At 48.6% G+C, this 285163-nt stretch overlaps 3 protein-coding genes, 1 non-coding gene and 2 pseudogenes across 61 annotated transcripts; 4 read left to right on the forward strand and 2 right to left on the reverse strand.

The window, feature by feature from the left end:
* Positions 1–2182: 2182 nt before the first annotated feature.
* Positions 2183–2289, forward strand: LOC112929852 (U6 spliceosomal RNA). Its single transcript, XR_003237002.1, has one exon. It is a non-coding gene; the product is annotated as a U6 spliceosomal RNA (small nuclear RNA).
* Positions 2290–7411: 5122 nt separating this feature from the next.
* On the forward strand, positions 7412–10852 carry LOC112929723 (SNW domain-containing protein 1-like; annotated as a pseudogene).
* Positions 10853–19805: 8953 nt separating this feature from the next.
* Positions 19806–102986, forward strand: USP48 (ubiquitin specific peptidase 48). Of its 6 annotated transcripts, none has more exons than XM_026012126.2 (27): positions 19806–20175; positions 46418–46538; positions 47904–48060; positions 51758–51885; positions 52604–52728; positions 53218–53326; positions 55396–55529; positions 56182–56264; positions 60076–60255; positions 63424–63552; positions 64212–64361; positions 68656–68853; positions 70031–70145; positions 71115–71245; positions 74688–74759; positions 80297–80421; positions 80587–80709; positions 81009–81070; positions 81332–81442; positions 82636–82766; positions 83069–83175; positions 87803–87907; positions 92651–92806; positions 96756–96881; positions 98754–98802; positions 101340–101366; positions 102432–102986. In XM_026012126.2, exons 1-27 carry the CDS (start codon positions 20042–20044, stop codon positions 102452–102454), a joined length of 3111 nt encoding a protein of 1036 aa, XP_025867911.1. In that variant the 5' UTR covers positions 19806–20041; the 3' UTR covers positions 102455–102986. The 6 variants fall into 6 exon arrangements, 4 of the variants coding, with proteins under 4 accessions (XP_025867911.1, XP_025867914.1, XP_025867913.1 ...); XM_026012127.2 differs by having other exon boundaries at positions 19831–20175; positions 63427–63552; XR_012000121.1 differs by having other exon boundaries at positions 19838–20175; positions 64212–67842; positions 82641–82766.
* Positions 33383–33572, reverse strand: LOC112929843 (guanine nucleotide-binding protein G(I)/G(S)/G(O) subunit gamma-5 pseudogene; annotated as a pseudogene).
* Positions 102987–111558: 8572 nt separating the features above from the next.
* On the forward strand, positions 111559–174924 carry RAP1GAP (RAP1 GTPase activating protein). Of its 50 annotated transcripts, none has more exons than XM_072750863.1 (26): positions 111571–111676; positions 128424–128459; positions 147162–147255; positions 153311–153346; positions 154321–154368; positions 155323–155361; positions 155844–156029; positions 158085–158188; positions 158464–158542; positions 158917–158970; positions 160071–160154; positions 160371–160471; positions 160603–160732; positions 161774–161929; positions 162375–162446; positions 163080–163166; positions 163535–163672; positions 165785–165916; positions 167789–167866; positions 168764–168873; positions 169836–169949; positions 171500–171623; positions 172585–172687; positions 173059–173162; positions 173449–173490; positions 173895–174924. In XM_072750863.1, the coding sequence occupies exons 4-25, from the start codon at positions 153329–153331 to the stop codon at positions 173455–173457; spliced, it is 2070 nt and encodes a 689-aa protein (XP_072606964.1). In that variant the 5' UTR covers positions 111571–111676; positions 128424–128459; positions 147162–147255; positions 153311–153328; the 3' UTR covers positions 173458–173490; positions 173895–174924. The 50 variants fall into 50 exon arrangements, 27 of the variants coding, with proteins under 27 accessions (XP_072606964.1, XP_072606965.1, XP_072606977.1 ...); XR_012000128.1 differs by having other exon boundaries at positions 111577–111676; positions 169794–169949; positions 173028–173162; XR_012000131.1 differs by having other exon boundaries at positions 111577–111676; positions 173028–173162.
* A 12908-nt stretch (positions 174925–187832) lies between these two features.
* On the reverse strand, positions 187833–242402 carry ALPL (alkaline phosphatase, biomineralization associated). 4 transcript variants are annotated; one of them, XM_072750878.1, is made up of 13 exons: positions 242244–242318; positions 224465–224508; positions 205816–205980; positions 202129–202248; positions 201670–201785; positions 200175–200349; positions 199365–199540; positions 195902–196045; positions 193937–194006; positions 192232–192366; positions 190030–190221; positions 189432–189551; positions 187833–188834 (listed from the first exon to the last, which is right to left on the reverse strand). In XM_072750878.1, exons 3-13 carry the CDS (start codon positions 205874–205876, stop codon positions 188566–188568), a joined length of 1578 nt encoding a protein of 525 aa, XP_072606979.1. In that variant the 5' UTR covers positions 205877–205980; positions 224465–224508; positions 242244–242318; the 3' UTR covers positions 187833–188565. The 4 variants fall into 4 exon arrangements, with proteins under 4 accessions (XP_072606979.1, XP_025867902.1, XP_072606980.1 ...); XM_026012117.2 differs by lacking the exon at positions 224465–224508 and having other exon boundaries at positions 242244–242402; XM_072750879.1 differs by lacking the exons at positions 224465–224508; positions 242244–242318 and adding an exon at positions 217333–217570.
* Positions 242403–285163: the final 42761 nt, after the last annotated feature.

The following is a 285163-nucleotide window of genomic DNA, read 5'->3' on the forward strand; positions in this document are numbered from 1 at the left end:
GAATTTTTTTTTAAAAAGGTTTTTAGTTCACATTTTAGGTAAAATCTAGTCATTAGAGGGAGCATCACATCAGAATCAATGAATACATAAAGGACATAGTCTAGGATTTTTAAAAACCCAAAACCTAAAATTGATAGGATTATTTGGCTATCCAGGAAGATAGGATTATTTGGCTATCGGGGAAAACAGATTCCATGTTAAATATTCTTTTACAAAATGTCAAATTAGTAGAGAAAAAGCCCAAGACTTTCCACAGGATCAAACAACACAGGTCCTTAGATGAATTAAAGAGGGCAGCACGACATCATCATCTTGAGCACCTGTACTAAAGAAAACAAGAGGGATGCCCAGGTGGCTCAGTGGTTGAGCATATCTGACTTTGGCACAGGTCACAATCCTGGAGTCCTGGGATGAAGTCCCACGTCAGGCTCCTCTTGAGGAGCCTGCTTCTCTCTCTACCTAGGTCTCTACCTTTCTTTGTGTCTCTCATGAATAAATAAAACCTTTAAAAAACTTTTTAAATAAATAAAATGTAAGTCATACAACATAGGCCAATAGGCACCAATCCAGAAAATATCATCTTTATTTTTTTAAAGATTTTATTTATTTATGAGTGACACAGAGGGAGATAGAGGCAGAGAGACACAGGCAGAGGGAGAAGCAGGCTCCATGCAGAGAGCCTGATGTGGGACTCGATCCTGGGTCTGCAGGATCATGCCCTGGACTGAAGGCGGCACTTAAACCACTGAGCCACTGGGGCTGCCCAAAAATATCATCTTTAAAAAATAAAAAGAAAACAAGAGATTTCAGTGACTCATGGTCATGTTGCCTGGTCACTCTGGGTTAGACTTTGAGGGTCATGCATAGCACTATTTCAGCCTACTGGACAAAGAAATTTTCTTTTTTTCTTTTTTAAAGAAATTTTCTGATACAGAAAATTAGCCCAATAGAAATAAGGGGACAGGGCACCTGACTGGCTCAATCGGAGGAGCATGGGTCTCTTGATTTCATGGTTGAGTTCAAGCCTCACATTGGCTGTAGAGCTTACTTAAAAATAAAATCTAAAAAAAAAAAAAAATCTAATCTAACAAAAAGGAATACTGGTTACATTCCTTGCATTACAGGGTATAGTGGAACTGATGATAGCCCCAAAATAAGAACCAAGTAACTCCTCTTGGTATGAGCTAGATTGAGTGCTGACCAAACAAAGCGGGTAGCACAAAGTCCTATTCACCTAAATGGAAATGATACATAAGGAAAAGGACAAGGCAAGGTCCTCTACTGAGAAGACAGCATCTCAGCCTTTGCTAGATTTGCCCCATGAGCAGAGAGGGTGGGGAAGACCTGGACTGCCACCTTCCTGGTCTGAGCTGACACTAGGGCACGGGCCATGTGATGGCCCGAGGAAAGGAGTGCCTCCTCACTCATACCACAAGACAAGTGGAAGGCTGCAGCCCTAAATGCAACCACAGGAGAAACCTGGCAGGTAGAGGGGCAGGTGAGGCAGCTCAATATGATGAATTAAAATCAGTATAACTGCCAGTAAGTCAGAACGTATGCAAAGGACATCCTGAAGTTATCTTGAATTATGACCCATGGGCAGTAGCCAATGGCCTAATACTTTGGTGCCCCAAATGAAAAAATAATAATTGTCTAATAAACAATCAGTAGGGAGAAAACCAATATGGAAGAACATACATCAGGTTTAGCCAATCTTACATAACAGGAGATGATGTCTCAGCACCTAGAAAGGTAAAACTCACCAAGCAAAATACAATTAGAAAGTAGACAAATTGGGATGCCTGGGTAGCTCAGTGGTTGAACATCTGCCTTAGGCTCAGGGCGTGATTCTGGAGTCCCAGGATCCAGGCTCATGTCAGGCTCCCTGCAGGGAGCCTGCTTCTCCCTCTGCCTGTGTCTCTGCCTCTCTCTCTGTGTCTCATGAATGAATAAATAAAATCCTTTTTTTAAAAAAAGATAAATTAACTAGAAGTATAACATCGAAAATGGTTAATTGACAACACTGTAGCTAGATGGGTTCCCCAAACAGATGGACAGTTGGGCACAAATTTGTCAATTAAAGGATGAAGGGAGAGAGGTAGTCCTAAAACCGCACATGCTAAAACATTGTCAAATCTGCCAGCCTTTCCTGTGTCAGTTGACGATAGAAAAAAGGGCATACGTGCTTGCTTCAGCAGCACATATACTAAAATTGGAATGATACAGGGAAGATTAGCATGGCTCCTACACAAGGATGACACACAAATTCATGACGCGTTCCATATTTTTGGATGGGATGAGCACTGGGTGTTATACTATATGTTGGCAAATTGAATTTAAATTTAAAAAAATTTTTTAAAGGATAAAGGGGCACACAATTCATTATTATTTTTTTAATTTATTTATGATAGGCACACAGTGAGAGAGAGAAGCAGAGACATAGGCAGAGGGAGAAGCAGGCTCCATGCACCAGGAGCCTGACACGGGATTCGATCCCGGGGCTCCAGGATCACGCCCTGGGCCAAAGGCAGGCGCTAAACCACTGCGCCACCCAGGGATCCCGGGGCACACAATTCAAAGAGCTAGCAGAAGATAATCTGGTAGATAGGATATGCTGAAGCCAGGACTGGGTCACCAGGAGAACAGAAATGGCTGTAGTGGGTACTTCTCAGGGCTGGGGATTACCTAGATGCTACAGCCACGATGCCACACATACAGACACTAGTATCTATGGAACCTCCCTAGTCACAGAATCAAACTAGGAAACAAACTTTACAGTAAGTGCATGGGTCTAGGCCAGAAGAAGAAAATCTGATGCCTCATAATCCTACAGCAGCAGGAATGGTAAAAAAGTTTAATGGGTTACTAAGGAAACACCTAAACATAGGCCCGGGTGAAATAAATAGAAAATGGAACAGTGTTCTGGCAAAATAACTGGTCTAAATTACATAATAACCAACTATCTTGACACCCTAGAGCTATTCAAACAGCCAATATATTCCTACAGGGGCACTTGGTTGGCTCAGTCAGTAGAGCATGTGGCTCTTGATCTCAGGGTTGTGAGTTTGAGTCCCACACTGGGTGTAGAGATTACTTTAAAAAAAAAAAAAAAGAGGTACCTGGGTAGCTCAGTAGGTTAAGCATCTGACCTTTGATCTCAGCTCAGGTCATGATCTCAGGGTTGTGAGTTCAAGTTCTGAACTGAGCTCTGCACTAGGCGTGGAGCTTACTTACTTAAAAAAACAAAACATTTTTTTTTTAATCTACAAAAAGATGCAATGGATGGAGCTATGTCTCTGTCTTCCTGCTTGGCAAGACTCTGTGCCATGGACATTTTATGGGAGTCTTGATATAACTCTGGTGATAGGATACACTGAAACATTATCAAAAACTTAAGGAATATGCTTATTTGTTATGATTCTGGTACTAATTCAGGTCTGTTGTAAAGCATATGCCTAACAGGGTGTGAACTGTAGAGCAAGTATGTTTGTAAATTATATCTCAGTTCTGGACACAGCTTCTTATTTTTTTAAATAAAGTCTCCTCTCAACATGGGGCTTGAATTCATGACCTCAAGACCACCAGTTGCATGCTCCACCAGCTGAGCCAGACAGGCACCCTTGTCACAGCTTCTTATTGATATCAGCTATTAAATGCTACTGCGACCCACTGAAGGCCAGCTCACATCCTAATAGTTTCAAAATACTAGCGTAAAACCTATAGTCCAATGGTGAGGTGGCAAGGGCCAGTATGTACCGTAATCATATTAAGGATCCACACATTAGGGCTTGCTAACTTGCCAATAACCAATTAGAGCAAGAGTGTGAACAGCAACACACCAAATACATGATTATAAATAGTCTAATGGGTTGGACAGTGTCCACCCAAAATTCATGCCCCTCCCATCCCAAATCTCAGAATGTGACTTTATTTAGAAATAAGATCTTTCCAGGGGTGCCTGGCCTGATTGACTCAGTAGGTTAAGTGTCTGCCTTCGGCTCAGGTTGTGATATCAGGGTTCTGGGATGGAGCCCTGAATCAGGCTCCCTGTTGGGGGTGGAAGGGAGAGTCTGCTTCTGCCTCTGCCCCTGCCCTTCCCCCTGCTCTCGTTCTCTCTCTCAAATGAATATATAAAATCTTTTAAAAAAAGGAATATGATCTTTCCAGATATAATACTGGATTAGGATGGGCCCTAACCCCAAGGACCAGTGTCGTATAAGAGGAGAAGCCATATAGAGACATACACAGAGGAAAGATGGAGAGCCAAGGAATGTCGGGGGACACCAGATGATGTAAAAGGCCAGGTAGAAGCCTTCCTCAGAAATTTCTGGGGGCTCATGCTGTGCAGGTAGCCTCATTTTGGACTTTCAGACTCCAGAACTGTGAATGATTAAGTTTATTGTTTTAAGACACTCAGTTTGTAGTAATTTAATATGGCATCCCTGGGGGAAGATTATGCACAGAAAGGGAGGTCTCCATTTTAAGATTCCTGATCCTGGTGCCACTTGCTCCCACAGCAAGAGTGCACACTGGGGGCACCTGGGTGGCTCAGTCGGTTAAGCATCTGACTCTTGGTTTGGGCTCAGGTCATGATCTCATGGTCATGGGATCAAGCCCCGCGTTGGGCTCTGTGCTCAGTCTAGAGTCTGCCTGAGATTCTCTCTTCTCCCTCAGCCCTCACCCCCACTCTTGCACATGCTCTTTCAAATAAATAAATCTTGGGGATCCCTGGATGGCTCAGCAGTTAAGCGCCTGCCTTCGGCCCAGGGCAGGATTCTGGAGTCCCGGGATGGAGTCCCATGTCAGGCTCCCTGCATGGAGCCTGCTTCTCCTCTGCCTGTATCTCTGCCTCTGTGTGTGTGTGTGTCTCTCTCTCTCATGAATAAATAACTAAAATCTAAAAAAATAAATATATATAAATAAATCTTTAAAAAAGGGTGCACACTATCCTTCACTCTCCTGAAATTTGAGGGTCAGTCTCTAGTCAATGGATCATTGCCAGATCCAATCAGCAGACAGTCTAGATAGTGGATGGGGAGAGAGAGAAGGAACATTCTTACTGAGAAGGTGACCATCACACTCACCACCTGGGGTGGTCTTTCACCCTAGCCCCAGCCCAAATGCTGGGCAACTCCCATCAGGTGTCAGCCTGTAGCTAGGAGGTGAATGAATTCACCTGAGGCAGAACAAAGGAGCTAGCTAAATACCCCTACAAGGGAGCAGAGAAGAGACCCTACACCTGAGACAGTGGGTGGGGGCTGTTTTTAAAGAGGAAAGGTGAGGAGGTGTGGCACCGACAGGATGTTGCCTCTTTTGGTAAGTGCCTGGTTGTTGGTAGCCCATCTATCGGTCATTTAGGGCCCATGGATGTTTTGAGGTGGGTCCTCTGATGGGTCTTTCTGTATTCAGGCAAGGGGTCACTGTGGGCCCTTCCTACATCCCATCGTTCAATCCTGTTGACAAAAAGTGGCCTCTACACCCAGAAAGAATATGTGTGGCTGGGGGCTGGTGTACTGATAGGTTTATTCCAAGTGGATAAGATACCATTACATTAGGTAATCCTTTGTTATACTGAATTATTCTATAGTAAGGATACGTTTCAAAAGGTTGTCTCTGGGGATGCCTGGTGGCCCAGTTGGTAAAGTGACCACCCCTTGGTTTCAGATCAGGTCACGATCTCAGGGTTGTGAGATCGAGCCCTCTTAGGGCTCCCTCCTCAGCAGGGAGTGTGCCCCTTGTGTGTGTGCTCACTGTCTCAAATAAATTTCAAAAAAAAAAAAATCACATTCCTTAAAAAATAAAAAGGTTCCCTCTAGCAGCTCCTACATGATTCCATTAAAGCCAATGGGGTTCATATAACATGGTTCACTGAAGATCTCATCTCCTCCCTCCACTATGCTTGCCAGTGAATAACTCCTGAGTATATGAGTTCACACTATAGACGTCAGAGGGGACTCAACCCTAGAATGTGATCATACACATGCTGATGCATAGTGCTGGCAAGGAGAAGTGTCAGTATACTGTCTTCAGCGTTCACATGAATGTACTTCATGGGCAGGGCAGCCCTGAATCCACCCATCCTCCTCTTCCTCAGTGGTGAGACATTCCAACCCTCCACTTCCCCTTTTTGGCTGGGTGATTTCCCCTTTCTTCCTAGTCTTGGAAAAATGATTTAAAAATCTGCCTGTGCTTTATAGATACTTTGTGAGTCTGCCTAGATTACAAGCCTCTCTCATCTCAGAAAAAGAATCTACTTTTGACAACACCTCTGGAGCTAAAATAGTAACCCTTATTCAAACTGATGCACAAAAAAAAAAAAAAAAAAACTGATGCACAATCATTATGTAGCAAGTATTTCTTAAGCATCGACTAGGTGCTAAGGCCCTGTTCTGGATGTCAGGAACATAGCAATGAAAAAGGCAGTAGGATTCCTACTCTTGCAGAACTGACAATTGAAGGAAAACCTCAATGAGCAAGTAAACAAGATCAAAATGAAGACAATCACTTTTTTTTTAAAGATTATTTGGGTAATCTCTATACCCAACGTGGAGCTCCAACTCACCACTCTGAGATCAAGAGATGCAAGCTCTGTACCGAACCAGCCAGGTGTCCTGAACACAATTACTTTATTTAGGCACGAGGTCTGGGGAGGGGGGGGGGGTTGTAGTGGGAGAGGGAGAGAATTCCAAGCAGACTCCCCATTGAGCACAGAGTCCAACATGGGGCTTGATATCACAACCCTGAGATCATGACCTGAGCTGAAACCAAGAGTCAGACACTTTACAGGCTGAGCCACCCAGGTGCCCCCACAACACAATCACTTTATTTATATATTTTTAAATGATTTTTATTTATTTATTCATGAGAGACACAGAGAGGCAGAAACATAGGCAGAGGGAGAAGCAGGCTCCATGCAGGGAGCCCAACATGGGACTCGATCCTGGGACTCTGGGATCGCGCCCTGAGCCAAAGGCAGACGCTCAACCACTGAGCCACCCAGGCATCCCTATTTTAGGAGTGCCTGGATCTTCAAGTGCCCTTTATTATTTTTTTTTTTAAAGATTTTATTTATTTATTTACGAGAGACAGAGAGAGAGTGAATCAGAGACACAGACAGGGAGAAGCAGGCTCCATGCAAGGAGCCCGATGTGGGACTCGATTCCGGGACTCTAGGATAATGCCCTGGGCCGAAGGCAGGCACTAAACAACTGAGCCACCCAGGGATCCCCCAAGTTTTAGTTTCCTTTTATTTTAAGCAAGGTGCAGGGGTGCAAGAGCACCTGGCTCCAGGGGACCCAGACAGATCAAGTTCAGCCACTCTCCACTGACAAAATCCAAAGGCAAAGATACAAGTGGTGGTGAAACGAGAAAGGATTTCTGAGAAAGGATTTCCGTGTGGCCGACACCGGGAAGACAGCAGGCTGGTGTCTCAAACACTGTCTCTAATGTGCTGAAGCTTAAGCAGAAGAAGATGGCGCTCACCAGCTTTTTACCTGCACCAACTTAGCTATCTCAGGACCAGCTTAAGGCTGAAGAAAAAGCAAGATCCCAGAGATCAAGACAGACTTCACTGGTCTTGTCCTGAATATAACTTCCCCAATATGGATATAGGAAAGGCTGGATACCTCAATTAGCATCCAAAATGGAGATGCTTTTCCAGAGATCCATGAGGCCCAGTATCCACTGGATATGCGATGAAAGAAAAAAAATGTCAAATGCACTGGCCATTCAGGAGGATGCTGAAGGAAAAATTAAATATGATGCAATTGCTCAGCAAGGACAGTCAAAAGACAAGGTCATTTATAGCAAGTGTACTGACCTGGTTCCCAAGGAAGTCATGAATGCAGATGATCCAGATCTGCAAAGACCTGATGAAGAAGTCATTAAAGAGATAACAGAAAAGACAAGAGTAGCCTTAGAAAAATCTGTATCACAGAAGGTTGCTGCAGCCATGCCAGTTTGAGCTGCTGATATACTGGCTCCTGCTCAGTATATTTGATACACACCATCTCAGCAAGGAGGGGCTTTCAACTCTGGAGCTAAACAGAGAGTTACAAATAAATAAATAAATAAATAAACAGAGAGTTACTCGGATGGTGGAAATGCAGAAAGATCCAGTGGAGCCTCCAAGGTTCAAGACGAATAAGAAAATTCCCCGAGGACCACCTTCTCCTCCTGCACCTGCCATGCATTCTCCTAGCCGAAAGATGACTGTGAAGGAGCAACAAAAGTGGAAGATTCCTCCTTGTATTTCAAATTGGAAAAATGTAAAGGGGTATACAATTCCATTAGACAAATGTCTGGCTGCTGATGGAAGAGGCCTGCAGACAGTTCACATCAATGAGAACTTTGCTAAGCTGGCCGAAGCCCTCTATATTGCTGATTGGAAGGCTCGTGAAGCTGTAGAAATGCGTGCTCAAGTAGAGAGAAAGACAGCACAAAAAGAAAAGGAGAAACATGAAGGGAAACTTAGAGAAATGGTCCAGAAAGCTAGAGAGAGAAGAGCTGGGATTAAAACCTATGTGGAAAGACTATCCATTGGAAGAAAGACAGTCTCTTCAATAAATGGTGCTGGGAAAATTGGACATCCACATGCAGAAGAATGAAACTGGACCACTCTCTTTCACCATACACAAAGATAAACTCAAAATGGATGAGAGATCTAAATGTGAGACAAGAGTCCATCAAAATCATAGAAGAGAACACAGGCAACACCCTTTTTGAACTCGGCCACAGTAACTTCTTGCAAGATACATCCACGAAGGCAAAAGAAACAAAAGCAAAAATGAACTATTGGGACTTCATCAAGATAAGAAGCTTTTGCACAGCAAAGGATACAGTCAACAAAACTAAAAGACAACCTACAGAATGGGAGAAGATTATTTGCAAACGACATATTAGATAAAGGGCTAGTTTCCAAAATCTATAAAGAACTTATTAAACTCAACACCAAAGAAACAAACAATCCAATCATGAAATGGGCAAAAGACATGAAGAGAAATCTCACAGACGAAGACATAGACATGGCCAGCATGCACATGAGAAAATGCTCTGCATCACTTGCCATCAGGGAAATACAAATCAAAACCACAATGAGATACCACCTCACACCAGTGAGAATGGGGAAAATTAACAAGGCAGGAAACAACAAATGTTGGAGAGGATGCGGAGAAAAGGGAACCCTCTTACACTGTTGGTGGGAATGTGAACTGGTGCAGCCACTCTGGAAAACTGTGTGGAGGTTCCTCAAAGAGTTAAAAATAGACCCGCCCTACGACCCAGCAGTTGCACTGTTGGGGATTTACCCCCAAAGACTCAGATGCAATGAAACGCCGGGACACCTGCACCCCGATGTTTCTAGCAGCAATGTCCACAATAGCCAAACTGTGGAAGGAGCCTCGGTGTCCACCGAAAGATGAACGGATAAAGAAGATGTGGTTTATGTATACAATGGAATATTACTCAGCAATTAGAAACGACAAATACCCACCATTTGCTACGACGTGGATGGAACTGGAGGGTATTATGCTGAGTGAAGTAAGTCAATCGGAGAAGGACAAACAGTGTATGTTCTCATTCATTTGGGGAATATAAATAATAGTGAAAGGGAATATAAGGGAAGGGAGAAGAAATGTGTGGGAAATATCAGGAAGGGAGACAGAACGTAAATACTCCTAACTCTGGGAAACGAACTAGGGGTGGTGGAAGGGGAGGAGGGCGGGGGGTGGGGGAGAATGGGTGACGGGCACTGAGGGGGACACTTGACGGGATGAGCACTGGGTGTTTTTCTGTATGTTGGTAAATTGAACACCAATCAAAATTAATTTATAAAAAATAAAAATAAAAATAAAAATAAAAATAAAAATAAAATAAATAAAACCTATGTGGAAAAAGAGGATGGGGAGGCACGTGAGAAGGAAGAAATCTGGCATGACAGGTGAAAAGAGAGACAGCACAACCAGAATCTTTCCAGGGCAGTTCCTGATAAGAGGTCAAAACTACAGATAAATGAAAATTGAGATATCAGTGAAGTCATCGCTCGTTGTGTGTCCAATCCGCGGATGTCCAATGAAGTTCAGTATGACCAAGGCTCTTCAACCAGTCCAAGGGTATGGACAGTGGTTTTGCAGGTGGAGAAGATGAAATTTACGACATTTATGATCAAGCCTGGAGAGGTGGTAAAGATATGGCCCAGAATATTTACAGGCCCAGTAAAAATCTGGACAAGGACATGTATGGTGATGACCTAGAAGCCAGAGTAAAGACCAACAGATTTGTTCCCAATAAGGAGTTTTCTAGTTCAGACCGTAGGCAAAGAGGCCAAGAAGGACCAGTTCAGTTTGAGGAAGATCCTTTTGGTTTGGACAAGTTGTTGGAAGAGGCCAAACAGCACAGTGGCTGTAAAAGACCCTCAGATAGCAGCTGCCCCAAGGAACATGAGCATGAAGGCAAGAAGAGGAGGAAGGAGTAGACACACCTCTCTTCAAAGTGAATGAACTTTTATCCATAACCCTAATGATGCAAGTCAGATGGGGAAATCCTTTGTAAATGGCCAGGATAAAAACCAAATCTGGGTGTCAGAACCCAGCACTACCTTTTATTATGGGAGTAAGGGGGAGGATGGAAAATTCTTTGAACTATTTAGTATTTTTTAAGGAGTGGGTTGTGTTTGTGCTTCTACCTTTTGGCACTTATAGAACATACAGCCCCACATATGAAATTAAGACCACTTCCTTTTGTGTGACATTGGTACTTTGGGGTTAATATTTTGTGTAAGAATGATTGCTGATGAATAAAGTTGCCCCAGCCACAGTGAGTAGAAGGATGTTCACGTACTGGAACTATCCTGCCAAATGACGTTTGCCCCTATTACACTCTGTTTTAATTTGGAGTGGGGAAAGTAAGCTCTTGCTCGGTGCAACTATTTGTTTCAAATAAAAACATTTAGACAAAAAAAAAGTGCTGAAGCTACTTCTAGGTTTATATAAAGAAAGTGTGAGACAAAGGTCATGTATACACACAGGGAGGCAGTGAAGGTCAGAGCAACGTGTTGGGGTCAATCACTCTGGGTCTCACTGGTTCAGGGCAGTCCTTTTTTGCTTGAGGCAGTAGTTTTGGCTCACAACAGGGGATGCTTTGCCTGCAAGGTCTTTTGCCTGATTTAAGAGATAAACTGGAAAGAATTTAATTAATTAGAAAATACAGACTGAGGTCAAAATGGAAGTAGTCGAAGTCCTCTTTCATTACTACTGTAATTACCAACTTAGCAATTTATAATTCTGGAGGTCAGATGTCTAGAGAGGGTTTCTTTGAACTAAAATCAAGGTATTGTTGGCAGGGCTGCGATCCTTGTGGGCACTCCAGGAGAGAATCCATTTCTTTTTCTTTCCCGGCTTCTAAAGAGTGCCTGCATTCCTTGGCTTGTGACTCCTTCCACCTTCAAAGTCAGCTGAGTAACATCTTCTCTGGCTCTGACCATTCTGCTTCCCTCTTATAAAGACCCTTGTGAGGGGATCCCTGGGTGGCCAATGGTTTAGCACCTGCCTTTGGCCCAGGGCGTGATCCTGGAGACCCAGGATCGAATCCCACATTGAGCACCTTGCATGGAGCCTGCTTCTCCCTCTGCCTGTGTCTCTCATATTCTCTATCATGAATAAATAAAATCTTAAAAAAAAAAAGACCCTTGTGGTTACATTGGGTCTATTCAGGTAATCCAGGATAATTTCCATATTTTAAGATCTTTAACTAAATCTCATCTGCAAAGTCCCCTTTGCCACATAACATATTCACAAATTTTGGGCACATTTGTCTTACTCTGAGCTTCCATAACAAAAATACCATGTTAAAATAGAATAAAAATAAATAAAATACCATAGACAGTGTGCCTTATCAACAACATAATTTCTTATAGTTCTAGAGGCGGGGAAGTTCAAGTTCAAAGTACTCGAAGAGGGATCCCTGGGTGGCGCAGTGGTTTGGCGCCTGCCTTTGGCCCAGGGCGTGATCCTGGAGACCTGGGATCGAATCCCATATCAGGCTCCTGGTGCATGGAGCCTGCTTCTCCCTCCGCCTGTGTCTCTGCCTCTCTCTGTCTCTGTGACTATCATAAATAAGTAAAAATTAAAAAATTAAAAAAAAAAAACAAAAAAAAACCCAAAACAAAGTACTCGAAGATTTGGTCTGGTGAGAACTCAGTTTCTTGGTTCATAAAAAGCTGTCTTCTCAGTGTCCTCACATAAGTAGAAGGAGCAAGGGAGTTCTCTGGGGTCTCTTTTATGAGTGCTAATCCTCCTTCATGATCTAAGCACCCCCAAATATCATCACACTGGGCATTAGGATTTAAGATGTGAATTCTTGGGATGCCTGGATGGCTCACTAGTTGGGCACCTGCCTTTGGCTCAGGGCGTGATCCTGGGATCCGGGATCAAGTCCCACATCGGGCTCCTTGAGGGGAGCATGCTTCTCCCTCTGCCTGTGTCTCAGCCTCTCTGTCTCTCATGAATAAATAAATAAATCTTAAAAAAAAAAAAAAAGTGAATTCTTGGTAAATGAAAGCATTCAGAACATGTCAATAGCTTTGGGGGAGGGCATTATTCTGCCTACTATAGTCCTATAGGTCATGAAAAGTTTAGATTTTGTCTAAAGTGTGAAAGGATGACAGAGTGACATAATCTGATTTTTCTTTTCTTTTCTTTTTTTTTTTTTTGTGGATTGATATAGAAGTGGGTCCAGGACAAAGGCTGGCAAAAATCCAGCTGTGCTTTATAAGAAATACTTGTTTAGTCTTCCTCCATTCCCAAAGTTTCTAAATCCTTGAAATTTCCTAGAGTGATAAAGTTGTCTTTTGTTATTTGTAACAAGCCCCTTCCAACCACACCTGACTTCCTGTTAATGAAGTGGCTTTTGGAAAGCCCCTGGGTAATAATCTAAGAATGGAGACTAATTGCCAAGAAAACCAATCATGTTTAGAGGGCTGGAATTTTCATCCTCAGGCCCATCCTCCCCCCACCCCTGGGGAGTGGAGATAGCGATCAATAATCAATGGCCAATGATTTAATCAACTCCCACTGCATAATGAAATCTCCATAAAAACCTAAAAGGATGGGGTTCAGAGAACTTCTGGGCTGGTGAACAGTGGAGATGCTGGGAGTGTTTTGTGTCCAGGATGGGTATGAAAGCTCTGTGTCCCTTCTTACATACCTTGCTCTATACCTCTCTTCTATCTAGCTGTTCCTGTGTTACATCCTTTTATTTTCTTTTTTTAAAGATTTATTCATGAGGGACACAGGCAGAGGAAAAAGAAAGCTCCATGCAGGGAGCCCCATATGGGACTCAATCCCAGGTCCCGGGATCACGCCCTGATCATGAAGGCAGATGCTCAACCGCTGAGCCTCTCAGGCGTCCCCGATGCATTCTTTTCTAATAAACTGGTAGTTAGTATGCTCTCCTGAGTTGTGAGTTGCTCTAGCAAGTCAGTCAAACCTGGGGAGGGGGTGATGGGCACCTCTGACTCAAAGCCAGTTGGTCAGAAACACAGATGAGAACTTGGATTTGCCATTGGTGTCTGAGGGGTGTATGTGTATATACAGTCTTGAAGGTCTGAACCCTTAACCTGTGTGATCTCAAGGTAGTCACAGAATGGGGTTAAATTTGTAGGACATCTGGCTGGTGTCACAGAATTGCTGATGCGTGGAAAACCCATACATCTGGTGTGAGAAGTGAGGTAGTTATGTCATGTAGAGAAAACAGATAGGGAGAAGTTTTTATTTTATTTTTTTTTAAAGATTTATTTATTTATTTATGATAGAGAGAGAGAGAGAGAGGCAGAGACACAGGCTCCATGCCGGGAGCCCGACGTGGGACTCGATCCCGGGACTCCAGGATCGCGCCCTGGGCCAAAGGCAGGTGCTAAAACCGCTGAGCCACTCAGGGATCCCAGAATAATTTTTATTAATTTAATTTAATTTTATATTTTTTAAGATTCCATTTATTCACTCATCAGAGAGAGAGAGAGAGAGGCAGAGACACAAGCAGAGGGAAAAACAGGCTCCATGTTAGGAGCCCGACATGGGACTCGATCCCGGGTATCCAGGATCACATCCTGGGCCGAAGGCGGCGCTAAACTGCTGAGCCACCAGGGCTGCCCAAGTTTTTATTTTAAAATAGCATTTAGAAAACCAACAGAGGAGGAGGCAGCAGCAAAGAAGACAGAAAAGGAATTGCAGCTGAGGAAAATGGAAAACCAGGAGAGGATAATGTCCAGAAACCAAGAGAAGGGCATTTCAGGATGGTAGGAGCAGTGACTGCAGAGAGCTGAGGACTGAGAGAGGACCCCTGGATTAGGTAACATGGAAGCCATGCTAACCTTGATAAGGTAGAGGAGTGATAAGGTCAAAGGTCATAGGCCAGATCGGAGTTGGTTGAAGAGTGAATAGGAGTTAAATCGGGGTGCCTGGATGACTTAGTCTGGTAAACGATGGACTCATGATCTTGGGTCCTGGGATGGAGCCCCACATTGGGCTCCCCACTGCAGGGAGATTCTTTTGAGCTTCTCCCTCTCCCTCTCCCCTCACTGTGCCTGCTCTAAAATAAATAATTAAATCTTAAAAAAAAAAAAGTTAATATAGACCTAGGGTGTCTGCTACAGTAGCTACTCCATACATGTGGCTATCAAGCCCCTGAATGAGGCAAATTTAAACTAAGATGAGCTGCAAGTGTAAAATACACACCAGATTTCCAAAATAAAGTGTGAAAAAAGGGGGTATATTTCATTAGTACTTTAAATGTTGATTTCATGTGGAAATATACACATTTCGGATATATTGCGTTAAGTATACTTTTTTTTTTAAAGATTGTATTTATTTATTCATGAGATACAGAGAGAGGCAGAGACACAGGCAGAGGGAGAAGCAGGCTCCATGCAGGGAGCCCGATGTGGGACCTATCCCGGGACTCCAGGATCATACCCTTGGCCAAAGGCAGGTGCTAAACCTCTGAGCCACTCAGGGATCCCCAAGGGTTAAGTATACTGTTAAAGTGAACTTCACCTCTTTTTACTTTTTATTTAAAGATTTATTTATTCTAGAGAGAGAAAAAATACACATACACACACAGGCATGTGAAGGCAGGGGGAGGGGCAGAGGGAGAGGATCCCAAGCAGACTGTGCTGAGCTCAGAGTCCAATGGGGGTCTGTCTCAAGTCCCCAAGATCATGACCGGAGCCAAAATCAAGAGTCAGATGCTCAACGAACTGAGCCACCCAGGCATCCCAGATTCTCCTTATGTCTAACAGTTGTTCCTTCTGGATCTTCCTTCTAGGGTCCTTCCCCTGTTCCCAAAATGTATTAGGTGAAGGAGCAAGCCATGTGGCTGTGCACCAGAGTTCCAGGCAAAGCAAGCCGCCAATGCAAAGGTCTTGAGGCATGGTGCTTGGGTAATCGTGCACAGGGAGGAAGGCAGGGTTGGTGGAGCAAAGTTGGGGTGAGGGAGAGTGGTGGGAAATGAGGTTTAGGGGTTAAGTTGCAGAGGAAAGGGCCCTTGTTTATTATTAAGGGAGACAGGAAGTTTAGAAGGTTTTTAAGCCAAGGAGTGTCCATCTGGCTTACGTGCAGACTACAGAGAGGCAAGGGTGAAACCTGGAGTCCAATTAGGAAGCTTTCTAATCCAGGTGGGACCAGGGTGGTAATGGTAACTGCAGAGTGGTTGTATGTATTTTGATGGCACAATTGACAAGATTTGTGAAAGGACTGGATGGGGGTGTAAGAGAAAGACAGGTTAAGCCTGCCTCTAAAGTTTCTGGCAGGATAGAGTTGCCACCTGCTGAGATGGCCAAGTTTTAGAAGGGTATTTGGGGGCAAATGAAGTAGAATAAGGTAGGTTTTGGACATGTAAAGTGCAGAATACCTACTGCACATTGGAGATGCCAAGTAAGCAGGAGGGGATATACAAATCTGGCATTTTAGGAGGAAGGTCAAATCTAGAGAAATGAATTTGGCAGTCATGAGCACACAGCTGGTATTTAAAGCCACAGGAGGAGATCAGATCATCCAGGGAGTAAATGTATTAGAGGAGCGGTCCAAGGACAACCCTATGCCACTCAAATTTACAGATGAGAGAGGAGAACGAACCAACAGAGGACACTAAAAGAGTATGACCAGTGAAACACGGGAAAAGCAGGAGAAAGTGGTGTTCTGCGACTTAAGGAAAAGGTTCCAGGGCAGAGGGTGAAAAATGAGTCAAAAGCTTTGGATAGGTCAAGCAAAAATCAAGTGTGAACCTACCAACAAGATTTCACAGTGTGACCTTCATATGAGTGGCTGTGCGGGTATTAGAGACAACAGCCTGATTTGGAATGGGCTTACCGGGGATAGGAAGAAGGAACTGGAGAAAAGTATAGACAACCCTTTGTGGTTTTGCTATAAAGGGAGCATAGAAATGGGACAGTAGCTGGAAGGGGATGTGGGAGTCAAGAGACTGTTAAACTTGGGAGAAATCATAGCATATTTGAATGCTGACGAGAATCATCCAGTAGAGATTGAAAAATTCATAGTGTAGGACAATATATCCCACAAGACTCAAATTCCTGTCTGCTGTTATGGCATGTATGTCCCTGATGGATTAGAAATTGCCTAAAAAGCATGAAGTTGAATAAAAGTCAAAATAGCTGCACCAATGCTTCGGCAAAGCTCAATTTTAAAGTAACTTTCTTCCCTCTTCCATAAACCTCCCCTACCACCCTAAAGACAGGATGAAGGAGGTTGGCAGCACAACACAATTCCTTTCAAAACCAGCTATAGCCTGTATTTCCCTATAAAACACCCTAGCCCCTTCCTCTGGGAGGACTTCCAATTTTTTTTTTTAAGATTTATTTATTTGGGAGACTGAGAACACGAGCTGTGGGAGGCAAAGAGAGAAGGACAACACTCCCCGCCAGGCTTGGAGCCTGCTATGGGTCTCAATCCTAGGACCTGGGCACAATGACCTTGAAATCAGACACTCAACCTACTGAGCCACCCAGGCCCCCTCGAGGGCTAGTAGTTTTTGAAGGCCGTAGCCCGCTGTGGGGCCTCCTTTGCCTGGCAAAGCAATAAAACTATTGTTCCTCTTTATCCCCAATTCTGTCTTCCTGTTATATTTTGGCTCTGAATCATGGAAGTCGCTTTTCGATAACACATCTAAAATGCAATACAGTTGACTCTTGAACACAGATTTGAACTGTGTGGGTCCATTTATACTTTTCTTTATGAATACAGTACTATAAATGTATTTTTCTCTTCCTTATGATTTTCTTAGTGACATTTTCTTTTCTAGCTTAAGAATACAATAAAAAGGGGATCCCTGGGTGGCTCAGCGGTTTGGCGCCTGCCTTTGGCCCAGGGCGCGATCCTGGAGTCCCGGGATCGAGTCCCACGTCGGGCTCCTGGCATGGAGCCTGCTTCTCCCTCCTCCTGTGTCTCTGCCTCTCTCTCTCTCTATCATACGTAAATAAATATTAAAAAAAAAAAGTACAATAAAAAATACAGTCTAAAATACATAGAACATACAAAATGTGTTTTTATCGATAAGCCTTCTGGTCACAAGCAGGCTATCCGTAGTTATGTTCTTGGAGAGTCAGAAGTTATACCCAGAATTTCCACACCACCGGGGGTCAAGGTACAGCACATGGTTCAAAGGTCTACTGTATATTAAAAATTGAAGCCATCTCTCTTCTAAACCTGCTGCTGCTTCTGTAGTTCCTATTTTACTAGGCATAAACTCTTAACTACCAGGTTAGAAAACTGCATAGAGTAGTGACAGCATGGTGACTAAGATCACTATTTCATCGTGTGCCAAGGAAAGGGCTATGACCCAGAATTGAAAGTCAAATAACAAGGTGACTAGACACTGATTAGACCAACATCAAGCTATAGCAATTCCACATCCTAAATATCTTTCAAATTTTTCTCCTTATGCCATACCTATTATGAAATAGGACTACCTCCATTTTGACCTTAGTCTATACCTTCTAATCAAATTTGTTCCAGTTTATCTCTAAACTCTGCAAAAGACCCTGAGGGCAAAGCATCCCCTGATGTGAGCCAAACTATCCCCTCAAGCAACAAGGACTGCCCTGGGCTAGCAAGATCCAGAGTGATCGAGGTAAAGATGGATGTGACCTTCACTGCCCGCCTGGATGTATTGAGCACTGTCCCACATATTCCTTATATAAACCTGGACGTATTTTCAGCACTTGGGAGACATTCTTGGAGACACTAGTCCACAGTGTTCCCGGTGCCGGCCTCACTGATATAAACTCCTTTCTTATTTCACCACTACTCATGCTCCTGCTTTGGATTTTGTCAATGGTGAGTGGCTGCACCTGGTCTGTATGGGTCCCCTAGAGCCCAGGTGTTCTGAAACCCCAGCCTAGTTACATCTCCCCAGTTGAGGCCTTCATTATCTCTGACCTGTGTTACTTCAATAGTCTTAGTAGAGGTTTCTCTGCCCTTGACCTTGGCTGAGACTGAGGAAGCCGTACAAAATGCAAATCTGCACTTTTATCTCTCACCAGCTTTAAACATTTCAAGGAATCTCTTAGATAAAAGCAAAGTCTCAGCCTGCTTCTCATAGCTTACCTCTCCCTGTCTCAGAATTTGTTTTCTCACACCAAGAGGTTTCTTCTGTGCCTTTTCTCTTTGTGGTTCCCTTTTGTAATGGTGCCTTCCCCCCCCCCCCTTCCTGGCTAAGTTCTACTCAACTTTTAAAGATGTACTTAGACCAAAAAAAAAAAAAAAAAGATGTACTTAGAGATAAGGTCTTCCGGTAAGCCATTTCCCGAGTCCTGCAAACTTCCAAGGCTGGAAAGGGGATCTCTCTTTCTACTGCGCTCCCCTCGCCCACCCCCCAAAGGCGGGGACCACGTCTTATCTACGTCATGCTTTCTGCAAACGTTTATCACTTTAAGCATCAAGTCCAAGGTTATCCAGCTGGTAAACTGCGGTGTCCGAAATTAGTGCTTAAACCCCCGGCGGGCTCTCATTCAAATGCAAAGTCCCCAAAAATCTTCCCTCTAGCAGTGCTTTTAATAGTTTGCAAAACACTTCGAGGAGGCTAGTCTTCATATCCTGGGGCAAGACTTGTAAAGAGGAAATGTTTCTAAACCCGGGAGCTTCAGGAAAGCACTAAGCAGTCATCAAAAAAAAGAGAACAGCAGCCGGGAGGGTCGGCCAGCTGCAAAGAAGACCCTCCCAGCCCGAAAGACCGCACCCAGGAGCCCTCACCCAAAGCCCCCTCCACCTCCAGGACTATAAACCCCAGCATGCCTAGCGTCCAGTGAGTGACAGCACGCAACGCACGCCGGGAAACGTAGTCCAGCTCTAGTTCAGGAAAAGGCCAGAACGTCCCGTGACGTCAGGAGGGCTCGGGAAAGGAGTCGGAACCGGTCCAGGCTCAAGTTTAATCATCTTGTAGCGAGCCGGCCCTGGTTTTCTTTTCTTTCTTTTTTTTTTTTTTGGTGACCCGGTTTCAGGTCCTACCCCGCAGTCCAGCGACCCTATGTGCGTTGAGTAGCTTCTCGCGTGACTCCTTCAAGGTTAAAGGGGAAGTAGCAGAGAGCAAGAATAGGCGGCCTTCTGCTCTCGACGCGCCGACTCGTTAGGATAGTGGTACTCAGGACGCTGCTTCCCCAGCAGCGCCGGTGAGGACGTGGCAACACTAGCTCGAGCGGCCGCTTCCTTTTCCTCTCGGCGCGTCCGGCGAGAGGCGCGGGGAGGCGCAAAGGCTGCTGGGAACGCGCATGCGCTCACAGCGGCGGAGAGTGCACCTCCAACGTCTCCGGGCGCGGGGGGTGTCGGGTGTCGGCGGCGGCGCTTTGCGGCCGGTCGTGCGGGTCGGGCGCGGGCGGGCGGGCGCGGCGGCAGTGGCGCGCACAGGTGATTGACTGGCCAGCTGGCTGAGGAATCGCCCGGTCCCGGTTGCTGGCAGGTGGCGGAGCCCACTTGGGCGGCGGCAGCGGCGGCAGCGGCGACGGCCCGGCTCGGGAGGCGCTCCTCGGGCCAAGGCCATGGCCCCACGGCTGCAGCTGGAGAAGGCGGCCTGGCGCTGGGCGGAGACGGTGCGGCCCGAGGAGGTGTCGCAGGAGCACATCGAGACCGCCTACCGCATCTGGCTGGAGCCCTGCATCCGCGGCGTGTGCAGGTGAGGCCCGCGCACCGGGGCCTTGCGCCCGTCTGGCTCCGGACCTTGGAAAACTGGGCTGGGGCCCGGGGGTCTCGCCGGGGAGGAGAGGACGGCGGGCGGCAGTGCGCTTCCAGCGGGCGCGGAGAGGGGGCAAGGCGGAGGCTTCCTTCCTTCTCAACGCGTCCGGGCGACCCGGGCTCGCCGCTCGGAGGTGATGCTGCTGAAAAGCCCTTTGGGAAAGGTTCTGGCTTCTTATCTAGAAGATGGCGGTGGAAAGGGTTGCAGGCAGGAGCGGAGAGCCTAGCAGACGTTGTTGGCTGTTGCATGTTGGCCACGGCTCGGCCTTTCCCGTTGTAGGGAGGGAACTTCGAAGCGAGTTGCACCCCCCGGTACCTTTTATTACTGTGGACGCTGGGCTTGGTCACCTTCGTATTAGTTTTGGAGACGGCAGGTTTAGAAAAACGTCTGGGCAGCCTACGTCATCGGTACCCTTCACCCCCAGTTGACCTCCCCTCTCTCCGTTCATCTGTTTTAGCCCTTTTTTCTTTTTCTTCTTTTTTTTTGGGGGGGGGGGGGGAGGGGGGTTGCGTTCCGAGTGCGCCGCTTGACCCAAGTACGAAGTTTGAGCTGTGTTAGTTCTGCCCTTCACTTCTGCTCAGCCCCCTTGAACCTTTGCCTTGCCTTATTCGTTGGAATTCTCAGGCATTGTTCCCTTGTGTCTTCGGATTTCTCTGCCTTCTTTTCACGCGGGAACTATTTTTTTTTTTTTTTTTTTTTGTTCTGGAATGTTTTGTTGAATCGACTTGGCCAAGCCGGGCATGCTCAGTAGCCTCACTTCAGCAGGCGTTTAGCAAAGGTTTTCTGGAGTTTTTTACACTCCGCGGCGGGATCCGGAAGGCGTGGAAGTCCAAGGTCTCGGCTCTGGAATTTATAAAGTCGGGTTTGAGAAGTGATTCCAGTTAGGGGGCTTCCATAAGGCAAACGAGTAATTACGAGCTCTGGGCGTCCGGCTCGCTAGGAGGGCGCATCCGACTCCCCAACAGTAAGTACTGGAATGACAAGAGTCTGTGCGTAATAGAATGTATGAAGTTATGAAGTTGCATTTAGTTTCTCAACGTAATTAGATTCCAGAGTAACCAAAGAGACAACAACAGAAAAATAACAAAACTTTTACACTGTTGCAATTCTGATTTTTTTTTCTTTTCTTTTTTTTTTTAAACACAGGTGGAGTAGAAATGGGCTGGGACCACTGTAAGAATAATGTCAGTTTTAAGTTGCAGTTGCAAGGTTTATATCCAAGCCAGGTTTTTTTGTGTGTGTGTGTGTGTTTTGTTTTGGCCTTGAGATAGAATTCATATATTGTATGATTCACCCATTTAAAATGTACTGCCCAGTGTTTATTTGTATATTCATCCACAGGGTTCAGCTATCACCACAATCTTAGTTTAGAACACCGCCCCCACCGCACGCCTAACTCTTTAGCCGTTAGGTTGGCACTTGCCCATCCCTGTGCAGCACCACCCCAAGCTCCAAGCAACCACTGATCAACTTTCTGCCTCTAGATTTGCCTGTCTTGGACATCTCATGTAAATCGAATCATAAAACAGGTGGACTTTGGGGGATTCCTGGGTGGCTCAGCGGTTTCACACCTGCCTTTGGCCCAGGGCGTGATCCTGGAGTCCCAGGATCGAGTCCCTCCTCGGGCTCCCAGCATGGAGCCTGCTTCTCTGTCTGCCTGTGTCTCTGCCTCTCTGTGTCTCATGAATAAATAAAATCTTTTAAAAAGTGTGTAAAATATGCAACAAAACTTACTAAATATATAATTAAGTGGCATTAAATACCATTACAAGTTGTACAGTTGTCACCATTGTGTAGTTCTAGGGCTTTTCCATCACTACAAAAGGAGACTATCCGTTACACTTCGCCTTTCCTCCTTGCAACACCAGGCAACCACTGATCTTTCCATCTCTGGGTTTCTGTATTCTAAATATAAATGGAATCCTACAATATAGCTTTTTTGGTCTGGCTTTCACGAAACCTGTTTTCCATTGTCTTCCATGTGTATCATTGATCACTACTTTATTCCTTTGTGTGGCTCAATAACGTTCCGTTTGAATATATACCACATTTTGTTTACTCATCAGTTGATGGACTTAAATCCCCCCCCCCCCCCACCTTTACTGAGAAATAGTTGACAAGTAGAATTGCCTATTTTTTTTTTTAAGATTTTATTTATTCATGAGAGAGAGAGGCCTCAGACACAGGCAGAGAGAGAAGCAGGTTCCATGGAGGGAGCCTAATGTGGGACTTGATCCGGGACTCCAGGATCACGCCCTGGGCCAAAGACAGGCACTAAACCACTGAGCCACCCAGGGATCCCCCAGAATTGTCTGTTTTTTTTTTTTAATTTTATTTATTTATGATAGGCACACAGTGAGAGAGAGAGAAGCAGAGACATAGGCAGAGGGAGAAGCAGGCTCCATGCACCGGGAGCCCGATGTGGGCTTCGATCCCGGGTCTCCAGGATCGCGCCCCGGGCCAAAGGCAGGCGCCAAACCGCTGCGCCACCCAGGGATCCCGAATTGTCTGTTTTTAAAGTGTATTTGATAGACCTATGTAGTGGAATGAGTACTAAGATCAGGGTGGTTAAACACATGTCACCACAAAATAAACTCGATGAGCATTTTTGTTATATCCATTTGGCCTGTTGTGCTGGCTCAAGTTTTTATTAGAATACTTGTTTTCAGTTCTTTTGGGTGTATACCTAGGAGTGAAATTGCTGGGTCATGGTAATTATGTTTAACTTAGGATCTGCCACACTGTGTTCTACAGCTGCTGTGCCATTCATTTTAAATTCCCACCAGGAATGTATGGGGGTTTCAGTTTCTCTCCATCCCTTGCCAACATATGCTGTACTTTCTGTTTGCCATCCTAGTAAATTTTTTTTAAGATTTTATTTATTCATGAGAGATGGGGGTGGGGGTGGGGAACAGAAACAGAGGGAGAAGCAAGGCTCCATGCAGGGAGCCCGATGCAGGACTTGATCCTGGAACCCCACGATCACACCCTGAGCTGAAGGCAGGCGCCAAACCCCTGAGCCACCCAGGGAAATCCCCCATCCTAGTGAATTTGAAGTGGCATCTCGTGTTTTTGGTTTGCATTTTCCTAAGGACTAATGAATTGAACATCTTTTCATGTGTATGTTGGCCAGTTTTCATTTATTGCCGAGTAATCCATTTTATGTATTTTCCACATTTATATATCCATTCATCAGTTGATGGACATTTGGGTTTCCACTTTCTGGCTACTATGAATAATGTAGCGAAGAATATTTGTGTAGGGGTTTTTGTGTGGATGTATTATTATCTTGGGTATGTATGTAGGAGTGGGATTGCTGGGTCATAAAACGATGTTTAACATTTTCAGGAACTGACAGATTATTTTCCAAAGTGGCTGTGCTATTAGAGTATGAAGATTCCTATTTCTCCAAATTCTTGCTCCTGTATTTTTTCTCGCAGCCATGCTAGTGGGTGTAGGTGGTATCTCATTGTGGTTTTGATTTACATTTCCCTGCTGAGTATAAAGTTCAGCATCTTTCATGTGCTTCTTGGCCTTTCATGTATTTTTGGAGAAATTTCTGTTATAAAGTCCTTTGCCCATTTTAAAATTATGTTTTTCAGGTGTTTTTGTTGTGAGTTTTAAGAGTTCTTTATTAGATACAAATTCCTAATATTTGTAAATACTTTCTCATTTCTCTGGGTCCATATTTTTGATGGTATTGTTTGTAGTAAAAAAGCTTTTAGTTGTAGTTCAGACTGGTCTTTTTCTTTCTCATACTTTTGAGACTGTGCATAATCTGATGTCCAAGTGATGTTTATCAGTATACATTTTATATTTTACATACATGATTGTTAGGAGATTCCAGAGCTAAAGAGGGGTTAGTCGTCCTCAAAGTAGATGAATTAAGAATATTTACATTTCTGAAACTGATTAGTATAGTCATGATAAAGCAATCTGTACTAAATACAGTACTCAACAGTTCTGCAAATATTACATATATTAATACTTAAAAGCGTAGTTTTTTTTTTTTTTTTTTTGCTAACAATGAGTGTAATAGTTAAATAAGTTCCTTTCAGTAAATTGGTTGGAAAAGAGGCATTTTTCATTTTGATCCTTCTTGCTATATTACCCATCAGAATGATGGTTAATAAACCTACTGTTTTTACTTTATACTTTTATATATATACTTTATAAACCTACTGTTTCCTCATAACCATCCCCAACACAATATGAGGCAGGGAAGGGTGAAAGGAGAATCTTAAAGTAGGCTCCACACATCAAGGAGCCCTACATGGGGCTCAGTCTCAGGTGAGATCATGATCTGAGCTGAAATCGAGTCAGAAGCTTAACCCATTGAACCACCCAGGTGCCCCTTAATCACACTTAAGTTTTTAAATATTTTTCTTTTAAGAAAAGATTTTATTTATTCATGAGAGACACAGGGGCAGAGCCATAGGCAGAGGGAGTAGGCTTCTTATGGGGACCCCCAGGATCATGCCCTGAACGGAAGGCAGAGGCTCAACTACTGAGCCCCCCAGGTATCCCAATCACACTTCAAAAAAAATTTGAGGTAGCCTGAGGGAGAGCACAAGTGGGGGGAGAGGTAGAGGGAGGATGAGGAGCAGACTCCCCGCTGAGTGACTCCATCCCAGGACCCTGGGATCATGACCAGGATCGTGCCAAAGGCAGTTGCTTAACTCCCTTGAGCTACCCGGTGCCCCATTAATCACTTTTTATCTGATAGGTCTCATGTTAATTTGTTTCTTTTTGTGATAGTTGAAATTTTGATGTGAAAATTTCAGTCTAGACCAGCTTCTACTTAAGTATGTAGGCGTACAATGTCTTGTTCTCACTAGAGAAGCAGTACCAGTGACTTATAAAATTAAGCATTACAGAAGTGTAATGCATTCTAGTGTCTAGTATCATGCCAGTTGACTTCTAGCTCTAGTCTGAAACCTTTCACTTTGAAGCTTCCTTCATTCACCTGTTCTTTTTTTTTTAATTTTGTTGTTGTTACCAGCTTTATTATTATTTTTTAAAATTTTATTTACTTATGATAGTATACAGAGAGAGAGGCAGAGACACAGGCAGAGGGAGAAGCAGGTCCCATGCACCGGGAGCCCGATGTGGGATTCGATCTCGGGTCTCGAGGATTGCGCCCTGGGCCAAAGGCAGGCGCCAAACCGCTGCGCCACCCAGGGATCCCTATTCACCTGTTCTTAATTGATGTTCAGTTCAGCGGCATCTTCTTTCTTAGTTGGTTCACATTTAAAGACTTAAGAGAGTGCTTGTGAGTGCCCAGGGAGGGGCAGAGGGAGAGGGAGAATCTGGAGCAGACTTCCAGCTGAGCAGAGCCCAACCTCCTCCATCCCACTACCCAAGATCTTGACCCTTGACCTCAGCCGAAACCGAGAGTCATTAGCTCAACTGCCTGAGCTGCCCAGGTGCCTTTAAGGCCAATTTAAAATATGCATAGTAAGCTGAGAGGATGGTACCCTGAACCCTCTCCCTCATTACCCAGCTTTAACTTGTTAACTGATGATCTCAATCATTTGTTTTATTTTCACAATTTTAAACTAAAAATTACCAATTTTATGCATCTTATTTGTTTAAATAGTTATTTTTTGTTCTGTGAAACTCGAGTCTGTTTTTGTTCATGATTACAGATTTTTCTGCTAGCATTTTAACACTCGGAGAATACTTAGTCCTTAATTTTTGTGCAAAGTCAAAGCCCCTCCTTAATCTCAGGCTAACTAACCATTGTTAAAACAGTATAAATAGGGACACCTGGGTGGCTCTATAGTTACATGTCTGCCTTCGGCTCAGGTCCTGATCCTGGAGACCTGGAATCGAGTCCTGCATCGGGCTCCCTGCATGGAGCCTGCTTCTTCCTCTGCCTATGTCTCTGCCATTCTCTCTCTGTCTCTCATGAATAAATAAAAATCTTTTTTAAAAAAGTATAAATATTGGCTTTTTTGTATCTTTTAAATTAAAAAAAATTTTTTTTTAATTCAGATATTTAGTGACTGTTATACCTTCCTGGAGTAAATATTCTTTTATTCAACAAATAATTTTGGCACTTATTATGGGCTTGTTGTAGTAGTCTAGACTGGCTCTGGGATAAAGCCCCAGAAGATGCATTTCCTTCTTTCAGGTGCCATGTATTTTACAAATAAAGCAGAATATGATTAAACAATGTAATTGTTTTAGAAAAAAGAGCAGTCACAGTGCATACTTTGTGCAACTTGTTTTTACTTGATAACATTTTCCATATTAGTGGATCTAGAAAATTTACCTTATATTTAATACGTATGTAATATTTTCTGTAACTGTAGATGTATTATAATTTAACCATTTCCCTGTTGATGGACCTTTGAGTTTTCAGGTTTTGATACAATATAGACAGTGCTTCTGTGAACATCCCTCTATATGTATCTTGGTTGAGTGAATGTTTTCACTTAGGTTGTAAGATGAGAAAACAGAAAAAGGTCACTGTAACCATATGCAATTTTGGTAGGCTGCAAAAGGTTATACTGTTTAACACTGCATCCTATATTCACCCTATTTCCCACTCTAGCTAGGCATTCTTAACTGCAAACACCAACGTTAATAGTGAGAAATAGCAAGTTATTTTCATGTGCCTTTTAATTTTTGCTAGTGGCATTGAGCATCTTTATATATGTTGGCCATTTGTATTTTTCCTTTGAATTGTGTGTCCGAATTGATTGCTTTCTTACTAATTATCAAGAGTTTGAGTATTTCTGCCGAATATCCTTTTCTTACATATTTTTTTTTAAGATTTATTTATTTATTCAGAGAGAGTGAAAGAGAGGCAGAGACAGGCAGAGAGAGAAACAGACTCCATGCAGGGAGCTGGACATGGGACTCGATCCTGGGTCCCCAGGATCACACCCTGGGCAGGCAGAGCTAAGCTTGCAGGCAGCGCTAAGCCGCTGCGCCACGGGAGCTGCCCTTTTTCCTACATTTTTTAACTTGACTTTGTGGTGTTTTTGTTTTTTTGTTTGTTCCTTTTGGTACATTAAAACTCATGTTTATGTTGTCAGATTTATCATTGTTTTTAAGGTTGCTGGATTTCCCCATTCCAAGATTATAGAAATATTCACCCATTTTTTTTTAATTTATTAAAGATTTATTCATGAGTGAGAGAGGCAGAGATACAGGCAGAGAGAAGCAGGCTCCATGCAGGGAGCCCGACGTGGGACTCTATCCTGGGTCCCCAGGACCAGGCCCTGGGTTGAAGGCAGCACTAAACCACTGAGCCACCTGGGTTGCCCTCATGTTTTAATACTGACGGTTTTATCCTGTGTATTCAATCTTTGTGCTCTACAGTTTAATTTGATTTAGGGTGTGAGATTTGGATCAAGCTTTATTTTTACTTTTTAACCAAATTAGCTACTCAGTTTTCTCTGCTTATTTAAGATTTTTATTTATTCGTGAGAGGGAGAAAGCAGAGACCTAGGCAGAGGGAGAAGCAGGCCCAAGGTAGGACCCCAGGATCAGGCCTTGAGCTTCCAGAAGGCAGACACTTAACCGCTGAGCAACCCAGGCGTCCCGGCTACTCAATTAATTTAAGCCATTTATTGAATAATCTAGTCTTCGCCCCGTAGTTAAAAAGGCCACCTTTATTATATGACAAGTTATTATATGTACTTGGGTTTGTTTCTCATCTATTGATTTGACTCAGTATCTTGGTATTATGACCCCAGTTCAAATTACTAGTATTTTAAAAATATCTGAAGGCAAGACTCTCTTAATTCCTCTTAGAATTATTCTACTGTTCTTAACATACAGAAAAGTACACAAATCATAAACCTTACTCAAGGTGAATTATCACAAGGGGAACATATCTGTATCTACCACCACGATTAAAATGTTGCTGGCATTCCAGAACACACCCATCTTGAGTTTATTGCCTCTTACTGGTTATTAACATCCTCCTCAAGTAACCACTACCCTTACTTTGGACACCAGAGATTTTGCCTGTTTTGAACTTTGTATACAATTAATTATACATTGTAGTTCATTCTGTGTCTGGCTTCTTTTGCTCAGCATTGTGTGATTTGTCCACCTTTTAGGTAGCAATAATGTACTCATTTTTAATGCTGTGCAGTATTTCATTGTGTTACAGTATACTTTATCCTTTCTGCTGGTAATGTTCATTTGGAATTTTTCCAGTATTTGGCTGTGAGGAATAAAGCTGCAGTGAGCATTCTTGTACATATATTTTGGTGCCATATATATATATATATATATATATATATATATATATATATAATGTATATATATTTTTTTGTATATGCCTTTTTTGATAAAAGAGGACTTGCTGGGTCATAAATATTTAGCTTATTAGATAATGCCCAAACTTATCAAAATGATTATATTTATCACATTCAACTTTCATGAGTACTATGTGAGAGTTCATTTGCTACGTATTGTCACTATGATCATTTTAATTTAATTTTTTTATTTTATTTTTTTTAAAGATTTTATTCATTTATTCATGTCACACAAAGAGAGGCAGAGACACAGGCAGAGGGAGAAGCAGGCTCCACACAGGGAGCCCGATGTGGGACTCGATCCTGGGACTCCAGGATCACACCCCAGGCTGCAGGCGGCAACAAACCGCTGCGCCACCAGGGCTGCCCTTATTTATTTATTCATGACAGAGAGAGAGAGGCAGAGACACAGGCAGAAGGAGACTCAGGCTCCATGCAGGGAGCCCAACCTGGGATTCGACCCCAGGTCTCCTGGACCGAAGGCAGTGCTTAAACCGCTGAGCCACCAGGGCTGCCCTAGCATCTTTTGAATGAACCATAAGTACTGATTACAGTATAGTCCAGTTTATCAGTATCTTTCTTTGTGGTGATTGCTTTTTTTGCGTGCATCTTATTTAAGAAATCTTTACCTTCCCCTAGGTCCTAAAGATACTATCCTCTGCAAAGCTGTTATTGTCTTTCAGAATGAGATTTACAGTCCGTTTGGAATTATTTTATTCTTGTCATTTGGGTAGTAAGGGCCTGGAAGAATTTAAGGGTTTCCTGTCATTTAGCAATGTAGACTTGTTGAACGACTACTAGTTGTAAAGATCTGTGATAGAAAAAGTAGAGGTTCCAAGGAAAGGGAGGACATATATAGGGGAAAAAATAAAAATTAACCAAACGAGACGTGCTTTTTGTGAATCTCCTATATTTCTCTTGGTTTACAAGGTAACGATTTAATTATTAAGAAAAAGTTTTTTGTATTTGGGACAATTTTACAAAGGAAATAGAAGAAAAAATTCATGGATTTAATTCTTTTGTTTTCTGTGTAACATTAAAAGAAATCCTTTAACTTTTTTTTTTTGTAAAACAAATTGAAATTTAGAGTCCAGGATGGCACAAGATGCTTTTCTTATGGCTTTATTTATTAATCCTTAGCTGATGTGAGTTCCAATTTGAGAAGTACGGATAAGCTAAAATGAAATGTAGTTAACACTGGGCTTCTAAGGAGTCTGAGCTCACTGCTAACTTGAACTCCTCTCAAGTAAAAGCCACCACCTAGAGAAATATGTTGTAATATTTTCGTAGTAATCCCCTTTTGATTTTTCTGCATGTACATAAAAACAATGCCATCAAAAAAAAAACAATGCCATCATGTTTTATGTGCATTTTGAAGAGTTACTTTTGAACTTAATAATAAGAGTGTGTCCCCAGGGCATTACAGAGTTTATAAAATACTAATTTCTAATCGTTGCATATATTCCATTTTACAAGCCTGAAAGTATTTTTCCTATTTGCATTTGCCTACTTGCCTTATTCTCCTTCTCCCCTTCTACTAATTTCTTTAAGTTCTTCATGAGCTTCCTTATAAGGAAATATTTTTTCTATTTTGTTTATTTTCTTAGAACAAAAATTGTAGAAGTTTTATGAAGATTCCTTTTTTGGGTAAGATTTTATTTATTTGAGAGAGTGAGCCAGCAGCAGGGAGAGAGAATCTGAAACAGACTCCCTGCTGAGCTTAGAGACTAATGAGAGCCTCCATCCTATGACCCCTGAGATCAGGACATGAGCCAAAAGCCAGAGTTGGACGTTCAACTGACTGAACCCCCCAGGCACCCCAAAAGTTAGATGAACATTCTTAAGGTTCTTTATTTCCTCCCACCATCTTTGTACAGTACCTGAACATCCCTGTCTTTGTGTCCTTGCCATCGAGTATGACATTTTAAAGACTTGTGAGTTTTATAATGTATCAGTGAAGTTGGAAGGTATTTTTTCTTCTTTTTTAAAGATTTTGTTTATCTATTAGTGTGCACAAGTGGGAGTGGGGCAGTGATGGAGGGAAAGGGAGAAGCCCCACTGAGCAGGGAGTCTAATGTGGGGCTCAGTTCCAGGACACTGGGGTCACCACCTGAGCCAAAGACAGATGCTTAACTGGCTGAGCCACCCAGGCACCCTGGAAGGTATTATTTTTTTCAAACATGAAGCCATTTCCCAAATTGTATAAAGAAATGTTTCAAGTCATCCTCCTTAGAGAACTAAATCCCACTGTAAGGGGAAAATTCTGAATTGTAATGGTTCACTAAGCCTATCCACATAGGGAAAGAGTTGATTTGCCAGTCAGCCCATCCTCTGTCTTACCTTCCAGGGTTTTTCCTTTAATACCAATTAGGTGGAAAGTAGATTCATTAGTAAGTAGAGTCATAGTATTTCTGAGTTGGCTCACTTTTTAAATCCATTTTGCTTGGCTAATCTCTTTCTCTAATAGAAGTTTGAATTTCAGGCCAACTGATTTAATATGCTTATTATAAGAGTATTTGGTATATTGGTAATTTTTATGGGGTGCAGTGTTTGAATCCCAATTTAGTGAGGTATAACTTAGGGTATGGAAAAGGAAGATTTTTCACTTTTGTTAGGTGGCAGAGCCTCAAAGGTTGATTGGATTCTAAAACTTAGAGTACATACTTAATTTTAAAAAAATATCCAATAAACTATTTAAAGGAGGGCTAACACTATAGGACAACTTCCGTCTGGAATATTTAACGTAGGTTTGGTGTTGAATTTTATTGACTTTGTTAGTTGCATCTCAAACTTTTTTTGCCTAAGTTCTAGAAGGGGGGCACACATACCAAGGGACCTGGTTATAGTTGTTTTGTTTTTTTTATTTTTGCCTACCTGGAGTATGTCTAATACCCTGAGACCTTGATACAATAATGCCATGAATAAAAACACTAAAATTTTCAGTCATTAGAACCTGGAGTTTAAATTATCTTGTTCCTCATTTATTTTCACTGCTTCAGGAAAATAGGTACTTTAGTAACATAAGTAAACCACTTAGGTACACCCATAGGGTTACATTTAAGTCCATGAACACCTGTTCCCTCCTTATTAATCACCCAATGTCTATGGGTTTTTTTTTTTTTTTTCCTCTTCCAACACTCAGTTACTTAAACTGGTGACACCTGGGTGGCTCAGCAGTTGAGCATCTGCCTTTGGCTCAGGGCCTGATCCAGAGTTCCAGGATCAAGTCCCACATTGGGTTCCCCACAGGGAGCCTGCTTCTCCCTCTCCCGGTGTCTCTCTCGCTCTCCCTCTCGCTCTCTCTCTCTCATGAATGAATAAATCAATAAATAAATCTTTAAAAATAAAAATCAAAAAATAGTAAACTCTACACTCAATTTGGGGCTCAACCCAAAACCCAGAGATCAAAATTTACATGCTCCTCCAACTGAGCCAACCAGGTGCCCCAGTATTGTTTTCTAACACTGGAAAAAAAATGTGGCATATGGTAATATTCCATTCTTTCCTGCTGGACTTTTTTTTTAGGTTTTTATTTAAATTCCAGTTAACATGCAGTGTAATATTAGTTTCAGATGTACAATATAGTGAAATAAATGAACTCCTTTATCCCCATCACCTATTTAACCCACCGCACCCCCTACCTCCTAACTTTCTGGTAACCTTCACAATGTCTGTAGTTTACATTAGGATTTGCTCTTGAGTGTGTACATTCTGTGGGTTTGGACAAATGTATAGTGACCTATTGCCCATTATAGTATCATGGAATAATTTTCACTGGTTAAAATCCTCTGCCTTGAGCATTCATCCATCTCTCCCTCCTGCCATCCCATAACTATGTTTTTACTGTCTCCGTAGTTTTGCTTTTTCCAAAATGTAATATAGTTAAAAATAGCACATAGCCATTTCATACTGGCTTCTTTCAATTAGTAGTATGCAGTTAAGCTTTTTTCATGGCTGGATAGCTCATTTCTTAGTGTAGCATATTTCATTGGATGTACCACAGTTTATCTGTTATCACTTACCCATTATCACCTACTTAAGGATTTATTAGTTACTTCAGAGTTTGGCAATTAAGCCTAAAGCTGTCTTGTAAAGATTTGCAGGCAGGCTTTTATGTGGACAGGTTTTCAACCCTTTTGGATACCTACCCAGGACCACAAAGAGCATGATTTTTGTATGGCATAAGGAGTATGTTTGAATTTTTAAAATTATTTTATAGTATTCTGCCAACGTATATAAAATAATTGCTTTTGTGATACAGCAATTTGTGAAATGAATTCAGAGAGGTAGATGTTAAGGACTGACAAAATATAATTTTTCTATTTTTTAAATTTTATTTATTTATTCATGAGAGACACAGACAGAGGCAGAGACATAGGCAGAGAGAAGCAGGTTCCATGCAGGGAGCCCGATGTGGGACTCTGATCCCAGGTCTCTAGGATCCCACCCTGGGCCAAAGGCAGGCGCTCAACCAGTGAGCCGCCCAGGTATTACAAAATGGAAGTTTATATAGTATGGCACGTGTTCTAGGGATAAGCTTTTTTAAAATATTAAAAAAAAAATAAAAAATATATATTTTTTTAAAGAAATTTTGTTGTTTGAGAGAGATAGTGCGAGTGCACAAGCAGGGGTAGAACTAGGACAAAAGGGAAAGGGAGAAGCAGACTCCCCACCAAGCAGGGAGTCAGACATGGGACTCGATCCCAGGACTCTGGGATCATGACCTAAGCTGAAGGCAGATGCTTAACTGACTGAGGCACCTGGGCACCTCTAAGGATAAGCTTTTGTACAGGCTACAAATTTAAATCTTTTAGATATTCACTGTTTCATGAAGAGTGATGTAGAAAACCATCTGAAGATTCAGTTTACTACAAAAAGGAACAGACTTTCTGAGGTCTGAAGGGATTCATACTTGAAGATACCCAGAGAGCAGGAGGTGTGTTGGGCATTCTGCAGACAGAACTGTTTCAAATCTGCAAGCTGTGTGGGAATCCTTCACTCCAGAAAGAACTGTTGAACCACTTTCTTCATAGCAGCGATGCTGGAGGAACCAGACATGGTGCCTGTGAGAGTGGGGCAGGTTCAACTGTGTGGGGATCGGTGGAGTCGTGGGTCCGCGGGGACAGACCATAGAGCACCCCAGAGGGTGTTTCATTTTGTAAAACTGAACAGAACACCAGACTGTATTTTCTTTTTTTTTTCTTTTTTTTTTTTCCCAGACTGTATTTTCATAGTGGCTGTATCAATTTGCATTCCTTCCAGAGACCAAAGTTCCTGCTGATCCACATCCTCACCAGTGTTTGCTATTGTCAGGGTTACGGATTTTGGCCTTTGTAATAAGTGTATGGTGGTATTTACTTTGTATTTCCTTGCTGTCACATGACAGGGAGCATCTATAGTGATGTGTCTAAGATTTTTGGCTCATTTTTTGAAATTGGGTTGTTTTTCGTTATTTTTGAGTTTTAAGAGTTCTTTGTATATTTTGAACAACATCCTTTATCAGATGTCTTTTGCATATATTTTTCTTTTTTAAAAAAAAATTATTCATGAGAGACAGAGGCAGAGACACAGGCAGAGACAGAAGCAAGCTCCCCTCAAAGAGCCATATGAGGGACTCTATCCCGGATCCCGGATCAACACCCTGAGTGGAAGGCAGACAGTCTAATTTGCATATATTTTTCTCTCAGTCTGAGGCTTGTCTTTATTCCCTTGACAGAGTCTTTCATAGAAATTTTAATTTTAATGAAGCCCAGGTTATTTCTTTTCATGGATCCTATAGTGGTGCTATATCTAAAAAATCATCACGAAACCCAAGATCATAGATTTTTCTCCCTAAGTTATCTCTGAGGAGTTTTATTGTTTTTTGTTATTTATGTCTGTGATCCATTTTGAGTTAATTTTTGTGAAGAGAGTTCACTAAGTTAATATGTAATCACCAGCCTAATCAATAGAACATTTCCATCACCCCAGAAAGTTCCTTCATAATTCTTTTCCACCTAGTTCCCATCTCCCTTTAGGATCAGAATCATGATTCTGATTTCTTTCTACATAGATTAGTTTTGTTTGTCCTTGAACTTCATATTGATGGACTCTAGCTTTATTACCTTATTTGTTGGGATTCTTTTGCTCAACATCACACTTTTGAGAATCACCCATGTTTCATGTGTCAGTAGTTTTTTGAGGGTGAGGGGCGGAGGGGTATTCTATCATAATTTGGATGCCTGGGTGGCTCAGTGGTTGAGCAGCTGCCTTTGGCTCAGGACCTGATCCCCGGGGTCAGGGATCAAGTCCCACATTGGGCTCCTTGTGGAGAGCCTGCTTCTCCCACTGCCTATGTCTCTGCCTCTCTGTGTCTCATGAATAAATACATAAAATCTTTAAAAAAAAAAAAAAAAGAATTTATCCTAATTTGTATATTCGGTTGGTGGACATTTGGATCATCTACAGCTTTTTACTGTGTAAGTAAAAATTGCCTATAAATTTTCATGCATAGTGTTTGGATATTTGCATCCATTTCTTTTGGGTCCTCTTTCTACATACATTTACACTGTATACTATATGGATTTTCCATAGCTTATTCAACCAGTTCCCTATAAAGGACACTGGGCTTATTTTCAGTCTTGCTGTTAATAACAATGCTTCAATATATTACTTTTAATTTAAATTATTTTCCATGTGTGTAGACAAATCTGTAGAATAAATACCCACATGGGATTGCAGGCTGTCAAGGGTAAGTGCATTAATAATTTCAATAGATGCTGGAAATTGTTCTCCACAGAGATCATTCCATTTGTTAGACTCAGTAGCAGGGTATGAGAAACTGCCTGTTTCCCCATGGCCTCGTCAGGCTCTTTGACTTTGCCAGACTATAGGGGAGATGAGACATATCTGGGATGGAGCTAGATTATGCTGTGGGAATATATAACTCCCCAGTCTCAGTGACTTAAAACAACAAAGGCTTATATCTGAGCTAAGCTATGTGTGGATTACAAACTGGAAGTAGGTTGAGTGGAGGTGAGGTGGCTCCTCTTAGTCACTTGGATAACTGACACTGGGTAATAGCCGCCATTTGAAACACTCTCTGTACCACTGGAAGGTTTCAGTGTCCTGCAGTTAAATGCAAGCCTTAAAATTACACACATCATTTCTGCTCACAAATCATTGCCCAGAGCTTGTTTCTTGGTCCCACCAAAGATCCAGAAGGTAACTAGGAGGAGAGGATTGGTAGGTAAAATGCTCTTGGTGGTAACCAATTAAGGTGTCTCAGTCTAGTTTCATTTTGTGTTCCTCTTGCGGCAGAGGTTGAATGTCAGGGCCATTTGCATAGTTTTGAACTTCCTGTTAGGTCATTTCTGTGTTTTTATATTTTTAGTTTATCAGTTTGTAGGAGTTCTTTATGTAATAAGATTTTTGTGTGCGTGTGACATGAATTGCAAAACTTTTTCAGTTATTCTTTTTCTGCTTTGCTTATATGTTTTGTATACAGAAAGTTTTTTTTTTTTTTAAAGATTTTATTCATGAGAGACGCAGACAGAGGGGAGAGCAGGCTCTGTGCGGGGAGCCCATTGTGGGACTCGATCCCAGGACTTGAGGATCATGCCCTGAGCCAAAGGCAGATGCTCAACCCTGAGCCACACAGGCGTCCCACATTATAAGATTGAGTTAATGTAACTTTTATAGCTTCTGAGTTTTGAATCCTAGAAAAGTCTTTCTCATGCCAAGATTATAAAGAGATTTGTTGATGTTTTTTGTGTTGTGGTTTCAATAAACATTTAAGTCTTTGAGTCATTTGGAATTTGTACTGAAGCATGCTGTGAAGTGTGTGCCCAACTTGATCTTCTTCCAGATAGCTACCGCTTGTCCCAGCCACCACTTATTAAAAATTCTCTCTTTGAATTCCCTCCTGATTATCCTTTTAGGGGTTTCATTTTTGAATTTTGCTCTAATCCATAGTTTGCTTGATTTGATAAAATTCTAATCATTGTATAAAACTTAAAATCCATGAAGAGGCACCATGTGTATTCCGTGGCTGAGAATAATGGGAGGTGAGGTGTGTAATGAAGTTAGTTTAAAAGATTTTATTTATTTATTCATGAGAGACACAGAGGCAGAGACACAGGCAGAGGGAGAAGCAGCCCCCTTCGGGGAGCTCAATGTGGGACTCCATCCCCGGATCCTGGGATCAAGCCCTGGGCTGAAGGCAGATGCTCAACCTCTGAGCCACCTAGGTGTCCCTTTTTTTCTTCTTTTTTACAAGCAGGAGCTAGTACCTTGAGGTTCTCCCTACTGCCTTTCAGTTTGAAATCATGATGATGGAAGGAGGAGGGCTCTCTTTAGGGGTCTGGTAGGCTGCCCTTTGGCGACTTTTGACCCTCTGCTTGGACACTGAGCTATACTTCCTACAAAAAGATTTACTGACATTGTCTTAATTATTTGCTTTGAGGATTTTTTTTGTAACTAGCCCTGAGAAATTGAAAACTTTGGATGAATGGGCTATTTAATAGCAGCTTACATCTTAGTGGGATGAAAGAGATAAAACTTTTGGGTACAGTCTAACCTTAGGACTCTCAAAGGAAAACTACTATAGAGCCAGTAACCTCACCTTAGAATGGTAACTGCACATTACAAAACATGGTGAGCAAGGATACTGAAGCCTTGTCTGTCCTGTTTGCTGCATGCTGATTATCTCTTGGATCCTTTTGGTCAGATTTCAGAATTTCAGATGAATATCAAATTGTTAGATGAGGGGCGTGATCCCGGGATGCTGGATCCAGAGTCTCACATTGAACTCCTGGCAGGAGCCTGCTTCTCCCTCTGCCTATGTCTCTGCGTCTCTCTGTGTGTGTGTGTGTGTTTTTTTTTTTTTCCTGTTCTGTGTGTGTTTTTAATGAATAAATAAAATCTTTAAAAAAAATTGTTAGATGAGGGAACATTTCCCAAATTTCTAGATGTGAGTATTCTCAAAATATTTATTTCCATTCTTCCTTTGTTTAAGGTTTTATTTATTCATGAGAGAGACAGAGACCTAGGCAGAGAGAGCAGCAGTCTGATGCCAGACTCCATCCCTGGACCCTGGGATCACACCTTGAGCCAAAGGCAGACACTTCAACCACTGAGCAACCCATGTGTCCCATCCATTCTTCCTTTAAAAGAAGAAGTTTTAAATAATCCTGCATTCATAAAAACCTGATTTCTTTTTTCCCGACTCCCCGCACCAAAAAATGATCAGTAACAAGTGCTATTGATTTGAATTCTTACCTGTACTAACCTCTTATTTCTGATTCTCATTTGTAATCTCTTCTATTGTAAAAGCATCCCCTTTAAATTTCTCTCGATGCCTCCCCCCGCCCCCGCTGCTGTGCATGCACACACGTACATGAGAACATGAGTCAAGAAAAAATCTTTGAAAAAATCTCCTATTAAAGAAAAATAACTTAGAGGCTTAAAATTTGTTAAGCAGCAGGAGGAGGGGCACCTGGGTAGCTCAGTGGTTGAGTGTCTGCCTTCCACTCAGGGTATGATCCCTGAGTTCTGGGATCAAGTCCCACATCAGGCTCCCCTTGGGGAGCTTGCTTCTCCCTCTACCTGTGTCTCTGCCTCTCTCCATACCTCTCATGAATAAATAAAATCTTATAAAGCTCTTCCTTTCTTTTTCTTTTTTTTTTAAAGAATGTTGTTCATTGACAAAACTTGGGGAATCCTCAGGTGATTCTTACAAGTCACTAGTAGGCATAATTAGAGGATCTTTTAAAAAGTGCAAATCCGATTATTTTTCTTTTAAAAACCTTATGCTGGCTCCTTGTTGCTTCCTGGATGAAGTCCAAACTCTTACCACATTTTTTTTGTGGTGTTCTATGAACTGAGCTAGCCCCTGACTTCTACAGCCTCATTGTTCCTCCTGCCTTCTCCACAGCTGCCAGTGGCAGGAAGACTTCCTTCACGCTGGAGCATGGCAGGAGAACCTGCATTTATGTCCTCTGGCTTGCTCCTCCAGCCTTCTTTGTCCATAAAGCTCTCTGCTGCAATGATCTTTAGTCCTCCTCCCACATGGACTGAGTTCCTGAGCACCCCGGAGATGCTCACCTTCACAGCACTGCCTCCCTTCCTGTGGCATCTCAGCTGTGGAGCTCCATGCTTGATGCCACACTGCATTTGTCTCTGAAGCTCTTTTACCTGTCACCTCATGAGCTGTGAGCCTGCTTTTGATGCCTAGGAGTTGGTAGTTGGTCTTTCATTTCAGGATGCTTAGGCCCTATAATTATCTAAGCATCTGTGGTGATAGAATGTGTCAACCTTGTGAAGTCTGGTTGCTTTTATGAGAGGGTAGGTTTGGGTTCTATAAAATGATAGTGTTTACTGTTAACTCATGGTCGTTGTGACCTATCTAGTAGACATTTATTGATAGCAGTTTGAAACTGCCATGCAGCAGCCCTTTGAGCATCCAGACTGGTCTCAGTCAACAGCTAGGACCCAGAGCCTCTTCCAACTTGTTTGCATTAACTTCTGCTCTGGCTAGAGGTTAGAGAAGCAGAATGGTCTTACTGCCATGTGTATTACTCAAATGTTTTATAAACCTGAGGTTATTTTTTATAAAGGATTTTATTTATTCATGAGACAGACACAGAGAGGCAGAGACACAGGCAGAGGGAAAAACAGGCTCTATGCAGGGAGCCCTATGTGGGACTCAATCCTGGGACTCCAGGATCACACCCTGGGCTGAAGGCAGGCGCTAATAAACCACTGAGCCACCCGGGGATCCCCTAAACATGAATTTCTAAGGGGATTCAAATTAATAATGAATTACCAAAATATAAAATATCTGTCAAAATTTGGTTTGGTGTTCCTGATATTTGTGATAACAAAAACTGGGGTAAATACAGCTTGACACCGGTTTTGATTTTTTATTTTAAGTAAACTATACCCCACACATGGGCCGCAACTACCACCTTGTTTGTGGTCAAGAATCATATGCTCTACTGTCTGAGCCAGCCAAGGACCCGGAGGCTGATTTTATATATATCTATACTTATTTATCTATCTACCTAAGCTTTAAATGCCATAATTTCCCTTACAAGCACTAATTTAGTTTAATGGTTTTCAAAGTATATTCTAATTTCTCTTGTGAACTCTTCTCAAACTTTTTGAAAAATATATAAAAAATATCACTCCTGGGGCACCTGGGTGGCTCAGTGGTTGAGCATCTGCCTTCAGCTCAGGTCGTGATCCCAGGGTCCTGGGATTGAGTTCCATATCAGGCTCCCTGCAGGAAGTCTGCTGTCCCCCTGCCTATGTCTCCCTCTCTCTGTATCTCTCATTAATAAATAAATAAAATCTTAAAATCACTCCCTCTTTCGAAAAATCAGTCATAATAGAATTCTAAATCAATAGGATAGAAAGTTGTCTTGAGCAAGGTCATATGTCTCAAAGTATTGCTTGAAAAGAGTTTTATTTTTTTAAAAGATTTTATTTATTTATTCATGAGAGACACACAGAGAGGCAGAGACCTAGGCAGAGGGAGAAGCAGGCTCCCTGCAGGGAGCCCAACGTGAGATCCCCTGGGACTCCAGGATCACCCCCTGGGCTGAAGGCAGCGCCAAACCACTCAGCCACTGCTGAGTCATTCTTTTCAAACCACCCCCTTGAAAAGAGTTTTAATGGCTGCATAGTATTCCATCATATGACTGTACCGCTGTGCCATGGTTGAACATTGTCCCTGTGGTTGTGCAGGTGGCTTATATCTAAACCAGCCATTTTCTCTTATAGAAAATACTGATGACTTTCCTGTGTTTGGGCAGGTAGCTTATTTCTAAATAGTGATGATTACCTTTGAAAATATTTATGTTGGCTTAGGATATGTTCTTTAAAATGGTGGTTCTAGGTCAAAGGATGTGAAGACCACTATTTTTTATAGTATTATATGTATACTCAAATCGTTTTTCAGAAAACTTGTGCTGCTTAAGCAAAGCTTCGGTATAGACAGATCTTCCCTCAAAGCAGGAAAGTTGGCATCTGTGTGAAACGAAGTCCTAAGAGCTAAGAAACTAAGATGATGAGGAAAAGCAAAGGAATAGCTCTTTAAATGGGCTGGGAGCTCTACCGCTTGCATTCAAATAATGGTTTTTCTTTCAACTGCATAGCAACTATGAAATGTTATGAATTTTTGTCCATTGTGTTGTGAGATAACTCTTAAATGGCAGATCCTTGGAGATCTGTCAGAACAGCTCAAACTTCATGTCACTCTTTTAAAAAAGATTTATTTTTGAGAGAGCACATATCCCCCCCCCCCCCCCAGCCACACACACAAGGGGGCAGGCAGAGCTAGAAGCCAGCTCCCCACTGAGCAGGGAGCACGATCTGGGAGTCAATCCCAGGACCCTGGGATCACGACCTGAGCAGCCAAAGGCAGCCACTTACGAACTGAGCCATCCCACAGGCCCTCAAACTTCATCTCTTAGCTGTGGTTAATACTGAAGGAACGTAGTGGTTTGTACCTTAGATACCTAGCCTGTTTTACCAATCCTTTAGCTAAATAGTTTTTGATTTGTGGAAAATTGTTTCCTTTCTTTACAGTTTTGGGCATTACTGCAAACATCCCCCCCCACCCCTTTTAGATTTTATTTATTTGAGAAAGAGCAAGCGCGAGTGACAGGAGGGGCAGAGGGAGAAGCAGGCTCCCCTCTGAGCAGGGAGCCCAACTTAGGGCTTGATACCAGGCCCCAGGGATCATGATCTATCTGAGCCAAAGGCAGACGTTTGAAAGACTTGAGCCACCCAACTGTCCCTGTCTTTCCCTTCTTCCCCCCACCATCTAAGGGGTCCTCAAAGTATTGTTGATTTCCTCTCATAAACTTGAGGTTTCTTGCATTCTCATTGCCATTAATCTAGTTTAGGACATTATCCTCCACTAGGATTGCTGCCAAGGTGTTTTGCTGGCCTAAAATCACAGCAAGTCCTGTCACAGCTGCTTAGCATGTCATACCAAACATTTTGGAACCTATCCCTTGTCTACCATTTTAGCCACTTGGTGTTCTTCTATCACATGCTTCTGGAAAAAGTACCTGTTGGGATTCATCATTATGTTTAATTGCCAGAGTGGTGGTGTGTATTCTGTGGATATATGGCCAGGAGTAGAATTATTGAAACAAAATATTGGTGTCATTTAATATTTTGAGACATTTTCTCAAGTTTTTCCAAAAGGGTTGTTTACACTTCCTGTAGCTGGTGAGTGCACAGTGGCTCTCACTTTATCTTGGCTCATCATTGGAAAGTTTTTGCTGATTGCGTAAGAGAAAACCTCCTTCATGACTTTTAACCTTGCATTTCTTTGGATCTGAGTGTTTTCTTCCTCTGTTTGTTAACTAGTCTAAGAAAGTTCAGAGGAAGAGAGCAACCACTTTTAAGAATTAGGTCTGACAGAGACTGACGTGGTTTTTGGAGCATTAACCGGAAAAGCTTTAGTTCATGTTTGTTACTCTGAGACACAAGTGAGAGAACTTGAAACCAGCATAGCTGAAAGGAAAGTAGCTTAGTTAAGAGATCTAGAGAGAGGTTTTTTATGATTTTTGTTTTCAATTCAGGAAAGTTTGGACAAATAAGTCATGGTAAGGCAGGGATCTAGGTGGGCCAAGGAGAGTTTCATGAACTTCCTTCTGTTTCTGCTTCTCAAGCAAATCAGCATGTTGATTCCTTCTTACACAGTCAAGTTTTCCAAGTCCCACACCATCCAGAGGTGTCTGCTGCCACCTGAGAGGGACCATTGTTGTTTTTCTCGCATCCCTCACTTCCCATTTGGAATATCTTACGAGATTTTTGTTTTGGTGATGGATTGGAGCTGCATTTTAGTTCTTGCTAGTGTAGCCAGGACACGGGTGCAAGAGCACCTGGCTGCAGGGATCCCAGACAGACCAGGTTTGGCCATTCGCCACCGACAATCCAAAGGCAGAGACAGTAATGGTGAAACAAGAAAGAAATTTCACTGAGGCCAACACTGGGAAGACAGAGGACTAGCATCTCAAAAAATTGTCTCTCAAGTACCAAAAATACTCCCCAATTTCTGTAAGGAAGATAAGAGGCAAAGATTGGTGGGTACCTGCAGTGGGGGTGAGATTTTACTGCTTAGAGAGGGGCTGTGGTTCCCATCAGGGGATGCTTTTCCCGTAAGATCATTTACCCGAGTTAAAGAGATAGATGGAAAGAAGAATTTTATCAATTAGAAATTTCAAGGTCAAAATGAAGGTAGTTGAAGTCCTCTTGCCAGAACCACAGGATACGAGGAAGTTTGTTCTCTTAGGAGGCCACTATAGGGAAGAGGTAGGTGAATGTAGAAACTTAGCACATACAATAATACAGCAGTAGGCATCTGCCACATAAAATAAACTATTTTTTCTTTGGTCTCTAGACCCAGTGTGGGGCTCAAACTCAGAGCGTGAGGTTGAGTCACACGCTCTACTGAATGAGCTAGCCAGGCGACCCTAGAAACCAGTTCTTAAGCCAACCGATGTAGAAGTGTAAATCAGATGGGAGAGTAGGAGAGAGCCAGAGAAGAACCAGGTTGACTGCTTGCTCTACTTGGTTTTTGTGATTCGTTCTATGTTCCCCCTGTAGGCAGGAGGGATTTCTGAGAAGACCTGTGGCTAGTGGGTAGAGGATACAGTTAGTTATAAGGTTGTAGAAGTTTCTGTTACAGAGAATCTAAGTGGCATCACTGTCTAGTTTAAATCAGGGACACTTATGATCTTGAAAAGAGTTAACCTGATTTCTAAGTCAGCGGAAGCACATCCTGCTTTCTTTGGCCAAGTAGGTAACATAAATGAGTCAAATTGGCTGGGGGTATTTACACAGTAAATAGGTGAATCTTTCCAGGCAAATGTGTACCTGTCTTAGATTGTAAAACGCTCAGCCTTCTTGATTTCTTTCTACACAGGCTGATAGAAGTAAGTGTGCAGAAGTTTTTTCAGTGTGAGAAAATTGATACAAACATGATGAAAAATGATACTTGACACCCGTGGCCTACTCCTCCTGTGGATAAAATGAAGTTTGCAGTATTGGAGACTGATGAATGGGAGAGGTTTTCTTCTGTAGGAGGAGTCTAGCCTTCTGTAATGGTATTCTGTTCTGCTTCTTAGGTTGGCTTGGGAGTAATAGCTTGTAATTAGAAATGTTTTTACAATTTATACTTAAATAGATTCTCTACTTCTCTAAAAAAGACAACAAACAAACAATACTGGGCTCATGTGCAAAAGGCATAGCCACTATTTGGAAAGCTTTAATCCATTAGCTTAACTGCTTTTGTTGCAAAGCACTGCCACTGGTTTTTTTAGTTCTTATCTGAAAGTGTGGCCCTGGAGACCCATAAGACATGGGGCTGGTGCTTTTTCACTGCTTCATCTCATCTACGTGGTGATGGTGTTCTAGGTATTTGAACACTTAATTCAGTAATAACTAGCCAGCAATTAATTTAAGATGTGTACAAATAATGCCAGCACTCTAGAGCCAAATGATACAAATTGCTTTCAACTTCTCCCATCTATTTTGAAAGTCTTTTCAAAGTTAAACCCTATTTTCTGGAATTCTTAGGCCACAGCTGGAGCCAAGTTGAATGTTGGACCAAGTTGAATGTTCAAGATTTTGGGGTGGGGACAAAGAAAGACTACTTTTTTTTTTTATAAGTTCAGAATCACCAGAGCAAGAGAAGGAATAATTTTTAGCCTGGAGGCACAAAATGTTTCTGGAGACAAATTGAGGTATTTTTAAAAATTATTTAAGTAAACTGTGCCCAACATGGGGCTCAAACTCAATACCCCAAGATCAAACATCATGAGCTCCTCCTCCTGAGCCAGCCAGGCATCCCAGGAGAGCCTGCTTTCATGTTTCTCTTTTCCTGCTGGGAATAGGAGACTAAAATCCAAATGGTTGCGCAAGAACGATCTTCTGAGAATGTGTCTGTTGAAGTCACAGGAGAGTGCCTGTGTGTTATTGTGATGGATGACAAATGGTGGTTTTCTGATTTACTTCTAATTTGTGAATTGACTTTGTATAAGGATGGAATTTTCCCATCCCATGTCCATCCGTTTCACTATGGATTCCTATTTTATTCAGTAGATCAGAATTCTATCATTAATGTTTATTGTTTCAGATTTTGCCACATGGAATTTCCTTCAAGTTATCCTTTTAACATGCCACCCCCCCATCATTCTTTGAGTACATCCTTATTTGGGGGGCATACCAAGATGTTCCAGGTTCATCCTGTACTCTATCCAGCCTCAGAACCACTGTTTCTCCAAGGAGTCATGGATCCTTTGGGGAATACTTAGAAATCAAGACCTGGTTGCTAGGAGTGCTCATGTTAATGCTCATAGTCTCTTAGCTGAACCATCTCGTTGGCCTGCCCAATTAAATTTGATTTTAGACAACATGTATTATTTGGTAAATATATCTTTTTTCTGAAATTCAAGTAACTAGTGTTCTGTGGTTTATCTGCCTACAAGTTTAGACTTAGGTCTGTTTTTCCTGATTATTTTTTCTTCCATTATTTGTAATTCCCCAAGTCTATGTTTCCTTTATCCCCCATATATTTACTTTTAAATATAGAATATACAGAAAGAAGTTTTTTAGAATTGTTCAATTCTAAGGGAGAAGAAATGTGTGGGAAATATCAGAAAGGGAGACAGAACATAGACTCCTAACTCTGGGAAATGAAGTAGGGGTGTTGGAAGGGGAGGAGGGCGGGGGTGGGGGTGAATGGGTGACGGGCACTGAGGGGGGCACTTGACGAGATGAGCACTGGGTGTTATTCTGTATATTGGTAAATTGAACACCAATAAAAATAAATTTATTATAAAAAAAGAATTGTTCAATTCTCAGTGAAAAGGAAATTAAGACTTAGTATTCCTTTTATCTTTCGCCTGAGGACACTTCTGAATGAGCTTGCTGATTAATGACTTGAGATCTGGTTGTTAGTTCCTCATCCCCCTTCCCTTCATTGGATATGTTATTTAATTGAAATGTGTTTCTTGGGCAGCCCCGGTGGCGCCACATGTGTTTGTTTTGGGCTTAGGGTCCCCAAAGTAAGGGTGTGTGTGTGTGTGTGTGTGTGTGTGTGTGTGTGTTTGTGTGTGTGTAACATTCACACAGGCCCCCCCCACCCCCATTCAGCGGTGTATGGAATGGTATATTCAGGAAAGTGTCACACACCCCTCCAGTTTCTATGTAAACCCACTCGTGTTCTGAAAGTAACCACTTTTAGTCTCTGGGTAACCCTTTTGCTTTCTTTCTGTTCATATGAGCAGATACATTCATATATTCTTATCTCCCATCTTTCTTATACCAGAAATCGCCTACTAAAAAAAAAAAAAAAAAAAAAAAGAAATTGCCTACTATACTGTTTTGCACACTGCTTTCTTCCTGATACATCCTGGAAACAACTCCAGAGGTTTGTCATGTGGTTTTCACCTTAGACTTGCATAGTACTCCGTTGTGCCGAGAGATAACCATGTCTGCTGTGGGGTCATTTGGCTTTCCAGTTGTTGACAGTTACGAACAGTGCTGTAATAAATATCTGAGACTTTATTTATACATAGGTTTGAACTTTTAGTGGTGTATCTTCAGGGTGAATTCTCAAAGGAATTGCTAAGTGAAAAGGTATGCATTAGTTTTGTTACAGATTACAAAATTCCTGTCCCTAAAAGTCCCACCAGTTTGTATTCCCTCAGGAGTAAATGAGTTCTGTTTCCCGACAGCTGCACAAATTGAGTGTGGTGTTATACCTTTTACCTTGTCAGTTCTTTTAATTTTATACATACTTGAGAAATAGATGAAATTTGGTATATCATTACAGCTTTAATCTGCATGTTTCTTATGGAAGTAAGACATTTCTTAATCTATCAATTTTTTTTTTTTTGTAGACGAAACTGCAAAGGAAATCCGAATTGCTTGGTAGGGATTGGTGAGCATATTTGGTTAGGAGAAATAGATGAGAATAGTTTTCATAACATTGATGATCCCAACTGTGAGAGGAGAAAAAAGGTAAGCCATCCTTTTAAAAGTGATTGCTATGTGGTATTCCTCTGGGGTTTTGCTGTTTTATTTTGCGTCTGTCATCAGAAACTATTACTGATTTGGAGGATCCTATGCAGTTTGAGGATAAGGAATAGAACTTAAATTGCTTGCATTGGAACAGTTTTTTTGTTTTATAATTGGAACAGTTTTTAATGGTAATGCTTTAAAACAGGTGCCATGTAATCCAGCAAGCCTTCAATTGATAGTTGTAGTTTATTTTTTTTAAAGATTTTATTTATTTATTTCTGAGAATACACAGAGAGGAGAGAGAGAAGCAGAGACACAGGCAGAGGGAGGAGAAGGCGCCATGCAAGGAGCCTGACGTGGGACTCGATCCCGGGTCTCCAGGATCAGGCCCTGGGCTGAAGGCGGCGCTAAAACCACTTGAGCCACTCGGGCTGCCCGATAGTTGTAGTTTATTTATTTATTTTTTTTTAAATTTTTTTTTTTTTAATTTATTTATGATAGGCACACAGTGAGAGAGAGAGAGAGGCAGAGACATAGTCAGAGGGAGAAGCAGGCTCCATGCACTGGGAGCCTGACGTGGGATTCGATCCCGGGTCTCCAGGATCGCGCCCCGGGCCAAAGGCAGGCGCTAAACCGCTGCGCCACCCAGGGATCCCCCAATAGTTGTAGTTTAAATGCAGATTTTATGTTTGCTTTCATACTGCATGGTTTATTTTGAACTCATTTTTAAAAATCTCTTTAAAGGAAGTGATAAATAAGGAAACAAGCTACCATGATACTACTTTGGTGTCCTAGGCTTGTATTTTTATATACGTGTGTGTGTGTATACACACCACACATATATACATTTTAACAAAACATTTAGCAAAACATATTGTTTTGCCTTTTTAAAAGTACACATTAATATTGTCTAACCAAAAAGCCTGGTGTCTAATATTGTCTAACGAAGTAGCTACATTGATATTTTGTGCATTAAAATGAATGATTTCTAAGTTCAAGAATCCTCAGTCGTTAGAAAAAGTTGCAACCAAATCCCCATGCTCTATTCCTTCCTGATCTATGGGATAAAAAGGAACTTTTGTGGAAGTTTTACTATGTCATTCTCCTTGACTTTAGGACTATTGCAAATGAAAACCCTATGTACACATGTTCGGAACAGATCTGTCATTGAGCCCACCATTTTAGTTTTAGCTATAAGAGGCCAGAGAAGACTAGAAGATTGGAGATGAGCTGTCCTAAGACTTTTCCACTCCTGTAGCCAACCCAGATGGGTATTGTGTAGAATTATGTTCTACCCATGGCCTTTTATAATTTTTTGTGTAAAAGGAAATTGATCTTGTAATTGTAAATTTTGTATTTTTGTAGAACTCATTTGTGGGCCTCACTAACCTTGGCGCTACTTGTTATGTCAACACATTTCTTCAAGTATGGTTCCTCAATTTGGAGCTTCGGCAGGCGCTATACTTATGTCCAAGTACCTGTAGCGACTACATGATGGGAGATGGTATCCAGGAAGAGAAAGGTTAGTGGGGTGGATGTGGTGCGGGCTCACTTCACAGCACATTGCCAGCTAGAACACTCTGCAAATGTAGGAAACAAACTTCTGAGTGCTCAGTATGTGCCAGACATGATGATAGGTGTTTCATAAACATTGTAAGAATTCAAAATAGTTTCCCCTTTTTTCTATAAACTATTTATGCACTGAAATGGTTCATATTCAATTGAAGGAAATACATTTGATTATTATGTAATTTATCACTACAGTATCTCTATGTAATGTGTTGTGATTGTAGTCCATTTAATTTATAGTGATTTATTAAAAACCAGTCAATAAAGCAGACGAGTTTGAGAGACTTAATACTTCATTGTGACCACAGACTTTTGTCTTGATACCCAAATATGCTGGCTACATTGATAGCCTCTATAAATTCACTAACCTTGGCAAAAATCAATCACCAATAGCAAAGGCACTCATTGCAAATTTAGAGTTGGGTTTTTTTTTTAAGATTTTATTTATTCAAGAGAGAGAGAGAGAGGCAGAGACACAGGCAGAGGGAGAAGCAGGCTCCATGCAGGGAGCCCGACGTGGTACTCAATCCCGGGTCTCCAGGATTACGCCCTCGGCTGAAGGCAGACGCTGTCTGCTGAGCCAACCAGGGATCCCAGAGTTTGTTTTTAGATAGAATCAATTTCAAACTGTTTCTAATGGAATTACTTAGTTTATTTCACATACAGTATGTGGATTAGTATTCCTGATAGATACTATCTATTTAGAGATTCTCTTTGAAGTGGAACTTTCCTGGAACAAATCAGATCTATCTTTTTTCAAAACGGGATTGAAGGCAACAAATGTCTGAAATTATGTAGGTCTGAGAGCTCTAAGTTGGGAGCTTTGACTCTTGCTCCCATCTATAAATCCTGTATTTGAGAAAGAAAAGATAGAGGACTCATAAGCCCCACATCTTCTGGTAGCCCCATAGACAAGGGTAATGTGTTAGAGTTTTGGTCCTTGTTAATAGTGACCTTTGCTTCAAAAACACTGTTGTTTATGGGCAGCTGGCATAGAGCATGCCATAGAGCATGTGAATATTCATCTCGGTTAGAGACCCATGTTGGGTGTGGAGCCTATTTAAATAAAAAGCAAACACAGGACTTAAAGTATTTTCCCACCTCCCCATAAAATTCTTATTTCCCCCAAACATTATTTTTATAGTTTTGAATACTTAAATCTAGATTTAAAGATTAGGGTAACATTGTGTGTAAAGGATGATTATTGTAAAATGGATCCTTTTTGATGTTTAGCATTATTTTGCTAAAATATAAATTTACCAGGGATATGACAGCTACATAACAAGTGAAAACTAAATTTCTGTTTTATAAAATGATGTGTCATGGCCTTTTGGGTATTGTGGCTTTAACATAATCTTAAACTCTCTTTTTTTTTGAATTTCTAAGTGCATGGATTTTTAATATTTCACCAAAATTGTCCCTCACTTCATTCTGAGTGCACATTTCTACTACTATTTTATTTTATTTTATTTTTTTCTACTACTATTTTAATAGACACAGTGCAGTAGAGTGCAAAGGCTTTGTGTTGGATAATGATGGAATCTGGGTTCTGCTCACAGCTCAGTCACTCCCTTACTTTATACATGCGAAAGCCAGGGGCACTTGGGTGGTACAGTCGGTTAAGATTCTGACTCTTGGTTTTGGCTCAGGTTGTGATCTTCTTGGTCATTAGATCAAGCCCCACATCAGGTTGTATGCAGAGTGTGAAATCAGCTTGAGATTCCCCCACCTCCACCCCCACGCTCATACTTACGCTTTCTTCCTCTCTCTCATTTTAAAATAAGTAAATCTTTAAAAAATAAAGGAAAGCCAGCAGAGGAGTAGTTATTATTAATATTATTATTATAATTTTAAGAGAACATGAGAGTGGAGAAGTGCAGAGGGAGAGAGAAACTCAAGTAGACTCCACACTAAGTGCCAAGCCAGTCACAGGGTTTGATCTGACAACACTGAGATCATTATCTGAGCCAAAATCAAGAGTTGCACCCTCAACCACCTAAGCCACTCAGATGCCCCAGAGGAGTTGTTATTTTGGAGTTATAAGTATGGAGTATCTAACCTGTGATATAAGAGAGTTGCAGTAGAGATAAATTTACTTGAATTGATTGAGGGTCCACAAAACCTTAGTACCCCAGGAAGTAATATTTTTACATTTATTTTATAAATGAAATGTTGACTTCCTGAAAGTCACAGTTGGTAGTAAAGAAATAAACTATTCAGTGTCCAAATAGGAGACAGAAACAACACAATAGGTTTGAACATAAAGAACAAGGAATTACTATTTTATATATATGTATCTAAAGTTTTTTAAATTATTGTTAAGTAGTCTCTACAGCAGTGTGGGGCTTGACTCCCAAGATGGAGTCATATGCTGTTCTGACTGAGCCAGCCAGGTGTCCTGGATTAAGATTTTTATAGCATACAAGGTAGACTTTTTTATTAATTTTTAAAAAACATTTATTACTTGGAGATTTCTTTGTAAGGAATCTTATTGAAGTATAGTTTGACAAAATACATTTAGGGTGTACTGCATAGTGGTTTGACAATTATATACAAGGTGCTCACCAAGAATACAGAGTTATTAATAAATAATAAATATTAAATAATTAATAATTATCTAAATATATTAGAGTAATGGGGGATTGGTTAGTGAGAATTAAAGAGGAATTGAAAAAAACAAGAGTAGCAGATACAGGGAGCAGCTGCTACCTCCAGGGCAAAAGAACAAACACCCAAGGCCGAGTCTCACTCGCCATTGCTCAAGCCTGAAATCATGACCTCTGAAGAATGCCCTGCACAGGCTCACTTGATGGCTGAGAAGGTCCTGGCCTGTTTCCTCAGTGGGGAACCCTCCTTGAAAGTGTGTACAGGGAAATCCTAGGTGTCAGAAACCAGGCATCATAGTAAGTGACCTCAAGAGGGTCCCTGCGGGGTCATTCACATAGTGGTCATTTGAGAGAAGGTGCTGCACAAAAGACCACTTACCACCGTGCCACCAGAGGAGGTGCTGGAGGAAGTTGCTAGATGCTGTTGGCTGCCCAAGCCTGGTGGGACATGCACAACTGAGCCCTCCAGTGCCCTCTGCTGACACAACTGAATGTTGCGCAGGCTGGTAAAGGAGAGAGGTGGGCCTAGCTGATGGATGTTATCAAAGAGCAGGCAATGCAGTGTGGTGACTGACACAGAAGATAATGCTCAAGTCTTTTGGGGCTCTTGAGATGCACATTTCTTATTTACAGTACCTTGCCCTGACCCACTAAAACTTGGCACTCTAAAATACTAGGAGCTTAAAATTATTCATTCACGTTTGAATCGTATCACTGCCTTAATGTGTGGCAAGTTCACATTAATGAGATAAAAGTATTTGGCCATCTTATATAAATGGTAAATATAGTCTGCGGTTTTTATATTGCACTGAACATTTCAGTGTGATTTGACACTAGAAAACTAGTCCTGGTTGCTGTTGTACATATAACTCTTGCCTTTAGGGGGTGTATATGGAGAGCCATGGCATCATTACTTCCGAAACAAATGTGATTACTAATTTGTTTCTATTAAAGTTTTTAAAAATAAGGTGTTTAATATTCTGTGAAGAAATACATATTTTAAATAAAAGCAGTTTTTTAAAAACAACATGTATTTTCCAATAGATTATGAGCCTCAAACAATTTGTGAGCATCTCCAATACTTGTTTGCCTTGTTGCAAAACAGTAATAGGCGGTACATTGATCCATCAGGATTTGTTAAAGCCTTGGGATTGGACACAGGGCAACAGCAGGTAAGAACTTTTAAATTTTATTTATTTTTTAAAGACTCTTTAGAGTAAGAGAGCACAAGCAGGGGTGAGGCAGAGGGAAAAGGAGAGAGAGAATCTTCAAGCAGGCTCCCCACTGAGAGCAGAGCCCGATGCAGGGTTCAATCTCAGGATGCAGGGTCCAATCTCAGGATCCTGAGATCATGACCCGAGCCGAAATCAAGAGCTAGATGTTTATCTGACAGCCACCCAGGTACCCCAGACACTAATTTTTTTTTTTTAATATGAAGTACCAAAGTGTTCTTTAGAATGTTTGTAGGAGAAAATTAAGTGAAATGTGCCTTTTTTATAAAAAGATTTTATTTATTCATTAGAGGCACAAAGAGAAAGGCAGACACACACGCAGAGGGAGAAGCAGGCCTCCTGCAGGGAGCTTGATAAAAGACTTGATCCCAGGACCCCCAAGATCATGCCCTGAGCTGAAGGCAGATGCTTAACCACTGAGCCACCCAGGTGTCCCATGAATTAGAGCATTTATTTACTGTCCATTTTACATTTTACTTGATCCCATTTCTGAAAATTACATATGTGGGCACAAACTGGTTCAGCATAGCTCTAGTCCTTATCTGAAAATGCTAAGTTCAAAATGGAGAGTTTCTGGAACATTTCAGTTACTGCTGTTTGTATCAGAAGTCGAAAAGCAAGGTACGATTTTTCTTATTAATCCCAACGTGTGTTGTAGGATGCCCAAGAATTTTCAAAGCTGTTTATGTCTTTGTTGGAAGATACTTTGTCTAAACAAAAAAATCCAGATGTGCGGAACATTGTCCAACAGCAGTTCTGTGGAGAATATGCTTACGTAACCGTGTAAGTGTGTTTCAGCTTCCCGAGGTATACTGTATTCTAAGACTATTGCTCGCCTGCTATCTGATTTTTCGGTTCATGTTACAGCTCTTGTGGGCTGTCATGGGGCCTGTAATATTTATAGTAATTCATTTCCATGGGAACATGTAAACAGCTGACGTGGTAAATGTAGTTGAACTCATTCAGATGTTGAGAGCTGTGTGTGGTTGAGCTCTCACCATGTAATTTATGACTGTGTTGTGAGTTCAGAGAAGGAGATTGGAGTCCGTGGAATACTGAAGTAAATGTAAAATTACTCTTGAAATTTTTCTTAATCGTAAGCTACATGCCTCACCAATCACTTTGTTTTTATTTTTAATATGTAGCGTAAATAATTTCCCTGAAAGAAAACCAAGGAAATAAATGCGTCCTTCCATAGTTCTAAAATGTAATACAATGGAACTTGATTGTTTTCCATTCTTATCTTAATTTTATCACTCTGTTTTATTATAGTTGCAATCAATGTGGCAGAGAGTCTAAGCTTTTATCAAAGTTTTATGAACTGGAGTTAAATATCCAAGGCCACAAGCAATTAACAGATTGCATCTCAGAATTTTTGAAGGTATTCAAATTTTGGTGTATATGTTTCTGCTCATTAATCGTAAAGTACTATTCTGAATGGTTTTGTTATTTAATGGCCAAATTCATCATTTTAGCCTTTTCTACATATGAAGTGTCTATTTCTGTAATGATCTGGAGAAAACTTTGTAAATTTTAAAGTGGTGAAGCAGGCTATGTGTTAAAAACAATTTGGGGCAGTTTCAGGTATGTAAAGTTATGTGTTAAACACTTGTATAATTAGGGGAAAGAAACTTGTATAATTAGGAGTGGCAGAGGGTTTTAGGAAATGTAAGCTCTACTACTACCAGGTTAATTTGAATTTGATTTCAGGAGAACGTGTGGAATGTGTGTTTTTTAAAGCACTACTGTGGTCTTCAGATCCTCCACTCCATATTTCTCCTTTCAGTGTATGTAGATGCATGTGGAGGAAGGGGAGTGGCTTCCTTTCTTTCTAAGTTAGAAAAGCTTTTAGGGGGAAGCCTCTTACCAAGTGGGAACAGGCACGTGGCATGATAGATGAGCTTATCCTATAGCTTCCTTTCTTAGCACAACCGTTAGCCTGCTTTAAATAGTCATTTACTGAATTCAGTCAGCTAGATATTGGTTGAGTGCTTACTGTGTTCACCCACTGATTCAGTGGTTAGGGATAACCCTAGTGGTTGAAACAGAAAACTTTTGCCCTACAACGTAGTATTGTGGGGGACCGGGGAAGGCAGTACAATACATCTAAGTAAAATATTTAGTGTGTCAAGTATTATAAGTGCCGTGGAAAAAAATAAATCTGGGAATGGGGATGGAGAATGTGGTAGTGTGAGACTGGGATTGGTTGCAGTTAGAAATAAAATGACTGAAAGTGAAGGAGTGAGCCTTGTAGGAAATGGAAGTACAGCTGCTCGAGACAAGAATGTGCCTAGTGGTTTGAGGAACAGCAGGATCTGTGTAGCTGAAGTGAATAAGCAAGGGAAGACAGATGTTGTGGAGGTAACCAAAGACCATATCAGATGGAGCCTGGTGGGCTTTTGCTAGAGTCTTGACTTCGAGTGCAGTGAAATGCCATCAGGGAAAGGTAAGCATAGGAGACTTATGGTCTGCCTGTAGGGGAGAACTGAGGGCCTGTCTTGAGAATTGGCTGAAGGTGGGATGGGGCAGACAGAGGAGTTGATGCTGGCTTTGACCGAGGGCTAGATAAGAAGGTGATAAGTAAGTAGTATTTTCGATATATTTTCAAAGAACTGATACAGTTTACTGACTGGACATGGAAGTGAATCAAGGATTACTAAGTTTTGGCCTGAGTTCTAGGTAGGATGGAATTGCCAAAACTGCTCTAAGAAGGGCTGTGGGAGAAATAGGCCTGGGAGAGGGAGTGGGAGTTTGTTTGGGGGTGCGTTACATTTGAGACATGGTTCAGGGGAGTTGGGGCTGGATGAAATCGGGATTGAGAGAGACCAGGACCAAGGATCAAGCCCTCAGACACTGAGAGGCTTAGGGAGGTAGGAGTTGCTGACAAAGGAAGCTGAGGAGGAGGAGGACTGGCCAGCGAGTTAAGAGGAAAAATTTAAAAAGAAACCACCAAGCTATACCACTGAATTTCTCACAGTCTTTTAGCTTTACCTCATCAGCATGATTCAGTAATTTTAACTGTGTGATTTTTGTATATATGTAATTTTGTATTCTGGTGGCCATGTGTAATTTCAACCCATTTTTCATTGTCCTTAAGTTATTTTTGTTGCATCAAAGTACATAATGGTCTTTGTTTTTGGTAGAACCTGCTTTATAGTTCTTATAATTCCCAAAGTGGGATTATCAGGGAAAAGTATTTTCAAAAGTATTTACAAAAATTCTACATCTTGGTAAGAGGCATGTCAATTTTAAATCCTTGCATACAAATTAATAATATCACTGCTATGTAGTACCTTTTATCTTATATCCTTCATTACTTATAGTGGCTTGATCTTCAACAGGTGGGGGGGATCTGTTACTTGAAATTATTCTTTACATCATAGATTAGGATCTTTTTACTAACCTTTCCATCTTCTAATTCTTTTAATATAATGTTTTATTTGTAATCAGGAAGAAAAATTAGAAGGAGACAATCGATACTTTTGTGAAAACTGTCAAAGTAAACAGAATGCAACAAGGAAGATCAGACTCCTTAGCCTTCCCTGTACCTTGAACTTACAGCTGATGCGTTTTGTCTTTGACAGGTAAATATGTTTGAGCAGCAGTATTTGTTTATTATGGACTAATGTGAACAGATTTTACCATAGATCAAGTAATAGAACACTTATAATTTGAGACTAGATTTGGAAATGAAAGTTGTAAGTGGGACCTGTCATTTTGAAATCCCATATTTCCTGATTTTATCACAAAATTCTTAAGGATGCCACCAATATATTAGTGACTAGAAAATAAAAGAATCCTTGTTTTAATTCTATCAAAAACGGCAAAGGAAAACAAACATAGGTAAGAAGTGAATTATCTTCAATGTTTATATAAGAAATAAATTCCTACTTGTTAATCCTCCACCCCTAACCCACCCCTAGGAATAGATTTTTATACTATAATTAAAGGAAATGTTTGCATGAGCACATTACTTAAAGCAAGGTTGATGGCTCTCGTGATTAAATTAAAACTTCTGAAACGTTCGGCATAAACCATTTAAACTCATACTTTTAACCTATTTTCCACCAATTGTCACAGCATTATGTTGACTTCTAATTATACAAGTTTTTGAGTAAGATTGCTGAATGAAACTTACCTAGGTGCCATTGAGTTCATTAAAAATAGCTGACAGAGCTTATACATTGTTTTATGATTGTTTTAGATATAAATGTAATTAGCTTTCTTCTTGGTTAGGCAAACTGGACATAAGAAAAAACTGAATACGTACATCGGCTTCTCAGAAATTTTGGATATGGAGCCTTATGTGGAACATAAAGGTAAAACTTTTACCAGGCAGTGATAATTAAAATGCTCAGAGACTGTAACTTTTGATCAACTTATAGAGAATAGCAGCTTATAACTATTCTTTGCTAAACTCTGGGAACAAAGACTTTTTAAGTGAGCTGAGATGTTACTTCCATTTTCCATGAGTAAGTATACCACAAAGATTAGATGGCTCATCAGTATCTACAAGAGAATAAAAAGGGGAGAAGGTACTATACTGTATGAACCCAAAAGTGGTCCCTTAGGTCAGTGCCATATCTGTAATTCGTCATAAAATTAAATCTTTTTGAGCTGCCTCCATGTGTTTTTTTTTTAAACTTTTTATCAGAAACTTTTGTTGGCATAATTCCAATACTTATACTGTAATTCTTCCCCTCTGTGACCATTGATGAATTAATTCTAGGATGGTGTGACATATTTTCAAGAAGAAATAATTGATTCCCTATTCCTCTTGATGGTCATCAGCTTACCATACAGGGCGGTGCTTGATAGAGAAAAACTTCTGGCCCTTTTGTGTCTCTTGCCCTAATGTGGAAGGACTGCTTCACCTCTTCCTTAGATTGATCTTCCTATTTACTTAATATAGAAATTACATCATAGTTTTTTATCTCCAGAAAAAGCTTCTGGAGGCAACTTAAAATAGACAAAAACCTAAAAACTGTTGAAAGAAATCGTTGGGGGGATGCCTGGATGGCTCAGTGGTTGAGCATCTGCCTTTGGGCTCTGGTGGTGATCCCGGGGTCCTTGGATTGAGTCCTGTGTCAGGATCTCCGCAGGGAGCCTGCTTCTCCCTCTGCCTATGTTTCTGCCTCCCTCTCTGTCTCATGATTCAAGAAAAATTTTTTTTAAAAGAACAGTCTTTGGGTTGCCTGGATGGCTCAGCAGTTATGCACTTCCCTTTGGCCCAGGGCGTGATCCTGGAGTCTCAGGTTCAATGCTGAAGTCCCTTTGCTCGTCTAATCTTTAAGAACCTGATATATGAAGACCAATCTAACACCACAACACCCCCCAGTTCTCTTTCTGTTGCTCTGTCCATGACGAGTCAGTTTTCTTTATGGTTTCATGAGGTTGGGGAGATGGAAAGGCTTTTTTTTTTATTTACTGGTTCACCTTTACTGTGAAGTAATGGGAGAGGGCTGTGGCAGGAAAAAAAAGTAGGTAGGTGAGTCTTCGTAAGCCCTAAAATGTGGACTGTGGACCAGCGCACAAGGCGAATGCAGGTGGGCTGTTTATATCGCTATTTTATTCTTTCACTAATTAACCTAGAAATTAAAATGGGCACATTTAACTCTGGAGTTAATATCTACATCTAAATTCAGTACATGGGGGCACCTGTGTGGCTCAGTGGTGACCGTCTGCCTTAGCTCAGGGCATGGTCCCAGAGTACTGGGATCAAGTCCCACATTGGGCTCCCCTCGGAGCCTGCTTTTCCCTCTGCCTATGTCTCTTGCTCTCTGCGTCTCTCTCATGAGCAGATAAATAAAATCTTTAAAAATAAAAATCAGTACAAGTACTGTGGGGTGCCTGGCAGGCTTGCTTGAAAGACCACATGCACTTTTGATCTGAGGGTTGTGCAAATGCACTCCACATTGGTTGTAGAGATTACTTAAGTAGGAACTTTAAACAAGGCACTCAAACCACTGAAAAGTCAATCTTCTTCTAAATTATTTTTAATATGTATTTTTAGTTCAGCTCTTAAAAATTAAAGGAGGACTTCTTGTTTGTAGTACTGTTGGTGTTCAGTTTTTTAGCATTTTGGGTTTATCATTCATTCCAATTTGCATTCTAGACCTCCTATCTGCAGTAACTTTTTTTTAAGATTTTATTTATTTATTCATGACAGACACACACAGAGAGAGAGAGAGAGAGGCAGAGACACAGGCAGTGGGAGAAGCAGGCTCTGTGCAGGGAGCCCAACATGGGACTCGATCCCAGGTCTCCAGGATTACACCCCGGGCCGAAGGTGGCGTTAAACCTCTGGGCCATCGGGTCTGCCCTGCAGTAACTTATAAATATTGAATTAGAGCTTATAAAAGTCTTATTGAAAGGGCTGCTGATGGCAGATTGTTTTCACATGCCACTATCTGAAAGTGTCTGTATTTTGTTCTTGAAAAATTTATTTCCTCTGACGTGGGCAGTTACTTTCATGCAGGACATTAAAGACTTGTCTCTCAGGGCTTCTGTTGCTGGCAAGGAGTTGGTGGCTACGTTTTTTGTTTTTGTTTTTAATTCTTGTGAGCTACACAGAGAGACAGAGATATAGGCAAAGGTGATACCAGTTTCCCTGTGGGGAGCCTGATGTAGGACTCTATCCTACGATCTCAAACTGAGCAGCTCAATCATTGAGCCACCCATGTGCCCCCTTAGTCCTTCTTGATGTGTGGCCTGTTTTGTCTGATTTTCTTCCTTTGGGTTTTTGGGGTCTTGCACTGTCACGCTTAGTTATTGGGGTGGGTTTGAAAAGCATTTCTCTTCCTGGGAAGGACAGTAAACAATTCCTTGACAATAACCTCTTAAAATGTCGTTTTATTCATTTTGTTTGTCTCCTGAAATTCTGCTAGGTGTGGGTTAAGACAGTTCTCCATGTCCCCTGACTCACTCGTCATTGCTTTCTCGTTTTGTCGCTTTCTCCTGAGTTCCACCTACTTTGTTCAGCTCCATCTTCTACTTTTTTGATTCTCCATTCAGGTGTTGACTTTGAGTTGCTTCAGTTTGGTTCTTTATCATATGATTGTCATGTTTTATCCTTTTATTTCTAATTATTTATTTAAACATACTTAAGTGTTCACTTGTGTGTTTTCCAGTAGCTGAGGAGAAAATCCTTATGCGTTTTGTTTCACTGTCTGTTGGGTAGACTGCCTCTCAGTTGTAGTGATGCATGTTTTGTGTTGCAGTGTGTGACTGCATGTGTTTGACCGAATTCACCTTCCTTAGAACCGTCACTCATCCCAGGACCACATGTAAATAAACTCTTGTGCACTTTTTAAACTTTGTAGGTAGTATGAATTGTGGTAGATAGAAACATGAGTCTAGCATCTCAAGAAAGTGTAATATTTGGGGTTTTATCTCCCTTCCTCCTCCTCCCCAGTGTCAGCTATAAGGCAGATCATTTTTTCCTGCTATTTCCTGTGCTTGACAGGTTTGTTTTCTCCACATTTCTTGAACTGAGGAACCCTAGTTTCACCCTGGGAGAATCCGGCTAGATTCCTCTCAAATGGACTTCAACCACTCTCTTTGGCTCCATGTGCATGTGCAGAATCATTCTAGATTTCTTAATGTTTTCTCTCCTGATAGTTTCTAGTTATCTATGCCAGTACCTATTTTGACAGCAATTCGCCTTTAATGACGTTCCTCCAGTTTTTCCTAAAACATTTTCTTTTATTCTAGAAACAATAGCTTTTTAGTTTTACTCTCCCATCTGGTTAGTTTGTGTAATTTTGTAACAAGTAAGAGCAGCCAATACTTGCTAAGGATATAGTTCAGCCAGTTTGCTGATAGGCAAAGTCTACAACAGAATAGCTTTGTAATCATGACTTGGGTGCCCAGAATGTCAGAGCTTTCCAGCTGTATATTTTAGAGAAGAAATGGAGAGTTAAGGTAGCGAGCTGCTTAAGACAGTGTCGGCTATATTACTGTGTAAAACTAGATTTTTTGTTGTTGTTAAGTGACATTCTTTTTAAGGTGACAGGCCTTTAATTCTATGAGATGTGTAAACAATTTTAATCATTATAATTCAGACTGAGGATATAAGAAGAAATATTGTTCTGCAAACCATCTTTCACTTTCTCCCTTTTTCTTTTCCAGGTGGGTCCTATGTGTATGAACTCAGTGCAGTCCTCATACACAGAGGAGTGAGTGCTTATTCTGGCCACTACATTGCCCATGTGAAAGATCCACAGTCCGGTGAATGGTATAAGTTTAATGACGAAGACATAGAAAAGATGGAAGGGAAGAAATTACAACTAGGGATTGAGGAAGATCTAGGTAAAACCTTTAAGTTGTGAGTGCCCTTTTAAAATATAAATTTTTCTTAATGAAAATCTTGGTACTAAATACTTAGGGCCCAAGATTGTTATGGGTTATCAAGGATATTTGCATTTCTTAATCACATAAAAAACATCTTAAGGAATTTTTCTCCCAGAGATGATTTTTGTAATAGTTTCAATGCAGTTTAAAGGCAAATACTCAATTACCAGTTTAATTATGGATGGGATGGGGAGAAGATAGTGGATTTTAGGTGTAAAATGAACAGAGCAGTAGATTTAACATAGTAGGATTTGTAATCCTTTTCTTTGAGTTAGAAAATATACTTTGAGGAAATAATTTAGCAGGAGTCCTTTGCTCTTAGAACAGTGCCTACTCCTCCTTGCTAAGTATCATACCCCATTCCTCAAATGTGAGCAATGTATCTGGGGAGTGTTGAGGTCTACCCTTAGGTGTATTTGAATATCTGTTCTCCATGTTCTTGAGCCAGAATACCCACTTACTCCCTGAAAAACGAATACGCAAGTAAGAGCTATCTCAGCTGAGCTTCTTGTCACTTTATTACCGTGCTTTTATTTTTGGGTAAGGTTTGGACTATGGGGCCTAAATAAGAGAAAAGGAATGGGAACAGGTATGTGTCTTCTGCCAATGTTCTTGATGGATCAGAGCTACTTTCCCAGGGTTTCAGGGAGGAGCATGGCCTTTGGAGTTGGCTTTTGATGTGTATAAGGGAACCTTTCCACAGATGTTTAAGTGAGACAGTATTGTAATTTATAGAGAGTTTGTATTTTTAAATCATGATTAGGTGTTTATAGATATTCAGCAATGTTATTTCCTCATTAATAATCAGGTTCTTAGCATTTTCTTATATATTTTTATTAGACTATTTCTCAGAAGAAAACAGATGTGTCTTTAGGTCTTCTCTACTGAGGTTTACTATAGGATTAAAAGCATTGCTAAGGCGGTCTTATCTTCTACATATAGATAGTCCTAAATTTTAAAACTATTCAGGAGAAAGAGACTCCCTATCAGGATCCCATTCCATACCTTTAATGGCTCTCATGCTGTATGCAACATACACTACAAATGTTATCTCTCGTTTTCTTACCAAAAATAGAAAATCCTTGTTCATTAAATTCTGTAAGTCTTTTATTCTTGTATTCTGTCATGCACTTTGAATTGTTTTATATTCCATCTTACACAAAGTATTGAACATGTTGGGACACTGCTATGGCTCATTCAGTTGAGAGTTGCAATTCCTGGTTTCAGCTCAGGTAATGATCTCAGGGGTGAGATCAAGCCCCACATGGGACTCTGTATTCGGCATGGAGTCTGCCCTTTGCTCCTCCCCCTGCTTGCACATGCCTACTTTCTTCATAAAAAATCTTTAAAAAAATATTAACCGTGGTAAATCTTAGTATATTTTAGTTTGAAATGCCTGACCTCCTCTTCACTGTACATGCTCATGGATTTTTAAGTCCATGGTAGTCTTCAAACTTTTTACTCCTTTGTTCTCTAAAGAATACTGAACAAATTTGAGTTCCTTGGTGCGCATACACAAGTGGAGAGTAAGGAGAGAATTCTAAGCAAGCTCTGCACTCCACCTGGCTCAGTGCCAGGCTCAACCTTAGAACACTGAGACCATGACCTGAGCTGAAACCAAGAGTCAGATGCTTAACCGACTGAGCCGTTAAGGTTGTCCCTCCTTGCACTTTAAAATCCAATGTTTTTTTTTAAAATCATAACTTTAGCTACAAATAATGTGATTTTTGACTTAAATAGGGAAACTATTAAAGCATAACTCTTTTTAAGGACATCCAAATGAAATTTGAGTCAGTACCAACTTTTCAGAGACACATAGATGGGTCATTCTTTAGAGCAGGACATTATTAACTGTTCCCCTTTCTTCCTTGGTAGTATTTCCACTATAACTGACCGTATGGGATTTTGTTCTAATGGAATGTACTGAGGATGTCTGTAACCAGAAATCTCTAACTAGTTTTTTTGGATTGAGCTTTTTAAAATAATTTATAAATATCACCACATAATCAACCAATATAAGTATGTAAATAGACTTGATTTAAACATAAAGCAAAAAATTTATTGTAAATATTTCTTCTAATGACATAGCAAAAACTTTTATTTTCTTGGTGAGAGGTTATGTCTTTTTTTGTAAACTGGGCAGATGACTGAGAAAGGCACAAAACATGAGTGGAATCTCACCCTTGAGGCAGATGGATTTTAGAAAAGAACTTATTGAATCGAAGGGTCTGGTCCTTGATTTCCCCAGAACTAAGTAGGAACTCCTCTCCCTCACAAGTTACTCTGGGATACACAGCGCCATTTTGAAGATCACATTCATGGACAGACTTGACATGGAAACACTTAACATGTCTACTTGCTACTGAATTCATAGATATTTGTGACTGATCTTTATGGTCATTAGCATTTCACTTTATTGAACATGCCATTTTGTTTGGGCAATTAAATCTAAATTTTAAAAATTATTAAATATTTTAATTCCAGTTAACTTTGTTATTAGTTTCAGGTGCACAATATAGTGATTGACCACTTCCATACAAAACCCAATACTCATCACACCAATGCACTCTTTAATAACCCATCTGCCTTTCTGCTCTATTCTGGGAACCATCAGGTTTATTTCTATAATAATCTGTATTTATTTTTATAATTTAAGACCAACATAAAAATACATGGATCAGTAATACCTTTTTTCTGTTTCTAGCCTTGTTTTTGTGAAAAATAGTACTTTCGTAACATCTTTTAAAAACGTATTATGGCACACAACGGAGTTAGGGTACTAAACCTGTTCAAATATTCAGACATCTAATCGGCCTCCTGAATTTGTATTACCTTTAGGTGTTTTAGATCCCTCATAACATAACTTGAATGTGGGGTGCTTGGGTGGATCCGTTGGTTGGGCATCTGACTTGATCTAGGGTCAGGTCTTGATCTCAGGGTCATGAGTGGAAGCTCCGAGCTGGGCTTCACAATGTGTGTGGGTCCCTACTTAAAAAAGAGTTAAGTGAATTAGTATCTTAAATGTGTATTGTAGGAATTATGTTCTCTGGCCTTCCTCTTGTCCCTCCCCAACAAAAGCATGAGTGGACTATAGGCATTCTAATTTATTTTATTTCTCGACCTCAGCAGAGCCTTCTAAGTCCCAGACACGTAAACCCAAGTGTGGCAAAGGAACTCATTGCTCTCGAAATGCGTACATGTTGGTGTATAGATTACAAACTCAAGAAAAACCTAACACAACTGTTCAGGTACCAGGTAAGCAATTTTCCAAGATTACATAAGGCAAATACAGTAGAATTACAATAATGGAGGCTTTAACAGAACTGTTCCACTGTCCCCTCCTAAAGAAAAGCAAAAATATTTTAAAAATTCTGTAGGTAAGCAAAATATGTATTTAAAAGAGCCATTTGGTTTTATTTATAAAGCATACAAATGTATTTTAGCCACTTTTAATTTTATAGATATTTTTTTCAAGGAATAGTTGCAGGGTACCTTGCTGGCTCAGGTGGTAGGGCATGTGACTCTTGATCTCATGGTCGTGAGTTTGAGCCCCACCATGGGTGTAGAGCCTAATAGAGTTGCTACTGGCCTAAAGGCGATCTTCGTTGGTATTTTACCTAATACTGCTCTTTGCTCTGTGGCTTCCTCTTTTGAGTGGTATTCCTAAGCCATTTGATGGCTCCAGTTGGCTGGTGACATCATGGAGAACCAGGTCGGACATCACCCGGTATTGTTCTAGTGGCTGTTTTTTCAGTTTTATTTTTGCCTTCAGGGTGGAGGTCTGTCCCTGAAAGGGAGTCTTCAGGAGAAAGTTGCCACCACAATCCTAGCCAGTCTTTGGTATAACTCAGAGATTGGCATGGTTGTGTTTTTGAAAACAGGAAGATGTTATTTTCTTTCTTTGTGTTGAATAGCCTTTCTTCAAGAGCTGGTAGATCGGGATAATTCCAAGTTTGAAGAGTGGTGTATTGAAATGGCCGAGATGCGCAAGCAAAGTGTGGACAAAGGAAAAGCAAAACATGAAGAGGTTAAGGAGCTGTACCAAAGGTTACCTGCTGGAGCTGGTCTGTAAGATATTCTGGGACAGCACTGTTGCCATGATGTGCCTTTTCTTTCATGTTCACAGACGTATATGAACAAACTTTCCCCCACCCTTTCTTATAATCCACTTAAGGCCAGTTTAAGCACTACAAAAGTATTGTGTAAACCAGCAATAATTTGATGTGTAGCATTCCATATAATTTTCATTTTTAAAAACGGGAAGCTCTTAATAAATTACAAGGTTTAGGTCAGCACTCTATGTATATGTGAGTCCGATAGATGTTTTTATTTTGTGAGATATTTGTTCTTAAGGAAAAATCTGATGGATTATGGAAGCAGCTCACTATGTTGTTTCCTTCTGCACTTTGTGCCCTAACAGTATTAACAGACATTGTTTTCTGTGAATTCTATTTTTATGATACTATTACCCTAATTTGAAATTTAACATCAAATATTACGCTAAGAATAGGAGAGTTTACTGCTGACACCTAATTTCTTAAGTATTATCCCACATGAGCCAGCTCATCCCGTTACTGTGTGTGTTTATTCAAGTTTACCTAGGGCCTTAGAGAAAACCCAACCATTTCAAGGTTGCTAGGCCATTAGTAACAATACACTGCTGTCTTTTTCGTTTAAAAACTTTATTTTTTAGATTTATTTATTTATTTATGATAGACATAGAGAGAGAGAAGCAGAGACACAGGAGGAGGGAGAAGCAGGTTCCATGTCGGGAGCCTCATATGGGACTCGATCCCGGGACTCCAGGATCACACCCTGGGCCAAAGGCAGGCGCCAAACCGCTGAGCCACCCATGGATCTCTGTCTTTTTCGTTTCAAAGACAGAAATCCCCATGCCCAATTCCTGCCTAAAGAGGCCATTTAATCCTAATTTTAGAAAATAAATACTCAAGCATAACTGTACTTGTTTTGTCGATTTCATATTATCAATTACTGATATGAGTATAAATTGCTAAATCTGTAAGAATAGGTCTTAAAAGTTCTTTCTGAAGTATATCTTATTTCATTTTGATCTTTTTTATAACCTGTTAGTGTCACTCTGTCCTATGGTGTGGGGTTATTCTAAAAAATTAGACCTTATTTTTACTGGAAATGATTTGGAAATGAGTATGATTCAAATCTCCAAATTTATTAAAAGGAGTTGAGACCCAGAAATCTATTTTTTGAACTGTATTTCCAGTTTTCCTGCATTCACTGAACTAGAGGAAGGGACTTACTGAATGTAACATTAAAATGCTGTTTTTTTTTGTTGTTGTTTTCTTTTTTTAAATGCTGTTTTTGAACCACTCTTTAAGACTACGGCATGGCCCAAATATGTAATGTTTCAGATTAACACATACTTGGGCCTTCTTAGCTTTTTATTCAGTCTATAAGAACCTGTGCTTATGTCTCTTTGTTAGCAATACTTTTACCAACTATGAACTTAGGATTTTTTTTCCCATTTGAAGTAAACTTGCCAAGATGCCAAGATGTTGAAAAATCCCAAAGCAGATAAACAAGGTTTTGTGCTGCCAATCCAAGTCTTTGTGATGCGTTTTCTAAATCTTACCTGTGTTTGTGAACATATTTAAAGCAGACTCACTTATCCTAAAATATAGGCCTCATAGGGAACAAAAACACTTTTAGCCTTTTTTATTGAAATGAATTTTCTCTAAATCTTAAATTATCTATAGGTGGAGTGTTGAAAGTATTTTTGATGCCACAGTCTTTGTATGTTTTCATAACTTCACCAAAGTAAATTCCTTATGTTCAACCCAGGCATTTAAAAAGTTACAAGTAACTTTTAATCAAAATGTACATTTTCCTTAATAAATATTTTAACATGCTTACCTGTTTTACCAAATGCTGGGATATTTTACCCTTTGATATCTCCAAATTTGTGAATAGAGTTCTCATTCCTTTGCGGTGTTCATTACTCATGCCTTCAGAAGGCAGTGCTCAGGTGATTTACAGGATCACATGTCTTAGAGAACCTGCCATGAGTCTATCTATAGACCAGTAACATCTATAGTGTAAAAAGTACTCAGCAGATCTGCCTTAACTGTTGAGCCTTGAACTCAATCCTGATACTCAGGGAAAATCTTGTCAGAGGTTGACATAACTCTTTACAGTAATGGAGATTGAAAAATGGAGACAGACCTATGTGATCACAGTAACTCGTCCTCTAGCACGCTAAAACTGGCACCCTGAATTTAGAAATATGGCAAAATAAATAATATGTATGGTATTACATCAGAATCCCAGGCCTGCTCTCTGCTGTCTTCCTCCTCTTACTATAAAATCAAACATGATTTTTCCTATCTTGTATCTTAACATTTAATTCCTATGAAATTGCTCAAAGCCCAAATAAGCTTAACTTGGAAGTTTTCTGTGGCACACTAGTAGGGGATTGGAAAATGTTGTGTGGAACAGACTGCCTTGAGCTTCATTGTTGTCAGGCATAGCCACCTGAGGATTTGAATTCCAGCAGACAGCCCATCCCTTGCTTTTGTGCATTTGCAGTTTTCTTAGGTTCCTTTTCTTGTAAGGGTCAGGGTCCTTACTGCTTTTTCTTTCAGTTAGCAATGGCAGGTGTTGTCGGTTCTGCTCCCATTCCCAGGTTCTTGGGGAAATGAGAACACCTGCTGAATCATTCTTGAATGTTGCTCCTTGTCGCAGTTCTGTTTTGCCTCCTTTGATGGCCTTTAGGTTAATAACAATTTTAATCTATGTGACTGTATTTGGGAAGATATTAGGTAATGCTGAAACTTTGATTTTCCTTTCTTGGGTAGAGATCGTTTATCTTTTCATTCATAAGATACACAGTGTACTCTATGCCTGGCAGATTAAACTTGATGAATGGCAAATAAAATTGGGAGGTATTTTGAATTTAACCACACCATTATGTATTGTAAAGTGCCATTACCGTGTTACCTATACTGAATCTTAAGGTCTCCTCTTTATATATTATGTGAATGTATGATTAACTTTTCTATATCTCTTTTCTTCCAAAAAGCTCAAAATGCTTCACATATCTTATCTTTTACATTCAACAACATCCCTGTGAGGTAGGTAGAAGGCAGGTATTATTACCTTCATTTTACAAATTAAAGACCTGAAGCATAGAGAGTTTAAGTGACTTGCTCAAGTTCAGTTTCTTGGTGGCAGAACTTGGATTAGACCTTGGTCTCAACTTGTAGTCATGAGCTCTTCCTCTGCAGCTTTATTAGGGCTGACCACTCTGAAGGCTTTCAATTGACAATGTACAGTCTTAGCACAAATAAGGGATGACTATGCTGAATTTTGTTATTGTAAAAATTGAAATGTTTCAAACTAAAAAAGGAAATTAGCTTTCTGGACATGTAGTATAAAAGTGATCAAAATGGGCTTTGATTTGAATTGTCTATCCCTCAGATCTCATCAGAAGTAGTACATAATACAAATACGTAAATTCAATCTCTGTATGTTTTCTTCTATGTTTTATGCTGGGACTCACTGGAGATCTTTGTAAGTAATCAAAGCTGGCCCTTTGTCTTTAATTTTGACTTTTAGGGAACTCTGGGACTGTTTTCCCAAATGAAAACTCAATTTGAGGTGGCTTGGTTTTGTATTAATTTTTGCAACTTCAAAATCAATAACAATTATACTGTACTTCTTCCTGAAATTTGTTTTAAATAGCTTACTTTCTTGAAATAACAATGTAATGAATAGCTCATGATACAGATTGGGGTGGGGAAATCAAATACGTTTTGATTGACATGATTATTAACTTGGATGAAAAAACGTTCAGTGGTTGATACTGGCTTATAAAAATATGATTACACCAATGAGGTTAAATTCTAACTTGGAACTCAAGAATTTTCATTTTCATTTCCAGATGTGTATCACATAATCCGTGAAAAGTGTTTATGAAAATCATTTATGAAAAAGCATAATAGGGAAAGAGGTTATGTGATTTGCAAGCCATTGTGGAGCATGGCTCATAGTTAATGGTCGTGGGTGTCCTGATCAGAGCTCTGCTGTGCTGTCAAGCAAGACACTTCTCTCTGTGGATGCCTCTTTTGTAGAATGTGGTTAATAATACCAGCCGATCTCATAGGGCACTGTACAGTCTCGTCCCTATCGTGCACTGCTCCTTAAACCAGAAAAGGAGTAGTTAAATGGAGCTTTGTTGTACTCCTGAAACATTTTCCCCGAACAGCGATTCGTCTGATTCTGCTAACTTTGGACATTTTGCATTGTTGTTTAGGAAACTGAATGTATCGCTGAGTCATAAATCTGTAAAAATACATAGACTCTTTAATTTGCTTTCTTGCTCAGAGCCCTATGAGTTTGTGTCTCTCGAGTGGCTGCAAAAGTGGTTGGATGAATCGACACCCACCAAGCCTATCGATAATCATGCCTGCCTGTGTTCCCATGACAAGCTTCATCCTGACAAGATCTCAATTATGAAGAGAATATCTGAATATGCAGCAGACATTTTCTACAGTCGTTATGGGGGAGGACCAAGACTTACTGGTAATTCTGGGTGTCTTCTCTGCTTTCAAAGTAACGTGTCAAGTCCTCACCCTGGAGTCTCTAATTGACTGAACCAAACTGCCAGCCAGACCAAATATTCTGCATACTTTGCAGAGAGGATTTGTTAAGAAGTTATGTAGCATTATACACCAATTTTTGTTCCATTTTGGTGTTTTTTTATTTTCCCCTCTCCAAGTAGACAATTTTCTTCTTTTGAGAAAACCATATGGTAGTATTTTGTTACTTTGTGCAGTAAACTTCAAAGTACATGAGCAACAACAAAAAACACTTGAACCTTGGTCTGGTCAATTGCACATGTATTGTAGATTGTTACCTAGCTTATAAAAAGGAAGCTACTTGATTCTACTTTGAATATAGAGCTATATAAAACCACCCAGTATCCATAGTCTCTTTGGTTCTGGTTTTCTTTCCTCAAAACCTTTTTCTTTTTCTTTTTTATTTTATTATTATTTTTTTTAACCTTTTTCTTTTTAATGAGCAACTGATAGCACAAGCCCCACCTCCAATCTATAGGTGAGTCTATAGGTGCTGTCACCCTCCTATCTTTTCCTAAATTAAATCTTGTTTTCTGAAAGTACATCGTACTGCATAAATACTGGCATTTAACTGTATGATCCAGGCCTTCTCTTAAACACATTTGGAACTTTGCTTTCTAAATTTTTGATTCATGATCAATTAAGTAGAGATAAAAATCTTTCAAAGAATCACATTGCATATGATTCCTACAACTGAGTTTTAAATTGGCCCACAGTGGATAATACTGTGCTTTGAATTGTTCCAATATTTGATACTCTTAAGAAGATTTCAATTAACATTATTTTTATAGTTGTCACGTGTTGACTCCCCCCACCTTAGAGCCTTAATTATTGAACTCTAATCTTGCACAATATGCATCTAAACCCTGTAAAACACTATACCTGAGGCATAAGCAATTTTAGCATATTATGACATTTCACCTCTCATTATTCTTTATGCAGATAGCAGCATTGATGTCTTGCAATTGGTATCATTAAATAATTTAGGATGTATACCAGTTTTCTGTTTTGTTAAAACTTGTGACCTTGGTTTAGAAATCTGTGTTCTGTGAGCTTCTAACAGTTTTGTCACAGGTAATCTGTGTGCAGGAACTTCATTTGTTCTCCTCTCTCCCCTCTAGTGAAAGCCCTGTGTAAGGAGTGTGTGGTAGAGCGCTGTCGTGTGTTGCGTCTGAAGAGCCAACTAAATGAAGATTATAAAACTGTTAATAATCTACTAAAAGCAACAGTAAAGGGGTATGTTACACAGTATATACTGTTGATGATAAACTTAAATGGTTGCAAGAGCTAGTAACCAAAGGACATAGGAGTTAGTGTTTTTCAAAGAAAGATTAATGACACGCACTATAGGAAGGTTAGATTTTTGCAGTGATTGCCACTGTGGCAAAGATGAAGAAAGCCGAGTCACCCAGCCTTTGTGACTGTATTCCTTCCATAATTAGAAGCAGAGGTATGCTTCCGACCAAGGCTGCACGTTAGTTTGTGTTCTGGCATAGGAGTGTCTCTTCTAGAAAGGCTGAAGTATGTTAACAAATGGTATCCAGGGGAGCATCCTTGGCATAAATACCCAGCATACTTGAGGTATGTCAAGCACCACTGTATATGTATATATTTTTAAGATTTTATTTATTTATTTGTGAGAAACACACAGAGAGAGGCAGAGGGAGAAGCAGGCTCCCTCCAAGGGACTCGATGTGGGACTCGGTCCTGGACCTCAGGATCATGCCCTGAGCCAATGACAGACGCTCAACCACTGAGCCACTCAGGCGTCCCACATTTTATATTTTCCAAATAAAGATCAATTAAGTTCACTGCTTTTTGATCATTCTGCAAACAGCCTCATGACTCCTTAAATGTATGTTTATATGTAGGCATGGATCTATGTATGCGAGGACCTGTCTGCATGAAGGCACAGCTGTATGTCATTAGGAACAGCAGTCAGCTGAAAGAAAGTAGCCCATTGAGTTGTGTTTGGCATGAATGTAATTTAGGAAATGGGATAAGATTTGGGATGGAAAAAGAATCTGAGATACCCACATTTCAGTAGTGAAGAGTAAAAATTGCCCAAAAGAGAGAGTGGGTTAAAAATTGTGTGCACAGTAGCAGTTATTGAATGTTTCTAATTCATTGTAGTTGTGACCTTTACAAGTAAAGAAGGGTAGAGCAGGTATTAGGAAATGATTTCACACGGTCTCTATTCCACAGCAATGATGGATTTTGGGTGGGGAAATCCTCCCTGCGTAGTTGGCGCCAGCTCGCTCTTGAACAGTTAGATGAACAAGATGGTGATGTAGACCAAAGCAACGGGAAAATGAACGGCAACACCTTGAGTAAAGGTAACATGTAATGCCTGTGTGTTTGGTCATGTCTGGTCAATTCGGTGCCGCAGAATTCCCATCTGTGCAATTTCAAAGGCCATTTTTATTAAAGCTCCCACATATGTCTGAACAAATAAGATTTTTAAGTTCTTGAAATTGAGCAAAGGGTCCGCAGGCACACAAAGGAATTCCTTTGACCCTGGCATCCGTTTTGCTCGGTCTCTAGTTCATCATGTCCAAAATTCTGTTTAATTCTGCTCTAGGCTAAAAATTTTTAAGGTGAGTCGGCTGCCAGTTACACGGTATATTGTCAGCTTAGTGTGTTTGGTTAAAGATTATCCACAACACTGAAAAGCCGCCTTTGTCAGAAAAAATGAGCCTGTCCTGCATTGTTCATCTAGGAGAGAAGGCAGCTTATGAATAACATTTAGATTATAAATTCTTTGGAATTTTCTGAAGCTAGGAAATTATGTGCATATAGGTCAACTACTAAATTGAATATTATAATCATTGTTTTAAAGATACAGTGGAAATTAGGGGCTCTAAAATTATTTTAGGTTTAAAATGGAAGCTAGTGGTTTGATCAGTCTATTTAGCTGCTGTTTTCACCTAATTTTCTTATTCAAAAATTAGAATCTACACACACATATTCTTCTTACTGAAATATTCTGAATTTTCATGGTTTGGCTCTTCCCAGATCACTACCTTTTAATATTGTGTGTGTATGTGTATATATATTTTAAGATTTTATTTATTCAGGAGAGACACAGGTAGAGGGAAAAGCAGGCGCCCTATGGGGAGCCCTAAGTGGAACTCGATCCCAGGACCCTGGGATCATGCCCTGAGCCAAAGCAGACATTCAACCACTGAACCACCCAGGTGTCCCTATTTTATTAATTTTTCTAATTTTATTTATTCGTGAGAGACATACACAGAGAGGCAGAGACGAAGACAGAGGGAGAAGCAGGCTCCACGCAGGGAGCCTGATGTGAGACTTGATCCTTGTACTTCAGGATCACACCCTGGGCTGAAGGCAGGCTCTAAACTGCTAAGCCACCCAGGGATCCCCGGTATTTTATTTTAATAAATGTACTATAGTTATTTTCTGAAGGATAATTAACATACAATATCAAGTTAGTATCAGTTGTACAACACAGTAATTTGACAATTGTTAAGAAAATATAAACCCTGAATCCACTATTTGTTTTAAGCTGTGATTTTCAACGTTTTTAAATTTGAAGAGCGCTGTGGGCAGCCCGGGTGGCTTAGCGGTTTAGTGCCACCTTCAGCCCAGGGTGTGATCTTGGAGACCCGGGATCAAGTCCCATGTCAGGCTCCCTGCATGGAGCCTGCTTCTCCCTCTGCCTGTGCCTGTTTCTCTCTGTCTCTGATGAATAAATAAAATCTTTGAAAAATTAAAAAAAGAAAAAAAAACTTGCTGTGCTGCTCAGTTCACAGACATTACGTTAGTTGCAGTGTTACTGACCAATCATTTAAAAGATAAATGTTTAACACACTGCATCATATGACCCTTCTAAATACTTACTTGGTGCTGTTTTAAGCTGCTTTATGTATTAGTGGTCCCCCCTCCCCCCCCCCCTTTTAAATAAAAGCCCAAGTAATCTCTATAACCAACACATGGGGCTCAAAATGACAACCCTGAGACTGAGTTTCATGCTCCATCAGATGAGCTGGGCAGGCGCCCCAATGATCCTCGACCCAACTTTTAAAGATTGTGTTTACTTATGAGAGAGACACACAGAGGCAGATTCATAGGAAGAGGGAGAAGCAGGCTCCCTAAGGAAACCTGGACCCTGAGCCCAAGGGAGATGATCAACGACTAAGCCATCCAGGTGCCGCAATCCTTCCTTTTAAATAAAATCAGCTCCATAGTAGAAAGTATTTTGATGTTGGCGTAGCTTGAAAGTAGTTTTCATGTTGCTTTGAGAGGTATATGCTTCTCTTCTCTCCCTTCCACCATTCAGAGATTTTAAGAGCCTAAATCAGTACAGAGGTAACAAAGTAAAATCTTCAGGCTTTCCACCAGATATAATCACTATAAATAGGGTTGTTTTTTTGAAATAATGGTACTCCTATAGATGCAGTTGTACATTTTTCTGTTAGAATAAATAGTTCTTTTTATTTAGTGGCTATATTTCAGCATATGGAGGTATTATATTTAACTGATTCTTTTCAGTTTTGTTCAGTTATTAGATAAGAAAAGATAAAGTGAGCATATTCTTAAGCTTGTATCAGCTCTTTGCATAAAATCCCAAGAATTGTTGGATCACACAATTCAACCTATTTATGTCCTGACACGTATTGGTTTTTTTCCAGAAGGCATATTGGGGTTTTCTCATTGTATGCTTTCGCCAACATAAAGAGTATCCTTTTCACATCAGTTTTAACTATTCTGACATGTGAAAAATGACTTACTGGCAAGGCTTTGCCCTTTTTTTTTTTTAATTTTTATTTATTTATTTATGATAGTCACAGAGAGAGAGAGGCAGAGACATAGGCAGAGGGAAAAGCAGGCCCCATGCACTGGGAGCCCGATGTGGGATTCGATCCCGGTTCTCCAGGATCGCGCCCTGGGCCAAAGGCAGGCGCCAAACCGCTGCGCCACCCAGGGATCCCGGCTTTGCCTTTCAAAATCATCGATCAACCATGGTTGTTTATTTGAGAAGTTGTATTTATGAAAATTTTTTTTAAAGTTTCATTTATGTATATGAGCATATCCATTCTTTGCTTGGTTTTCTATTTTAGCTTTGTAATGATTAGTAAATATTTTTCTTTAAATGTTCTATTAAGTGTATTCAAAATATCTTATATGAAAAAAAAAACAAAAATATGTGCTTAAACTGAAACCATGATAACTATTCTCCTTAGACTTAATTAAGGCTTTCATTTGATTGTTTTCCTGGTATATACAACTACAAATTCATGGTGACACAGTGTAGACAAATAGGAAAAGTGGATATTGGAAAAGGAATTTTAACGGGAAGTTTTAATAATTCTAATATACATGTTCCATGTTAAAGGTTAAGTCCTTATTTCTCAATAGTTTTTTTCTGAAGCTTTCTGTTCAACCCTTAAAAGAATCAGTGGGTGAAAATGACATGACATGTAGATGATTAACTTGGTTTATGATTCTGTATTCTGAATAGCTTGACTAGAATTAATGGAAGGAGATGTATTTTTCAATTAGACGAAAGGAACATTTTCTTGCATAATCTACATCTTGAAAAAGTAAAGCTTGCCATTCGAGTATTTTTCTTTCCTTTTAAGGGAAAGAAATATAACACTTCCTAGCAGGAGAATAGGAATCATGTGGGTCTAATTTTTAGAATGTTTTTAAGTTTTCTTTGGTCAAAATTATGCACTGTAGTGTCTCCACTACTTTGAACTTCAAATATAACAGCTAGAGTGGCTATTACTAATCTGTATTTCTTTTGATTAGATGAATCAAAAGAAGAAAGGAAAGAAGAGGAGGAGGAATTAAATTTTAATGAAGACATTCTTTGTCCACATGGTAAGCTAGAAGCGTATTTTTTTTTAAGTTTGCCAGTCTGACTTTGGGTTATCATAAATGTTTTGTTCGTTGTTTAATGTGTTTCTTAGGGATTGGGCCCTGATATGGTCGCCATGTGGCGTATCCACTTTTCTTAACTGTGCTTGAATTTTAAAGTTTGTTCTCTTATCCTTTTTAACAGTTAGCTGCTTAATGCCGGTTTTCATCCCAGTGCCTCACATATCTTTTTGTCTTTCCTTGCAAAAAAAAGTTTAAAAAATAGGATATTTCGATATTTAGAGAAGAAAGTTTTTGGCACTTGCCATATTGAAGGACTGTGTTTAAAAGCAAGAATTTCAATTATGTCTCATGACTATTTGACTTATTTCAGTTTTTTTCAGTTAATATATTAGAAAGATATAGAATATAAATATAATGTATAATATATATGACTTATTTCAGTTTTGTTCAGTTAATATAAGAAAAGAATTTTCAGAACATTGTTTACATATTTCTTAATATTATCAGGGTTATTTCTTGTTTCACTTCTTAGGCATTTATTGACCAGCTACTTTTTGTGCTGCGTACTCTTAATAAAGTCTGGTTTTTGATTAATCCTATGTATTGGTTATGTATTTCTTATTTGTCTTGGAGTGCTCACTTCTAATAAGTAACTTTGCAGGGGAATCATCGTATATGTGACATGTTTTTCCATTCTGTTTGTGCTCTGCAAGTCAAACAGGCATCTACATCTCAGCCATGTAACTGTTTAAATCCCCATCTCCCCTACTGTATCCAATTCTTATTTCACTAGTTAATTACTAACTGTGCATCGTATCTCACACCTACCCTCATGCACACTAGTCCTTTTAGATCATTAGTCCTTGAGGTCAGTAGTGATAATAGCTCTCACTGGAGTGGTGCTTGTATACTGATCTTTGGGACATGATTCCACTGTCTTCAGCTTAATAGTTGAGTGAGCTTGCTTGCCTACTGGCCATACAGTGGTAGGAGGGATCATGGTGGGATGTGGATTTGGGTCTCTGTTGGTCCCAACCCCATGTGTCCTTCCTGTCACATCACCCTGTGGCCGATTTGCCCCCCCCCCCCCCCCCCCCCCCCCCCCAGTGGTAGCGCACAAGAAGTCCACACACAGAATACATGAACTCGAGCGGTAGACAGATCGAGTAGGTACAAGAAGGTAAAGTGACTAGCCAAAAGTGGATCAGGTTTTCTCACGATGTTTTCATACCTGTTTTTTGTTTTTTGTTTTTTGTTTTCCTTACCTGTCATAGCATGCTATAGACGGTGAGGTATATTCCTCCCTTTTGAGAGTTGAGGATTCTGTGGCACAATGTTGAGTTTCCTGGTGACTATCTAGAGGCTGCTTGAAATAGTGTTAGATTGTCATCTTACTCCTTACCTCACTGACTTGTGCTGTCTTCCCACCTCTTGTATCATCTTGTCATTTCAGTATTACAATTGGGACAAAAAGCATGGCAGAGCTGAATGTGATTTCAGAACTTGAGCTGTGCTCCTCAGCAGAAAACTTGAGCATGAGCTGTTTTTTAGAGCTTTAGCTTGATCTTGACTTAGTGGCTGTACTTTATCTTGTATTTTATTATCATTTTTCCCTGAATTTTGTACAGTCAGCATGGAGCTTGAACCCAAGACCTTGAGATCAAGAGTCTCGTGCTCCATCAACTGAGCCATCCAGGCACCTCCACTTTAGTATTTTTAAAGGGTTTCTCAAAGCCTCTGTATATAATTGTTTGAAACCATTTTTTTTTCAAAAACCATAAAGAATGCTTTGTGTTTTAGTAGACCATTTCTCTAAAGCTATTCTTTTTAGAATACATTTTTTCTTCCATTTCTGACAACATGTAAGATTCTTGTCTCCTGCATTGTGACATCTCACCCCAGTCTGCCTTGGTGCAGACTCTACCTCATGCATTGTGTTGAATGCTCTTTGGCTGCTGTGTGTGTGGCAGAGGCTGTTGATGCTGAGCTTTTTGCTGTTAGGGTGCCCTGGCGGGCCCATTCCTCTGGGGTGTTCCTACTGTTATCTGCCCTTGGGCCACTCAGATTTCTCCAGAACATCTTCCATTTTCCTGCTTGGAAAGTGCAGACTGGGCTGTAAGTGCTCTGGGGTCATGAGAGACAGGGTGCTTGGGAGTCTCTGCCTTCTGTTTGGAAACATGTACTTGACTCAATCTCAGCTCCTGACCATATTCATCTATGCACCGTATTCATCCCTGGCGCAGAGGCCTGAGGTGACCTGCAAAAAGCCTATGGTATTTTATGCAAAAAGCCATAGGCAGCAAAAGCCTATGGTATTCTGTGGTTAGAGAGGCCGTTATCTAGAGGGCCTAGAGAAAAGAAGTGAGAATTTTAACAGCCTCCTAAATACAGACTTGGTCTATTCTCTTGTGATTGAATCCCTTCTGTACTTGTGTGCTCCCAATTCCTGCGCTAGTGGGGGCCGTTCTGCAATTTAGTAAATCTGGTTATTACCTGATTTTTAAATTCATTTTCTTCTGTCTCATCCATTTCTTCCTAAGTTTCAAAAATTTTTGTTGGCATTGCTCCTTCTGTGTTGTCTTTTTCATCGTTAGATTTTAGAAATTTTTAAAAATCCCTTTACTCTGGGGGGCACCTGGGTTGCTCTGTCATGTAAGCAAGCACCCAACTCTTGATTTTGGTTCAGGTCATGATCTCAGGGTTGTAAGATAAGAGACACTGTTGGGCTCTGCCTCTGGCAGGGAGTCTACTTGGGATTCTCTTCTGTCACTCCCCCTTCCACTGGCACACTCTCTAAAATCTTTTTTAAAAACCCCTTTACTCTGGTTTAATGGTATTTGAGGAGGCACTGAAACTGCAGTTTGAAAGTGTCATTTTTATCTGGAAACCTTTATTTTCAATTTGGATGTTTTCATAGTAAATCCCAATGTATCTATAAAGCCCTATGTATATTTAATAAATCAGAGATTTATGTGAAATAATCATCAGATTATACTGCATTGGGAGATTTACTACTGATACAGACTTTGGTATTGATTTCAGAGAGAATGTGGGCTAATGAGCCGGGGAGGGGCAGAGGGAGTGAAGCAGACTCCCTGCCGAGGACAGACTAATTCCCCACTATATGCCCCATGGGACTGTAGATCCCAAGACCCAGAGATCATGTCTGCACTGAAGTCAGGTATCAGACAGTTAACCGAGCCACTCAAGTGCCCCTAAACCTTTCTAATTATACAGTTTGCTTAGCCGTTGGGCAGTTTTTGTGTTTTTATGTGTTCTTCAGAGATTTTGTTCCCCACCTTATTATAGTTTGAACTAGTTTTTTTTGAATGAGGGTATTTATACACATTTAACCTCCTTGTTTACTACATTTCTGTGTTTAGCAGAAGAATAGCTCGGATTAGGTTATCCAGGACTATTTGAATTTAATCTCTCATGACTGATTCGATCGAGTGTTGGGAGATGAATTTAGGTGATTGGCTTTTTTTTCTTTTATAAGTTAGGAAATTGATACTAATTACAGGATACATATCTAAAATATACAACAAGTGATATTTAATGATCATGAGATTATACAAAGTTTCAGATATATTCAATCATCGTGTTTTTAAAAATGTTATGATGCTAAATTTAGAATCATGATAAAAAGTACAATGGAGAGCCTTGTTTCTTACCAGTGAAAGTACAGTAAAGTGATTCTGACTTCAGAAATTTATATTTTTCTTTATATACATCCAGCATTAAGGCTAGTAAAAATACCCTTTCATCACAAGGGCAACACATCCCTAGTGACAGTAAATCCTATTAAAGTGTGTGTGTTTGTGTTACTGTTTCCTGTGTTCACATACCTTTTCTGTACCATGTACATACAGAGATAGCAAATACATACTCTTCAGTAATTTTTAGGTAGGGTGAGGTGGGGGGAGAAAACAGTTTAAAATTATAATTGCCTCGGAGTTCTTTCTAAATCAGATTGTGGAAATCTGCTGTCCTCTTTTTTTACGGCGGCATTGTATTTCACCATAAAGATACAATAATTAGAATCTGGTAATCCAATAAACCTTAAAAAAGTTCCCTGCTTGTATCAGAGGATAGACATATTGGAGTTGGTCTGCATGACCTCCTGAAATTGAAGTCAACAGCCTACTCAGAAAGAAATTTAATTTTTACTGTGTGATCTATTTTTCTCTGATAATTTTTCTAAAGCGAAGTAATCTTGTGATTATTCGAAGCTGAATAAGAGAGGGTAAGCCAGTGCCTTTTGAGGGGTTAGAGGGTTTGAACAAGACAGAACTGAGGTTGTATCCCAGCATCAACATAAACGAACTATAGTAGGGTCTCATTATGTCATTTTTTTCCCACTCAGTTTGTTTATTACATAGAACCTATAAAGTAAAAAATGATATGGTATTTTGAACAATTACTGGCTTTATTTTTCTTAGTTAAAGGGGTAGAAACAAATGTATGGCCTTGAAACCTTAGAGATGGTTTTTAAGGTAATAACTACACATAAGTACAGTTCACTAATTTATCAACTGGGAGCAGCTGAAACAACAGCAAGTAGAAGGATAAAGGGAGAGAAGGGTAGAGAAGGGAGATGGACCCCCGAAAGCTGGATGTGAGTATGCAAACTATAAACCGACGTTGGGCCCATGAGATGGTGGGTCACCACTGCCTGGGCATTGCTGTGGTCTGAAATGAGGAAGAGTGGTCCTGACTAATATTCTGACCCTCTTGGATTTTTTTTATGATTTAAGTTATTTATTCATTTTTAAAGAATTACTTTAGGAAGAAAAAAAACGAGCATGGGGTGGTAGACAGAGTTTCCCACAGACTCACTGCTTGAGTGAATAGCCTGACTTGGGCTCAATCCAGTGACCCATGAGATCATGACCTGAGCCAAAACCGAAGGTTAGAGTCTTAACTGAGCCACCGGGGCATCCAGGCCTGGGATTTTTAAAGATCCTTAGGGATTGGGGTGAGGGCTGCAGCAAGGAAACCAATTGGATTTTGATTCAGAGATGGTTTTCTGATTGAATGGAGCTTGCTTTATTAAACTTTGATAATGTACAACAATGATTCTGGTAAGATTGGACTCAAAAATTATTTCTCAGGTGGGACAAAAGAAAACGTGTAGATAAGTGTGGCATTTTGAGTGTGACTAGAGGTACATTGCTCTTGAACAACAACCTCTGCCCTGGCAAAGGTTACTAGGATCCCCAGAAGCCCCTTTAATTGCTTCCTTCAGTGGCAGGAAGAAAGATGGGAAGTTCATGGCTCTAGTCTCCTGTATTTTTAATTGCTTGGTTTTCAATCACAGATGTAGATTAAGGACCTATGGCAATGGCTAACTTCTTTAGAATTAAGAACCTTAAAGGTGAAGTTTTGACATTTTTGAAACTAAGGAAACAGCTAATCATAGGAAAGAAAAAGAATACATTTTTTCTTAGTTCAAAGGAACAGGAAATAAAATTTTAGAAGGGTCTATACTAACCTTGTTGAAGTTTTAATTTATTTAAAAAATTTTTTTAACTCAGGGGAGTTATGCATATCTGAAAATGAAAGAAGACTTGTTTCTAAAGAGGCTTGGAGCAAACTGCAGCAGTATTTTCCAAAGGCTCCCGAGTTTCCAAGTTACAGAGAATGCTGTTCACAGTGCAAGGTACTGGATGTTGAGCTGCCCTGTGTAGGAATCAAATGCCGCCCCCTGGATTGACTTTCCCCCAGAGAACTGACATTGTGCTTTTGTAGGGAGGAGTAGGGAGGGGGCAAGTCCTTTAATCTCGGTAGGGGGTGGCTGATTGCTTCTTGTTTCATTCTCTTGCAGATTTTAGAAAGAGAAGGGGAAGAAAATGAAGCCTTACATAAGATGATTGCAAATGAGCAAAAGACTTCTCTTCCAAATCTGTTTCAGGACAAGAACAGACCCTGTCTCAGTAACTGGCCAGAGGTATAGTGATCTTTACAAAGGAGGATGGAATGAATACATTTTTATGTTTTGAAGGTTCTTGCCAAATTCCCAGTGAACTATTGCAGAACAACCAAGAGCATCTCTCTGATTCTCATGGTTTAGTTTTCTAATTGGGGGATTTATTCTAGACTCTGGCCTCTTGACAGAGTTCTATATTTGGACTAAATTTATAAAACTTGAAATAAGGGAGTCATAGTATATGAAAAAGCATTTTGCCTAAAAGATTTATGCTAAGGGTACAGTGAGTTAATGGGCATTTGTGTGTGGTTCTGTTCCAGGAAACGGATGTCCTCTACATTGTGTCACAATTCTTCGTAGAAGAATGGCGTAAATTTGTTAGGTAGAGCCCCAAATTTTCCATTTTTATTGTTTATACTAGGATTTTTTTAAGAATTACGGATTCTGATCACAGTAGCTTTGGTTACTTTTTTAGCATGTACTAAAAGCTTTCTTTTGTTTACATTAAATGAATGCTCTTAAGAAAACACATTTAACTACTAGACTATCCTTTTAAATATATTTATTATTTAAAAATACCTTAAACATCTTGAGTGATTGCTGTAGTGAAGCAATATTTCTCCTCTTTGTCTCACTTGAGTAGAAAACCTACAAGATGTAGTCCAGTGTCATCGGTTGGAAACAGTGCTCTTCTGTGCCCCCATGGGGGACTCATGTTTACATTTGCTTCCATGACCAAAGAAGATTCTAAACTGTGAGTTTCTTCTCTTGTGATTTATCTAGTGAATTAGAATGGTAATGTTGCATCTGATACAGTGTATGTGCGGGATCTAAGCCTTTGCTGAATTGTGGGGTTTGTCCTTTCATAAGCTCTGCTAGAGTGAGCACTTCTCTAAAAAACAAAAACAAACAACTCCTCTTCCCTATAGAATGCTAGAAGCTGCCCAAGGCAGCTTTGCTCTTGGTCTCTACCTTCCCAGAGCTCTGGTTTTCTTCATCCAAGTTGTGGACCTTTTGCAGCATCCTGCAATCACCATGCTCTCCGTTGTACTTGCTGTTCCTGCAGCCGGCAGAGCAGAGCCAGTGAGATGGTCATCTGCAATTCTGGGGTCTTAAAGTCAAAATATTTGTGCCACCCACTGTTCAAGTGCTTCCAAAAGGGCTGACATCTGAAAGTCACCTGATGTTCCCATTTTACCTTTTCAAATGATTGATAACTATGTAAGAGAATATAAACTCTCTCTGACATTGCTTATAAACAGTGAATATTGGAACGCAAGTAACAATTCCTTTGGGACTAAGCTCAGAGGTTGGATGTTTACGATTTATGTTGATAACTGTCTCATAATTTAGGGAAGCTTACCATTAATTTTTCCTTGTAAGTTCTCCATGAGCTCTTTTTTATCCCTTCCTTCCTCTTTGCAGGGAGTGTTGTAAATGGTAGACACCAGGAAAATATCTATAATACTCAGAAAAATGTATGTGCCAGCTAATTTAAAAAGTTAAACAATTCAGATAAAACTGAAGGCCCCTTAGTCTTAATATTTCTTCTCTTTCTCCTCTTCTCTCCCTATGTTCTGCTCACAATAACTGAGTCTGAATTTGAGGGTTATCCTGCCCAGAAAGTACTGCTTAAAAAGTAATATTTTGCATATTAAAAATGTTTGCTATAAATGGACATCGTACAGTATTTATCATTCTGCAACCTAGTTTACTTTCATATTTGAGATTTAGCCATGTTGATTCCTATAACTTGAGTCTTGCATTTCACTGCTATAATACCCTTTTATATGAAGAAAACTGTTCGTTATTGAGGATGATCCATCTTTAACTTTCTGTATTAAATATTGGTCTTGGGAACTTGGGATTGCTCTCAAGAGACCAATGGATTATGTTAGTTGTCTTAGTTTCCATGTGTCTTAAGGCATGTTGTGTTTTTTTGCACAGTATAGCTCTCATATGGCCCAGTGAGTGGCAGATGATACAAAAGCTCTTTGTCGTGGATCATGTAATTAAAATCGTAAGAACTGAAGTGGGAGATGTAAACCCTTCAGAAACACAGTATATTTCTGAACCAAGTAAGTTTTCATAAGGAGAGTATGTCACTGTTGTCTTCCCTACTTAAAATTAAAGATCATGTGTGGGTCCAAACTCATATACCCTGGTAGGAATTACGTATTAGACATCCTATTATTTGTATGTTCATTAGTTTGATAATAAATGAATTTCTTTACTGGTATTCTTTATATACAAAGGAATAAAACAATAATAGAAAATAAGAGTAATAATTATTGAATACTCACTGGTAACCTTGCTGTGTGTTTATAGACTTTTGGTTTTGTGAAATTAATTCCTCAGCCACTTCTGTTTTGTTTTTTAGAACTCTGTCCAGAATGCAGAGAGGGCTTATTGTGTCAACAGCAGAGGGACCTACGTGAATATACTCAAGCCACCATCTATGTCCATAAAGTTGTGGATAACAAAAAGGTACCAGTCCCTTTCATGGCCGTGACAAGTAATAATTGAGGCCTACCTGGGCTCACATTTTTATTTCCTTTGAGCTACTTGACTTAAGAATTCAAGCTGAAGTTATGTGATTTTATGTGGATTTGGTCAGTTATTAATTTGATACACATGACAAAGAATGTAAGCTGTATGCCACGAACAGTCTTGATACTGAGGGACTATGGTGGTAAAGCAGAGACACCAGATACCTGACCTCAAGAATGTATGTTTCTAATGAGTAAGATTAAGAACAAACCCAAAAAAGGGTGGTGGTTCAATATGGCAGGATAGGAAGATTCTAAACAGAACCTTTTCCCAGGATACAGCAAATCTACAGCTATTTACTGAATAATTATCTCTGAAAAGAATTTGAACTGAATATACAGCTGTTCCACAAAGGATGAAGGAGTCACATCAAGATAGATAGGAGAAGCAGAGATCTCAACAAAAACACCACCCCCTATTACTAGCACAGCAACCTGCCATGGGTAGGGGTCTCAGAAATATGGAACTCCTTCTTGAGGAGAAAAGGCATTGTGAGAACTATACCAGAGAGAATTCATTTTCTAAAAATTATTATTTTTTTAAAAAGTTTTTATTTATTCATGAGAGATGCAGAGTCCAAGACACAGACAGAGGGACAAACAGGCTCCCTGCAGGGAGCCTGGTGCAGGACTCAATGCCAGAAGCCCAGGATCACAAACTGAGCCAAAGGCAGATAGATGTTCAACCACTGAGCCACCCAGGTGCCCCTCATTTTTAATCTTAAGCTATCTGTCAAACACAAATGCTCATTGGGACTCTTCAGGGACTGGGGCCCCATGTCAGGACTAGTTTTACTTTCTCCACCTTGCTATTGCCCACAAGAATTCTATTTTTTGAATAAGATTTATTAAGTAATTTATTTATTACTTAAGATTTATTTAGTAATTTCAGAGAGAGACACAATTCATGTGCAGAAGCAGGGAGCAGAGGGAGAAGCAGACCCTTGCTGAGTAAGGAGCCCAATGCATGGTTTAGTCCCAGGACCCTGATAGTATAGCTTGAGCTAGAGGCAAATGCTTAACTGACTGAGCCACCCAGGCACACCACCCCCCCAAAAATTTTTTAAATTATACCAGACATTCAGGAAGATTTAATACTAATCCTTCTCACATTCTTCCAAAAATTGAAAATGAGGGAGTGTTCCCAAACTTACTTTTCGGCCATCATGGGTACCTCCTTAAAAAAGTTTCAGGCCAACATCCCTTGTGGACGTCAATACAGAAATCACCAACAAAAGATCTGCAAACCAAATTTAACAGTATATTAAAATGAACTTCCGCTGTGATTAGATGGGAATTATTCCAAGGATGATTCATCTGCAAATCTCGCAACATGAAGCACCAGTAAATAAAATGGATAAAATCATGATCATCTCCATATATGCAGAAAAGGAGTTGACAAAATTCAATTTCTCTTTATATTAAAAGCTCTCAACAAATTCCTTAGAGATGGAACGTAATCCTATATAATACAGGTCCCATTTACCCGCCCACAGCTAATATTATACTCAGTGGTGGAAGGGAAACGTTAGCCTTAAGATCAAGAACGAGGATGTCCATTGTCACGGCTGTATTCAACATAAAATGGAAGGTCCTTGCAAGAGCAGTGAGGTGGCAAAAGAAATTTAAGCATCCAGCATCCAGACTGGAAAGGAAAAAATTACACTCCTGTTTGTACATGATTTGATTTTATATATGGAAAACCCTAGAGTCTTCACCAATAAGTACTAGAAGTTATAAACAAATCAGAGGAAACAAAAATTAATACATAAAAAAATCAGTTGCAAAGAACCTACCCTGGTTCATTTCCAGACCATGTGACTCTTGATCTCAGAGTTGTGGATTCAAGCCCTACCTTGAGCATAGGAAAAAAAAAATCAGTGGAACCTAGATGTCCTCGTCTGTTAAATTTCTGCCTTTGACTCATTTAATGATCCCGGGGCCTTGGTATGGAACACCATCTTGGGCTCCCTACTCCACGTGGCGCCGCCTCCTGCCTAGTGCTCCCCCTGCTTTTTCTCTGTCTCTCACTCTGTCAAATAAATCTTAAAAAAAAAAAAAAAAATCTTCCTTTAAAAAAGAATGGCTGTTCTAAAATAAGTCGTGTGTATATAGAGCATGTAATCTTTATATAGTGGTAGCTATAGTCAGTAATATTGCATAATTGAAAGTTGTTTAGAAAGTAAATCTTTAGAGCCTCCCTTTGGCGCAGGGGGTGATCCTGGAGACCCAGGATTGAGTTTCACATCAGACTGCCTACATGAAGCCTGTTTCTCTCTCTCTCTCTCTCCCCCCTCCCTCCCTCCCTCCCTCCCTCTCTCTCTCTCCCCCCCTCCCTCTGTCTGTCTCTCATGAATAAATAAAACCTTGAAAGAAAATTTTTATCACAATAAAAGAATTTTTAATGGTAACCATTACTTTGGTGATCATTTTACAGTGTACGCAAATGTCACACCTGGAACTGGTATAGCCTGATAGATTAATTATACTTCAATTTCAAAAAGATGTAGAACATCCCTTAAAATAAACAAACAGGAATATGCTCATAAACTCATAAGATGACTAAACAGGCATGAATGTTTTTGAAGGAAATCTAGCAGGGTAAAGTGGGGAGAGATTAATCAAGGTGAAGGTGGCCGTGTTAGATGGGAAATGGAAAAGAAATGCATCTTGGGAGAGTTATTTTACTCATTTCCATAATTTCCCCTCTGTACCTTTAATGGACCTCTGTACTTCTGGTAGAGTGGTAAGTCTAATGTACTGAAGCAATAGAGTGAGTTATGTGTAGAGCAGCACTGTCCAATCAAGCTTTCTGCAGTGATAGTATTCTGTGTCTTCGCTGTATGCGATAGTATTCTGTGTCTTCGCTGTATGTGGTAGCAATAGCCACAGGTGATGTGGAGCACTGAAAATGTGGCTATGGTGACTGAGGAACTGAATTTTTAATTCATTTAAATTTAAAAAGCCAGAGGTGCCTGCCCCGGTTTATGATCTTCAGGTCTTGGGATTGAGCCCAACATCAGGCTTCTTGCTCAGCTGGGAGTCTGCTTCACTGTCTCTCCCCACCCCCCCACACATAGTTCCCCACTCCTGTGTTCTGTCTCTCGCAAGGAACACTACATTACACTAGTATTCACGAGTGTTTTTCCAATGAAGGATAGTAAAATAGGGCAAGGACTAAAAGCTATCATAGTTTGTACATCATACCAAGGATTCTAGGATTCTGAGTTAAAGATTCAAGTCACTGGAAAGTTGCAAGGAACGTCGTGGTGCGAATAGTTTTGTGCTTTAAAGAGGTCACCTTCACTGTGTTTGTAATTGGCAAGAGCAGAACAGGAATAAGAAAGGCCAGTTTAGAGCCCCTTGTACTCTTCTCTCAGAGTAGATGAAGTAGACAGATTTTGGTGTATTTTGGGGAGCCAGGGTGTTAAAACTTGCTGTGGGGTAGCCCCCGTGGCGCAGTGGTTTAGTGCTCCCTGCAGCCTGGGGTGTGATCCTGGAGATCAAGTCCCACATTGGGCTCCCTGCATGGAGCCTGCTTCTCCCTCAGCCTGTGTCTCTGCCTCTCTGCCTGCCTCTCTCTCTCTCTGCCTCTGAATAAATAAAAAAATCAATCAGTCAATCAATCAATCTTGCTGTGGATCGAATTTGGAACATTTTATTATATTAAGAATGGATCTTCGGTAGATCCTGACCCAGATCTCTGGGCATGTCATTAATTGATTCCAGGATTCATGGAATTCAAGACTAGACTATATTGTATTTAATGACTGTTACCAAACACATTGTTTTAGTGGGATAATTCATAAAGTGTGCTCTTGAAGCTCTTTGGTTCTGCTTCACACATTGAACTTTCTTTCCTGCTTTGCTGAGAAAATGAAGTTAGTGTCAATGACTATTTTCTCTAAAAGTTTAAGTCTTGTGCCTGTTAGTCCTTGTATATATTGGTATCTAAAATCATTTCCAACTTGTGAAAGGTTTTATTATTTATTTTGAGTTCTTTGGGGGAAAGATTGCATTTATTTGAGAGAGCTACCAAGAGAGAGCATGAGCAGGAGGGAGAGTGGGTAGTGGGAGAAGCAGACTGCCCACTGAGCAGGGAGCCCGACATGGGGCTTGATCCCGGGACCCTGAATCATGATCTGAGCTCAAGGCAGATGCTTAAGTGACTGAGCCACCCAGGCACCCCTATTTTGAGTTATGTATTTCATAACATAAATGAGTATTTCCTCCATCCTTCCCTTTCTCGATCTTACTGAAATATTGTGGCTCCCAATGTCTAAATGGTTTGATAGTGCCTGTGCTGGGGACTTCTTTGAACTTCTGCAAAATAACATTGTAATGGCCCAATAATAATAATAATAATAACTTCTGCACATACTACTTTTGTTTATGGTGACCACATTACACATGAGTAATTCCTAGGATAAAAGTAAATATGAACATGTTAAAAGACAACAACCAGCCCTTGGGTCTTGAACTTCTGCCCGATATATTATCCCACCATTGATAAAGCTCCCACACCCTGCAAGTGTCTGACCCATCTTCTCTTTGTTTGCATTCAGGTGATGAAGGATTCAGCTCCAGAGCTGAATGTGAGTAGTTCCGAAACAGAGGAGGATAAGGAAGAAGCTAAACCAGATGGAGAAAAAGATCCAGATTTTAATCAAGTATGTGTCAAAGCTGCTTTTCATTGTCCTACCTTCTGCCATTCTGAAATCAACCACTTTGTGTCCCTAGACATCTCTCTGGACCTTCCGTGGGACTTTTGATTCTCCGCTCCTTTCTTTCTTTCCAGTCTTTCCTTCGTTTTGATGGCACACAGTTGTAACCTTGATTTCTCTCAAGCATCCATAAGCTGCATTATTCCAGAATTAATATATTTGTTGCCACTGAGTTAGGTTAACGTGTAATACAATGATTAGTCCTTTAGCTGGAAAAGAAGACTAAAATGAGAATCATGTATATCTCGGTTTATTGTTCAGCCATGGATTATAGAAGTATGAAAAAATTATCTTAGTTTTCTCATTACAAGCAAAATATATTGTTATCTTACTAATGGAGTTTATAGAAGGGAATTCTGGGTCTCTGAAGTGTCAGTTAAATGACCAGCTTAGCATTAGTATTTTTGTATTTCATCATGATAAATTTTTTTCTGTTAAAATTGCCTATTTTCTGTGTATTTTGTTAATATTTTTATAATGATTTTCCTATTTGGTTGCTTGATTATATTCTGTGTATTCATAGTGATATTGGAGAAAAGTATCTTAAAAACATGAAATAACATGGGAATATGGTTAATATATGGTGTAGATATGTTTCAGCATCTCAGATGATGGTGTCCCTTTTTTTTTTAAGATTTTATTTATTTATTCATGACACACACACACACAGGCAGAGACACAGGCAGAGGGAGAAACAGGCTCCGTGCAGGGAGTCTGTCGTGGTACTCTATCCTGGGACCCCAGGATCAGGCCCTGGGCTGAAGGTGACACTAAATCAATGAGCCACTGGGCTGCCCGGGGTGTTCTTTTTTTTAAGATTTACTTGTTCATGAGAGATAGAGAGGCAGAGACATAGGCAGAGGGAGAAGCAGGCTCCATACAGGGAGCCCAATGTGGGACTCAATCACAGATCCTGGGATGGTGCCTTGAGCCGAAGGCAGCTGCTCAACCACTGAGATACTCAGGTGTCCCTCCAGGGTGTCTATAGATACTTTAAATTTCATCGAATTTCTGTCCTAAAAAGAGTGTAGTTTTAACCGATGAGACAATTTTCTTTATTTACTGCTAAAATGCAGTAGTCACTTTATGATTAACTTTCTTCCTAACGGAATAAAAGTGTTATACGGGCCATCTGCTATCTCCGTCTCTGTGCCTGAGGCAGAACTATCTGGGTTTGTTGTGCTGTCTGTATATACTGATCGTGTTACTTAATTTTCAACATTTAAGAAAGCCTGAAAAGCCCTCTTTTCTTGAACCTTGGTCTCTGTGATGTACTTGTTACTAGTAGTTTTCCAGCTGGTACAAAGAAGTATCCATATTTTTATTTCCCGACTTTTTGGAGCTCCTAAAATGCTCCCTGTGAATACCTCTGGAAGGAGAGTAACAAGCACTTTGTGCATCACCCTGCTGACCAGGACCAGCCACTCCAGTCTCCTTTGTGCTGCGGGCAGCACTGGACTCCCCCTTTACTTTAGCAATAAGGCAGAACCATACGTTTTACGGTAACGCAGACCGAATTTTGACGACATGTTATAAATACTGTGCTTAATCAGACCACTGAAGATGTATGTCTTCAGTTTTTAGGGGATGGTTTTTTTTTTAAGATATTATTTATTTATTCATGAGAGACACACACACAGAGAGAGAGAGAGACATAGACAGAGGGAGAAGTAGGCTCCAGGCAGGAGTCCCAATGTGGGACTCGATCCTGGGGCTTGAGTTGAAGGCAGAGGCTTAACCGCTGAGCCACCCCGGCATCCCCCTGAGTTGATTTCTTGATTGGAGTTTGGAAACATATCTTTTGTGGTCAGCTTCTAACCGTGTATTTCATCAACTCTTCTCATGTCCCCATTGTCTCAGCCCATCCATCTTGCAATTCACAGATCCACAGACTCTTTTGTTTGCTCATTTTAGTTGCTACATTAAAATCATAGGCATGGGCAGCCCCAGTGACTCAGCGGTTTGGTGCTCCCTTCAGCCCAGTGTGTGATCCTGGAGACCCGGGATCAGGTCCCACATCGGGTCCCTGCTTGTAGCCTGCTTTTCCCTCTGCCTGTGTCTCTGCCTCTCTGTCTGTCTCTCTCTCATGAATAAATAAATAAAATCTTAAAAAAATAATCATAGGCATGTTGGTTCATGAACATATCCATCTTCTCTTGCATTGCTTGGCTGGCAGTATGATACTGTTTCAATGATTATCTCTTGGAAGTATGGTTTAATAATCATTTGGAAATCTCATCTTTTTTCCAAGTCCGTTGTCAGTGACTCATTTTTTGTTCTTCTGGTAAACTTGGTAAATGTTCACATTGTCCTTAGCTTCTGTTATTTCAAGCTTTGCTTTTCATCCTGAGTTGTTTAAAACACTCTTTATATTTTCAAGTGATTTAGATTTTTGGGAAGCCAGTTTTTTTGAATGTCTAGTTTTGTTCATTGTGGTTATAACCACAGCAATTTTTACAGAGTGGATGTGGAATTACTTTTCTCAGTTGTGGATGACAACAGATTTCATATTTACAAATAAGACAGAGAATGTTGGGAAACATTGCTTTTTATGCTGGCATTTCTTTTAAATATACATTATAATTTTCTTCTGTCTTCTCTCTCCTTGTTTGGATATTGTAAATACTCTGGAATGTTTTAAATATTTTAGTCCTCAAAATAAAAACTGAAGTGTGTCCTTCCTTTAGAAGAGGAGATGGTCCCAGAAGAATGTCATGCCTTTTAGAACTTCAGCATCCTGACATTATCTTTGTAACGTGTTACAGTATCTTAGTGCGTGGTGACTGCAATTGCTGTTTTAAATCCCCATGATAGGACATGGTGCATCTCTGTGTATCCTTAATGGGGAGAAACAAATCCCCCTCCCCTTTTTTCTAAGCTAGATCAACCCAGTCCCTTTGACTTGGACATTTTCTACAATTCAGGTTAATGATGCACCCGGGGTTGGATATCACTTAGGTAATTGAAAGCCATCTAAAAGCAGTCAGCTGTTTTTTGTCAGATAAGTTGGATTTAAATTCTATGTGGTATTTTTTGTTTTGTTTGTTTTTTTTGAAAAAATAATTCTGGGAAAAGCTTTTAGACCCGTTTAAAGAGCCATTTAAAAAAAGTATATATCTTGCTTAATGTCCAGGGATTTGTCATTTGGTTGTGTTTTTGTATGTCTACAGTACAATTTTGTTTTGTTGCAGCTATTTTTATCCTTCCTAATTGTGGGATTAGTTGCAGCTTCCTTTCAACCATTGAGATTGAGGAAAATAATAATACCTTTTTGTTTATTTTTAATTCCCCCTTCTGCACAACTTTTTCTTAACAAATATTAGAACCATTTGCGACCCTCTGTATACCTAGGGCCAAAGCCAAACCTATCTTTGTGCAGTGAATAGCCAGCGGGTGTCACCCTGAGCCAGTGCTCTTCTGTGCTTGCTTCCTGATCCTCCTCTGCTGTGTAAATCTCTGGAGCCCTGTTAGTGATGAGGATGTGGCATGTGTGTCCATAATGACCCCTAAACCGCTCTCCTTATGCACAGCTAACACTCAGTGACAACTGCAAAGAACAGAGCCATGGCCTGGGGGGTTACCTCATCCAGATTTAATTAAAACAGGGGAAAAAAAATTTGTTTAAAGAATCTTGTTTCTCTCATTCCTTGGCCTGGTTAAAAGAAGACTCTTGACAATGAACCTCTTTATGGGAGTATTTTAGGAAGACAGTTGAGTCTTTACCTATAATTTTTTTTAGCCTGCTACATTTTGAATTCTGTACTCATGTATACCTGTACATTTTGTATATCTTTGGGTAAATGGTATTCATCATGACTTTTAACTTCTAAATACTTATATCAACCTGTAACTAACCCAGTGTTCTATATTACCCATATTCAGATATTTGCAACTATCACAAATATTTTCCCTTCAAACCAGCATCCAAAGTATATGTTTATTATATCTAGAATATTGGTCCTACCTCCTCAACTCCTTTGTTTTCCTCTTTGTTATTTAAGTAGATCTCAGTTTAATTTTTTTAGATTGTCCCACTTCCTGGATTCAGCTGATTGCCTCCTTATATCACTGGTGTTAATTTCTCTGTTCTTTATATTTCCTGTCCATTGGCAACAGAATATAAATGTTTGATTAGTCTCAGGTTTCGTATTTTCCATGATTTCACAGACAAAGCTACTTGGTGATTCTGTCAGGGAACAACATGCCATCCTGTTTTTAGTTAACCAAGTTTGATTCTTTATTAATACTGTCTTTTGTTTTCAAGTCCTCAGCTGTTTAAACTTAGTTTCCATGCCACTCTCAAAAGGGAAGGAGATTTTGATACAAGGTTAGGATTCACAAATCAAATTTAATAATCTTAAAGGTTCTTTAGTTTATCAGATGTATGTTTTTCTGATTTAAGGTCAGGCTTAGCATTTTGCTTTTAAATGTCTTTTTGTAATGATAGCCTGGAGCATACATTTAGTGAGGTGTATCTCTCTTGACTTTTTCCCCCTCCAATTTTGTGTGAGCTGGCTAAGTATGAAACCACCAGTAAGTTTCTACTCCTTGTTGACACTGATTTCAAATGGTCGAGACCAGTAAGTAAACTGCTTTTGCCTACGTAATGAACTTAGCTGCTTAACTAGCTGCGTGGGTCACAGAGTGGGTAATTTCAGTGCTTTGTTTGTTTTGGATCTTTTATTACAGAGCAATGGAGGAACAAAGCGACAAAAGATCACCCATCAAAATTATATAGCCTATCAAAAGCAAGTCATTCGGCGCAGTATGCGACATAGAAAAGTTCGTGGTGAGAAAGCACTTCTTGTTTCTGCTAATCAAACGTTAAAAGAATTGAAAATTCAGGTGAGGAAAATACAACTTTTGTTTTAAATATGCTCTGGACCCTGAGGACCTTCATGAGTTCTTGCTTTCCCCTATGTTTACGTATTTCTCTGTTTTCTTTCACGGTTGGCTGTGTTAACCTCTGTCTGCTCATGCGGTATTAGTCCACTCAAAGGGGGTTCTTTTGATTTCACAATCATGCCTACAGGGCCCCTAAATTGGAATAACCCTTTCTTTTAGAAAGTTTTAAAAATATCCAAGAATCAAGGGTGCCTGGCTTGCTCAGTCTGTAGGGCATGCGACTCTGGGTCTCAAGGCGTGAGTTCAAGCCCTTTGAGTGTAGAGATTACTTGAAAAAATTTAAAAAATTGTTTAAACCACACAAAATCGCCAAAAATCTTTCTGTGAAGGTGAAAGTGATTTGAGTTCTGAAAACTTGCACAAGTTTTGAGTAGCTTTCAAATCATGAGAAACATTGAGAGTCATTTGCACTTGCTGCCCACAATGTGTTTCCAGGATAGTCGGTCCCTCAGTCCTCATGCTGTGTGTTTTCCTTTGACCAATTGATAGGTATCAAGCTGATTACCATGTTGTGCTGTGAAACGTAAGGGGAATTAAAAGGCAGCGACTTCGTTGTTTATTCACTCCAACGAGTCTGGAATTGTCACAGTATTTTTGGTATCAGATAAATCTACTTGATAGAATTTTATTTTTATTGGATTGATTGATTATACTGGGAGTGGGGTAAGATTGATAGAACTTTAAAGTTACCCTTACCTCTCTTTGCAGTGGTGTTCTCCAAATGGTGTTTTTGAATACCCATTTTTGATTATTTACCTCCATACTCCCCCCCCCCCACCCCCCAAAAAGCAAGCATTGGTTTCCACATCAGTTCACTGAATGCAGTGTAGGCATCATGAAAATGCTTCATGATTTTCTAATTCCTTGGTATCAATACTGAAGTAGAATAGGATAAACGAGCATGGCAACGATATGTCTCAAGACCTAGGCAAGAGGGGCTGATAAGTTCAAGATGTCCATGAAGAAAATTTGGCTCCTAATCTGTTTCAGGCACTGATATATATCCAAAAAGTTGACCAGATTTCCCTCTTTGCTACTTTCATGTGGCATAGTTTACTGTTTCTGCATTTTTTTCTTGCTGATATTTATCATTGTAATTGAGGCAAAAGTACAGGCTTCCTTTGAGGGTGTTATATGTTCCAGATTGTCCTGGGAACAGTATTTCCCTTGGTTGAACCCGTAGCTCTGAAAATAAACGTGTTGGCATAATATCTTTACTCTGTTATTGTACCTTTTACATCTGAGAAAGCTTGTTTCTGTCACCGGCCTTTTGCCTGTCAGTGGTAAACCTCGAACATTCAAAACCTTTAAATTACAAAAAGAGCCCCTGTGGATAAAGACATTCAAAAAGCCTGTGCTGCTTTCTGCTTTTATTATGGGCTACCATTTTTAAAGAACAAATCAAAAGTCAGCAGAAATCTCCTCTGTGTAGGAGCATGTTACCTGCTCCGAGTTGCTATGAGAAGCAAGCAATAGCTCAAAGGAAACCCCCGATGTGCTCTTCTCAGATGGGTCCTTTCAGTGTCCTTCCTCTCGCCCCTCGCCCAGGCTTTGAGGTCACTGCGATCCAGACTCAATACAAAGGACCATGCAATACAATTTTCTCTCGCCTCTTAGTAGTGGTAGCTTTGAATGCTTGCAGTAGATGTGGCCTTTTACCTGGCAGCCTAGCCAGCGTTGAGTATGCCTGTGACCCTCAGTTAGCGGTGGTGGGTGATTTTTTTTTTTTTAAGTATGTAATGCCCTTTTTATATTTGATGGAGCCTTTCCTCTCAGGGATATTGCATTTCCAAATTAATAAGAGGACAACCTTTATAAAATTGTAAATGTTTTATTCTAGACAAGCCCATTTACAGTTGCTTAAAACCTTAAGATGCTTGCTTTGCCTGATTATTAATTCATCCACCTCTTCTACCGTAAAGTAAATGGAAGTACAATTGATTCATCTCCTTTCACAGATGTTCAGTGTTTAATTGTATTATTTCATTTTCCCAAAGATAGGTTTTGAGCGGGTGTTGATGCGTGTCTTATGGAGGAGGAAACTTTAGCACCAAGGTTAAACGGCTCCCAGCTGAAGCTGCTGCCTCTGTGTTTCCTTATTTTAGCCTCCACCGCCTCCCTCACCCTGCTCCCCAGCATTATAGCAAGCAGGCCAAAGCTGCTCTCCTTTAGGGAACCGGGTCTCGTTCCTGGTGTGCTCCATCGATCATGGATGCTGCCCCTACTTCAGACACACATACGTAATAGTGATTATACTTGGGCATTTTTATGGTTTGTGAATTACCAAAAGCCTCCAGGCCTTTAATGTACCTCATTCTGAAAGAGTGTTTTCCCCTTGCTTGTGAAGACTTGTGTATCTTTCGTAGCACCTCTGCTACAAACCTGTCTCAGCCTTCAGCTGTAGAACTGATGCTTTCCTCTTCTCCTCCTCAGATCTGACAGGTGCCTTCCTCTGTCACCATTTCCATGACATGGTTTGCCCTTACCGTCTATACCCCCTCCAGGGTGGGTTTACTCCCTGACTTTCCTATTTCCAGCCTGAGGAAAGCATTCCAACTCATAGTGGCCTCTTAATAAAAGCTTCAGTAGTTGTTGAAAGAAATTAAATGCCCTTGTATGTATGCTCAAAACATAAAGTACTGAGCATGAGCCCCACAGTGAGGGTGCTGTCTGGAGGTATTATTTGCTTTATCCAGCCTCATAGAGGTGATGTGGAGAAACTTGGAAAGTGTCCCCACAGTCCAATAGCTATGACATTGCCCACATTCAGTTGGCACTAGACACGTCCACTGAAACTGTTTCTTCCTCCCAGGTTCCATTTGATAACCTGGGGCTGGTTACTTTTGCCTGATGCCTTTGCAACGGCCTGGCTTAGGTAGAAATGTCCTGTTAGTACTAACTGCTCAGCTGAAATACTTTAGGGATTCACAGGCAGATCATTGATATCAATGCACATTAGCCATAGATCCATCTGTTTGTTTCGTGGGAGCTGATGTCATTTTGTGAAGTCCGGTTAAGATTTTCGCCTAACAGGGAGGAGAGGCCAGTGTTTGTTATCCTGGTTCTTATTTTTCTGTATGCCATCATTAAAGTCACTTTTTTGGTCATAGTCTTCTCAGCATGGAAAGTTCTTGAGCCCTATTATTCACACAGTTGGCTCAGGGCTGCTTAATCCTTCGACATTCTGAAGAGTAGAGGAATAGGGCGTGTATAAAGTTAGAATAGTTTTCCTACAACATCATGGATATTGGGGTAATAAAACATACATGTAATAAAATACATGAAGCAAGGCATTTTATAATAGGGTACATGGTCCCTTCCCTTAATTCCTATTTGGTTCCTGGAGAAAAGACTGAGAAGTTACAGCATTCCCAAGGTCTGAATTATATAGTCCAAGCTTGATGACGGAATTAAGACTGAAAGAAGAAAACAAATGTCCTGCTGGTTAATTTAAAGATGGTTTTATAAAAGAAGTTGGACTCGACGTGATAATAGAATGTGGGATCTGGGCATGATGAGAATGATAGTGATGTCCTTGCCCAAATCTTAGAACCAGAGGAGATAACAGCCTGGTCCACCTTCTGCTCCTTGGACAGCCCACACCACCACTCTTGGGGAGGTGGCAAGGTGCTGAACCAAGGTTCTGTGGGTATAATTGTTCTCTACCAGACCTCCTAAGGATGTTGCCACAGGGGCTGGGATTAACTCCCTTTGGTGGTGGTGGGGGGGTATTAACTCTCAATGGGAGCGTTGCCAGTGTGCTGAGAGTAGTGTCTTTTGTACTCTGAAGACTTGTTTTTTGTTTAAAGAACCCATGTGTTCATTTATTCAAATAGGGTATAAATATCAGTATTTTGCCTTATACAAACTTTCTTTTGTATTGGTACAGATCATGCATGCCTTTTCAGTTGCTCCTTTTGACCAGAATCTGTCGATTGATGGAAAGATTTTAAGTGATGACTGTGCCACTCTCGGAACCCTTGGTGTCATTCCTGAATCTGTCATTTTGTTAAAGGTAGGTAACGGCTCCTTACATGAGGAAATTCTACAAGGTTTTGAAGACCATGCATGTGTAGACTGCTATTGACGCTGGTTAAGATCGCATCTAGTCCTCGGCAGGGTGTGGTAATGAGTGACTGCCGGGAGTTTCTGCTGGCCTCTGGATTCCAGCACTGGCTGAGCCAAAAGAGACTGAGAGGAGGTCCAGATATCATTGGTTCTTGTGGGGTTTTCATAATATTTGTTAAAATTCATAGATGTTGCCTCCACCCAAACTTCTGGATCAGCAGAATTACTTAACCATACTTCTGTTAAAGCATCCTCTTTCTTCCTTTGTTTGGCTCAGTGGTACAGGCCAGTCAAACTAGGAAATAAATGTTAAACACGAGGTTTGGCTACAGCAGTCAAAATACTTCTGGTTGTCTTAATAGGATTTTTGTCCAAGGCATGGAAATAGGCTTTAGGTAGACTAGATTTAGGAGTAGTGGGAAGTGTTTCAGAAAGCAGGGGCTTCGAGAGGTCATCAAAGAAGAGTCACTGAGCAGGCTGCATTAGGGGCTGCGTTTCGCCGCTTCCCTCTGCCTCATTGGTTTCTCGGTGGCTAGAAATATCCCCACTTTGAAGTACCAAACATTACTGCATCAAATTCACACTGCTTCCAGTGTCATCCATGCAGTAGAATATTTGTCAGGTATTTGAACTGCAATATGTACTTTTCCTACCCTGGACCTCAGTTCTGGTGGCAGATCCAGTTAGGCCCCTCAATGAAGCACATCCATGCCCAGTCCTCCACACATCCATGTACTCTCCTCCTAACCTGCCCCCTCCCCGTGTTCATTTTTTGGTTTTCTTGGCAACTGTAAGTTCTATGGAATTCTTTTAAAAGCCCAAAGTTGGGGCACCCCTGTGGCTCAGCGGTTTAGTGCATCCTTCAGCCCAGGGCATGATGCTGGGGACCAGGTATCGAGTCCCACATCGGGCTCCCCACATGGAGCCTGCTTCTCCTTTTGCCTGTGTCTCTGCCTCTCTCTCATGAATAAATTAAAGCCTAAAGTTGCCCCGTCCTTAAGGACCCTACATCCAAAAATTCTCCAAGCAGCTCTTATCAGTGCAAGCATTTGCAGTGCCACCAGGCAGGTAGAGTCCAACACTGGTTGTTGGCCTCTTTGCCCATGCAGCTCCTCCTGCCATAAGTTTGGACTCTGCTGACTTCTGTCCTGAAAGGGGAATTGGTGTTTTGTTCTTGTGGCAAGGGGGAACAAAAATGTCTTTTTCAGCTAACCTGTTTTTAGGGGACCGGCCTGACTTGGTTTCCACCTAATTCACTCACTGTCACCACTGGCTTCCTAGCTCCTATAATTCAATCTGAGTTTAATAATCTCTGTTGAGGGGGATCCCTAGGTGGCGCAGCGGTTTAGCGCCTGCCTTTGGCCCAGGGCGCGATCCTGGAGACCCGGGATCAAATCCCACGTCGGGCTCCCGGTGCATGGAGCCTGCTTCTGTCTCTGCCTCTCTCTCTCTCTCTCTCTCTCTCTCTCTCTCTTTGTGACTATCATAAATAAATAAAAATTAAAAAAAAAATTCTGTTGTTCTAAACATATCCACATCGAAAAGTGTTTTTAGGAGTGGGAAAACAACGCCACAGATAATGTGTAGTTTGGGCGGTGATGAGTCTACAAGTGCGTCATTGTTGGGATGGGCATCCTCTGTTATTCCTGGACGTCACTGGCTGTGGCTTGAAGCCCATTCTCTACTAGACAGTGCTTACATCTGTGTCTGATTGTGAAATACTCATTGACTCAGGTCCGACCTGTGTGAGGATCTGGCATGCTCCTACTCCAGGCTCCCACTTCTTAAGGTTTTGAATTGTCTTCCTTTGTCTTTCTAGGCTGATGAGCCAATTGCGGATTATGCCGCAATGGATGACGTCATGCAAGGTAAAGAAACATGTTTGAGGAATGTGTTGCTTAATGTGTTAGAACTAGCTAACATCTAACTAAGCTTTTAACTTTGAAAAAGGTTCTACATATTGATAGATAGCCTGATATCTTACATCATTTATCAGAGAAGCTCAGAAAAAGAGAAATGGGCCTATAACAATTGGGGAAATGGAAAGCGGAGAAAAGAGTAGTAATTATTAACTGCCCTGAGGAAATTGAAGTACAGGTAAGTCTGCTGATGGAAAAGGTCTGCAAGGACCCAAGTTAATTCAGACTCCAGAGCCTGAGACCAGAAGTAGTGAGACCGCCCCTCCCACGACAACAATCACTGCTCCTGTCACACCTGTGTCCCGGCTCTTTGAACAAATTAAACCACAAAGGTGAGATTGAGGCTGTTTATAGCAGATAGAGCTCCCTTAGCTTTTTGTTCAGATGCTGGCAGCCGCTTCTACCTCACACACAGGAGGGAGGAAAATACCACTCGGGAATATTGGCCAATTGAAGAAAGTCACCTATAGACGGGTAATTTTCTAAGTGGTTCATCCTGCAGGTACCCTTCAGGGAAGCCCTCTGGTGCCCCCTGAATAGTCCTCACACGTTAGTCGTTAGAAACAGGCAGCTCCAGACCACCAGACATGGAATGAGAGCACAGAACTGAAAGGTGTCTGTCAGCAGATTAAAGTAAGCAACCCAGAGAAAGCAGTTGATTCCGGAATCATAAGAAAATTTAAGTATTACTATAAATAATATGGAGATACCACCTAGGTAGGGAACTAGATAGAAGGAACATTCAGGGAACCGAAAGGGATTCACAAAATTAAAAAGCGATTACATGGAGAGCCTGATGTAGTGAGTGAAAACCTAGGGATTCAAGGACCCTAAAAGCATCCTTAGAGGTGAAGGAAAGAGTCCCATTCACAGGATGAATAAAAAGGTAGACTGGTGGATTCAAGCTGTTATCCACAGAATTCTAGGAACATTGAATTCCGGTCTAGAATTCTACAACTAGACAGACTTTGTTTTACCCTCACACTTGATGGTTTTTCGAGAACACATGTGAGGCCTCAAAACATTTCTCTCCCATGCACCATTTGCCAAGATACTATGGAAGGGTGTGCTCCTCTTAAACAACAGTGTAAGTCAAGATGGATTATAATGGTTCAACCAATTAATAGAGATCCAACATGGGGAAATGCCCTAGGAGACGGTGAAGGGATATCCCAGAAGAGGAGTTCTGTGTAGGCAAGGTGAGCACCCCACGTCCAGATCGAAGCCAGGGGCACAGGCTTTGGCAGAGGATGTCCATGGGGGCAAAGTGGAAGTGATGGATGGCTGTCTGCAGGTTTACCCATCTTTAAAAGAGCTTATGATTGATTTGGAGATGGTACAGAGAAAATGGAAGACATAAATAATGCAGCAGTTAAAAACTCCACAAAGATGAGACAAGCCCTACCAGACAGGAAATATAACCAAGGCACACTAAAGAGTCCCGACTGTCAGCACTGTTCATGGAATAAAAACAATGTGAATATCGGAGCCTGACTGGCTTAACAGAGAGTATAATTGTCAGGAGGATAGATGGTCTGGGGGGCAGGTCTTATATAAGCCGTGGTAGAAGAACTGGATTTTTACTTTTCTTTGAGGAAGGCATTAGATAGCATCTAAGTAAGGAGATAACAGTACAGTTGACCCTTGAACAACATGGCTTTGAATTGTGCAGGTCCACTCATACATGGATTTTTTTCTTTAAGTGCACGTACAGCACTGTAAATGTATTTTCTCTTAAGATTTTCTTCATAATATTTTTCTTGGGGTGCCTCGGTTATTTAGTTGGTTAAGGGTCTCTTAATTTCATCTCAGGGTCCTGGGATGAAGCTGTACTCAGTGGGGTGTCTGCTCAGGATTCTATCCCCCGCCCTCCTTGTCTGCACTCTCTCAAATCTTTAAAATGAAACATTTTTTTCCCTCTAGTTTACTAAATTGTTATAATACTGTCTGTAATACGTGCAACATAGAAAATATGTGATGAATGACTATCTTTGGGAAAGCTTCCAGTCAACAGTAGGGTATTAGTGGTTAATTTAGGGGAGTCCAAAGCTCTGTAGATTTCCAACCATGCACTGGATCAGTGCCTCCACCCCCAGGTTGTTCAAGGGTCATCTCAACACATTATCTGGAAATAAAAACCAGAAGAAAGCACTATCCAAATCACAAGTGGTTCCTTCTAGAATGTGGAAATGGCAGGAAACGGAGACTCCGCTCTCAAGGACACGGGTCGCCTGGTTTTCTCCAGGCCTCCCCAGTGTCCTGCAAAAACTGGCTCCAGTTACTGTGTTTGGACTTTTTTAATGATGGTACGTGTGCTACTTTGATAAAAATAAAAATCATCATCTGTTTATTCTCACCCAAAACTTCAAAGGTAATCCTTATGGGTGAATATTTGTCTTTAGACATCGAAGTGATCTTACTGTTGTGTATCCCAACAGTCTTTTCATTTTGGAATTTTTTCTCTTTTTCTTCTTTTTTTTTTCTAGTATGTATGCCGGAAGAAGGGTTTAAAGGTAAGTTACATTTGTCATGTTTTGCTCATGAATGTCAGAGTCCTACTGTAATTTTCTCTTAAAGCGAAGGCTGTAATTTGATTTTAAAATTTAATTCAATCTGAGTCTCATGACTGAAATTAATTTTAGTTAAATGCATTTTTTATTCAAGCTTCTTCATTATCTTTTTCAGCACTCAGGCCTCAGATAGGGCCGTGTGTTCAAAGTATCTACTGCCAGATGTCCGTCTTACTTTCCCTTTCTCATTTGGTGGGGGGGGAGGGGGGGAGTTTAAGGGATTAGCTAGTGGCGTTTTGACATTTACATTTACCTTTTCCCAGTTCCTTCAATCAGTCCCATCTTAGCGGAAAACAGATTGTCTATCACTGTTAAGAATTAGAGGAAAGGAATTTGCTGAATTATATCTGGTACAATGAAAAGGTTTCGTTAATCTATTAAGAATGCAGGCATTTCTTGGATTATTACTTTGGATGGAGACACAGTGGTGTGTTGTCACATCATGGCCACTATAGTTCGGTGCAGCAATACTTATTAACTCATCAGATACAGACCTTTGACATCTACAGATTTAACTGTTGCCATCATGATTCTTTTTGGCCTACTCCAGAGGTCCGAGGCAGCTGGTGATTCTGCCAAGGAATGAGCTTGAATCAGATACCAGGGGTTATTTGCTAAAGCAAATGAGTGAGCAAAGCTACTGGCCTAAATAAAACCCTCCTCTCAATGCAGCTTTGTTGTCTACACGTTACTACTACAAAGAAACTCCTGATGTGGTTAAAACAAAAACAAAGCAAAAAATTTCTTTATGAAAAATGGCCATCAAATGAAAGCATCAATAGAATCTGATTAACATGTGTGAAGATACCACGTAGGAAACACATGGCTTTCAACAGAAATGTGATTTAGCTGAAAGCCTGGAGTCTGCTGATATTTTTTTTTTATCCTTCAACGTCAAGGGGCTGCTGTGATCATTTATTAAGTTGGATGTTCCCTGTTGATGATGCATTCTTGGCAAATGGAATTTTTGGTTCCCAACTGTACCTCCACGTGTGTTTCTTTTCCCAGGTACTGGTCTACTTGGACATTAATCTCTTGAACAATTGCTGACTGCTAAAGAAATGACCAGAAGGGAAGAGAGGAGTTTGGCATGTTAGGGCATTAACAATAACGAAAAGGTGGATTTAAGAATCAAACCATTCTGTGACTCTTCCAAAAAGGCGGAGAACTATTTCCGAAGTGACTGTCCCAAATGCCTTATGTCAAATAAAGCAGATTGCACTGAAGGACACCAGACTTGAAGGAAATGTTTCAAATTTTATATTTAAGGGAGGGTGGTGGGCGGGAGGGGGGCAAGTGAAGATGGAACCAGTTTAGTAGCAGTAACCGTAAATCATGTTTACATACGAGATTTATAGTCACGGGAGGGAATAAAGTTCTGTTATATTTCCTTGCTCGAGTTTCATAACAGATGCATTGGTCCATAAAGGATTTGTATCACAGTAGATGGGACAACATTCTGCTCTGAACTAAAAAGTAATTCTTAGAGACATAACCTGCTTACCAATACCTGTCTTTGATTCATATTTTACTTTCAATAAAGCATGAAAGTGAAGAACTTGCCGTAATTGTGGAAAAGTGTCTTCAGATTAGACTCTCCGTGTTGGCTCCAGCGTACCCTCCTTACACACCGTCCCATGGTCTCTCTTAGTGTTGGGTCCAAGAGGAGGCACCTGCATGTCTCTTCCAGGGAGCGAGGGATTGTGTCTCAGTTTGGGGTTCAGTGCCTTGGCTTTCATGCATTCCAAAATGATGGCAAACATGTATTACATGTGACAGTCCTCTCATGCAGTTTTGCTATTAATTCAGAATCAGGAAATCAAGTACTCCTTGCACTTGCGAAAAATCTGACCACCTTATCAGAAGAGGAAAGTGGACTGAAGTACATTTGGATAACATGAGGTTTTTATGAAAGTTATTTCTTCCCATCCTCTGAGTCTACCATTTCTTGGATCTCGCTTCTCTTTTTGAAAGCATTCTTCTGAAATGCCCAGAAAGGAGCTTTCAGATCGCTTTGTTTCAACAAGAAGGAAAAGTGTGTGGAGGTGTATTTTATCCAACATTCTTAAGACTATTGGGGTGCTTTTAAATGGAACCTAAAATGAGTTGGTTTCACTGTTTTCTAATGAGTATGTACATGTTATGGCAGAGATGCTGACTCCTGACATCTCTCTTGTAAACACTTTTTTAAAAAGCCTTGGGGTCAGTGCTATACTCTCACCGTTTGTCCCCCTGAAAATTTAAACTCAAATGTGTGGGGGTGGCAGGTTTCAATTTGAGGACTGGTAACCTTGGCAGATCCCTTTTGTGAATAGCTCCATTTATGAGAATAATTGTGGCTGTTTGGTAAAATTACAACTTCTTGTGTTTCCCCTCTGTTTACAATGTCTCCAGTCTGTGCCCCCTGATGAGCCAGGGGGCGTTTAATGAGCCTGTGTGGGAGAGTGAGAGCCGCACACAGGACCCTTGAACGCCATCCTAGCAACCAGCTGGTAACGCCTTGTGGGTCAGCACAAGGAAGGCACTCAGTTGAGATTGCCGATAGCTAATTGTGAGTTTTAGGTCTCCGTCCTTTATTTCACTCCAAAGTGAAGCTGCAGCATAAAACTTAATACCAAGCAACTTATTCTTGTCCCGAGGTAAAGACTTGTGATCGAGTTCACTTCATATTTCACAGAGCAGTTTGCCTTAACCTACAAAGAAACTTGTTCAGCCGAAAAAAGTTCCTACTGGACACTGACAGAGACATGTCTAGCCCCAGAAATGATTTTTCCCCCAATTTGCTGTTTATAACAGTTTTAAAATATATTACTTGAGTCTTTTCCCCTTATGCTATGATACAAAATATGACTTTTGGGGAGTCTTTCAATATGAATAATCCACTCTGTGCTGTAGTGGCTCCTTTATTAACTCTGCCCAGCATTGGGAGTGGGCCAGGTCCAGCAGGAGCCAGCAGTCATGCAGACGGCGGTCTTCTTCCTGCCCTGACAACTTACCTTATCTGACCCGCACTACTCATCACAGCAGCAGCGCTGCAAAGCTTTATGAGAAGTGCAGGAGCTCAGGGTGGCACCTGGCTGGCTCTGTTGGAAGAGCATGCGACTCGATCTCACAGTCATGATTTCAGGCTCACATTGGGTCTACACCCAATGTATGACACCCAAGATGACTTCTATATGAAAAGAAATGTAGGAGCTCAGGCCCCAGACACACAAGACCTGCATCCTCACCCACTCCTGTGGTCTTAGGGGTTGAGAAACCTTGGGCTGGGTCCTAGGACCTCTTTCCCACCCACAATAGAGATTGTTACCAAGAGACATGCATGTTAGTGTCCTTGTATTGCCCCCCTCCCCACTTGGCACAGGGAAAACAGGTGCAAAGTATAACGTAAAACCCAATTCTTCCTGTGTACTTAACAAGTATTTGGAGACCAGTTGTCCGGGCTGTGACCACATTGAAGCACATAGACTTCCATCAGATTTTTTATGCCATGCACGAGTGATTCTTGGTGGAAGGGAACATGAAGCCTCAAATCTCCCCCCCCCCCTTATATTTCTGACCGCTCCTTAAGCCCGATCTCATGTGTACTACAGCCCTGCTGGTACAGTTTGTTGACATTACCTGAAATACAGCTTGCCATTTGGACATCTTTATTCCCTGGGGAAATATTTCTGTGTATTAATAAACATTGTTGTTTAGAATTATTCTTACCTTTCTGCAAAATTAAAAAGAAATGAGTGTCCCTTTATTTCCACGAAATCCTAAGCCAGAGTGCATTTGTTACCTTCAGTTTCCAGGCAGTGGTCTGTGCGGTCACGGCCTTGTTGATCAGACCCTGGTTAATATTTGAAGCTGATGCTGGTACTGAAGAACCTGTTTCAAATGCCCGAGGGATGATTTATCTCTGTCCAAACAAGCTGCTGAAGTGAAATGAGCGTTAAAGCCTGTCCTTCCTGTTATGGAATCATGGAGTACCCCATCCTTTCTCTTTGGCATTTTAATGTTCTGTTTGCTCAGTGTTACAGGGGACTGGGAACAGAGTTCAGTCCAAGAAAGCATTTTCATTTTAAGGAGATTCTCCCCCTTTTTCCAACACCCTGAGCCCACACCCATCTCCAAGGCACAGCGTTGTGTCACCAGCCACATCTCTGATCCTGAAGGCTAACAGTTCACCGCCCCCAAATCCCAGACATTGTGCAGATACCAATATTGCTGGGGATTTTAAGTCTGGCTGTTGAGTTAATTGGGCTAAGGAGCTCGCCAGCTGTTCAGTATGGCACATGTGTGTGTGGGTGGGTGTTGAAATGGCAAGTTTGAGACGTCAGGTCACCTGGTTCCAGATAATTCTACCATTTACCTTGTAACTAAGCAAAGTTACTTTGCTTTGTCTTAGTTTCCTTGTCTCTCAGGCGGTAGTATTTGCTGCCTCGTTTACCCTCCCACACCAAAGATCAAGCAGTAATAAGTGTCGTTGGGGGTAAAATGCTTTACATCATTCTTTGTAATTAGAAAAACCCCAGTCTTTGTGAGGGAACGCCATGGAACCTTTCCTGCAAGTCTCCCAAAAGGGGTGATGGAACCACACCCACACCCCTTCTCTCGGAACTTTAGCGTGCACCTTATGCCGGAAACCCTTAGAGCTAAAATCATGACTGGACAGGTGTTCAATCATCCTGTTACATAAATCTTTCCTGTTGGCCGGTAAGGAAAATGAAGCTAATGGCCAAACCGTAAGCTGCCTTGATTCCGTTTGTTTGCAGGGTCATGTTGAAAGGTATTTGAAACACGTTCAGAATGCGTGTTGAGGGTTTATGGCTTTGTGATGGGCAGGTCCTGCCCTAGAGGGGAGCTGCCGATGTTTTGATTGTCATTGCCAGGATCATCAAGAACAGGTGCCGTGAGCTCCAGAAGCCGAGCTCTGTGGGCCCCGGGGAGCACGGTGCAATGCAGAAGCATCACGTGCTTTTCATTTTTTATTTACCTCTTGAGACTTTAGTGAAAAATATTATTCAAGAGTAGAGTATGTCAGACCGGCATTTCTGTGCTTCCCCTTCTCTAACAAATAAACCACAGGACCAGTTGTATCACGTTAGGACAGCATACTGCTAACCAAAGCACATCACCTTTTAAAAAATGCATACGTTTCAGACAACTTGGTGACATTTCTTCATGTAAGATTCAAGTATCTCTTCATGAGATTTTGGGAAGAAGGAGGTCGCAGCATTCATCTCCTGGTGACCAGCCAGGAGTGGTATGACCTCTTGTAGTTGACACTGGTCTACCTTTAGAACTGGGACCTCCCGTCACTGCCTGAGCCTTTGCTCTAACCCACCCAGGAGAGGCAAGATCATGATCCCCAAAGAGGCAGATCCTACTGCCAAATGGCCGCCATCCCACAGGCATAAGTGACATGTTGGCTCTTCCCATACTGTGTTTTCACACTTTCTCATTCATGAGAGGCTGAATTTTCCTGAAGTCAGTTCTTAGAGCTTGTCCAACATAATTACTGTATTGATCTCAGAGGGCATCATCTGTCCCACCCTTCCCCCCCACCCAACAGACCCAAGGGGCTTGGGGGCATCCCTGCTTTTCCAGGACTTGGCTAGGACTGCCTGGGTCAGGGCCTGTGGAGTGAAATCATCTCAGCCAGAGCAGGAGCCAGGCTTCTGACAGCAGCTGGAATGGCAGCTTGATTTCCAGGTCTGTGTTAGCACTGCCAGAGGAGGCAGGCCCTGGGCCTCAGGAAGTGGGGGACACACCCCAGGGCAACCAGAAGGCCTAGGCAGCCACCGCCTGGGTTAAATCATTGCTAGTTGGCACATTGACCTCTGCACACTTGTATCTTGGTTCCCCTCCTCCCCTCCATTATTCTCTGGTTTATTTGTGTTTATAACCAAGGGAACACTTAACAGCTACGAGCTCTTTTTATGTTCCTGGACAGATATGTTCCCCTTTGGGCCCAAGTGTTCTCTCTGAAAGGAAGTTGGATGTGTAGAAGTTGTCAAACAAGAACTAGGCGGAAGGAAACACTGGGGCCTCATCTCTTGGGCTCCACTCCCACACCCACCTACCCCCTTGAGGAAGCGCTAGGCAGTGCTTTTGGAAAATCCCCCAACTCGGCCGCCTTTAAGGACGTTTCCTCTCGTTTTATCAGTCTGCGATGTCACCTCTTTGGTTGGTTTCTGCCTGTGGTTTTTGCCGCATCTTCTCCCACCTGCAGCACGCACTGGTTCTCTGGATGAGAGAGAAAACTATGCCAGACTATCTCAAATTCTAGAACTAGAGTGAAACATTTATTTTTGTCTTACTGGGAGCCAGAGTTAGAGCTGGGCTGGATCTTAGGTCTGCATCAGAAAGCACTCAAGTCTCTCAGAAAAGGCATCAACCTAGTTAGTACCAGACTCCAGGCTTCTAGGGGCTCTGGCCACCTTATTCTTCATCGTAGCCACAGTAGCCACATGATAATGTTTGCAGCTAGGAAAAATGAATGAACAGCTCAGGATCCACTAGAAGCTCTTCTGTGACAGTAAGACCCCTGGAGAGAGCTTTCTAGTGCTTTGGTATGACCAGGGCTGCCCCCACTTTTGGGCTTGCCTCTTTTGTCCTCAAAGAGGGACTCCCTAGCTATGTTCACATTCATGATCCAAAGACTTCTGTAACCCAACACTGAGTCCCTCAGGGCAGCCTAGCATCAGCATGGCAGCCTTCCACCCACCCTGTCTGTTCTCTCTGGGCTGGAACTATCCCACCAGCCACCCTTGCAGGCCACCCTCTCATTCCCCAGCCCCTCCTAGAGCTTACTCGGTGCTCCATGGATAGCAGACCTTGGGGACCCGCCACTTTTGAGTTTTCTTCCCCTGCTTCTGCTGGGCCACCCCATCCCCATTTTAGGGGGCGCATTTTAGGATGGGGGAGCACAGAGAGGAGTTCTTTCAGGAGGCAGCTGCCCAATATTTGGACTCCCTCGTGCATTATTCTGAGTCTAATGTTGTGCCACCCACATATTCATTCTCCAGGCTTCTTAGATGTCAGATTTTTTGAAGCCAGCTTTCATTTTTCAGCACTTGGGAGGGCAGGGGTGGTGGCTAGGTTGCAACGTATTAAGTGTTTGAAAAAGAAAAGGCTTGTGCCCAGAGGCAGCCATGCGTGAGCGGTCAGTCCTGAGTGGTTTGGATTGAAATAGGCCAGGGAAAGTAAAGCTCTGGGGCCTTTGTCCAATCTTCCCTTCAGTACCTAGGCTCCATGCCAGGCTGCGTGCCCAGCCCCCTACGGCACGTGTTGCCTTCACCCCAGGAGCCCTGACAGTCTCAGAATGGTGCCCCCCAGAACACACTGGAGATTATAAGCCTCTTGCGTTGAGGTTTTCTGTAAAGAGGAAAATGCTGTAATCGAAAGCTCCTTGATTATAAAGAAGGACTAGAGAGGCTTGGCACGGAAGAGCCTTCGTTCTTTGGCCTGCTCAGCCAGGGTCGGGCACGTTCAGTCCCCCAGTGCCAGTAGGACCTTGGGCCCTTGGGGATCTTGGGAGTCTGCTAGTCCAGACCATGAAAGGTCACAGCTGTGATTGCTTGCTTTGTGTGTTTTCGCGCCACTGCTGCCTCTGCCTGCCCCTTTTGCTCTGGTTCAGTTGGGGCCCCTTTGTGTCCACTCACGGCCTGGAGTGGTACCATTAGGCAGAGTTGGGAGCCCGTGGTCTCTGCCTCCCAACATGGGGGGGAGGGGAGAGGGCTCTTTGTGGGAGTATTTGAAGCAGGAAAAGACACTGGGATTGTGATCCGAATTGAATTCAAGGATCCATCTGGCCCAGCGTACAAAAAAGCAGGAGAATGCGAGGAGATGTGCCTCCGGGAGCTCTGGAATTTGTGTGTCCTTCCTGAGATGAGTGAGCCCAGGCCTACTGTAGGCAAGCCAGCCGAGTGCATGCTGCCCTAGAAGGCTGTTAGGCTTTCAGCCAGCCTGTCTCAAGTGGGATTTTATTCCACCAAGCATCTCCCAGGACCAGTGCCCTAATGAGCATACCTGTCTGGGGCAGTTGGCACAATACAAAATCCCTTCTGCACCATCCCCAGAAGTGCCTTGACCAACCTCATTTAACTTTTCTCTCATTACAGCTTTGAACCAACTATATACCCCGGGGACCCAGGCCCAGGCCCAATGCTGGGCAGGAAATGAAGGGGTCCTGCACCTGGGGCTGGGCGCGTGAGGGATGGCTCAGAGTAAGCAGGCGATGTTCCAGGTTTCTGGCCTCTGGCCTTTGTCCCAGCAGTTGTCTTCTGACTGCCCGACAACCTCATTGTAGAGTGTTGCCAGAAGTGTAGTCAGTCTGTGGCCCAGCAACACCGCATAGCTTTATTAGAAATGCAGGAGCTGGGCAGCCCGGGTGGCTCAGCGGTTTAGCGCTGCCTTCGGCCCAGGGTGTGATCCTGGAGACCCGGGATCGAGTCCTGCGTCGGGCTCCCTGCATGGAGCCTGCTTCTCCCTCTGCCTGTGTCTCTGCCTCTGTGTGTGTGTCTCTCATGAATAAATAAATAAAATCTTAAAAAAAAAAAAATGCAGGAGCTCATCAGACCCTCTGCATCAGTATCAGGCCACTCCTATGCTGTTCAGAGTTTAAGGAGCCCTAGGCTGGGGCCTCTTTCCCACCCATGGCTGGCGAGGGCTTGCAGGAGGGAGAACTTGACCCAAGGACTGGAAAGAACTGATCCACACTTCCCCTCTGCCTATTCGAATCTGCAGATGGGGCTGGAGGTGGAATGAGGGTGAGGCATATCCTGTTATTCACCATTAATTTGAAGCTCTTAATTTGAAGCTCTTCTTGGTTGGGTGAGAGTCTTGGAGAAACATGGCCCTACGGCACTGAAAACTCAGGGGTCCGCATGTCTCCTGCAGAGGCTGATGTAAGGGTTGCTGAGGTCCCAGATATTTTCCTTAATGAAATGCAGTCCCTGTGGCTGGAAGGATGGTGGGGGCCTGGGAAGGGGTTTGGGAGGGCGTGGGGGTGGGTGAGGAGGCGGATCTGACAGTCCCTTGTTAAGCACAGCAGGTGCTTAATAAATAAGCTGAATAAGTGAATAGAGGCTTGAGTCCTCCCTAACCTGTCTGTGAAGTGGGCCAATTGGACTCTGACCTCAGAGGGTCCCGCCGGCTTGATCCATTAATTCTCAAGGGTCGGTTAGATGGGACGCTTGTCTCTACCTCTTTTGCAGACTGTTTCCCCAGTTATTAGAGCAAAGGAGTGAGATCCAGAGGTCTCAAGGATCCCCTCTAACATCAATGTTCTATGTGGCTTGGGACATGGTCACGGGGCCACCAAGCATACCCTCACCCATTGTGGCCCAGAGCTCTGGCCCTGATGACACCCGGCCACTTCCTCCTGGAAGAGGAGCCCCGTGGAGACGAAAGGGAGACGTGTGACCCCCAGGGCGTCCCCCTCGGTGAGGCTGGGGAGCTGCCGCGGCTGGCTTGCGTGTGACCTTGGGCAAATCTCTTCCCCTCTCGGGGCCTCAGCAGGCCGGCTGGAGGGATCCCCGTGGCTCCGGCCTGGGTTTTCGACTGTTGTCCTGACCCTCCTGCCTCCCGCCGCTGTCCCTCCACCCCCGCCCCCGCCCCCGCCCCCGCCCCCGTTCCAGGCTAGGCTGGGAGTGGGGAGCCAGCGGCGCAGCCCGCAGCCCGGGGCGCACGTCCAGAGGCGCTGACCGCGGGGGGGGCGGGGGGTGGTCACGACGCGGCTCCTGCTCCTGCGAGGACCCGGCAAACGCCCCTGCGCGGGGGGCGCGCAGTCGGGGCTCAGGCCTTTTCCTTCCTCGCCGCCCCCGCGGGTCCGCGGAGCCCCTGGGGGCCCGGGGCGTGTCCCCCACCTTTCGCGTCGCCCCCTCCCCCCGTTGCCCCAGACGCTGTCCCCCTCCCCTCGGGGCGCAGGCTGATAGCCGGACCGCTGGGTCCTCGCCCGGGGCGCGTCCTGGCGCGCGCTGGTCCTCAGTTTCCCCACCTGTGAAATGGGGGCACGGGCGGGCGCGCGGGGGCCGGCAGGGCGGGGGCCTCCGCCGCTCCCGCCCGCTCGCCCGCGGCCCGGGCTCCGCAGTGGCCGGGGGAGCGGCGCCGGGAAGGAGCGCTCCGCGGTCACGTGAGCCCCCCCCCCCCCCCCCCCGAACTGCGGCGGCGGCGGCGGCGAACGGGAGCGGCGTCCGGGCAGAGCTGCAGCGGCGGCCGCGGGCACCGGAGCGCGGAGCCCAGACGCCCGGCGCAGGCCCGCGGTGAGTCCGCCCCGCCCGGGGGCTGCGGGGGCGGCGGGGGGCGGGGGCAGGCCTGGGCCGAGCCCTGGGCACCCCCTTCCCCGCGGGGCTCGCTCGGGGCCGGGCTGGGGGGCGCGGGTGCCTCCCCCTGCGCGCAGGCCCGGGCGGGGGCGCCTGGGCGCGGAGAGGTGGGCGCGTCCCCGTCCCCGGGCAGGGACCCCCCCCCCCCCCGCCCCGGGCGCTCCGGGCCTCGGAGGACGCCGCGGGGGTCCTGGGGGCAGCGACCCGGCCGAGAGGCGGCGCCGGCCTCGCTTCCCCGGGGACGGGGCCGGGGCCGGGGACGGGGACGGGGACGGAGCGCGCCCCCACCGCGCCGAGCGGGGCTCTCGCGTCACGCAGCCGGGCCCCTCGCCGCCTCCCTCCGGGCTCCGCGGGCTCTGAGCCCCCGGGGGAGTCCACAGGGCGGTCCCCGCGCCCCGCGCACGCCCGGACACACACACACGCACACGCGCGCGCACCAGCCCCGGAGGCCCGCGCCGGCCCCCCCGGGGTTAGACCCCCCAACCTGTGCGCGACCCCCAAGTCCTTGTTGGGGTCACAACACAGGCCTGAGGGTGGGGTCGGGAAGGACAGCCCAGCCCTCACACCCAGCGCACTGGCATCTGTCCTGGAGCGTCATTCCCCCCCTCGGGTAGTCAGGGGCCACCAGGAAGGGCCACTGAGGAGCTGGGCCAGGACAGAGCTGGAGAGGAAGGGGAAATGAAGCGGGAGGTGGTGTTTTCTTCCAAAAGGGAGCTGGGGCCCGGCCCTTAGCCACCCTGCTGGGGGCGCTGGTGTCTCCCTCCTGTGTGTCTGCGGGTGCGGGTGGGGAGGAGGGTCTGTTTTCTAGTAGTGGGAGGAAACACCAGCCAAAGTTGCCCCTGAATGGGGAGGGGGCAGCCGCCGCGTGGGAGTGGGGGTGGTCCTGCCCAGCTGGCCACAGAGGTCCCCCCGCTTCTCCATCCAGGGCCCCAGCCGCCCTCTGAGCTCCTCTCTTGCATGTGGAGGGTCCGGGGGAGTGGAGGGGCACCTGAACAGCCTCAGAAAGGTTCCTAGGTAAGGATCAATCCCCAGGTGGCATGAGCACCTTCCCCACGCACAGTATTTCAGGTGGGGTGCGTGGGCAGGTGCACGCGCACTGAGCTCTCCATTGCACAGATGGGGAAACTGACGCTTAGAGGGGCTACGTGGACTGCCCAAGGTCACAGGGCCGCCCTCTGCTGGGGCTAACATCCCTTCTCGGACCCCTGATCTAGGTAGATCTTTGTGGGGTGGGGAGGGGGGTCTGTGACAAGTGGAGCCGTCTACAGGTGACCCGCTCCCTGAGCTGCTTGAGGAGGTGAGGGTGCCTCTGGGTGGAGGTGGGGAAGGTGACTCAGGTTAAGGAGAACCCCTCCACCTCTCTTCAGGGTCCAGAGCTCAGACCTTCCTTCCTCCCCTCCCAGAGCCCCGTGCTTGCTTTGCTGCCCCTTCCCACAGCCAGGATGGTAGTTCCCACCCTGGGACTCAGCTTTCTTTGGGCTAAGGCCGCTCCTCTTCCCCGGCGCGGGAGACCCCTCTCCTGGCTCTATGCACCCTCCACCTGCCATGACGCTATGAGACAAGAGGGATTCTTCCTTTGGCCTCTTGAAACGCAGTGTCTCCTTCTTGGCTCAGAGATCTTTACTGCTCAGGCCTCAGGACCCCGCAGCCTCCGCCCAGGCCTGGAGTAAGGGAGCCCGAAGCCCCTGCCTTAGCTCCGTCTCCGCCGGCCACACCCCTTGCCTGGCTGCCACGTTCCAGAGCTCAGAGGCCCTTTGAGGACTCCTGAGGCAGGTCTGTCTTCCACACCACCTGTCTGTCTAGAGAGGCTTTTGTCCTGGCTGTCAGAGGCTGCCGAGCAGCCAGCCACACATGCTGCAAGAGCAGCCGAGACCTGTGCACAGCCAGACACAGACGAAAACACCGCTCGACTCACAAAATCCCCGAGCCTCAAACACAGGCACACACAGGCACGTGCAGGCCGAGACCCCCGCTACAGACAATGAGGCGCACACCACTCAGTACAGGGATGCACAGAGGTGGAGGTCGTGGTCCACACGAAGAGCCTCCTCAGAAGCCCTCATTGAACTGATAGTTCCTGGGCACACGCGTGACCCCTCCACATGCAGGAAAGAGCACAAGAAAGCCCCACGCCCTTTTAAAAAATTAACCTGGCAGATATGCACCTGTACCCACCCACACCCAGGCCACCACAAGTGCACACACGTGTGCATTACATCAGCTTCCTGCGTGTGGGACGTGAACTCCTCCTCACCCTGGGAGGAGGTGGCACAGGCCCCTCTGACCTCCCCCAGCAAAGCCTCACCTTGTTCTGCTTCACGTGAACCCAGCTCGGTGGACCCTGAGACTCCTGGGAAAGTGCCTGGTGTTACCCCTCTCCCGGGACCCTCCTCTCCCATCTTCCCCCCACCACCTGCGGGGCTGCCACAGGAGCTTCTCCACTCTGCTGCCCCCTGGACTCTGGAGGTGCTGCTCCACCGGCCCCTCCCCACACAGGACACCCCCCAGCCCCAAGTAGCCCGGGGTTCCCTTTCCTTTGCCATTTTGCCAGGAGGCCTCACCAAGTCCTGGTTTCTGCTTTGCCCTCCCAGCAAGGCTGGGGGCCAGCTGGTGTGAAGGGAGGGAAATCTCTGAGATCCTCCGCCAGGCTGCGCCCTGGCATCCTGGCGGTACTGGCTGTACCCCCTGTGAGGCTAGTATTGCTGGGAAACAGCTTCTGAGGGGTGCTTCTGTGGGCTCTGATAAAGTCTCCAGGGCTGACAGATGCTAGAGCGGGGCAGCAAGAGGCTCTGGGCTTTGCCATTCTCATTTGGGCATTCATCCTAGGCTTGCCGGAGTGCTGGTTCTGAGTCCAGGCCTGGCTGTGCAATCCAGGCAAATCATTTCCCTTCTCTGGGCCCATCTCCAGCTCTGGGAGGCAGCTCAGCCTGGCCAGCAAGTGCGAGGTGTAAGGTGGCAGCCCTTGTGCCAATGAGGAAAGGAAGTTTGGCTCTGCTGCACATCATGGGGCAAGGAGCGTGGTTCCTGGCTAAGGATGTCCAGCAGGTTGAGAACCCTAAGTCCACACTAGGTGAAGCAGTGACCATCAGTCCTGGGACTTCGTGGAATGGCCACCCTGGGGTCATCAGAGGGGGGACTTGAGGGCAGGGGGCGCTGACGCAGTGTAACATCTGCAGGTATTTCTATGCCCCCAAATGTGCTCTATTTTTAGGACTGAAGACTAGCACTTACAGGCAGTGACTCAGAGAGGAGGAAGGGAGAAGCAGAGGGGTGCTAGTGGAGAGACTCCCCAAAACAGAGGGGTCCCTATGATGCTCATGCTGTGTGCTGGTACAATGGCAGGGACCTTGGTGGCACACTCGTTAAGCATTTGTTGAGCGTATTGTGTGTCTCTGTACTGTGACAGGCATCAGGGACAACAGGGATGAGCTGGGCGTGGCATCATTTGGTCCCTTCCACAGCCCAGTGTGATGTTACTGGGGCCACATCTCAGGGCAGGGAATGAGGCTCATGGAGGTGAAGTGACGTGCCCAACCCCCTAGTCCATACCTCTGCCGACACGAGCCACCCTCCCTGAGCAGCCTTTTGGAAGCAGAAGACCTGAGTTCAAATTTTGACTTCGCCACTGAAATAGCTGTACGATTTAGGGCAGATGATTCTATCATCTCTGAGCCTCCGTTTCTTGATCTGTAAAGTGCGGATCCCCTACTTTATTTGCCTGGTGGGGGTGTTTCAAAGGTTTGGGAGGCTCACGGAGGCAAGTACCCAAGGCAGCAGGCAGCTTGTGGTGGGGATTTGTCAGAGACCAGAAGGAGATGGGCTGGGAGTCGTCAGGGATCCAAGTCCAGTCTCCGAGATATGACTTTGGAGAAGCCACTTACTCTTCTCCTTCTCCATCGAACAGGCATGATGCGCCCTCGTTCGCCTGCCGACCTGGGAGTGCGGTCTGTGCAGATCAGACATGATGGCCGGGGGCTGCTTTGCAAAACACAGAGCTGCACTCAGAGATAGGAATGCATAGAAGGAAAAACAAACAGCAGAAAAACATGAAGAAAAATCTATTTGAGAAACTTCAAATGCTTTATTATCGCGAAAGAAAAAAAAATAAGCCTTTTTCTTCAATGTTTTGAGGTCATGGCGATTTTCTTCCCCGTAACTTCACATTCCCAAGGCAGTTGGCATTGCGATCACAGGAGATGGGTGGTTTCCTCCTCGACGAGGCCAGTGCCTGGCACACGGCAGACAGGGGGAATGGGCGCTCTTCGTGGGATTACGAGCTGCGCGGTGATGGGGAGTGAGGGTGCTTCTGGTGGCGTGGCTGGCGACAGCGTGAGAGGCGGGCATCTCGACACTGGCTTGGCTCTGGTGCAAGGTGTGTGTAGGGACCAGCTGGAGTCCTCTCCTGGACGGCCTCGAATGCCAAACTGAGGAGTTTGCCTTTCCCTGAAAGCCAGTGGGGAGACCATCAGAGGGACCAGCTGAACCCTCTGTGGGCAGGCCTTGGGGACCCGCTCACCTGTGCAGAAGGAGGAGCTAACCTGGCACGGTTCTCTGCCCTGCCCCACCATGGAAGAAAGGCTCCTTTGCCTGTTTCCCTGAGTCTCCTTTTCCTCATGTGTGCAAAGGAGCGTCTTCTATTCGCAGGACAGGCGAGAGGACCGAGGCACCGGCTGCTCAGGGAACTAGGGGACTGCCATCTGTGCTGGAAATCAGGAGACCTATTTCCCCCTTCTCACGCCACCCCACTAGTTAGGTGACCTCAGGCAGGTCACTGGGCTCTTCAAGCCTCTCTTTCCATCCGTGGAATGGGTGCATGCAGTTTCTGCCTTTGTAGTGTGGGTCTGATCAGACTTAGCTGGTGACGGTACTATATGTGGCTCAGGTGTGTTGTGTCTCTGGGGGAATCATGCTGTTTCTTGTAACTACTTGTTCCCCAGGCTCTGCTGAGAATTTGGGGCTGCTAAGATTTGGGGTAGACAGCGGACGAGGATGGATTCCTGAATTTTCCGGTCACTGGCCGGAAAGGCTGTGACCTGCTCAAGGCCACAGGGGCCACACGCCTGCTAGGCTGTTGTGGGAAGTGGAAGGGTGGGACTTGTGGGTTCAGCCCTCTGCCCTGCTCCTGAGTTCTTGGCCCCAAGTCTGTGAGGGAAAGATACCCTGAACCCCAGCTCGGAGGACAGCCTTCTCCAAGGTCCCGCTCCTCTAAGTCGGGGCTTTCGGGGTGGGGTGGAGGTGGAGGTGGCTGATGGGAAGTGACCTTGGGAACTTTTCTGCTGCTTGCATGCTCAGTGCCAGAACTGCTGGGCCTTGATTCCCCCAAAATAGGGTGTGTCATCTCCCTGCAGGAGACTGCCAGGACGAGGCCCACTGGTAGTGGAAAGCTTCCCATCCTTCTGCCTCTTCGAGGTCCAGAGAGAGTCCATCCACCCCTGGCAGACTGCTGCAAGCCCTCCCGCCAGCCCTGGCAGCAGGCTGTGGATACCAGGGCTGAAAGCTCTGTGTATGTGGGCTCCAGCCTTGTCCCATTCACCACCTGCTTCCACCTGAGATACTGGAGCATCTCTAGGTACATACATGTCCCTTCCCCAGGACCTTAAGCCCCCAGAAACAGGACTGGACAGACACTTGTGGCAGAGCCTTCCCCTGTCCCCCTCACCAGGCAGGCCCCCAGACTTCCCCGGCTGGGGCAGTATGACCTTTTCTGGTCCTCTGATGGGCAAGAGAAACCTGGGACCTGTCTCCTGTCCCTATACCCATGCCCCATTGTTGGGAACTAGCTGGCTAGCTCAGGGATAACATAGCAACCACCTGGAGGGTTCTGGCAAAGGAGAAGCAGAATAGAGGCTGAGTGATAGAACACAGGTCGGGGGGGCATTAATTGAGTACTTGAGTATGTGGGCCTCTATGCTAGGCCCTTCTCGTGGATCTCATTGAATCCCCAGAACAACTGTTATTAGACCTATCGAGGTTCAGAGAGGCTAAATGGCCTGCCCAAGGTCACCAGCTGGTGCATGGCTGGAGCTATTTGAATTATGGGCTAACTCCACTTTTCACCACTTTGGCCTACTGCATGCAGAATTAGAAGGGGTTAGGGGAGGGGTGCAGTAAGGAGGAAGAGGCTGAGCCCTTAGGGAATGACAGCAGTTCTGGGCAGGGGTGGAGAGGGGGTTCACACTCTGGGGCTGTCCCCTCACTTTGAGGACATGGCCCTGAACCTCCTCCTCCCCTTCCCTGTGGCCTTCCCTCAGCGCCCAGGCTGGCTTGGGAGAAGAGGATGAATGGGGAGATTCTTTTGCAGAGGTTCCAGGGTATGCAGAAGCCCACAGACCCTGGCTTCTCCTGGCCTGTGTCTCCCTGGCTTCTCCTGGCCTGTGTCTGCATAAATTCCCAGCTTGGAAACTGAGAAATCCTCAGCATCAGAGCTGGAGAGGAGCCCATGGGATCAGCTGGTCCAACCCCCTTGTTTTACAGATAATAATTATTATGATTATGCCCGATGGTAGCAATTCACAAAGGGCTTCCACATCTGGGTTGCCTCTTATGCACGCCAGAGCCCTTGGGGCTGGCAAAACTCGGGTAGTGGTTGTTATTCACCTCCCCGCTTGGCAGGCGAGAAAAACTGAGGTTTAGAGAGGCTAAGAGATGGGCCCCAGCTAACTTTGGTCCTGTGCTCCAGACCCAGATCTCTCCTCCCCCTGGGCCCCTTGCACCATCCTGGGACCCCCGAGGCCCAGAGCCCATGTGGTATGAGGACAACCTCTGCATTAGGGGCAGGGCAGGGGGCAGTGTCTGGGGGGGGGTTGTGGCTGGTTCTGTTCTGAGATGCGTGGAAGGGGGGACAGGACAAGTTGCAGTGATGCTCACCTTCCTCCCTGCATGGGAACGTACTTTCCTTCTCCAAGCCAAGGGACAGAGCTGTTCCCCAGAGACCTTCTGGCCAATGTGCCAGGCTGCCCCAGAATATCAGACTCAGAAGGTGCCTTGGAGAGCCCTCATTATACAGAGAAGGAAACTGGGCCCAGAAGGGTAGAGACCTGCCATAGCCAGTGACAGAGCTGGGCCTTGGGCACGGGTCTCATGACTCAGTGTATGGCTGTGCTAGCACATGTCCAGCAAGAGTACCAAAGAGAATTCCTACTTCCTGAATGCCTGCTGTATGCCAGGGCTGAGCACTTTACACTGAATCCTAAGAACGACCCTATTAAGAACTTTTACTATCATTACCATCTCTTTTACAGATGGAGAAAACGAGGTCTCAAGAGGTTGTGAATGTGGCCCAAAGTCACAAACCAGAAAGTGACAGAGGCGAGGGTTCAAACACAGGTCCATCCAACCCATGCCAATGTCAACTCCCATATGTAATAGGATAGGAATAAAATTGATTTTATCTTTCTTCTTGCTCAGCAGCCAACGTAGGACATCATTCATTCATTCACTAAACATTTATGGAGTACCTACCATGCTGAGGAGACCAGGAGCTGATCTGGAGTCTGAGGTGGGGAGTTGAGGGTCAGAGATGAGACAGTGAGGTTGTGGGTCTCCAGACATTCCTAAACCCCCCACCTCCATGTAGGATGGCTTCCTCTCCCCACACCTCCTGCCCCCTGACCCAGCCACAGACTTGCCTATGGGGTATGTGGCAGCCTGATTTACCCTCAGGCTGGAGCTGGAGACATGGAAATGGGGACATGACTCAGCAGGGGTTTCTGGATTTTGTACGTCCCAAAGAAGACCCTCCCTGCTGACAGTGGCATTAGCAAGCCCTCTGTGGGCACAAGGCACAGTGCTAAGTATGCATCACCTCTTGTACTGTGCATCAGCACTCTGTGAGCTACCAGCTAGTGTATCTCCATTCTCTGGATGTGAGAAGGGAGGCTTAGAGTCGCACAGCTCAGAACTGGGCTGGAGCCACTCTCTGGCTCTCATGTCTGTCCCCCACCCCGTGGCTCATGCTGCCCTGCTCTGTGTCCAGGCTCTGTGCCCTGGCAGTTGTGGCTTTGCATTTAGAAACCTGGTTCCTGGAAGGCAGGACTTCAGCCAAGCAGCAAGTATTTATTAAGCACCTAATCTGTGCTTTGGGGAAATGCTTTGTGAGGCTAAATTTTGTGAGGATGGGGAGATAGGAGTTCTTCTGTGAGGGATGGGGGTTCCGTGCAACCACCCCACCCAACCCCTGAGGTACCGGAGGTTTTCGGGCCTCCAAGGGTGTCACAGCAGGGCAGCAAGTGGTGTTTGAAGGGCTTTCTTCTTGACAGGAGCGTTCCTGAGAGTGACTCAGAGCATAGTTCACACCTCGGAGAGTCTTTACAGTCGACTTCTGCTTCTATTAACCCTCGGGCAAGCCCCTCAGGGGCTCGGTTTCCTGGTCTGTGAACGGAGGGATGATAATTGCACCTAATTTACAGAGTGTTCATGAGGACTGAACCAATGAGAGCGCCTGGTACAGGGCCTCCGGGACTAGTCGCTGCTCTTGCTGAGCTGGGGTGCATGCATGTGTGATGGGGGCTGAGGCCTTGCGGGGGGGGGGCGTCAGAAGCCGGCTCCGCTCTGTTTGCGAGCCTCAGTTTCCCCATCAGTCGTCGCTGACATAAAAGTCTTGCATGACCTGGGGCTTTTGTGGGGATCCCGGAGGTCCCAGGGCGCGTAGGTGCGGCCCTGTGACCTGAACACGGAGAGAACGGGTCCCGGGGAGAGAGGGGGCGGCGGGAACACGGTGGGCGGCGGCACAGGTGCCACTTTTGTGGCGGGCAGGTGTGCCATTGGGGGCCGGGAGAGGCGCGGAGGTTCGCGGTAGGGGGACGGGAGAGGGCAGTCTCTGGGGGCCACCTCCGCACTAGGGGAGGAGCGAGGAGCGCGGGGGGTGGCGACTGCGGAGCCGAGGACGCAGACGTTGCTCGGGGCGCCTGCAGGGTCTCCCCTCGCCCCCGAGAGGCTCCCCGGGTGCGGGCCCGGGGCGCTGTCCCTGGTGCTGGAGGCCGCCGGGCGCTCACCCTGCAGTTCCTGCGATGGCCAGCTGGGGGCGCCCGGGACCGCGGAGGACCCCAGCTTGGTTAGAAAAGGATTTAAAAGCGCGTTATTTTCCTGCAATGGTTTTCCTAGATAATAAGCCTACCTACACGCCTAATTCAAAAGCCAAACAATATACTACCGTAAGAGAAGTAAAAGCCCTCACTTCCATAGATAAGTCCTCTGGCATGATCACACCACAGGACCTAATGAAGTAACCAAATGCTTGCACCTGTTTATGTATAGACATAGATATAGATAGATAAGTATATATGTGTGTGTGTGTATAGGTTTAGACATGTGTGTAAATATATGCATACGTATTTACATTTAAGGGCAGAAAATATCGCTATACTTGATTTCGGAATGGCTTCAGTAGTTGCATCTTTGGAAGACCAGAATGTATTAAACCCACACTAAAAATACTCAAATGTAGGGGTACCTGGGTGGTCCAGTCAGTTAGCCTGCCTTGATCTCAGCTCAGGTCTCGCTTGATCTCAGGGCATGAGTTCAAGCCCTACATTGGGCTCCACCCTGGGCATAGAGCTTACTTAAAAAAAAAAAAACCCACATATGTAAACTGGACTTAGGTTCTAGGCTGAGATAAACAGGGTTTTCACCCACATGAATGTTTGGAAGGATATTTGATGCATGACAGGTTTTCTTTAGATGAGAGTCTCCTGACGAAGCTCTCCTGGCTGCTACCCACTGAATGAATTGCTAAAGACCAAAGCCACCCTTGTGTATTTCTCTAATGCTCTTTAGGGGGTAGAGCCACCGTTGTTGAGAATCACTGTCATCGTGGGGACCTTGGCCAGGTGAAGGGGGGTTCACAGAGCCCCAGACTGGCTCGGTGGGGAGGATTGGCACTTTAGGGAATCGTCAGGGCATCCTATCCCCCATCTTGGGACCAGTGGAAGTCCCAAGTGGGAAGGAGTTTTGCTAGGCAGAGCTGGGGGGGGTGCTCAACCCAAGTCTCCTCCTGGCACAGGGTTCAGTCAGCCCAGCTGCCCTGGGTGGAGCTCTGGGCATCAAGCAGTCTCCCTTCCAGTTCAGCCTCCCTGCTCCTGAAAATGCCCTTAGCAGGGGGGTAGGAGAAGGAGGCTGGCTGGATTCCAGCCTATAATGTGTGAGAGGGGCCTTAGCCTCCCTTCTCCTTGAGGATGCAGCAGTTGCACGCCTCTGGACCCATGCCCCCCCCCCAAAGCCATCCTCTCTCCAACCTCTATTTCTTCCCAATAGTTAGCTGGGCACACTATGTGTGTGTGTGTGCTGTGTGCATGTGTGTCTGTATATCACACGAGCGGAATGTGATCTAAGGGTGTGTGGACCTGTGACATCTATGCATGAATCTGTTGTCATTGGTGTGTGTTCACAAACACACACATGTGTATACAAATGCAGCCATAGTCAGTAAGTGAGTGCACACTGACTTGCGTGTGTTTGGGGGGGCTTGGCAATATAGAGACTGATGTTTATGTTAGCACATGTGCGTGCATTTGATCTTGATATGATCTGTGTAGGTGTGAGTTAGATGTCTCTAATTTGCATCGTACAAGGGCAAGTGCATATGTGACCTCATGGAATTTCTGTGCAGGGGTGCATGCAGGTTTACCACAGATCTTATCTGTCTTGTTCATCCACTATCACTAGTGCCTGAACAGGGTCACTCACACAGTAGGTGCTCAATGTGTATTTGCTGAATAATGGAAGGAAGGAAGGAAGGAAGGAAGGAAGGAAGGAAGGAAGGAAGGAAGGAAGGAAAAGGAAAGGGTACCTTCATGTGTGCCTGTGTTTCCAGAAGGACTTTGTTCTCAGGACCCTCGAGGCACATGGTCCATAGGGTGAACAGGGACACATCCTCAATGGTGGGGGTCTGTGTGAAGGCATTTATTTTGGTCATTCTGGCCAGGCCAGATTTTCCTAGTCTCAGATGGGGACACTTTGAGTAGGCAGGGGTCTCAGGAACCTATTGAATGAGACCGGGGTCACAAAGCCAGGATAGAGGATGCCTGGGTCAGAAACCTCCCTGGGAAGCTGCTTGGAGAAAGGGTGTGAGCCAAGCCACACACACTCTTCTCTCTCTTCCCAGGACCAGGGGACCCCCCAGGAGACTCCTCTGGGAGTTCAGGGCTTAGAGCATCTTGGAATTGGGTGGGGGTGGCTTGGCTAGAAAAGCCTCGAGCTAAGGATAATGATGCCGTGAGTCCATGGAATTCTCTCAAGGCAAGTGCATTTTTCCATTATTATGTCTTTAACCCATCAAAGTGAGAGTGGGTGTTTTAACAGATGAGCAAACTGAGGCCGAGGGAGGAAACCTGATTAATGCAGAGCCACACAGGAGGCTGCCTGGCTGGGCAGAAAGCCCAGGACCGCGCTGTCTCCTGCCCAGGAGGTTCCAGGCAGATAGCCTGAATGGGAAACAAGAATGGACCCCGCCAGCTCCATCTGGAGCCTGGGCTAGAGATCTTCCCAGGAGGCTGCCTCTTCCTATTCCCTTACATTTCTCTGCTGATGGTTGAGAAGTGGGAGGTGGAAGCAGGTAGGTGGAACTCCCAGAGGTCAACCCTGGGTGGACTTGGAAAGGGAGCTCTGCAACCCTCCACCCCTGCACCCATCCCTCCTCCTTCGCACAGTCTGGCACCTGTTTGAACAACTTGGGTGCAAATCTAGGAGGCCCAGAAATGGAAGCTTCCTCCTGGAGGGAAGGCCTGAACCTTGGGGGGGAGGGGGGAGCCTGGCTCTGGTTTCTAGGCAAGAGGCTGGAGGGAAAGGAAGAAGGGAGCTCTGTCCCTCCCCAGAGGTGGAAGGTCCTTCCGGTCTCAGTCAGGGAGCACAGGCTCTGTGCTGCCCTCAGAGTATTGAGTTCTCAGTGGAGACCAGATGTCTGGGGGGGTGTTACATAATGTGTTTGGGGTCACACAGCTAGGAAGTGTCAGAGCCTGGTCCAGCACCAACACCCTTACTGCGCTGCTTCTCTGTGTGTGTGTGTGTGTGTGTGTGTGTGTGTGTGTGTGTGTCTTGGAGGCCATCCCACGTGCCCACACACAGATCTGCCCCATTCTTCCCAACAGCTGCATGGTACTGCATGGAATACATAGACCTTAATTTACTTATCCGGTTCCCTCTGGATGGCCATCAGTTTGTTTTGGAATTCCTACTAATAAATCTTCACCACCTTTACAAAAATAGTGACTTCAGGTTCTTCAGACTAGTGAACAGTGACGCTGCAGCAAGTGTTTTACTCAACAGGCACTAGCTCTTCAAAGACTATTCCCAGTACTTATATAACTATTAACTTAGTTAATTTTTGGCAAAACCCTTTGAGCTGGGTACTGTTATTTTTGTCATCAGCCCATTTTGCAGATGAAGAAAGTGAGGCACAGAAAGGTTAAGTGACTTGTCCAAGGTCACACAGCCGACAAGTGGGGGAGCTGGGACTTGAACCCTGGGAGAGTTGAAGGATGGAGAAACAAGCACCTGCCTCCCTGTCCCTTTGTCCCTGGCCATCCATCCATCTTCGGGCTTCCTTGCTGTGAAGTGGCAGAGGGTAAATTCTTGGAAGTGGTCCTGCAGGTTAAGACAGCACATTTAAATTCTGCAGTTGCTTGAGGGACCTGAAGCTGGCCAGGGAGTGTCCTGCACATCCCCGGCAGAGGGACTGTGACCCCCACCCCCACCCCACCCCCAGCTCTCGCCAGTGAGGCAGCTGCAGCTGGTCAGAACTCGAGAGGCCAGAGCCCACACTGAGCTCTTTGTCTTCGGTGGGAATCCTGCAGCCCCCACAGCCCCTCTCAAGGGCTCACTGTCCCAGCACCAGCAGGGCCTCCTGGGGGCCAGGCCCGGCTGGGAAACTTGGCACATTGGAGACTACTTGGCCACCCTGCCAAGTGGACATGGAGAGCCCACTCAGGAATCATTCTCACTGAAAAGACAGACTGAGGAGGCTGAGTGTCATGACCAAAGGGGTGCAGCAGCCTTGGGTCCCAGTCCTGGCACTGCATATGCCTCCCCCCAACCACGGCCCAGGCCCAGCTCCTGGTCCCCCATCTCTCCCAACTCTCTGGGCACCCATGTGCTGCTATCATTGAGGAAAGGAAGACTTTCCCCTCCTCAGGCCAGCATCTAGGGCTTGCCCCTCGGGGGCCCTCCTGGAGTGCCCTGTGAAGAGGGGGCTTCCTACACTGGCGTGGCTGGTCCCTCCACCCAGGAATCTCTGGCCCTGCCCACGCAGAAGGGACCAGCCCGGGGTAGCACCTTGCCAAGAGGGAGCCAGACGCTCCTCTAAAAACCAAACCAAGGGGTTGGTTCTAGGCCTGAGGGAGGGGATCTCCCTTGCCCTGCTCAGCCTTGGAACAAGGGGCTCCACCCATCAAAGTGTGTGGAGAGGAGGAGTCCAGGGCAGAGGCGGGGAGGGGAGCTGGGGGCTGGCCCCCCAAGAGAGATGTAATTGCTGTGAGCCAAGGTCTCGGTTTCTTTATGTCTGAAATGGGGAGACCGGGGCATCACCTCCCTCGGCCTGTGTGAGGTGAACTGTGAAGGTCGGTACCCAGACACTCACTTCCCAGGGGAAGCTGGAGCTAGCCGAGCCCTGGCCCAGGGCCCAGGTGGAACAGTTCCTGAAAGGCTTCGGAAGAATCCCTGCCGCCCTGTCGCCCTGGCCTACTGGTGTACCCTCGGTCGTCCTCCCGCCCCCAGCGTACTGCATCCCTGCCTCCGTTCTCTGTGCATTCCCTTAGAAAATGCCATAGAAAACCTCACTGCTCTGAGCGCCTCCCTGGGGTAATCCCTTCCTCTTTGGGGGCCAGAGTGGGCATTCTGGACGGGGGGAGGGTGACCTAGGGGCAGGACCAAGGTCCTGTGTCTCCTGACACATCTTCAGTTGGGGGTGGGAGAGACAGCTTCCTGTAGGGTGGAACACTGGAGGGTCAGCTCTGGGTGAGCGGCAAGCAGAGGAGGGGGGCAGAGTGTGGGTGAGCGAGTGAGTGCCCTGCTCTAGGACTCAGAGCCCGGTTCCTCCTCCTCCTCCTCCCTCCTCCCGGGGAGGCTGCTGAGCCAGGGCACCTGGTGGGCCACCTCCATTCCTGCGCCCCTGCTCCTCCGCTTCCTCACCTGGCTGTGGGGGCACCCAGAGAGGGGGATGAGAGTGGGCACCAGCAGGGCGTCCTTTTGCCAGAAGAGAGGAGCTTTGACTTACGGGGAGAGACTCTGCAGCAGCCGTTTATTGAGCGTTTATTGTGTGCCAGGCCCGGGCTGAGTGCTCGGCATGGATCAACGCCATCACCCCAGGGGCCTGCGTGTGCGTGTGCGCGAGTGTGTGTGTGTGGGGGGGATTGTTCCACTTTACAAATGAGAATTTTGAGGGACGGGCGGGGGCAGGGACTCGCCCACGGAGCAGCCCACTCTGACCCTGGTTCCCAAGTTCTTGCCCCGGCCCGCTGCGTGCTCCCCCTGGCCATGGGGGCTGGCGGGGGGGGGGGGGGGGGACAGGGTGTCGCCCCCCGAAGAGGGTCTGCAGCCCGGGCCCCCCTCACCCACGGAGGCCCCCGGGGCCCCGCTCGGAAAGTCCCGCGAACCCCCGCCCCCGGCCGCGGGCGGCGCGAACAAGCGGCCCTTTCTGCGCGCGGCGCCCCGGCAGCTGGCCCCGGGCCCGGGGTGGGGGGGGGCGGACGGTCCCGGGGCTGGTGGCCGGGGCGGGGCGGGGCGGCCCGAGTTGCCAAGGTGACCCGGGCGCGGGGAAGGCGGGCGGCGGCGGCGGCGGCACCATGAGCGGCCGGAAGCGCAGCTTCACCTTCGGAGCCTACGGCGGGTAGGGGCGGGCGGGGGCGCGGGGGCACCGGGCGGGGCGGGCGGGGGCGCGGGGGCACCGGGCGGGGCGGGCGGGGGCGCGGGGGCACCGGGCGGGGCGCGGGGCGCGGGGCGGCGCTTCTGCACGTGCCCGGTGCGCGCGCTCCTGGGGCGGGGGAGCCCGGGCAGGAGCCCCCGCTCGGCCTCTGCAGCTGCTGGGCCCCTCCAGGGAGGGAACCTAGAAGCCAGCCGCGGGCCAGGCCCACCTCCCCAATTCCAGGGCGCCCCTGTCTCCTGCCACCCAACTCTCAGAAACCCCCCGCTCCCCCCCGGGGCTGCTTGCTGCCTGGGCTTGGAGACCTAGGGCCTGGAGGGCAGAGCGGTGGCTGGTCCATCTTGGGGCCACTGTCGCTCCCGACCCCAAGTGTCCACCGCCGAGGAGGGCAGAGGAGGGCAGAGGAGGGCAGAGGAGGGCAGAGGAGGGCTGGGGGATTCTTGCCTTGGGCCGACATTCGGTCAGTCCGAGGAAGGCTGGGTAGAGAGACGGGCCCGGGAGCCCCTTCCCTGGCCAGCCAGGTGGTTGGATCACCTTGCACTAGGCCCTGCCTCCGGGTGCTCAGGACTCACCTTCGGGGTGCAGAGCGGTTGAAGCTCACACACACATGTGTGCTGCTGCTGCTGCTGCACAATACCTGCTCTCTGAGGTGCAGGGGTTGTGTCAAGGGGCTGCCCATTGCTGACTGCCCTCCCTCCAAAGGCACCCTGGCAGAGGGGCCAGGGTGGGAGACAGGCTTCCCTCCCTGTCTGGGGCCCTGCCGGCCACCAGGTGATGGGAGGAGGCTGGGTATGCCCTGAGACCGCAGGTCACTGACACAGAGAGGCCACCCAGGGGGTGGGGGAGTGGGGCTGGCTTCTTGTAGGAGCAGGGCAAGCCCTGGCCTCTCTGGCCTCACTTTCCTTGTCTGCAGCGTCCACAGCAGTCCCTAGGACACCCCAGCCCCGCCTCCCCAGCTGGCAGAGTCTGGTTCAGGGCCCCTTCCCCACTCTCCTCTGGCCTCTGGGCAGGAGGCAAGACTTGTTTGTTGTCCCAACAGCTGCCCAGCCTCTTGGCCCTCAGCTGGGCGGGACAGTGGAGTTCTCTCCAGCCCCTACCCCAAACCCAAGGTGCCCTCGGAGGACTATGTCCACCCCCTCTCTCTGACGCTGGACTTGGAGGGATTTGGGGAAAACGAAGCCTGGGGGTGGCCCCTGAACCCCAGGGCTTGCGTTCTTCCTCTGGCTCTGCTTTGAGGGCCAGGGTGGGTGTGTGCTGGGGGTGGGGTGGGAGAGGAGGGTCCTCACAATCTACTCCCAGATCCTCTGGGTGGATATGAGTGAGCTCCCGCTCTGGGATGGAGGCAGGCTGCCAGGAAAGGCGGGCGGGAGGGGGGTGGGTGGGAGGGTTGATTTCTTCCTGCCTACCATAAACTGTAAACACCCACATCCTTTAATCCTGGCTGAAAACACTCTAAGCTGGCCTCTGCTGCACCCGCAGGTCCCTGCTCTGACCCCAAGCTGCTATAGTCAGTGTCCCACTTCGCCTGTTCCGAAACCTCCCACAGTGACCCCCCTTCTGCTGCACCCCATAATGGGCCCCTGCTCCCCTATCCCTGTGCCCCCGCTCCTACCTTTTTTCCTTACTGTCTCACTCTACACCTTCCCACGTCCCTAACCTGATATCGGGGCTCCCCGCAGCCTCTGGGGGATGGTGACAATGCATCGGGCCCCCAAGAGGCAATACCTCCTGCAGCCCGCTCAGGATGGGTGGTGGGTCGTTGGGGTTGCCCTGATGTGCCAGGCTGGCTGAGAAAGGGCTGCCCCCTCATTTGCTGCCCGTCTTGCTCTGTTTCAGAGTGGACAAGTCTTTCACCCCTCGCCGGAGCGTGTGGTGAGTACTGGGAGCTCTCTGGAGGGGCTGGGCTGCTTGGCTGCGGACACTCCCAAACCATTACCACCCCCTATCACAGACCAGACCCCACCAGTCTTTCAGCCGCCGTCCCCAGGTGATGGGGTGGGCAGACCCTCTTACCGGTTCTTCCCCCATCTGTCTTCCCCAGTTCTCTCTAGAGCTCCAGCTTGGAGTCAGGCAAGTCAGGTTAAATCTTAGCTTGGCCCAGTGCCTGCGTGACCTTAGTGATTCACTAACCTCTCTGACCCTTGGTGTTCTCATCTGTGAAATGGGGATGAAAAAACCTACTTGACAGAGTATAGAATTGCAAAAAACCCGAAACACCTAAAAAGCAAACATAGGGCCTGTTATACTGTAGGCCCTCACCGAAGGTGCTTCCTTCCTCTCTCCCTTCCCACATCGTGGCCCCTGGGGGGCTGCGGGTGCCCTTCGCCTTTTGGCTGACCCCCAAGTTCCCGAGTTCCACCCCATATGTAGCCTTCAGGATCCCTTCCTGCAGCCCATTGCTGAAGTCTGAGGCCTCCCTCTCTTTGGAGGAAGAGGGGGCAGCTGTGTCTACAGCTTTCTCAACACCGAGAGCAGTGAGTGGAGGTGCAGCCTCACCTCCGGGTTCACAGCACCCCCGATGCCCTGCAGGCAGGCGCCTCCCAGCTTCCCCAGCACCAGCATCACACGGGCCCAGCTGGCTGCTCCTGCTGCCACTTCAACTCCAGCGGGAGAGCTCATGCTTCCCACCCCTGCTGGGGGCTTCCCGGGGTCCCCGGGCCCCGCAGTATGCCCCCCAGCTACTAGACGACCCCAGTCTGGCACCATCGCCTCACCAGCTGCAGCGCTGTCCCCTCTAGGAGGCCACACCTAGGGTGCAAAGCACATGGGTGCCCAGGCTGAGCTTCAGGGCCTGCCCTTTTATCTTCCTTTGATGCTCTCTGTGCAGCTTAGCAGTTTCTCCCCCTCTCTGGGCTTTATCTCCTGCTGCTGTGCCCAGTTTGAGCCTCCACCAGTGCAAGACCATGGACTAAGCCCAGAGCAGGGTGGACTAGGGGAGATACAGGTGGGTAAGTCGAGGAAGATGCCATCCTTTTCTTCAAGGACTTTATTAATAATCTCCTAGGACCTGCCACTTGTCAAGCACCTGCTGCATACCGGGTACTGTTAGGTGCCTGAACTGTATCATCTCACGTCATCCTTACCACATCCCTGAGTTAGGGACTGTCATCTCTAATTACAGATGAGAACAGTGATGCACAGAGTTGGGGTGAGTGACCTGCTCAAGGTCATACAGCTATTCGGGAGCAGAGTTGGGATTTGAATCTAAACCTTCCGGACTCTGCAGAGCCCAGAGTCTCATGCACTTTGTCCCAGGGCCTCCAGACCACACGGTGGGTCTGAGCACTTGAAGGAAGACTTGAAGATGGAGGGGGTGACCCAGAAAGCCTACTCTAGGGAGCCCTGAATGAAGCTTCAGAGATGAAGGCCCGGGGGACTTCAGCTGTGTGACTATAGGCCAGTCCCTTCCCCTCTCTGGGCCTCAGTTGACAAACTTCTGGAGTAGGATTTTGGAATCACCAGGATTTGTCCATTACCCACAGTGCCTTGCCCCAGGCCCTCCTCCCCGGAGATGCTGTCCAAGGTGCTAACCCCAGTGGCCCTCCCTTCTAAACCAGTTGCCTAGCTCCCAGCCTGTACCTGGCACATAGTTACTGCTCTGTTAATGGGAGTCATTTTGATTATTAATTATGGTTTCCTGGTCTGTGATTCGAGGCCTATACCCACTTGTCCTTTCCAGTCTGGAACTCACTTCTCTTGTGAGCTGCATTTCTGATCAAAGGGACTATGGCCCCTGAGAGCACCATCTCCATACCTTTGCTCACATTTCCCCGTCCCCTTGGTATGGCCTCCTCTCCCATCTCCACAACCCTCACCACGCCTCCAGCCTACCTTTATTGCTGTCCGTTGAGTGTTTTCTTTCCCGATTCCCGTGCTCTGTCTTTCTCTCCTTAAAATACCTCCCTTTGCTTATCATGCCTGTAGAGCACACATTCGTGCTCGTTTCTGGAGTCATGGATCTGCCTCTGCCACATGATAGTGGCGTGACTTTGGGCAGGTCACTTCCCGTCTCAGAGCCCCACTTGATGCTCAGTAAGTGTTGAGTTGAATTTCTGAGTCGAGTGTATCCATGTACCGCTGTGGTATAAGGCAGGCTCTGAGGTCTTTGAAAGCAGGGGTTCCTTGAGTTACTTTTGACTTAGGCCCATTTTCTAGCACGAGTCACCAAAAAGTTGGGCTCCATTCTTCTCATGTCTCTCTGTCTTCCACACTGTGTTACACAGCTGCCCAGTAAATGCTTAATAAATGCCTGTGAATTGAACTAAATGGGTCCAGAGGGTAGAACAGTTGAAACTTTGTCAGGTAGGCTGGGAGAGCTTCCTGGAGGATATTTGGTTTCCTTTTTTTTTTTTTTTAAGATTTGATTTATTTATTCATGAGAAACACAGAGAGAGAGAGAGAGGCAGAGACACAGGCAGAGGGAGAAGCAGGCTCCATGCAGGGAGCCTGACGTGGGACTTGATCCCAGGTCTCCAGGATCAGGCCCTGGGCTGAAGGCAGCGCTACACCCCTGAGCCACCCAGGCTGCCCGAGATTTGGTTTCCTACACCCCTTTTTAAAAAAGGATTAAGAAGTTGGGGCTTAGCTTGGGGAGCAGCAAGGCCTGGTGTAGGCCAGATGTGATCATGGCTGGATTCCCCTACCCCTCCGCCCCTGAGCAGCAGGTCATCTGCATTGCAGAGGCTCAGAACAAAAAAGGATGAGGCCCAGTGGCAGGATTAGGAGCTAGTGGGACAGGTGGTGACTCTGGTTCTGCAGACCTTACAAGGATTGGACATTTAGGGGGGATTCAGATGCTGGGTCGAGGAAGGGGGGTGGAGCGGTGCCAGCGTGGGGGAATGGCTAGGTAGAGTTGTGCAGGGGAGGGGTTCTGGAAGAGGACTTGAGGCTGGGAGCCTGGGAGGGGGAGGCAGGACCCAGCAAGGATTAAGTGCCAGGAGTCGTGTCGGGCACTTTCGTACGGTGGTCTCAGTTGTGATGATAGTCTTGTAGGTTGGCCTTAGTGTCTCCATTTTGGAGACAAGATCCAAGACAGAGCAGAACTGGTGAGGGCTGGATTTGAATCCAGCCTTTTCTCCTGTCAAGGAAGGGCCGTTGGCCAGACAAGGAAGCCATAGCAATGAGGAAAGTTCTGATTATGGGGTGAGGGAAGAGAGGGGAATGAGATGAATGAGCACACCGAAAACAGGGGTTACTGCCCAGCCCCATGTGTCCCACCAGGAAAGCCCATCTGGTACCCAGATATTTCCCGTTGACAGTAAGGGTACCAGTTACTCCCATACATGAAGCTTTTCCTGGGTCTCGGACCCTGGGCCGAGCTCTTCATCTGAATTATTCATCCCATCCTTATGCCAGCTTTACAAACTAGAGACTGCTAGAGACTATTACATTCATTCCCCATTTTAGAGATGAGCAAACTGAGGCTCAGGGAGGGGACGTGGCTGACCCAGGGGCACACAGTGAGTGGTGATCCAAGACTGGTAGTGTGGTCAGCCTGAGCCCGTAACCTTAGCCCTTGCCCTCCTGGATGCTGTGTGTGCTGTGTGTGGGGCTGGGGTGGGTGGCCCCTGTCCTCAGGTGGCTCCTCTCTGTAACCACTGAGCTGGAAGCCCTGGGGGCCCGTGTGCTGCTGCAGGAAGCATGAGGCTGGCCTCATTAGTGGCTCTGAAATGCCAGGCAGGCACAGCCCGCTGGGCCTCCTCATCTATTATGCATCTGGTGGGCAGGCCCCCGGCGGGCAGCTGGCACAGCACAGGATGGGGGAGCCAGCAGCTGCTTCCTGAGCCCACACCTGCCACCATACCTCTGGGCAGGGATTCCCCCAAGGCATGCCAAGGCAGCTCCTGCCTCATCGCCCTGGCCCCCCTTGGGTGAGGGAGGCCCACTGTGGACGGAGGCATGGGTGCTGATCCCCAGCTCGTTAGCCTGCCCATCCCAGCAGCCACTTCTGGGACTGCGCTGGGGGTCAGTAGGGGCTAGGGTGGGCAGAGGCAGGCTGAAACAGAATCTTAGGCGCATGAGCTCCTGGCTACACAGAACCTCAGAGCGATAAGGTTGTGGTCATTTATTCATTCAGCCACAAGTAACTAGTGAGCAACTACTGTATGCCAGGGACATTTCTAGGGACTCCGATTCATTAGAAAATGGGACAGGCACAGTCTCCGTCTTCAGAGTTTGGCGAGGCCAGAACTTCACCACTTGGAACCTCAATTTCCTCATCCTTAGAATGGGGACTAGAGGAGACCTAGTCTATAAATAGATAAGAAACGAACCTCGGTTGTGCTGAATTTTAAGGATTTTATTTTTAGGCAATTTCTGCATCCAGTGTGGGCGTCAAACCCACAACCCTGAGGTCAAGAGTCGCATGCCCACCAACTGAGCCACCCAGGCATCCCGGTGGTGCTGAATTTTAAAGCAAGGGTTCATGCTACCAAGAGCTGATCCTTACCTAGGTCTTACTGCGTGCGGGGCTGTTCCAAAACACTTTCCACAGATCGATGGATCTTTAATCCTCACAACCACCTCATGAGGCAGCTACGGTTCCTGCCCCTGGTTTAGGGCTGAGGAAACTGAAGCAGTAGAGGGGTTAAGTAGCCTGTTCAAGGTCTCTTGCAAGACTCAGATTTGAACCTAAGCAGCTGAGCTCCAGTTTGCATATCGCCCCGTGCTGTACGGCAGGGAGGATGATCGAGGGAGTGATGGAAGGGCTTCCCGAGGAGGTAGCATTTGAGCCAAAACCTGAAGAATAAGATGAGCTGGAGATGTGGGAAGAGTTAGTTGCGGGAAGGAGGCATTCTTGACAGAGGGAACAGCAGGTGCAAAGGCCCTGAGGCAGGAACAAGCTTCGCGTGTCTTGGAGACAGAGAGGAGGCCCGTATTGGTGGAGGGAAACAAGGGAAAAACGAGGCCGGGGTGGGTTTGCAGAGAGGAAGAGGTAGTTTGCAGGAGGAGATAGATTGAGCACTGCCTGGTAGGGGTATGGATGTAATGTCAGTGACTGACGTGCAGAACGATTGTGTCTCAGACTCCTGGCTTTGTAATATCTTAGAATCAGAGAATTTGGGCCTTCTGGAATCTTTGAAGATGGAAGAGACCTTTGAGATACCATCCTATGATCTCCCTCTTAGCAAGGAACCTTTGCCTTGGTACATGATCCCTTTGAGTATTGATCGGAATGAGGCTTTGGGGGGTCTCCTGAGAAGAATGCACTTTTATTTTCAAGACCTCCTGAAGCCCTCCATCCCTGGTTGAGACCATCATGACCTCTGAGCAGCTCCTTAGCTAGCTCTTCCTTGCTCACTCCTCATGACAGGAGGCTCACTACCCTCAATGTAGTCCATTCCAGTGCTGGATATCAAAAATTCTTCCATACTTAAAACCAGCTGACTAAGCCTAGATATAGCCTCTGGGTCCTCCCATTGCCCACAATGGCCCTTTGATGAGATAAGGACAGGGATCATATCTCCACCAGCCTGTTGTTTCTGGACTCAACAGCTACTTGCCCAGCCCTTTCTCATGTTTACCCTCTGATCAGCTCACTCTTACAGGTGTCGAAGCGCTTTATCTTCCTAGATAGAAGGGGGCCAGGCAATGCCCCCTTCTAAGGAAGGGCCATGTCCTTCTGGGGAGGATGCAGCTGTGGGGGGGGGGGGCTCCTGGGAGCGACCCCAGACCAGAGAGGCCCCCTCTTCCAGGAAACAGACCCTCTAGCTTCGGAGATAAGATCCCCTCCAGATGGGTTTTGGTCCTGGGACTGCCACTGTTTTCCTGTGTGACCTTGGGCAGTGAGTCCCCATCTCTGGCTCATTCCCCCATGCCTGCCTTCGGCCCAGTGAAGGGACAGAGGGGGTCCCTAAGGACTCTGAGGTTCTCAGTCTGGTGGGCTCTGTCTGCCTCTACATCCCCAGCAGTGATCAGCCTCAGGTCCCTTCGTCGGTGGTGCATGGAAGGATTTGGGCTCTGTTTTTAGGCAGACTTGACTTCAGATTCCAACTTAAGTTTCTCTTACTTGCTGTGTGGCCTTGAAATTGCCAGTCCGCCTCCCCGAATCTCAGATTGTCCACAACAGTGTGGAGCTGTCTTGCTTACCCCACGGGAGTCTTAGAATGAAAGAAGTCCAGTGTGTGTGCTCCGTGGATGATTTCCCTCTCTCTGAACATTTGCATTTTGAGAGAAAAGCCTCATTAAGCCAAAGAGAGACTCATTAAGATTCTAGTACTACAATTTTCAGCACTATTGAGGTGGTTTGGTGGAGGAGCAGTGGTTATCAAGGGGACTCTTCTAATATTCCCAAACCCCCTAAAGGCTGTCCTCAGTTCAGGGTCCTCCCCAAGATAGTCATTCATTCATTCATTCATTCAGCAAATTAGTTCAAACAAATATTTGGTGTGGGGATGCCCTCTGAGGGCCAACCAGACCCTGGGGACATGGCACTGGAGATGACAGACAGGGCCACTTCCCTTGTAGAGTTCCCCGTCCAGAGCAGGAAATGAGAATAGAGGTGGTTCCAGTGGGGGGATAAGTGTCAATTGCAAAGATGTGGGGAGTTCTGAGGAGGACTCCTCCCCTACACCTAGGTATCAGGGGGGGCTTCCTGGAGGAAGCGACCCAGCTTCAATGTGGAGGAGAAAAGCATGTAATGGCATGTGCCGGATACAGGACAGAACTGGACCTGGCAGCTGCAGGTGGGAGGGGTGGCCATCAGGTCATGTTGCTGCAAGCCCCACTGGACTTCCTGTGGGGCTTGCAGGATCTGCCCCCCACCACCACTGGGTAGAGGCCTGCTGGGACCCCCATCACCCACTCTCCTTCCCGCTCCTGGAACTGCTCTGTGCTGTGACGTCTAGTGCTGGGTACACCGTAGGTTCCCTTCTCTGGGTCTTGTTTTTCTCATCTGTAAAATGAAGAAAACGAAAGCACCTACTTCAAAGATTATTGTGCATATTAAATGAGATAACGTGTGCCAAAGTGGAAAACCAGGGCCGGGCCTGGAGCAAAGCCAGCGATCGTGGTTATTGCCATGTCGTCCTTATCTGCTGGGCCCCACAGAGGGGCAGATTTGGGTAGACTCTGCCCTCTGGAAGCTCACCAACTGCCGGGAGGTGAGAGCTGCACATGAGCATGCTCCCTGGCCAAGGGCACCAACCTGACACATTGGCCCTGAGAACACTGGCTTCTGTAGCCAGACAGGCCTGCACCGAGTCCTGGCTGGGTGACCCCCTGCGGTGCCTCTCGTCACTGATCCGTGGTTTCTTCCTTTGTTCAGTGGGGGTATTAGTATTCAAGCCACATGCTCCGGGAGGGACAAAACATTCTGGGCCCAGGTGACCTGGAGAAACCCTCACTCTCTGAGGCTCGTTTCCCTACCTATAAAATGGGAAGATTGGCTACAAAACACTCTGATGTGCTGGGTTTCTAGCAAAGTCAGGTAGTCCCTAATCTTGACCTGGTTTGACTGTTGGCTGCATGATCTTGGGCTAGAGACTTAACCTCTCTGACCCTCAGTTCCCACACCTATAAATGGGGACAGTCTTCACTTCACAATTCTTTCATGGCTTCCGTTAGCCATGTGTTCGTTCAACATTCATCGAGTCCCCACCATGTGCCAGGTCGTGTCTAAGAATTAGGGATACAGCAGCAAATCTTGTGGACGTGGTATCTGGCCTCATGCAGGTTACCATCCAGTGCAGGAGACAGATGCAAAATGAGCTGACAAATTAAGTAATTTCATATGAGTAATGGGTAATGAGTGACGGGGCAGGTGGAAAGGGTCCCCCTTTTGCTAAGAGTATCAGGGAGGGTCTCTCAAGGCCTGAGTGGGAAGGAGCTGGCCGTGGGAAGGGTAGTCCAGAAAGAGGGCAGAGTGAGTGAGTGAGTGTAAAGGCTTTGAAGCAGGAACAAGATCCCTTGCCCTACCCCAAATCTGGAACATTCCAGATCCTCTCTTGGCAGCAGGTGGAAGGCAGCTGAGCAGCCAGGGGCGATGGAGGCCTACCTTCTCTCAGATCAAGAACGGCTGCTCAAGAGGCAGGTCTGGAGGGGGTGGGCACTGTGGGCCGGCATGCAAGACCAGGCTTGGGTTGGGCCCCGAGTGAGCAGGACGTCCTCTGAGCTGGCAGGGGTGGAGCCCTGGTGCCCACCTGGCTGCCCTCCCGCCCAGAAGTATTCTGGGGTCTGGCACAGAGACTCTGGGCCTGGCTGTTTGGGGAGGGGTTCGTGGCAGGGGAGCAAGGGAAATTATGCTTACTTTCTCTCTCACCCCAGCCACCCTGGGTCTGGGCACTGGCCACAGAGTGCCTCAGCCTTTCCCAGATCTGGCCCATCCACAGGGCCAGAGTGCTTTGAGATGACCCTGTCCTATGCACATGCACACACACACACACACACACGCACACACGCACACACGCACACTTTCCATACTTATGCATATGGACTTGCTCATGTCCAGACAGCTTGGTCATGAACCGAGTTCTGTCCATACAGTCACTCCTGGAGCAGAGCATAACTGACCCTCGACTATGTGCTAGGCCCCCAAACAGATCCAGTTCTCACCTGAGGGAGCTCCATTTCTAGAAGGAGAGATTGACAGCGATCTGGGTCACAGCGGGACATGTGCAAAGCAAACTGGTCTGTCCACAACGGCCCAGGCCCCGGACAAGGCCTCTGGGGAAGCCCGTCAGGGTGGGCGCAGCCGGACCCAGCGTGAAGTGGGGGCTCCAGGATGACGGGAGAAGCGATGGGGGGGCAGGGAGAGCGTAACAGGTGGGGAGTGTGCTGCGTGCAGAGGCCCGGAGGTGGGCCAGGCGCGCGGGGTCTCGTGGGCCGCGTGAGGCCTGCATGCGGTGAGAAGCCACCCAGGGCTTTCAGGCGGGCGGATGACGCGACAGATACAAACACGCTCGGAGCTCGGATGCGAACCCCCACACGGCCCAGACACGAACGCTTTCTCTCCCACCCACATTTCACGTTCCTGCCAGGCCTCCATCTACATCCTCCCCCGCAGAGACACACACCCTTTCGTACCACCAGGCAGAGCTGCAGAAACTCCTGAGCAGGCTACTAGCAAAGTGTCAGACGTGCGCCCCGCCCGCTTGTTGATTGTGTGTGGCAGGGGGAGGGGGAGGCTCGGATCCAGCCAGGATTGACCGTGGCTCACTCCACATTTGCACGGCCGTGTGCCTGCCCCCTGCACACACGTGCACCCTGCACGTGGAAGGTGGCTTCTAGCTCAGGGAGTACTTCTACATGCATTATCCCGCTGAATTCTCCCAGCAACCATGCAGGAAAGATTTATCAACACCCTTTCACAGCTGAGGAAACAGGCTCCAGAGAGGTGAAGTGACTGGCCCCAGGTCACACAGCTAGAGTACGGCATTGTCAGGATTTGAACTCAGCTCCATAGAACTTCTAGATGTGTTCAGTGGCCCATCTGAACTCAGGCACACGTGGATGTGCTTGCCCCCTTTCTAGGCTGTCACGGAGGATGTAGCAAGTGACCCTTTAATGACAGATTCTTCCAGAAACAGGTGGATCAACATGGAAAGTTATTTAGAGCCACCCCCTCGCCGTGTGTGCCCACCTGCCCAGTGACCCTGCAGCCTCTGAGGGTAAGGTCGGTGGTGGGGCTGGGCACCTGCCAGCCTGCCAGCCTGGGGCAGCGCAGGGCATAGAGCTGAGGCTAGGAGCCGGGCCTGCATTTGCATTTGCAAATGAGGCAGACAGCCCTGTCTCTGAACTGGCTAACTAACCCCAGCTGGCCTGGCTCCCGGGACATGACAGCTGAGGTCCCGGGGCACGGCCCTGTGCCCAGCTGCCTGGGGTGCTTTTCTCCGGCCTTCTCTCTTCCCTGACGCTCAGAGAAGGTTGCCTAATGCTTAATGTAGGGGAAAGAGCGTGGGCTTCAGAGCTGGCCAGAACTGGGGACACAGCCCAGTACTGTCACTCCTGGCTAAGTGACATTGGCCATGATGCTTAACCTCCCTCAGGGTGCGCTTCTCCTCCTTGGAATAAGGAGTGAAGAATATCTCCTTCTCAAGATGATTGAGAAAGGTTAAGAGTCAGCTACTCAGCTGACTCATAGTAAGTGCTCAGATTTTCTTAAAGAAATCTCCACCCCCCCCACCGTCTCGATTACAAAAATAATACGTGTTCATTGTAAAACTCCACACAATGCAGAAAAATACATCCTGTAGAAGGCAGGAGCTCCTTGTGGTCCTGCTGCCTGGAGATAACCCATGTGAATTTTAATTTTCACAAGTGAGCTTTCTGTTGTACAACCTTGCTTTTTGTAACTTAACAATATGCCTCAAACCCCTTTTTCCATCAGGACAAGAGGCCTCCTTTGCGATCACTGTGTGGTAGTCCATGGTTTGCGTGGGCCCTGATGCATTTATCCAGCCTCCTTTTAGTGGACGTTGGGGTGGCTTCCAGATGGTGGCTATTGCGAACGCTGCTGCAGTGAATGCCATTTGTTCATATATTTTTGTGCATTTGTGTATAAATGTCTAGAAATGGAGTGGCTGGGCTAAAGAGTAGACACGTTTTCGTTTGTTAACAGGAGTGGCCAAAACCCCTGCAGAGAAGTGGTAACGATCCATGTGCCCCAACAGACCAGAAAAAGTCCACTTCCTCAAAGTCATGGGAATTTACTCACTGCCTCTGCCGCCCACCACAGGGACCCTAGAGCCATCAAGAGGCATAGATTCCCGAGAAGGGAAGGCCAGGAAATGCTCAGGGTTAATGTTGATATACTTTGCATGGATGAACTGACCCAGTCCTCATGACAGCCCTTTGGAGGTAGGCATTGTTGTTACCTCCATTATATAGACTAGGAAATTGAGGCCCAGAGATGTTAAGTAACTTGCCCAAGGTCACACAGCCATTACATGGCAGAGCTGGCTCCAGAGCCCACCCCCGTGATGTTACACTGCCTCTCCGGGCAGGAGCCTGTGAGTTAGTGAGCAGTTACTATATACTCAGCTGTAGGCTAGTCAGATGGTGCATGTAACCTCTGATTTATTCTACACAACCACCTGGTGAAGTAGGTCTTACTATTTCATGTTGCAGATGAGGAAGCAGGCTCAGAGAAGAGAAGCAGCTCGAAGGAGCCAGAGGCCCCCTTCCCAACCCCCCCGCCCCGGGGGCAGAGCGAGCCCACCGGCTGCTGGTGCACCCGGTTCTCAGCTGACTCCTGGAGGATGTCAGAGCTGGGCTTTAGCATCATCTAAGCAGAGTCCCAGTCTCCAGTGGAATCTGCTTGGAGGTGACTTAATCCTGCCATGTGGTGATTTAGAGGCAGAGCCAGGGCTTCTCCTTGTCACTTGTGGTTAGGAGATGGCAACCCTGTCCCTCTCTGAGGGGTTTTACCTTGGCCTGGCAGGGACTTCTGCTCACCAGCTGGGCCTGGGGCCCATACCTGGTGAGCCTCTCAACTAGAGAGGGAGAGGGATGAATTACACAAGGTCTAAGCACTGGAAGGTTCCATGTCTGGGCGTTGGGACCCAAGGAATGCCGAGAACAGCTAGAGAGCAGTGGGGAGGGTGTCCCTGGGGCTTTGCTTGGAGGTGGGGGAGGCCTGGCTCACCCTGCTCAGATGCCAACACCCCACACCACCGTCTGAGCCAGAACAGGCAGCAGGGTGTGAACCCTGAATGAGTGACTAAGCGTAAGAGAGGAGGGCCAGTGGGGGAGTGGGTAGCTGATGGAGCGTGTGAGCGAAGGAATGTGTGGACCTCGGGAAAGGGAGACTGACTCCCTGGGCTGCAGAGGCGGGGAAGGACAATGAGGTTAATGACGGAGACGGGGTGTAGGTGGCATCGGGCCCCAGGCCGCGGTGCTGGGAAGGGCCCTGCTCACAACCTCCTGGGCACTGCGCTGGGCTGGCGGCCTATGGCAGGCTGGTCAGCGGGGCTTGTCCTGCCCAGGGGAAGGAGTGGAGCAGAGGGCTCGAGCTTCAGGTGCCGTACCTCGGGCATGCCACCATCCCCATCTTGGCCTCAGCTCTCTTCCAGGTGGAACAGAGATAACGTTATCTGCTTTAGGGGCCTTGGGAGGCTGTTGGGAAGGCCTAGCGCGAAGAAGGCAGTTTGTAAAGTACGAGGCTGGGTCAGCACACGTTGTCATTACCCCAGCGGGAAGAGGCCCCGTGGCTAGGTCATCTCAGTGTCACTCCCTCCCCCCCACGCCGATTTCAGGGAGGAGTTGGTTCCAGGGAAGCGTGAGGGTGGGGGTCAGGCCTAGGCCACAGCCGAGCTCTAAGCCACCTGGGCAGGGCAGGCCCTGGCATACAGCAGGTGGATAGGAGGCCCAGTCCCTAGGTGCCATGCCCCCGGGTGGGGGCCGGTCCCATGACCTCCTCTCGGGGCTGCCAACCTGTTGTTTGCTCAGGAGGCCACTACCTGGCCCGGCTCCGGCATCCGGGTGTCTTGGCGCTCAGCCAGCGTGGAGTGAGGGTGGGGGCCCCCAGTGCTGCCTTCCTGCTCAGCCCCTCTGCCCAGCCTGGGGCCTGAGGGCTGCTCCTCCCCCTCCCGGGTGGGGGTGGCCCTGCCAACTCTACTGTGTGGTGGTTGTGGGTCCCCTGGCCCATCTTGCAACCTCGCTGAGCCTCGGCTTCCTCGTTCTGCAGTGCTTGATAACGGCAGCCCTGTCAGGGTTGTTGTAAGGACTATATGACCTCACAGCATGTGGCTCCCCCACCCCCAGGTTCCCTCTGGAGTCCTGGTAGAGGTCAGAGGCACCTGGGGAAAGGAGAGCCAGGAGTGACCATGTCTGTGTCCCTGCCCTCCCTGTGGGCCTTGCGGGGAGGGGGCCAGGCTCCCTGGGCCTGGCTTCAGAAACTTGCTCACCGGGCTGCCCTGGCCACCTTCCCTGGCACCTTGGCAAGCCAGGGGCAAGTGGTGGTGGGCGGGGGGGCAGCGGCAGTGCCGGGTGGTTGAGCACTGGAGACAATGGGCCTCTGTGGTCCACGAGGGAGGGGGCAGCCCCAGGGCAGCCTCTAGTCTCCAGTTTCAGGAGATTAGAGTCCCCTCAGACCTGATACCATGGCTGGGAGACCTAGGCAGCCCCCCAGCCCCCCCAAGAGGGGCCTCTCTTAGGGGGTGAGGGCCCACCGGCGTGGCCCTCTGCACCCACGTTTCACCTTGAGGTCTGTATCCTCTGCTGCCCCCCACGTGAGTCATGAGGTTGGTAGAACCAGTTGTTTTCATGGAGACCAGGGAGACTGAAGGGATCCTGGCCTCTGATGACCAGCGCTCAGCTGGTCTGGACCCCCGAGGCCCTGTCCTGGGCTAGCCCCCCACAAGTGCTTCTCAGCCCTATGTTCTTTGGCTAGCTGAGTAGCTGCTCTGCCCTCCCAGCCCCCCAAGTCTAATTTCTCAACTTGTGTGTGTGTGTGTGCCGTCCAGCACCTGCCCAGCGCCCTGCTCCCCGTACAGGCTTTCTACCTTGGTGGCCATATGTCACCGGCTCTGGCCACCAGGGTTTCACCCGTTTAAAATGAACTTTAGGGGCGCCTGGGTGGCTCAGTGGGTTAAGCGTCCACCTTAGGCTCAGGTCGTGATCCTGGGGTCCTGAGATGGAGCCCCATGTCGTGTCAGGCTCCCTGCTCAGCGGGGAGCCTGCTTCTCCCTCTCCCTCTGCCCTTCCCCCTGCTCATGCTCTTTCTGTCTCTCAAATAAATAAATAAAATCTTTAAATAAATCAACTTTAAAGCACGAATAGTTTTTACCAGGATGCAAAGAATGAAAAGGGAGCCCCCAAGCAGAGGAAACAGCCTGTGCAGAGGCTCAGCAGTGAAACAGTGTGTCTTCTTTGGAAAACTGCTGGCAGCCCAGCCAGGCTAGGACAAGGCCACGGGGGCAGGACAGGAAGGGGGTGTGTGTGGAGATGCGGCTAGGAGAGTCACAGGGGCCACAGCGCCCTGGGGACCTCCATCCACCCAGGGCACCCATCTTTGGGGGGCCACAGGGCCAAGTCGTACCCACAGGACAGCCCAGCCACTGACTGGTGCCCCGAGAGGGTGGAGTTCTCCAGGAGAGTGGCTAACGATGAAAATAACAATAGCAAACGCTTCTGTAGTGCTTACTCCGTGGCTCACAGCAGCCTTATGAGGGCGTATATCGACTGTCATTTTCAGAGGGGGAAAAAGACAGGACCCTCCCACCAACTCTCCAGCTGGCAACCCAGGAAGGCACCCGGGCAACTGTCCTCAGCCTTACCCATCTCCTTCCACCGTGCCGGCATCTGATCTGCAGTTTGGCAGTGGGGTGGAGACACTGTGAGATGCCCCCGGGCCCCAGTGCGGCCTCTGGAGCCCCTCATGGAGGGAAGGCCTAGGTTCTGGTCCCCGGTCTGCCTCTGCCTTGTTGGGAGACCTCCAGGGTGGTGGTTTAACCTCTCTAAGCCTCAGTTTATCCTTCTGGGAATTGGGGATCCTAGCGACTGCCTTATCTCCCTCTCCAGTTCCGGTGAGACTCCCAGGAGTGAGCAGATAAAGAGCACTTTTGAAAAGTACAAAGAGCTGTACTCACGACAGTGAGATTATTATTGTTACCTCGATGTGGAGATAAGGGATGGGAGGAGGTGCACTGACAGTTGCCAAGAAACCTGGGAGCTGTCAGCAAGTGGCTTCCGGCCTGGCCCATCCCACTCGGGAGCTGGGCCACCGGGGCCCTCCCCCACTCCCCTGCTATGCCCTTTCCCTGGGGGAGATGGGTGCTCCGGGAGGGTGGGGAGCTGGGGCCAGCTGGCTGGCGGCCACGTACCTCCAGGGCCTGAAGGTGACCCTGGAATGTGCCTGGTCCAGACGCCAGCTTGGCTCAGACTTTCTGTGTGACCTTGGGCAAGTCACCTCCTCTCTGACTGACACCTTTTCCTGTGTACAAGTGTCCTGTACCTGGAGGCAGGTGTCCAGGCCAGACAGAGCAGGATTGGAGCGCTGGGCCTAGGGAAGATGCTTGGTGGTGGCTGCTGGAGCCGGGGAGGGCTGCCATGGGGTGGCCACTGGGGGTCAAGGTTAGGCAACCAGACTGACTGGGTTGAGAGCAGCTGTGATGTGTGTAGTAGAAGAACCTTGGGCTGGAGTTCATCCTCTGCTCTGCCCTTTCCCTGGTGGCACCGTGGACTTCTCACTTAACCTCACGCTGATCCTCACTTTTCTTATCTGGAGTAAAGGTGAATAATATCCAACTTCATGAAGTTGCCGTGGTGCCCAGATGAGACAATAGACTGTAGAGTGATATGCAGATAGGACTTTGGTCACAGCAGGGTGAAGGGAAAAGAGGGGAGAGCTCCCCCTGTCCCAGCACGCTCCCAGGACCCCTCTAGCTGCTGTGTGTGCAGAGAATCCGAAGCATTTTAAGCTGAGCCAGGCCATAGGGTCAGGAAGGTTTTCAGAGAAGTGGGGAGGGACAGACCCCGTGGGAACAGAATGGTGAAGACCAGGAGGAGACCAGGGTGGGACAGAGACTGTGGGGGGCCGGGGGTAGTGGAGAAGTTCAAGTTCACAAGAGGGAGGGAACCAGCCAAGTTGGTGGGGGTCTGGAGAGGCCAGAGGCAGGAGGGGAATGGGGGAGCCAGAAAGAAGGGGGTGAGATGGGTATGAGATGCGGGAGGCTGAGAAGGGGAGGGAAGGCAACAGGACTTGGGGGGGGGCAGGAGACAGGCTGAGTTTACTCATCCCTGCCCAAGTATTTATTGAGCAACTAGTATCTACTCAGAGTCAGGAGACTGTGGCATTAGGGCACCTAGACCCAGATGGTTGAGGGTTCAGGTCCTCTGCGTTTCACCTGCTGTCAGCGTGACCTTGGACAAGTTGCTTAACCTGTCTGAGTCTTAGTGCCCTCCTTTGAGAGACTGAATCCAAGCAAAGCAGTTAGAGCAGAGGCTGCCCAGGGCACATCCGGTATCAGAGGTGGCTGTCCTTGCTATTACTGTTATCATTGCCTCTCAGATGGGACCTGCTGGGTCCGCCCATGTTACCAAGTTCAGATCTTGGGCTCTGGAGTGACAAACCTGGATTCCAGTGCCTGCTCTGCCTCCTTCACTGTGTGACCTTGGGCAAGTTAACATACCTTGCTCAGCTTCAGTCGCCCCATGTGTAAAGCAGCAGTTTTGGGGCACCTGCCTCCCTGGGTTGCTGTGATGATTAAGTGAAATCATACAAGGCAGGCTGGCTGTGGCTTTTGTGATTGCCATCCTTCTGTTCCCTAGGGCTGGGATGGATGGGGGCAGGCAGGGCCAGAGCCTCCAATTCCTGCTTTGTCCCCTGCCCTTTAGGGCCTCGCAATGACCTTGTAGGTGGAGGAGTCGCCTGGCAGGGGGAGGGGACTGGGTACTGCCTAGGAGGGGCCTACTCTAGCCAGCCAGGGACTAGAGAGTTGAGGGCCTTGGGGCAGGGTCCCTGATAGAAGTCAGACCCCTATTTCCCAATTCTCTTGAGAGGCCTCCCTAGTCCTGTGCCAGCATGAACAGTCCTGTGTGTGGGATGGGTACCCGGACATGCAGAAGCTCAGACCCAGAGGTTCTGGAAAGGGAGTGTGTTAGGGAGCTGTTGCCAGACTGACCTGCAGTAGCCACTGTCCGAGCCTGGGGGCTGAGGGGGCAGATAGAAGACCACCACCCGAACAGCTCCACCGGGCAGCCAGGGCCACACCCAAGACCACTGTCCCCGTGGCCCCACCACTCAGGGGACCCAGCTTCACCTGGGCTGCAACCCCAGCACTTCCTGCCCCTGGGCAGCCTCTGCTCTCCACCCCGCTGGCACTAGCCTTGCTCACTCCAGGGCTGGCGGGGGGGGGGGGGGGGCCGCTTTAAATTCAGGCTTTGGCATCGACCTGGTGGGGGGGGAAGTGGCTTCACCTCTCTGAGCTTCAGTGTCTCCATCTATAAAAATGGGGATATTATTTTTATAAATAACTCTCATCTCCCAGCACTGAAGTGAGGGTGTAAAAATGCTTGACACAGTTCCAGGCACGTGACTCAGGTCTCAACAAAAAGTCCTCAGGGCAACCTCAGTGGAATTTGCCTGGACCACGTCTGTGGGCCTCTCTCTACTCCCCTGGCTCCCATCTCTCCCCAGGTCAGCACACCTTGCAACCTGCAGGGACCTATGTCTGGCTATTCCCTTGCTCACAAACCTCCAGTGCCTCTCTGCTGCCAACCTTCATTCATTCCTTGATCCATTCAATCATTTCTCTGTTCAACAAATTCTTGAGACCCTAACTTGGGGAGCCAGAGTTGACCAGGAATGAATGAATACCAAAGAATTCACTGAACAAATACCTACGGGCTGCCCAGGCTCTGTGAGTTTTTTGGAAGCAGAGGCTGGGAGGGGTGTGTCCCCAACTCAGGGTCACACAACAGGTAAGTGTCCGGGAATATCTTCTTCACACTGCCACACTGATGCCACGGCTTGAAATGCCACTGCCACCATGTCTATTTTTCTAGGTCAGGCACTGCTTTTAGTGTAGGCCCCACTTTAAGGATGCCAGGAGCCCGGAGAGGCGGAGAGGTATCAGGTGCCTGCGGCAGGGCTGTGGATGGCTCCTCTGGGCCCTTTCTCCTACCGGAGAGGCTGGGCTGAGGGGAGTCAGCATAGGGGCTCGGAGGGTCCTGGGGGCAAGGGGTCTCCTTTCTGGGCCAGGTTTCCGAAGGCTCTTCTCCTTTCAGGGTGTGGCAGGCCCGGCTCCGCCTGACTCAAGCCCGCCGCTGTGGGCCTGAATGACTCACCCTCTCAGGACCAGCCTCAGTGGATGGGACTGGGGCGGGGGTGCAGCCACGTCAGGGTGGCCCTAGGCAGCAGGCGGAAGCCAGGCCTGCTCGCCCGGCCCCAGGCTCCTGGGTTCCAGGAGCCACTGGGCACTTCCTCTCCCTGACCCCCGAGGTGGCCTCCCCAGCAGGCTTTCTGGGGTGACGGGAGCTGACTTCACCCTCACCAGACCTGCTTCCTTTCCTCAGGGAGGGGTGTGGGTGTGGGCAAAGAGTCAGGCTTCATGAGATGCTGGTTCTGCCCCTGACCAGTTGTGTGACCTCTGCATGCCTCTGAGTCCTCCTCTGTTAAGTGAGAATACCAGTGTGGTGAGGAGTCTGTGCCCTCAGGCCTGGAAAGAGGGGCTGGCACAGGGCCCAGCACACAGTAGGCCCAGTGGGTGTCTGCTGTTGTTATTGTCATTAAGAACAGCAATAGGCCAAGTGTTCTCTCAGCTGTCTCCCTGAAGGCTCAGGGAGGGTTTTTAAAGGTTCAGCACCCTGCTTGGTACAGAAGTCAGAGGACTCAGCCTTCTAGATAGCAACTCTCACTGCCCCCTGCCTCAGTCTACCCATCTTGAGAATGGGCTGTGGACATCCTCTTGGCTGGAGTACGTGTTGGGGGGTGCCCAGTGGAGAATGTGGGGAGAGACCCTGTCCACATCTCTGATCTCTGGGAAAGGAGAGCCTGCTTGGCAACCTTGCTCCCAAAGCCCCTCCTCTCCTACCATGAAATCTCTCCCCCAGCTCTGAGAGCCTCTCTTTCTCCCCAAGCTCACTGACCTCCCAGCTTGGGGCTCTCCCTGACCACAGACTCTTTCTCTCTTCCAGGAGGAGTGATGGGCAGAACCAGCGCTTCCCTCAGGCATTAGACCTGCCACGAGTGGACTTGGTTCCCTCCCATCCTGCTTCGCGCTACCCCAAGGTCAGTGCCCCCTCCCCATTGCCCCTGGTCTGGAGACCCCTGGGACTGAGAGATCATTAAGAAGGACCACTGGACAGTGGTAAAACGTTCACGCAGATGATGCTTAGGGCTTAGCTCCCAATGGGACACCACTCCTCCTCCCTGGGTAGGTTGGTCTGGGGTCTGTAGCACTGTTGGTGAGGGGATAGAATGGCTGCGAATAAATTGGCCAAACAGCTATTCTTCATCACCCTCATCATCAACATCACCATCAGCTTCCTCATCTGTAAACCAGGTATAATGAGAGCACCTAGCACAGAGCTATCATGAGGTTTAAATGAAAAAAAATGCCAGTAAAACATTCCTTGCGTGATATCTGGCACAAGGTAAGAGCCCTATAAATAAGATCATTAGAATCAAACATTTGCCTGGCATTTGATTTGGGTCAGACTCCGTGCTGGGTGCTGAGGGGCCAGGAATCAGTCTGATACAGACCCTGCCCTCCAGGAGCCAGAGTCCAGGTGAGAGATAAATAACCGAACAACTTAGCAGAATACTAGTGACAACCACCAGCATTTATTGAGACTTATTATGTGCCAGGTGGGCACCTAATGCTTTATAGGCATTATTTCATTCCATCCTCAAACTATAAGTATTATGCGATAGCTACCGTCATTAGTCCCATTTTGCAGATGAAAAAAATCAAGGCTCAGAGAAGTTAAGTTACTTGCTTAAAGACACACAGGTTAGGATATGATGGGGCTGGGACTGGAACTCGGGCTGTGTGACCAGAGTGCCTGGCCTTGTGGCCTCCCTGATACAGAAGGTAATAAGCCCTCACTTTTGCAGTACACTTTTTGGTTTCTAACAGACAGACATCATGCCTCTTGGTCATTTCATCAAACCTTGGGATAGGCATTCTCCAGATGAGGATCCAGATGCTCAGAGAAGCTTCCCCAAGGCCACACAGCTAGGAATTAGGAGATGCAGGGCTGGCCAAGCTCCTTTTCCATCACTCTGGCCTGAAGCAAGAGCCATGTATCTCTCCTCAGCTGGGAAGGCAGATGGCCAGGGACCATAATCCTTGTGGGGGACCACCATCTCTAAGGGGGTCCCATGTGGATGTCCTTGGGCAGCATCAGCAGGTTCCTGAGACCCTCTCCCGCGCTCTGTGCCTGGACAAAAGCCCAAGACAGGGCCATGTGGATCATGGGGCTTGGCAGGAAGGGAGCAACTCGAGGGCACCTAGGTTCATGAGGCCCCCAGCCCATCTCCCCCGAGGCATACAGGAGAAATTCTTGGTTCTCATCAAGGGCTGTGTGCCCTTGGACCATCGCTTCCCCTCCCTGGTCATAAGTCTTCCTATCAGGAAAATGAGGGTTGGAACAACCCATTGTCCTGAGTCCTGCCTGCTTAGACAGCCTGGGGCTGCCTTTCATGGGTTAGCTCTGAGCCACCTCCCCTCAGGCTTCCTGGCCTCCACCCAGTCGGCCAGAAGCCTCCATTTGTGCCAACACAGCTCAGACGGCGGGCTCCAAACCACTCCATCCTGACAGCCCACCCCCACTCCAGCAGAAGCAAGACCCTGTCTGTGGATCATCCTCCTTTGACAGCGAAGGAAACCAGACTACAGACAGATTGAGTGATCCCCCTGGATGCCCAGCAAACCAGTGGTGGGGCTGAGGACACGCCCCTCCTCCAGCACCCCTAAGTCTGTGCACATTTATCATGTTGATGCAGCCAATCTGGGAGGCAGGTCACCTCCCTGTGCCAGTGGGCAAGTCCCTGCTCCTCTCTGGGCCTCAGTTTCCTCATCTGTAAAACAGAGGTGACAGTTCCTCCTCTACCCACCTTGCCAGCTTCTAGCTGGGTAATGACTATGAAACTAACTTTGGAAAGTAGAAATCAGGAAGCTGAACTGTATGGGCAATGTTACACTCCCAGGACAGGATGGAAGGAACATCCAGGAGGGACAGTCCCCTCTCATTGGAAAACCACATTTGTACAGACACTGAGGTATTGAGGGCCCCCTTGTAGGCATTTCTATACTCAGGGATTCAGAAATCTGCACATGTGTACATGCACAGTCTACCCACACCTGTGTCCATGGACACACTCACATGTCTGCAAATGTATTCAGAGACTTGCATATGTACACACGTATGTATATACAGACACACGTGCACAAACATGAATACAGATACACAGGATGCCTGTGCACACACAGCCACATCTGGTCCCAGAGTCACACACATACAGCTGCATGCACATGTGTGTACACTCGCTACTCTGCCTGTCACACAGACGTCTCCAGTGATGCGAAGAGTTCTCACCTCCTCCCAGTGTGGGAATGGATGTTTCTCTGGCTGCATTTTGATGGGTGCCCGGAAGCGCTCAGGCCTGGAAGTGCCTGCATAAATCAATATTTGCTGCTGTTAATTATTAAAAACAAAGCTACACCGTGTCTGGAACACACATCTCCAGGGTTCCCACCGGCTCCTGGGGCTCCAGCCTGACCCAGGGCCAGGTCTGGAGGAAAAGAAGGCCCAGTGCCTTCCTTTCAGGAGCCCTTGGCCCTGGAGATGGAGGGTGGTGGGCAGCTGCTGGCAGCTACTCCGGGAAGCTGAAGAGAGATTGTGCGCTGAGTTGGTGGGCAGCCCTGCCCCTGCAGGGTCCAGAGCAGCTGGTGTTGACTTGGCCACACACAGCTCAGGAAGCAATTGCTGCTTTCCCAGTTATCTGTCTGGGGAAGGGGTGCCGAGGTCCCTGCCCCTACTGTACAGTGGCGGACGCAATGCAGGGTCAGCTGGAAGGGCCTGCAGAGGTGGGAACACCCAGGGCCTTATATTTTACAGATGGGGAAAGAAGCCTACAGAGGTGGCAGGGCCTCACTCAAGTCCACTCAGCAAGTTGTAGCAAGGCCAGCGCTAGAAGCCTCAGGTCCTGAAGTCCTTAGCAGCGTCTGTTCCCTCCCTCCCCCAGGGTCGGGGCAGTTAGGGTCCGGGGTCGGCATCGGACCTGGGTAAGGAAGGAGACAGGCCAGCCACCAGCAGGCATTGGGGGCGGGGGGGGGGGGGGGGGGATGAGGGAGGGGCCTTTCCCTGCATTCCCAGTTTCTGCCCTTCCTAGCTGTGTGAACCTGAGCATGATACTTCACCTCTTCAGTTTTCTACTGCGTAGCAGGGGGCTGACTCTCGTACTCCCTCCTGCATTGCGGGGAGAGGTCATCCTGGCCAAGCGTGCAACATTCTAGCTGCTCCAGGAGAGCCCTGTCTGCGGGGTAACCCTCTCCTCCTCCTGCTCAGCTTCGCAGCCCGTCCCAAGAACCTGGTTCTTGAGGCCCTGAGGCGGGGTAGCCAGAGTCTGGGAAGATAGAGAAGGGGGGTAGGGGCGCGCTGAGTACAGCCGGGGGCTCCCGGGGGCCTCGAGCGCGGAAGCCTCACGGCGGGAGCGCGCAGGCGCAGAGTCCGGGGCCGCGGGCCGGGCCGCGCGGGGGCGGGGCCTCCGCTGTCCCCGCCCCGGCCCCGAGGCCACGCCCCCGCGCCGCCCGTACCTGGCGCCCCGCCCCCTCCGGGACGGGACCCGGCGAGCCCAGCGCAGGCAGCGCGCCGCCGGGAGCCCGGGGCCGGGAGCGCGGAGCTCGGCGCTGCGGGGCCCGGGCTGGGGCGCGCGCGCGGGCGGGGGCCGGCCGGGCCGGCAGGAGCGCAGCCGGGGCGGGGGCCGGGCCGGGCCAGGCTCGGGATGGCGCAGCCGCGGCCCCCGGCGCCCCCCGGCCGTCCGCGGAGGGGCTCGCTGCCCGCCGGGGCCAGCTGGCAGGTGAGGACCCGGGCGAGGGCGGCCTGGCCGCGGGCGCCCGCGGAGCCCGCTCAGCCCGACTTCCTCGGGGCCGCGCGGGCTCTGCCCCAGCCAGGGCGGCGTGCGAGGCTCCGCCATGGAGGGCGTGTGAGCTTCTGGGCTGACACCGGCTCGGCGGCCCGGGGCGCAGCCCTGCCCTGGGGTCCCTGGCCTCGGGCTCTTCCTAGAGCCGGGCTCCGAGTGGCGGGGTGACACCGTGCCTCTGTTGGCCTCGGGACCCCTCTGGGAGCTGAATGTCGCCCTGTAACTCTGCGTGGTGCTCCGGGCCACTTAGCTCAGGTCTTCCATGTGTCGGGGCGTCTGTGAGGCTGCAGCTGTGGGCATCACTTGTTGCTGTGTGTGCTCTCTGGGTGACAGTACCATGTGTCAGTGCTGATGTGGCTCTGACTCCCGGGGCATTGTTCCTGGCCATTGCCCCCTCAGGTCACCCTGAGTCGGGTGCTCTGGGGGCCACTGATGCGCCCACATCGCTGCTGGGACTGTGCTGGGCCGAGGCCTTGTGCTGCCCAGGCAGAGAGCCCCGTGTTGCTGGTGTACAGGATATGGAGTTAACAGGTGTATTTGTCTACCTGGACTGCAGGTGTGTCAGTGTTTTCTGCTGTAGCCGCTGCCTGGGGGATTGTCTCTCAGAGGGTTGGGTGTGGCCGTAGGTGTCCTTGGGTCAGTGTCTCCCGTGAACTCTCGTAGTGCATTTGCAAGGTGGGTTTTGCCTCTGTGGCCAGGCCTCCGAGTGTGCACATGGGGTGTTTGTGGTTTGTGGTCTTCAAGCTGTGTGTGTGCACATGTGATGTACCCATCATGTGTAAGGGGGTGTGTGTGAGGGTCAGACCTCTACCCTTCATCCTTGATTAACCACTTCCACAGTTGCGGCGTGCTTTTCCCCCCTCAAAAACTCACTTAATGTTGTAGTCAGGTCTGTCATGTCTGTTGACAGAGGTGAGCAACTCTGTTAGAGAAGGGTGAGCTTGTACAGGGGAGTGGGGTTTTGCAGTTAAGTTTCCGGAAACAGAGCTGCCAACATGTGAGTGCGTGTTATTGTGTCTCTTGGTACGCAGATGTGAACGTGACTTTGTAGAGTTTGTGTAGCTTTATGTTCAATGTGCGCATCTGCACAGGAACATGGACCTGTGTGTGATGTGAGTGGGTGTGCTGTTGTGTAATTTAGGACAATGACATGTGTATTTGTGTGTTAGTGTATAGCTCTGAGGCTCAGAATTGGTGTGCACAGACTCCCCCCACCCCTGGGTTTGTGGGGGGGGGGCGGTTTATGTGTGTTTGCTTTCTTTGGTACAGTGAGAGTGTGTTTAAATATTGGTGTACAAGGCTGTGTGTGTTCAAGCAAGAGAGGGAGAAAGAGTATGTGTTTTCTGGTGCACAATCCCAGAGCACATGTGTGTGAGCTCAGGCGGTGCCCCCACTGGGCGGCAGGAGCCAAATGAGTTGAGGCCTTGGAAGTGCTGGGGGAGGGGCATAATTGTGGAGACCCTGGGGGCTTCCCAGGCCCAGCCCCCAGCCCCTCCAACCGGCAAGGATGCCGCCTTCCAGGAAGGCTCGTAGGGAGTTGGCGCTAGAGAGGCCGGAGCTGCCAAGCACAGCTGGCAGATGCCCCGATTAACCCTGTGTGTGCCCTGGCTAGCCTTGGGAGAGGCTGCCTGGAGCGGGAGGGGTAAGGGGATGCATGTGGACTCACGCACCGCTGTTGAGCCAATGGGGCATCCCACGCTCTCTCCCCCAACCCCCTCCCCCCCCAGCCCATACTGCTTGCAGGGGAGGGTGCTCTTCCAGGAGAGGTGGATAGAACCACAGACCCTCCTGAGGATCCCAGCTGTCCATCTCTGGGGCAGGAACCAGGGATACTTGGCCGATCCTAGCACTGCCAAACTTGCAGTGAGGTGGGGGAGATGAGTCTCTCCCTGAGGGTCACATCTGTCTATGTCTGAGAAAGCAGCCTCTGGGAAGGGGGCTGAGTGGGGTGGGCTGCCTGGGGAGGGCCCTGGGCTGGCTTCACGAAGCAGTTGGTCAAGCCCTGCTGGTCCTCTGCCCAGATCTCCCTTCTGCAGTGCCCTCTCCACTCCCTCTTGCTGCTCAGACAGGCCCATAGTGACTGGTGAGAGTTGGGGGGCCCAGGAGGGCAAAGGAGGGTGGAGGCTCTGCCGGGGCATAGCAGGGTCAACTGGGCCAACCCTGAGGACTGACCTGCCATCCTTCATCTCTGTTGCAGAACACAGATCTGTTTGAGATGATTGAGAAGATGCAGGTGAGGTTGGCTCTGTGGCCCATTCTGGGGAGCCACAGAGGGGGCTGGGCTGGGGTGGGGGCCCTTGCTATATCTCTAGCCCTACCCCTCACTGAGGACGGGCCAGGAGCCCTCAGCCGACTATTCTGGGAGGAGGTGGTGGCAGTTCATTGTCCTGAACTCTCGGTCTGGGGGTCAGAAAAGAGGATGGAGACTGGGAGTGCCCTGTCCGACCCTGGGCCCAGACCCCACTTGTGTCTCCCCTGCTCCCATCCCTGTGTAGGTCCCTGGCAGGGCTGGGATCAGTGCCTTATCCAACTCTCCCATCCCCCCCACACACACATCCACACATACACACACATTTCCCATCCCCCAAGAGGCATCACAGGCTCTGTAGCGTCCCCATGTAGAATGGGAGGAGGGACAGATGCCAGGGCACAGGGCAACCTGAGGCTGTGCTTCAGGCCGGGGATGTGCCCCGTCCCCTCTGCCTGAGCCCTGCCCACCTCCCTTCCACTCTCAGCCCTGGTCTTCCAGGCCTCTGTCTGTGCATGGGTAGGTGTGGGAGGTGCGCAGAGGGTGGGGCAGCTTGAGCAAACCTCAGGAGCTTTCCCTGATGTCGATGTTGGTGTGCCCTCCAAAGCCTCTCTTTATCTTTCTGTCTCCACCTCTCCCCTCCTTCTCTCTCTTTCCCTCTGTCCCCCCCCCTCAAATACACACATCTGTGTAGATGCAATGGCCTCCCCCCACACTTACACACTAACGCGTGCAGGCCACCCCTGCCCCAGGTCCCAGCGGCACACGCATTCCCGCACGGAGTCCCCAGCCCACCCTGCAGAGGCCCGAGCAACCGAGCCACCCAGCACCCTGGCCTGGGAGTACCCCCCAAGTAGCCAGGCTTTCCCCTCCTTGGGAGTGTGAAGCTCCCATAGGGTGGCAGCGCTGGCAGCCGGTATGGGAGGGGCACAATGGGACATGTCACCTTCTCTTTGCAGGGAAGCAGGATGGATGAACAACGATGCTCCTTCCCACCACCCCTCAAGGTAGGTTGGAACCACGGCCTGGCTCACCTTTCTGTGGCTGCTTACCTGAGCAGCCTCTCCAAAGGGCTTGGGACCTGGAAGGGATGGGGGGACTCCCTCCCCAGGTGTGATCAGCAGTTGCAGGAAAACTCAAACCCAGGACCCAGGGAGCTTCTGCCTGGGAAGGCTGATGGGGCTCCCCGGGGAGGAGAGGGAGAGATAGGGGGGTGGCTGGGTTGCACCCCACCATGCTGTGAGGAGTTTGACGGCAGGCAGGGATGGAAGGAGATGGGAGGAGGCTCTTGTTTAGACTCAGGATTTTCTTGGGGCGAGTGTTGCACTTCTTCTCCCAATAGGCATATGGTTCTGTGGTTGATTTGGGATCTCAACAATCCCAGAAGGCTGATGGCTGGGCCTGGCGGGGGAGGGGGAGGTGAGCCCAGGGCTTCAAGGGGAAGGTTGGAGTGGGCGTTCTTCTGCATATGCCGATACTCTGTCCAGAGCAGAGGTTCTCAGGGTGTGGTCCTCAGACCAGGAGCGTCAGCATTACCTGGGAGCTTGTTAGAATGTAAATTCTTTAAAAAAAAAAAACGTTGTATATTTTGGGGCTACAGCCAGACCCTGAGAAACTGGGGGTAGGGCACAGCAATATGTGTTTTTGGAGCCCCCCCAGGCCATTCTGATGCTGCTGAGAACCACTGGTCCCAGGGTTTCTTCTGGGGAGGTCATGAGCCTTTTCCCCAGGCAGAAAGAGACCCAGAAGAGGCTGCCAGCACTCAGTGAGCTAAGTTTGCCTCAGCCCCTTCCTCGTGGGGTCACCCCAAGGCAAGCCCTGGGGAGATGGCACAGCCCTACCCACACTCCCAGCCCAGGTGGCTGGCTGAACGATGGAGCCTTCTGGGGAGGCTGGAAGTAAGTAAAGAGTGAAGACCCCACCCACCCCAGCTGGGTCTCTGCCCTGTTTGTGTTTTGTAGACGGAGGAGGACTACATTCCCTACCCGAGCGTCCATGAGGTAACTGGCTGGACCCCCTGAGCCCACCCACACCCTGACCCCCAGCAGCACTCACAAAGCGAGTCTGGACTCTCAGGTCCCCTCCCTGCCAGGAGCCTGACCGCAGGCCTTGCTGTGGGCACAGGAGCCTCAGCTTACTGGCCCACGTCTTCAGAGCCCATGTGAACTCTTAGGCCTCTAATCCAAATGTTCCAGCTTTTTGGTCAAGGTCATGCTCCCAACTCTGCCTTCCCCCAAGTCCTCATCCTCAGAAACAGGAACACGGGGTTCCATGCAGCCTGGGTCTGTGCCTGCAGTAGGAGGAAGAGGGCCGGAGCAAGTCTGCTGGAGGGGGGTGGATGCAAGCCTGGGGCCCCCATAGACTCTGGCTCATTCCCTAGCACTCCTGAGCCATAGCAGAAGTGACCCGGTCTGAATTGGGGGGTGTCCCGGAGCCCTGGTAGGGTGCAGCATGGGTGGTTTTCAGCTGAGTCCTCTTTCAGGTCCTAGGGCGAGAAGGACCTTTCCCCCTCATCCTGCTGCCCCAGTTCGGGGGCTACTGGATTGAAGGCACCAACCATGAAATCACCAGCATCCCGGAGACAGAGCCGCTGCAATCACCCACGACCAAGGTGAAGCTTGAGTGCAACCCCACAGCCCGCATCTACCGGAAGCACTTTCTTGGCAAGGTGAGTGGCCCACTGGTGATGGGGGCTGGGTCTGGGAGGCAGCCAAACCCATTGGCTGGGGCTGGGTGATAGTCTCGGGTCTCAGAACATTGGTGGTGGGTTCACACATTCATTCAACAAACCTTCATTGCAAAAGGCAGTGTTATGACATAGTGGTTAACAGCAGAGGCTCTACCACTGGCTCTGTCACTTGCTACATGACACATTGGGCAAGTCACTTACGCTCCCTGCACCTCTGGCTCTTCATCCATAAAAACCGAGATGGTGATGACACCCATCTCCCAGGGTTGCTGCAAAACTTTAATGAGAATGATGCTTATAAGGGGTTTAGAATGGTGTCCGGCCTAAAGCAAGTGCCCGGTCAAGGTTGGCAGATAATGAGCACCAGCCACGGGCCCAGCCCTGTTCTAGGCACCAAGTATGCAGCAGCGAACAGAACAAACCAGGCCCTGCCCTCGGGTAGCTTGAGGTTGGGGCTGGGAGAAGAGTGCAGTGGTCCGATGCAAACCCCTGCCCGGTGACAGCTTGTCACTGTCATCCCGTAGTGTCCCTGGCAAGAGTTAGCAGGTGAGACTGGGGGGGTGGAGGGGAGGTCACATGCTGGCAGGCCCCACGCCAGGTGCTCTATCTCTGCCAGTTTACAGCCCAGGTGATGGGGAAGGGTGTGGCTCTGGAGTCTCACGGCCTGGGTGTGCGTCTGGGCTCTTCCATTTCTTGATGGTGTGACCTTGGGCAAGTTATTTAACCTTCCTGGGCCTGTTTCTTCACCTGTAAAAGGATCAGAAAAGCACATAGAGAATCATGCCAGGCACAGAGTAAGTCCTTAATCAGTGTCAGCTGTTACTACATCTGTATAGCTACTCTGTGAGATCAGGGTCATCCTGGTTTCTACAGAAGAGGAAACTGAGGCTCATAGAGGTCAAATGTCTTGGTCACGGTCACACAGTTACCGAGCTGGGAATTGGACTAGCCCTGGCTGACATTCCATTAAGACACGCCGGGAGGGTTCATGCTCCTAGCTCAAAGGACTTGAGGACCTCAGTGCAGTCCTTGTTGCCAAGTGCCTGCTATTTCCTATCTGCAGATGGTGCCAAGCATTTGAGGATTTCGGTCACTGTGCCCAGGGGGTACTCAGGGGAACCCTCAGCTCCAGGTCCACTCAGACCACCCCCGAGCTGTGGATTTGCCCCTGCCTCCTTCTCCTCCTGTCCTCTGAGCACAGGTGTTCACCATTTGACAGGACTTAACTTCCAGGATGACTCCTGGGGCGGGTGTGGCCGGGAGCCAGGCCCACTCCCAGGGCCAGCAGAGGGAGCCAGGGCCGGGCAGGGGTGGAATAAGTTATCGCTCCTGGCCTGCCATTGACTTCAGGACTTCCCCATTCGGAGGTGCCAGCCCTGGGCTCCTCTCTGGGGGGGACCATTCCTGCCACAGCTTCCCCTTGGGCCCTCTGTAGTATTTGTTCCCAGCCCTGGGGCTCCTCCAGGTGAGGCAGGAGGGTGGGAACCTGCCCGGCCAGCCGCCCAGTGTGTTTGTGAGATGTTTCACTTCCTGTTTCTCATGGGTCCTGGCTTCAGGGGCCACAGAGCCACAAGCTGAGCAACCAGTCAGAATATTTTTATTGAGCACCTACTGTATGCCCAGCTCTAAGGGCAGGGGCTGGGAGACAGGTATGCAGGTACAAATGTGGTCCTGACTTTGGTGAGGACCCAGATGGCCAAAGTAACTACAAACATTCATTGATCACCTACTCTACACTAGGCTGTTTATCTCTTTCAGTCCCTGCCACCATCCTACAAGGTAGTTGGTTTCCCATTTTACAGAGTGGGACACTGAGGCACAGAGTGGTGAGGTGACCTTCTTAGGCTACCCAGCTGGCAGGTGGCAGAGTGGGGATTTGAATGCAGGCCTATCTGATGCAGAGTCTGCCGTTAGCCATGACACCTGCTGCTTGGTGAAGGACCCCATCCAGGAGGGAGTTGGCTTTCTGGTCTGGTTTCTGGAAGCCTCGAGCTCAGCTCTACCCTCTCTCCTGGCCCCCACCTCCCACCACAGGAGCATTTCAATTACTACTCACTGGACACTGCCCTGGGCCACCTTGTCTTCTCACTCAAGTATGATGTCATCGGGGACCAAGAGCATCTACGGCTGTTGCTCAGGTGAGGGTGGGGTGCGGGGACCTGAAACAGCAGGGAGGGCTGAGGTCTTACAGTCTGAAAGCCCATCTCATTTTACCCACTGTCCTGATTATAGCCCAGCGAGGGCAAGGATTTGCCTCAAGTTGCTCAGCAAGTTAGTCCCCAGGCCAGGCCTGGGCCCATCATCACCTCTGGTCCTCCCCGGGGTGTGTCCCCTCCAGTCTTACCTGGTGTGGAGGGGCTCCCACCTCTCTTTCCCACTGCCTAGCCCCTCAGTGTGGGCTTTCTCCTCCCAGGACCAAGTGCCGGACACACCATGATGTCATCCCCATCTCCTGCCTCACTGAGTTTCCCAATGTGGTCCAGATGGCAAAGGTGAGACCTGTTTGGGCACCCCAGGTGGGCGCACAGTTGGCTGCAGGTTTGCCCGTGTGCACCGTCATCTTTAGCCCCCAGGTCCTTGCCCTGCGTGCGCAGCCCTGCCTCCAAGGTCCCACGTCATTGGCGTGCTGCTGTGTGTTCTGGGCTCCTGTCCCCGGCCCATGTGCTTTGGGGTCACTTTAGAGCATCTTTGGATATAGGAGACCCCAGTGCTCTGCACCCCATCCTGAGCAATGATGAGCCCCCACCCAGTCCTGCTGCAAACTTGGCTGTTCCCTCTCCTTTCTGCTCCCGTGCTCCCCAGATGGTGGCCGGGGAGGCCCAGAGGCCCTGAGGCCCTCCCCTCAGCCCCTCCCTTCTCCCTGCAGCTGGTGTGTGAAGATGTGAATGTGGATCGATTTTACCCTGTGCTCTACCCCAAGGTATGGCTGCATCTGGGTCTCGCTCACCGGGCTGGGTGGCTGCCTAGGGACCTGAGCATTTATGGGCCACTTGTTGTGTACAGGGTACCCCCCCGCCAAGTTCTCTCATTTCATCCACACAACAACCGTACAAAGTTGGCAGTTTGCAGAAGAAGAAGCAGAGGCCCACAGTGGCTCTGTCCCTTATCTGGCAATGCACAGCAGACGGAGGCCTGCCTTAATCTTAGCGTCGTCCACCTTGGAGGCAAGCCTTACTTCCCGGAACTCTCAGTGCCATTTGGGGACCCTCCCAAGAGCAGTCGGAGCTCCTGAGCCAGGGGATGCCACTGGCCTTGCCTTCTGACCTAAGGGGATGCAGAGAGAGGGAGCAATACAGGGGCCTCCATTAATGCTGCCCCACACACAGCAGCTGTGCCCCCCCCCCCCCCAGCTCTGGCTTGGCTTCGAGGCACTGTGGCCATGTGGGGAAAAGACAGGGGCTTGTCTTCAGTGAGATAGGGGTGCTTCTAGGAAAAGGTGGCCCTGAAAGACCTGTCAGCCCTGTGGCTCTGACTACATTCCAGGACAAGGTGAGGCCCCCAAGGGGTGGTGTAGTCCAGGAAAGGTCCCCCAAAGGAAGGGGCCTCAGAAATCAGATGTTACCGCTCAGGTACGAAAGAGGAAACAAGCCCCAAGGTAAGAGGACCACCTCAAGGGTCTATAGCAAGTTGGTGGGACTTGACTCATTCTAGAATGATGCTGTGGGCTTGCAGAGGGGCCGAGGAACAAGTTGGGTATCACAGAATGGAATCGGGCAGGAGCCTGTGGGCAAGACTCTGGAGCAGTGAGCTTAAGCTTCGGTTGTGAGTTCGAGGCCCAGCTCTGCCACTTGCAAGCAGTTGACCTTAGGCAAGTCACACGTTACTTAAGCTCTCTTAAGTAACCAAGGTTTCTTCATTTGTAAAATGGGGACAGCCGCAGTGTCTCCCTCACGGGCTTGTCGTGGAGGTTAAACGAGACGGCACAGGTACAGTACCCGGCATGGCGCTGCGCACAGAGTCAGAGCAATAAATGGCAGCTTGTAAAGGTGGCCTGTTTCACCCGTGGACCTCTCCCCCCAGGCTTCTCGCCTCATCGTCACCTTTGATGAGCATGTTATCAGCAATAACTTCAAGTTTGGAGTCATTTATCAGAAGCTTGGGCAGGTGCGCTCACCTCCTCCTTCCTGCTCCCCTACCTGCCTGGCTCTGGGTCTGGGGCCTCAGACCTTTGCCAGCGAGGGCACCTGCCCAGGGACTGTGCTTCCCAGGAGCTCAGGCGCCCTGGAGGTCCTCCTCCCAGCCTTCTCTGGGTGTGAGTGGGGGCGTGCAGGGGCGGTGGCTGCACCAATTTGGTGACGTCTGCTCTCCCTGTGTCCCCAGACCTCTGAGGAAGAACTCTTCAGCACCAATGAAGAAAGCCCCGCCTTCGTGGAGTTTCTCGAATTTCTGGGCCAGAAGGTCAAGCTGCAGGACTTCAAAGGGTGAGCATTAGGTGGGAAGAGCATCACTTAATTGGACCCATGCCCTCGAGCAGGGAGGGAGCCTCTGTCCTGGCCCTGTGGAGGCCTGGCTGGGGCTGGAGACTGAGCGTGGCCTGGGGGGCCTGGGGCAGGTTCCGAGGAGGCCTGGACGTGACCCACGGGCAGACGGGGACCGAGTCTGTGTACTGCAACTTCCGCAACAAGGAGATCATGTTTCACGTGTCCACCAAGCTGCCCTACACAGAAGGGGACGCCCAGCAGGTAGCCTGGGCACCCACCCACCTGCTCCCTACCTGTCCTCCTGTCCCCCCACCTGCCTCTCTGTTCAGTGTTCACCACACCAGGTTCAGGGGGTGCTGGGATACAGGCATGCGGATGATCCATTCCTCCCACTCGTGGGCTCTAGTGGAGGCAGGATGACACTACAGGGTGCTGTAGTGTCTGGAAAGTCTGTTTCCACATCCATGAAATGGGCACGATAATGGCACCTACCTCATAGGTGAGCGCACATGAGGGAATGCATAGAGTGGCCAGAACAGCGTCTGGTACGTAACAAGAGCTAGATAAATGTGAGTTAGTGTTTTTAAAGGGAGGGAGGGGCACTGTGGGGTCACATGGGGGCACTTAAACTTGGCAGAGGTAGGAATCAAGAAAAGCTTTCAAGATAAAATGATTTGTAGGCCACAAAGGAGCTGGGAAGGCGGGGGGGGGGGGGGGGGGGGGGGGGAATGTTCTAGGTGGAGAAAATGGCTTCCACCTTCTGCACAGGCCTGGCGGCGAGGACGTGCAGGGCATATTCTGGGAGCTGAACTCAGAAATTTGTCACCGTGTCCTAAGCTTCCTGCAGGGCTGCCCCCTGACCCCATGCTCCCACCCCAGAGGGATCCAAGAATAATAAGAGAAAAATGGAAACTTTTGTGTTTAGTGTCTTTTAAGTTTCTTGTGAGAAGATCCTGTGTTCACCTGCACAACGCGACTGTATACCGAGTGGAACTTGTCTGTTCACGAGGGGCCACGTTTGGGGTACTGAGACTAGGAGGTAGAGCCTGGGGACCAGGAGCCTGGTTCAGGTCCTCTGCTCACAGCAGGGTCTTGCAAGTCACCAAGTCACTCTTGGTCTCTGTTTCATCTGTCCCAGGATTCCAAGAAAACTAAAATATGTTGCAGAGTAGTTTCTCATGACATTTTTTGGGGGGAAAGCAGACCTTAGATGCACCCTCCCACAGTCCTGCAGGCACCCTCCCTTGCACCCGGTGAGCCCCCCTCTAGCCAGGTGGTGAAGGCTTGTGGCCCTGTGCTCAGTTACAGCGAAAGCGGCATATCGGGAACGACATTGTCGCTGTAGTCTTCCAGGACGAGAACACACCCTTTGTGCCTGACATGATTGCATCCAACTTCCTGCATGCCTATGTGGTGGTACAGGCCGAGGGCGGGGGGCCTGACGGCCCGCTCTACAAGGTGGGTGATCGTGGAGCCTCCCGGGGGTATCAGCCCAGCCCCAGCCCCGCCCTGAGTCACTAGGAGACCTCTCTGAGCCTCGGTTTCCCCACCTGTAAATAAGGGGACTGTCCAGAGGGCTCTGAGCCCCCCTGTTGCTCTGTTGATGGAGGATTCCTATCTTGCCCTCTCTGCTCCACCCCCCCCCCCCCCCCCCGCCCCCGCCAGATTATCCACCTCAAAGGAGCTGGTTCCCTCCTCTACCCTTCAGTCTTCTGGGCTTTCACTATCCTCCATGACCCCTGAGATCCTCCACCTCTTCTCAGGACTGAGGATAGAGGGGCTGAAATCCTGGGGTTCACGTCGGCAGTGACTGACCCTTCCCCAGCAAGGGGCAGGACACAGATGAATTCAGGGTCTGTGGTCTGGGTGGCGACTCCACAAAAACTCCTGCTTTCCCTTCCAGGTCTCTGTGACTGCTAGAGACGACGTGCCCTTCTTTGGGCCCCCCCTCCCAGACCCCGCGGTGTTCAGGAAGGTGAGGGGTAGCCCCCAGCCCCGGTCATGGACAGAGCAGAATGAAATGGGTGGGGACTGGGAGGGGCGCACAGTCTGCCCTAAGAGGTCCTGAAGCCCTGCGGCTGCCTGGGCTGCTGGGCTCCCCTGACCCTGCAACTGGAGCCTGGCTTTTAGTTCAAATTGATAAAAACTGTGATCTTTATTTGTAGAGTCATGGAGCAAACTTGCACCACCGTTTTAGGTTTCTCAGAGCAGACTCTGGCCTTTCCTAACTTCGATTATCTTTTTTGACAATTAGTCTTCTTCTAAAATGTGTGGGAAGGGAGCACCCATCTCTCTCGCCTCCCTCGAAGCCACGCTTTGAGCCCCGGCTTCAGACCCCTCCTCCCCCAGACGGAGGCAGTAGGAGACCCCAGGCAGCCCCCTCCATCTGTGAGGTTTGCTGTCCCAAGGGGCGGGCACAGGGGATGGTCACAGGTACCTGGGCTGGGGGGCTGAGGCCAAGGAGATGCCCTTCTGGGGGTGAAGAGGCCGACGGGGGCCCCGCAGGCAGGGCGCAGCTCGGGAACTCCGGCCCCTGCGTCACTGGGGCTCAGCGCCTTGCCTCTGTGCTCATCTGCGCCTTTCTCCTGTCCACGCCGGGGGCTCCCAGGGGCCTGAGTTCCAGGAATTTTTGCTGACGAAGCTGATCAATGCTGAGTACGCCTGCTACAAGGCCGAGAAGTTTGCCAAACTGGAGGTGAGGCTGGGCTGCGGGGCCCAACCCCTCCCCCAACCTGGGGGGAAGGTTCTGCCCGGACTGCGGCCTCAGGGAGGGCTGTCGGGTGGGGGAGGGGAAGCGGGCATCCCCAGGAACCTGCGTGAGGTCCCAGGAGGCGCCTGCGGGCGGCGGCAGGTGGGCGGGCAGGTGGGCGGGCTGGGCCCAGGGCACGGCGCGGGAGGGGAGCCGGGAGGTGGGGACGCGAGGAGCCCGGGGGCTGCTGGAGCTGCAGCGGGGGCCGGCGAGGCCGGCGTAGGCCCCCGGGCCCACCTCCCTGCTCACCCAGAGGGGGGGTCGCCGCGCGCCTCCTGACGGCCTCCGCCTGGCGGCCTCCACCTGGCCCGCAGGAGCGGACCCGGGCCGCCCTCCTGGAGACGCTCTACGAGGAGCTGCACATCCACAGCCAGTCCATGATGGGCCTGGGCGGTGACGAGGACAAGATGGAGAACGGCGGCGGCGGCGGCGGCTTCTTCGAGTCCTTTAAGGTGACGCCAGGGTCTACCTGGGGCTGAGGCCGAGACCTGTCTAGGGTGGAGTCGGGGCGGGGCCACGGGCCGGGCGCCGCGGTGCGGCCGGGGGCGGCCGGGGGCGGGGGCGGGGGCGGGGCTACGGGTTGGGGCGGGGGCGGGGCTACGGGTTAGGCGTGGGGGGGCGGCCGGGGGCGGGGGCGGGGCTACGGTTGGGGCGGGGGCGGGGTTACGGGTTGGGGGTGGGGGCGGGGTCACGGGCTAGGTGTGGGGGTGCAGCCGGGGACGGACTCGCGTGGGGTGGGGGCGGGGTCACGGGCTAGGTGTGGGGTTGCGGACGGGGACGGACTCGCGTGGGGGTGGGGTGGGGGCGGGGTTACGGGTTAGGCGTGGGGGTGGGGGCGGGCTCGCGTGGGGGCGGGGCGGGGTTACGGGGCGGGGGCGGGCGGGCTCGCGTGGGGGTGGGGCGGGGGCGGGGTTACGGGCTCGCGTGGGGGTGGAGTCGAGCGGGGCGGAGCTCGCGTGGGGCCTGGGGGTGGGGTTAGTAGACTCCAGGCTGAGACGAGCCAGGAGCCAGGTGGCAAGCGCCCGCGGTGGAGTCTGGATACAGGCGAGCCTCAGGGAGGATCTGACTCGGGAGGAGTTAACGGCTGGAGGCGGGGCCTACCTAGGCTTGGGGGTGGAGTCCACCTGGGAGGTCCGCGAAGGTTGGAGCCTTCTGGGCGGCGACCAGGTGCCTCTGGGGGTGGCTACCAGGTCAGTAGGCAGGGAAGAGAAGAGGAGGTGTCTGTCCTCAGAGGGAAAGAAACAGAAGTCTAAGGTGCGGTATGTGGCCAGAGTGGCCACAGGAGAGGGACCTGGCCTCCAGGACTTCCGTGACCCTGATCTGGCTGTCTCTGGTTTAGCTTAGGGTTAGGAGAACTGACACCCTGGGTTCAAATCCCAGTTCTGCCACTTAACCAGCTTGAGCACTCTGAGCCTCAGTTTCATTACTGGATAGGGCAGTGGCAGTTTACCTCTTATGACTGTTGAGAATTATTTGTAAAGGAGTTAGACGACTGCAATATAAGTTCAAAAGTAAAACAGAAACCCTGTTCATCTACCTCAGCCTCTGCTGTCCAAAGTAAGAGGCAGTGGAGGGGGAGCTCCTCTTTCCCCCACTGGTCCTGGACTCCCCCAGGCTGCAGGTCCCCAGGCCATGGCTCCCTTGCCACCTTCTCCCCCCCCTCCCCCACACAGGGGGGAACTGCCCATCCTCTAGGTGCCTAGCCAGGGTGTCAGGCCTCACCCTCACCCCAGGGCCAGCAGCAAAGCTGGAGATGTGGGTTTGCAGTGGGTTTGCATAAGGGCATTGGCCCAGCTGCCGCGCCTACCCTGGACTTAGGCGAACAGACTGTCTTTGAGAAAAGGGGCCTGAGAAGATCCCTGCCTCTGCCCAGTGGAGTCAGGGAATGGGTGGGGTGAACATGGGTCTGGGGTGCCTGAGGGGGGCTGTCCAGTGGTCCCACATCTCTGGTAGGTGTGGACAGTGGACCTGGATCAGGCCAAGGAACTTCTCAGAGGCAGCAGAGCCCACAGTTAGGGGCCCATGATCTGGCATATGGGTTCCAGGCTTGTCTTGTATGTGTGAAATGGGCATGATAATAGCCCTCCCCTCTCAGAGTGTATAGAATAAGTGAATGTAAAGTACCTAGTCTGTAGGAAACATTCAGCATAGATTGGCCAGGAAAAGCAAGAAGAAAAGGCAAAAGAGGGGAAAGAAAAGAAAGGATCTATGGAACCCTAAGAGCAAGAAACTGAGGTTTCTGGAGGGCTCTCTGTGCACACTCTGGGTCACACCCCAACATCTTCTGCAGTCCTTTCAGTAGCCACAGGAGAATCATAGGAGGCTCAGAGAGGTGAAGTGGCTTGCCAAACGTCACCCAGCAAGTTGGTGGTATAGCCAAGGCCCAAACTACCCTTGGGCACCATGTGGACTTGCCTCTCCTGTGGCCTCACAGGCAGAGACTTCCTGGGGTTACCGGAGTGGCGTTGGTGGGGAGGGACCAGATGCCTGGGCTCCTGGGTTTCCCATGGTCGGGAGGACCTCATAAAGTCTGTGCCTCCTCCACCCCCACCCCACCTTCACAGCGGGTCATCCGGAGCCGCAGCCAGTCCATGGATGCCATGGGACTAAGCAACAAGAAGCCCAACACCGTGTCCACCAGCCACAGCGGGAGCTTTGCCCCCAACAACCCCGACCTGGCCAAGGCAGCTGGAATAGTGAGTGCCCTGCCCCAGCAGCCCTCAGCTCACCCCCACCTCTGAGGCCTGACCCCCCCCATTGCCCTGCTGTCTGAGTGCCCATCCTGGGTTCTAGACTCAGTCTAGCCACTGTTCTCCATGGGAGTCCAATGTCCAGGCCACAACAGTGGGGTGCTCAGAGCCTGCAGCCCCCTTCCAGCTCCTCAGCCCTTCCCTCCTCCTGGTCCCTTATTCTGATGACTTTCTGCGGGTCAGCTCTGGGGCTACCTCTCTATGACTTTCCTTATTGAGCACCTACTGTCTATCATGTGCTGGGAACTGGGCTGCTTTGTGGGCACCTACTGTCAAGCCTTGAGTTGCTGGGGGCACCTACTGTGTGTCAGGACCTGGATTTCTATGTGAGCACCTGCTGTGTGCCTGGCTCTGAGATGCTGGTGGGTACCTACTGTGTGTCAGGACTCGGGCTGCTGTGTGAGCACCTACGTGTCAGAACCTGGGTTGCTGTGTGGACATGTACTGTGTGAGCATCTCCTGTGGGCCTGACCCTGAGTTTCTGTGAGCACCTAGTGTGTGTCAGGTCCTGCTGTGTGGGCATCAGCTCTGTAAGTATCCACTGTATGCCCGGCCCTGGGTTATTGTGCGAGAACCTACCGTGTGTGAGGAGATGCACCCGAATGAGCACACAGTATGTGCCAAGCCCTGGATACCGGTGGCTCTTCACTATGTGTCAGGTAGTGGGCTGTGGTGTGAGCGTTTACTCTGTGACCACCTACTTCTGTGTGCCTGGCCCTCGGCTGCTGTGCGAGCCCCTACTGTGTGTTGGGGCCTCTGGTTGTGGCTCCCTGTTGTGTGTCAGGAAGTGGGCTTCTGTGTGAGCATCTCCTGAGTGAGCACCTACTGTGTGATTATCTCCTGTCTGCCAGCCTCTGTGGGATTCTGCTGCTAACACTGGGGGTGTGTGCTGGGCACGCAGGGTGGGTAAGGCCTTCAGCTGCGGGTCCATCTGCTTTCTTCTACTGCCTAGTGTCCGCCCCTCGCGCTGCACCTGCAACTCTGCTCCTCCCCATCTGGCCATCTCTCTTCCACCCATCTGTCCGACTGGCCTTCTGTCCCTCATGACTGCGTGCTGCATGCCAAGCCCTGTGCTCAGTGCTGTGAAGCTGTGTCCCATGGCAGGAGGTCTCCCCCACCCCCCATCCCCAGCCACGCCTGCCCCGTGGTCTGGCCTGACCCCGGGGAACAAGGCGGGGCCTCTGCTGTCCTGTGGTCCCCAAGCCCACTGTCACTGGAGAACCAGGCCCACCCCCCCTTCCCGCCGAGTGGCTCAGCTTCCTGTGGGTGCTGTAGAGGGGCCCCGGGGCCGGGCCAGGCCAGCAGCACCACGGCAGTAACCAGACCCGTTTCTGTTTTTGTTTTTGTACATCTCTCTCTTCCGTTACTCCTTCTCCTTCTGCCGTCTGCATTTTCCCGGATGTCCCTTTCCTCTCTGTCCCCCCACCGACCCCCGATCCCCGTCTCTGCCCTCCTCCCACTTCCACCTGTACTGTTCTCTCTCTGCTTTCTCCTCTCGGCCTTCCTGGTCTTCCTGTCCGTCTGTCTGTCTGTGTGTGTGTTTGCCTATCTGCTCTGTGACCTCCTGTGCGCTCCCCCACCTGTCTGCCCGTGCCCCTGTCTGTTGGCCAATCTCTCTCCTCTGTCTGTCCATCCATCCGTCTGTCGGGTTGGTCCATCCACCCACTGTGCCACCCTTCCTGGCCGCTGTCAACCGCCCTGCCTCACTGCGGGCTTTGTTTCTGTCTGTCCCACTGTCCTCCCCCTTTCCCTGTCCTGCCCCTCCCACCACCTCCATCTCTCTCTCTCTCTCTGCCCCTGCCCTCTGCTGCTTGCCAGTCATTGCTTATTCCTGGGAAAAGCGCGAGTAGATTCGGACGCCGGGGCAGTGCCATAGGCATAGGAACGGTGGAAGAGGTTGTCGTCCGCGGGGCCGCCGGCTCTGGAGGCTGCCTGCACGTGCTGTTCTCTGCTCGCTCTCGGGACGGAGGCCATATTGGGGACGCGGCCCCCCCCTTGCCCCTGGGCCGGGCCCAGGGGTGTGCAGGATGGAGTGCCGGCAGCTCTGGTGGCACCCAGCATCTGCTTTGGGGCCTGCTACCTGTGCCAGAGCCAGTGCCCCCCCGCCAGGGGCTTCTGGCCCTGCCCTGGCCCTTGGGACCCTGGCCGAGTCCCTGCCAGGATCTGGTACCCAAAGACCCTATGCCCAGCCGCACGTCCCCCAATATCGCCGGTTCTGCATGGAACGCCAACCCCTCCTCTGCCCTGACTCCCTCTCCGCACCGTGAACTGGCCTGGGGGTTCCTGGCCCTCCATGCCTCCCGGGGCCCACCTTCCTGCCTCCCCAGATAAGCTGGGTGGGGGGGCATGCTTCTGGTGCCTGGGGCTTCCCACCCTAGTATGTTTAGAAACTCGGGGGGAGGGAAGGTATCCTTCAAACTTTGGAGCTGGAATCTCGCCCGGCCAGTTTGGAGGTTCCCAGGTGGGGCAGGGGCTGGTGTTGCTGTGTCCACTCTCGCCCCGTGGCCCTGAGCCTGCAGGCCTCTGCCCAGCGCAGCCCGCTCAGGTTGCTGCCTTCCTCCTGGGCTGAGATTCCGGGCCCTGCGCTGCTATGTGATGTTGGGGGCCTGGGCCCTCCCCAAGCCTGTTTGCCTCTCTGTGAACCTAGAAGGCTGTCTGCAGATGGACATTGCCCTCATTCTTTCTTATTCCATTGCCTCTGCTTCAGGGCCTGGGGCAGGAGGGCAGGTGGCACGTGGGGGACGGTGGCTGTTCCAGGGCAGGTGGGCACTGAGTTGGGGCCTTTCCCTGCAGTCACTGATCGTCCCTGGAAAGAGCCCCACGAGAAAGAAGTCGGGCCCGTTTGGCTCCCGCCGCAGCAGCGCCATCGGTATCGAGAATATACAGGAGGTGCAGGAGAAAAGGTGGGTGGGGCGGGTCCCCTGCCTCCTCCAACCCTTCCCTGACCATCCCTGCGGCAAGGTTAAGCAAGCAGGAGGGAGCACCCATTTTTCTGCTCCCTGTCCCTTTCCGGGGACAGCTGTACAGGCAAGTACCTGCTGTGTGCCAGGCACCAGGGCCAGCTCATCACCTCAGTGGGATGCCTTCCTCTGCCGGTGGTTCTGCTGGCTCGCCAGGGGGTCATACTTTGCATGTCAAGATGCTGTAAGTGAGGGGGCTCAGGGGCCTGCCCCGTCACACTGCCAGTGAAAGGCAGAACTGGGATTTACGGCCTGTTTTGTGGGGGTCTGCAGGGGTGCACCTGCGTGGGCAGGGTGCAGGCAGCACACATATTAGCAGCAGGACAGCCCCTGGGAAGCAGAGGATGGTTCCTGAACGTGAATCCTGTCTCTACCACGCTGGGGCTGTGTGACCCTGGAAAAGTCACTGTACCTCTCTGAGCCTCACTGTCCCGATCTGGAAAATGAGGATAAGAACATGGGGCTGCTGGAGAGGTGCGGTGCAGGGCGTGATGCAGGACAGGTGCACGGAGTCCTCAGGAGTGGAGGAGGTACTGTCCTCATGGCCACGAGAGCCCAGAACCCTATGAAGCCTGAATTCAGAGCTTGGCTTTGCCATGACCTAGCTGTGCATCCCTGGGCAGATTCCTTCCCATCTCTGGACTCCAGTTTCCTCACCCATAACAGGGATAAGGAGGGAGGACCTGAAGAGTGTCCTGTCTTACGTAGGTGCTCCCACACTGCTTGCTCCTTTCCTTGGCCAGGCCAGCCAAGTCGCTGCAGGGACTGCTCTGGGGTTGGCCCCCGAGGATATAGGGTATGGGGACGAGGCAGGAGGCGCCCGTGACCTCACCACCTGGGCCTCGTTCTACCCTCAATGCCAGGCCTGGTGCTGAATCCCCCTGCTGCCCCCGTGTGCCCCGCAGGGAGAGTCCCCCCGCCGGCCAGAAGACCCCAGACAGCGGGCACGTCTCACAAGAGCCCAAGTCGGAGAACTCATCCACTCAGAGCTCCCCAGAGATGCCCACGACCAAGAACAGGTTGGGGTTCGGGGCACGCCGAGCCAGGGGGCTTGGACTCACCCTTTCTAGTCCCTTTGTGGGCCTGGGGCTGCCCGGGAGCATTGGCACTGCCACACCAGGGCATCAGGGAGGCCTGGGCCCTCTCCCAGGTCCTCCTTTTTGACACACACCCGTTGAGAGCTTCATTCATGCCAGGCCCTGTGCCAAGCTCCAAATCCAACAGTGAGCTGGGCATACATGGCCCCTGCCCCATGGAGCCGACAGTCCAGTGTAGCATGACCACGTGGGCTATTTCTAGATGGTGACGCAAGAGGACAACAAAGCAGGGGTTGCAATGAGGACTCACTGGGTGTGTGTGTGGGGGGGAGTAGTTGGTGCTCAAGAAAGACATCTAGAAATGAGGGAGGCTTAAATTGAGAGCTGAGTGAGGAGCCAGGCCTGCCAGGACTGGCATGGCAAAGGGAAGAAGACTCCAGATGAAAAGCACAGCAAGTGCAAAGGCCCTGAGGCATATGCTTGAAGGATAGAAAGTAGAGTGGTGCGATTAGAGCCAAGTGAGTGAGGAGCTGGGCCCAGGCAGACATGTGCTGGGTGCTGCTGGGGATGAGGTCAGAGAGGTGGGAGGGGGCTCAATCCTGGCTTTAGAAGCCATATGAGAACTTTGCATTTTATCCTAAGAGGGGCCAGGGAGGAGCCTTTGGGATTTTAGTTAAGAGGAGTGATGCTTTCAAACCTGGCTGCGCGTTGCTGCATGAAGAGGTGGGGTGGGGAAGAATGGGAGTGCCGAGGCTCAGCCCCCTCTGCGCTGGCTCTGGGAGGGTCTAGACTCCCAGACTGTGCTCCTCTGAGGAGTCAGGCAGGCGAATGGAGAGGCAGGAGAGGCGGGCTCGCAGACCCAGAGTGGAGAGCTCCACTCCCCCCTCAAGAGGAGGAGTCAGGGAGGAGGAGATCCTTGGCTGAGTTTTGAAAGATGAATTTGCTTTTTGGGATTTGAGGGAAGGAGTGAGACACGAAGTCCTGAGCATGGAGTGAAAGTGAGAAGGTTGAGAGTAGGCTGTGGGGTTGGGTTGGAAGGCCTGGGTCCACACCCCTGTTCTCCCACCTGTGGCTGGGTGACCTTGGGCTGGGTGCCCACCCTCTCTGAGCCTCGCCGTTGCCTCATCTCTAAGATGGGCCTGTTAACGATAACGATGAGATAACTCAGGTCAGAGCACTTGAAACAGTGCCTGGCACGGAGCAAACATACACTGGACCGTAGTTTTTTTTTTGTTTATGGTTTTTTTTTTTTTTGCGGTTAACAGTTCTTATTACCAAACACCTCGCCAAGGAGACGAGACTTTATCTGGGGCAGTGGGGAGCTGCAAGAGGGCTTTGCTCGGGGGAGGGTATGCTCGGATCCGTGAAGTAGGAAGGACAGGTGGGGGGAGGCTCCGAGGCCCGGGCAGCTGTCCCGGGGGCCGCAGAGGTGCGGGGGTGGCTGCAGGCTGGGCCTCGCAGGGCCGGGAACCGGGCTCGGCGCAGGAGGTGCCCGGGGCACACGCCGGCTGACGGGGTGCTGTCTGTGGCAGAGCGGAGACTGCGGCCCAGAGAGCGGAGGTGCTGAAGGACTTCTCCCGCTCCTCGTCCAGTGCCAGCAGCTTTGCCAGCGTGGTGGAGGAGACCGAGGGCGTGGACGCGGACGACACAGGCCTGGTGAGAGGCCCAGGGGCCCGTGGTGCTCTCCAGCGGCCCGGAGGGCGGCTCCTCGGTCCCTGTAGATACTCGGGGCAGAAGCATGAGCCTGGTGTGGCTGAGATGAGATCAGGGGACTCCGCCGCAAAGGAGTACTGCAGACTACCCCTCCCTTACTCCGAAGCCCTGCGTGGCTCCCCAGCGTCGCGCACAGAGCGCCCCGTCTCTGAGCCCGCTGAAGATCTGGGGCCTCCCCAGCCTCATCTCTTACCGCTCCAGTCGTTCTGGGCTTCTCTGCAGTCCCCTCAACATACCAGGCTTACCCCACCTCTGGGCCTTGGCACTTGCCGTCTCCTCTGTCTGGAACACTCTGCCTGCCTCCTCTTTGCCCCTTTGTCTGACTGACTCCTCCTTATCCTTCTCTGCTCAGCCTCACATCACCTCCTGAAAGCCTTCCCTGATTCTGTAGCTAGGGTAGGTTGGGAACCCCCATTTCCATGCTCTCACAGACCCCCAGGGTGTTGCCCTTCGCACCCTTGTGTCATTCTTCATTCAACAAATCTTGCCACGCCCACTTCCACGTGCTGCAGGTGCAGCAGGGAACAAGGCGGACGAAGGCCCTGCCCGATGGGGCTTAGAGTCTGGGATCCCAATGGTCTCTCCACAGCCTGTCTCACCTCCTAGACCTCACTGCCCGAGGGCAGGGACCCTGCCTGGTTTCTCTCACTGGCTTGGCCAGGAAAGCATCGGTGAACGTTGGCTGAATGAATGAATGAGTGAATGGGAGGCTGTGCTGTATGCCTGGGTCTGTGCCTGCTCCCACCCTGTCCTCCCATGGTCTTCTGGGGCAGACATTGCTGGGGGGCGGCCAGGGTGAGGGGTTGTGGGGTGCAGCAAGTGGAGGAGGCTGGGAGATGGGAGGGGAGCCCAGCGGTGCCATGGATGGGGGCTAACCTCCCTTTGTCTCTTCCCCCATCCCCAGGAGAGCGTCTCGTCCTCGGGGACGCCCCACAAGCGGGACTCCTTCATCTATAGCACGTGGCTGGAGGACAGTGTCAGCACCACAAGTGGGGGCAGCTCCCCAGGTACCAGGCCACAGGCGGCTTCCCCTGCCAGGCCAGGCTTGTGGCGGGAGGGGGACAGGCATAGGCACAGAGGGTCGAGACCACCTCTCATGCCCCAGGCAGCGGGTGTGTGACGGGACTGCCACTGACATAGGGGACAGTGGGTGGGTCATTATCTAGCCTAAGAAGGTTGAGGGCTGATAGCTTCTGGAAGGGTCTTGGGGGATGATGGTGTGGTGGTGGTGGTAAAGAAGGGAGTTAAAGGTGGGGTTCCCTGAGGGAGGGACTCTGCAGGGTTGTGGGGCACCAGTGCCTACCACCCATCCATGTGTCCGTCTCCCTGGGGCCTCCCCGCGGCCAGTGAGGTGGCTCCCTCCTGCCCCCTTCCCCAGGCCCCTCGCGGTCACCCCATCCCGACGCCGGCAAGTCGGGGGACCCTGCGTGTCCCGAGATCAAGATCCAGCTGGAAGCATCTGAACAGCACACACCCCAGCTGGTAAGTGCAGCTGTTGGGGGTGGGGAGGGGGGGAGGGGGGAGGCCAAGGCGGATGTGGCCAGCCTAGAAGCTGCCTTGTGGGACCGCTCACCCAGGAGGTGTTAGGTGTTGGGGAAAGGGGATGAGGTGTCCATGGGGACCAGGGGTGGGTGCCAGACCAGGAGGCCCCCTGAAGCCAGGAGAGGTTGGGTTCATCTGGCCCGGGCACAACCGGTGGCTTCTGCTTGCCGGTCTCTCCTGCCCCGTGTCATCTGTCACCTGCCTCCCGGTCACTCTGTCTCTGCAGGGCTGTTAGCCAGGCCCCCTCTCTGAAGGAGAAACTGAGCAGGTCAGAACCAATCCTCAGCTCCTGTTTGGTGGGGAGAGGGTGGGCGAGGGCGGGAGTGGGCAGGACCGGGGGGTGGGGTGATGGGGTGGCTCCTCCCTGTTCCTCTGTCATTGCCTGGGGCTAAGAGCTGTGTATTTGGATTCGAATCCTCTGCCACTCAGATGCTGGGGGACTCGGGTTGCTCACTGGCCTCTCTCTGAGATGCAGTTTCCTTATCGGTGCATTGGGGCCAATAGGTGCTGGGAGGGTTCCGGGGAGCCTGCAAGGGACTTGGGAATTGCTGGGAGGGAGGGGCCCGGGGGATTCCCAGTGGGATAGAAACACCCCGGTGGGGAACTCCAGGGTGGGCCACTCCCTCTCGTGTTCCCCTGCTTCTCCGTCTGTTCACCTCCCTCTACCTGCAGATGAGGCCGCAGAAGCACAAGGTGAAGATGCCGTGTCAAGTCCAGGTGGCTAGGACCTCTGCCCCCAAGGCCAGCGCCAGCCTGTGGGCTGCCCCCTGCCCCCACCTTGGCCACCCATCTGGGCTGTCTCTGCGGGGCGGAGCCATCCAGACCTGGGAGGGGGAAGCTGCTGGCATCATCCCCACCCCCGAGGCTGGGGCAGGCAGTGTTCCGTTGAAGCAGAACTCCAGCCTGGCTTGCCCCCACTCCGGGCCCTTCATCACACCCCGGTACCCCTCTGGACTCATGGGGAGCAAGGTGGGAGGGGAAGTTTGAGATATCTCAGTGCGTACAGAGCCTACCGTGGAGGCAGTGAGATGTGAAAATGGTGGAATGAGCACTGGGCTGGGAATCCTGAGTCCTGGCTTCCAATTTGGTTTCCGCTCTGTGACCGTTGGCAAGTCACTGTCCCTCTCTGGACACCTCTGCTGCAAATGGACGAGATTATTTCAGAGGTCACTGAAGACTGTGATTCCATGCACCTGCCCCAGAATGGGAGGTTTTCCTCCTAGGGGGCCCCCCTTGCCCACCCTTGCTTCTTGGGTTCCCTGGGGCTGGGCTGAGGGGCTGGGAGCTGGCTATGCCCGTTACCCCTCGTGGACCCTCAAGCTCACCACAGACCTGCCGATGCCCTGTCTACTGCCTCCACCTGACAGACAAGTGCCCCCCTTAGGGGGAAGGGGGCCTCCCTGGCTTCTCAGCCAGCACCCAGCTTAACCCCTGCCATCCCATGCTCTGGGCACTCCAGGTCGAGGGGTCTCAGCTGGCCTAGAGTTACGGGCCTCGCCGCTGCGCCCTCCCCCAACTCCCATGGAGGGGGCAGCCAGGCACAGCTGCTGTGAGTCCACATCCTTGTGTGTGTCTGTCCACACTTTTTAGGCACCATGCCAAAGGCCAGCCTTCCGGCCCCAACACCCATTTTGGAAGCCCCCGTGGCTGTGTGTATGTTGGTAACAGTTGTACAAAATAAATTCTATTTATCGCTATTGTACCCCGAGTTGGGCCTGGCTCTGCGTGAACCCTGCCCAGACTGACTCCAGGCCTGCCCGGCCCCCTCACCCACCCTTCGGAGCTGCTGGGCTCCAGGGGACCTCCACGGCCGGGCCATGGGTCCTGTGACCGCCAGCCGTGCTTCCTCCCCCGCGTGCTGCCCTTCGCTGCACCCTGTTCCCCTTCCCCCCGCATCCCCCCACCCCCACCCCCCCGGGAGGGGAAGGGGAAGAAGACAGCTCTGGGGCCGACGTAGGTTGCAGTCCTGGCGCCATCCCTTCCTAGCTGGGTGGCCTTGAGAAGCTCGAGCCACAGCTTCCACTTCTGTGAAACGGGAGCGGCCGTATCTCTCGCAGGGGTTTGTGATGAGGGTTCATGAGGCCGGTGGATATGAAACACCTGGCCCAGGGTCTGGCACTGGGAGGGGGCGCAGGACGGGCTTCCCCTCGGTTCTGTTGCTCAACGAAGCCCAAGGATGTCCTCGATGTGGCCAGCAGGGGGCGCCAAGGGATCGCTTACCAGGGGCAGATGGGGGCCAGGGAAGGGGCTCGGGTGCTGGGCAGTCAGAGTACGGGGTGACCAGGGCGTGCACAATCCGGGGTCCGGCCAGGGTGAGGGACACATGGAGGAGGCTCCACAGCACTGGGGCCTGAGCATCCCGGAAAGGCCTAGGAAAGCGTCCCTGGGGCGGGGAACTGCAGGTGCAAACGTGCAGGGCGGGTGGGGGACCCTGGAATTGGGAAGGTAGCAAACAGTTGTTTTTGTTTTTAAGATTTTCTTTCTGTACTGAGAGTGTGTGTGCAGGAGCCGGGGAGCGGCAGAGGGAGGAGGAGAGGGGATCCCAAGCGGACTCCCCGCGGAGAGCAGACCGAGGCTCCCTCTCAGGACCCTGGGATCATGAGCGGAAATCCTGACCTGAGCCGCGCAGGCGCCCGCCCACAGCTCTGGGTGATGGGAAGTGACAGGGTGGCGATGAGGCCAGAGGCCACGTGGCCTTGAATGCCGGACCAAGGGGCCCAGAGGACTTGAAACCCAGACTGCCATTGAGAGAAGCTGGGGTTGCTGGTGGAGAGCAGCGGGGCAGCGTCGGCAGGGAGGGGAGGGTCAAGGAGGACAGTGGGCAGGCCTGGAAGGAAGGGGGCGAGGGGGGCATCTGGGTGACAGGCCTGACGGGATGTGGGGCTGAGGGGGGTCCAGCCCCGGGACGGGGTGAGGCAGCCCCCCTCTGAGGTAGGAGTGCAGGGGGGAGAGCAGCTTGGGGTAGGCACATGCCCTGGCCTCCCCAGGACGGTGGTGAGCGCACCCGGGGCTGCCCTGCTTTTCCTGACCTTGGCGCTAGGCTGTCTGGGGCCACCCAGGGGCGGTGACTCACACCCCGTCCCTAACCCCACCCACCCGGTCTGGCTCCGGGCTGCCGGGCTCCGCGGTCCCCCACCAGTCGGCCCCCTCCCCTGCGCAGCCCCCTCCACCCCGTCGGGTCTGGGAGCCCGAATGCGCCCCCTTCCGTCTTGTCTTCGCCTCCCCTCGGGCTCCTGCCCTGTCTCCTCCCGCCGCCGCCGCCGCCGCCACCGCCACCGCCACCGCAGGGCCGCAGCCACAGTTCAGCACCAAGGTCAAGAGCTTCGCGCCGAGCTGCTTCACCTCCTCTCTCTACTTGGGGCGCGGGTTTGGGCTCTCCGGCCTCGGTTTCCTCATCCGCACAGTGGGGACGCCAGTAGTTCGGGCTTCGCTACCCTGACCTGAGGAGTCAGGGGTGCGGCCCCAGCTCCCGGTGTGCTCCAAATCGGGGGGCGCGGGCAGGGATTAGTCATTAATGGGGACCGTATCCGAGGATGTGGGGTCGGCTTTCTGCGCGGAAGATGGAGTAACCGGGGCCGGCCCGACAGATGTCCGGACTCTGCGTGGTTGCCAGTTGCTCCCCTGAGCCTCAGCGCCCCGGCTTTGCTGGGATCCACGGTCCTTTCATCAAGGGGCTTGGGCACCCCCACCCATGTCCCTTTACTCCCCGCGCACGCATCACTGCTGCTGGAGCCCTGGGGCTGTTGTGGCGGGTGCACAACCTGCCTTTGCCCCTTTGCCTGCCGAGTCCCGCCAGCACCCCATGGGGGGCCAGGCCTCTGGGCTGGGCCCTGACCTACCCCGACCTCTCGGGGCTCTAAGGTGGGGCCACGGAGGCTGAGGATGACTCTGGCCTCTGGGATCAAAGTATCTAACGCTGTTTCTCTTGTGCCCGAGCCAGCTGCATGCTCACTCCGGGTTCTGAGGTGGGGAGGGCAGGCCAGGACACTGACCTGAGGCTGGAATTAGGGCCCGGGTTGGGGGCGCCGGGCTCCGGGAAGCACTGGACTCTACTTAGGAATGACTCCGGTGGTGGAAATGGCAGCCAGAGGTTTCTCCAGATGCAGGAGGCGGGAGGCCTCCCGTGGAGGGCCTTGGGCGTCTGGCCGACCTGACACCCATCTCCCCTGCCCCAGAGCTGGTACCTGTCCCTCCAGGTCCCGGGTTCATCGCCTGTAGAAGGAGGACAAAGCCTCACCTATTGCTGTGAAGAGGCTGTCATGGCTTCTAAGGTGCCTGGCATAAGACCCATGCCCATTAGGAAGGGTCCTCCCCTGTCCCCCAGCAGCTGGGGTGTCCCTGAGCATCCATGGCTAACCCAGAGGTGACTTTGCCAAAGAGACGGCCACAGGCCCAGGCCCGCCCAGCACCGGGGGACTGGGACCTGGATGTTCTCTACTGCTTGGGCCACAGGGGGTACTTAGCCAGGGACCCTGGAATGTAGAGGTCCCTCCCTCCCTCCCTGTACCCGCCCTGCCAAGGGGACAGCCAGGGACGGAGCCTCCTGAAATAACCAGATCTGGTTAGTGAGGCTAATTTTAAAAGCCACTCTGGCTGCCCCATGGGCCCTTCTGGGAAGCCATGAATGTCCCTGTGTTGCCCTGGGACACGGGGTGAGGGGGGAACAGCAGGAGCTGAGGATGGACTCCCACCCCTGTGAGCACAGGAGACCCCCAGCTGCCTGCCACAGGGCCTGCCCACCCCAGGACCCAGAGCCCCGGGTCCAATGTTGGGGCTCAGGGGCCCAGCCTCTGCCCCGGTCCACTCAGGGCAAACCCTGGTGGGCTCTCTGGACCCTGCAGGCCCTGCGCTGGTCTCCACAAAGCATGCTGGGCAGGGGCCACACGTAAGCTCTCTGGCTCTGACTCGCCTCCCTCCCGCGATCTCCACTGCTCACTCTCCATGTCCCTTTATCTCCGGATCTCTGCCTCTCTCTGTGCATGACACCCGAGGTCCCTTTTTGCAGGGGTGGCTACGTCCCCCTCTCTCTGGGCCCATCACGAAGGAGGTCAGACAGCATTCCTGAGGAGTTATAGGCTGGACCATGCATACCAACTGGGAGTCATGTCCTCCTGAGCACTGGGGACCCGCTGGGAAGGACAGCAGTCCTGGAGGCAGACGGAAGCTGTAGCTGGGCAGGCAGGGGCCACGTCCAGGCACGACGTGGGCCATCTGGACAGGCCAGATGCCAGCAGAAGGAATGAGCTCCAGGGGTAGGGTTGCCAGATTTAGCAAGTAGAAACACAGTGCCCAGTTAAACTTGAATTTCAGATAAACAAGAAATAATTTTTAGTTTAAGTATACCTCATGCAATATTTGGGACATACTTATACTAAAAAATCATCCCTTGTTTATTTGAAATTCAAGTTTAACTGGGGCATCCTATATTTTAACTGGCAACCCTAGCCTGGGGAGGCTCCAGGAGTGAGCCGAGAGGTTTCTCAGGAACAGCGGGCTTCAGAGACCGCGGGAGCCCCAGCCTGGGGGGCATAGCATGACCGTGCCCTGGCTCACGGTGGGGGCACACCTCCTGCCCGCAGGGAGATTTCAAATTTCTGGGGGTAGGGACCGTCCTTGGGAGCCTGGGGGCAGGGGGCCATGACCCTGACACCAGGCACCACCTATGCAACCATAGACCTCAGAAGGGAGGGGCTGCGTGCGTTGTGCTGACCCGCAGTGCCTGACCGGGCCCTGCGCATAGTAGGGGCTTCATAAAAATCTGCTGAATGAATGAAGAATCCTCCCGACCCATCCCCATGGGGACCGATGCTTGGCCAGCAGGGGGCTCCAGCAGCCTACCTCCCCAGCTCCTTGGCGCTAACGGGTGTGTGCAGCGCCCCGACCCTGGGGGCTCCCCAAAGTGAGCTGCAGAACGGGAGTGAAGGGCAGAGGGGACCGGGAGACGGGACCCATTTTTCTCTATTGCACCCCTGTCCCGGACTCCACTCTCCACTCAGGGGTCAGCCTGGGCAAGAGTGTGGTGGCGTGTGGGGACTAGGGAAAGGTGACATCTGGCTTCTGGCATTGGGGGGTTGCCTGGGACTAAAGTGGAGGGGCAGGCCACAGAGGTGTGTCAGGGCTCCTTCGAGGGGCACTCGGCAGCCAGGGGGAGCTGCTGGCCTCATCCCCACTGCAGGGATGACACGACCCAGGTCCCCCCTCCCCACTTCATTCTTTCATTCATTCGCTTGCTGACTCACCCATTGTCACCATTTGCTGAGATGACCTCACTTGGGGTCTTGTGCAAAAGGACCTGAACAATTTGTCTGGGCTCAGTGGGAGCACACCTGTTCCACGGCCCGCACCACCCCTGGCTCTCTGTGCGATCCTGGGCAAGGGACTGAGGACCTGGGTCGTGTCATCCCTGCAGTGGGGATGAGGCCAGCAGCTCCCCACTGGGGTAGCTGAACAGGGGGCCGGGGCCTGCCCACAGCAGGTGCTGCAGGAGGCAGGCCATCCTGGTCACCGTTATTATCAGTGTCCTCGTGAGGTCCCCGCGTGCTGGGCAGGGAGCTGCCACCGGCCCCTGAGGCCCTGGCTTCATGGCCAGCGTCACACTGAGGTTTCATCGTCTAACCCCCACCCCTGCATCCGTCTTTCTCAAGGAAGGTCATCTCTTTCAAGGATCTTCTGGCTTCTAGATGCAGTAAGGAATCCTTGGGGGGGGGGGGGGGGCGGCCGGGAAGCAAGAGGTAGGGATGGAGCTTGGAGGGGTCATCAGAAGGTAGGGCGCGCACCTGGCCCCCTCTAACTGCAGTGCGAGCTGGAGCTTGTCTCTTCCTGCCCCCAGGCCTCGGTTTCCCCAGTGGTACAGCAAGGGTGTAGGGCTGGACACCCTCCATGCCCTGGAAGGGGCCTTTCTGTGTGTCATCCTGTTAGTAACGGTTTAGCCTGTAATCACATCTGCCCTGGGAAGAACTAACACAGCGTTTCTTTAAATGGGGCTCTAATTGCGGCTTGTAGTGGAGTCAGATGCTCCCCATCCCCCAGCTGGTCTGAATCAGAGAGGCTGTCCCGACCTGCCCTGCCAGGCCCAGGAGTCCCCTGGGATGGCTCTAGCTGTTCCCTGGTCGGTGACGGGTCAGGGACTGACATCTCCTGAGGACCTACTGTGCGCCGGGCCCTTTCCATCCTAAGGACTCTGGCTCATCTCACTACAGCTCTGGGAGGTGGGGGCCACTGAAACCACTTTACAGAGAGAAAAATGTTCGGGGAAGTACAGTCACTTACCCGAGGCTGCTCGCTAGGATGAGGCAGGGCTGGGATTTGAACCCAGATCTGTTTGATTCCAGGGCTTTGTTCCCAGCCTGAAGCTGAGGAGACACGCCCCCCACCCCGGCTCAGTCAAACCTCCCTCCTGGGGGGCTCTGAGGGAGCACCAAGCACCGCCCGAGGCCCCCGCCAGTGCCCCTGTCGCAGCTTTCTCTGTCCGCATGTGACCACAGCCATTCTGCTCCTTCCCCAGCGGTTGGGATGGAGAACAGGGTGTTAGTGGACGTGGCCAGAGGCAGCTCCCCTCTCCTGGGGTGGGGCAGGGGCCTGCGGTTTCCCTGTTTGTTCTGGAGATCCCAGCCGCTTCCCCGAGGAGACAGCTAGCGGTTCCCAGGCCGCAGCCCCTCGGGTGGAGCCAGACCACGGCTGGCCAGCCTGGGAGCACTGCCCACCAGCCCCACTGGGCTGTGCCAGGCCCTGGCGCTGGGTGGTCTGGGCAGGGGCCAGGGTGGGGGGGCTCGATCTGGGCTGTGCGACAGGAGCCAGGACGGGAACCAGGCTCGGGGCTGCCCTGCCAGGGACTTGGGGCTGGGTGGGGGGTAGAGACAGGCATGGGGCAAACATTGCCTTGTGGGGAACCCAGGAGGGAAGGCCCCAGCCCCCAGTTCCCTCTGAGGGCCTCAAGAGAAACATTTACCCGCCCCAGGATTGTCTCTGTTGGATGGTTTCAACCCAACCACTGAGTTGGTTGAGACAAAAGCCTACCTGAGAGCCTGGTGGAGAAGTCAGGGTGGCAGGCGGAAGACCTAGATCCCAGCTCCGCCCTCCTCTGGACCTCAGTTTCTCCATCTGTACAACAGGAAAGGGACAGGAACCCATACCTGACCAGAGCTCCTCCGCCTGGGTAGGCAGTAGGTGAGGGGTGGGTAGCCCAGGCTGGAAAGATCGCAGTTGTTCCCAAATTCACTTCCAGAAGCCTCTGGCACCACCTCCTCCCTGCCCAGCACACACCTTGGACGAGACCCAGAGGTGAACACCTGCCGGAGTGGAAAGAGCTCCTGTGGGTTTTGGAGTCTGACAGCCCCCGGTTCAAATCTTGGCCGCTGGCTGTCTGTGATTTGGGCACATCCCACTCTCTCTGTGCCCTACAGCTTTAAGTACCATGGTGACCTCCTTCTCTCTCCAGCTGGGCTCTTCCACGGAACTCCAGACTCTTCCTTCCCAGCGACCTATGGGCACGTCCGCCCCCAAGTCCGATGGGCATCTCTAAGCTAACGTGGTCCAAACCGCGTCTGTATTTTCCCTCCACATCTGTTCCCCCATATCTATAAATGGCACTGCACCCAGGTGCCCAGGCCAAAAATCAGGGGGCATCCCTGCTTCCGCTATTTCCTCTGCTCCCCACAGGGAGCCCATCAGCAAGCCCTGCTGGCTTTAACTACCAAACATGTCTGGGATCCAGCTGCTTCCCGCCACCACCACACTTTGCTGGTCCAAGCCACCGCCACCTCCACCCCCAGCAACAACTGCCCTCCGGCATCTCCTCCTGGCGTTCCCGGTCCCTTCCCTGCACAGCAGCCAGAGCGATCTTTCCTAAGCGTAAACCGGACCACATCACCCATTGTGCTGTGTGACTTCAACTTGTTATCTGACCGTCTCTGGGCTGCCTTCCTCCCTGGCTTCCAGCCCTGACCTTTGGCAGGGGGACAGTGCAGCCCCAGGAGATCCCTCAGGAGAGGGGGGCAAAGGGCCCACGAAGCATCAAAACCTGCCGCGAGGTGGACGGTCAGGACCTGCTCGTGCCCAGATAGCAGGCGGCAGCTGCTCGGCCTTGGCCCAGAGCTCTGGCAGGCAAAGGGATGACTGGTCACATCTCAGGCTCCTCCGGATCCTGCCTCCAGACCCTCCCCCACCCCGGCCCAGCCAGGCGTCCACAGGGCACAGCCTCTTCGCTGCCCTGGTTTCCCAACCAGGTGACCTGAGTGAGGCTAATTCCAGGGCCCTAAGCCAGAGTGTACAGGCCCAGGTTGACCTCGGAGACCCCGGAGCCAGCCCCCCTGCACGGGCAGGCGCAGGCAGGGGCTCTGCTGGAGGCTTAGGGTCATTCCCCACCAGGACGAGGGCACAGGCCCCGCAGGACAGGAGCTCCACCAGTGAGGTCTCTCCCCTGCCACCTTCACAGCGTTACATTCCTGAGTCCTCCTCGCTGCTCCTTACCCTGCTATCGGGATGATGAAATCCCCCACTCGGGAGCCGCAGCACTTGGCTTCCCATTCTTCACCCCTTGTTAGTGGTGTGGCTTTGCTTAAGTCACCAATTTCTCTCTGCTTCTGTTCCTTCATCTGGAAACCGGGGATAGAAACAGGCCCGCCCTCTGGGAGTGGGGGGTGGTGGTAAAGGGCTAGGTGCCTGTGAGGCAGTAGGAGCAGTGCTGGCACTCTGGGGACCCCATAGAAATGTTGGCCAGTGTGCCCGCAGCTCGGGTTCTGATGATCTTCAGTCCCTGCTCCAGCGGGTAGGAGGGACAGGTGGCTGCGGCTGGTGGCGGACCCCAACCAGCCTACCCCCCACCCCCACTGCTTGCCTGGTGGGGCCCATGTGTCCCCCCCATCCTAAGGCCGGTGCAGATGGCTGAAGAGCCAAAAGAGGGCCTGGAGCCATGGTCGTGGCAGCAACACAAGGAAGCCACCCAGAAACTTGGGAGACCAAATCCCCTTCTGAGAACTTAATCTCCCAGGCCCCCCACCCCCACCCTCAGATCGGCTGGTGCTAGATCTCACTGGGAGGTCTTGGGTTAGCCACCAGGGCTAATTATAAACTCCGCGGGCTTGGGGCTCTTACTACCCCATCGAAGGGCTTCTGCGGCTCCTGCGACCTGGGTTGTTGGCCTTGGAGAGATTAGCACCCAGAGGCCAGGGAGGGGATACGGGCTGCAAGTCCAGCAGGCCTAGGTGCAGCCTGCAGCTGGCACTTTCAAGCCGTGGCCCCAGCAGGTCCTGCTCTGCCAAGCCTCTCCTTTCTCATATGCAAAACGGAGATGGTATTTTCTAGCTCACAGGATGGTGGGGGGCTTATATGTGACAAATGTACCCTCAAGGTGGCAACTTCACTACCATGTCTTGAGTGCTTCGGTGGGTGTGCGGTGCAGAGGGGGTATGTTACTCTCTCCTTCCCTCAATCTCAGAGCACACAATTTGCTGATGACCTTTTCATTCATGAGCTGGTCCAGCTTCTTGACAAACAGGACTAGGACTCCCAGGCCCATACTTGAGGTTTGTCCCAGGCCCCCCACCTGCCGTCTCCAGGGCCCCAGCTTCTTCTGCATCGTCTACTGTAGTAGATTCCTTGGGCAGCCAAGATGATCTCTTAAAAAGTGATGTTTACTCCCCAGCTCCAGAACCTTCCATGGCTCCCCAGGGTGTTCATGGTCTACTTCCAGCTTCTTGGAATGGCATTTAAGACCCTCCTGCCCCCACGTCCCCACGATGTCTCCTTCTGCAGTCTCCTCTGTACCCTCACGTCCCACCTCAGGGCTCCTCGGCCTGTCAAACCCCAGCTCACTTGTTGCCTTTTCTGCCTCTATGCCTGCCCCATTGTGCCCCCTCCCCCTGCTAGGTAGGTGCCCCCTCCCTGCCCCCATAGCATCTTGCTTTTCTGCTGCACTGAGACAGCTCCTGGCAATCTGGGTCATGAGATAGGAGCTTTCCCAGGACAGAGGCCTTCCCGTTCATAGCCATCTCCCGGGCATAGCACGGAGTAAAGCAGGGGCCCTGAGCTCATTACCATCTGTCCGAAGGGGCTTAGTGCCAGAGCACTGGAGTGCTGGGGACTGTGCCAGAGCACTGGAGTGCTGGGGACTGTGACAAACAGGGGAGCCATATACCCTGGATGGGCAGCCATCTCTTGGCTCTGATCAGCCATTGCCCTGCAGAAACGTGGGGCAGTACATTTTTTGAAAAAGCCAGAGACTTCATTTCTCAGCCTCTTATGCATCTACATGGGGTCATAAGACTAGTTCTCACCAATGGATCATGGGTGGAATTGATGTGTGTCACCTCCAGGAAGAAGTAGTTAAAGAGAAGCGCCCCCCCTCCCCCGCCAGCCATCAATGTGCTGCTTGGACAGAACTTCAGTAGCTCTGGGGAGACAGAGCAGAGCATCCAGGACTTGGAGGAGGGCAGAGCCACAAGGTGGAAAGAGCCTGGGTCCCTGTCACCTGACCAGAGGCACCACCGGATGTTTGAGATAGAAATAAACTCTTTTTAAACAAATTTTATTGGGAAACCTGGGTGGCTCAGTGGTTGAGTGTCTGCCTTCAGCTCAGGTCATGATCCCAGGGTCCTGGGATCGAGTCCTGCATTGGGCTCCCTGCAGGGAGCCTGCTTCTCCCTCTCCCTGTGTCTCTCATGAATAAATAAAAATAAGTAAATAAAAAATGAAAATCTTTTATTTAGCAGAGAATAAGGGAGCAGAAGCCAGGGGAGTGGCAGAGGGAGAGGGAGAAGCAGGCTCCCCACTGAGCAGGGAGCCCAACACAGGGCTCGATCCCAGGACCAGGTCCCAGGACCCTGGGATCATGGCCTGAGCCAAAGGCAGACGCTTAACCGACTGAGCCATCCAGGCACCCAGAAATAAACTCTTATTGTGCTAAGTTCTGGATTTATCTGTAACACAAGGCAGGATTATGTGGATGAATAGAAGTGGATTTGTCAGCCCCTCTTTTTTCTTCTTCCTGAGAAAGCAGCTGAAGGCACTGGAAACCCCTGTGTTGTGGGCAGATGGTCACCACTAGCTTCTTTTTTTTTTTTTTTTTTTAAGATTTTATTTATTTATTCATGAGAGATACAGAGAGAGGCACAGACATAGGCAGAGGGAGAAGCAGGCTCCATGCAGGGAAGCCTGACATGGGACTCGATCCTGGGTCTCCAGGATCACACCCTGGGCTGAAGGCGGTGCTAAACTGCTGAGCCACTGGGCTACCCACCACTAGCTTCTAATGGGGGTGGTGGATGGAGCTGGGACCTCTGGCTTGCCCTCTGGCATGGATTATAGTTACAATAAGGGTGACCAGTGACATGAGAGCATGGGGGGCCCAGCTTGGGTGAGGTGGGCAGGGGGTGTCTGAGCACGGTGGATTCTTCTTGAAGCCCATGGCCCAGACTCAGGGTGGGAAGAGCTTTCTGCTCTGTGGGATAGAAGTGCTCACTACGTGCTTGACACTGCTGCCCTGGGCTCTCCACCTTCAGGTGCAGGGATGAAGCAGCAGCAGAGTTAAAGAACTTGCCCTGGGTCACAAACACATGCTCCCGCTTGTCTTGGGCTCCTGGGCCATGCTTTCCAACCCCCTTAGTGTGTCCCAAAGTTTAACAGATGCTGTGGGTGCCCTGTTTGTCTCTCTGAGCATCTCATGTTCCAGAACATGCCTGGGGGCTTTCTTTCAGTCCTCAGAAGCAAGTTGGAAGTGCCAGAGTATTCTCTTTCCGGGAAGCAGCCCCCATCCAACAAGAGTAGAGTTGGGGAATAAACGTCCCAGCTCCCTTGCCTGGCAGTGGGAGGATTGAGGCACATCCTCTACTGGGTCTCCCCATGGCCCAGGGTGGGCTTGAGCCCTATCTGCCCCTGATGGCAATCTGCTTCATAACTTACCTTTTATCAGCTTCCTTTCTCTGTCCTACCTCCCCGCTCTCAGCCTGGCAGGTGCCTTCTGTACTCTTTCACAAACCACTTGTACACAAATCTCAGGGTCTGCCTTTGGAAAACCCAACCTAAGACACAAAGTATGGGTTTGTACCCTGAGTCGCGGAAGTTGATTCCAGGTGGTACTGGTGAACTTTTAAAACTTGACTGCTCACCTGTGAATTTGAACCAGTGTTAGGAAATAATAGTAGAAGTAGGACAAACATTGTGATGGTGGTATGAGGGGATGTCTTCGCCCTGGCAAGAATGTAAGAGTGCAGTTTTTAATTTTCTATCCCAGCATTAGCATGGCTGTGTTTCCCTTTTTTTGCCAGGACTGCTGGGAAGTTCAGAGAGAAAGGCTGCTCGATTGCATTTTCTCCCTGAAGGATGGCCCACTTCTGACATGGTCTCTCATCTTTCCGAGCTCACACTTGACAGTGTGTTGAGTCACTAGCATTGGCTGCGTCAGAATTTTGTTGGCAGGAGGTTGGAAATGTATTATAAACAAATAAAGAATGTCATCAAGTATAGAGCTTTGGAATGGAATGTGCTGGAATTCGAATCCAAGCCCCACAGCTTAGGGGACCTTGAGCAATCACACTACCTCTTGGACTCTTGAACTCGGCATCTATACATGAGGATGACAGGAGCCTACTTCCTAGTGAAGGTTAAATGAACCGAATCCATAACAAGCATCAAGCACAGAGCTTGGCAGATGGTAAATGATCACTGTGAATTGTTATGATGGTTACCATTCTAGGGACTGTCATCCCAGTAAGGCGAGGAGCAAACCTGTATACCCCAATGTCAGGGGCAATCCTGAGTCTAGTACCTGGGCCTGATCATCAGGAAGAGGAAAGAGATCACAATGGCCAAGAGAGGTCGAAGCTCTGTGAAGGCAAGGAGTCGGTCTGTGTTCTTCACCACAAAATTCTTAAGACCTGGTACAGACACGCTCAACACAGCTCAACACAGCTGACCCTTGAACGCAAGGGTTAGGGGTGCCAAACTCCTGCAGAGGCAAAAATCCATGTATAATTTTTGACTGCCCCCAAATTTAACTACAAACAGCCTCCTACTGACTGGAAGCCTTACTCATAATATAGTCAATTAATACATATTTTGCATATTGTATGTAGTCTAGACTGTATTCTTACAATGAAGTCAGCTAGAGGAAAGAAAATATTAAAAATCATAAGGAAAATACAGTTACAGAACTGTATTCATCCAAAAGAATCTGCAAATAAGTGGATCCATGCCATTCACACCCATGTTGTCAAGGGATTTGTTGAATGAATGAATGATGAATGAATGAATGATCAGACAGCCCCACTGGGCCAGGGCATGTATCTCTGTGCATAGGCGCCGTGCGGTGAGGGTGTCACAGGGCCCTGGGAGGGTTTCTTGCTGTGGGTTTCAGGGCCCAGAGGCATTCTGTTGGATTCTCACAGAACTCAGGACTGGATTGTGTCCCATTTTATGGTTAAGAAAACTGAGACACAGAGACACGAAGCACTTTGTCCAAAGTCACGCAGGTAAGGAGTGCTGAAGCCCCCAGGTCAGCAGGCGGCCCCTGCCTCCCGGCCCGACGCAACCGGCACTCCTGGCCCAGAGTCCGGCTCTTCCCAGAGAAACAAGCTTGTTTCTTTCTCTTCCTCACTGACCACAAAGACTCAGTTCTGTCCTCAGAAATATTTGGAAAGTTTTATTTAAATGTTTTGTGTTCCCTTTTAACCAACACCAAAAAGAGGGAAAAAAATTTTTGCCGTCCCAAACAGGAGTGTTCCTTCAGAGAGGAGTGGGCAATGCATGTTAAGAGCTGAGAAATGTCTGTCTGTCCAGGCTGCTGCTCTTCCCAGCCCAGGAAGCCCTGGGGTCGGATGGCCAGTCCCAGTTCACTTCTTGGGAGCCCCCGCAGCCTTGGAATGAGTGAGCAAATCCCCTTCCTGTGGAGAACCTGGTCTCCCCTGCAGTAGGGACTTAGCATGATGGGGCCTGGTGGTTCCAGGAGGGGAGGGGAGTGGGAAGGTCAGATCCGGAATGTTCCATGGAAGCTCTGGGGCCTCCAGGTCTGGAGAAATGTGTTTGCTAGAAAAATAAGATGCTTTGAGAATTTCTGCAGTCTGTATTCTCTGCCTGCCCGAGAGAAACCTACTCTGTTGGCCAAAGGGGGCAGCAGGGAGGGAGCGGAGGCCGGAGGCCAGGAACTCGGCTGGCCCTGGTGGAGGATTCCAGAGGGGAGTGAGGTGGGCAGCAGACTTTGGTTTCCTGGGTCCTCTTTCTGGCAGCTGCAGAGGCTGTGAAGGCCTCCGCCTACCTGGCCCTTGAGGTGTGGGCTCCCAGGTGGTGGGCAGCACTGAGAGAGGGAGGCTGGCCATCTGTCATAGGTGGTGGGTGCCCAGGTCCTGGGCCCTCAGAATAGGATGCCCACGGGGAGCAGGGCCAGCAGGAGGAGCAGGGGACCTGGAGAAGAAGGGCCACCTGCCGAGCTGGCTGAGGCACAGTGGTCCTGGTTGGCACCGATGCAGGCCGCATAAGCCATCACATGGGGGATGTAGTTCTGCTCGTGGACGCCATGCAGCAGGTGTGCCATGGGACCCTTGGCGAAGACTGCTACGTCCTCCCCACCGTGGGTCTCGTGGCGCAGGGGCACCGCGGACTGCGCCTGGTAGTTGTTGTGAGCTGTGGGCCAGAAGAAACGCTTGCTGAAGGGCTGCCAGGGGACTGGCACTCTGCAGCAGCCGCCCTGCGCTTCCCGGCTGGCTGGAACACTCGCATTTTATAGAGGAGGAAACGGAGGCTCAGCGTGGGGATGTCATTTTGTGCAAGGCCGCGGGATTTGGGCCGGAGTCTGCTCCCTGCACCCCCGGACCCTCAGAGGAGAAGACTCAACCTCATCTAGGCTGTTTAGATTAGAAGCAAAGAGCCAACTCAGGAGAGCCTCTCACCATCGGCCGCACGGTCAGACCCGTGAGGCCCAGTGGGGCATCGTGAGCAACCGAATAGTCAACAATATGGAACTAGACAAACTGAGAAGGGCTCCGGCTTGAGGGATTATACAGCCAGCGACATGTGCCGGGCGCCAGGGTAAGCCCCTCAGACCCAGTTAGGCGGTAGAATCTTCTAGGGAAGAAAGGGAAGCTGAGACAGGCAGAGTTCGCATGCCCAGGGCCACAGGGCTGCTCCGCAGAAGGGGATTGACTTGAGGTCCTTCTCACCCAAGTCCTGGCCGTTTGGAGCCCTCCCCGCCACCCCAGCCCCGGATCTGGGCAACCTCACCGTAGTCCACCATGGAGACGTTCTCTCGCTCACCGCCCACCACCTTGTAGCCAGGCCCGTTGCCATACAGGATGGCCGTGAAGGGCTTCTTGTCCGTGTCACTCACCATGGGGGCCAGACCTGCACAGGAAGGCATCGGCCCAGGAGTCAGGTTGGAGAACCAGGAGGAGAGTCCCGGGCTCTCGCTTGGAAATCCCGAGAGCGCCTTTGAAGAACCTTGAGCCACTCCTTGAAGCCACCTTCCAACCATGGTTTATTTCCAACTATTCCTCAGTTTTCACTGTGCCTACAACCCTCCCACCCGCTGGTCCACCTGTGTGTCCACCCATCCATCAGGCCATGCATCCATCCTCCTCCCTCGTCCCTCAATCCACCCATCATCCAGGTAGCCACCCATCCACCCACCGGAGCACTCACTTCAGTCTGTCCCCTCATCTCATGACCATGCGCACCCCTAAACACCTTCACTTTCTTATCTGATTCTCACGGAGTCCCACATGGGCCAGGCCGAGCTCACTGGCTCTCCCACCCTACTCCCGCTCCTGGACAGGCGGCCCCTGGGAATGCCCAGTGCCCACCCCAACAGAGGCCCACCTACCAAAGATAGAGTTGCCCCGGGGGGTGTACCCGCCAAACGTGAAGACGTGGGAGTGGTCCGCAGTGACGACGGTCAGCGTGTCTTCCAAGGAGGTCATGACGCCTGCCTTCCCAATTGCCCGGTCCATCTCCACTGCCTCGTGCAGCGCCTGCTTGGCCTTGCCCTCGTGATGCCCGTGGTCAATCCTGCCTCCTTGAGACACCAGGGTGAAGGCCTTGGGTGAGGCGGAGGCCTGCACCCCCAGGTCCTGCCACAACGCTACCGCTGGATTAGCTGTTCTTTGACGGGGAACGGCCACGGGCCAAGTACCGTGCCAGGCATGTTATGCTGCCGCTCAACCTTCGCAGCAGCTCAGGGAGAGCAAGTCGTGGACTAAGCGCCCACACACGGCGAGAGCAAAGCCAGGATTTAAAGGAGATCCCCCTGACTGGAAGCTTGTGCTCTGTCCGCCACCCCACACGGCTCTCCGTGCGGCTTCTTCACCTGCTTGAAGGCGTCCGAGACCTCAGACAGGTAGAGACGGGAACCAGCGTGCCTAAGTGCCTACTGGGTGGTGCCAGGCATAACAAGCTGGTGTCTTGTTCCCCCTTCACAACAATCCTGGGCAGAGATGGGCACGATCAATCCCATTTACCGATGGAGCAACTGAGGCCTCAGGTACCAGGGTGATATGCCCAAGGTGGGGGGACTGGGATTTGAACTCAGGCATAAATGCACATTCTCAGTGCCCAGGGGGTGCCCAGGCAGGCCTTCATAAAGGACTCTGAAGCCTGTGCTACCTCTCCTAGGTGAGGAGCTTTGAGCCTGGCTTAAAGGTCCCGGCAAAGGGCTGTGTGACCCAAGGTGACCCCTCCTCGTCTCTAACAGGAGGTCACTGCCAGAGTGGACACTCCCAGTTCTGAGGGTCCTGAGCCTGGGCGTCCTCCCTTTCCACTGGCCTGAGCCTCACCACTCTGGCCTGGCAGGCTGGCAGGGTGGGTCCTCCCTTTGTTGTGGTTCTGGGAGCAGTTACAAAGAGGACTGCTCCCGGGGGAGCCCGTGTGCTCACCACCACTGGTTCCTGGCCGGGTCCCTGGCGTCAGAGGCCCATTCGGGCCAGGCTGAGACCGCCATGCTGGAGTGGGAACCCCGGGGTTTGGCAAGAAAGTGGCCAAGCTGAGCTGGCGGCCGTTGCCTCTGGAAGGCAGAGGGGCCTGAGTGTATTATGTGTGTACAAATATGTCGTGTGTGTGTGTGTGTGTGTGTGTGTGTGTGTGTGTACAGGGAGAGTTCAGTGAGGCAACATCAGGAACCCTGGGAGACAATGGCTGTTAGAACTTTGGAAGATTCCGGAAACTTTATCACTTCCTCACACTTCCTATTGTTATTGACTTAGCTATTGTGTAATCATAAAAATGGTAATAATAGAAACATGGAAGATTTACTTTCTGCTGGGCCCTGTTCCAGGTACTTTATGTCTCTGAACGCAATGGATGTTAATAACCCTTCTAAGACTATTTTTTACTTCCTCTTACAGAAACGTACGGGTAGAGGTCACACAGCCAGGATAGGGCAGCACCAGCAAAGAACCCAAGCCTGACTCCAGGGCCCCCCACCAGCGCCGGGAAACCGCGTGAACGTTGGCGTAGAGCACCGCCAACTCCCAAAGGGACTGGCTCTCCCAGTCTGGGGGATCCCAGGATATCCCAGGACCTGCCCTGGGCCTGCTCTCAGGTGTAGGACTCACGAATCAGACCTTGGCCCCACAAGCACCAGGTAAGAGCAGATGCCCACCACCCAGCCGAGGGCTCCTGCAGATTGATAGGCATCTGCGGAGGAGGACTCGGGGCCTGTGTCCTCGAGCCCAGCCAGGCAGCGGCTCAGAAGCAGATGTCCACCAGGCCTGCTGACTTGTCCTTTGGGAGGAGTGAAGCTGAGAGGCCTCAGGGAGGGACCCCCAAAAGGAAGGCTCCCACCTCCACTCCTGGGAAGCCTTCCTGGACTAGTTGGCCTGACAGGCTATCTTCATGCCCACAGGAGGACAGCTCGTTGGGCTGGGAGCTTCAACACCATGCATGACCCATCTTCCCCAAAAGGAATTTCTCCTTCTCTTCAAAATGGACAGCTGCCTTTGAGAGTTGGAGCACCCAATCCCCTCACCCCAAGGCTAGATACCCAGAAGTTCCCAGGGAAGTGGCCCTGCAGCCAGGCCTGGGGCCCTACCTTCCACCAGCAAGAAGAAGCCTCTGGGGTTCTTGCTCAGAATCTTGATGGCTATTTCCATCATCTCGGAGAGTGACGGGTCAGTCACGTTGTTCCTGTTCAGCTCGTACTGCATGTCCCCCGGCTCAAAGAGACCTGAGGAAGATGCAAGGAGGACGTGGATCCCCCGTGACCCTGTCAGGGGGATCCCCCACCCACCCAAGGAGCCTGGGCTGTCTCAGGGAACACAGGTTCCCCACATACAACTTGGGGTTAGAGCGAGCAGGGAGGAAGCTGGCCACAGGGGGCCCCTAAGTGTGCCCAGAGCTTTGGGAGCACTGCCTCCTTTCCCACATGCCGTTCTAAGCGGTTTGGAAGCACATATGCACCAACTTCCAAGATGGCACCCAAGAGTCCCTGCCTTCTGGAATTCACACACTTGTGTGTCCCCTCCTACACTAAGACTATCTTGTGCATCCAACAGAATGTTGCAGAAATGATGCTATGTCACTTCCAGGCCAGGGCATAAAATATTACAGCTTTAGCCTTACATACTCTTCTGGGGGAAGCCAGCACCACGTCCTAAGGACCAACTCTGTGGAGAGCTCCATGTGGCAAAGACCTGAGGCTTCCTGCCATGCAAACAAGCCATTGTAGAAGCCCAGGTCCCAGTCAAGCCTTCGGATGACTGCAACCTCATGGGAGACCAAGCTAAGCTCCTTGAAATTCCTGCCGCCAAGAAACTGTGTGAAGTAATAAACGTTTACTCTTCTCATTTCTTTATTGAGGTTTAAGAGTAAACTGTTAAGTTGGAGATAATTTGTTACCCAGTACCGAGTACCTTATACAATGCATTGGCTCATGTGTACTCATGACAGTGCCGGGGTAGGCCCTACCATCGCCGCATCTTACGGAATAGTTATTATTCCTACTTTACAGAAAAGAAAACTGAGGCACAGAGAGAAATCACTTGCCCAAGGTCGCACAGCTTACAGGTGATAGAGTGGGAAGATCCACAAGTGGGCCTGTTGTGCTACATGGGAACATGCACAGCTCTACACAGCCTGTGTGTGTGGGTGTGTGTGTGTGCATGTACGCACGCGTGTTGTGTCTGGGGGATCTTCCTCCAAGGGGCCCAGCTTTGAGCCCATAACCCCTAATGACACTCCCAGGACTAGGGGCTGTGCTCCTTGGGAAAGGTTTGCAGAGATTTTGCCACCACTCGCTGGGCACAGCAGACAGGTGGGACAGGGGACCCAGGTGTTGGCAAGGTGGGGCTCAGGGCCTCATTTCACCAAGCCAGGGCCCCTCCCCTGCTCCCCACTTCCGGGGTGCCGACACCCAGTCACACCAGCAGAGACAACCTGGTGGGCTTCTGCCTGGGTCACACAGCAGAGCTGGCTCCAGGCCACCTGCCCCAGCCAGGGGTCAGATTTACCGGGGCCATGATGCTAATGGGCCCAGGAGCCCACCGCAATCTCTTCCCCAACCTGAGCGTCTCTTTCCCTTTGTGTTCAGTGGAACCATTCACTCTGCACAGGCAGCAGATTTCAGGCCCAATTCTGTGAACCAGAACCCCCCTTCCTCACCTCTTTCAGGTCCTAGAGCCTGAGAGCCAAGGTCTAAGTATGGGGAAGGCTGGGACCTGGAACCCCCAGGTCTGGACTCACAGTCCCAGCCCCAGGGCACCCAGCTGGGTGTCTTCCACTCCACCCACTCCACTTACCCAAGAGGTAGTCCACGGTGTAGGGGTCGAGGGCCAGGAGTTCCGTGCGGTTCCAGACGTAGTGAGAGTGCTAGGAAGAAGGGCCTCTGTCAGCCACGTGGGGGCTGGGCGGTTGGAGGGCTGACCCCAGAAGGGCATGTATTTGTTTCCTTTGGCCATTTACTAATCCCTCCCTGAGGATCTACTATCTCTGCCTTCAAGGCATGACAAATAGGCAATTCAAATGCAGAGGTATGAGACTTGAGACAGGGTGTTTGTTTGTTTGTTGTGAGCCCAGAGGCAGGATCAAGGAGGGCCTCCTAGTGAAGGTGATGTCCTAATGGGGCCCTAGAGGACAGGAAGCCCTTGATCAGTCTAGGGTCAGGAAGGAGAGTTGAGCAACAGGGAAGGATCGTGGGGTCAAAAAAGCTGAAGATGTGGGTCGCCAAGGGGCCTTGGGTATCCACCAGGTGTGGGTTGAGTCAAGGAGGAAGTGAAGCCTAAGCTCTGCCCCAGGGACCCCAACCAAGAGGGTGACAGAGGAAATGCTGCTTCCCCAGAACAGAGGCCACGTGAAGAAGCTAGCAGACAAGCTAGCAGACGCATCTGGAGATGGCACCACTTAGCGCCTGGGGGTGGGGGCGGGGGCATGGCACTGCCGGGAATCAGCTGTGCAGCCTCAGGGCAGCCCCTGTCTTCTCTGGATTTGTGGTTTTGCAACCTCAGAGGCTGTTATGGGAAAAAGGGCGGGAAGGCCGAGGAGGTGGGGCCTCCCCTGCCCTGCTCTGCTCAGCAGGTCCCGCTGTGTTACCTCATCCGATTCTCACATTGGCCCTGCGAGGGAGGTACTGTTACTCCCATTTTGCAGAAAGGACACTGAGACACTCAGCTGGAAGGGGAGTCTGACTCCAGGATGCACTGTTAGGGTACGATCTGAGGCATGTACGGCCTGCCCGGGACCCTGTCCGGCCCAGTGGTGTGGGTCCAGTCTCTCCCTCTTGGAGTTTACACCAAGCTCCAGGGCTGAGCACTTGCCCAGGCTAGGAGGACTAAACCCTGGCTCCGGGTTCTACGGAGAGAAACTGAGGCTGGGAAGAGCAGTGTGTCTCTGGCCCTGCCGGGGCTGACTCAGAGCAATGGAAAGGGTTCACAGAAGCTCAGTCTCACCCTCACCCACCCTGTGGGGGCCATCCTCAGGCCCCTGCCCCCACCTTGCTTTTGGCCTGGCCTCATCCCACAAGGCCTCCCCAGGGGCCGGTCCTGGAACCCTCAGAAACCCAACCCCAGAGTGACATCAAAGCGGCTCCCAGGCTGCTCCCCACTGTCTTCACTCCTGACCACAGTCATTTCCAGACCCCATCTGCTCCAGGCCCAGCGGCCGCCAGAGCTTCTCCAGGGAGCCGGTGCTCAGGCCCTTCCAGCGCTCCAGCCTCCCAGCCCCAGCACGTGCCTCGCCGGGGCCAAAGCCAGCTCACCATGGTTGGCTTCCACCTCCCACCATGGCTCACACGCTACCCACCCCCCCCACCTCCACCCTTCCTCCTCCTCCCCAGGGCTCATCAGCTCCTCCCTTGTGGTCTGATCCCTCTGGGTTCCCGTAGGTCCTGGGCTGCCCGCTGCCCGCCACCCGAGCACACAATGATCCACAATCCCTTGACCATCTGATTCATCCTTTGGCATTCACGCTCAGCGAGCGGCCTGCACACAGTAGGGGCTCAGGTGGCCTGAATGTCCATGCAGGCTCACCCTCCCCACTGTCTAGCTCTCCAGCGGGGGGGGGGGGGGGGGGGGCGGGGAGCCCTCCTCTGAAGGGAGGAATTGACTGATCACCTACTGTGTGCCATTCATGTATCAGTTAGACCACTTGGGCCCATCAAGGTAAGAATTACAACCCCATTTACAGAGGAGGAAACAAACTGAGATTCAGAGAGGGGTCCTCCAACCCTTCCCACCACAAGCCGTCCCTGCAACCAGCCAGCTGGTTACCTTGTGTCTCGGTTTGAAGTTCTTCCAGATGTCGATGAGGTTCAGGCCATCCAGCCTCGTGCCCCTGGACTTCTCGTCCATCTCATACTCCACATCTGTTTTATTCTTGGGGAACATGTACTTCCGGCCGCCCCCCATGATCACCTACAGGGGACAGGAGCCATCAGCACCCCAAGGGTTCCAAGCTTCAAGAGCTGGGCTCCTGGAGGCGCTGGGGTCAGTGTGGATGCCTCTCCAGCTTGGAGAGTCTTGGGTTTGGTCCATACTACCCACCCTGGGCTTCTGCTTTTCCACTTGGGTAGATGAAATCATGAGTATATGGGGACCATGGTTTGGGGCTTCTGGGTGAAATATTGGCGGTACTGACAATTCCTCCTACCTGGCTTTCCAGAAGCCTGACTTGGCTCCCACTTGTGTAAGAATAACACCATCTAGGGAGCACTCACTGCACGTCAGGCACTGAACTCTAGATACGTTATCTTTTTTTTTTTTTTTTAAGTTTTTATTTTATTTTATTTTATTTATGATAGTCATACAGAGAGGAAGAGAGAGAGGCAGAGAAACAGGCAGAGGGAGAAGCAGGCTCCATGCTCCGGGAGCCTGATGTGGGATTCGATCCCGGGTCTCCAGGATCGCGCCCTGGGCCAAAGGCAGGCGCCAAACCACTGCACCACCCAGGGATCCCTAGATACGTTATCTTAATCAACTTCGTTACCAAGGCTGCAAGGGAAGCTGTGTCCCCATTTTCCAACTAAAGAAATGGGAGCAGCAATATGGTTTTTCTCCCCCTAAGGCCACACGACAAGGGGCACAGTCAGGATTCGAACCCGAGGCTTCGCTGCCCCCAGCACGGGCGCCCTGGCGCATCTGCAGAGCTCCCTCTCCCCAGTGGGAAGCAGCGGGCCACAGGCCAGAGGCCTCTGCCAGGGAGGTCTCGGGGCAGCCCAGCCGGGAGCCTGGGCAAACAGTGGCCAGCGCTCACGTCTGTGTAGTCCCCGCCAGGCTAATTTTACTCACCACGGCTGGCGTGCGCGGGCGGACGGACGCGGGACTGTTTGTTTTCCTTGGGAGCCCATGTTTGAAGTCCTGACTATTTTTAAAATGGGGCCAAGAGCATAACAGCCACCGCCTGCGGTGACCACCACACCGGTGTCCTCCTGTCACCGCAGGCGCCAGGCCAGGCCGCCGCCCCTGGACACCTTGGGCGAGCAGAGCGCTACGGCTGGCCTCAGGTCCTCCGTCCCCGGCCTGGCATCGCCCAGGTTCCCTTCTGTCCCTTCCGCTTGCTTCCCTCCTGAGAAACCAGGAGTCCAGGCGGGGAAGGTGCCCAGGGCCAGCCGGGGCCACAGGGACCCAGAAAGGGCACGGGCCTGACTTCCAACTTGGGTTTGACTCCAACTGTCACCTACGGACCAAGGGCCTGGCGCTTAACCCCTCTGAGCCTCAGTTTCCTCATCTGTAGGATGGAAGGAACGTCCACCCGCGGGATGGCTGCAGAAGGAAGTGCAGGAACAGGACGGGGTCCTGGCGCCCGGCGGCCCCAGTGCAAGGTGTTCTCAGCGGCAGAAGCGGCGGACACCAGGGCCTCCAGCGAGGCCACCGCGGGCCCCAGCCAGGAGCTCTGGGGGCGGGGCAGGCTGTGAGGGGAAGGAGAGGGGACCCCGGGTCACCGGCCCCCGGCTCCCCACCCCCGTTCCCACAGAACCTGACCCCTTGGCATTTTCAGAGTGGAAAATGAAGCCCCCAATCTTCTTGCCTGGAGCCTCATCATTTCCAGCTCCAGCAGGGACTTCACACGCTCATTAAACTCCCAAATAACAGACTTGCTGTTTGGCTTTGGGGTTTGGGTTTGTGTCTTTCTTTCTTTCTTTCCCTTTTTTTTTAGCAAAAGATATTTATTTTCAGGGCGGACACCAGGAGTTGTGTTTCATGTGCAGCCTGGGGGCTGGGGGGCTTTGGGGCGGTGGAGGTGCAGAAGTGGACGGGAGGGCAAAGCGGGATGGAAGGAGAGAGTGGGGGGCAGTCTTCACCCAGGCCCAACCCAGGCCCATCCCCTCAGTCACACCCCAGCTCGTCCCCCAGGGGCCCGAGGACCCCCGTCCACCCTCACTCCACGGAGACATCTTCCCTAAGCTCCTGTCCCCCTCTCAGGCTGCTCCTGGCACATCTTCCCGAGCAGCAGCCCCATAATTACACCCTGCACTTGTACAACAAATGTTCTCACATCCATGACCTCATCGCGGCCTCCAGCGGCCCTGGGAGGGGGGGCAGGTGGGACTTGCTATTCTTGTTGTACAGGTGGGGAAACTGAGGCTCAGGAAGAGGAAGCAGCTTGCCCCAGGATGTGCAGCAGGTAGAGGCACAGTCAGGACAGAGGTTTGTCTCGGATGCATGCTCGCTTGGAGGGGTCACCGCAACTGTGTGTCTAATCCACTGCTTGGAAAGGGAAGTTATGGGTGGGTAGGGGGGCCTTGAAAATGGGGTGGGGAGGGTGGTGCATGGGGGACAGAGGGTGGGTCTGGGAGCCAGTGTGTTTGGCTGCAGGTGGTAGAAACAGGTGAGACCTGGGGCTTTCTCTGAGCCTCACTGAAACCCCAGGAGCTAAGGTCCCTGTGCCCCCTCGCCAGACCCCAGCAGCGGGTAACAAGAGCCTAAGAAAAGGAAGAAGAAGCCAGAGGTCCTCAGTTAAGAAGACAGTAGGGGCCCCTCTGAGTACCGCGGGAACCGTGTCTGGGCTTCGGGCGTGCACCTGCACACTCGAGCCTGCCTGCTAGGACAGGGATATGTGGCTTGTGCATAATGCGACCGTTTTCTGAGAGCTCACTAGGTGTCAGGCCTCCCTAAACTCTCAGGATTATTTGATTTGGATCTCGCAATGGGCTTGTGAAGGAGGCACATTTCGGGGCTGTAAAAGGGAAGCTATAGAGGTTAACTGACCCAAGGTCACACAGCTAGCCAATGGCAGGGCAAGGGTTTGAGGCCAGGAAGTTTTAAAAATGAGAGCTTGTGCTAACCACTGGCCACACCACCTCTTCTCTGGGCTTAACTGGTCGAGCGCACGGGACATGGGCCTGTCTGTGCATGTGGGAATGTGCAGGGCAGGTCCTCCCCTCGGAAGGCCACTGTGTCACCGCTACCTTCCCATGTTGGTGGGGGCAGGGGGCAGGGGGGTGCTGTTGGTGCAGCGCCAGATTCCAATTTACGGAATAATCCCTGGGCGCCTGATTCTTGGGGTGTGGTGGCAGCTACATCAGGGCTTATCCCTCAGCCCCACCGCGGAGAAAGCCTCCAGTGCTTCCCTGCCCCAACCGCAAATCCCCTAATGGGCTGGGAGCCTCCCAGGTGTGTGGGGAGCCAGGCCGAGCCGCTTTTCCTTCTCCTGAGCCAGCAGAGGCCTGAGGCCCACCGGAGGCCCCGCCTCACAAGCCTGCCCCTCCCTGATCGCCCGCACCCCCACACTCGCCTCGATGTCCTTGATGTTGTGCATGAGCTGGTAGGCAATGTCCTTGCAGCCCTGGCTTAGGGCCTCCGGGGGCATCTCGTTGTCCGAGTACCAGTCCCGGTCAGCGGAGTGGGCGTAGGCGGCACTGGGGGTGGCGTGGTTCACCCTCGTGGTGGTCACAATGCCCACAGATTTCCCTGGGGTGTGGGAGAGGACGGTTGGCTTCGTCTGGGGACGGGGGGCTGTCCAAGCTGTCTTCTCCTTGCCTCTCCGACTAAAGACTGGCCTCCCATTGCTTCCACGGACTGCCTGGACCTTGGGCTCCCCGGCAGTACCTGGCTTCCGACTGCCGGCAGCACAGCCCACTTTGCCTCTGTGGCTTCCCCTCCATCATCTGCCCGCAGGGTCCCCTCCTCAGGGCCCTCTGATGGTGTGGCTCTCTCACCTTGTCAGTCAACCTCATACCCTGACCCCAAAGTGGACCAGGACCTCCCACTTGCAGGGAGGAAGGGAGAAGTAGATGCTGAAGTGCCATGGGGCCTGCACCAGGCTACGTTCTCTACCTTCCTCACGCCATACCTAGGAGGGGGCCATGTCTTCACGTCCATTTTATTGTCAAATAAATAGACTCAGGGAAATGACCCGGGACCGGGACCCACATCTGACTAGCCTTCCCTGCTGTGGAAAGGATTCCAGGAATATCTCCCAGACTCCCAGACATCAGAGCTGGAGAGCATCCTTCTCTGCCCTCTCCCCATTATCCAGTGGGGCAGACTGAGGCCCAGACAGGTCATGGAGCCGGGCCCCACTCCCTGCCACTTCCCCACTCACCAGCGTCCTTGGCCCAGCGCAGGATGGAGGTGACCTCGTTTCCCTGAGTCGTGTTGCACTGGGTGCGCTGGGTCGCGGCGCTCACACCCACCGTGCCCTCGTTGGCCTTCACTCCACACAAGTAGGCGGTGGCCGTGCCTGCGCTGTCAGGGACCTGAGCATTGGTGTTGTATGTCTGCAGGTGGGAAAGGAGGGTCAGGGATTGGCCAGGCCTCACGGTGGCCTTCACCCCAGCCCCCCTCACATGAGGACTGGGGCATGATGGAGACAGAGAGGCCTCCTGTGGCCTTGGCCAAGCCCTGCTACCTACCGAGGTCCCCCCAGAGCCACAATATCACCTAGCTGCCTGCTTCCCGTGCCCTGGCAGCCAGGGCAGCGGGAAGGGGTGAATGCAACCCTACAGCATGCGGAGGGCTAGGGGCCAGATCACTGGGACCTCTCTCTGGGTCTGGGGCTGTAAGATCCAGTAAGGGGGCGGGGGAGGCAGGTGAGTCTTGGAGAAGGAAGGAGGGGGTGGTTCTTGAAAAAGTGATGTGGGGAAGCTAGGGAAAGGGAGTAACTGCGTGAGGGAAGCAGGATCTAGGATGGGGAAAATGGGGAAGAGGCTCCCTTCTCTTCCCCATTCAGACCTCTAGTTGAGACCCTAAAACTATTTGCCTGTCTTCCTTCACACCAGCCTGAGAGCCACAGAAAAAAATCCCGGTCCCTGCCATTCCCCCAGAAGTGAGCCCTGGCCCTGATCCAGAGTGTCCAGAGGATCTTTATTATATAATGCCTCCACAGCCACCACTGCCACCACCAGGGACCCCAATAACAAGAGCTGCAGTCACTAGGGACCCCTGGGTGGCTCAGTGCTTGAGTGTCTGTCTGCCTCTGGCTCAGGGCTCAATCCCAGGGTCCTGGGATCAAGTTCTGCACCAGGCTCCCTGGATGAGCCTGCTTCTCCCTCTGCCTGTGTCTCTGCCTCTCTCTCTCTGTCTCATGAATAAATAAATAAAATCTAAAAAAAAAAAAAAAAAAAAGTTGTAGTCACTAATCTAATCCACTTGGAGGTGCCTGGGAGGGGATGACGGCAGCAGGACTGGTGCAGAAGCATATACGCCGCGTGATTCCGTGCATAGCAATGACAAAAGCCGAACAGATTCTCTGTGGTGTTGGAAGTCGGTGGGGGTCAGGGGGACAAGGGGCTGGAGGGGAGCTGGGGGCCTTCTGGCTGCTGTCACGTTCAGCTTCTTAGCCTGGACGCTGGCTATACAGACACATGCCGTTTGCAAAAATTCAAGGTGGGCTTAGGCACATGCATTTTATACCTCAATTAATTTTTAAATCCACGACTAAAACCCTCAAAAGCAAGTCTTGAGTCCTCATTTCACAGTGGGGCCCACAGAGACCCCAGGAGGGCGGACTGCCTTGCCTGCAGGCTCGGCTCCCCGACCCTTCCTTGCTGCAGCCAGGCAGAGAGGTGGGAGGCTTGGACGTGTGGGGCCGGGCTCACCTTGGAGAGGGCCACGTAAGGGAACTTGTCCATCTCCAGCCTGGTCTCCTCCCCGGGGTTGTGGTGGAGCTGACCCTTGAGGATGCGAGTGGCCGTCACCGTGGAGACACCCATCCCTGCAGCAGGGGATGGAGGGGGAGGCTCAGTCCCCTGGGCTCCCTGCCTCTCCACCCCGGGCACCTACAGTTTTCCAGTTTGGTGCCAAGGCTGGCTGGGTGGTGGGCACCAGAGCGCAGCTCAGTAAATGTGACCCTGTGGCATCTTTTCCCTTCCTTCCCCAGACCCTCAGGGACTGCCTGGGAGAGCAGACCTCTTGGGTCCAAAGCCAGGCCCCCCCATCCCAGGGCCCCAGCCTCGTCCACATAGCCTGGCTCCCTGGGCCTCCACCTTGATGCCCCCACCTGGGCCTCCACCTAGATGCCCCCACCTGGCCACGGCCTTGGGGACCCCAGGTCTCACCATCTCCCAGGAACATGATGACATTCTTTGCCACGTTGGTGTTGAGATTCTGAAGACTGAGGGCATATTTCAGGGTCTGTTGAGCTTGGTCTCTCCAATATTTGGGGTCTTTCTCTTTCTCTGTATAGACAGAGAGACAGAGTTATCTGGCAGGGGTGGGAGGCAGCTCCCCGTCCCCACACATCACAGATACCCCAACTTCTCATGCCTGAGGGCAGGGCAGGGCTGCCTGGACTTGGGGGAGTGAGCGGGGCTGTCTCAGCCAGCCATCGTTGGTCTGTAGACAGACATAGGCCAGTCCAACCCTCTGAACAAGCCTGTGGACCCTGGGCCTTCTCCCCATGTCTCAGACTTGAAGAAACCAAGGCTCAGAGACACGAACCAACGTGCCCAAGGCCACACAGTTCTGGCGCCACCCTCCAGAACCCACGCTGTTTCCTTCCACCCAGTAGAGAGAGACATTCTGCTAAGGCAGCAAATGAATTGTGCAAGCACAATTAAGAGGGTAATGTTTAATCTGTTCAAGAGAACAAACTACTTTCACCTGAAGGAGTCCCCAGAGGTATCCAGCCATCAATTATAAACTCTGCTTGGCTTATTCATTAAAGTCAGCAGAAACCTGAGCTAGCAACAGCATTGATCGCAGTACTGGAAAACAAGACAGCCTTTTGTTTAACGAATCAGATTTAAAGTAGCCACGCACAATCTCACTCCTGTTAGGATAAATTAGCAAAGAGGATGTTCTGTGTCCCCAGTCTTGAGAAAAACTGGGAACCAGAATGCTCTTCTCTGCCCCCCACACCCCCGCTGCCCTCCATGTGCCGAACAGTCAATCCTCCAATGGAAAGAACACAGCTGTAGTGCCCGACAGACCTCATTACAACCACAGCTGTGCCAAGTACCCCCCAGGGGGCGGGTCACACCTCCCTGAACCTCCATTTCCTTCCCTGTCAAATGTGGTCCTTTGTAGATGCCTCTCGGGGTCACTCTGAGGGCTGGATTCAATAGATGATGGGAGGTCACCATCACCCAGGCCCAGGAATTCCCTGCCAGAGCTGGGATCCCTTGTGCCCAGGTGACTGTCGGCCCCTCACCCCCGACAGCCTCCAGCCACCACTCTTCTGAAGGTGTCTGCTGACTTCAACTGCAGACAGAGACCCAGCTGGAGTCTGGGGGGCTAAGGCCCTCCCATCCAGCTGTGTACCTTTAGGCAAACCCCTTCCATCTGAGTCTCTGCCTCCAGGAAAATGGGAGTGCATGGCTACCTACAGGCAGTTTTAGGATTGAGATCAAGTCTCAACAAATACCAGAGCCAGTGGTTTTGATCAGGGGGTCCCACTGCCTCAGGGCTGGTTCCTATCTCCTTCCTACCTTCCTGCACACACACCACAGTGGCAAGGCGTTGGTCAAGGAGCTACTCTGGCCATTTGGGTGCCATCTGGGTGGTGATGATGGCACCATCATTCTTTTCGTCCTGATTTACCTACCACCAGGCCCTCTCTCCCCCTCCCCCAGCATTTTGGCAGCCACCCCCAACCCCCCATCCAACCAGGTGCTGCGCTGACACCAGCCTGCACTGGTCCTTCTTCTGGATTTCAGCTCTGATCCCAGTTCGCCAGGTTCCCTACTCTGGATGCTCCCTGAGACTGGAAAAGACTGGAGAGAGCCCTTGTTTTTTTCTACCAGCGCCACCCGCCCAGGGCCTGACCCTGAGAAGGGTTTAGTGGATGTGAAGCTGACTTCATTGTCAGGGGACTGGCTTAAGCAATCATGGCTTTGGACAGCCGAGTCTCAGAGGCCATTGTTTTAAGAGAACATTAAATGACACGCACAAATGCTCAGAATATAACGCTCTGTGAAGAATACTTGCCCGTACGTACTGTATAATTCCATTTACGTGAAGTTCAAAACAGGCAAAACTCATGTCTGTTTGCAGGAGTAAGCCTGTGTTGCTTCCTTTGGCCTGGGGGGCAGGGTTGGTTGGGGAGTGCATAGGAAAGCCCTAGTGTCCCATGCCTGGAGATGGGTGGTGACTACCTTGGCATAAAATATGTAAAAACTCACGAAGCTACACATTTTGATTTGGTGCACTTTACTCTAAGTTATACCTAATCTTTTTTTTTTAAGATTTTATTTATTTATTAATGAGAGACGGGGCGGGGTGGGGGCAGAGACACAGGCAGAGGGAGAAGCAGGCTCCATGCAGGGAGCCTGATGTGGGACTTGATCCCGGGACTCCAGGATCACACCCTGGGCCGAAGGCAGGCACCAAACCGCTGAGCCACCCAGGGATCCCCCCTAATTTTTTAAAAAAGAGGAGAGAATGTAACACCACTACACACCCATCAGAATGGCTAAAAAGGAACAAATACAAAGGACTGAAGCGCTGAATATTTGAAGATTTTTCATGTTGTTGCTTGTTCATCTTTTCACTTTTCATCCATCTGTTTACCTTTCACTTAGTAGGCTGTGAGTGTTGAGAAGGTAGGGCCCTGGTCCCACAGAGCGACTGCAGGTCCCCAAGGAGGCACACTGAAAGGCATCATAGGATCACAGGGGGGCGATGGCCTGAGACTCTAGCGGCCCAGGTCCTATCTCCCCAGCCCTGACTTGCAGTGTCACCTGAGGTGGGCCAGTCCTTTCCCTGCATCCTAATTTCCCCATCTGTTGGCAATATTCTTCCGAAGAGCACCCCACTCCCTGCCCAACACTGACTATACTGTGTGATTCCTACAACACAGCCCTAAGGAGGACGACTTAATATCTCCACCAGACAGGTGGATCAACTAACACTCTGGGAGGTCAATCGGGGGCTTCTGACCACATAATGGATTGAGCCAAGAAGGGCTCCCCTCTCCCACTGGGGCAGACACTGAGCAGCCCTTGGGGTGTCAGACCAGATACAGGTCTAGGCTGATACGTGCATGTGTTGTTAATTGGAGCTATAGAAGGGATGAGGCAAGAAAGCCAATCTTGAGAAATGTGAACACAATTCCAAATCTGAGCCAGGTTGGAGTGGGGGTCTGAATTTACAGCGTAAGAACCCTAAACTGAAGAATTAACATAAAAACTTGTCTAGAATTAAAGAATCAACACAACACTGCACCATAGAAACACTTCCATGTGAATCTCCAATAAGAAACAAAAAACAGGATGCCTGGGTGGCTCAGTTGATTGAGCACCTGCCTTTGGCTCAGGTAGTGATCCCAGGACCCTGGGATCCTCCATCTGGACCCCTGCTCTGCAGGGAGCCTGCCTATCCCTGCTTATCCATCTCTGCCCCCTTCTCTCTCTCTGTTACTCATGAAGAAATAAATAAAATCTTTAAAAAAAGACAAAAAAGAAACACAAAACTCCTGTTGAATTCACCAACAAAAATTACGAGCCGTAGGAAAACGTTATCACCACGAAGGAGAGTTAAGTAGACAAAACCAACAGGAGACTTAGCATCCCAAGACTTGAAATATTTTATATGCCAATCAAAGAATAGGATAATTATAAAGAGAAAAGGAGTGGTCTGTCCACATCCTACTGCATGCAGCAGCTGGGATCTCCTGCTCTGGGAACATTTGTTTCCAGCTGTTAAATAATTTGGATAGTTCTATGACCCTGAATATAGAAATTGCCCTCCTCCTATCCCCCCGGCATCAGGTTGCCCCACCCTTCTACCTGGGTCCTCCATCCTACCTGGCACTAAGGAGTTGGTAAGGCAGGTGCCAATGACCAGCACTAGGAAGGGAGAAATCATGATGCCCTCCAAGACCTGCTTTCTCTCTCCGGCCCAGAGGTATGACCAACGTGGATGGGAGGGGATGGGCTGGCAGTAGTCAGATGTTAATGGATGTTCCGATCCTAGAAATTAAAAGGGGGGAAAAAAAGACACGTGGGCCACAACTCCAGAATTCATTTGTCTATCCCCTTATACATTTACTAATTTGTTCATTATTTGCTGAGCATTTATCACTGGCCTGGCACGGGGCTGGATGCAAACCCAGGCGTTCCATCCCTTAGGAAGCTTACTCACACAAACAGTCGTGGAAGTTGAATGAGTCCCATGTGCCAGGTGGTCCCATCCCCATTTCCCAGGTGAACTCCCACTTTCAGCCCATCTGGAGCCCAGAACCCACTAGAGCTTGGTCCTCCTGTGCAGTGCTTCCCCAACTTCGGCATGCACCAGAACCTCTCAGAAGACTTGGAAAAATAGTACAGTGTCCACTGGCCCCCACCCAGGCTCGAGCGCATTTCTAACAAGCTCTCACATGAGGCTGCTCCTGTTCCTGAGTCTGACTTGTCTACAGCCTTTTATTTTTATTTTTTTTAATTTTTTTTTTGTATTTATTTATGATAGTCACACACAGAGAGAGAGAGAGGCAGAGACACAGGCAGAGGGAGAAGCAGGCTCCATGCACCGGGAGCCCGACGTGGGATTCGATCCCGGGTCTCCAGGATCGCGCCCTGGGCCAAAGGCAGGCGCTAAACCGCTGCGCCACCCAGGGATCCCTGTCTACAGCCTTTTAATCACCTGTGTCCCAAGCACATCAGAGCCACAACAGGCCCACCCTTTCTTACAGGGACAACCATATTGCCACATTCCCCTGGGAGCTTGGTATTTATGGTGAGATATAAAAGCTAGAGGAGTGATGCACAGGAAGGTCGGCTGCTAAGGGTGCCCAGTTCTGGGTGGTGACATTCCAGAGGCCTTGATTGATCGCTTTTTCACTGTCTTTGCATTTCCCAAATTTCCTTCTGTGTTGAGATGTTACCGTTATAATTTTAAACAAATGTTAAACAGACACACACACACACACACAAACTAGAAGGAAGTACAACAAAACGTTAACTGTGGTTTTCTCTGGGTGGTAAAACTGCATGATTATTTCCTCCTCTTCTTATTTTTTTTGAAATTTTCCAAATTGCCTAAAACGAGTGTGTGTTAGAATAAGAAAACGGCATAAGAAAGTTTTTAAATTGTGGTCATCCTGTCAGGATCACAAGGGATAACCCCAATTGCAGCTGAGAAATGTACTAACCCCATTGTGCATAAATATTGGTGGAAGAGGAGAAATTTCAAATTGCAAGAGTTTCACAGGAAAATATATTTCCACCAGAACCCAGATAAAAATGATTATGCCATTAGTTGCAGGAAATGGCAGTGATGCCCCAACATTCTACTGTTGACTGTCCTGTCAGATAAGAAACCACCTGCCACTAAAAATGGGGAATCTTGATTCAACCTTAAACGTGCACACTGGGGCACATGGGTGGCTCAGTTGGGTGGTTAAGTGTCTGACTCTTGGTTTTGGCTTCAGGTCATGATCTCAGGGTGGTGAGATCAAGCCCCCAGTCGGGCTCCATTCTCAGCCTCCATGCTCAGTGGAGAGTCTCCTTGAGATTCGCTCTCCCTCTCCCTCTGCTCTTCCCCTGTTCTCATGGGCACATGCACTCTCTCGAGGACGTGCATGCACACCCTCTCTCCCTCTCTCAAATAAATAAATCTTTTAAGAAAAAATAAGTGCACACTGCATTTCAGTGCCCAGAGGGCAAGGCACCTCACCCAGAAAGCACCCAGCATTCACATAAAGCACCATCCAGTTTTTACCCTTATTCTTCTCTGCCCCTTTCTACACCCAACTGGATCCTTGATGTGTGTGTGTGTGTGTGTGTGTGTGTGTGTGTGTGTGTGATGGGGCATGAACAAAGAACTGAACAAAAATACTACATCTGACATCTACCAGCACTTAACTCTGAGAGGTATGATTTCTTTTCTTTTCTTTAAAGATTTTTATTTATTTATTCATGAGAGATACAGAGAAAGGCAGAGATATAGGCAGAGGGAGAAGCAGGCTCCCCATGGGGAGCCTGATGTGGGACTCGATCCCAATACCCTGGGATCATGACCTGAGCCAAAGTCAGATGCCTATCACTGAGCTACCCAGGTGCCCTGAGAGGTATTATTCCTGATTTCTTTTTACTCTCCTTTTTTCAAATGTTTCTAGAGGAAACCCTAACATCAGAAAGAATGCTATTAAGTTGATATACAATATTAATACATTATAATATTATTCCAAATAACTTTAAAACTGAAGTCACCACTTTTAAGAAGCCTCCGAGATGGCCACTTATTCCAGTTTGCTATCTCTGGACTTCATACCACCTCCATCATTGTGTGTATTTTTCTGTTTCGAAAGTCATTCCTTTCTGGTCCGTTTCCCCCACTACACCAGGAATTTCTAAGAGTGGGACTTTGGCTTGTTTGTCTAGGCTCCAGTGTTTGGCACAGTAAATACTGACTCCAGTTAAAAGCCAGTGCTCTAAGGAGGGAGGCAGGGGGACAGGAAGACTTAGCCCCCAAATCCTTCCTTTGTTGTGTGCAGAAAAGTGCAAGTGTTGGCAAGCGCATGGGGTCTGGCTAGGGTATCCATTCACTGCCAGGGGGTGTAGATTGGTACGACCACTTCGGAAAACTGGCAGCATTGACCAAAGCTGGAGTGTACATATGCCCTCTGACCACTGTCTCCCACAGAAATGTACACACACATGTTCACCAAAAGAGGAGCAGGAGAATGTTCGCGTCAGCCCTGTTCGCCACAGCCTCAGCACTGCTCCACCTGCAGCAGGACGGATAAACACGCCGTGCGGGTTCACAGAATGGAAGTCTACACAACAGTGAGGACGAATGATCGACAACTCCGCCCAACACGGGTGAGTCTTGCAAAGGTAGGGTCGAATGAAGGAAGCCCACCCAAGAGTACCTAGAGAGTGATTCCCACGATACAAAGTATAAAGACAGGGATCCCTGGGTGGCGCAGCAGTTTGGCGCCTGCCTTTGGCCCAGGGCGCGATCTTGGAGACCCGGGATCGAATCCCACGTCGGGCTCCCGGTGCATGGAGCCTGCTTCTCCCTCTGCCTATGTCTCTGCCTCTCTCTCTCTGTGTGACTATCATAAAAAAAATAAATAAATAAAAATAATAAAAATAATAAAAAAAAGTATAAAGACAGAGCTAGGTGTTAGGAGACCAAGATAAAGGTTACACTTGGGGGTGTGAAGAATGAAGGGGGGTGCAGAGGACTTGTGATTGATCTGCAGGCTGGTTACATGGGTGGATTCCATCTGAAAATCCAACAAGCTGTTTTTGTAGGACACGGACACTTTTCTGTATAAATGTGGGCGTGTTCTACTTCAAGAAGATATAAACACTACTCTGAGAGCTCAGGTAAACAATCTATAAACACAGACAAAATGCAAATGACCTGTGTACTGCACTTCACTGTTTATGAAGACTTCCACCACGATTTCTCACTAATAACCTTGACAGTGGCGGTGGGGGGGAGTGGGGGGCTGTGATCTCCTTTGCAGGTGAGAAAAGCAAGATTCATGATAGTACACCCATGAACTGAGAGACAGAACTTCATGCTCTTTGCATCTTGGGCCCAATACAAACAAGGAAATAAGGAAAAATCAAAGTAAAGTGTGACCCAAGGAGATCCAAAGGGCTCATCCATCCTGCATGATTATACTTGTTTCTCTTCTCTGTTAGCCTGATGCTCTGGGAGAGAGACTAAACACCATTTTCCCCATTGTTGAATCCCCAACCCATGCATGAGGAAACAGCTCTGTAAATGCTAACTTAACGAAGAAAAGCCTCAAGATTCAAGATTCAGGCTGGAATGCTCTGAATTTTGACCCCAGGGCTGTGGCCTTGAGACCTCCTATCCTAGAGAGAGACAGGTGCCTTCTCCAACTGCCTCTGCCTAAAAAGGAGAGGGGGTTGGAATCTAGGAAACCCTTCACAAGCCAGAGTCTGCTCTGCTGGCTCCTCCTCTTGGCCCTCACCCCCACCCAGAGGCTCCAAGCCTCTTGCAGCCCTGGTGCTGGGCTCCGTGGGGGCCAGTCTGGGGCTGCAGGGGCCCCGGCTGCCCACCACCCTCTGCCAACACTCTACTAGCTCAGAATGGAGCTTCCGAGTGTGTGCCAGCCCCACCCCCCCCCCAGCCCCCCCACCTCCCAGCTGGACCGTCTCTGCCAGGCTCCCAGCTACGTGCTCTGATTATTCATGACAAGTATGCAGAAGCCCCGGCTGGGCTCTGGCACCTGGAGAAGGAGCAGCTACTTGGCAGGTCAGGAGACGGAGCAGAGGGGCTGAGCTTCTGCCCTGAGGACTGACTCAGCGTCCTGGGGCAGAGGGCATGGGAGTCCCCTGGAGTCAGGCAAAAAGCCAGTCCTGGTGGCTTGGTCTCAAAAGGTCCAGGGCAATTGACAGATAAAAATCACTACCATTTCTTGGGCACTCATGTGGTAGCGAACACTGTGCTAACTACTGACATCTGTGATCTCGCTTAATGCTCACAGCAGGTGTCATTAGCCTGTTTTACGGTGTTGGTCCTGGAGACTGAGCAAAGGATCTCAGCTAATGCGTGGCCAAGTGGGATTCAATCCTAGGGTGACTCAACCTCTGTGGGCCTTGGTTTCCCCACCATGGAGAGGGAGAGAGACCAGAAGCTGCCCTTTCTCTGTCCCACAAGGGCAAACTGTAGCCAAATGTAGCATTTGGCTACAGGACATCTGACGGGGAGTCGGGGGAGTTGGGCCCGAGTGAGCTCTCCTACCTGAGTGGCCTGGCCAGGCGGCAGGTGAAGAAGCAGAGCAGGCCCAAGGCCAGCAGCAGGAGGAGGAAACTGAGGAGCGCCGTGAAGACGGTGCCCAGGGTGGGGGACAGAAGAGCCATCTTAGGGCAGAGAGGGCCCCACGGAGCACCGGAGCACCGTGTACACACCCAGACACACTAGCCTTGGATGCTCGCCCCAAAGCTCCAGGTCAGCAGCTGTGACCTGGCTTTGTTCCTTGGGGTTAATCTTTTGGGGATTAGCTCAGGGGGATGAAACGGGAGGTGTGGGGGGGACAGCCCATGAAGCTCCCCTTCCCCCAGCTAGGCCTTCCCCACCTGATGATGCCTGTTCATTCAACTTTGTTCATTCACTGCTCATTCCCAAACATTTAGCGAGCACCAGTTGTGTACCTGGCTCTGTGCTAGGTACTAAGGACTCACTGGGGAACAGGATAGACACGATCGCTGTCCTCTTGGAGATTCCTGACCAGCCAGGGTTTTTGTTTTTTTTTTAAGCACCTACTATGCAACAGATATTGGGCTAGTCACACTGTGGGATAAAAGCGCAGAAGGAAGGGCATCCCCCAGTTGGCCAAGGCTGTGATCGGTCATTCCCCTGAAGCAGCAACAGTGGCTATTCCACCCCATTAACAAGCCCAGGGAGGAGACCGCCCTGAATCAGCCAGTGGGGCGAACCTGTGTCCAGAAAAAGAGGGACTGTTCTTACTAAGCACTGACTGTGCACCTGGCCCGTGAGATAGGCATTAGCAACCCCACTTAGAGACGAAGGAAACAGGTGCTCTGAGGTGTACACTGTTAGAGTTGGGATTTGAACCCAGGCCCGCCAGCCTCCACAGCTTGTCACCCCAGCCCCTGCACTGCCTAAGAACTGGGAGAGCACCGGCCCCGCAGGACAGCAAGCTTTGGTAAAATCACTACCAGGCGCTGGTTCAAAGCCACCTATTGCTGGAGAGTCCACACACGCAGGCTGCAGGTAGCTGAGCTGCTGCCTGCCCCGAGGATCCCCTCTGCTTCTGAAGCCTCCCTCCCCATATCCATCTCTCTTGGGTCCCAACAACATCTCATCAAGTCAGGATGGTGTTATAATTCCCATCTTAGGGGATCCCTGGGTGGCGCAGCGGTTTGGCGCCTGCCTTTGGCCCAGGGCGCAATCCTGGAGACCCGGGATCGAATCCCACATCAGGCTCCCGGTGCATGGAGCCTGCTTCTCCCTCTGCCTGTGTCTCTGCCTCTCTCTCTCTCTCTGTATGACTATCATAAATAATAATAATAAAAAAAATAATTCCCATCTTACAGATTCAGAAACTGAGGCTCAGAGAAGTGAAACCACTAGACATACCCAGAGCCCGGATGCAACACTGTGTGCCTATAAGACCAGGCCTTTCCCAATTATGCCTCCTGCCACCTGGGACCCCTCAGACCCCACAGAACAAAGCACTCAAGTCAGGGGAAGAGGCTTTTACCCTCCCATGCCAAGAGAGCTCCTCTTTCTGGTCCCAGAAAGGCCACTAGGCTCACCATAAAAATAGGAGATCCAGTGGTATTACTCCACGAAAGTCTTTTCTTTCTCAATAGGCCCTTTACTCAAATTGCGTCAGACCCTCACAACATACCAGTGATACAGGCGGGGTTGGTTTATTGGCCCCGTTGACAGACTGGGAAAGTAAGGCTCATCAGTAAAGTCATTTGGTCCAAGCTGTCACAAAGCCAGCATGTTTGAGCCAGTCCTCAGCCCCATCTCCCTCAGCTATGTGACGTTGGGTCCCTGTACTGTCCCTGTCCCTGTACTGCTGAGCCTGCTGCCTTGTCCCCCTAACACCCATCGCCCACTCAGGAGAGCACCTGTGGTGTGTACCAGACACTGAGTGTGACATATCTGACTTTAGTCCTCATTAACAACCCTGAGAGCTGGATCATTTGTCCCCCTTCCCAGGTGAGGGAAGGAAGGCCTGGGCATTAGAGGCAGGGGGGCAGACACAGTGATGGAGGTGATCCAGGCTCACACAGATGGAAGATCCTGAGCCACACCCTGCATAGGACTCTTCAAGGATCCTACCTGGAGGTCACCCCTGCTCCAACCTCTCTCCCCCACCACGCAGCCAGAGACCCTTCCTGCCCCAGCCAGTTCTGCAGGGCTGGGACAGCTCTAAGGCTCCCCAACCCGCCAGCCTCCCAAATCAAGAGGAGACCCAAAGAGTGTCACCTTGTGCTCCCTAGCCCTACCTGGGTGGACCAGAGGGCTAGAAGTCACAGCCCAGGAAAGTCTGGGATGGGGAGGGTCCTTTGAGCAGATTTCCCCAAACCAGGCCATAAGAATGACTTGGGACAAATGTGGAAAAAAAGTCCAATTCCCAAGTGGTTTCCTGGGGAGGAGGGACAGGCTGGGCAAAGTGTGAGAGTGATGGAAGTGTTCTTTACAATGACTGGGAGGTTGTGTATCTGTAAAACCCCAGCCAGGGGCTCAGCCCCCCACCCCCACCCCACCCCACCCCACATGTATTGCTAGGTGCTGAGGACCTGATGAGCTTTGGGTGAAGGAAGCATAAAGATGCAAAGGGTGTGGCTTATTCAAATTTAAAAGATTAAAGAGACACACCAACCCCCAAATCCCCATTCTCCCCACAGGATCATTTGTGAGCAGATTAATATGGGAAACATTGCTTTGCAGATTGTCCCATTGCCCAGATGGGAAGACTGAGGCCCAAAGAGAAAAGACTTAGCCCGGTTGCCCAGCTCCTCTTTCCCATGGACGCATGCAGGGAACAATCAGAACAGGCGGAAGCCAGCGCCCTCTGGGCGGTCAAGCTGGGCCTTCCTGGCTCTTTGAAGGGGCTGTGGCCACAGGAAGTGCCTGGCGAGTGTCCCCTGAGCTCCCGGCGGGCTGGGGACTGGGGTGGGGGTTGGGGGCCCTGCCAGAGCCCCAAGGCGGGCTGCCGCAGCTGCCCAGAGAGAAACATTTCAGCTGCAGGGTCAGAGAGAGGGGACATGGGATCCCTCTCTCGGCCAAGTCCAGCGGCTCTGGCAAGCCTTGCTGGCCAGGACTTTGTTCATTCACTGACGTGGGTTATTTACGGCTGCCACGAAGCAGCCTCTGGGTGTAGGGCTCAGGAAGGAATGTGTGGTGGTCAGAGTGGGCTGCAGGTCAGACCCAAGGATGGACTTCCCCAGAGGGCAGTGGGCCAGATGCTGGGGACAAGGCAAGACGCAGACCTCCAGCTGCTGACAGCACTCCATCTGGGCAGAAAGCAGATGTGCGAGTGCCCGGGGAGGCACGGCGTCAGCCCTGCTGGCTGCCAAGCCATTGCATCTCTAGGGCTCAGCTGAGACACCAGCTGTCCCCTGAGTGCTTCCAGCCTCAACGTCCCTGTACACAGTGTTCCTGGTCTAGAATGTTCCTGGTCTCTGCTGTCCACTCCACCCACCCATCTGCTCCACGGAGTCTTCCCATCATCCTTCCACCTTGACAGCTCTGCAGAGCTGCCCACACCCCCCGCCTCGGCCCACGCGGTAGTTATGGCTCCTCCTCAAGCTCCCAGAACGTGGGCACCTCTACTAGAGTCTTAGAGAGCCACTGGTGGTCACCTCCTCAGCACAGCGTGAGCCCTGCTGATGGTGGCAGCTCCGTGGTGGCCAGGGACTGTCGGTAGGTGGGTGAGTGGGTGCTGGGGTCAAGGGGTGAGTGGCTGAAGACGCAGCCCAGCAGCAGTTAGAGCGAGCTGTGGAGCCAGGCCACCTGGTTCGAATCCTGCCTCTGCCCCTCCAGCTGGGTGGCCAAGGGCCACCGACCCGACCCCCACCCCATGTCTCAGGCTTCTCATCTGCGAAGTGCGAGACTAATAGAAACCACAGGCTTGTCCTAAGGATTGTAGGAGTTAATAGACGGACAGGCTTAAAACAGATCCTAGGGCATGGAACGTGGGGGTAGGAGTGGGGGAGGGAGGGCCCATACACACACGGGATGGGCAAGAAGAGGGGTACATGGGGGTCTGGGGCAGAAACGGACAGTCTGTTCTCTGCTCACTTGGCCAGGCAGCTATTTACCCTTGGGGCTTCTCCACAGACCTGCTTGTCTGGAAGGCCCCACAGAGGCCAGCAGCACACCTCCAGGTGGCGGGAGGAGGGGGGTGGTCAACGAAGGGGAAGGGGTCAAGGTTCCTCGCTTCCACTTGGGCAGAAACCACCCACCACGCAGCCTGACATGTTCTTTTCCCCTTGAAGGGGAGAGAGAGGACATCCAGGATCAGCCAGGAAGGTTCTGTGGATGGAGTGGGAGGAAGGCCAGGCTGGAAGAATGGTGGGGTTGAGATGAACAGGAGGACAGAGGGGCGGCCCACACCGGCCGCAAAGGGCTCTGCTCGCTGAGCTCAGCCTTGGCCGAGGGCGCGCCCTGCGTGTCCCTGCGTGTCCCTGCGTGTCCCTGCGTACTTACACGCCAGCCCATCTCACAGGCGTGGACGCTGCACCCAGGCGGTCTGCCGCTGGCCCAAGGCCGCTCAGCGGGGCTGCAGTCAGAAGCCCCAAAGGCCTGAGTTCTGGAGCCCAAGCTGTTCTGGGGCTTCTGGATGCCACAAGCTGGCTCTGTGGGCTGAGGACTGAACCAGTCAAGGTCCAACTGGTGGGAGGAGACCTAGCAGGGGTGGCAGCGGGGTGGAAGTTGGGGTGGGGGGGTGGGGGTGATGGTAGGGCCCAGAAACCCATGCCTGGGGCCCGAGATGGCCGAGTGGCAGGGCAGAGGAGGGCCAGGGATGGCTGCTGTATGGGCACACAGGCTTCCACCATCCCACGGAGAGGACATGGGGGTGGGGGAGGGCATGTGCTGTGTGTCTGTGCGGCGTGTGTCACCCTGTCCTTGGGTGCTTCACTCAGCACGCCTGCGGCAGGAGCCCCTCTGCCACCAGCAGACAGGACCGTCCCATCCTTGCTCTATCGACAGCGCGGAAAGGAAGGCACAGGGAGGGCACACGCCTCCCCGGGGTCACACAGCGCACAGGTCTCCACAGTCAACCAGCCCCGATTTGAGGGCTGTTACCGGAAGCACAGGGCAATCTCCGAGGCCTAGCGTGGGTGCCAACGTCTCAGAGTTCCAGACATTAATGATTTGTGTCAACTGAAGAGAACAATTCAGAGACCGTCCTAAAGGAGGCTCGTTTCACACTTTGTCATTGTATTCTGAGTAACAGCAAACCCTTCACAGCCCTTCCCGCGTGCCAGCCATTGTCCTCACTTTGGCTGCACCTCCGTTAACTCATTTGATCCCTACAACAACCTACCACGTAGGCACTACTATTACCCTCGTTCACAGATGGGGGTGGACAGAACAGAGGCACAGAGAGGTTAAGTCCCTAGCCCAAGGTCACACAGCCGGGAAGGGATGGAGCCAGATTTCAACATTCCTTGTGGAAGTTTCTGTCTCCCTGGGCCAAGTGTAAACTCCTAAGCGGCAGGCAAGCCTGGAAAGGAGCCGCGTCTGCCCAGCTGCAGCTTGGGCATTACGTGTTTGCGGATGAATGGACCACGTGCAGCCTCTGCTGGACTCAGGCTCCCTACACACTCATCCCATGTCACCCCAGGCCCCTGAGGGAGGGCTTCCCCTTGTCCCCACTTACAGAGGGAGGTGAGATGAGGTGACTTACCCGAGGCCACACAGCGTGAGTGACCCTAGACACATGCCACCCCTGCTCCTGTGGGTCCTCATGTGGGTCCCCGGGCCACCCCGGCTCTCCCACTCCCCGCCCCCGAGGCCCACTCACCCTGGCAGCCTCGGCCTGGGTGGGGGTGGGGGGGTGGGAAGGGGCCATTCCATGGGCCCCACGTGGGCCCTGAGAGAGGCCGCGACGGCTCTGGATGGGGGAAGTAGGCAGTGAACTTGTAACCCTCTGGGCAGCGGCCAACACAAGCAGCATCCCTGGGTGGCATGTGCAAGGGGCTCGCAAACACAGTGCTCACGTCAGAGCCGGGAGCACACGGATGTTCCCAGAGACAGCGCTCTGCAGCTGGCCCTGGAGAACTGCCTTCCTCACATTCCCAGAGAACCTTCCAGCAAGAGGTGGCGGCTCCTGCCCCTATTGCACTAGCCGGTGACCCCAGGAGGTGCCAGGGCAGGGGTACTGTCCAGCCCTGCAGGAAATCCGAGCCCAGGGACACGAGGGTCCCACCCAGGGTGCACAGCTCAGCAGAGTCCCCATCGCTTACTGGTTCCACGACCTCGGGCGCATCACTCCACCTTTCGGGGCCTTGGTATCCTCGCGGGTCCAAGGCCGACCATCCCAGAGCGTGCCTGGGTCATGGTATGATCATAAGCTTGAGAATACAATAAGCCAGGAGATCAATGCCCAGGACCTGGCACAATAAACACTGAATAAATGTTAGTTGGTAGTAACGGGCACAATGAGCATGCCAGGCCCCATTTCAAGTGCTTCGCATGCCCTGACTCGCCTGACCCACACAGCAGCACTCCCGGATGTGCCATCACTGCTCCCGCTGTACAGAGAAGTTCGGTAACTTGGCTGAGGTCACACAGCTGTAAACAGGACACGATGGGGATGGAAGGGGAGAAACTCTTAACGGAGCACCTACTATGTGCTGGAGCTTTGGGTTCCACCTTCTGAGGATCCTGTGAATTAGCAGCTCAGGGTCAGAAGACAAAACCGAGTCTCAGGAAGTGGGAGGGAGCAGCAGGGTCACACAGCCATCGCGTGGGAGAGCTGGGATCTAGGCCAGGCTTGGCTGGCTCTACATCCAGTGTACTTGCTACCCCCACCCCAGGCATCTGCCAGGACAACTTCCATCACTGAGGGCAAGAGCCGAGGCCTGAGCCACCCCAGGTACCGGAAGCCCCATGTCAGTGTGCCGCGTGATCTCATTCTGTGTGTGTGTGTGTGTGTGTGTGTGTGTACACTGGAGTCTGGGCAGCGGGTGCTGCAGGATGTCCACTGTATGTGTGTGCCTGGCCACTGTCCCCACCACCGCACCACCGGTCCTGAAGTCAGGCTGTTCCCTCCACCCCCTGGCCAACTCCCCTTGGCCTGCCTCCATAAGAGGAGGGACCTCGGTTGGTCACATTGGCTCCCTCCCTTGCAGGTCAGCCTTTCTGAGTGTATAACTCCTCAGAGAGACTGAGGTGGGCAAGGGCAGCCCAGGGGTACAAGTCAGAGTGCTGGCCAAATATTCAAGAGCTGTTTCTTCATCTGTGAAGCAGGGATGATAAATGCCATCCTGCCTCCAATATCAGCTTCTTGGGAGGGAAGGAACTTTGCAAACTGTAAAGTGCTACACTGATGTCCCTATGGCTTTCCACAGCTCCCCTTCTGATGACCAGAGAGAAGATCTGCTGTAATCTCTGGCCACCCAGAATCCATTGCCCCCTTCCTGACAATACTGAAGTTTCCCTGGACAGCAACCCTCCCCCTTTCAGCCGAGTGATCTGGATGGGATTGATCCCCACCCCCAGCCGCTCTAGATGGGTCCTGATTGGCTTAAACTGGAAGACTCTCTCCACCTGGATGGAGTGTTGTAACCCTGAGGCAGTGGGAGGGATTGATCCCCACCCCCAGCCGCTCTAGATGGGTCCTGATTGGCTTAAACTGGAAGACTCTCTCCACCTGGATGGAGTGTTGTAACCCTGAGGCAGTGGGAGGGATTGATCCCCACCCCCAGCCGCTCTAGATGGGTCCTGATTGGCTTAAACTGGAAGACTCTCTCCACCTGGATGGAGTGTTGTAACCCTGAGGCAGTGGGAGGAGCACCGTGTAGAGCCTGAAGATGGAGCAACTTGTTAGAAGGTGAATAGAGTCTGCAGTTGGGTAACAGTGCTTCGGTTCCTGGATGCAGCCATGCCTGAAGCTCGCCTCTGAACATCCAGATTACACAAGTCAATTAATTCCCCTTATTGTTTGCCTTGAATTTCCTGTTACTTGGAACACAGTTCAGTGAGTTTTTCTGAGCCTCTCATAATGTAAGCAATCACATCGTGTCATGCTCAGCCAGCTGTTCCTACCAAAGGAAAAATCTTGCAAACAAGCTAGAGATAGGTCAATAAATTTCAAGTGCATGGTTAAATAAGAGTCCAGCTGAATACAAGTTAAGGTTTTCTTTTTGGAATCTATAAACCCTTAAAAGCATAGGAGGTCCTTGGACAGGACCTAACAACCCTACCGCGAGCAGGATTGAGACCCTCCCCTCCCAACAGCTATTGTCATGGAGTTTAACTCTTCGACACGCTGCAGGTGTCTCCTGTGTGCCTGGCCCTCTGCTCAGGGCTACAGGTGTAAGCTCTGCCTTGCAGGCCCTTCAGTCTAATGAAGATTGCTCATAGTACACATTTTTACTGGGTTTTTATGCAAAAGCCCCAAGAGGTCAGAGTACAGGGGGGAATACAGCCACACCCATTTCCTAGAGATGCAGAGAGGTAAAGCGACCTGCCCAAGACCTGCCCAAGACCCTTCGGATAATGAGGGGCAGGGCCAGGCCGTGCTCTGGGATCTGCCTGCCTCCAAACCCAGTGCTTTTTCTCCTAGCCCTTGGGGTACAGGGTTGGCACTGGGGCTGTCATTTCTCTGAGGTGGTCTGTTCTGCTTAGAAGTCAGAGTGGTTTAAGGAGCCGAAGAGGGGTGCCTGGCTGGCTCACTCGGTAGAGAGTGTGACCCTTGATCTCAGGGTCATGAGTTTGAGCGTCATGTTGGGCGTAGAGATTACTTAAAAAATAAATAAATGAAATAAAAAAAATCTAAAGAAGAAAGCCAAGTATCATGGCCTCCTGTTTGCCTGAGGCTCTTGGCTCTGTGAGAAGCCCTAGTGCTCAGGCCCATCCAGCTTGACTCTCCACAGGCTGCGGCTGGAGAGGGACCAGGCGCCACCCTGAAATCTAGGCCCCAAATGCTTTCACAGGCAGCCCTGGGCACCCCAAATGAGCTATTCCAACCTCTACCCTGCATCTCCAAGATCCAGCTGATACTGACTGAACACCCCCTACCCATGAGGGCCTTTGCTGTTTGTTACTCAACCACCATTCAGTTGACCACTGTTTATTGGGCACCTACTATAGCTGGAGGCTATTCTCTCTGAACAGAACAACCCAAATCCCTGCTACTGGGCTAAGCAGACAACAGAGAAGGAAGAAAGTCAACAGGGTGCCAGGTGGTGCTAAGCCTATGACAGAGAAAAGGTGGGCAGGGAGGAGAAACTGGAGATGGTGTTTGCAGTTTTAAACAGAGAAGTCAGAGAAAGGCTCACAAAGAAATCGTCTCACTGTGGCCTTGCAATAATCCCATCCCTCGCAGCTGAGCATGTGATTCCCAAACTGCAGATAAGGAAACTTCAGGAAGCTTCAGGATTAAATCTGATGTCCGCCTACATATGCTAATCTAACCTGGAGCTGCTGGTCTCCTCTGTGCCCTCTCCCCTAACTCCACCAAATGGCACTAGCAGCCCTTTTGCATATGATGCAAGCAAGGCTCTGAGAGGTGAAGCCACATGCCCAGGCCCGCAGGAGCACAGAGAGGCCAGGGTTCAGCCCCAGTGCCACCCTCCGCAGCTGCCTCTGGGCAAGGCTTACATCTGCTTCCGCACATTTTGCCTTCCATCTTCAGCTCTGGGCTTGTTGGGACTCAAGCCTCCTCTTTGCTGATTCCCTGTCCTCCAAGAGTTCTCCTCCCTCTCCCAGAACCTTTCTACCCTTTCTACCCTAGGTCTATGAGCCCCTGATTAACTTCTGGCCCATCGCTAAACCCACATTTGCGTGAAACCTACAAAAGACAGCTTGTGCGGATGGCCAAGGGGAGACAGCTCATGCGGATGGCCAAGGGGATGGTCAAGGGGATGACCAGACAGCTGGGACATGTGTAAGGGGGTGAGGAGCTCCTCATTGAGCTTTCCCATCTGGATTTGGCCGGTAATCCCCCAAGCCCCTATCCAATCTTTCTGAACGCTGGAGCACAGTAGAAAGACCTTGGCCATGGAAGAGGTGGACATGGGTTGAGTCTCTGTAGCTTCGCAAGTGACTTTACTACGTCTGGGGCTGCAGGTTCCTTATCGGTCAAACAAGGTTAGTCATCCCTGTCTTGCAAGGTTGTTGTTAAGATAAGATGCATGTGGAGTCTGTTAAGAGATAAAATTCAATAGAAAGTGTATTTAGAAAACACTTAGCAGGGCCTGGCAGACAAACATCAAGAATTTGTTGAACTGAATTGACGAAGTTTGTATAATGGTGAACGACCACCAGCAGCAGAACAAAAGCTCCATTCATTGTGCTCCTACCCTCTGAGGTAGGCATCCATAGCATCAACTCCATTTTACAGAAGAAAGGGGGGTGGGGAGCACAGAGAGGTTAAGTAACTTGCCTATGATCACACAGCAAACAGTGGTAGGGCAGGGAGTAGGAATCCAGAATGAAGTACAAACTTTCAACAGTTGCCAGGTTAGTAAATTGAGGCATTGAAATACAGTGATTACGTATCTGACCCAGTAGGGATCATAGGCAGCTCACCCCTTCCAGAACCTTCACTCTTAACTACCCCATCAGCTTGTCAGAGCTGAAAGGGAATAAGAATAATCTACCCTGACACTCATTTTCTTTCCCAGCAGGATCCTCAAATCCAGAGAGGTAGCATGACCCTCCCAAAGTCAGCTAGCCAGTGAGTTGAAGAATGAGGACAAGCAGCCAGGGTTCCTAACTCCAGAACCCCATGCCATCACTGAGTATCACACTGCCCATGAGGGGCCATCAGAGAAGGAGTCTCGAGGGTGCACCAGAATTCTTCCAGCAGCAGTGGAGGGAAGGCAGTTTTAGCAGAGGGAATAGTTCATGCAAAATTCTGGGGGACGTGAGAGTCTTATTTGGAGAACAGTGAGCTGTGAGGTGCCTGTAAACGTTGGGGCAGGGGCAGACGATGAGGCCGGTTTTTCACATTAAATATTTCCACTTTATTCTTTTTTTTTAAAGATTTTATTTATTTATTCATGAGAATACACAGAGAGGAGAGAGAGAGGCAGAGACACAGGCAGAGGGAGAAGCAGGCTCCATGCAGGGAGCCCGATGTGGGACTCCACCCCAGGTCTCCAGGATCACACCCCAGGCTGTAGGCGGTGCTAAACCACTGAGGTGAGCCACCGGGGCTGCCCTTTTATAGTTTCGACACTTATTCTGTTCTGTGTTGCCAACATCTTTCCTTATTTCTTTTGCATTGCTTATTTAAAATCTTGGCCCAGGGGTGCCTGGGTGGCTTAGTCAGTTAAGCGTCTGCCTCCGGCTCAAGTCATGATCTTAGGGTCCTGGAATAGAGCCCCCTGTCTGGCTCTGCCCCTACCCCTGTTCCTGCTCAAAGCAGGAACATGCGCGCTCTCTCTCTTTCTCTCTCTCAAATAAATAAAATCTTTAAAAATATAAATAAAATAAAATTCTTGGTCCATCTGTTCTAATATTGCTGCTTCCAGTGGTCCTCTAATGAGTGTACTGTTTTTCTATTGAAGCCACTATGCTCCAGCTGATGGTGCACAGGCGGTGGTGCAGTGGAAGTAGGGATGCCACACACAATCTTAAAACGGTAAGGAGAAAAAATTAAAAAACAAAAAACTAACAGTAAGGGAAAACATCTGGCTCCTGGACCCCTCTCCCTCAAATTAACACCTGAGTAATAAAACAGCAAAAACAGCAAAATGTCACCAAGTCTAGGAAATTATGGAGAAAATGGAATCTCCTGGGGAGATCGAAGAGGGTTTTACATTGTGTGTAGGGGGTTGGCGGTGCAGCCAGGAGAAGGAGGAGGGCATAGTCTTTAGGGTGGTAGAAAATATTAAAATAGAAAAGAAAATCAGGTTTGAGTTCTGGTCTTGCCTCTTTGCATCAAGCCTTACCCAGTATATGCTCCCTTCTCCAGCATGCTCACTGCCCTGGAACAACCAAAGCCAGCATTCTCACTTGGACATGAGTGTCTGTTCAGGCAGATGGCACAAGTGTCTGCTGGCATGAGTGTTTGCTAGAGTAAAACCAGGGCAAGAGGCACCTGGCTGGCTCAGTCAGCAGAGCATTTGACTCTTGATCTCAAGGTTGTGAGTTCAAGCCCCCAAGTTGGGTGTAGAGATTACTTAAAAATAAAATCTTAAAAAAACACAAAACCCCCAAACCTCCCCCACAACAACCTTGGAGTGAAATCACGGCAGTGCAGCAGGCAACATGGGATTGCAGGAATCAAGAGGAAACTGACAGGCCTCCAATCGCTCTGCCACCCTTCCTTTCCAGACCTCATGGCTCATAGATTCTTATCTAACCAGACAGCCCCCTTCCCTGGCTACTGCTTCCTGGGGTGATGGAAGTGAGCCCCAGTTCTGGGAAGTTGGTTACTTGGGGAGGGGAAGTGGCAATGCTAAACTGAGGGTCTCCACTGCAGGACTGTCACCTCCTTGGACTCATTGGTGCTGATGGAGACTAGCATCAGGCTTAGATTCCCAGCCCACTAGGCAGCACCAGACAAAATCACCGAACATCCTCCCACCCCCGGCCCCCAGAAATATGAGATCACAGGTTAAAGAATGGAATTCAAGGAACACAGTGGCTTCAAAACAAACTGATTAGGAATACCACAGGAACCAGCTGCATTCGACTAAGAATTTTAAATAAGCACTAGAAACACACAAAAGAAGTAAGGAAAGATATTAGCGATATAAAATAGAACAATCAAGTGTTAAGAGGACCCAAGTGGAAATATTCTGTATGAAAAACCAGTTGAAATAACAAATGTAATAGGTAGAGTAGAAATAGGGAACAGATATTAGACAGAGGAACACTTCCAGGAAGAAGCCAGGAAGGATTAAGAAACAGAAAAGATAAAAGGGAGGGTAAAATATCAGTTAAAAGTTAAAACATCAACCCTTACTCCATTAATTTGAAATGGATCATAAATCCAGTTATAAAAGCCAGAACCACAACGCTTCTAGAAGAAAACACAAGGGGATATCTTTGTAACTTTGGGGAAGGCAAAGAGTCTTAACCCCATAAAAGAAAAAAAAAAACCTGATAAACTGGACTTCATCAATAGTTAAAATTTCTGCCCATCAAAAGATATCAGGAGAAAAAATAGACACCATTAAGAAATTGAATAGACGGGGAAGGGAGGCACCTGGGTGGCTCAGGTCATGATCAGGGTCCTGGGATCGAGTCCAGCATTGGGCTCCTGCAGGGAGCCTGCTTCTCCTGTCTGTGTCTCTGCCTCTCTCCATCTCCCATGAATAAATAAATAAAAATCATTAAAAAAAGAAAGAAAGAAACTGAATAGAAGGGGCATGCCTGGGTGCCTCATCCATTAAGCATCTGACTTCAGTTCAAGTCATGATCTCAGCGTCGTGGGATCCAGCCCTGCATTAGGTTCCGTGCTCAGGGGGAGTCTGCTTCTCCCTGAACCTGCTTTTCTCCTCTCTCTCCCTGTGTCCCTCCCCAGCTCGTAAATAAAATCTTAAAAGAAAAAATAGACAAGACACATGTTGGAAAAGAACATGCATAGTACATATAACTGACAAAGGACTGTATCCATTAAATAAAGAACTACTGAGGTTGACAATCAAATGAGTAACTCCCCCACCCCCACCACACACACACACACACACACACACACACGAAAACTGCTCAGCAAAAAGAAGTGTGAACAAAGGATACAATAGATGCATTTCAAAAACGTTATCCTAAGTGAAAGAAGCTGAACATAAAAAGAGTACATACTGTGTAATCCATCTGTGTGAAACTCCAGAAAAGACCAGTCTAATCTATAGTGAAAGAAATCAGATTAAAGATTGCATTTAGAAAAAAAAAATAAAGATTGCATTTAGGAGGCAAAATGGACTGGAGAGGGCATGAGGGAACCTGCTGGAGAGATAGAAATGTTTTTTATTTTTTTTTTATTTATTTATTTATTTTTTTTTAATTTTTATTTATTTAGGATAGTCACAGAGAGAGAGAGAGAGAGAGAGAGAGGGAGAGATACAGGCAGAGGGAGAAGCAGGCTCCATGCACCGGGAGCCTGACGTGGGATTCGATCCTGGGTCTCCAGGATCGCGCCCTGGGCCAAAGGCAGGCGCCAAACCGCTGCGCCACCCAGGGATCCCCCTAGAAATGTTTTTTAAAATCTTGGTTTGGGATCGTGCTTATAAGGTAATGTATACTTGTCAAACACACTGAATTGCACACTTAAAATCTGTGCATTTTATTATATGAAATTATACATCAACAAAAAGAGAGACGTATAAGTGCCAACATCTATATATTTCAAAAAATAATGAAGTTAACCTTGGAACTAAAGATGAAAGATCTCCCTTTGATAGGGCACCAAATATACCAAACAGGACAGAGAAGAAAAAAATGCACACTTAGGAATATTATAGTGAATATCAAAAGACAACAAGAACATTCTAAAGTCTAAAGAAAAACAGGTCCCTTACAAAGGAATACATATCAAATTCAATTGACCAAAGCACCAAAAGAAAAGAATTTGAACCAAGAATTTTATATCCAGCTAAACTGTCATTCAGATGCTAAAGACTGATGAAAGGCAATACATTGAAGGGGTCACATTTATCCAAGATGACACCCTCTAAAAAACTTTTTTGAAGTAACTACCTAATAGAAACAAATTCCACCAATGATACTAAAGATATATGAAGGCAGAGCAAATAACAGAAAATTTAATGTTTAAAAGAACAAGAACATATATTGAAAAATCACTCCGTGCTAAAAATATATAGAAAATTTTATAATGTGATGTCACAGAGGCTGAAAACAAGTCAGTGAATATGAAGGCTTAAGAGGGAGACCAAGAAATATAAGCAAATATTAATTTGGTCTTTGGAAAAACTACAGCTGACAGTCTTTTTCAAGTAATAAAACATTAAAATGAAAGAAAAAGCAAGATAAACTGAAACAAAAATGTAGGTAGGCAGAAACAAAAGTACATAGACACATTCTTTTCAGGAACTCTTATCAAACTTTTTTTTTAAAGATTTCATTTATTTATTCATGAGACACACAGAGAGAAGGCAGAGACACAGAGAGAGAAGCAGGCTCCCCACAGGGAGCCTGACGTGGGACTCTATCCCAGAACCCTGGGATCATGCCCTGAGACAAAGGCAGATGCTCAACCGCTGAGCCACCCAGGAGTCCCTTATCAAACATTTTAAAAGTTGATCACATACTAGGCCATGAAGCAAGTCTCTTTTATTTTTATTTTTATTTACTTCGAAGATTTTTTTTTAAGTAATCTCTACACCCAACATGGGACTCAAACTCACAGCCCCAAGACCAAGAGTCACATGCTCTACAACTGAACTAGCCATGCGCCCCAAGTCTCTCATTTTACTTTATCTTAAAGGAATAAAGGATTTTTTAAAAAATGTTTATTTATTTATGATAGTCAGAGAGAGAGAGAGAGAGAGGCAGAGACATAGGCAGAGGGAGAAGCAGGCTCCATGCACCGGGAGCCCGACATGGGATTCAATCCCGGGGCCTCCAGGATTGCGCCCTGGGCCAAAGGCAGGTGCTAAACCGCTGCGCCACCCAGGGATCCCGGAATAAAGGATTTTAAAGGATGCTTTATTATTTTTACTTTTTTAAAGATATATTTATTTATTTATTTGAGAGAGAGAGAGACAGCTCCCAAGGAGGGGCAGAGGGAGAGAGTGAGAAGCAGACCCCAGTAAAGTGCAGAGCCCCACCAAGGACTTGATCTCACAATTTGAGATCATGACCTGAGCTGAAATCAACAGTCATGTTTAACCAACTGAGCCACCCAGGCTCCCCCTAAAACCTCTCATTTTAAATGACAGGTTTTCACATAGCCCACATTCTCTGACAATGGTACAATTAAGTTGGAGTCATGTTCTTTTGTTTTTTCTTTTAGAAGTCATGTTTGTTTTGTCTTTAAGATTTATTTATTTGATAGAGAGCAAGTGAGTACTAGGGCACAAGCGTGGGAGAAGCAGAGGGAGAGGGAGAAGCAGTCTCTCTGCTAAGCAGGAAGCCAGTTGTGAGGCTCCATCCCAGGACCCTGGGATCATGACCTGAGCCAAAGGCAGATGCTTAAGAAACTGAGCCACCTAGGCGCCCCAGAAGTCATGTTTTAAAAGGATATACAATTCCCTATACACTCAGATATTAAAAACATCTGTAAACAACTCATGGATCAAAGAAATGTTGCAGTAGATATTTAAAATTACTCAGAACTGAGTGATAACAAAAACATTATATATCAAAAAGTATAGAACACAGCAAAGAAAGGGCAAAAATTAATGAGTTAAGGGGTGCCTGGGTGGCTCAGTGGGTTAAGTGTCCAACTCTTGGTTTCAGCTCAGGCCATACTTTCATGGGTGGTGGGACTGAGCTCCTCGTCGGGTTCCACTCAATGGGGAGTCTGCTTGAAGATTCTCTCCCTCTGCCCCAACCCCCGCTCTGCCTCTCCCAAATAAATAAATAAATGGAACTTAAAAAAAAAAAAATTAGCGAGTTAAGCATCTAACTTAGGAAGTTAGAAAAACACAGCAACTCAAATAATATAAAAGATTATAAAGAACAAGAATCAACAAAACAGAAGACACATATTCATATGTCCACAAGTATGTCCTTTAAAAAATTAATAAAAAAATACAAAATAGAGATAAGACAATTATTATGGAAAAGGGGATACAATCTTTCTTTCTTCCTTTCTAGTGGGTTCCATGCTCAGCATGGAGCCCAGTGTGAGGCTTGAACTCATGACCCTGAGATCAAGACTGAGCTCAGATCAAGCCAGATGCTTGGGTGGCTCAGTCAGTTGTGCCTGACTCTTGGTTTTGGCTTAGGTCCTGGGATCGAGCCCCGCATCAGGCTCTTTGCTCAGCTCAAAACTGTGCATCCCTCTCCCTCTGCTCCTCTCCTCCCACCCACCCACTCTGCTCTCTCTCTCATAAATAAATAAATAAATAAATAAATAAATAAATAAATAAACAAATAATTTTTAAATGCTATAAGCAAGGATATCTGGGTGGCTCAGGGATTGAGTGTCTGCCTTGGGCTCAGGGCATGATCCCAGAGGTCCAGGATTGGGTCTGCATTGGGCTCCCTGCAGGGAGCCTGCTTCTCCCTCTGCCTAGGTCTCTGTCTCTCTTATGAATGAATAAATAAAATCTTTTTAAAAATGTCATATGCAGCCTCATGCCAGTAAATTTGTGAACATGTAGATTAAATACATACATTCCTAAAAATAGGACTTAGCAAAACTGACTTGAGAAGAAATAAAGAACCTAAATTAAAAACTTGAAACACTAATTAAAATCTCTCCACAAAGAAAACAACAGGCCAAGGTGATTTAATTTTTTTTTTTTTATTTATTTATGATAGTCACAGAGAGAGAGAGAGGCAGAGACACAGGCAGAGGGAGAAGCAGGCTCCATGCACCGGGAGCCCGACGTGGGATTCGATCCCGGGTCTCCAGGATCGCGCCCTGGGCCAAAGGCAGGCGCCAAACCGCTGCGCCACCCAGGGATCCCCCAAGGTGATTTTATAAGTGAGTTCTATCGGACTTCAAAAGACAAATTATCTCAAATTTACCCAAACTTTTCCCAGAGGAAAGCAAAAGAAAAAACATTACCATCTAATTCTATGAGGACGTTATCATTGCAATACCAAGGCGAAAACAGTACAATATAAAAATGAAAATTACAAGCCCTCTTTATTCATGAAAACTGATATAATGATTCTAAGCAAGGTATTATCAAACCATAACCAAACACACACATAATGAACAAGTCAGGTTTATCCTAGGACGCAAAGATGGTTTATTAGAAAATCTATACATGTAAGTCAATTCATTAACAGATTAAAGGAGAAAAACCATCAAACAGGGCTTCCTGGGTGGCTCAGCGGTTTAGTGCTGCCTTCGGCCCAGAGCCTGATCCTGGAGACCTGGGATTGAGTCCCAGGTCGGGCTCCCTGCATGGAGCCTGTGTCTCTGCCTCTCTCTCTCTCTCTCTCTCTCTCTCTCTCTCATGAATAAATAAATAAAATCTTAAAAAAATAAAAAATCTACAAGACACTGGGGCAGTTGGTTAAGCATCTGCCATCCACTCAGGTCATGATCCCAGGGTCCTGGGACTGAGCCCTGCATCAGGCTCCCTGTCCAGTGGGGAGTTTACTTCTCCCTCTCCCTCTACTCCTCCACCTGCTCATGCTTTCTCTTTCTCTCAAATAAATAAAATCTTAAAAAAAATTTTGTTCTAGTCCTGGTAGTGGATGATGGTTTGTAAGGGCTTAAATCTACTTACTTGGGGCACCTGGGTGGCTCAATCTGTTAAGCATCTGCCTTTGGCTCAGGTCATGATCTCAGGGTCCTGGGACTGAGCCCAGCATCTGGCTCCCTGCTCCACAGGGAGTCTGCTTCTCCCTCTCCTTTTCCCCCAACCCCCTGCCCCCACCCCACTTGTGTTCGCTCCCTTTCAAATAAATAAATAAATAAATAAAATCTTTAAAAAGAGATTTATTAATTTTTTTAAGAGTGCAAGCAGGAGAGGGGCAAAGGGATTCTTTGTTGAGCATGGAGCCCAAAGCGGCTGGATCCCAGGACCCTGAGATCACGACCTGAGCTGAAATCAAGAGTCAAATGCTTAACTGGCTGAGCCACCCAGGCTTAAATTTATTTTTAATAATAAAATAGACAAAGGACCATGAGGACCGGTGATGAGAGTGCTTGATACAAGGATCACGATTAATCTATTGAAAGATCCAAGGGTCCATACAATCACTTATACGAAAATAAAACTGCTCAGCGCCAGATGTGTACTATCTCATTGCATCCTCAACAGTCTATGAGCTAGAAACCATTACTGTTCCCATTTTATAAGTAAATTGGGGTTTATCCATTTGGCCAGAGCCAATTATAGGGAACCCAGGTCTGAATGATCCTTAACCAGGTCCCTGTACTGCTCTGAGCCTCACCTTCCTCCTCAGACTAGGCAACATATGTAACTTTCTTGGCAAACACTAAGTGCTTAATAAATGTCCACCTTAACTCAGAAGGGCTGTGTGGGCATATTGGTGAAAAACTGGTTGATAGCTATGGGACCTAGATCTAGTTCTGCCACCTCCCTTTATAACCTTGGAAGGGTCATCTTCCCTCTCTGGGCCTCAGCCACCCCATCTGTGCTCGGAGAGGGCGGGCAATGGCAAGTCCCAAAGGACATTCCCACTCAAGCTTTTTAAGGGGCCATCCAGCAAACGGGAGGTCACCCAACCCCTTGTTTGTCCTGGTCACCCTGCTCATTCTTCCACAGCTGGTGGGAGGTCTACGAGCTCTGGGTCCTGCCCACTTCTCTGACATCACCTCCCAAACCCCACCCTGCACCATTCCTACCTTCTCTGCCCTGTTTTCCTCCCTCAGGGCTTTTGCACTGACTCACCCTCTGCCTGCAACACTCTTCCCCCAGGACTCCAGGACTATGCTGGGCTCACTCCTGCTTCTTCTGGTCAAAGGCCACCTCTTTCATCCTTTCCTGCCCTGCCAAGTGAAGAGGCCTCCACTCCTCCCCAATCCCCCACTATTTCACAATCCTATTTTCTTCTCAGCATTCCCACAGTCTTAAATTAACTTAATTACTTTATGGTCTGTCTCTTCCAATACCATTGAGCTCCTGGAGGACTTGACGGCGGTCGCTGCTGTATCCCAGCACCTAGAACCACACGTGCCTATAGAAGATGCTCAGTAAATATTTGTTGGGGGAGGGGGAACAGATCTAATGCCACCTCCTCCAGAAATTCTGCCCAAGGCTTGGTGAGGTGGCCTCCTCTGGGCCCATGGCTCTTGTACTTTCCTTCATCCTACACCAGCTGGGGCTCTGTAGGGGTCTGTTCACATGGGGATCTCCTCAAACACTGGATGTTCTCTGAAGGCAAAAGCTAGATCAGATTCATCTATGAATTTTAGCACCTAGCCCCGTGCCTAATGGGCAGTTGGGATAAGAAAATATTTGTTGAATGAATGAATGTTGGCCTCCACATTCATCTTTCTCCCTTCCTGGACTCTGCTTCCTCCTTTCCTTACCCTGACAGGTGCCAAGAAGTTGACACCCAGGTGAGCAAGGCCACTCCAGCAGGAAGATCCTGAGCAGGGAAAGCCCCCTACTTCTCCCACCAGGAGCCACTTCAGGCCACGAGAGAACACAGCCCAAAGCCAGCACTGCCTCCCACAGGAATCATCCGAGGCCCGACCTGGCCAAACCAATAAGACAGGGGTTCTCCCCATATTTCACCCTCAGTGACGGCTGAGGAGGTTGACGGGCCTGCCTCAGAGCCCCAGCTAGAGGCCTTGCACAGCTGAGCTCTCAGTGGCCAGGTGCCACTTGGAAACACCCAATTATTCAAACCACGTAGCTACCCAAGATGAAAGGATCCACTTGCCTCCAAAAGGGAGAAGGGGGACAGGCAGATCCACCCAAGGATTTGGTGTTGAAGGAGGAAATTTCAGTGCAAAGTTCTCATATAAGCCAGGGCTCTGACATTTTCTACCCCAGGAAGACCTTGGAAGGCTGGGATAGAAACCCAGGACGGTCAGGCCTGAGGCCAGATCCCCGGACCGAGGCTGGGGCCAATCTCCCAATGAGGTTTCTGAGTTAGCAGTGGCTTCAGCCAGGCTAATTGCCTTGGCCTCCCCCTGACCCTGGTTCCCAGAGACACCAGGACTGTCCTGCTGTGCCCCCCACCCCCATTCCTCCCTTTCCCCAGGAATCACACAGGGGATAGATAAACTTTGCACTCCTCAGCTTAGGGGGCCGGGAAGTGTCCAGTAGTCTGTTCCTGCCTTGCACCTCCTCCTCAAGTCTGGCTCCGGAAGAACCAGGAGGTTCAGGAGGAGTTTACACATCTGGCCTGCAGAGATTTATCTAGTATTAAATGATTACGGGCCCATACTCTGGAGCCAGGCTGCCCAGGTTCAAATTCTGGCTTAACCTCTAACAAGCTGCATGACCTTGAGCCCCCTTCTGCTTCTATTCTTTACCTTTAAAAACAGAGTTTTGAGGACTACTCTGTGGGGAGGTAAAGATGACCAAACAGAGAAGGGCATATAAACACTTACTTAGCAGGGCACACCACCCAGAGGGATTCAGTGAAAGACCACTCTTATTTTCATTATTAAATAAATTGAGATTGTTTGGAGCCAGGCCTGGAATTCTGGGACCAGACATCCCCAGATAGACACAGCAGAGCCAAAACCAATCTGTTCAGCAGATTGGGAGGGAAAGGGGAGAGACTCCAGGCTCTCAGTCCAAATTCCTGCTCTACCACCTACCAGCCCTGTGACCCTGGTCAAGTTATTTAACCATCATGAGAATCATTTTTGCCTCTGTGCCAGATCACAGCAATACCTCCCTTGGAGCGGTCATGGTCCTTCCTCACCTGGAGAGGTGCTAGTCTCTGCTGCTCTTGGCTGTGGGTCATGATGGGCAATTAGGGAGCTGACACACACTGGGGCTAATTCCAGGCAGGGGTGAGGTGACAGGTTGATTTCCCTTCCTGGAAACTTCTGTTTAGGCCCAGTCTCAGGGTATGATGCACGAGTATCCATTCATTCACCAAATGTGTATTAAGTGTGTACTCTGTGCCAAAAAGCATGGTACACAGAGATGCAGTGCATGATGGCTGTTACTATTATTATTAAATAAATTAATATTGTTTGGCACTGAGGGTACACCTGGGAACAAAATGGACAAACAGACTGGTGAGAGAGGTAATTGCTGGGGGAACCCATATTTGACTCAGGGCCTGAGCCACCAATGGGAAACTGGCTTGTCCTGCTGCCAATCGCTATCAAAGTATTTATGAGTTGACATCATCAGTGAAGACACCAATGGAAATGGGAATGTAAGAAGAGCAGCCAGGCTCATCCTGGGGTGGCTCAGGGGTTGAACCCAGCAGGACAGCCTCCATGGGTTTCCCTATGGTAACAGAGTCCAGCTGGGCTGGGGAAAGGCCCGCCAGGTGTGGCGGCCTTTCGTTAAGCCAAGGACATTGTGCACTTGCTGAAGGCAGCACCCTGCTAGATGCCAGAATTCACAAAGGATTTGGATGGGGCTCTTGCCCTCCAGGAACTAGTATTCTGGGGCAGATACTACTTAGATGATCAGATTGCAAGAGTCTAGGGGAGCCATCTGGGGAAAGATCATTAACTAGCCTGGGATTCTGACCTGAGTTTGAGGGCTGATTTTCCCATCAATTTGACCCAAGCCTCAGTTCCCACTTTTGCAAAATGCAGACAATATTTTTTCAGGCTGTTTTAAGGATTCAGTGAGCTTATTAATAAGAAGGGGCTTTAAAGGGACACCAGGCTGGCTTAGTTGGTGATGCATGTGACTTTTCTTTCTTTCTTTTTTTTTTTTTTTTAAGATTTTATTTACTTATTCATGAGAGACACAGAGAGAGAAGCAGAGACACAGGCAGAGGGAGAAGGGAGTCTGACATGGGACTTGATCCTGGGTCTCTAGGATCACGACCTGGGCTGCAGGTGGCACTAAACCACTGAGCCACCAGGGCTGCCCTGACTTTTTTTTTCTTAATTTTATTTTATTTTTAACTCTACAGCCAATGTGGGGCTCAAACTCACAACCCCAAGATCAAGAGTTGCATGCTCCACCAACTAAACCAGTCAGGCATGAGACTAGAGCATGAGACTCTTGATCTCCAGGTCACGGGTTTGGGCCCCATGTTGGGAGTAGGGATTTTAAACAAATAAATAAATGGGCTTTAAAAATGGAAAAATAGGAGGGGAGCTTGGCAACTGAAGTGGGGAGTATCAAAGTGACTTGTCCAGGGTTATGTGCTTGGTCAGAACAGGAGCTAGGACTGGGATAGGTGGGTTTGGTGGGCCAGGATAGGTGGGCCAAGCCCCACCCCATCTCAGTCAGGGGTCAGCTCCCACTCCTCCTGAGTTCCTACCTCCCACTCCTGCTCCCCGGGGCCAACATTTCAGCAAGGCCCAGGGAACAGACTTTAGAACACTAAATCCCCTGGTGCAGGGATTACCATTTCTTCCCTTTAGACCCCAGGCCCAATTTTTTAAACTGCCAAAGCAGAGATGCCATTTGCTGGGCTGATCCCCCTCAGGATGTGCAAGGTGCTGCATGGGGAAGAGCGCTCTCTACAGGTAAAGAAGTGTCACGGTCACAAATGAAAGTGAGGATGGTGAGCTGGGGAAGGGCAAGTGCAGTCTGCCAGTCTCTCCACACCGAGCCAGGGAGGGAGTCAGCTGCGGGGTTGCACAGATGTGCAACTCAGTGGGTTGACCCACTTGAGTTTGCCTTCCCCGGGCAACTCAGGCCAATTGCTTCACCTCTGAGTCATTTCCTTCACTTGAAGAATGAGTTGCTAGAAGGATTAAAAGTGTATATACATAAAAAACGTAGCAGAATGGCTTGGTGCATAATATTTGTAAAACGTTAATAACTCTCATTACCACTACTATTACTACTATTGGTACTATTATAGAGGATAGGGGAGGGGTGAGCCTAACTCTCCAGGACAATCCGCAACCAGCCTCTTTCCATTCTCACTTTATTCTTTTTTTTAAATTTGAGATAGAGAGGGAGAACGAGTGAGAAAGCACAAATGGGGAGAGGGAGAAGGAGAGGGAGAAGCAGGCTCCTAGCTGAGCAGGGAGCCCAAAGTAGGACTGGATCCGATGCTTAACCGACTGAGCCACCCAGGCGCCCTTCACTCTCACTTTAAAGCCTGGGTAATCACCAGCCCTAAAAACCAGCATCACCCCCCTGAGAACTAAACATGAGCACACCAGTGTGCCCCAGTAAAGGTCCCCACCCTACACCAGTGGTGAGTTCTGGCCCACTCTAGCTCGGAGCACCTCTTCTTTCCTGTACAGGATAAGGAAACTGAGGAGTAGGATGACACTGACCTGGGAGCCACCCCGGGCCTGTCCCTTCTCCACCCTCTACACAATGACAAAATCTAATTTGGTTCTGGGATCTCCTCCAGTCTTGTACACTGACTCTAATTAGTTGACAACAACTGCCTGGAGGACTGATCTAGAAGGAACTGGAGGTTCAGAAGGAAAAAGGGCAGTGGTTGACTAGTGTCTGACTTGAGTGTAAGATAGGCAAGTGGCAACATGCAAGCCAGCTACTTGCCATCCATTAGCTAGAAAAGCCCTAAGCTCTTGCCTCACTCAATACAAGCCATGGTTGGCAGGTTGGGTAACTGAAAGCCAAGAGGGAAAGGGACTTGCCCAAGGTCACACAGCATGAGAAATGGCCAGGCTGGGACTTAAATTCAGGCTTCTCTGGCTGTCCAAGGATGCTTCCTGCCAGGACTGTCACTTCCTTCCTCTGGACCAGAAGAGGGGGTATCCAGGCCCCAAGACCAATTGTCTGAGAGAATAGAAGCTGCCACCCAAACAGGGCCCAAACAGGACCGTCCACTTGGTTCCTCATCCCCATCCCTCAGGCTTCCTACCACAAATCACTGTGCAAGCCCCAGAGGCAGATGGTTCCAGTGAAAACAAATGTAGACAGCACCATCCCCTGAGGGCTTGTATCCTGTATCCAAAGATTTGAATTCAGATGTTAATCTGATTAAGCAAGCCTGCGTGAGACCTCGATTTGGTTCTCTTTTCCACCTTCCAGCTGTGTGTCCTTGAAAAAGTTACAGAGCTTCCCTGAGCTTCAGTGTGCTGCTTGGTAAAATAGAACCGAGAACAATACAAGAAGGTCAATACAAGAAAAAATACAATAAGGGCATTCAAAGTGATTAACTCTGAGTTCCTGACACAGAGGTAATAATGATCAAGATTAGGTAAAAGGGAGGGGGAGGGGGGGAACCCACAACATTTTTACATAAAAAAATATTCGAGTGATCCAGGCATGGTTTGGACAGGCTGCCAAGAGGAACCCTGTCCATCTTTGATATCTTGGTTAACTGAACTGAAATATGAATTACCAAGTTTGATGATTTCAAAATAAATAAGGAACCAGATTCTTCTAGGAAAATGGATTATGTCATTGATGTCAACAGAAAAGGAAGCAGCCCTGAGTGGATGGATTGGCGATGGTAGCGGGCAAACTGTATGCTTCCCACTTCCCAGCTGGTTGACTTCGTGCCTCAGTTTCTTCCTCTGTAACACGGGGATCATAGCCCTGGACACACAAGGCTGCTGTTAAGACCAAATGAGCAATACCAGATGAGGCACTGGGCCACCACCGCTGGCCTGTCAATCAATGTTAGCAAGTATTATCTGCGGACTTTTAGTTAGCAGCAGAACATGTAGGTGTGGGGTGTGGAGGCAGAGAAAACAGCAGCTACAGCAGTGCTAAGCAGGAGTGAGGGGGGGGGGGGCAGCCTCGGTGGCTCAGCGGTTTAGCGCCACCTTCAGCCCAAGGCGTGATCCTGGAGACCCAGGATCGAGTCCCACATGGGGCTCCCTGCATGGAGCCTGCTTCTCCCTCTGCCTTGTCTCTGCCTCTGTCTCTCATGAATAAATAAATAAAATCTTAAAAAAAAAAAAAAAAAAAGGAGTGAGAGAAGGGAGGAAGACTGAGGCACTTTCTGCCCAGAATGGTGCCAGATGGTTAATTATGTCCTGCATGTTAAGAAGCCAGTAAGTCAGGGTGGGAACAGGTGGAAGGAGAAGTGGACAGATAATACTCAGAAAGGCCAAGCCTAACACAGTTCAGTGACAGCTGACAAGAGGCCTGGGGGATTACAGGACACAGACCGGGGAGCCTCAGCCTGACATCTGAGAGGCCACCCACCCTGTTGTTTCACAGACAAAGTGAAAAGGTAGATCAAAGAAGGCAGGAGATTGACTTAACAAAGTCACATGGTAGATCCTTTTAAAGGTTGGATTCATGGCTTTTCCAATAAAAGCCACCTAAACACTTTTTTCAAGAACATAAAATGTTTGCTGAGCTTTGCCCAGCAGCCTGCACACCTGACCTGGTTAAGCTCACCCACCTGAACCACAAACTGAGATCTGGGGGCAGGGGGGTGCTTACAGGGTCATAGAGGTCTCATTCCCAAAAACAGCCTGCCAGCTTCCCCTCCCCTCTCTTCCCTTCCCTGGATCAGAAGTACAGTACGGGGGAAGGGTTTGAACTTGACATGACTACCCTCTGAACTTTAGTCTCAACTGCAAAATGTCAGGAGGTGGGGAGGAAGTAAGGGATCAGAGATAATGTTGAAGGTGAAAGGTACCCTGAAGGTACTTAAATGCATGTCTCTGACTCCTCCACAAGCGCAAATACAAGGGGGCCTGTGGTACTGTCAGGAATCGAGGCTCCTCTTTATTCACCTTGTACCCCTACAGCAAGGTGGACAACTTCTAGAATCACAGTGACTTGGAGGTCTGTGCTGCCACGATGCCTGCCTATCACAGCTAGGCTTTGGCACTCAGCAAAGGGGACACCGCAGAGCCATGGGTTCAGAGTGCAAGATGATGTTTCCTGTCTAGGAAGTGAGTGACACCAGCACACAGTGCTGCTGGGAGCATCAGCTGAGCTGGTGCTAGTCCAGGGAGTCCCTTTCCTGAGAGAGCCGCATATTCTGTACACTGAAGCACCCAGGGCTGCCCATTCCCAAGTAGGTAGGCCCCAGGCCCAGCTGTCTAAGTCCCGACAGGCTGAGGCTGTCACCTCTAGACCTCAAAAGTCCTTAGATTCTTCCCAGGGACCACCAGAGCAGGAGGAAAGCTCCCTCCATGTAGCCACGGAAGAGGGGCTGATGTCCACATGTCCCACATTCCTACTGTGAGCCCCCGGAGGGAAGGCCCAAGCCTCATGCAGTCATTTAGATGAGATCTGAGCCCTCCTTCCAAGGCCTCACTGCAAACTGGCTCAGAAACTGCAAACTCAGAAGGCAGGCAGGTGATGTCCCTGAGGTTAGTGGGCGTAAGGAGGAGGAGAGCCATGGGGACTGTGGTAAAGTGGACAGAGCAGCTGCTAATCAGCTCCAGCCACGGTGGCCAGGCCGGGATGTGGCCCAGTGTGACCACATCTTCTGAGCTTTCAAGAGAAGCAAAATGAAATCACTTGGCTGAACAGCAACATCTAAATCAATGTTTTTAAATCACTGCAGAAGTCAACAATCTGCCACAGCTGTCCCCTGTCCCATTTGGAGGGCAGTCTGTGACAGACCTGCCATAACCAAGGCCATAAATATTGGAAGGCCAATTGACTGAACCAAACTCATTCCTGATCTTGCAGACGTTAGGCATTGTGGCCTACGGACAGGACATGGAAGCTCAGAGAAGTGACTTGCCCAAGGTCATACCGGGTCACATATCAACAGCTCAGTACTAAAACTCTGCTCTCCTGAGTTAAAGATCCTTTTCCTACCAATCCACACTGTATGCATCCTCCCTGAACAATTCTTTCTTGTCAAAAAATAGATAAACTGGGCAGCCCCAGTGGCGCAGCGGTTTAGCGCCGCCTGCAGCCCTGGGTGTGATCCTGGAGACCCGGGATGGAGTCCCATGTCAGGCTCCCTGCATGGAGCCCGCTTCTCCCTCTGCCTGTGTTTCTGCCTCTCTCTCTCTCTGTGTCTCTATGAATAAATAAATAAATAAAATCTTAAAAAAAAAAAAAAGATACACTATGGATGTACTATGGAAGTGAGACAATACCAAATTCAAGACAATGGTTACTTTTAGAAAAGCCATGGACGGATCTTCGAGCCTAGAGACTGAATTCTCAGTCCAATTCTGCCCTAAACGGCTGGGTGACCCTAGGCAAGCCCCTTCCCTTCTCTGGGCCTCGGTCTCCCTGGTCTACAAAGCAGCCAGTTGACTGAGCTAGCTTCTAAACACCTTCCAGCTCTGAAATCCCAGGCATCTGTGAGGTATTCTCACCGCTTAGTACTTTGTGGCTGCAGATGAATATAAAAGAATAATAATAATAATAATAATAGGGAGGGCAAGCCCACATTTGCTGGGAAGGAACACTACAATTTTTAGTGAAACCTGACTCCTGGTTACTGGAATCCAGAAAGAACCATGGTAATGCTCAGGCAGTTTAACCACCATCCGACAGTTAAACAAAAACACATCTGGTTTAACTTCGTTTTCCTCATCTCCTCCCCCAACCCCCTACCCTCATCTCAAATTTTACCCCTTAATTTGAGAAGTCAAATTAAATGCAAACAATTGATTTCATGCCACAGTGAGGTTGAGAACTTCAGCATGGAAAACTTTAAGCATGAACTTTTTCTGGGAGCAATCATGAAATGTTGGGGGGGTGGCATGAGGGGGTGGAAAAATAGAGACTGTTCTTGAATGTTCTGTGGACAAAGTTGCTAAGGGCCTACTGTGGATCCAACACTCAGAGGCCAAGTGACTTGCCTCAAGTCACACAGCAAGGACTGGAACCCAAGATGCTGAGCCCAGAGCCAGGATTTCCCCTGCTGGTTATTTAGGCCTTTGAACCTAAATAGGGCCTCTCTCTCTGGCCCCATATGGATTGCTTTCCAGTGCTGAAGGAAAAATGCCTTGGGAACATAGACCATCTCAGCTACCAAGCCTGGTTCATCCCAGTATTGGAAAACCATTTATGATCTTGCTGGCCCCTCATAGCAGCTGCAAAGTACACATTATTAACCCACATTACAGGTGACTTCCTCATCTGAGGCCCAGAGAGGGAAAGTGACTCATTCAGGGTTACGTAGGAATGCTGGGAATAAACCTCCAATCTACGGCCCCCAGCTGCCCTCTAAAAGTCAGGATACCTCTGGAAGGAAAGGGAAAAAAAAAAATGAAGCCATCCGCCCAGCCTCACTCCAGTCTGTGACTACGATGCCCTGGGAAAGCTGAGTCAGCATTCCTGTGGCCGCACAGATTTCTGAGCGCTGGTCCTTAGCCCAGCTGGCTCAACTCTCCCTGCTATGCTCCCTCTCTCCGAGCTCCAGGGTCTGTACTAATAACTTTCGGGGGCCTATTTCAAGGTGAGAACTCTGGGCTGTGCTGCTGGATCCTACTCCTGGATTAAGAGGACCTCTTCCCCAGAGATGTGTAGAACACAGATCGCGTGACTTGGGATTCTCACCACCTGGTCCTTCACCCCAGCTCCCCAGGTAGCATCTGTGCATCCTTGCAAAAATCCCTTCCATCTCCAAGACTAGTTGCTTTATCGGTAAGGCGAGGACAGCATCTAACTTGTAGGTAATGTCGGATAGGTAAGCTCCTGGACAGGAAGGGCTTGAGCTCTGTTTTACTCCATTTCCAAGCTGGGACACAGTAAGGTATGAGAACAGGCAGAGGGCGGGAGGCCCTGGAGAGGTTAACAGCCCCACACTTGTGCCCAGCACAAAGCTCCAGGCTCCTGATCAAGGCTGTGTCTAGGACGGTAGGAGGTGGCTTCTGAGTATGGGCAAGGGCACCGTGCCATCCTCTAGGGCAGCCCATTGGAGAATGGGCAGAGCCTGGGTGAAGGTGGGTGACCTGGGTTCAGGGACAGTTAGTGACATAACCATACGCCCAGGGTTAGTACTGCATTTTTTGCTGAGATTAGAGCTGACGGTACCAATATTTTCTTAAGCACAGGCACCAGCTAAACACCTTGCACGCATTAGTCATATCCACGTCTCACCACCAGTGAGTAGTTTATTGATGTCCTCAGCTTAAAAAGGAAGACACTGAAGCAACAACAGGACACAGACCTCGTCTCAGGTCACACAACTAGGTTACCTTTCCTATTAGTGAGAACAAAACTTTGGCCAACCAACTTTACACGTGTTATTGCATTTTAATCTCCTACCTTCTGAATTGATTCTAATTCCATGCGAATGTCCAAATATCGCTTCGCGAAGAGGGATTGTCTGTTCTCTACTGCTGCGTGGCCAGCACTTAGAAGAGGGCTTGGAGCAAAGCTTCATGGGTGTTGAATAAAGATAGTATTTTGTTGCTGGCCTCAGTTCAGTTATATTTCTCACAACCATCTCGTGTGAACCTCGTGTGAACGAGGCACACTCCCCATTTTACAGGTGGTGCCACGGACACAGATGCTCATGCTGGTCTCACTCCAGGGGCAGGGAGGTTGGGGAGCTGTGTCAGAGGCCTATCCTGCTTAGTGAATCCAGATGCATGAAGTTCAGCAAGAAAAAAAGGGACAGAGGGACAAGATGGACAAGGGAGTAGAGTAGGTGGCATGGAGGGGGGGAGGGGGTGACCCAGGTGGGGAGGAGTGAACATTCGGAGAAAGTAGGTTTGGAGGGTGGGTAGGAGTGGAGTCCTGGAACTGAGGCTCTGCTCCTTCTCTCTTGGGGAGCACAGTGGAATCAGGTACCTAAGATCATTTGGATTAGAGTCTGGGTTCAAGTCCTAGTCTCATCACTTGCTTAACTTCTCTAAGCCTCAGTTTCCCCATCTGTCAACCAGACGATGCATGTCAAGTGTTGGAGCGGGCCTGGCACACAGCAGGCAATCAATGAACAGCTGTCACCCTCACTAGTGTGGGAACCAACCCTTGCTTCCCTGGGAAGTCTGCCCACCTGCAGTTCTCCCCAGTTCAAAGCTCTTTCTGGCCTGAGAATGGCCCCCTCTTCTGATCTCCAGTGTTTTCCTCCTCCACCCAGAGGCCTTTGTAAAGGCCACCTCCCCATTATGTGTTGGGAAGGGGTCAGAAGAGACAATGATGGGGCTTTTCTCAGCTTCCACCCCCATCATTGTGACAAGGCATTTAACTGTTTTTTTTTTTTTTTTTATTGAAAATGGTCATGGGAACCAAATCTGGGCCACTCACCTGAGCACTGCCAGAGGTCATCGCACAGCTGGAGGTGATCGCACAGCCAGAGGCTCCAGAGCTTTGCCCCCTCGGCTGCTGTGCCCACCGCAACCCCCAGACAAACACCCACTGGCCCGACGTCCCCTCTCCCCATCCCCCCACCCTGCGGGTCTGAGACTGCCCCTTCCCCCAGGGCCTCCCTCCCTCCACCTATCCCAGCTCTGGCCCAAACCACTTCGGACCTCACAGGGACACACTGGCCCCCTCCCCGGGAGGCAGTGGCGTGATCTCGAGGTCCGCAGGTGGGAAGCACGGCAGGGCACCAGGCAGGGCGCTGGGGCTGGCAGCCTGATCTCCCACGAAGGGGGTATCCTCCGGGCCGCTCAGTCACGGGGCACCGGGGAGAGGAGCACGGATGGAAGGTGTTAAGTCGTGGGCAGAGACCTGGGGGGCAGGACGCCCCAGGACTACGTAGTGGCGGCGCTCCCCGCACGGTCCCCTTGGCCAGCGCTCCCCGGGGCGCCCCGTCCAACCCCAGCCCGGCCCGGCCCGGCGCGCTGCGGGAGCCCGGCGGTGCGAGCGCGGGACGCCGACAGGTGCTGCGGGGCCCGAGCCCGCGGCCCGGGGGAGGGGGCGGCCAGAGCTCCGCGCGCTGCCCCTTCTAGCCGGCCTCGCCGCCACCCCCGGAGCCGCGGAGGATGGAGGGGGACCGGGATCCACCACGTCCCGGGCGGCCCCGAGGGCCGGGGGCGGCGCCGAATCCTTACCTGAGCGGAGTTGGTGGGCGAGGGTCCGCCCTGGGGTCGGTGCGCCGGGACCGAGGGCGCGGAACGGCGGGAGCGCGACGCGGCCGGGGCCACCTCCCCCGCGGGCTTATAAAGGCGGCCGAGGGGCCCGGAGCGGCCGGGGCAGCCCGCCCCCGCCCCCGCCCCCGCCCCCGCCGCCGGCCCCGGCCCGGTCCTCCCCGCCCCCGCCCCGCCCCCGCCGCGCCCCGCCCCCGCCGGAGCCCGGGCCGGCACCTGGGCCACGCGGTCAGGGCGCCCCCTGCCGGGAAGCGGGGTGCCCCCCCCCCCCCCCCCCCCCCCCCGGCTCGGGCTGGTGCGGGACGGGATGCAGGGGGGCGGGGGGGCTGGATGCTGCTGGCACGTCCCCGCCCGCGCTCCGGCCCCCTCGGCCTCCTGGCTTCCCGCCGGGCCCCGGGCCCTGCCCCCTGCGAGGTCGGGCGCACTCCCGTCTCCGCGCGGATCCCACTCGGCTTTGGGGCTGCAACTCCGTCCCGGGTCTCTTGGGGTCTTCCTCCCGCCCTCGGCCTTGCCTGCCCCTGTCTGTGTCTGCCGGCGTCTACCTGTCTCCCTTCGGGTCCCTCCACATCTCTATCCGCGTGTCCTCCGGCCACTGTCCCCCGTGTTGTCCGACTCTCCCTGGGCTCTCTTCTTCCCACTTCAGACCAGCGCTGCCCCGCTAGGCCTCGTCCCTGCCCTTGGACTCTCTGGGCTAGGCCCGGAGGAAGCAGAGGGTGACCTAGGAGGGGCGGCTTCTGGAGGGGAGCCTCCGCTGGACGGGGCTGTTACCTCTTTTCTCCTGCGAGGGAAGGGGCCCGGGCAGCATTCATGCTGACCTGTCCCAGCCACAAGCCTCCTGGGTGACAGGAGGAAGCCACTCTTCCTAGCAAGGCAATCAGCCAGCCCAGGTTCAAGACTCCACCCTGGTGACCTTGGACAAGTCACTTGGCCCCTGTGGATCCACCTGCTTCTTAGCAGGCAGGCACTGTCCCCTCTGGCTTCCCTCACAACGGGCTGGGACAGTCATGAGACAGTGGTTGGAAAGTACACAGGAAACTCTAAAATTCTAGATAAATGTGAGGGGGGTGGACAGGAGCAGATGCTGAATGCTACAGGCCCCATCCCTGCTCCCCGGGGACCAGCTTCCCACGGACAGGTGTGGGGGATTGCCCCCCCACCCCTGAGACCCAGACTGTGTTGGAATTCTGACAATCTCCTTCCAGGTCCCCAAGCTCTGTTTGAATGTCTGCAGTGACAAAGAACTCACCAACTGCCAAGAAAAGGATATTCTTAATAGTCCTTAGGGCTGCCTGGAGCAATTTGTGCCTCTAACCCACAGCAGCCAGAGATTTGAAGGCAGTGATCTTGGGTCCCCCAGATCCCTGCCATCCTCAATATCTAAGCCCCAATCTTCCTGCAGTCACCTCTTCCTGATGGGAAGAAGGGGTCAAGTCCAGAGCAGATTGAAAGCCATGTCAGCACCAGGAGAACCACTAACCAGCCCAGAACTCTCTTACCTGCTCCACGGCAGCTCAGGGCCAGGCATCTTGCATGTGATATCTCCCAACAATCCCATTTTACAGAACAGAAAACAGAAAGAGCACATGACTTATCAATAAGACTAGAGCCAGAACTGGGACCTGGCTCCCATTCCTGGAAGAATGTCTTCCTATTTGTTTTTCTTCCTGTTGTTTTAGCAATTGGTACAGTTTCTTTGTTTATCAGAGCGATACAAAGTTTCCTTTTGACATACGTTCATGTTTTTTAAGAAGTTAATCAAAACATTGAGTAAATATTTTTTATTTATGTATTTAATGGGTTAGGTTATTACGGCAAAAATCATGAAGGTGGTAAATGAGTGAATTTTAGGAAATAACACTTTTTCCATGAGACGTTGTGGATGAAAACATCCAGAACTGAGCCTAGAATCTGAGAGGGGGTCTGTCATTGCTTCCCAATGCCAAGGAAGGGTTTAAAGATACCAGGAGGCTTGAGATGGTGGCTCATCATCAAATGAGCCAACGGCAAACCCCCAGGTATGGAAAGTCTGACTGTTGCAACCTGGACAGAGGCTGGGAGTCAGAGCCAGCAGGAAGTTGGGGGAAGCCCATCCCACCTATCATGAGCCCCCAACACCTGCCCCTGACTTCTGATTTCCCCAAAGCTACGGGGACAGCTCTTCTGGTTGTACCACATGGGCAGCACTGGGGCCTCTGTGTCTGGGTGATTTTCCCTAAAGTTCCACCCCGCCTTGGGGGTCCATTGATAGGTTATCAACAAAATGAACTGCTGCCTGGGCATCCCCGCCACCTTCCTCCCTTACCTCTCCTATCCTGCTCCTGGCCTTTGTCCCACAAGGGAAATTCAACTTGTGGCAGGGGACACCCAGCAACTATCGCTGCCCTTGCTCCCTAGGTATCTCCCCTCCTGGTGCTATCAGCATAGCAGGAAGGAGGCATGGATAGGAAACTAGGAACCCCACCCTCCAGCTTTGCCCTAGCATTCTGGGGACCCTGAGAAAGTCACTCTCCTTGCATCAGTTCAGATGCCCTGTGGCTGGTTGGACTGACAATCTCTAAATCCAGCTGAGATTCCAGGATTCTAGGACCACTCCGCTGGTAGAAGGCAATTCATTACATTAGGTTTCTCTACAGCTATACATACCTTGTCTCTGGGGTTCTGTTTCTTGTTGGAAAAATAAGCAAATGGGACTGTTTGACCTCCAAGCTCTCTTTGCTCTAAGAACTAATGATCTCATGATTCTCACAATAGTTTTATTTTTTTAAGATTTATTTATTTTTAAAGATTTCATTTATTTATTCATGAAAGATAGAGAAAGAGAGGCAGAGACATAGGCAAAGGGAGAAGCAGGCTCCCTACTGGGAGCCCAATATGGGGCTCCATCCCAGGACCAGCGGGATCACAAACAGATCAAAGCAGCCGCTTAACCACTGAGCCACCCAGGTATCCCACAGTTTATTTATTTTAGAGTGACCAAGAAAGATGAAAGAGAGAGACAGAGCTCAAGCAAGGGGAGGGGCGGAGGGAGAGGCAGAGAATCTCAAGCAGACTCCCTGCTGGGAACATGGAGCCTGATGCAGGGCTCTATCCTAGGACCCTGAGATCATGATCTGAGCCGAAATCAAGAGTTGGATGCTCAACCGACTGAGCTAGGCAACCCTTCACAACGGTTTTATATGGTGCCCAGGGCAGGTATTTATAATCCCCACACGAGATGAGGAAACTGAAGCCCAAAGATGTTATTTACCTAAAGGTCAGGATCAAAGCTAGGGCTTTTTCTACTTTTTTCTACTCATTCATTTATTCCCTATTTATTTATTATTATTATTTTTTTATTCCCTATTTTTTAAGAGCATACTATGAGCCCCCTGCTTTTAACAAGGCCTGAAGTTTACCAGGTAGTAGAAGCCAAGTTTGAGATGAAAAGGCCAGGAGGTCCAGAGTTGTAATTCTCACTTCCACTGCCCTTTCCCTGGGGAGCAGTGGGAAATGCTATGATGGGAAATGCTACATGGAAATGGAGGGTACACGTGGGTCAGGCCCTGGGTGGAGAGGAAGGAAGGAGAAAGAACAGAGAGAGAAGAGACAAAGCAATGAGGAGTTGGTTCTGCCCCTCCCCCGGGGGTGGGGTGGGCAAGGAAAAGACTGCCTGAGGTCTAGGAGGATATTTAAAGGGGACGGGGTCAGGAAATGCTTTGCCTGTTTTGACCCTTGTATTCGAGGCATCGTTTTTCTCAAGCCCAAGCATGACCAAAGTTTCATTCACTTGCCTCCCATTGCCCCTCCAGCACCCCCTTCAACTCCATAGAACAATGAACCAAGGAGACTTAGGACAAGGCACTTTCATTAAACCAACATGAGGCCCAACATTAGCAAACGCTGACTTCATGATAGGCTCCGGTCTAAGTCTTTTGTACCTATTAACCCATCTACTCCTCACAACAGCCCTACAGAGTAGGACTTCAACCCCACTTCACAGATGAGGAAATGGAGGCATATCATTGGCGCGGTCATCGGCAGAAGAGCCCGCCAGCCTAGTGGGAAATGAGATGTCACTTGTTCCTCTCTGCAACACTGAGGCTGCATCGTCAATGTCCCTCCTCAATTTTCAAAGGAGGAAGCTCTCAGATCGGAGAAGTTTAACAACTTGATTCATCGAACAAATACTTATTAGATGCCTGGTCTGTGCCAGGCACTGTTCTAGGAACTGGGGACACAAGTGAATAAACGATTTCTGTCCTTGTAGAGCTGACATTCTAGTTAGGGGAGACATAATAAATAATGAATGTTATAAATACACAAATTATACAGTACGTTAGAAGATGTTAAGGGAGTAGATAAGCAGCTACAAGGAAGAACAAGGGTGCCAAGTGGGGCAGATCGTGGCAGTGAATAAGGTGTTCAAGGGCAAGAAGATGACACTGGAGCAAAGACGGAAGGCGAAAGGTGAGAGAGTCCCCAGCAGGAGCCCCCCTCCAGGCAATCAGAGGAGAACCTGAGCTGCCTATGTCTGATGCCTGGGCTTTTGAACTATGTGTAACGTGCCCTCCCAGGACAGTTCTTCTACCCTCCAAGCCTCATCCCAGCCCTGGCTTCAGCCCTAGTCCTGAATTTACCCCCTAATCCCGCCCCAGCCCCTGTCCTAATCCCATCTGAAGCCTAGCCCTTGCCCTAGCCCTTATCTTCTTTAGTCCAATGTTTTAGGCAGTACTAACCCAAGGTGTCTCTTTCACATGTACAGCTCCATCCCTAGGGTTCCAGGTCCCTCCTAGTAGTCAGCTCGCAGCTCAGTACCCTAAGAACTGGCCAGTCCCAGCTGCTCTTAAAGGGAGCCCTCCTCACAAAAGGGGAAGCCCGCTTGTGAGAAACCCCATTGTCCAGAGAACAATGTCCCTATTTTGTCCTTTATTTCTAAAAGGATTTATGAGCAGGCTCTGAGCTCCAAGCTCCCAGCTCTGAAAGGGAGCATGTTGCTTCCTATTCTCAGCCCTGGAGAAGGCTGTAGGCCAAAAGGAAGGGTCAAGGCCATCTTCTGGGGGCTGGATTCCAGAGGCCAGAGTAGATTCAGGAAGGCCCAGCCATAGCAGTTTCATGGCATTTCCAGAATGGAGGGAAGAGAGACACCATCCCGAATGATTAGGAGAGAGCTGGCTCTACCCAGGAGAGCAAACCACCCCAACACACAGGGTTTTCAACATCTCTGATAAAATCTTTCTTGAAGATTCTCCCATCCTCCTGCCTGTGCATTGACCTACCTATCCACCTCCCTATCTTCTATGGACACATCTGAGATGGGCCTTGGAGATGATCCTCCTGGAGGCTGCACCACTTTGGCCTCTCACTTTCTGTCAGATGCAGTCAGGGACCTGAGGATGCTTTGGGGTGTACATGATTGCAGGCCGACATTGGTAGATTGAGGATTATAAATAAGCAATAGTCTTAAAGGCTTAGTAGGTAGATCTAATCTATTTGCTTTTAGTCAACTACACAGACTAGTAACCTAAGCCAGGGACTGCCACATCTTTGTATCCAGAACATGGCCTGAGAATATCTATCTCCTGTCAACTGGCCTTGGGCTCCATGCATCCCCTTGTCCTTGGTTTCACGGAGGGCCTTTACCTTGATATGCCAGAGCCATGGCAAGGGTGGAGAGGTACTACTGATTGGCCTCTTGTCACAAGTCTGCATACCAGCAGAAGCAAAAGAGTAGGAGTTGGGTGTGTTTGTCAGACAAAGAATGCCTGACAGGATATGCTTGTGAGGGACCTGAGGGGTGTTCAGTTTTATCTCCTGCCAAGGCTCTTACTTCCTGGCCTCTGCTTGCACTAAATACAGCTTGATGTAGAAAATTCTGCTTTCGACAGGAATTCTGGACTCAGTGTCAACTTGGATTGCAGACCTCCAATCCAAGATGCAAAGGGTTTCTCTTAGCAAAGCTTTCCCCCTTCCTCCCCTCCTTTCAAACAGGCCTATTTCCAAGGAGTCCTATCTCTCTTGCAGGAATTTACTAATGACTGCAAGAAATGAATGACCATTCCAAAATCATGAAATTTTCTACAAGTCTCTGTACAGAGCAGCCTTAAAGGCACCTGGCTTGAATTCTGAGATTCAACCGACTACAGCATAAACCAACTCCTTCACCACCAGCTATTTGAGAATGGCCAACTTCTCAGCCACCTATCGTCTGGGGTCCACCTATCGTCTCCCTACCTCCTCAGCCCCACAAGCTCTCAGCCTATTACTTACAACACCCCACTTCTGGTCCCAGTTTCTTTATTGGCTAGAAGTTGTAACTGACAGAAAAATCCAGCTCCTCAGACTGGTTTAGAAAATGAAGAGAATTTACTGGCCCGCAAAATGAAAAAGTTTGTATTCAGGAGAGAAGCTTTGCTCAGTGGCTCAATGATGTAATCAGGACCTGGTTTTTCTTTTTCCGTGTCTCAGCTCCTCTTCCTCCTTGTCCTGGTCCCATTCTCACCCAGGCCAATGTTACCAGCTTACAGAAGTCACCTTTAATATATCCACAAGAGTGGAAATCTATTTCCCCAACCAGACACAAGTCTTCGGATTGACCCCACCTCCATTGTGGGCTCCCTAACACAGTCACCACGATGACTGATTCAAACCAATCCAGGCCCACCGGTGGAGATGGGATGGAATTCAGTTCATCCAATCTGCTCTGAAAGAAGGGGAGAGTGAGTGTTGGGGAGGAAACTCACAAATCTCCCCCATGCAATGGCTTTAGGACTTAGGCAACTACTCACACTCTGGCATTTATGGAGTACTTCGTACTTGCCAAAGCACTTAGAAGAAAATAATAATAAACATATTTTACATGTGTAAAGTATGGTATTTTAAAAAATATATAAACCATTTATGTTCATGCTAGAAAGTTTAAATGCAAAAGGAAAAAGAAGATCAAAATACCTTGGCATCTTAACACACAGAAATATCCCATTTAACACCTTGGTATTTATGCTTCCAGATTTCAAAACAAAACAAAACAAAAATTCTAAAAGAACAGGATCATAGGATATAGACTGAGGGTCCCTGCTTTTCTTATGTAATAACATAAACATTTTCCCAATCCCTCCCAGATTTTCAAACCTTCTGGATGCATTATCTCAGCTTTTCCTCTGGATGGAGGTTATTAGGATCCTTTTCTACAAATAATTAAACAGAGGCTTGGAGAACAAATCAAGAGCAGGCAGCCAGCATGCAATTTCCAGCCCCTAACCATGGGGCCTCACGGTCTCAGAGCGGGAGAGGAAGAATGCATTGCTGCCTGTTTACGAAGTGACCAGCAAGTGCTCCTGGAAGGTGAGAGTGACCGTATGCCAACCCTCAGGACAGTTCAGTCTCCTTTCCAGCCTCCTCCTTGGTGGTTCCAGAAGGCTCTGGGCACTGAGGAAGGAAAGCCAGTGGTTTAATCTTTATCACCCCAAAGTGCAGTGTCATGGAAACCCGGGGACTCCAGACTCTTCCTCTACCTTTAAGGGTAGGGGTGGTGTTAGGGTAGGACAGAGGGCAAACACTTCACCTCAGCTGTCACCTCCCCCAGCCTGTGTGAGAGTTCTGTATGGGTGCAGCACTGGAGTTAGCATGTGATAGGTGGCCTCAGAAGGCCTGAGCCTATCTCCCAGCAGCTTCTCCTGAAAAGGCTGTAGTGATAGATAGTGACCCAGACTCCGAATCAGGCTACCTGGCTTCAAATCTGGCTTCCTTGGCTTTGTGACCTTGAGCAAATAAACCGTGTGACCTGAGTGCCTTCTGCTGTGAAATGGGCATGGAATTGTTGATAAGTTTAAGACAGTTTTTTGTTGTTGTTTGTTTTAGATTTTATTTACTTATTTGAGAGAGAGAGAGAGAAAACATGAGCCAGGGGGAGGGGCAGAGGGAGGGGGAGAAGCAGGCTCCCTGAGGGGAGCCTGATGTGGGGCTAGATCCCAGGACCTTGAGATCATGACCTGAGCCAAAGTCAGATGCTTAACCAACTGAGCCACCCAGGGGCCCCAAAAAGTTTTTTGTTTTTGTTTTTTAAGATTTTATTCATTTATTCATGAGAGACACAGAGAGAGGGGCAGAGACACAGGCAGAGGGAGGAGAAGCAGGCTCCATGCAAGGAACCTGATGTGGAACTTGATCCCAGGAATCCGGGATCATGTCCTGAGCCAAAGGCAGGTGCTCAACCCGCTGAGCCACCGAGGCATTCCAGGGCCCCAAGAAGTTTAAGGCAATCTATATAAACCTCTTTGGAAGAGTGTATCATACGTAATAAGCACTCAATAAATATCAGCTATTGCTATTATTTTATTAGTCATCTGTACTGAGGATCCTAGCTGCAGGTAACAGAAAACCACTCCTGCTGTACTAACAGGAAAAAGGAATTTACTAAAAGGAGTTTTGTTCTTCTTTTTTTTCTTTTTAAAGATTTTATTTATTTATTCATGAGAAACACACACAGAGCGAGGCAGAGACACAGGCAGAGGGAGAAGCAGGCTCCATGCAGGGAGCCCAATGTGGGACTCGATCCCCCAACCACAGGATCACGACCTGAGCCAAAGGCAGATGCTCAACAGCTGAGCCCTCCAGGCATCCCAGGAGGTTTGGTCTTGACGGCCAAGGGAAGGGAGGCTGCTGGACCTCCAGAAGAAATTGGAGGCAGGGGATTTGATCAGTCACCAATCCAAGCCACCTCCTGTCTCTGAGTTTCTCTGCACCTGCTTCACGTTCTTCTCCCTGGGGACCCTCTTCCCCGCTTCCCAGTCTTTGCAGCATGACCTCGCCTCCCTAGGGCTGCCCACCAAAGCGCAGAAGGTGGTGCAGCCAGGGGTGCCCAGGAGAGAGGACCGGATTGGCCCGGCTGGGTCACATGAGCCCCCCCTGAGCCAATCAGCTCCGGAGGGGGCGGAGCCACACTGTGCCAACATGGCAGGTGGTGAAGAAACAGGGACGGGCTTGTGAGTGGATCCAGACATCCAGGTGATGGGATTCTCTCACCCCTTTCTTCGTCGTAACCACGTGTACTCCTTGATTCTCAAAATGGGAAGCCATACTCTCGTCCCCGCGACCTCCTTACGTCGAGGGCCTGCTCGCAGCTTCCATTGCCCTCGGGGAGGCCTGACCGCAGTACCCACTGCGCATGCGCACATGTGCACCTGTGGACACAGCGGACTGCACCGATCTCAGCCAGAACCTAGACTCGCCTCCTAGCTCCACGTGAGCTGAGAAACTCCGAGGGGAGGGCAGCTGTCCATCAAGAGAGGCAAGATGAGATCCTCCTGGGCGGGGTGGGGTGGAGCCATGTGGAACCTGAGGACCTGGAGCATGCCCGCGGAGGGAGGAGGGCGCAGCTACTCAGAGGGAAACTGAGGTAAGAGTGACCTGCTGCCCTAGCCGCTGAGCAAGTAGCTCCAGCCTCCGCCTCTCCAGTCTCAGCTTTCAGCACAAAAGGCCTGGCAGAGCGTGATTTCCTGGGCTCCTGGAGATCCCTGAAATTTCCAGCTACAGTCTTAACAATTCCCTTTTCCCAATTTTTGTTCTGTGTCATCAAAAATGCCCCGCCAGGAACATTTACTTCCTCATTTCTCCCTGAAATGAGCCACAAAGCATCCAGCTTCCTTATTTCTTCAGGGAGAGAAGACGCAACCCACCTACCCCTTTATTTCTCCGGCTTAAGGCCTATGGGGGATGTGCAGGCTTGTGCCCATGTGTGTGCCTAGAGCGTGCACCAGAATCACATCCATTTAAGGACACTTGAAATGCTGGTGTCGCACCACAATACTCTTCTTGTCTCAGTATCACCTGATCCTCCCAGGAGGGAGGGGATAGAAAGCAACTTGCCCAAAATGGCCTGTAGAAATGAACATTATGGCCTCCCACCCCAGAGCGTGGGCACTGCATTCCTTAGGGCAGCAGGGAATGGCCTTTAGGATGGAGAAGCGTCCCAGGGCCTCAGAGTTGGACTGGTCATGACACGTCAAAGTACGGCTGGAGTAGGACTTCCAGGAAACTATTTCCTTCAGGCATCAATCTCGGTGCTTGATATAGAAGCTACTGTACACCAGGCAACCATTCACTGGCAAACATTCCATCTGCCTGGGAATGGCCCTACCTAGCTCTCTTCCTCCCTCACAGTCTCCCCACTGGGCCTAAGGAGCTCACCCTAGACCTGATTCCACCCTCTTCTCACTTCAGCAGATCTTCACTGAAGATTTATTCAGATTCAGGGAAGACTTTTTTTTTTAGCACCTACTATGTGCTAAACCTACTATGTAGAACCTGTCTATAATCAAATTATACATGTACTTAGTTCTTCTCTCTCTCTCTCTCTCTCTCTCTCTTTTTTAAAGTAGGCTCCATGAGGGTTCCTGGGTGCCTCAGTTGATTGGGCATCTGACTCTTGGTTTCGACTGGGGTCACCATCTTAGGGTTGTGGCATCGAGCCTCAAGTCAGTTCCCAGGCCTCAGCGAGAGTCTACTTGAAATTCTCTCTCTCCCTCCACCCTTCCCCTTGTGCACATTCTCTCTCTCTAAAGTAAATAAATCAAATCTTTAAATAAATAAAGTAGGCTCTATGAGTAGCTTGGGGCTTGAACTCATAACCTCAAGTTCAAGAGTTGCATGCTCTACTGGCTGAGCCAGCCAGACCCCTCGAGCCCTTCCTTTTCAAGAGCCACTGGTAACACAAATCTTATTTAGGTTGGGGTTGTGCCTGGATGGCGTGCGTAGTCAGTTAAGTGCCCGACTCTTGGTTTTGGCTCAGGTCCTGATCTCAGGGTGGTGAGATGGAGCCCCGAGTCAGGCTCTGGTTCAGCATGGAGTCTGCTCGAGATTCTCTCTCCTCCCTTTGCCTCTCATGCTTGTGCTCTTTCTCTAAAATAAATAAATCTTTAAAAAAAAAAAAAGACAAGTTGGACAAGGCATGGTCTGGGGCCCTGCCCTGCTCTGATAGACTATGAGGTGTCTTGTCACAACTCTGCATTATGATAATAACTGGTAGACTATTTCATTTCTTATTCTACACCTGTGTTTCCTGATCTCTCCATGTCCCAAGCACAGAGGGTGTGTGTGGAGTAAACTGGGATTGTTTGCTGAGAATCCAGCTAAACCCAGTTCCTGACTGGCTGGCTAAAAGGCTGATGTCAGATTAACAGCACAGAGTGACTCTGACAAGTGACACACCAACATTCTGATCCTGGGTGCAGCAGCAGTCCCCCTGGGCAGGGCTGGGTGATACTCCCACCCTGTCCCACCCTCCCCTAGCAAGCAGAGTGGTTGGGCTAGTAATGTGCCCAGGATACCAGCAAAGTAAGAGAGTCTCCCCAAAGCCAAATATAACCCAACAACAAGAGTCCATTTTGACAATCTTATTCAGAACTTTACCATCAGTAAATTTAAAATACAGAAGTATAAGATAATTTTAATTGTGGTATACCTGTTAGGTATATGTTTGTGGTTTGATGTTATTTGTACTTCGAATCTCATGAGAAGAGGTTGGTATGGGACACCACAGTGCTCAGACATCTAAAGGGCTCAGGTGGGTCCCGATGGGACTGGTGGCCTCAAGTCATCACCTTTCTCTGAGTGGAAGGACTGGTCTTTTTCTTATCACTGTCTCTTAAAATATCTTAAGACCTTCGTTGCAAAACAACGCTCAACTCACGTGGTATCAACTGAGTCTAAGTAGTTTTGTTTATATTATTTTTTTCCTGGGGTGGGGAGATGAGAGGGAGGAAAACAGTCCCCAAAGAAAACAATAACAAAGTTGTTAATTATTTTTTTTAGCCCAAGCTGGTCCTTTGCCACTTGATTCTGGACCAAAAGAAAAATACATTAATTTCTAGGGTATTTTGGAAATAGGTGGGGACAGATGTTCCACAGGATAGGTTTGAGTCTATGGCACTGGCTTGGGACAGTGTGTTTCGTCTGGTTTACCGCTAGATAGTTGCTGGCATGCCCTGTGTCAACACCTGTACCATTACTGGTTAATATACTTCTTCAAGTAGATGCATTTTTACTTTTTTTTTTTTTAAATTCAAGTTATTTTATTTATTTTTAAAATGTCTATTTATTTATTTATTCATGAGAAAGAGGCAGAGACACTGGCAGAGGGAGAAGCAGGTTCTATCCCAGGGGGATCCTTATGCGGGACTCTATCCCAGGACCCCAGAATCATAACTTGAGCCAAAGGAAGATGCTCAACCACTGAGCCACCCAGGTGCCCCTCCAATCAATTTATTTTAGAATGAAATCTCTGTTGTAAATAGAAAACTGATCTCATTTTCCCTAAATAGAAGGTAACCATCACCATAGATTCAGTGAATTCTAGCTTTAATCGGTTGCCTGCCAAAGGCTTTAAGTAGGGAGGTGTTGAAAATATCTTGATATATAGTCTGAAATAAAATTGAAAAAGGAAAGCCTTCTCAATATGTGATTCAAGGTTACTTAAGACCACAATCCGGTTATTACCCCAAATAGTTGCCTACTCTGGCTTCTTTGGGGCTGCAAGCTCCCTGAGGGAGAGTGATAGGTGGATGCCATTTGTTACCATGGCAGCCCTGCACCCCCACCCCGCCAGCTCTTCCATTAGGAAGCCTGGTTTGCTGATGGGTGGGGGAGCCTGTGCAGAAGAGTGGGAGCAGAGTTTCACTGACTTGGACTGCTCCAAGTACTGGGATCTTACAAGCAGGTTGTGACTAGGGACTTGCATCATCATCATAGTCTGAACCAGAGGTCAGGGTGAGAGGCAGAGCTCTTCTCTGGGAGCACAAGTCCTCAACACAGTCCCGGAATTGGCTTATTGATGCTTGTAATTCTAAAAGAACAATAATTTGTTGCTACTTCCCCCATGACCCCTAGCCAGTGTGTACTTTCCCCTATTTTCAGCATTCAGTGCTAATTACCTTTGGGGGCAAATTGCCAAGGATTTGAATGGGATGTAATTATTTTCCCAATTTAGGAATTTTATCCCCTCCCCATCTTTGGGTGCTTTGAAATTCAGCTCTGCCAATTATATCAGCATCAGTTTTACTTTTTCAAATCCGTAAAGCATGAGGGATTTCAGAACCAACCTGGATCTCATGGTTCTGATGTCAAACCTTGCCTGAGGGATTGGACAGCCAAGTTGGAACCACACATTTGTCACTTGCTGGCTGTGTGTCCTTGAGCAAAAGTACTTCTCAAAAAAAAAAAAAAAAAAAAGTACTTCTCTTTCTGAACTTCAAATGGCAATTCATTTACTCTTCAAATCAATCTAGTAAATAAATCCTCACGATAGCTGTGAATGTGTCCCTGACACATGGTAGCTATTCAAAAAAGTTCACTTTTCCTTTCCTTTTTGTCTTGACACCTAGGTTTTCACAGTTGAGAAAGAGACCACTATTCCTAATTTGATCCCTGAATCTGAGGTAGACAAGGGTGAATGAGTGAGTAAAGCATCACCTCCATGGTCCCAACCTTCAGGTGCTAGGCCAGCATCAGCAGTCACTGGTTGCTGAGCACCTACTGTCTGCCACACACCCACACACTGTCAGCAGGATGGCGGCTTCCCAGAATATTTTTGTGCTTTCAGGAAACAGTTTTTTGGCTTCACTCTTGCTGGCTCTGTCTTCCATATGAGGTATGAAATCCTTTCCAGAATGCCCAGACATGGATGTTCCCAGATCTTAAGTAATGGGGTATTTCTAACCACCACCTCCACTCCCTGTCACACACACTAGATGGAAGTTTCCTTAGGATCAGCAGGTGCTCAGAACAGCACCACTACCCCTCCCCACCACATCCAGCTGCCTGGCCAAAACCAGTCTTTCTACTTCATAGAACCTCAGTTTCTTCAACTCAGTGGAGATAACAGTACCCAACTGTTCCCCAACACCTCAGTCCTGGTCCCCTGAGTTCCCATCTCACTGGCACGGCCTTTCATCCATGGTCACCAGAAACCCAAATGTCCTCCTTGTCTCTCCCTCCCTATGTCCAGACCATCGCCAGCTCCTGTTTTGTTTTTGTTTTTGTTTTTTTTTAATAAGAAAGTGTATTCACTGTTCAACGGTTGGCTGCCTTTTTTTTTTTTTTTTTTTAGATTTTATTTATTTATTCATGAGAGACAGAGAGAGAGGCAGAGACACAGGCAGAGGGAGAAGCAGGCTCCATGCAGGGAGCCAGATGTGGGACTGGATCCCGGGTCTTCAGGATTACACCCTGGGCCGAAGGCAGGCGCCAAACCGCAGAGCTGGGGCTGCCCTAGCTCCTGTTTGTTTTACATGATAAATCCTTAAGTATTTCTAAATTCTGACCACTCGCCTCCATCTCACCACCCAGGACCCTACTCAGAGCAACCAGTTCCTCATCAGGATGACTGCAAGGCCTCCTCATGGTCTCAGGATATAACACTACTCTCTCTTCTAAGGACAAACCTGATCACATCATGCTTCTACCTCCAACCCTGCTGAAAGCCATCCTTGGTGCCTCCTTCCTTGCTCTTGTGCTAAAGAAGTGATTTCTTCCTTTGGCTTATTGGGCCTTGAAAAGTCTGGCCCTCACTACCTTAGCTTCACTTGGCTCCTTGCAGTGGCTACCTGAGCCTGCCTTTGGTTCCTTGAATGCATCATGCTCTTTCCTGCCACAGGGCATTTGCATGTCCTGTCTTTTCTGCCTAGAAAGCCCTCTTGACTCACTAAAAGCCTTGCATTTCTCTCCTGTTTACTCAGTTTTCAGCTAAAGGGTCATCTCCTCTCAGATGCCCTCCCTGATTAACAGCTCTGAGAGAGTTTAGGTTTCTGTTATAACATTTTGGAGAACCAGATCCATCTTACAAACATTAGTATAGTTATTTGATTAACACTCATCTTCCATCTTTCTCTCTTGACTGTAATCTTCAGGTAGGCAGCGACAGTGGCTATTTTAATTCACATTGTTTCCTCAGAGCTTAGCACCTGACACACAGTAGATGCTCAAAAAGTATTTGTTGAGTGAATAAATGATTGAATGGAAGTTGTTTTGAGAATTAAATAAGGAAGAAAGAAGGTGAAATGGAGAAGGAGTTAATATTTGGTAGGTGACCCCATGGTCACCATGGTAGGTGTTTTAGATATGTTGTTCTAACATAATTTTCACTAATGATACATTTTACATTTGAGAAAACAGATTCAGAGATACTGGGTAACCAGCCCATAGTACACAGCTAATAAATGGTAGACTTAGATAAGAGCAGGGTCTGTCTACCACCAATGATCACAATCTGGTGCTTTCCCTAGTCTGCCTCCAAGTTAAAAAAATGAAGGGAGGGGAACATGGGTGACTCCACTGGTTGAGTGGCTGGCTCTTAATTTCAGATCAAGTCATGACTTCAGGGTCTTGGGGTCCAGCCCCATGTCAGGCATCATGCTCAGCATAGGTTCTACTTGAGTTTCCCTATCCCCCTGCTCATCCCCACCGTGGTCTCTCCCTCTCTAAAATCAATCAGTCAATCTTTAAAAACAAACAAACAAACAAACAAACAAACAAAAACAACTGCTAAAACTGAATTAAAAAGAAAAAAAAGAATATCTGAATAGACATGTAAATGTGTAAAAAGAATGCCAGTTGTCAAAAAATTCCAACAAAGGAAAGCCCAGGACTAGATGGTTTACTGGTGAATTATATCAGCTGCTTAAGGAAGAATTAATGGTAGTCTTTCCAAAACACTTCTAAGTCTTTTCAAAACACTTGAGGAGGGAGCATTTCTCAACTCATTCTGTGAGACCAATATGAACATGATACCAAAGCCAGATGAAGATGTTATAAGAAAACAACAGAGGCAGGGGCCTGAGTGGTTCAGTGGATGAGCATCTGCCTTCAGCTCAGGGCATGATCCTGGGGTCCAGGATCGAGTTCCACATTGGGCTCCCTGGAGGGAGCCTGCTTCTACCTCTGCCTGTCTCTGCCTCTCTCTCTCTCTGTCTCTCATGAACAAATAAATAAAATCTTAAAAAAAAAAAAAAAACAGGCAATATCCCTTGTGAATATACATACAAATATCCTCAACAAAATAGTAGGAAACTAGGGGCACTTGGGTGGCTCAGTCAGTTGGGCATCTGACTCATGATTTCAATTCAGGTCATGATCTCAGAGTCATGAGATTGAATCCCAGGTCAGGCTCTGCACTCAGCAGGGAGTCTGGGATTTTTTTTTTCCTTTCTCTCTCTTTCCCTCTCCCTCTGCCCCTCCCCCCTCTTAAATAAATAAATAAATCCTTAAAAAATTGTAGCAAAATCAAACCAAACCAAACCAAAACAAAACAAAACAAAAAACGAATAAAAAATAGCAAACCAAATATAACCAAGTAGGACTTACTCCAGGAATTCAAGACTGATTTATTATTTTATTTTATTTTATTTTATTTTTTTATTTATGATAGTCACAGAGAGAGAGAGAGGCAGAGGCACAGGCAGAGGGAGAAGCAGGCTCCATGCACCAGGAGCCTGATGTGGGATTTGATCCTGGGTCTCCAGGATCGCGCCCTGGGCCAGAGGCAGGCGCCAAACCGCTGCGCCACCCAGGGATCCCAAGACTGATTTAACATACAAAAATCAGGGACACCTGGGTGGCTCAGTGGTTGAGCCTCTGCCTTTGGCTCAGGGCATGATCCCGGGGTCCTGGGATCAAGTCCTGCATCAGGCTCCCTGTAAGGAGCCTGATATCCCCTCTGCCTATGTCTCTGCTTCTCTTTGTGTGTCTCTCATGAATAAATAAATAAAATCATTACAATGAAGGAACAAAAGTATAGGATCATCTCAATTGATGCAAAAAAAAAAAAAAAAGAAAGAAGAAAGAAAGAAAGAAAGAAGAAAAGCAAGCATTCTAAAAGATCCAACATCATTTCATGATAAAAACACTCAACAAACTAGTAAGAGAAGAGAACTTTCCTCAACCTGAGAAAGGGCATCTATAAAAAAACCCCAGCTAATATCATATCAGTGATACTTTCCCCCTAAGATCAGGAACAAAACAAGAATATCTGTTCTCACCACTTGTATTCAATATTGTACTGGGGGTTCTAGGCAGAGCAATTAGACAAGAAAAAGAAATAAAAGGCATCCAGATTGGAAAAGAAGAAATAAAACCATCTCTAGTCTCAAATGTCATGATCTTGTATAGAAAATATTAAGGAATCTACTTAGAACTAACAAATAAGGGGCCCCTAGGTGGTTCACTTGGTTACACATCTGCCTTTGGCTTGGGTCATGATATCAGGGTCCTGGGATAGAGCCCCAAATCAAGCTCCCTGCTCAGTGGAGAGCCTGCTTCTCCCTATTCCTTTGCCGTTCTCCCTGCTTGTGCTCTCTCAAATAAATAAATCTTTTTTAAAAAAGAAGAATAAACGAGTTTAGCAGGATAGAGTTTTACAGGATACAAAATACCAATATAGAAACATAAATAGTGTTTCAAAGCACTAAGCAATAAATACTTCAAAAGTGAAGCTATTAAAATAATCCCATTTACATTATCATTAAAAAGAATAAAATACTTAGGTATAAATTTAACCAAGGACATGCAAGACTTGTACCCTAAAACCTACAAAACAGGGGCATCTGACTTGCTCAGTGGGTGGGGCATGTGACTCTTGATCTTGAGATTATGGGGTCAAGCCCCATGTTGGGCGTAGAGTTTATTTAAGAAAGAAAAATAACAAAAAAAAAAAAAGAAAGAAAGAAAAATAACATACATATATACTACAAAGCATTGTTGACCGGAAATAATCCCTAAATAAATAGAAAAATATCCAACGTTCATGGTTTGGAAGACTTAATATTTATTAGATGGCAATTTCCTAGACTGATCTTAAGATTCAGTGCATTCCCTATCAAAATTCCAACCACCATTTTTGCAGAAATGGACAAACTGATCCTTAAATGTATATGGAAACTCAAGGAAACCAGAATAGCGACACAATCTTGAAAAAGCACGAAATTGGGGGACTCAATTCCTGATTTCAAAACATATTACAGGGGTGGCTGTGGGGGTCAGTCGGTGTCTTAACTCTTGATTTCAGCTCAGGTCTTAATCTCAGGGTCATGAGTTCAAGGCCCACATTGGGTTCCACGCTGGGCATGAAGTCTACTTAAAAACAAAGACAAAAAGTTACTACAGAGTTACAGTGTTCAAGACTGTGTGGTACGGCATAAGGATAGACAGAGATCAGTGGAATAGAATTGAAAGTCCAGATATAAACCCATAAATCTATGGTCAATTGATTTTTTTCCAAGAGTGGCAGGACTATTCAATGGAGAAAGAATAGACTTTTCAACAAATGGTGCTGGGAAAACTGGAAATGCACGTGCAAAAGAATGAGGTTGCATCCTTTCCTCGCATCCTGTACAAAAATTTAACTGAAAATGGATCAAAGACCTAAATGTAAGAGCTAAACCGGTAAAATTCCTAGAAAAAAAGCATAGGGATAAATCTTCATGACCTTGGATTTGGTACTAGATTCTTAGGCATGATATCAAAAGCATAAACAATAAAAGAAAAAGTAGATAAATTGGACCTCATTAGCATGAGAAACTTTGGTGCATCAAAGGACACCATGAAGAAAGTGAAAAGACAACCCACAGAATGGGAGAAAATATTTGCAAATCATATATTTGAGAGAAGTTTTAGTATCCAAAATATATAAAGAATGCTTACAGGGGTGCCTGGGTGGCTCAGTTGGTTAAGTGTCTGACTCTTGATTCAGCACAGGTCTTAATCTCAGAGTGGTGAGTTCAAGCGCTATGCTGGGCATGGTGCCTACTTAAAAAATATATCTTCTTACTATGCAACGACAAAAAGAAAACAACCCAATTTTAAAAGTGGGCAAAGGACTCAAATAGGCATTTCTCCAAAGAAGATATACAAATGGCCAATAAGCACATGAAATGATGCTCAGTATTATTAGTCAATCAAAATCACAGTGAGGTATCACTTAAACATCGGGATGGCTAACAGGAAAAAGAAAATAAGTGTGAGGATGGAGAGAAATCAGAGCTCTCACACTTTGTTGTGGGGCATGTAAAATGGTGCAACTGTTGTGGAAAACAGTTTGACAGTTAATCAAAAAGTTAAGCATAGGGGCACCTGGGTGGCTCAGGGTTGAGTGTCTGCCTTTAGCTCTGGTCATGATCCCGGAGTCCGGGGGGTTGAGTCCTGCATCGTGCTCCCTGCAGTGAGCCTGCTTCTCCTTCTGCCTATGTCTCTGCCTCTCTCTTTCTGTCTCTCATGAATAAATAAAATCTTAAAAAAAAAAAAAAAAAAAAGAAAGCATAGATGGGCACTTGGATGGCTCAGTGGGTTAAGTGGTCAGCATCATCGAAGGGTCATGAGATCAAGCCCCGTGTGGGGCTCCACATTCAAGGTGGAGCCTGCTAGGGATTCTCTCCCTCCTTCTCCGTCTCTCCTCACTCCCCACCACTCACGTGCTCGCTCTCTCTGTTTAAAAAAAAAAAAAAAAAGTTAAGCATAGAATTATGATATGACCAGTAATTCAAGAGAATTGAAAACAAGTGTTCAGACAAAAACATATACACCAGTGTTTATAGCACCTTTATTTACAGTAGCCAAAATGTAGAAAAAACCCAAATGTCCATCAGGTCATGAGTGGATACACAAAATGTGGTGTATTTATGCAATGGAATATTATTCAGCCATAAGAGAATGAAGTCATATATGCTACAAGCTGGATGAACTTTGAAAACACTGTACTGAACAAGGGAAATACAAGGAGGCAGGCATGAAAAGCCACATATTGCATGATCCCATTTCTATGAAATGCCCAGGTAGGCAAATCCATAGAGATAGAAAGCAGATTAGTGGTTGCCTAGGGCTGGGGGGCAGGAGGGAATGCAGAGTGACTGCTTAACAGATATTTGGGGGTGGGGGCCACCTGAGTGACTCAGTGGTAGAGCGTCTGCTTTTGGCTCAGGTCATGATCTCAGGCTCCTGGGATGGAGTCCCGCATAAAGCTCCCTGTAGGGAGTCTGCTTCTCCCTCTGCCTTTGTTTCTGCCTCTCTCATTAATAAATTTAAGAAAACCCACACACACATAAAAGGATTCTTTTGGGGGTGATGAAAATTTTCTGGAACTAGAAAGTGGTTATGGTTGCCCAGCATTGTGAATTTACCGAGAGCCACTGAAGTGTATAGTTTAAAGTGGTGAATTTTATGTTATGTGAATTTTACGTCACGATTAAAAAAAAAAAAAAGGAATGATGTTCTGATACTTGCTACAGTATGTGTGGACCTTAAGAACATTGTTAAGTGAAAGAAGCCAGTCACAAAGGGCCACATACTGTATAATTTCCATTCATGGATGTCTGAAACAGGCAAATCCATAAAGATGGAAGGTAGATTGGTAGTTGCCTAGGGCTGGGGTTGACAGAGGAGGGGGTAATTGGAGATCAGAAAGGGAAGTCACTGCTAATGAGTACGGGTTTCTTTTTAGGGTGATAAAAATGTCCTAAAATTGATTGTGGTGATAATTTTGTCAGAAGGGAAGACCTCCCTCTGCCCTGTGGTCCTTCTAGCTAGACTTAGAATCAAATTGACATGAGATGAATTAATAGGAGAAAATGAAATTTAACAGGTTTAGGTAAGGGGGGAATCCACATGATGAAGTTTTGGGATGAGGTCTGGAGCCGATGACCAAGAAAGAATTCTTGAAACATTTTTGGTGCAAAATGGTGGTTTTATTAAAGCATGGACACAGGACCCATTGGCAGGAAGAGCTGCTACCCCAGGCCTGTGAGGACTGGCTGATTGATTATATACCCAGGAGCTGGGGGAGATAAGCAAAAGGAAGATTCCAAAAGGATTGTCATAACTAAGGAGGACCTACATATAAGACAGTGGAGGCCTTACCATTGTCAAGGTGATGATTGTTTTTCCCTCTAGCATTAAGACAACTGGAAGCCTCCTGAGGAATGTCACACATATCCCACCCTGGGCGGGGATTGTTTATGGGATATCAGCTGTGCCTTGTCCTCTGCTAGCCCTGCTCCCTCATCACACACAGACATGGAAACTCCAAAGACAGTTTGGCAACCTGAAGCTTATATGGGTTCAGGAGAGGGATAGGGGCCTGTGAGATACAAAGAGGAGGAAGACCATTAGCAAGAAAATGAAGGTAGGAGCACCAGGGTGGCTCAGTCAGTTGGGAGTCTGCTGATCCCAGGACCCTGGGATGGAGCCCTGCATCAGGTCCCTGCTCAGTGGGGAGCCTGCTTCTTCCTCTGCCTGCCACTCTTCCTGCTTGTTCTCTCTTCCTCTCAAATAAAATCTTAAACAACAACAACAACAACAAAGGTGAAGGCAGATGTTTGGAAAAACAAAGTTTGTAGATAAGTTTCTTAGGTAAAGGGGAGTCTGTTAATAGCTCTCTTCCCAGTACAGGCTCTCCTTTCCAATGTAAATTTAGGCAATTGAGGGGGAGGCAGAGAGCTTTTTCTGCATCTGCTGGGTTTTTATTACTTTTAACTCAAAATAATCTTTATGCCAAAGTAGCTCATCTTGGGGCAGCCTGCCCTGGGCCCCTACAGTTTCACAACTCTGGAATATACCAAAAAATACTGAATTGTGTACTTGAAGTGAGTGTATTGTGTTGTATGTGAATTTTATCTCAATAACTTTGCTGTAAAAACAATTCTCAGTTGTGATATTGGTATCCTATTTATATAGGAAAATATCCTTGTTCTGAAGGAATATAAACTCAAGTACTTAGGGGTGGAGTGTCATGAGGTCTGCAAGTTATTTTCTTTTCTTTTCTTTTTTTTTTTAATTTTTATTTATGATAGTCACAGAGAGAGAGAGAGAGGCAGAGACACAGGCAGAGGGAGAAGCAGGCTCCATGCACCGGGAGCCTGACATGGGATTCGATCCCGGGTCTCCAGGATCACGCCCTGGGCCAAAGGCAGGTGCCAAACCGCTGCGCCACCCAGGGATCCCTCTTTTTTTTTTTTTTTTTTTAAATTTTATTTATTTATGATAGTCACAGAGAGAGAAAGAGAGAGAGGCAGAGACACAGGCAGAGGGAGAAGCAGGCTCCATGCACCGGGAGCCTGACATGGGATTCGATCCCGGGTCTCCAGGATCGCGCCCTGGGCCAAAGGCAGGCGCCAAACCGCTGCGCCACCCAGGGATCCCTCTTTTTTTTTTTTTTTTTTATTAAGGTTTTAATTCCAGTATAATTAGCATACAGTGTTACATACTTTTTTTTTTTTACTGCAGCACTTTATTTTCCTCACATAATGACACATTGTTCTCACGTGACAGTAGAAAACCAAAATTTGTTGTCATCTCTTAAAGAATTGAGAATTGTGTACAAAAACTTTACATAAATTAAAAGGATGAATAAATTTACAGTTGTAAATGCAAACCATTTTCCAATCAAGGCAATTAACAACCTATGGCATTCTGGCAGGAAAACATCCGGTAAGAAAGGAAAGTGGGTCCTAAGGTTCGACCTTCCCAGTGCTGTCAGATTGGCAAGACCGAAATAACAACTGATTCAGGACTCCTGCCAGCATCTAGAGAAATCCTGTAATAGACAGCTTTTACACATTAATACCCTCCACAGATCAAGAACCTCATGGTCTTACAGATTCTCCAGTCAGTGGATTTCTCTTCCATAAACATGTTCTGAACCTTATCCACAAAGTGACCAAGCCAAGCTACATGTGCTAAGTGTTTAAATCAAAGATTCGTCCAGGCTATTCAACATACACCAAGGGAACAGTTAGCTTGAAAAAGGTCAAGATCATCAACAAGTTCTACAATCCAGGGCTAGCATACATGTTATATTAGCTTCAGATGTACAATATAGTGATTTGCAGCTTATTTTCAAGTGGTTCAGCAAAAATAAAAGAATGTTTACATAGAATATGGGAAACAAAGGCAGAAAAAATTTATTGAATGTTCTTACTACTTAATAGCCCATTGATAAGTCCTTGAGACAGGCTGAATGACATTCCTCTAGGGACTCAGCTGCCTTGATGTTGACACTTTGCTAAGGGCAAAAGGCAATCTTAGCCGGACTCTCCAGGATCCTGTGAATCTACTTTAAACCTTTGGAAGCTCCTTTTATCTCTACCCCACCCCTTTAGGTACACGTGAGGAATCGTCTTCCAAGCATATGGCCCACTGATGTACATCTGAAAGGTCTCATGACTAAGGGTTTACTAAACAATAATAAATGACCTTTCCTCACAATAGCTAGCCCCCTCAGGATCCTAGAAATCTTGTTTCCAAAATATCTGGGTTACACTATCCCTAACCCTCTCCCAACTTGAAACTCCTCACAACTCCAGTGCAACTCTTTCTCCCCTCAGGTCCTGTCCTGTGCTTTAATAAAAACACCTTTTGCACCAAGGGCATCTCAAGAATTCTTTCTTGGGCCATGGGCTTCGAACCCTAACATCTTTCCTACATGGCATGGAGCTATGTCACCCAAAGCAGTAGCCACTGGCCACATGTAGCTCTTTACACTTAAATTTAAATTAATTAAAAATAAATAGTTCAGTTCCTCAGTTACACTAACCAAGTGCTCAGTAACCACATGTGACTAGTGACGACAGTTTCAAACAGTGCAGGTATAACACATTTCCATCTTCATGGAAAATTCCTATTGGCCAGTGCCAACATATAAGAGAGATAAAGCAAATGTAGTCAAAGGTTAGCGAATGATAAATCTTGGTAAAACATATATAAGGGTTTCTGTGGGGCCGCTGGATGGGGTGGAGGCCAGTGGCGTGGGTGGTGAAAGAATTCACCCAAGGCAGAACAAAGGACATAGAAGTTTATTGAATACACTGTAAGGGAGCAGCTGGCAGGAGAGACTCTGCTTGGAGGCAGTGGTTGGGGGCTATAGCTTAGAGGGGCAGTGAGGAGGTATGCGGACGTAATGGAATTTAATTTTTTTGGTTAAAAATATCTGTGCCTGGTTGTAAGTAGCCCATTGGTCAGCTAGGGCCTATGGCTATTTTGAGGTGGGTCACCTAATGAGCCTATTTGCATTCATCAGGGTTGTCACTATGGACTCTTAACCTTCCATTGCTCAAGCCTGTTGCCTAAAAGTGGCCTCTACAGCTTCTTGTATTCTTTCAATAGAGGGAGAGTAATAACATAGAAAAGAATTCCCAAAACTGAAAAAAAAAAAGAAAAGAAAAGAAAAGAAAAGAAAAGAAAAGAAAAGAAAAGAAAAGAAAAGAATTCCCAATATGGGCCTAACCACCATGTGAATCCAGTTCTTTGGAAATTTCTAGATCCTTGTCTCAACAGCCTATTCTGCTTTGTTCAACACTTTGTTCCTAGGATCCTCTTCCTAAAGTTTAGTACAAGATGTTCTCCATGCCTCTGTTCATCCACATTTCTTAGAGAGGTATTACAGGGTAGTAGTTTTAGAGCTAAAAAGACTCACATTAAAATCCCTGCTGTCACTTAACTGTCACTTACAACATGAGGCTGAGGATAGTGATTGCCTCTCACATTATGGAAGGCTCTTATCTATGGTCCTAGCACAAAACAAGCATTAATTACAAGCAGCTAAGATTGTTCTAGAGTGAGGAAGAGTTGGCTGGCTGAGACTGCAGGGTAATCAGCCTAGTTTCTTACTTTAAAGTAGTTTCCAGTATAAAATGGTCAGCCACCTGCTGGTGGCCCAGGGTTGCCATTCTGACAACTGTGGCTCCCTTGTGTCAGCAACAACAACAAAAGAACAAAGAACAAGTGTTGTGGCTATTCAATAAAGTTAAGTGTGCCCCTATTCTGCTGTTAAATGTCCTTAGTGTCAGGAAAGATGGAGTGTAGTTGCCAGGAATTGTGTTTTTTTTTTTTTTTTTTAAAGATTTTATTTATTCATGAGAGACAGAGAGAGAGAGAGAGGCAGAGACACAAGCAGAGAGAGAAGGAGGCTCCATGCAGGGAGCCCTGATGTGGGACTTGATTCCGGGACTCCAGGATCACACCCTGGGCTGAAGGCAGGCGTTCAACCACTGAACCACCCATGTGTCCCAGGGAATTGTGGTTTTTAATGCCCTTAGTGGCAATTCTACATCCCTCCCTGTGACTTTTCTTTTGATGGCATTCAGGTTTCTGAAACCCCACGTCTGGGAAACACTGATTCCAAGAGACACTTGGAGTAGGAGTGGGGTGGGGGTAGTGTGGCCAGAGAGAGCCCAGCCTAAGAGTCAATAAATTGAATTGACCCAGACATTTGCATTTTTTTTTATAACTAGTCAGGGTAGTGATGGACATTTGCCTTGGAGAGTTCCTGAGAATGTATTTGCATTATTTTTTGTTTAACCAATTGTCTGGAGTGGTGGGGAGCTGGCATATCCTTCCTTTGCCTGCTTGCTCCTTGTTACAGATTTGGGATAGAGAAGGGCCAGGGTGAGGTGAGGCTCTAGGTAGCCAGAAAGAGGCAAGGTAGGGGGGATGTAGGTTGGGCTGGACCCATAGGGGTGCTGGAGTGCTCTCTTTCCAAGGAATACTGCAAGATGGCTCCGGATCCTGTCCTGTTGATGCAGTTTTGGAATATAGGTGAGGTCTGGAGCTGACAACCAAGAAAGAATTCTTGAGACGTCTTTGGTGCAAAATGGTGGTTTTATTAAAGCATGAGGATAGAAAAAAAAAAAAAAGCATGAGGAGGATAGGACCCGTGGGCAGGAAGAGCTGCTGCCCCAGGCCTGTGAGGAGTGATTGATTGATTGTGCATCTGGGAGTTGGGAGGGCCTTGAAGATAAGGTACTCTCTAAGGAATTTTGAGGGGATCCCTGAGTGGCTCAGCAGTTTGGCGCCTGCCTTTGGCCCAGGGCACAATCCTGGAGTCCTGGGATCGAGTCCCGCGTCGGGCTCCTGGCATGGAGCCTGCTTCTCCCTCCTCCTGTGTCTCTGCCTCCTTCTCTCTCTCTCTCTCTATGTCTATCATAAGTAAATAAATAAATATTTAAAAAAATAAGGAATTTTGAAAGCAAGGTTTCCAGGACCTTCAGGGGATTATTGTTGGGAAAAGGTCACTTATTACCCTCTAATAAAACCTTAGTCATGAGACCCTTCAGATGTTTACGGGTGGGCCGTGTGCTTAGGGGATGATTGGCAACATGGATCTTGGGGTGTAGAGATAAAGAAAATTTCTAAAGGAATTTTTACATGTTAAAGTAGACTCACAGGATCCTGGGGATCAGGCTAAGATTACCTTTTGCCCTTGGCAAAGTGTGAATATCGAGACAGTTGAGTCCCTAGAGGAATGTCCCTCTGCCTGTTTCAGGGACTTGTCAATGTGCTGCTCCAGGCCCATGCTTTGTCCTCAGCTAGCCCTGTGTTCCCCCATCACTATGACTTCCTTGCTTTCTAACCCAGATCAAATCATTTCACCTCTCTGAGCCTCCATTTTGTCATTCATTAAAATAGCATCTTTTCCCAATGTCAGATAATTTCTGCACTTATGCTCAAGCTTAAGGCTCAGTTACCTCAGCTGTAAATGGACATAAAAATCACACCTATTTCATAGCATAGAGGTGAGGATTAACACCTAGTACAACTCCTGGCACATAGTGAGTACTTAATAAATGCTACCTAATACTGGCTATTAAGCTTTGTTAAAAAGAAAACCACAAACCCAAAATGGTGTTCCTGGGGCCAGGCCCAATTACCAAACCAGAGTTTAGTACTTAACATAATGGCAGTTTCAACTTCCCGCAGAAATGTAAATCTTAACTCATCAATCAAGAATTTTCTGATAAACACCAGTGAAGTAATCTGTAACATGGATCCTCTCCATCCCTGCAAAGGGAGAAGTGATCTGCATGACAAGACCCCTTGCTCCTTTTCCATAGGGAAGGTGATCTTGCTGGAACCAATCCTTACTTTGCATACAACTTTCTTGCCCCTTTGCTTCCTATAAAAACTATATTTTGTAAAAATCCTTGCTAAATGCCCCTCTGCTTGCTGCATGAAATGCTGCCTGGTTCATGAATCATTTAATAAAGCCAAGTAGATCTTCAAATTTACTTGGTAGAGTTTTATTTTTTAACAGGTCTTTCTACAAATCTACTATCCATCAGCTGCAGTCTGAAATTTATAAAGCTCTGAAAATTCAAGTATTTTTGTAAGTTTGCCATCAAAACACATTTGATAGCAAAACCTAATCTAAACTGATGCCAAGCTAGAATCATAATGGGCTAACTCATTTACCATGAACATATTTTTAACTAATTAATTAGAGATAGAGCAGGGGGAGGAGCAGAGGGAGAGGGACAAGCAGACTCCAAGCAGAGTGCCATGTGGGGCTCCACCCCATGACCCTGAGTTCATGACCTGAGCTGAAACTGAGAGTTGAATGCTTAACTGCTTACTCGACTGAGCCACCCAGGTGCCTCCATTTATTATGAACGTATTAATGTAGTTGATTACTGGATATGGGCACAGAATATGCACCAAATCACCCTTATAAAATCTGAAAAATTTTTAATTCTGAATCACCCCTGGCCAATAGAGTTCTGGATAGAGGACTTTGAACTTGTTTTAAGGGCATAAAATGACATGGCTGTGGTCAAAGCCAGGGCTACCTGGCTGCAGGGAGTGGATATTCCATTGGTGTTTCAGGAGCCTTAGAAGTGAGAGAAGAGAAAGAGGAAAGAAGACCTATCAGAGGAGGTCTTTGTCATAACAGAAACTAATTTAAGCAGCAAGGGACCTTGTTGGAAGAGTACTGGGTTTGCTACAGGGTATTGGTATGTGGGAGAGCCAGGCTCATGGGCCTCAGGGCCAAGAAGCCACTGCTAGGGAGCTAGAATTCTTGTGCCCTTGAGAGTCCTTCTAGCGGGACTAAGAATCAGATTGGAGCAGATGAACAGGAGGAAATCAGATTTAATAGAGCATGTACATGGCATCTACACAGACATGGAAATTCCAAAAACAGGCAAAATGAGGTATATGTGTCTTTCTGAACTAAGAAGGGAGTAGGGGTCTGGGATTTTAGAGGAAAGGAATGCACTTCACAGTGCAAGAAGAGCAGATATTTTTTTAAGTAGATGTTTGCCCTGCCATACAGATGGGTCACTGAAATAAAATTTATCAATAATCCTTATTCCAGGAAAAAGCCCCCAATTTAGATCTGACTATGTAGTTATGGGAGAGACAAGTTTCTTTTGAGCCTGCAGGGGCTCAAGTGCCTTCAGCTCTAAATAATCCACTGCCAAAGTGGCACATTTGGGAGTGGGGGAAGGCTGTCTTGAACCCCTTCACTACCAAAGTCACCCATGGAACTGGTCTGGTAACACCCAACCACAAAGCCACAGCCTGCACTGCCAGTCCTGATCCACAGCTGATCCCAGTTGACTGAGACCACCTTCCACCCAGCTGCTGCCCCCACAGGGCACTCTCTGTCTCTGTTTTGAATTTGAAGTGGGAATGTCTGATCGGGAGAACCAGTGTCACATGACAATGCTCAATCTGCAAGGGAAGCTGGGAAAACAGAACTCTGAAGCTTTTTGGCTTTAAAATGGGGGGGAATCAAGTTGGGCTCCCTGCCCAGCAGAACCTACTTCTCCCTCTCCCCACTCCCTTCTCCTCTTCTTCCTCTCTCTCTCTCTCTCTCACTCCCTCACTCTCAGATAAATAAAATCTTTAAAAAAAAAATTGGAAAAAAAAAAGGGAGACATTGGGGTGCTTGGGGTTCAGTCGGAAGAACATGCATGCAACTTGATCTCAAGGCAGTGAGTTCAAACCCCACATTACATGTAGAGATTACTTAAAAATAAAAAAACAAAATAAAATGGGGGAGGGCAGGCCTGAGTGGCTCAGTTGGTTAAGCGACTGACTCTTGATCTCAGCTCAGATCTTGATCTCAGGGTTGTGAGTTCAAGCCCTGAGTTACGCTCCACACCAGGTGTAGATCCTACTTAAAAAAATAATAAGGGATGCCTGGGTGGCTCAGCGGTTGAGCATCTGCTTTGGCTCAGGGTGTGATCCTAGTCTGGGGATGAAGTCCCACATTGGGCTCCCTGCAAGGAGCCTGCTTCTTCCTCCTGCGTCTCTGCCTCCCTCTCTGTGTGTCTCATGAATAAATAAATACTATATTTAAAAATAATAATAATAATAAAATAAAATGGGAGGCATTTCTGCCTCTTGCTATATGACTCCTAAAGAAGAGATTCCTCTAGAACAGGAACCAGAGTGCAGTTGTCAGACAGTGAAAACAAACCAGAATAGACAAAGGCTCAGTAGTGACAGCTTCCCAGAGGAGGGATTCTACTAGGGCCATAAAGGGAGTGTAGAAAAAAAGGGGAGGGGGGTGAGTAGACCTCAGGTAGAAGGGTAGAGGAGTTCAGAATCCGGACAGGGGCCTGTATGTCTGTCTAGAGGGTGTTTACTAGATGACAGTCACTGAGCTAAATTCATTCATTTAATTTTACAATTGCAGGTATCAGAGGAGCTATTATTAGCATTTTGCACACCAGAATCAGAATCAAAGAGGTTAGGTCAACTTGTCCAAGATCATGCAGCTAGAAGTTGGGGGAGCTGGGTTTGAATGCAAACATTGAAACCCTGTACTACTCCCCCTACTGCCCCTAACCCCTACACTGTATAGGAAGGAAGTAGATTCCATATGGAGTGCCCACTCCTATCAATTGATTGTGGCTGCTTGGAGCCCTGCATAGAGAAGAGTTCTGAGGTTGTCTCTGAGATATAATGTAGAAAGGGCTATGATCAATTAGTGCTACCTTTTAACCAAATTTGACCTAAGAACTCAAAATTCACATTTTTTCAAATGGATATGCACATTTACCCAAATCGAGCATAAACTGAGCTATAAAAAAAGACAGTGCATTTCAAAAGATTGGAATTGGGGATCCCTGGGTGGCGCAGCGGTTTAGCGCCTGCCTTTGGCCCAGAGCACGATCCTGGAGACCCGGGATTGAATCCCACGTCGGGCTCCCAGTGCATGGAGCCTGTTTCTCCCTCTGTCTGTGTCTCTGCCTCTCTCTCTCTCTCTGTGTGCCTATCATAAATAAATAAAATAAAAAAAAAAAAAACGTTTAAAAAAAAGATTGGAATTGTTCAGACTGTATTCTCCAACCCTCAAGGGAACAAAATTATACATGAACAACAAAAGAAAAACAGAAAATCCCTAACTCCCTAGAAATTAAACATTAACACTGGTCAAAGAAGAAATCAAAATGAAAATAAAAAAACATTTGAACTGAATGATAATGAAGATATGCATACTGAAATTGTGGGATGTAGACAATACAACTCTTAGAGGAAAATCTGTAGCCTTAAAATGTATGTATTAGGGGCACCTGGGTGGCTCAGTTGGTTGAACATCCGACTCTTAATTTTGGCTCAGGTCATGATTTCAGGGTCGTGAGATTGAGCCTTAGTATCAGGCTTCATGCTCAGTGCAGAGACTGCTTGAGATTCTTTCTCCCTTTTCTTCTGTCCCTCCCCCTGCTCATACTCTCTCTAAATTAATTAATTAATTAAATAGTTTTAAAGAAGTATTAGTCAATTTAATTTGAGCAAGGTCAAGGACACTGAATGCTTAAGGGATGATGAGTAACTCAGTTTGGTTGGTGTTAAAACATTATAAAGGGATATGAATTAATCTGGACTCTGTTGTAAGTGACAGAAGAGCCCAAATCAAATTGTCTTAAGCAAAGACTTTATTTCTTTGTGTAACTGAAAATCCCAAGAGGAATTCTGGCTTGAGACACAGTTGACCATACGTGTTCAAATGGAGTTGCAGCAATGGCTCTTCGTGTGTTTTCTCCTTTTTCTATATTCACTGAATTCTCAGGCAGGCTCTCCAGCCTGGGCTGCAAGTGCAGGAGGCTACTCCAGTGTTCCCATGGTGATGGCAGCAGTGCACAAGGACAAGCTCAACTGCACAAGCCTTTTTCATGAAACTACATGTGTCTCACTTGTTCACACGCTATTGGTCAAAGCAATTCACATGGCCAAGCCCAACATCTAGGACTGGAGAAATTCTCTCTGCCCATCTTGAGGATATGACAAGGATATAGAGTGAGGAATTGGAATCATTATTCAATCCACAGATACCAACTCAGTGTTGGGCTTTCTGGGTCATAGGGTACACACATGCTTAATTTCCCTTACATACTACCTGATTGTTCTCTGTTCCCTCCTGCAATTCCCAAGGGTGGGTGTTTCCCTAAGTTTTCACCAATGCTCAGCATTGTCCAGCTCTCTTGTTTTTGCCTGCCTGATGGATGTGAAACGGCATCTCGCTGATGCTTTACTTTGTGTGTCTCTGATTATGTATGCATCCAAGCATCTCTTCACATCTTGTTAGTCATTTGGATTTCCCTTCTGTGAGTTGCCTATTCATATCCTTTGCTCATTTTCCCTTGTGTTTTGGTTCTTTTCTTGTTGATTTGCAGGGGATCCAGCAATACAGTCTAGGTATTAATTCTTTGTCGGCTTTAGACATAACAATCTCTTACAAGTTTCCCAACTGTTAATTTTGTTTTTAGTATCCTTCATTCTTCAGCAAAAATCTTTGATATAATTAAATCCAGCATTTCTTGCCTTAAGGCTTGTGCTTTGGGTCTAATTTAAGAGGTACTTTCCCCATCTTTAGTTCACAAAGATAATCTGTGTTTTTATCATTCACATTTAGGTCTTTCATACATCTAGAATCTACATTTGTGGTGGGTAAGGGTATGAAGCCAGATTTGTTGTTTCCCATATAGTGAGCCAGTTTTCCCAGTTCCATCTATGAAAAAGTATGCTACTTTCTTCTTTGAATTATGGCACCACCCTTGTTATAGATAGATTTATCTACCTACCTACCTGCCTACCTTTCTGTTATCTGTTATCTGTCTTTATATCTGTGTTTATCTATCTTTCTATGTTTACATATCTGATAGGACGGTATCTCTCTCACTTTTTAAAAAAGATTTTATATATTTTTTCATGAGAGACACAGAAAGAGAGAGGCAGAGACATAGGCAGTGGGAGAAGCAGGCTCCATGCAGAGAATCTTTTTTTTTTTTTTTTAAGATTTTATTTATTTATTCATGAGAGACACAGAGAGGCAGAGACATAGGCAGAGGGAGAAGCAGGACTCCAGTGGGGAGCCTGATGTGGGACTTGATCCCAGGAGCCCAGGATCACGACCTGAGTCAAAACATGCAGAGAATCTGATGTGGGACTCCATCCTCGGACTCCGGGATCACACCCTGAGCCGAAGGCAGACGTTCAACCACTGAGCCACCCAGGCATCCCATATCTCTCCCATTTAGTTCTTCATTACAGATTGACTTAGTTCTTTGTGGACTTAATTCTTCCATATATAATTTAGAATAATCTCATTGGTTTTCTCCTAAACAACTTCCATCTAGAATTATCCTTATGATTGTACTGAATTGTACCCAGATGAATTTGAGAAGAGCCAGAAATTTTATGATGTTAAGACTCCCTAAACACAAGTGTGGAATTAGGTACCTATTTATGTCTTCTTTTATATCCTTTAATGGAATTTTTTTTAAGATTTTATTTTTAAGTAATCTCTACACCCAACATGAGACTCAAACTTAGAACCCCGAGATCAAGAATTGCGTGCTCTATTGACTGAGCCAGTCGGGCATACCTGTTAAATAGATTTTTAAAAATTTCACTTTAGGGATCTTCTCCATTCCTTAATTTTTAGATACTTTATTTTTTTTTTAAGATTTTATTTATTTATTCATGGGAGACACACACAGAAAGAGAGAGAGAGAGAGAGGCAGAGACACAGGTAGAGGGAGAAGCAGGAGCCTGACGTGGGACTCAATCCTGGGTCTCCAGGATCACACCCTGGGCTGAAGGCAGCGCTAAACTGCTGAGCCACCCAGGCTGCCCAATTTTTAGATACTTTCATGTACAGTTTAGGGTTGTGGGATTTTTAAAATATTTTATTTACTTATTTATTCATGAAAGACACACAGAGAGAGGGAGAGACATAGGCAGAGGGAGAAGCAGACTCCCCAGGATCCTGGGATCATGACCTGAGCTAAAGGCAGACACCCAACCCCTGAGCTACCCAGGTGCCCAAAGTTTAGGTTTTTAAATGTTTTTTTAGGTCTTTAAAAATTTTGAAACAATTTCAAACCTGCAGGAAAGTTGTAAGAATAAAACAAAGACGTTTTCTTCTTAAAGCATTTGAGGTTGCCAATCTGATGCCGCATTATTCCCACTTACTTTATTTAGTATTTATAAACAAGAACAGTCTCATATATGGCCACAATGTAACTATCAAATATGGGATATTGACCTTGATACTTTACTACCATCTTATCCTCAGATCTTGTTCAAGTTTCAATAATTGTCTCAGTAACATTCTTTATGGCAAAAGGAATCATGTGTTCAAGACCACATCTTGTGTTTGGTTTTTGTCTCTTTAATCTCCTTTGGTTTGGAACAATTCCTCAGTCTTTCTTTGACTTAAAGGGCCCTGATACTTCTGATGATCACAAGTAAGTTATTTTACAGAATGTCCCTTAATTTCAGTTTGTCTGATAGTTCCTCACGATTAGATTCAGATTGTGCATCTTTGGCAGGAACATCACAGAAGTGATGCTGTATCCTTCCCATGGCATCCTATCAGATGGCACACAATTTCAATTTGTCCCATTGCTAATGGTGTTTACTTTGATCACTTGATTAAGGTGGTATCTGCCAGGTTTTGCCATTGTCAAGTCATTCTTTCTCTCTCTCTCTTTGTAAGAGTTTATTTATTCATTTGATATATATATATAGAGAGAGAGAGAGAACATGAATAGGAGACAGAAGGAGGAGAGCAGACTTCCCACTGAGCAGGGAGCTGGACGCAGAGCTTGATCCCAGGACCCTGGGATCATGACCTGAGCAGAAGGCAGACGTCTGACCAACTGAGCACCCTAACCCAGGTGCCCCTAATTCCCCAACTTTAGAGTTGAGACTCTGATACCCAGAGAGAGGGGTGGATTTGACAAAGATCAGGGGTTAGGGATATTTTCCTGAAAAAGATCCCTCTTGGAGATAACACTCAGCCTGGGCTCCGTTGTCAGGCAACAAGTGCTCCAGACACTACAGGGTTATCTGTTCTTAGCTCTGCCAATCAGGGAAAAGAACACTGGGATCTCCAGTCTGAGTCTTGGCTGTGTCACAAGACTTTGCCTCTGTGATCTTGTGCATTGGTTTCTTCCTCTACAAAATGAGGGCATAGAATCAGGCAGTCCTCAAGGCTGCTCTATCCCGAACAATTGAGGCCTTTATCATCCTTGGGCACCCTCCTGGGGGTTTAGGCCAGGCTTCAGAGGCACAAATAGAATCTGGTGAAGAGGAGTACATGGTGGGAGCATGGTCCACACAGGCAGCAACCTTGGCCTTGTTTTAATCCTAGTCTTGGCCGAATTTGCAGCCTGGTGTGGATCCCCCGTGTCTGAGAGAATAGGCTCTGGGATGTCTGATATGTCCACTGAGACAACAGGCAGGGGAGCAAAGGGGGAAAGGGAGGCAAAGGATGAGGAAAAGGAAGAGGTTACTGGCAGGAGAGTGGTGCATGGAGACCTCCCTGGTTCTACAGAGGCTTCATCTGTGCGAAGGAGCATGTGAGGCTAGCGCAGCCTGGCTTGGCTGCTGGGTCTGAGACTCTGACAGGGGGTTGTGTCTGTGCCCCTGGCTCTCCTGGAGTCTGGTTCTCCCCATCCTTCCTCCCTCAGCTGCCTCCCCGCCCCCCATGGGACTTCTGTGCCCCCAGATCCCTGCTCTACTTTCTAACTCCCACCCCACCAAACCCTCATAGCTGCTTCACCCCCCAACTCAGCCTGAACCCCAGCCTGAACTCTGTCCTCTTCAAGCCAGCACAGTTCCCCTCCCTTCCCTGGGCTCATTTGAGTTCCTTCTTTTTTAATTTTTTAAAAATTTTATTTGTAAGTAATCTCTACATCCAACATGAGGCTTACACTCACAACCCGAGACCAAAAGTCACATGCTCCACTGACTGAGCCAGCCAGGTACCCCAGCAAGGCTGCTTCTCAAGCTGGACTGGGCTCTTCATCCCCTTCTTTCCAGACCATCCCTGGTCACCCAGACCATCCCTGGGCCTTCTGCTCAGGCCCCCAGGGAAGGGCCACCCTTTGCTGCACTCTTACAAGTTGTAAGCACTTAACACACTTTATCTAATTGAATCTTCACAGCAAATTTATGAGGAAGGTTCTACTATTAGCTGCATTTTACACATCTGAAACTAAGACAGAGATGGCATGCCACTTAACTAGGAGGGAGAGCCAGTTGTGAACCCCCATATGATGAATGACAAGGAGAGCAGCTCATGACCTGGCTCTTCCTTAGGATGCAAGCTGTACTGGGCTTTTTAAATAGGTCTCTTTAAACCCTTTCTACAACCTGGTATCAAAGTGATCAAGGTTCTCCATGGGTCACCCTCATGGTCTGGCTTTGGGTGCAGGAAAATTGATAGTATCAATTTGTCTATTTTCCTTTTGGCTCATCAAGGCTGTTGCTCCCTTCTGCTCATAAAACTGTCTTTACTGTTACTGGAGACATGCCGTGAGCCCACACACTGCTTGCGCCCCATCCCACCTGAGCTGGAGCACCCCACCCCACTCATAACCCTAGTTCCCACCCAAATGGGGTTCCATTTGCTGGCTCAGGTGCCTTGACCCAGTCAAGCACCAAGTCCTTCCCTGCAAGAACATGCTGCCCTCTGCTGGTCTGTTATAAAACCTGACAGGTTTTCTGGGCCCAGGGAAGGGCCACCCTTTGCTGCACTCTTACAAATTGTAAGCACTTAACACACTTTATCTAATTGAATCTTCACAGCAAATTTATGAGGAGGGTTCTGCTATTAGCTGCATTTTACATATCTGAAACTAAGACAGAGATGGCATGCCACTTAACTAGGAGGGAGAGCCAGTTGTGAACCCCCATATGATGAATGACAAGGAGAGCAGCTCATGACCTGGCTCTTCCTTAGGATGCAAGCTGTACTGGGCTTTTTAAATAGGTCTCTTTAAACCCTTTCTACAACCTGGTATCAAAGTGATCAAGGTTCTCCATTAGCCCCACGCTTTCAGCACTCCTTCCACAAACACAGCCTGCAGGCCTCCCCTCTCAGCTGGGGATCCTTGAGCCGCCCACAAAATGGGCAAAACTCCCCACACCTGCCACCTTCCCTAACCCCCCCCCCCTCCCACCACCCACTACTGGCCGGGCTGTCTCAGCCCTTGGTCCCATTCCTTCCTGTCTTCACCTAATTATCCCCTCTCTGCAGCACATTCCACCCTCTAAGTCAGACTGGCCCCCAGATGTTTAACATGCTTAACTTCTAAAAGTGTGGGCAAACAACCTTGCCCCCCCCCCCCCCCGCCCCCTCAAGCCACCGTCCTATTTCTCCTCACAGCAAAAGTTCAGGAAGAGCTATCTGCTTGCTCACTGGGCTCACTTCCCTGTTTCCTCCTCATTCTTCTATAGCCTGGGCCCTTTGGGGTTTTACCCCCTCCCCCTTCGTCACCAAAGCACCCTGAGGTCACCGCACAGTCCAAGTCACCCGATTCAGTGGACGTCACTCAGGCTCCGGGCACTCTAGGTCTCTCAGCGGTGCTCCTTCTGGAAACACCCCCCCACTGGAGTTTCTGGCTTCTGGTACTCGTGATCCTCTCTGTTCCCGGCCTCCCTTGACAGCCTGCAATACCAGTACCTGGCATTAACTGCTGGTGCTCCTCAGCACTGGGTCCTGGGCCCTTTTCTTCTATCCCATTCTCTCTCCTTGGGCTACTGTGGCCACCACCCACGTACATGCTGATGACTCCCAAATGGACTAGAGTAGCCCAGGGTGTCTCAACTGTCCAAGGGCAGTTGGGCCCTCCAAAGGACCTTCCGCAAAGCCTGTAGACATTTGTGATTACCAATGCTAGGGAGGGTACTACTGCCATCTAGTGGGTAGAGGCCAGGGATGCCACTAAATATCCCACAAGGAAGGGGGCGGCGGGGGGGGGGGGGGGGGGGGGGGGCTGTGACAAAGAATTACCCCCTCTCAAGTGTCAGCCATGCCAAGATTGAGGACCCCATTCTAGCCCAGCTCCTCCTCTGAGCCCCAGGTCGGAACACCCAGCCACTTGTTCTACATCTCCATTTGGGTGTCTCAAACATACCTCAAGCCCAACCTGTCCAATGGAATTCATCATCTCCCCCAACCCAATTGACTAGCAATCCTCTGCACCATAAACCTGGGAGCCATCCTGGGAAGGATCCTGTCCCTCACCTCAACATGCAGTACATCACCAGGTACTGTCCATTCAAACGGCATCTCTCCAACACTACTCCAGGTGCCATCATCTCTGGCCTTGGCTTTTCTGAGAAAACATCCTGCCTCATCTCCTGTTTCCCAGCGTGGCCTCAAGGGCCCCCTCCAGACTTTTCACCATGCAGCAGAGTGCTCCGTGTCACAGTGCAGATCTGATTATGACATTTCTGTGTTTGAAACACATGTCTTCCCATTGTTCTTTGGACCAAGACCCCAAACCTTAACACAGCCTGCAAGGCCACATGTTCCGGCCCCTGGTAATTCCCCAGTGTCTCTTAGAGCCCCTACCTACACCCCTCTTTGCACTCCAGCCACTGGACTCCTTCCCACCCCTGGGCCTTTGCATATGCTCTTCCTCCTTCTGGATTGTTCCCTCCCACCTCCACTCCTTCACCTAGTTAGCTACTATTCACCCTTTAGATCTCACCTCAGAGATCTCACCCTTTAGTCTCACCAGTGAGACCCTAAATGACTGGAGTCTAGATCAAATTCTAGACGGGGACGCCTGGGTGGCTCAGCAGTTGAGTGTCTGCCTTTGGCTCAGGGTGTGGTCCCAGGGTTCCAGGATCAAGTCCCGTATCGGGTTCCCTGCATGGAGCCTGTTTTTCCCTCTTCCTATGTCTCTGCCTCTCTCTCTCTGTCTCTCATGAATAAATAAATAAAATCTTAAAAAAAATTCTATGATAAACCTTCTCAAAAAGCCATGTCTCAGGGTGCCTGGGTGGCTCAGTAGGTTAAGCTAAGACTCTTGATCTCAGCTCAGGTCTTGATCTTGGGGTTGTGAATTCAAGCTCTGTGCTGGGCTCCTTGCTGGGCGTGGAGCCTACTTAAAAAAAAAAAAAAAAAAAGCCATGTTTCCTTCCTGCCCGAAACTTAGTTCAACTTGTAATTTGACTCATTCATGCAATGACTTGATTGATGTCTCCTGACTTGACTCTGTGCCCACCAGGACAAGGCCACATCTGTGCCTGCTCACCGGCCCCTAAGTCACATAGAGGGGGGTCAATACAATCTTCGAAGGATAGAGTGAAATCCAATCTTTCCACCTGGCCACACAATGATCACACCAAGAACATGAGTCATCACATTCCCCACCCCCACCCCCACCCCCAAAGGCTTTGAGGCCATTACATTTGCTTGCTTGTTACCAAAGCAATCCACGATTGCTGTGGAAAACCAGAAAACAAACAAAAGGAGGAAGATCTACTCTGATCCTATTTTGCAGACTGCTTTTTATCCTAAGCAATCAAACATGACCAATAGGTAGAGATGGGCTTCAGGAAGAATATTTCTGTAATGTTGTTTTTCTGGCAAAGTCTGCTATGTGTAAAGAGCCGAGATTCTCTCTCAAAGGGCCTGCTGCATTAGAACAGATGGGAAGCATGTTAAAATACCAATTTCAAACTCCATGCCCAGGAGACTCTGACTTGGGTCTCAGGTATTGCTATGTTTTAAATTTCCCTCAGAGATTCGGACAGGTGCACTTGGGATTGGAACCACTGACTGAACCAAATCCTCTTTTTTTTTTTTGTCACAAAGGGACAAAATTTTGTTAGACAAAAAATTTTGTCTAAATTTGTCTAAAATTGTCAAAAAAATTTTTGTTAGTTAGTTAGTTAGTTTGTTAGACAACATCCAGTATTTTGTTATTTCTTGTGCAGCGATTAGAATCTTAGTTAGGGGGATCCCTGGGTGGCTCAGCGGTTTAGCGCCTGCCTTTGGCCCAAGGTGCGATCCTAGAGTCCCGGATCCCGCATGGAGCCTGGTGTGTGAATAAATAAATAAAATCTTTAAAAAAAAAAGAAAGAGAGAGAGAATCTTAGGCCTGCCCTAGCATATGTTCTAGAGTATTTTGGGAAGCTGATTCTCGAGGTGGCCTTGCACACTGATGAGTCCACTGAGCCTTACTGCCAAACTGCTTTGAGTTTTCATGCAACTAGGTCTCTTCTCCCTAGTTGAGTTAGTATGGACTGGATCCGGTGGAGGGAGGCAGTGGGTGGAGGAGGCAGGATTTTCATCTCTTTACTTTGTGCCCTGCAGTCCCACTTAGATTGAAATCCAAATCTTGGGCAGCCCAAGTGGCTCAGCAGTTTCGTGCCTGCCTTCAGCCCAAGCCTGATCCTGGAGACCGGGGATCAAGTCCCATGTCGGGCTCCCTGCATAGAGCCTGCTTCTCCCTCTGCCTGTGTCTCTGCCTCTCTCTCTCTCTCTCTGTCTCTCTCTCTCTTGTGAATAAATAAATAAAATCTTTAAAAAAAAAAAAAAACAAATCTTGTAGGTGGCCCACCAGGCCCCACAGTGTCTGGCCCCCTGCCTGCCTCTCCTGCCTCACCTCTGTCTGAGCAGTGACAGCTCTGGCTTCCATGTGACTCCCCGTGACAGGCGGTAGAGCTGTTTCCCTCCTGAATGCCTTCACACATCTCTGGAACATTCTTTTCACCAAGCCTCACCTTCCTTGGGTCTTAATTTGTTTTTTTGTTTGTTTATTTTGTTTTTAAGATTTTTATTTACTTGAGAAAGAGAGAGAACACAGAAGGAGAAGCAGACCCCCACTGAGAAGGGAGCCTGACTTGAGGTTCATTCCCAGGATCCGGGGATCATGACCTGAGGGAAGGCAGATGCTTAAACCACTGAGTCACCCAGGTGCCCCACTTTGGGCCTCAATTTGAAAGTCCCTTTCCAGAGGGGGGGTTCTCTGGCTTAATCTAGGGTAGTCTTCCTCTATCCTTTCCCATAGCTACCTGTGCTTTATACCCTTCAGGCTCCGTCTGTAATATATTTAGGTGTGTGATAATTGGCTGTTACTGGTTTCACTGGCTGGAATATAAGATCCCTGAGAGCAGAGGCAGACATGGCTCTTTGTTCACCGTGAACCCAGCACTAGCACAACGCCTGACATGTGGTAGGTTCTTAGCACATATTCACTAAAGGGATGCAAAGAGCAGAGGTAAAGGTATTACTCTTCCAATTTTTAAAGAGGGTACAACAGAGGCCTGAAGTGTAAAGGGGCTTCCCCAATGTCACTTAGCAAGTCAGAGGAGCTCTGGGATCCCACCCCCAGTCTGTAGACCCTGCATACAGTGATCCCCCATCTTCCCCTACTGAGGTCTCCTAGCTTGCCCAAAGTCAACAACACTGGATTCACATCCTGGCTTCCCCATCTGTTCTTTCTACTACAACAAACTATGGCACATTTTTGTTGAGTACCTCTTGAGTGCTGGGCACCGCGCCAGAAGCTGGGGAAGCAGAAAGAACAGGCAGACACATTGCTACCCTCCTGGTCCCCACATCCCTGTGGGAAGAGGAGGACACAAAGAGAAAAGTCCAGTAATAATTATGAATCCTGATATCAGGGACACCTGGATAGCTCAGTGGTTGGGCTCTGCTTTCGGCTTGAGTCCTGATCCGGGGGTTCAGGGATCGAGTCCCACATTGGGCTCCCTGCATGGAGCCTGCTTCTCCCTCTGTCTGTGTCTCTGCCTCTCTCTCTTTGTGTGTCTCTCATGAATAAATGGATAAAATATTAAAAAAAAATCCTGATATCAGCCTCAGAAATGTAGCAAAGTGTCCTAGGTGTCACCCATGGTATTCCCTGCTTGCAAGCATTTGGAAGTTCCCTCTGTCTCCAGCCTGTGGCCGAGGCCTCCCTAGCTGGCTAATACTGGCCCCTTTCCCCCACGCAGACCTGGGTAATGCTGGCCCCTTCCCCCCCCCCCCCCCCCCCCCCGCTTCCCCGCCCCCGCAGACCCCTCCGCCGCGTTCCCGAGCGCTCCCTTCAGGTCACCACCAGGGGGCAGCTGTGTCCCATCTCAAACGGTTCCCACGCCCGCCCAGCAGGGGCCGGTTCGCTGCAGAGTCTCAGACTTGCGCTGGTGGGCAGGGGGCTTCGGGAGGGGAGCAGAAAAGGTGAGAGAAGGGGACTAAAAGGTTCTCTGGGGACCACAGCTGGGGTGTCTTAGGGAATCAGCTGCGTCCAGACTTGGGGAAGTTTCTCAGATTTTTTTTACCTTCCCTTATCTTCCTCCTACCTGATCAATCATTCTTTCAATAAATTTTTTAGATTTTTTAAATTTGTTTGTTTGTTTATCAGAGAAAGCATGAGCAGAGGGAGCGGCAGGCAGAGGCAGAGGGAGATGCAGGCTCCCCGCTGAGCAAGGAGCCAGATGTGGGACTCTATCCCGGACCCTGGGATCATGACCTGAGCCTAAGGCAGATGTGTAACCCAGTGAGCCATCCAGGGACCCCTCGATAAATTTTAAAATAGCTTGAATGTGGTAGAATTTATGTGCCATGAAAAGTCACTCTTACTTAAAGTAGGTAATACGATTTCTAGTACACTCGCAGAGCTGTGCATCCATTGCCATAAACCTATTGTGGAACACTTCCGTCCCCAAAGAAGCCTCCCATGGAGTCACTCCCCAGCCCTCCACCCTCTGCTGCTCTCCCTCCTCAGCCCTAGGCAACCACTAATCTATTTTCTGTCTATGGATTTACCTATTCTGGACATTTTCTATGAATGGAATCATAGAATATATGGTCTTGGAGGCCCCTGGGTGGCTCCGTTGGTTAAGCATCTGTCTCCAGCTCAAGTCATGATCTCAGGGTCCTGGGATCAAGGCTCTTGTCCAGCTCCTGCTTCAGTGGGGAGTCTGCTTCTCCCTCTGGTCCCCTCCCCCCAATTCATGCGTGCACTCTCTCTCTCTCTCTAATAAATAGCATCTTTTTAAAAAATTAGGGGAAAAAAGAATATGTGGTCTTTTGTGACTGGCTTCTTTCACTTAATATCAAGTTCTCAGGGCACCTGGGTGACTCAGTGGTTGAGTGTCTGCCTTTGGCTCAGGTCATGGTCCCGGGGTCCTGGGATTGAGTCCTGCATCAGGCTCCCTCCAGGGAGCCTGCTTCTCGCTCTGCCTGTGTCTCTGCTTCTCTCTCTGTGTGTCTCTCATGGATAGATAAAGTCTTTAAAAAAAAAAATCAAGTTCTCAGGATTCACCCATGCTGTAGTATGTGTCAGTACTCACTACTTTTTTCTTACTGAATAATATCTCGTTGTATGGAGAGACCATACTTTTGTCTATTCATTGATCAGGTGTTAGACATTTAGGGTTTTTCCCCTACTTTTTGGCAATTATGAATAATGCTGCTATGAACATTTGTATATGAGTTTGCTTATAATTCCTAAACTATAAATTTCACCTTTATTTCTTTAAAGATTTTATTTATTTATTAGAGAGAAAGGGAACATGAGTAGGGGGAGGGGCAGAGGGAGAGGGAGAGGGAGAAGCAGACTCCTTGCTGAGCAGGGAGCCCAATGTGGAGCTCGATCCCAGGACCCCAAGATCATGATCTGGGTTGAAGCAGACACTTAACCGACTAAGTAAGTGACCCAGGAGCCCCAAAGTTCACATTTTTAAGATTTTTTTTTTTTTTTTAATTCATGGGAGACGGAGAGAGGAAGGCAGAGGCAGAGGGAGAGGCAGGCTCCCCATGCAGCAAGGAGCCTGATATGGGGCTTGATCCCAGGACCCTGGGATCACACCTGAGCTGAAGGCAGACACTCAAAAGA

Source organism: Vulpes vulpes, chromosome 2 (assembly GCF_048418805.1).
Source record: "Vulpes vulpes isolate BD-2025 chromosome 2, VulVul3, whole genome shotgun sequence".
Taxonomy (NCBI): Eukaryota; Metazoa; Chordata; class Mammalia; order Carnivora; family Canidae; genus Vulpes; species Vulpes vulpes.

Coding starts and splice junctions, on each gene's coding strand:
- USP48 (XM_026012126.2), top strand. CDS start 20,042: ATGGCCCCACGGCTGCAGCTGGAGAAGGCGGCCTGGCGCTGGGCGGAG. Junction 56,265..60,075: donor GCCTTATGTGGAACATAAAG/GTAAAACTTTTA, acceptor TTTCTTTTCCAG/GTGGGTCCTATGTGTATGAA. Junction 83,176..87,802: donor AAGTTGTGGATAACAAAAAG/GTACCAGTCCCT, acceptor GTTTGCATTCAG/GTGATGAAGGATTCAGCTCC.
- RAP1GAP (XM_072750850.1), top strand. CDS start 126,511: ATGAGCGGCCGGAAGCGCAGCTTCACCTTCGGAGCCTACGGCGG. Junction 153,347..154,320: donor AGATGATTGAGAAGATGCAG/GTGAGGTTGGCT, acceptor TTCTCTTTGCAG/GGAAGCAGGATGGATGAACA. Junction 165,917..167,788: donor TGGCCAAGGCAGCTGGAATA/GTGAGTGCCCTG, acceptor GCTGCTTGCCAG/TCATTGCTTATTCCTGGGAA.
- ALPL (XM_026012117.2), bottom strand. CDS start 205,876: ATGATTTCTCCCTTCCTAGTGCTGGTCATTGGCACCTGCCTTACCAAC. Junction 201,786..202,128: donor CATCATGTTCCTGGGAGATG/GTGAGACCTGGG, acceptor CCCCTGCTGCAG/GGATGGGTGTCTCCACGGTG. Junction 200,350..201,669: donor CTTACGTGGCCCTCTCCAAG/GTGAGCCCGGCC, acceptor TCCCACCTGCAG/ACATACAACACCAATGCTCA.